Genomic DNA, 268,446 nt, shown 5'->3' on the forward strand with positions numbered 1-268,446 from the left:
CTTTTCAACCTATTCTTAATACTTCCTATGCCACACCTCTGCTTTGTTCACGTGGGAGTCCTCAAAGCTTCTAACATAGCCATGGTCCTTTGACTTTTCTTGCTTTAAAGCAAAAGTCAGAAAATTTTTTCTATGCAGGGCTAGATAGCAAGTATTTTCAGCTTTGGGGCTTTTGAGATCCCTATTGCAACTAATCAACAGCTGGTGGGAAAAGAGCCATAGACAATACATAAATGAGTGTGGCCGTATTTCAGTAAAACAATTTATAAAAATATGTGGAAGCTGGATTTGGCCTGAGGGCCATACTTTGATGACTTTTACCTTAGAGCTCTCTCTCCCTTTTTTTTTTTTTTTTTTGATGATCATGATGATGCAGCTGATGATTAAGCAGATGGTGACAGTGATGGTGGCAATGGTGGTGGTGGTGATGGTTACAATGGTGATGATGGTGATTGTGATGGTGATGGTGACGGCGATGATGGTGATGATGGCGACAGTGGTGATGGTGATAGTGATGGTGGCAATGGTGGTAATGGTGATGATGATGGCCAAAACTTATTAAGGGCAGACACTGGGTCGAATGCTTTTTGAGCATTGTGGTATTTAATTTTCACAACAACACATGGTATGATTACCATGATCCTGACTTTGCGGATGAGAAAACTGGGGTTTAGAGGAGTAAAGTACTTTATTCATTCAAGGACATCCAGCTAGTAAATAGGATTTGAAATTAAAACATCCTCCTGTGCTGGGCCCACTGTTTCCAGCCCTGCACTTCTCAGACCCTTGCCTGCAGTTCAGCCCCCTCCTAGTCTCTAGACTTGACCCAAGCTTTAGGGAAAAGGGATGCCCATAAGGAGCTCTGTCTCATTGATACAATCCACTAGCAGGCTTACAGTCTCTAGATCCTCTTGGTTTTCAAGAATCAGCCCCCATCTCGAGATTCTGGTAATGTGGTCTCTATCTGGTCCTGATTCCATTTCCATTCTGTTGTCAAGGTAAGAGCTTTTCTGTGTGAGACTTCTTAATGACAATAATGTGTTTAGACAGTTGTTATCATCTGCTCTGGTGTTATTTTGAGAGGCCCACCACCTTCTTATTTTCCTCTCCAAGTTCAGTTCTTCTTCGAAGCCTAGGCTGAATCCCACCCTCTGTAACATCTTCCCAAACCACTGCAGTACAGACACGGCTCCCTGTTCTTCACTGCCCACCATGCAGCCACATCTTTTTTGTTTTTTTTTTTCTCTAGTTGTCTTGGGAGTTTTCTACTTCTTCATCTTTCAAAAACCCTTCAAAGGTGCTCTTATTACTTTTGCCTATTTTCCACTTGTAGAACATGTGGTGGACATTAGTAAGAAGTAGGTATTACTGATTAATATTCGGGATGGTGATGTGCTGGTGATTATGTGAGGTCACCAAGGTGAAGCAGGGCTTATTTCACAGTGACAATATTGCACTGGTAATAAAGGGAAAAGGGGTCCTGACAGCTATGATATGTCTGGCATGACCAGCTCGACCTTGATGTTCTCCTACTGGATAAAAAGTTTCACAAAACATCCCAGCACCATGAGGAATCAAGACAAAAGCAAGGTCTTCTGCAATCATATATGAACAGAGACAAAATGAGTGTTATCCAAACTCAAAATGATCAAACACTCCCCTGTCTTGGCTAATAAGAATGACTGCAGCTTCTTTATCCATTACAGCAATAGCCTTGCTTCATTTCCACAGATCGTCACTTTGACCTCAGGAAAGCCATATTCTCTAAGCCTGAATTCCCTATCAACAGTTAAACATTTACTGAAAGCACATTCCATGCTAGGTAGTAGGATAAGTTGTTTGTGCCATCTGTCAGTGAATTTTCAAATGGTGTAATGTGACAGGCATTACACAGGTACATATGAAAAAGCACTGCTAGAGCACTGAGGAGGGAGACCCAACTCACCCTGTGTGTGGTCAGTGAGAAGGAATGACTACATTTTCTTACATGCAAAAGAATCTGGTCTCGAACAAGACTACTTAGGACGTTCTGCTCTGGCTCAGCTTACCAGAGCTAAGCAATCTATTTATTTATGCCTTGGTTTCCTCATCTGTAAAATGGAAATAATTGTTCTATCTATCTTATAGGGTATGATGAGGATTACATTAATTTATACATATGAATCGCAGAAAATAGCCCTTAGGACTTAGTAACCACTTAAAAACATATCCAATATTGTGTCTGTTTCTGTTAGAAGTGATAAGTAACCTTCAAATTTTTTCACAAATCCAGCCCCCTATAATCTCCCCTAGTAAGGAAGCAAAAGGTCTGAAGTCCTTTCCTTGAAAAAAAGTTGAGCATGTATCTTTGGAAAATATGAAATCTTCTCATGGTCACAGATGACTTTCAATAAAATTTACACTAGATGAATTAAATTTTCCTCTAAGTCAAGAACAATAAAGTAGGCAAACCTTTGAGGAAAACATTTCACTCAAGAGTATAAGTTCTGTGGGAGCAAGAACTTTGTCTTATTCATTGCTGTATCTCTAGCACTGACTAGCAGTATCCAGCCATATCACACACGTAGTGGATACTCAACAAATTTTTGTTGAATGAATAAATGAATGTTTGTCACACGAAGGCAAATACATATATTTTATCTATTACTTTCAATATTCTATAAACAAAGAGTTCTGATTTGATTGGTAATTCTCAATCTAATTTCCCCAATAGACCTAAGAAATATGATGTGCTTCTATTAATAATGTTCAGTTACAAGAGCAATGAGACTCAACTCAAGGTGAAGGTCAAAGGAGGAGATGCATGGATATTCTAGGGGGTGTATTATAATCACAGGGAGAATATGTGGGAAGCCCCTAGAGATTCTGATTCATCCAAAGTGAGTAGAGCTCCCAAATACCCTTTGACAATCACTGACATTGATGGAAGTCTCAAGTGGTCCAGGTTCTAATCTCATTCAATTTTTTCAATGGTTTGCATAAGGATATAGAATAGCATATTTAGAAAGTTTGTCAATGACACACACTAAAGAGAAAAATTAAGATCTGAATGATTACAGCTGGTGGACTTACTCTAATAGAAAGAATTACTTTTTGTATAAGAATTGTACTATTCAGATAGAGAATGTAGGGTGAGTTTTGAGACAGGTATATAGTTTAACAGTAAAATACATGAAAAAATAAGGTAGTTTAGTTGAGAGTAAATTCAACATGGATCAACCGAGTGATCTGAAATCAAATTAACCATGTTGGCATTTAAGAGAAATTAGCAGAAATAGTATTCAAGACAATGATTGGCTCATCTTATCTTGTTTTGATCAGATTACACATGGACTTTTATATACAATTCTTCACTTCAACATCTCTTTCTTCTTTTGTTTCCTTTCTTGCAGGAAAGCAGTTGGAAACTTGAGAGGAAGCCATCTGAGTAGGGGTGGTTCAGTAGGAGTTGAGGCCTGGATACAGAGGGTACCTGAGTGGGCAGTGGTCCAGCAGAAGATTGAACAAATAAGCAAATATATTGAGGATCATGGGAGCCATGTCTCCCCATTGTCTGAGAAGGGAGGTATACATCTGGAAAGGGGAAAAACCTAGAACAAATCCTGGGACATTAGATTAGAATTACTGGACTGTTGTAAATCCATGATTTTCAATATATGGAAAGATGGGTGTGAAAATAAAGATGTAAATTTTTATTCATATATATACATTATATTTTTGTATGTATACAAATATGCATACATCTATTTCCCAGCCCTTTCACTGAGAATGCCTTGGGTAGAAAGACCCATACAGCAACAGGCTACACCTTGCACCTAGATCTTGGCTTCTAATTACCATTAAAGGACTGAGGATGTTTTAGTTGTTCAGGGCAGCTTGGGGTGAGTGAGATATGATGTCTATCTTCACGTATTTGAGACAGTCAGTTGCAAAAGGAGTTGAACTCTGTCTCCATTGCTTCAAAAAGTGAACTAGAACCAATCAGTGAAAATCCTAGGAATGCAAGTTTGGGCTCAATATAAGGATGTCTTTTCAGACAATTCTATCAAAGAATGAAATTAATCTAAATTAGCAAAGTTTGGAAGAGTAGGAGTCTAAGATCATTTTCAACATTGAAGTTCTGTCTTTGTTTATATTAGTGCAGATTAATCAGAGGTAATAGCCAAGGTCTATCTTTTTTGATTAAAAAAATAAAGGATCTAATTTTATGTCAACCTTGGAAAAAACAATGTGGTGTCTGGATGAGAGAGGAATAACTGTGAAACTTATGGACTGCTTCAATGTACTTTTAATATTGTTATCGGAAAACAAAGTCATAAAAAGCAAAAGCCAAAAGGCCTATTTATATAGCAATTAGAAAGATGATAGAACACAGAACTTATTTAAATTTGTTATTCATTCTCTCCCTCAGGTTGGACCACACACACCGCTTCTTTCAATTGTCCTCACTTTCCCTATTATGACCTTCTACATTATTGACTGGCTCTTGCCATGAGACAGCCCTGTCCCTACCGTTGCCACCCTTAAGCCACAGGCTTCCTCCCAGCTCTGAATTGCTTTATTTTGTAAAACAGAGGCTTCTACCAGGGTTAAGTTTGTTGAGCAACAGATCTACCCTTGATTTCGTTCACATTCAACCGTTTACTGTAGGATACCAGTCTCCCACTCCTTGTATCACGGGCTCTCACACAATAGGGAGTCCTTGAAGCCCTTCTGTCCCAGGTTTGGTGGCTGCGAATCCTGGCAGCGCTGTGCAGCCCACGCCGGGCACCTTCAGGCACGTGGGCGGGGAGGGGCGCAGGTCTCGCGGTAGAGGGCGCCCGCGCCCCCTCCCCAGCGCAGAGACGCCCGCGGTCCCTCCCAGGGCATCCCCCGTTTCTCAGTTGCGTGAGTCGGGGGGTCAGTCAGCTTGTAGGAAAAGTGTCTGCTCGCGGACGCCTCACCCACAGTTTGCCTCTGCGTTTCCTCTTAGCCGTCGCGACCCAGTCACACAGCTTCGGCATCAGCCTCCTCTCCGCTCCGACTCCCGAGGAGGCCCCCCACCCCGGTGTGACCCCCAGAAGCCCCTCCCCGCCGAGGCCGAACTCCCGCCGACAGGCTCCTGCGCGGGGTTCCCAGAGGGTCTTCACCCGCTCCTGGGCACCCCGAGTGGAAGGGAAGGGGTGAGGGGCTGAGGGCAGGGTGCGAGCCCGGGCGGCGGGGCGGGTGGGGGGCCGGGGAGGGCGCGGGGTCAGCGGGGAGGCGGTGAGAGGAGGCCAGACAGGGGCTCTCGGTTTCCCGGGGTCTGATTGGAGGTTGGCCCGATGAGTCGGAGCTGGGGGCGCGCCCATCTCCTCCGGCTGCTGCGAGGGCCGCTGGCTCGGCCCCTCCCCGGAGCCGCTTTGTCCCGGGTGACGGCGGCGGTGGTTGCGGGCAGCAGCGGGCAGGCGGCAGAGACCCACGGACCGAGGGATCGAGCCCCGGAGGCGGGGCGCACGCACGGCCCCACGCCCAGGCCCGCGGGCACCGCGCCCGCCTCCGCGCGCGCTCGCACGGGCGCGCAGGTGAGCAGGCAGCGCCGCGCCCGCAGTCGCCGGCCGCGCCCGCAGTCGCCGGCCCCGCCGACCGCCCGAGCCGCCGCCTCAGCCTCTGCCGGCGCATCGCGGACGTCCAGCAGGTCGGTTATGTAACCGCCTGGCCCGCTCGCCCCGGCACCCGTCCTGCCGGGGCTGAGCGCGGCGCCCTGGCCACGCCGGGGAACCGCGGCAGGGGGCGGGCAAGTGCGGTCAGGTTAGGCGACTGTGCACGGCGTGGGGGGTGGTCTGTTGGCACCCCCGCGGAGCCTTTGGGGACAGAGGTCTGCCTTGACCCCCCCCCATAGAGGGCGCGGGTCTCAAGGAGCCCCTTCCTCATTCTGAGTAGCTCAAGGATTCGCCTTTCTAGAAGCAGCAGCAGGTGCATGAGCCGAGGAGCGAGAATGACGCCTGTGGCCCCCGGGACTGAGGTCTGGAGTGGGGCTTAGGGGAAGTGGACCGGACGCAGAGAGCAAAGGAGAAAACCGATAGACTCCTTCCCAATGTTTAAAGGAGCATGCTGGGGAGGGGAAGGTGCTTTGAGGCGCAGTGGGCTGGGAATTGTCCTGCCTGGGATTAGAGGGCTGGGTCATCTAAAAATAACTTCAAGTTTGAAAAGTGAAATAGAAGGGAGCGCAGTGTGCCGAGTTCGTCCTGCTTGTGAGATGCTTCCCTCTAGAAGTCACCAGGGGGAACAGGCAAATCACAGCTGCCTGATCCCTCTGCTGCCTACTGGTCTCACTGGTTTCCAGGGTATCTCCATTTGACTTTTAGTTAATGATTTATTCTCCAAGGCACTGCTGTCTTTTTCTTAACCCAAAATAAATTATAGCAGAGTGCATTGCTTTGAATCTTTCCTATTTCCTACATTGGCATAGAAGTGTTCAGTGGACATCTAATTAGTTAGATGCCAAAGCTTTTTTTAGAAAAAATTTTAAGTGTCATTTCAGTAAAAGCAAAAGTTTCTGGACTCCCTTTAACTTACAGTCCCACAACTGGAGAAGAAAGGATGCTAGAGCATTCCAGTCCACACTTCTATCTTCTTTCAAGCAGAATCCCACTTAACCTATCATACAGAAGGGAGGCATTAGGAAAAGTAGGATATTTTTAATAATGCAGGTGAACTTTCACACATATTACATCAACATCAAAACACAGGACAAGTGCATCACAGGCACAGGGCAACACTTGCTAACTGGCCCCTCCTTTGTAAGGACAGAAAGAAGTTAGAAAAGCCGAGAAGCTGGAAAAGATCAAGAAGCAGGTCAGCACTGACTGTGGAACAAGGCAGGGGAGTGAACATTTGGCTGCTTTTCAGTCTACACATTGATTTTCTTTAGCTTAAAGCTATTACCTTAAGCAAGATCAGTCATTGTGTTGAATTAGTCTAAAATGTGAGTTGACTTTGCTTTCAAATCCACTGCAAATCAACATTTATTAAGCACCTACTACCTGAGTCCAGTTCATAGAATTTTATGAGGGAAAGTATACTCAACTTAAGCTGCCATATTCCAAGAGCACTTAAAATACCTTGTGTGTTCAGGTCTTGCAGAATCAAACTGAACTGAAAGGGGGTGGCTATCTCTCCACTGATGAACATTAAGCAGGCATAAGTGGGAACTTGAGAGCTTTGTCATTTGCAAGTATGTATCACATTCCTAAAGACTCCTTACTTAATCATTTACAGTTAGTCATATATATTACAGAAACTAGCTTTATTGAGATCAACTTTGATAGTTGCTGAGGTCTCATTTTCCCATGTCTTTTACTTTCTGTACCATCGAGCCAGTTTATCAAGTGGCATTTGTGAAGCATCTACTGAGCGCTATGTAGGCCCAGTTCCAGGCACCAAAACAATGAGGCCAATGCTTTTCAGAAATCAGTCTAGCATAAAATAAGGATAAGAAAACAAGTAATAATAATCAACATGGCGAGTATTTTATGGAAATAGGAACAAGTTCATTGGGAGCCCAGGGAAGGAAGAGAGGAGGAAATCTAGAGGAGCTTGCAGAGGAATTAATGTTTGGATGTACTGGATCCCAGTAGGTGGTAGGAGTTCTCTGGAGAAGGAATTAGGTGTTCCACATTGAAGGAAAGTTCATGTTTTGAAATTGGGGTTGCTGGAGAGTTTGGGAGTGTTTCAGTGAGCCTGGGTTGCTCATATATACCTTGCTGAGGAGGAGAAACCATGCCACCTTTATGGAAGAAATGATTTGATCTTATTTATATTTGCAAAAGTGTCTTTAGAGGTAGTGAGTAGGTTGCAAAGAGTAGTGAGTTCAGATTTTAGGCCGCTGGAGAGGTCCAGGCAAAAATTAATTAATACAATTAATTGTGCAGAAACCAGGTAGAATGGGGAGAGAGAAGAGAGATCTACAGAGAGCCATTTCAGGGAGAAGCTGTAGCACTAGGTCACCAAGTGGGTGGTGGGTGTGGAAGAAGCAGCTTAGGTGTCTGGATGGATGGTCAGGGTTTTAACTGAATTAGAAAGTAAATGAGAAAGATTAGGCTTGAGAAAGTGAGGAACTTTAAATGAAAGCTTTTCCTCTAAGATCAAGAACAAGACATGGATGCCCACTCTTGCCACTTTCATTCAACGTAGTACTGGAAGTCCTAGCCACAGCAATTAGGCAAGAAAACACAAAAAAACATTCAAATCAGAAAGGAAGAAGTAAACTGTCTATTTGTTGATGATGTATAGAAAACACTAAAGACTTCACGAAAAATCTGTTAGAATAAACAAATTCAGTAAAGTTGCAGGATGCCAAATTAGTATACAAAAATAAGTTTCTTTTCTATACACTAATAATGATCTATCAGAAAGACAAATTAAGAAAATCCCATTCATAATTTCATCAAAAGAATAAAATACCTAGGAATAAATTTAACTAAGGAAGTAAAAAACTTACATACTGAAAACTGGAAGACATTGATGAAAAAAAGGGAAAAAATAAATGGAGAGATATTCCATACTCATGGATAAGAAGAATTACTATTACTAAAATGTCCATGTTACCTCAAATAATGTACATATTCAATGCAATCTATTAAAATTTCAAAGGCAATTTTCATAGAAATAGAACAAATAATCCTAAATTTTGTATGAAACCACAGAAAAACCCAAATACCTTAAGCAATCTCAAGAAAGAGGAACAAAGCAGGAGACATCACACATCCTGATATCAAACTATATTTAAAAGCTATAGTAATCAAAACAGTATGGTATTGGCATAAAAACAGAAACATAGATCCATGAAACAGAATAGAAAGTCCAGAAATAAACCTACACTTAAGGTCAGTTTACAACAAAGAGGACAGGATATACAATGGAAAAAGGATAGTCTCTTCAATAAATGATGGCAGGAAAAGTGGACAGCACATGCAGAAAAATGAAACTGGTCACTGTTTTCTCCATACACAAATATTAACTCAAAACAGGTTAAAGACTTGAATGTAAGATCTGAAATCATAAACCTTCTAGAAGAAAACCTTATGGGTAAACTACTTGACTTTTGTCTTGGCAATTAGTTTTTGGCTTTGTTAACAAAAGCAAAGGCAACAAAAGTTAAAAAGAAAAAAAAACAAGTGGGACTACACAGGAAACCATCAACAAAATGAAAAGGCAACTCAAGGAATGAGAGAGATTATTTGCAAATTATTTATCTGATCAAGGGTTTATATCCACCATATGTAAAGAACTCATACAACTCAACAGCAAGAAAACAAACAATCCAATTTGGAAAATAGAGGAACTGAACAGACATTTTTCCAGAGAAGACATAGAGATCATCAAAAAACACATGTAAAGTTGCTCAACTTCATTAATCATAAGGGAAATGCAAATCAAAACCACAATAGAATATCCCCTCACAACTGTTAGAATGGTATTATATATCTTAAACCACACACACACACACACACACACACACACACACACACAAGAGATAAGTGTTGGCAAGAATGTGGGGAAAAGAACTCTTGTACACTATTGGTAGGGATGTAAATTGGTACAGCCACTGTGGGAAGTAGTGGAGGTTTGTCAAAAAATTACAATTAAAACTACCATATGATCGATCTAGCAATCCCACTTTTGGGTATTTATCTGAAGGGTAAAGAAAATGTGGTATGTATATACATACATACACACAATGGAATATTAGTCATCAAAGAAGGAAGTCCTGCCATTTGTGACAATATGGATGGATCTTAAGAACATAAAGTAAATGAGAAAAGTAAAAGAAAGTATTAAATCAGACAGAAAAAGGTAAGTATAATAAGTATCTCTCATATATGGAATCTAAAAAACAAACTCATAGGTGGAGAAAAGATTGGTGGTTGCCAGAGGTCAGGGATGGGGGATGGCAAAATGGGGGAAGACAGTCAAAAGATACAAACTTTCAGTTATAAGTTAAGTAAGTCCTGGGGATGTAATGTGCAGCTTCGTGGCTATAATTAATAATACTGTATTGTATATTTGAACATTGCTAAGAGAGTAGATCTTAAAGTTGTCATCACAAGAAAAAATTTTAACTGTGAGATGGTAGATGTTAACTAAACCTACTTTGGTAATTGTTTTGCAGCGTGTACATACACCATGTCATTGTTTTGTAGACCAAAAACTAACACAATGTTATATGTTGATTATATAACATAATTTTCCCACTAAAACTCGGGGGGAAAAAAGGAAGTAAATGAGAAAGAGTAGGTTTGAGAAAGATGGGGCATTTTCGACTTTGAATATCAAATGAAAATGCTCAGTCGGCTCTTCTGTTTTCAAAGGTAATTTCTTCATTGCTGGTGCTGACCTTCTGCTCATCTTACCTTCATTCATAAGACTGTCTAGGGCTGCCTTTGAAGAAGAGGGGGATGAATTTGATGGCAAGAAGTTGTTTCTACCTTCTTCCCTAAAAGTGAAACTATTATATGTCAACTATCTGAACTCGTAATACAAATAATAGCAAAAATAATTGTAAGGATAGTAACAGTGACTAACATTTATTCAGTGCTTACTATATTATATGCTGAGCACAAAGAAGTTAGAACTCTACATAGATTATCACATTTGACCCTCACGATAATCTTGCAAGGCAGACCATACTGTTATTCTCATATACCCAGTAGGAAACCCAAGATAAAGAGAAGGTACCTTATGTAGGCCACACAATTAGTAAGACATGACCCCAGGATTCAAATTCAGGCAGTCTGACCACCACTTTGAATGGCCAGTGTGAATTAGCAGCATTGACATAATTCCTATTTAACCTGGAATTTGTTTCCTATCCTATGTTTGAATATTTGTGGCTGATGCCATAAAAAAACAGGACTGAATCAGGAGCACTGGCTCTCTTCTGAGCTCTGCACCTGATTTGCTCTGTGACCTGTGCAAAATCACCTTCCCTCTCAGGCTTTAGTTATTTTCAATCTGTATTAATAGGAGAAGAGGTTGAATAGATGATCTCTAAAGAGTCTTGGCATTCTGAAGTCCTGTCAACCTGTCTCAAATTTTACTACTAGAGCCATTGATTTGGGTTAATATCATGCCTGCCTGGTCACTTTTAGAATAGGAATACTTCTAAGAGAATCAATGAACTCCAATGCTGGCTGGTCCTTAACAGGTTGGTGTGAATTAGTCCATAGTGCAGGTGGTATGTGAGGAGCTGCCCTATGTTGGGGGAGCCCAATTTGGGGAGGGGAAACCCAGATAAATCTCTTAAAGACACTGATCAGTTTCTTTATTTTGCATATGTCACTTAAATTCTATGAGACTTAGTTTTCTCATCTCTGAAAAATTGGGATGATTTAATACATGTGTTATAAGGCTGTTGTAAGGAGAGAAATAGATAACATAGAGCAGACACCCCACAGGTCTGTCTCATGGAAGGTGCTGGGTAAACGGGGGTCCTCATTTTTCATCCCTAGGAAGACAGACCTGCAGAAAACGGAGGGGGACTGTTTCTGAAGAAAAACCTCTCCTGCTTCATAGTTTTGCTAGAGCCACCCCTTATGGAGCATCATGCATCTGTTATCTTAGACAGTAGTATATAGTGGGGCTATAAAAACACACAGCGCATTAAATACCTTTCCACATGAGAGTCTCAAATACTTATTAATAAGTTACCCTATTAGATATAAAGAAGCTTCAACATTCCATAACACCAAGTTTCAAACTCTTTTTTTTATCACGTTTATCACCTTATAAATAGGCCAAAGTTGCTATAGGGAAATAGTATTGCCTAGGATTGGTTGGTTATTATTATTATGGCATTGAAAATACAGGAGATGGAATGACTTCCTATTCTGTGTGTGTGTGTGTGCACACTGTGCCTCTATCTTCATAAAGAACCTTCTGTTTTTGCCTGTAAAATGTTCACTGTCCTTGTTTCTTTTCTCTTGTGTTATCAACTCCCAGGTAGTCATAAGTTGTTGGTTAAATTAATTAATTGAGTTTATGATTTTTTTTAAAGGTGGAAGCAGCCTTAAACTCAGCTGTTTTTAAGTCCCTTAAAACAACAAAAAAAGTGTGACTGTGAATGGTACATTCTAGAAGTTGAAGAAAAGTTTCCAAAAATAGCTCAAACTTCCTGCTGTTCAGAATGCCCACAGAAAATATTTTCTATGGTTAGGATGGAAAGGGACTTATAATTTTCTTATTTGACTTTCCCATTCTCAACTCGATTTGACACAGGGATGAAACATGGAGTTCCAAGCTTTGGAATAAATGCATAAGAAGATTATAATGGTAGCTGTTGGACAAAATAATTGTATGATTTGAGAGCTATATCCTAGTTTTCATTACTGTTGCCTTAGCTCTTTGTGGGAGTAGCTGCTTTTTTGTTTCATGTGATTTAGATATGCCTGCTGCAAAATTATAAGTTCTTTGAGGGCATGGGTCATGCCTCAATACTCTACATACAGTGTTGGGAATACAGTCTAAAAAGCACGGTGTTAGCATGAAAAGGCCTGGATTCCCATTCTGGCGCTGTCACTTTCCAGCTATGTAACCTTGAGCTTCCCACCAACTGAACAGTCAGAGGAGCTGGCATCTGCTGAATGCTGCCCCTGTTCCAGACACTGTGCACAGCAGCTGTGTGGGTTATCTCATTTAATCCTTACAACAACTCTGCCCCATGGGTATTATCATCACTATTTACAGATGAGCACGCCCTCAGGATCAAGGGGAATAAGCCTCTCAGTGCCAGGTGTCTGAGTTGCAATTTTCTTAACTGTACAATTAGGAAAATAATACTTGATCTCCCCACCTTGCAGAGTCGGGAGTGTGAATGTGCACTGAAAAAAATGGGATGCTCTGCACAGATGTTAAGGATGAGTATCACATTAAGGACTTCCCAGGAAATCAATGTTAGCTGGGCCTTGTTAGCGCAGGGTCTGTGAGGGGAGGGAGGTCCTTGTATATAAAATGCTCTGATAGACTCCATGGAGACAACTGTATGTCCTTGCCCTGTTCTTTGGCAGCTTGTGTTATGATACCTGTTTCTTTTGAGGGTAACTTGTGGTCAGTACCAGGACTCAACCGGGCTGGGGCAGGAGGAGGCTGATCAGGAACTAGTCCTGCAGATGAAGGGAGGTGGGGAGCATGATTTACAGACAATAGGTAACTGCCAAAGGTGTGTTTCAATATAAACAGAGGAGGCTGAAAGTCAAAGCCAAGGTCAAGGAAGGTATAGACATGATGTGGAGCACAAGGGGTCATCACCAGGGCTTCCATTAAGTGTGAATGACAGGTCTTACATGGAATCTGCTCCAGAAGAGTAGAAATATTTCCCAGTGTCTGCTGAGGTATGTCCACTCAGCAGGAAACGCAGCGGCCCTCTGCCCTGACTTCTTTAATGGTTACATTTTCTTGGACATATGTATTTCATAAAATTTTTTATAAAGCAGAGTAATACAAAAAGAAAATTAAAATCACATGAACAAATATTAATTATTACTGACATTTTGGTGTATTTCCTTTCAGTCTTTTTTATGTACATAGTATTATAGAACTGGGATATTGTGTATACAAGTTTGCATCCTGTGCATGTCACCAGCCATTTTAAATAACTTTTCATGTAAAGTCAATAATCTTTATGAATATTGTTTTCAGTAGTTGCAGAGCATTCTCATGTATGAGAATTCACTTACCTTCACCCCTATTGTTGGACATTTAGATGGTTTCCATTTATCCAAACTATAAATAATACTTGAGTGAACACTTTGATCATAGTTTATTTCTATATTTTGGGTCATTTTCTTAGGATAGATTGTTGGAATTTTTGGCTCAAGAAGATGGACCTTCTTAAGGCTTTCTTTATATTTTGATATTGCTTTTCATCATTTTTCCAGGATGTTGTACCAATTAACATTCCCACAGGCAAGCAGGAGAATGCAGGTATCACCTCCACCCTGCTTGTAAGCACCTTTTAGGTGATGATAAGGGGTGGCTGGTGTTATAGGCTTTCCAGAGATAACACCTATGCTGGCAATGTTCTTGTTTAATGTTTCTGCAAGGAGCTGGAGCTTTCTTTGTGGGAGATGATGATGGACAAGTGGGGATCTAATAGATTTAACATGCATGAGTGAGTGTTTGTGGGAGAGTTGGTATTAGTGGGTTAGCTTCTCTCCTGGCGGTTCTCTTATCAGGGGCCTGGGCTGTATCAGGCCTGACTACACAGCTGTCACTGCAGCCTGCTGAGCTACAAAGCTGACTTAAGCTAAGTAGAATAAAGCAACCTCTGCTTGAGTGAGCACTGGTTTAGTTTACCTCTCAAATCCCCCAAAAAACATTAATAGCAAGTATGTGTGCTTATTTGCATTCGTTCAGTGGTCATTTTAAGTTGGTTTTGGCTGATCCCTTTCCGCTGTTGGCTGGGCCTTTCCACCAAGCTTCAGTCATCCTGTTGCACCTTCCATGAGATACAGGGCAGATTAACTCAATTTGAATGCATAACTAGGCTAATCAATTGGAATCTTGTTAAAAAAAATCATTAAATGGTCATTTGTCTGGAATTTTAATGGGATAGCTAATCAGAGTAGTCTTTCAAAAAAGAAAGTACCTGCCTCCACTATCAAGCCCCATCAACTGTGTTGATTTTATTGACCAATTTATTGAGGTTGACAGTCAATTTGAATTCTTTGTCTGAAATAAAGTCACCTGAAAGACAGGCTCAATTAATATAATTTAATTTTTATTTTGACTCCTGTAGCTATTAAAGATAAAAGCCCTATAATGGGGTCTAGCCAGGACAAATCAAAGTCCAATTCATACTTCTCTTTTGAGGTGTAATAATGTGTACTGAAGGAAATTATTTATTTGATTACAGGTATCTTATTAATTTGTAAGTGGAGGATGGCAAATTTGGGTAAATTAATAGTAAATCTTATTTGCTCAAGAGCAAAGTCTCAGCCTTGACAAGGCAAGTGAAAGCAAAATACTAATTAATAAATATGTAAATTTTTTCCTTCTGTGGGCATTAATGATATTCATTTGATCTTTTATGATGTACAAACAACCATTTATAAAAAGATTAAATTTTGGTCAGGGGAACTGACATATCACAAATATGTTTATTTGGTACCCTTTATTTTCCTATTTGTCTCTTGGTGATTTGTGCTTCACACACAGCTGTTGTTTAGCATTAAACTTCAAAATCTGACAAGATGACATTTAGGTGAAGCTCTGAACTGAAATATTGCATGGTCATATTTTCAAGGCAAACCTTCTGACCTTGTGTCTGAGCGCCACTGCTCATGGAGACCCCGTGGGGGTTCTTGGCTGGTATCGTGGACTCTGGTTTGGTTGTAGCCCCCTGAGACACTGTGGGTGGGGAGAGCTCACCCTGGCTTGCAACCTTACTGTGAGGTCCACTGTTGTTCTGGAAGGTCAAGAAGGTTCTTGTAGCTCCCACACATGTATAAACTGATAAACAACTGGAAAAGTTGTTTCCAGGTGGAGGTAAGATAAGGGGGTAAACCTGAACAGCTCCACTCGGCTGCCCTAGATCTAAATTACTTTGATTCAAGCCTGAGCCACTTTGTTCAGGCTGTGTGAAAACTGCTCAGACCATTAAACTGGAAACTGAGGACATTAAGAAATTTAGGATGGCTCTCGATAGGCTTAAGGAAGTATGAGTGAAATCTTTAATAGCTTACTGGGGACTTGGGACAGTCCAGAGTGGCCCTGTGGGAAACCCAGATGCATGGTTGTGGCCGTGTGCTGCTCTGCTCCTTCATTCTCATTTTTATTAACCTAAACAGCTCTCCAGAGGCCACAGAGCTCGTGCTGTAAGGAGTGACCCTATACTATTTGTGAAATGGCCTTCAGGGTCTCCAAATGTGGAAATCTCCAAATGTAGTGACTCCTCATGAGGCCTCCAGCTTTATTCCTTAAAATTGCTTTTAAAATCTCACATTTCAGTATAAAAACACTTATCACAAAGATTTTTGTCTTGCATGAGACTGGCCAAACATATGCCATTCTTTCAGTATTTCTTCTCACCTGTAATTTATCTTCTTGGTCTTAGCTCAACCGTTACATTGGATATCCTCACGACCGTGCCTGACTATTGTTTCACAATTCACACCAAGGTGTGCGACTATGAGAAGGTTATTATGTCTGAACAAAAGCACCTTCATGGATATTGGTGAAAACCACTGCTGGGTATTTTCATGACAGTGTAAATTTCCAGAGCATACCTCTGGAAAGAAATCTGAAGAATAATAAAGGTTAGAGACCTTTACCTAAGTGCTGTTGGGGCACTGTTTTCAGTATCTCTGGGAGCCCACCTGGTGGATTTCCCTACTGATCATGACAACGCCCTCTCTGCTCTACCCCCACGGACCTTGAACTCTCTTGAATTATTCCATTTCTGGAGGAGAAATTCCAGATCACAGCCGAATTCGCCCTCTGACCCTGTTTGTGGACTTTTCCTTTATCCCCATTCTCCTCAGACACCCTCATCTCAGGGATCGTAAGGCGTTGTGAAGCCAAAACAATACTTCTTCCTTCCAAAAGGATGGAAAAACAAATAGATAAAATACAGATATTCTTCTTCCTGCAAAAAAAAAAATGGAGTGATATTTAGAAAGTAGAATATAAACACTTAGGTAAAGGATACTTCCTTTAACATTGAAAAAAAAAGAAAGAACCTAGGTAGTCATTTGAGGTCATCTAGATATGAGAACATCTAATAGAAATGTCTCCTTATGTAGTTTGGTGAGATATCATCTCTGAGATACTAGTTTTCTTTGCCAGATGTTTTCTTAATTCATTTTTAATTATTCAGTTTTGATCGGGCCAGTCCTTTTAGTGATTTTTCCAAAGTATCAACAAAATTATGTTTCTTTTTGGATTTTGGATTTCTACCATGAAGATATTTGCATGCAGACTTTAGAGTACACTAATCATTGCTTAAACAAACCCTTCCATACCTCCTTTCTCATCCTTGGATTGATTGCCATTTATTTTTAAGATAATACACTAATACCATGGTTATTCTTGTATTGTACAAGTTGTCTGTTGTCAATCATGTCAATGTTAATGCTGCCAAATACACACATTCCTTTTTCTAATTGCAAATGGACTTTTTTATGGCTGCTCATTAGAGATTCCCAGGAGACCAATAGTAATAATTGAGACATGGCTGCTTGAGACAGGTATTATTTCTTCAGCTTCCTATTCTAATAAATAATGAACCACCAAGTTTTTTATGGCTGCTTATTAGAGATCCCCAAGTTGTTTATAAATAAATCAAAAGCCCTCATAATAAATAACAAACCAAGAAGTAGTTGCATACCGTTTACAGATATGGAAGGTTATGGAAATGCTAGATATAATCAGATTGAGAACTATTTTACTATTGAGAAGGAATATAGAGCATATTGAAAGTGCATACATTTATAAGCGACATTCTCCTACCTCTTGTTCTTGAAATTCTTCCTTCAAGTTCCATCTTTTCCAGATTTCCTCAATCCCTGAGCCCATAAGAGAGCCATCACTCTTGTTTTTTTTTGAGCCTGTGTTTATGCACATATGTAGCCTAACCTTTATATCTCTTCCAGTCCATTCATTCATGCATTCATTTCATTCACCCCTACTATGCACCAGGCATTGTGCTAGGCTCTGGGGTATAGGAACGGGTTGCACATAGCTCCCCTGCCTTTAGTGAAGTGGAGTTCAGTAGACTTTAAGCCTCTTACTTGTTTACCTACACCTCCTCTGGATGTTAGGTACCCTCAGAGTGAAGACTGTGTACACATTCATCCTTGTGACCCTTGTACCCTCATCACAATGGCCTACATGTGGTAGGTGCTCCTCAGTGGTAAAATGAACTGATCATTATATCCATTCTAAACAATTCAGAGTCACAAGTTTGAAGATTTCAACACCTTGAAATGTCTTTAGAGCATTTGTTCTCACACAACTGGCGACCATAAAAGTAAGTAATTCCACAAGATGAGTTAGTCTGCTTTCACTCTATGTGCCAAAAGGCCTCATACCTTCTCAGAATATGATGTAATGCCTCATCTCCATTTATACTGAAGCACAGATATGATTGGTAGCAGGGTCTCAACTTTATGCAGGCAGACACATTAAACACTTCTGTCTCAAATGCAAATTCTTTTGAAATGTGCTTCTGTTTTGGTAAGACAGTGCATCCTTCCCTCTTTTGTGGAGTTTGAAGCAATTGAACAGGAAAGTTGTGGCTATTTATTAAGCACCAGGCATTGGGCTATGCACTTTTCCTGTATTATCCTTCATGATCTTCTCAACAACCCTGAAAGGTAGGTTCTATTTTTATCCCTGTTTTATTTACATGAGGAGACTGAGGCTCAGGGAAGCTGAGTAACTTGCCTCAGGTCTTACAGGTAACACGTGATGGACCCGGGACTCACCACGATCTCTGCCTCCACAGCCCACCACTCCTCATCCAAGTGAGTTTCAGAGGCATTCGTGGAGGAAGGGCATAGGACTTCTGTTTGATAGTGTTGAAAAACTAGGGTGTTTGTTTTATTTCAGTGATAATATAAATAATACTAGCATGTCTGGATCATCCAGGTGGCTATCTTATAATGAATAATACTGCTACATGGTTTTGGTTCCCGAATTTGTGGTTCTTTAAAGTTTACAATCAAATTGGTCCCAAGACCACCTTAGCTGCTGTGGGCTGATGGGAATGAACTGGTGGACTTCCTCCACAATTTGTCTGAAGTGGAGGCCACACGATGGGGTGGAGTGCTGGTCCAGTAGAGTTTAATTTTGCTGTGAGTGAAGAAATGCGGGGTGAGAGTCCGACTGCAAGGTGGGGAGCAGGAACGTTCTGAATTCTGAAATCCTGGCATTCCGGTTTTCAGTAGCAGAGTCATGATGAGAATGGAGGGTTACTTTTAGCAAAACAACTCCATCTGAATAATAAGTCGGCGTTGTTAATCTGAAATGGGTTGTTTTTTTATTTCACTTGTATTGGTTGGAACATTGAGTTGGAGTTTCATGGTTTAGTGGCATTGACATGAGAAGAACTGAGTTTCATGGTTGTACGTATGTAAGTATCATTACAATAAAAACCATTAAGGCAAATTTGGGAGGGAGGCAGTTTTTTTTTTCCCCCCCTAAAAATAGTGGTCTGTACATTAAAAAAATCTGAGTAAACAGAATTCCTCTGAGCTATAAATGAATGCTTTCCTCTCAAAAACTACTCCTCCACCCAAGGGGATCTGGCTTGCCTAAGTCTTCCTTTAGAGATAAGGTTTCGACATTGCCTTTCTGTCTGTGAATGGTGCCTGGCAAGGTTAAGGTCTGACCTTGGGTGAGACTTGCCTTTGCTGCTCTTCTCCTCTGACTGGGCCTGTCAATCAAGATGCCTTGGATTCTTGGCCACCCTTTGTCCTGACTGTGGTAACTGACAGTTGTGTTTATACATCACCCAGGATTTTTCTCATTTTTCTCATCACCACCATAAAGATGTGTGAATATGGGCTAGAAAGTAGTCCCAGCCCCACCTAAGCAGGGAAAATAATGACAGTGTATTGGGATTTAAAAGGCTTCTGGTTTGAGAGGTCTCTGAGTCTGTTCAAAATGACTACATTAGTTACTCTTGGGTAAAGAAAAAGGAAGCCCTCCTGAAATACACACACTCAGAGAGGGGGCAGTACACAGCATGTATCCTTAGCTCATTAGTATTGCTTCTGAGGAATTCCTTGTAAGATTTTGGAGCAGGAACGCAGGAGAGTGAGTTCTGATGGACAGAAAGGAGAGGGAACTTTTGTAGCATGTGGACATGCAGTGCAACTTACAGGCTGAGGTCTAGGAAGCTGGGAAGTAAAGGCTGACATAAGAGCAGTGCTAACCTTGGGTAACCTTTAAAAGAGAGGGCATCTTTTCTGTGCACAATTCACTGTCTTCCTCTTAACTTAAAATTCTAATAAAGTTTCCCTGTTCTAATCAAATGTGTCAAGAAGTATTTAACCTCAGAGTGCTTGAGAAGTATTTGTTATGACTGTGGTCACTCTCATTGTTATTATTCCCTGACAACCTGCATGGCGCAGAGTATGGAAGTCAGAGGAGCTGGGCTTCTGTCCCGGCTTGGTTGCGATTTCCCCACGAGTGACTGGGCCTTCCCTTAGCGCTTTGACCTTAGTTTCCTGGTTTATGGCATTGAGGGATTGAGCAAAATCATCACCAAACTTTGTGCTAGCTCCTCATTCTTTGTACGTTCTGCTCTTTACAACAGATCATTATAGCATCCTTACAGCTTGTGTTTCATGAATGAGAATGACCACTGGTGGCTATTACTATTTTTTAATGTTCATCTTTAAATGTAGGGCTATCTCAGGCAGGGGCTATGGAAATTTTTACTCTTGTTATCTCTAGTGATGAAGGTATTCAGTAGCTTTTTAGGACATTATTGGGAAGAGCTTGACCCAGAAGCTCATCACACATTTCCTTATGTTTAGAGCTGGGCATTTGGTGGTAGGCGCTCAGGCCATTCCTTTCTCCAAGGTTATTTTTAACTGTACTTCTTTCTGCAAAGGTAATTCCTTCTTAAGGATGGCAAGATGGATGGATCCTAAATCACAGCCAAGTTTTCAACTGACCATGGGGAGAAAAAGATAGCACTGTTTTTTATAGGAATTCACTAACTTTACCTTGTTTTTATAGTTTGTGATAGTTCTGAGTGTGTTATCTGGCAGCTCTCTTTTCAGTAGATCACACTTATATTAATAGGTAACACTTATCTAGCTCTATTATGCACTAAGTGTTAAGACTTTTACTTATAATATGACACTTGATCAGCGGAGTATCTTCATCCACATTTGAGGTTAAATAACTTGCCCAAGATCTGCGGATAAATGGCACAGCTGGGATTTGAAGCCAGGCAATAGTGCTGCAGCATCTGTGGCTTTACCACTGCTTGATGCCGTGCATATTACACACAAATGTTAATGGACTCAATTTTATCATTTTTATTAATTGAGCCTAAAAGAGCTTACCAATAAATTTATCTTGGAAGGATCAGCTAGTGCTCAGACTTTTTGTCCCCACTTCCCGTTTGACATCCAGCAAAGTGGCTCTTAGAAGCCCATGGGACCCTTGTACCATTCAGTTCCAGAGTTGGAAGGGGAAGGGGACAATTCTATGATGGCAGAAGGGCTACTGAGCTCTTACTGCAGCCAAAGCCTTCTTCCTCTTTAACACTTCCATGCCTTTGGTGACAGAAAACCCTCAGTGACCACTCAATCAATACATAGGCAATGAGTGCATAGTCTGGGTAAGGTAAGGAGCGCAAGCCAGAAGACATTTTCCCCCAGGCGTCTTAACAAACCGTGAGGGCTGGTGCCATGTTTTGTGATGCACCACGGTGTCCACCATGAGTGCTTTGCAAAAAGAAGCCCTCATGGAGAATTTTGGGATTGATTAGATGACTGTTGATAGTGTTCTAATGATGTTATTACCAATATTCACTGGGTTATTTTCTAACCTAATCATCAAAATAATGTTTCATAAGCTTTCGGGATCATTTGTTTTACTTCATGCATGACAATGTACAAATATATATATTCTCATTATTTTGACCTGGTAAGATGGAAAGAACAGTAAATCAAGACTCAGGGGTTCTTCATTCTAGTCCTGATTCTGGTATTCTAGCTCTGAGACCTTGGGCAAGTCCCTTAATCTCTCTGAGCTTCAGTTTTCTACTCTGTGGAATTATAATCACTGCCCTTTGATCTCATAAGGTCAGTGGAGCATCAAAGAGAATAAGAGGTTTGGTGATGATAGATGAAAGGCATTATTATTTTCAGCACCACCTACCAGGGATTTGAAGCCAGGCAATAGTGCTGCAGCATCTGTGGCTTTACCACTGTTTTCCCATTATCTACTCCTTCACCCATCTTCACATGTCATCCTTGATTTCACATTTTAAAAGGGGGTTCCTGAGAACACCTGTTAGACGAGCACTGAAAAGAGAAAGGAGACCCTTTTGGATGATTCATGACATCGCCCATTCCGCTTTGTAAGCTAAGACGGCAGACATTTGAGTTGTTCATTTTTCTTTGTGTTGTTCATCAAGGACATGGTAGACCCTCAATATTTGTTGGTTGAATGAATAAACGTAACTACTGAGTTCCAGTACTACCTCATAGAATCAGGTAGCCATTCTGCTGTGTGCCGGAGCAGAAGCAACAGTTATCATTAGATGTTGCAGAATGTAGCATTTCAACTGCCCTTGTGTTCATGTAATTAGCGAAACTATCCGGAGTGGAGGGAGAGAGGTGATTGTAGCAAAATAAATTTGAAGTTGAAATAACTCAAGAATATCTGAACTACAGTTGTTCTGCCTGTTCGAAGAGAAGTGAAGCCTTAAAAATTATCCTTAACATGAACATACAGTATCAACCCCTTGGAGAAGGTGCGGGGAAGTGGCTAGTCTCCCGGTGAGCTGCTCTATCTCCTTTCAAAAAAACTCCACCCCCACTCAACTCCAATGGATTTAACAATTCACTGCCTACCTGAAGTTAAAAATAAGCCACTGATCTTTACTTTCAAGAAATTAGTCAGCCTGAACAGAACATGACCTTTAAACTACCAGAAGCATGCTCAAATGAGTATTTTTTTGAAAATGGCAAAGAGATGCTTGGATGACATTTTTGTCCCTGCTTACTCTTGACTCTTGCAGGAGTGGAAGGCAGCATGTAGCCATTAACAGAGTTTCTAATCCTCCTTAACAAATCATCAGAGAGTCCTGAGAAAAAGTCCCCCGTCCCGTGCAGCATGACCTCCAGCCTGATTTCCAGGTGACCAGAACCTCCAGGTGGTATTGACTTCCTTCTAGGACGCATGCTAAGTGCTAGGGATGACATGTGGGCCCAAACCATGTTCATTCTCTGGTTAAATGGAGCCTCGCTTCCTGTTGGAACATGGGCTGAAGCAGAGGGAAAGGAAATACTTAGAACTAAACCGCTTGGGAGTTAATGATGCCAGGTGCAAGGGGGAGAAAATGCGAAAGTCAAGAGTGTGCTGTATTTTCAGGCAGGCTTTGAAGTTACTCAACTCTGAGTGACACAGATGCTCGTCAGGGCTTTCTGAGGATTTTTTGAAAATTGCTTTCACATCGACGACAGTGAAATAAAGGGTTTTCAGATATTTACATGCACCAAGAAAAAAACATTTCCAAAGCTTCTGGGAGATTCTTATGTGGAAAAACAGGAAAGACATTTTAATGTAGTATTTGTCAGAAATTGAACAATGTCATAAAACACCTGAACAAATCCTTGGAAATCCCCAACAGTGCCTCAAAGAACTCCTTGCTTTTATAAAAAAAAAAAAGTATTAAACCAATAAAATAGATATGTTCACCCAGAGAAAAGTAAGCCTGGACTTTCTCCTAAGGATGGAGTGGGGCTTCAACACGCCACTTCTTGAAAGAAAATTCAATGCCTTCTGCTTCCTTTTCCTTGCCCAGCTACTCACTGCTTTATCCTGTTCAGTTTATCTTGTTCCCCCTTTTTGCATCTGTTCTTTTGAAGGTCATGAAACACCCCCCCTCCCGACGTCTACCCAGTCTGGAAACCAAAGTTCTTTCACAGTCACCACCTTCCTTAGCTTCTGCCCAGCATGAATGCCATTGACCGTTCTTCCTTTCCTGAAACCCACTCCCTTTGATTCTGTGAGGGACGGTTTTTTTCCTGATTCTCTTCCTTATCCATCCCCACCCCTTTCTTGCTTCTCAAACCCACCATCACTTACTGTGTCCAGCTCAGGCTGCCATAACCAAATACCATGGACTGAGAGGCTTAATAGAAATGTATTTCTCAGAGGTTTGGAGGCTGAGAAATCCAAGGTCAAGTGCCAGCAAATTCTGTTTCTGGTGAGAGCTCTTTTCCTGGCTTGCAGACAGCCGCCTTTTTACTGTGTCCTTCCACAATCTCTTCTTTATGCCTATGTGGGGAGAAAAGGAGAGACATCCCACTCTTCCTCTTCTTATAAGGTCACCAATCCTATTAGAATAGGGCCTAACCCTATGACCTCACTTAATGTTAATTTCCTCCTAAAGGGCTCTTCTACAAATATATAGTCACAGTGGGGGTTAGGGCTTCAGGATATGAATGTGGGGAGTGGGGGGCACAATTAAGTCCATAACATTTTGCCCTCGGCACCCCAAATTCATGTCCTTCTAACATGCAATATACATTCATTCCATCCCAATAGCATCCAAAGCCTTAACTCATTCCAGCATCAATGCTAAAGTCTAAAGCCCGACATCTTTATACCATCTAAACCAGAGAGAGTGATTTTCAAGGTTGAATACTACTGAGGCAGAATTCTTCCCCAGCTGTGAACCTGTGAAGCCAGGTAAGTTATGTGTTTCCAAATTACAATGGAGGAACAGGCATAAGATTGATATTCCCATTCCAAAAGGGGAAAACCAGAGAGATGATGGGTCCCAAGCAAGTCCAGGACCTAAGAGGGGAACTCCCAGAGATCTTCAGGCTCAAAATTCATCTACTTTGGTCCAGTGTTCTGCCCTTGAGGCCCCTGGGGTGGGGGTGTCACCCCCATGGCTCTGTGGGGTGGCCCTGGCCCTTTGGCTCCATGGGGTGCCCCCCTTGGCTCTCTAGGAGGTCAGCCCAAAGTAGCTCTACTCTGGGTGCAGATCCCCATATCTTATTACTTAAGAGGCGGCCCCAGGCTCCTGTACCCTCCTTCACAGATTGAGTGGCTTAACCCATTTGGAAGAATCCTCTGGATTCCTTCTTCTATGGAGACTCGTGTGTCTTGGAGTGGGCTAGGAGCAGAGTCGAGGGTTGATTTCCCCATTCATTCAAGTATTTCTGGTGATTCCTTACTATGTACCAGATCCTATGCTAAGCTCTAGAGATACAACGTGAACAAGACAGACACAGTTCAGCATTTGCAGAGTTAATTGGGAAGAAGGCAACTTAACAATCACAGTAATGAAAGATAAGGTCTGTGATAGAGAAATGATGGGGAATTTATCTTGGGGTTAAAATTTTTTCAATGACCTATTTGCTGAGAACTGGGGAGTGAGGTGGGGAGGTCACAGAAAGATATGACAAGGATTAAACTAACACAGCAGGTACAAAGGAACTGTGGCTGGACTTTGTAAGTTGTGGCTGGGTTTGTAAAATAGAACTCTAGGTTGCAGAACATTACTGTTAAAGTTTCTGTACATCATCTTTAGAATATATATGTGTGCTTTTATGTAGAAGGATTCTGCTGCTTTTTAAATGCAGGTTTCTATTGAGTTGTTGGAGATTTGGAATGTATTTTCTCCGAGAAACATTATAAATTATCACCAGGTCCTCAGGCTAGCCAGTAAGGCTACTATATGCATGATGTACTTGAGATAAAGTAACAGATTTCTGGTTTGAGAGATCTTAGAAACTGGCTAAGTTGCTGTGGGAAGTGTTCAGAATTCCAGGTTGGAATACAAGCAAGAGAGTTATTCCCTTCTGTAGCCTTCATGAAGGGAACAAGACTTCCTTTTTCCTGGCCCCCTCCTTACGGAGCAATCTGAAGAAGAATTCCACCAGGTCCAGGCCTCTGGGACCCAGGATTGGTGCTGTAGCAGAGCTAGGTACTAGAAAGAGCTAAGAAGTATGCGGGCATGGCTGTTGATTGTTGAGAAGGTTCCCAGTCCTGTTTTAAGTGCTTTACCTGTTTCATCTTATTAAGTCCTTACAATACTCCGTGTGTCGTAATGAGGTGCTACCATTGTTACTCCTATAAAATGGTGCTGTGTTCTTGGGCTCAGACCTTGGTCTTCTCCCACTCAACTCCCTCATCCATTCCTATGGCTTTAAGTATTATCTGTGACACCCCCTCGCACTTCCCCCGCAAACTCTGGACTCATGGCACCAGCTGCTCATCACTTAGATGAATAATAGGAATCTTCAACTTAGCATGTTCTTAACTGAACTTTTGATTTCATTCCTCCAAACCTGCCCCTCCCATTGTCTTCTCTGTCTTAGTAAATGGCAGCATCATGCCTCTAGGGGCTTGAGTCCAAACCCTGGCATCGTTGAATCCCACCCCCCCTCCCTACTACATATGTAGTCCATCAGCAAATGCTGCTAGCACATTAAAAACATCCAGACTCCTCTTGCCTCTCACTGTTTCAACTGCTACCTCTTTGGTCTCTATCACCATCATCTCCTATCTGAATTACTACCAATACTTTACTAATTGTTCCCCTCCTCTTGTCCTTGCTTTTGGTCTATTCTCCAAATAGCAGCCAGAGAAATTATTCTACAACACAAGTCAGTTTGTGGAACTCCACTGTTTAGAATCCTCCAGTGGCTTCCCATCTCCGGCTCCAAAGCAAGGTCTTCTCAGCACAGCCTGCAAGGGGCTGCATGTCCTGGCCTCCTTCCTGCCTCTGGACTCGTTTCTTCCCACCCTCGCATTCTCACCAGACATGCATCACAGAGGCCTCCATGCTGGTCCTCAAACATGCCAGCTCCTCCCATGGCTGGGCCTTTTTTCCTGTCAGTCTTTTACCTGGCAAGTCCTTCCACCAGATATCCACCTGGCTCTCACCCACTTCCTTCTTCCTCTGAGACACACTGCTGACATGCCTATCCTGACTGTATAAATAACAAATGCCTTCCACTACCATCACACTAGGCAGGTTTTAATAGACAGGTAAGAATACTCTGAAGGATATGTGTGCCTGATGGTGCAGAGGGGTGATGGCCCCTGGAGGGAACGGAACAGAGACCGAGCTGGGCACATTGCAGACAGACTTCACCCTCCCCACAGCTAAGCCAGGGGAAAACCGTGTTTATGTGGCCGGTACACTTGCTTTGTTTTCTCTTCATATTATGCACTTTCCAAGTCCTTTTTTAATACCCATACACTTCCTATATTTTTAATGTTTCACATTTAGTATTTGAGGTCATTGTACGTTGTAAGTGAAAAGACTATTAAGCTTCTGTTTGGAAGAAGGGAAAAAAGAATTCTAAGAAATGTAGAAAGTGGAGAAGGTGATAAGTGAACTGGTGGAAAGAGGGAATTAGAGAATTGTCTGCATTTATGGAACAAATCTTTTTGAGCATCTGCTATGTGAGAGACACAGTTGTCTTAAAGGTAGACAGTTAGGTAACTGTATAAAGAGACAAATAGCAGTAGTCTTTCCAAAAGACAAGCTTGCCTCAAACAATGTTTATCACCTTTTTTACTGTCCCTTCCTGGTACTAAATTAGGCTTTTGGAATCCGGTGGTGAACACTGATCTTTGACATCTTCCTACGAAGCTTCACTTTTGCTGGCTGCCTTTCCAGTTAAACATGGACAGGTGGTGGGATTGGTTAGAGGAGCAGGAAGGTGAAGGGGCCCCAGTTTCCTCCCCCAATGTGAAGAGATTCCTATGTCATGTGGGCATGTTGGGCAGGCCCCTCATACTAGTCTGGTGTCCTTGTCAGGACTGTAGACCCCGGGGGTGAAGCCACCATGCGAATACCGTGGTGCCCACCAGGGGGATTTCTGTCTATTAAAGTTATAAGGGTTTCCAGCTTCCCTTTTAGACAGGTTAAAGGTTGATGCACATCCTCCCTGACTTCCTTTCTAGCATTATCTGTGGAGTAAGGCAGCAGAGAGGCTTTAGGACCAAGAGGAGAGGTGGCCACCAGTTCTTAAAGGTGCATACACAGTGAGTGAGGCTCGCGGGCTTCTTCTACATGTTTCTGCCACCAGCTCAGCCTCTCCCTGTCCTTCCCCAGAAATCTTACTACCATGCAGATCCTATCCTCCATTAGCCTGGCCCCTGATCAGTTACTGGAAGAGTGAGAGATGAGGCACATTGGCCCCTTAGAATAACTTGTCCCAATCGCAGCAGGTCAGGAAGGTTTCAGTCTGTTTTTTTTTTCTCTAAGCTAGAATCTGGGTCAGCTCAGTCCTATAAACAACACATGGCACCAGAAGTGGGGGACTAATTTTGGATCATCCTTAACAATGACAATGTGCAGGAAGAGTGCCCAGCCTGTGTTGGTTTCTCAGTTGGGGCCCTTGGCTGAACAGGTGAAGGTAGGCAACTCCTTTAGAGAGGAGGTGAGGAGGCCACTGGCTTTAGTTTGCAATGCAGAAGTCTAATTAGCATTTCTCCTGTAGGAACCCAAAAGATACTACTGTGATTCTAAGCTCAGAAGGGAGGGAGGGAGAAAGAGAGGGAAGGAACATCTTAAATCCAACGATAAAAGAAGAAGGGAAGGATTTTAAAAGTGACCTGAAGCGGTTGGGTCAGTGACTTACTTTGAGATCAAGAGAGAATCGGTGAATTGCACTAGCAATGAATAGTAAGAAAGGGAGGGGACCTTCGTCTGGGAACACACCACCACTTGGATTTAACAACACAGTAGGAGACAATGAAAAGCTGAGATTCAGCAAGTCACTCAGTCGAGCAAGGGGTAATCAAAGGTGAGCAAAGCTCTGGGACTTCTCTAAGGAGATGGGAGTGGTGGAGAGAAATGTGGTAGGTCTGGGTAGAGGCTGCTGGTGTTACATTCCATTTGTCCTGCCAGCACCAGGGCTCAGGAGCCGAGTGCCAGCCATGGCAGGAAGAAGCAAGAACGCTCAACATAAGGGAGGAGATGTAAAAACGTCAACAAAGGGGTTCTCTTTGCCAAATGTTGTAAATAACAACACATGGACAGGCGATCAGAAAGGAGGGGCTGGGCAGCCCTCCCAGGGTTGAGCTGCTTGGAGGGTGTTGGTGGGCCTGTAGTCCTGTGGTTAAACAGTGATGGTATTTTTATCTAAGTTGGAAAATGGTGCCGAAAGAAGAGAGACTGGCAAGCAAGTCAGAAGCAGGGAACATGTATTAGAAATCCAAGTATATGGACTGAGAAAACTCAGGGAAAATCCTTATTCTTGCTGTTAGAGTGACGTCAAACCCTGGGCCTAACACGAAATATGCCTTTCTTGGAAAGTAAACAATTATCTCAGAGCAGGTAAGTAAAAGGTGCAACCAGGAGTAAGATTAACAAGTGTAAGCCAGTGGTCAACGCAAAGGCTGACATTCCCTGAGAGCTTATAGCTGCTGGCCTCTGGGCTAAATGCTTCATCAGGATGGTCTCATATGGACCTCTCAGTAGCCCTGATTTATAGCTCCAGAAACTGAAGCTCAGTGAGCAAAAGTAACCTGCTCAAAATCACCAAGTAAAATGATTGCAAAGGGAAGATTCACACCCACATCCCAGTGTCCAGCTGCCACCACCAGTCTTGTCCCCAAGATCAGCCAGAAACAGGTGGAAAGCTGGGATTTGAATCTGCATCTGACTTCAAAGGTCTTGTGTTTCTCACTGTGGAAGTACAACCTCTTCTGAAGAGCTGAAAGGCCAGAGTACCGATCAGAAAGGTGGGAAGTTTTGAATGGAGGGAGGATGTGTAACTCATTTAATCCATATATCCAACTATGAAGTTGGTACCATTGTGGCCCCTATAATGCATACACTGCCCAGAGATGTTCAGTAACTTGTCCAAGGCCACACAGCTAGAAAGTGGCAGTGCCAGGTTTCAGACCTGGCAAACCGATTCCAAGCCTGTAGTTTGTCTTATGCCTCTCTACATGTAAAAGGAGTGATGACTATAGGAGAGAGAAACAGTCCTATGTCATGTGAGAGACAATTACAGAATTGCTCTGTTGAAGAGTGTGGTCAATACTAGTAAAATAGTTACCCACTTATTGAGCACTCATGGTGTGCCCCAGTCATTGTTTTAAATGCCTTATTCATATTAGCTATTATATCCTCAAAACAACAACCTGAGGTATACACTCCTGTTACCCCTACTTTATGGGTGAGGCAACTGAATGCCGAAAAATTAAGTAGCCTACCCAAGGTCAGACAGCTAGTATGTTGGGGATTGGATAATCAGATCCAGCACTCTTTGAATTCCATTCAGTTTAAGAAATGTCAGAAGCTGCCTTCCAAGGGGAGGGTCTTATTTAGCAGTTACAGTGATTCTCCAGGTGGGGAAGATACCACCCCAGCCTTCCACACTGAGCAGAAGGTAAGAATAAAAAAAGGACAAGGACAGGAAGGGCAAATTAAGTGTCCTGAGAGGTGGGACGCACCTGGGATGGGGGTCAGCTTGGGGTCATCTCATCATGTGCAGGTGGGGGTGAGAGTGGGGTCCGAAGGCAGTGGCCCCAGAAGTGGCTTTCAGGGGGAGAGGAACGGGGCAGCTTAGAAGTGAGGGAAGCTTGAGTACGTTGGTCAGGGCCACACAGCTCTCTGTGAGTTTGTCGCAGGTAAGGCCCTTTGAACCAATCAAGCCCTCAGTGTTTGTTCGCTGCTGTGGGGGTCACTATCCTTATTGACAGAGCTGGTGCCGGGTGCCCAATGCTTCGCCTGGCTTGGCTTTGCCTCTTAGCTCTAATGAGAGAGTAGGTACATCTGGACAGGCAAACTGTCATCTTTCTTCTTGTGGTTGTCCTGGTTTGCTAGGCTGAAAGAGCTGCTTTTTTTTAAATTTGAAAGATCATAGGGAGTTATGGAGACTTCTGGTGTGGAAGTGACATGAACGTTTAGCTGTATTTGAGGGAAGAATGTAGCATACTATATACGCGACACTGAGATGGGCTATTCACGTCTCTTCTCTTCCTTACCCTCTTGCATTAACAAGACTGTACAGTGAAGCAGAACGTTGTCTGCTAATCTTATCTGAGGGATGCACACGGCCTCCTTGGTTTCTGATGAGCTCTGACCAGCTCTTCCCCCGTCTGCTCCAAGCAGCCTTCTAGTCTGGCCTCTCTTTCTTACTGGAAGGTCTGAATAACTCAGACCCTTCTCAGCTGGATTTGCCTCAGAGGGCGGGTGACTCCCACTCCCTGCTCCTTTTCCTTTTCTATTTCTTCTCCATACTCTCTGTTCCATCTGAAAGCAGAAGGTGAAAGGTGACAGGGTCCGTCTTACTTTGGCTACCACAGCAACCTTCACCTGCCTCTCTGCTCCCTTGTGAAGTGTCCTCCTCTGGGGAAATGTTATTTTGCATGCAGTTTGCTTGGCTATTGTAGAGGCTTGGGGCTTTCATTAAGCATCTTACAACAATAACAACAAATGGATGGTCTTCTGCCTCCATACCTGGCTTAGGAATACACGTTCCACAGTGGCACACACAAGCTGTCTGCCATTCTCATGGGCTCATTTGTGATCCTTCCCCCTCCTTTCATACCCTGTTTTAGACTTTCTAGATCAGAACACATATTCCACAATGGTGCACAGTCCAGTCATTCCTGCTTCACTTTTGTTCGTAAAGAAAACACAGTCAGACATGGTGAGCCTTTGACTACATTTGTTAGACAGACCCAGGTTTGAACTGTCAGTGTACAAACGATGCATGTTTAAATGTTTAGATCAAATTCTATTGAAATTAAGCTAAGACATGCTAGACTACTGATCAGTTATGAAGACTGTGCTTGATTTCTTCACTTGATCCCAGAGAAGCTCTCTTTGTCCTTTTTCATTGTGTGCTGTGCCCCAGTGGCTGGCCCATACACTCCACATCACAGCTCCCATGCCCTCTCTTTCCAGTTGCATTCAGCCAGTGGAAGGTGGCTGCAGACAGAGAAAGAATGCAAGGCTGGCTCTTTATTCCTCTGGCACCCTCTTTGTGATGCCACTGTGGAGTGGCTATACCTCTCCGTCCCTCCACCAAAGGTGTCTAGGGGGCCCTCCTTGTCTGGAAACCCTCCCCTCTTATCACTTCTTCAGGTCTGGGGATGTTTACAGCCCAAGGTTTTGCATTGTTTTATGTAGCTTCCCTATACCTTGCCCACACCTTTGTGAACCATTGCTTTATTAAACTCCTTTCAGTTGTCTGACTGAGCATGTATCTATTTCTTGCTGGGACTGATACACTGACCAAAGCTCTTCTCTTTTAGGTGAGTGTCCTAATATTATTGACTTTGTTTACGACATCTATAGGTCATTGTGGGTCATTACAGGTTTTCTAAGAACAACCTCCTCACCCTCATACACTTCATAAGAGTTGGTCTTCCCACTGATTCTCTTCTCTCGCAATAAGCCCGTTTGACAAACATTTGCTTGATGATGTCAATGAGGGTTGTGGGACTGGACTGTAAATGCCCTATCTCCTTGTTCCATCTGTCCCTGAGTAAATCTGAGGATCTTCCTTCCTTCTTAATTGTGTCCACTGGAAGAATGTACAGGATTTGCACATCCTCCTGAGAGAGAATGAGCATTAAAGCCCTTCAGGTGTAAGAACATTATTATGGATGAGTATGTAGTCCCATCACTGCTTAGAAGCCAGTGCAAAAGAGGATGGTGGAAACTCCTTGGTTTTTAATTTTTTTTCCAACTTGATAAAATGTCATAAGGAGTTATCCTTGGGGAATTGAATTAATTGAATTATTTTCCTGCAGGAGCTTAAGGTGAAACAGTGGCTTGGGAAGGTGTTCTGAAGGGAGCCATTAATGAGGAATGTGGATAATTTCCTTTGAAAACCATGCATTGAAAACTGCATGCTCCTGGTTCTTTCAAGACTGATCCCACATGATATCAAGAATAGCATGAGATTCACACAGCTCAGCAGGTGTGGAAATTCTGCAGATAAATTCAATAGGTTCCATTACATTTCAGAAAGAGCTCTAATGGGTTTCTATAGAGCACAGCCAAAGAATATCATGCCTCCTTTGTATTTCAGGATGGCTGGGATGCTTTGTTGTTACTAATATTACACTTCAAATCTCCCTGTAAGATGGGCAAAAATGAGCAAAAGTCCTGGCTTATCCCTAAGAGGGCTTCAATATTAAAATACCAAAAGGGAATCAAAAGGACCTTCCCCATTAGGCCAAACTGAAAATGATAGTTAAGGATATGATGTAATTATAGAATGATTTTTGTTATTCATAACATTTTTCTTCTTATAAGCTCAGATTGTCCCAGGTATCATTAGAGAATTACTTAATTTTCAAGTTGAAGAGATTTTAACACTGCAAAACTAACTTAAGGTCTCTGTTCTTTAAAATATTGAGCTGGATTCATTTAACCTTATATATAATTTATAAGGTTACTCAACTTACAGGCATTTCATTTTTACTGCTTAATTCAGACTATGTTGCATTCTGAGTTTTTATCATTAATGTTCAAGCTAACATTGCCATCTTTAAGTTTGTCCATCCAAACAAAAAAATCTCCCATAGTCTATTTACTTATTTTTCAATCAAAACTGAATGAATTTTTCATTAATCATTTCCATCCATACTATTTCCCTATTTGTCTTCCTAAGCTGCGATAACAAGGCACATCTTTTTTTCCTATTTGTTGCTCTTATTGCAAAAAGTTTTAGATTCCAATTAAAAAGCAGGGGAGTTGAATCTTTAACAGTCTTATGTCTAAGGAAATATAAACCCAAACTTCAGTTGCTTTTCCTAAGTCTTGCTCATTTTTCTCCCTTGTGGATCATTATTTGCTATTTAAAACCATTTTCATTTCCTAGTTGAGTAACCTGGAAGATAGAAAATACATGAAGGTCTATTGTAAGCATCAAATTAAAGGTTTCAACACTGGGGAAAGCTTTTGTTAAAGGCCTATAAGTTCCTCTCTCTTGAGCATCTTTAAGCTCAGAAATAAACAGATGTCTCTTTTCTTGTATATTTTCTTCCAAGCATGGAAAGATAAAAATCTCAAAGAGAGAAGAGGCCTTAAAGGAAATGCCAGTCAGTCATCTCCCTGGTCCTGGAACTCCGTCTGTGACATCCTAGTAGACTTAACACCTGCTCCATGGAGCTTGCTCATTGGCTGTCCCCTGTACAAGTTGCTCCCTAAGGCATGAGGCGACATTTCTGTTTTAACCTGAATTGTTGAAAGATCCACAGTGCCTTTTATTAAATTGAATTCTTTCTCCCTCGTTTGACTTCTCCTAAATACAAAAATTCTACTTCCTCTTTCAGAATTTGAAGGCAAATGTGATTTTGTTCGAAAATCACTTCCTTATTCTATGTCTTGCCATGACCCTGTTTGTTAGATGACTTTTGGCCCCTTGGTAAGATGGAATAGTCTCCTTAGAAAGAATTCCAGTTTTTCTATGGTGGGTCGTACTCAGAATTGGCTATGATGTTCTCTCCATGTCAAGATGAGATTATCAATTACCCACCCCTTCCAAGTTGGCATTAGCCTTTTTTGAAGTTTATAGGGGTGCTTTTATTTGATAGTGAAGCTTGGGTGAGCATCTCCAAGGATGTTTATGGTTTTATTTTTCTTGCCATAGTTATGTGCTTCCTATGGGCTTATTTATAATTTTCCCCTCCTTTTATATCCAGAATTATGTATGACTTTCTAGAACATAACTTCTAAGGGGAAAGGCATAGCTCCCCATTGTCATGAGATATACCCCATTCTTAAAAAGGTGCAATTTTTTAGGATTCTGCAATTTAGAAATGTGAATTTCATGCCTCTTAATAATGCTGTGACAATACTGAACCAACAGAATCAGGTGTCTCTTGGCAGGGGGGTCCCTGCCCCTGGAATTAATTGAACCGTATAAATGCTTGTTAGCAATGAAACTAGGGAGTTTTAGAAAGATTAATTCCTTGTGTAGAAGCCCAGTAATATCTGGATCATCCATGTTTATTGGGGGAGACAATTCATTCAGTTATTTATACAACAAACATTTATTTCATTGCTACTTCTTTGATGGTGAACTGGCATCTTTAAGTTTCAGGCAACTGATCTTCATAGTAGGAACCATACTGTCTTCATTTTAGGTCCTTTAATGTTTAATAATACATGTCATCAGCTTATCTAGGGATCTTGGGTCAAATCATTTTCACATTATAGCAAAGGAATGAAACAGTTGAAGTCTCTCTTCAGGCTTCTTCCTCCACAAAAATGCATCAAATTCAATCATTTATATTCTCATTGCCACCAACTTTACAACATTTAAATAAACTCTTATTTTGTTAGTGGTGGTTTTGGGGAGGGAGAGGGTCATTTATTTTTTAATTACTCTCTTTTGCCTTACAACTATCTTTTCCTCCTAATGGAGCATCCAACTACACTCCCTCCAAATATTCAAGTAGTATCTCTTTTCATTTCTCATTATAATGATATGGGCTTAATCCTCATGGTCATTCACTGGAAGTCTGAAACTTGTCTGCAGACTTGTAGTCGACAGCAACGCTTCTGTGGCAGCAAGGCCCTCTGCTGTTGACTTGCTCCTGTAGATAGTAATAAGTAGCTTTCATTCACACATTATTTTGGAGGCTTCAAAAGACATTCATGTGCTTCATCTCATTTGATGTTCATGGTAGACCTGTAAGTAGACAAAGCCATGGTGTCCCTCATTTTACTAACATGAAAACCCAGTCCCAAGGCCATGCAACTGAGAGAAGCACTTGAACCCAGGTGTCCCCCTTGGAGCTCTTCCCAGTGTTTCATAAAGATGTCTCTTCTCTGCATCTGAAGAAGTTTTGAGGTTATCCCATGGGAGGCTTTATATTTTAATAGTGGGTAGTGGTTTTCCTTTTCCAGATGCATGTGATGATGGAATTTATGCTTTCCAAATGTCAAACAGAAGAATGGTTAAATAAATCATGACAGATCCATAAACGGGGATATTGTGTGGCTATTAACATTAATGTTATCAAAGAGTGTATAATGATACAGGGAATTGCTCTTGATTATATCAATATTTTGAGAAAGAAGTGGGATATTAAACAGCAGGATCCCAGTTTTGTTTAAAAATTATACTTGTGAAAAAAGCACTGGAACTAAATATGCCAAAATGTTAGCAGAGTTTTCTCTGTATAGTAAGATTATGGTTTACTTTTAATTTTCTTTTTTTATCCTTCCTGAATTTTCCAGGTTAGTGAACTTGTATAATCAAAAACCATAAATGTTATTTTAATCCTATTCCACAGATTTTTTAATTTGTGCTAGAGGGTTCATGCTTTTATTTATAAAACTACATTTTATAAATCAAGCCTTAAATGAGCAGATTGTTTTCATTGCTAGTGTATGTATTTGAAATAGTGTATTATTAGTGTATATATTTTAAGTTGGCCATTATAACTCATTTGCTGGACTGCTATTTCCTGAGTGAGACTCTTTTTTTTTTTTTTTACATAATTCATTCATTCAGTTAAATATCATTTTGAGGGCTTTCTGTATGACCACAATGAAGGCACACTGGTCAGGATAGTGGAGCACCTGTCTGGTTGAAGATACAGATTAGTAAAGCAGTAATCGCACTGTAGGATGATCTGTGAGAGAACGCTATGCAGGGAGCTTAGGTTTTGCCACGGAAGGAGGCCATGTTCATGGGCCACGGGGAAGGTTGTAAAACCCTCCTGGAAGAGCTGCTTCTTGTGCTAAGGCAGCTCTCATCTTTTGCATAGCCAGCCTCAGATCTAGAAATAAGGACAGCATATGTAAATCTTATGCTATGCAGGCAACTCTTGCTTCTAAGTTATTTTACAATAGTTAAGCGTTTTAAAAGTAATTGAAAAAGGCAAACTAGTTTTTATGAGCTATGGGACCTCCTTTCTTTATTAAGGAGTTCTTTGAGTCTTCAGTAAGTCCTTTTCTTTCTGTTTAGTTTACTAAAGGTTAGTGGTAATACCAAAGCATAATGGTGCTGCTCTGAGATTACCACAGTGGTGCGTTTTTACAGGGTTTCACGTCCCACATCCTTTATGTGGTGGTTACTACGGACCCTGATCATGTCTTCCACTCTTGCTTTATTCTTTTGCCTCTTCCTTCTCGGCTTAGAGAGGCAGGTAGATTTTTTCCCCCGTGTTTTATAAGGATAAACTGAATCACAGAATGATCATTTGACATCTCTACATTCTGAGGTGAGTCAGTAATGGAACTGAAAGAGAACTCAGGGTTCTTTTGTTCAAAGTTCTGACTTCTAGAATATTTCTCCATATAAGAAGAACAGGTTGCTTGCCAAAAATGCATTCACCTTTAAAATCGTTACTGAAAGTAATGAGCTTAAAATAAAGTCTCATGAAGATAATCGATTGTTACAGTTTAGAACAGAAGTTTAAGGCTATTTGAGGATTAAAGTAAATCCTAGGTAAGGCTTAATATTTGGTCTCTCTAATTAATTTGTTCAGCAATAGATTTTAATTTCTTTTGGAAAAAGAATAATTGAAACATTTTCCAAACAATTTAAGAGCACTTTAGGTTCAGTCTTGATTAATTTAATAACTTTAAAATAAAAGGAACAGGATTAAAAATAAAATCAGTACTGACATTTAACATCCATATTTCATGTGACTGCCTGTGACTTCACTATGAAAAGGTTTTCCTATAATCCACTGATGAAAATGAAACTATCTTAATGCCTTTATAATTATTTTTGCTATTAAAATAATTAGTACTCTAATAATAATAAATGATGGTTATTATTCATTTTACACTAAAATATCTGAAATAGTAGTATAAATGAATATGAAGGAAAGTAAATTTATAAGTATTTCATTGAAGTTTTTTCTTCTAATTACTAATATTCATATTGTCTGGGTTAATTTTACAGAATAAAACAAAGTTTAAAATATGTACTATATGTATTTATGTATTTTGTTTAAAATAAGTACTTTGTTGACATAAATACTGAAGATGTATTAATTGGAGTTTCAAAAACTTTAAAATACAGGAATGGTTCTATTATATTTTATATAGAATAACATTCTATTTACCATAGTTGCAATGATCTGATTTTAGAGTTCTGACCTCAAATCCTTTAATATTTGGCTTCTGTCCCAACCAGGCCTAAGATTGTATATGTAATGCATTATTTACCTTGCCACCAAATACTGCTTATCAGGATTCCATCTGGGCTTTATTTCTAGGAAAAATAAAAACAAAATCATAGCCTCCTCAAAATGATACATTCTGACTTCAAAAGAGATAAATGCAGAAACCCATATTTTCCTGGTGAGGTAGAATTTGGGTCTCACTAAACTTCATGCAGACAGGGTGATGCTCCATGGTACCCACCTTTCCATCCTTTACTCTGAGGTTCTGCAGTGCTGGGACTGGAGAAAATGGAGCTTGCTGCAGATGACCCGGCAGCCACAGCGTGACTGTCAGTCCATCTAACTTGTATACACATGGACAAATTATATCACCTCTGGGCTTCTAGTTACTGAGAATTGAACAGAATAGTATGATAGGCATGAAAATGGATTCAAAAGAAAAATTTAGATACTGTCCCTGAAGTATGTGGGGACCCTAACAAAATCTACTGAAATGGGTATCCGTTGTCAAAGACTGGAAAAAGCTCTCCAACAGGGTGCTGCATGTAAGGGGTGAAGAAATAATAGAATGATTGAACTCAGCTAGATGAGATTAATACTAGACAGCTTCTTCAGGGCGACCATGAGGGAGGGTAATTTATATACCATGGAGAGGCCAAGATGGTACTGAGTTTTCAAAATCTAGGGCTTACAGATTACTTCAGAGCAATCCTCCCAGGCAGCGGCAGGAGGGGTGTGTGAGTGTGTGTGTGTGTGTGTGTGTGTGTGTGTGTGTGTGTGTGTTCCCCTAATGATGTAGATTGTGCTTCCCTAAATATAAACTTGAACTAATTTTGATCTGCTTCGAATCTGTGGCATAGAAGGTGTGAGTTCTGGTGCTGAGCTCCCCAGGTTTGAAGCATGGTTCTGCCATTTTGCCTTTGACCCTTGCGAGAGTTACTTCCTTTGTTCCTCGGTTTTCTTATCTGTAAAATGGGGATAATGTAGCTACCAATCTCATGGACAATTGTGGAGATTAAATGGGTCAGTTCATGTATGTAAAGAATCGAGTTCTGCTCTCACACATGTCCATCTTTCTGTTCTCAGGAATGAGGGGAGAATCTTACTTCATTGGAATGAGGAGCCCAGGGCAGCAGGGGCACATCCCAGAAGATGGAGGACTTTTCTTGCTCTGCTGCATAGACAGAGACTGGGCTATAACTCAGTGCCTCACGGAGGAAGCTTTTCAAGCAATCACTGACTTCAACGACCTCCCCAACTCATTGTTTGCATGCAACGTTCACCAGTCAGTGTTTGAAGGAGAAGAGAGCAAGGTAATATGCCTTTTCTGTTCTTGAAACATGAGGACAGGTGGCATTATCCCCAAATATTCTCCTGGCTCATTTGTGGTTGATTTTTTGAAGCTTTTGAAAATATTGAGTTGGCTCTATTCTTGGCATGCATAGCAGGAAGAGAAAAGCCTGTGATATTATCAGCTAACTTCGGAGGTACTCGTGGCAACGTTGTAGACGAGACTTTGTTGAACGAAATCTCATCATCTGAGACTTATAAATCTATCTCACAAAACAAGCGGTGTTAGGAATAGTGATTTTAGGGGATACCCCTTGGGCTGGGGAGATGTGAAAAAAAAATGTTTTACTTTCCCCTAGTCCTGAAACATAATTTGCCTTTCTCAAGCAGCACAAACTCTCTTTTATCCCAACCCTCTTGGAGTTTGATGAATGTTCTAAAAATAGCTGGAGCTTGTGTAGAAGGAGTTATTAGAAAGGTATCTTGGTTGGCCATCTGAGCCTTGCTTTGCTCACTGATACCACTGTGGGTGGAATTGTTAGATATGTGTGTTAAGAATTTGAATGAAAGTGTTGCCTCCTTGATTTGAAATGATTGGGAATGAGGTTGTCTGTATACAAGCATTTTCCAGAAAATGAAGCTTCCCATTTTAAGAGACACACTTGCTTTAGTGTAAGTATTCTCGGAAATCAAAATAAATATTCCTTTGGAGATCTTAAAGTTCATTTCAGATTTCTCTGACCTTTTAGGTTGGGTGTCTGAACAGATCAGACCTTCCCTTGTGGATGTAGATTTCTAATTGTAAATATCCATTTTTATACTATGTTGTAAAACATGGGCAACATTTTTTGAAGGAAGGGCCTTTTTTCTAAACTAAAGTAGGTGACTCTGTGTGAGAAAAGTGTAAGATTTATGATGGCTGTTTCACAAACTTGGGCTGTTTTTGCCAATTGCTGAAGTCCAAATTGTGTTGTCTGAAAATGATCACTGGGTCTTTTTTCTGGAATTCATTGATTTTGTAGATAATTCTAATAGCCCAGAGGATTAGGAATTATTTCAAGACATTTAAGGATAGGTTTGTCATGATATTTTGGAGTTGGAACAATTGAAATGATGGGCTAGCAGTAACTTGAAATCCAAGGACTTGTATGTGACTAGAACCTTCAGTGCTATAATCACCAGGCTATTTGATGTAGGAAAATGGTACCTAATCTCTTTGAAAAGAACTGGGAATTTTGCTCTTGGATCATAACCAAGTTATAACATACATTGTAATTTACTCAGAACAATTAATTTCCCCTGAAATCTACCTGATGTTAGCAATATAATAAGGTTCCACGCTTTCTCATTCTATCATTTATTTATCTAAATTAATCAACAATTCGAAGGATTTTCCTTAGAGGTTTAATGAAGATTTTGTTTCTATCCTGATTAAACATTTCCCAGTAGATTGAAATAATAAGACCTAGGAAAGAGCTAATCTCATTCAGGAGTGCTGATCAAGAATGACTGACCAACTGAACCAGAACTGGTTATGTAGAAAGATAGAGGCTTGGAGAGAGTTTTTGGAAATTTGCTCACATCTGTTTTGATATTCTGCTCTGTGATGGAATAATGGATCACAAAATATTCTCATTGGATTCATATACAAAGTTAGTACATTGCAGCTTGACAAGTAGTATTGCCTTTAAAATGACCTTGATAAAATTTTGCAGTGAAATCACTAAGATGCAGTTCAATGAAACCAGTTTCAAATTATTTAGATCACATTTTTATAGCCAAGGAGGTGAATTTTATAATGTCTCCATATGACCAATATTTACATAATTAGACTTATTAAATCAGGCAGAAAGTCTTCCACCATGGTCTGATTTTAGTGCCCCCATTTGAAGAGAGTCTCTAAGATATAAAATAACCTGATCTAGATGCAATTTTTGTTTAATTACAAGTACACAGTTTAAGGGTGACAAAGCAAGATGATCACATACCAAATGGGTTGACAATAACCAGGAGGTGTGATCATGGGACTTTAGGGAAAAAAAAGTGTTTGGGGAGTGTCCTGGCTCCTCATTTTCGCTGCCCCTTTTTCCTTCAAGTTTAGAACCTTTATCGTCTTCCCTTTACCCACATTGGTTTTCACTAAACAAAACTCACTTGTGGAGTATGCCATTCTCCTGATAGTCTTTCCACAGCATTAAAGTTCATGAATCTGAGCTATGAACCTGATGATTATTATCTTTCCCAAAGGGTAAACATTTTAAGCACTACACTAAGTTGGCAGGGAGCTATTTTAGGTAGAGGTTGGAGAAGCAAGAAGCATTGCCAGCATTCCTATATTTGCCATAAGCAAGGTTGGCTATGGGGGTTTTCTAAAATATTTGGCCTTGGGACAGTACATTCAACAGCCTGGAGTTATATCAGGGAGAAAGGACTTCAGAAATGATGCTTAGTATTTAATTCAGAGGTTCCAGAGAAGTAGGTAGGAACATGTAATTTGTTTTGGCAGAGTCCTTTCTTCTTTGGCATAATCTACTTTCAATTCATTGTGTTTTGCTACTAATGGATATGCTAAATGCATGTTTCTTGCAATTATTATAAAGCATACATTTTAGTTTTCTTAGCTGGGAAGGGATTAAAGCTTTTGTATACTGACTATTGTGAGTCCTGTACCAGTCTCTTCTCTGTTTTCCCAGCTTTCCAAGACACTTTTCCTAAGCCCTTTTCTTTTTTGAGGGTATTTGAAAGGTACTGAATTGGACTGCTCTTCCTATAGGTGACGCCACAGGAGAGGATCTTCTGGTTATGCTTGTTTCTGCTTATCAAAGTGATAAATATTCTGATAGTCTCATATCTACTATCTTATTTAGATCCTCAGTTCTGACACCTGAACAACATCTTTTAAACAGCTTTGTGAGGGTCATGATGTTCACTCCGGTTTTCTGTTAGGCAGAATTCTGTGAGATCATATTTTGGTTTGATGCTTTTGCAAAGAGTGAGCACATCCTTTAGTGTGGCTTGTTGTGGTCCAGATGGTTGAGATTTGTTTACATAACACAAAGGAGAACTGGGGCTGGTGGGAAATTGGCATCTGAAACCAATAAATGCAGATTGCCATTTGTGTGCAACAGCTTGAAGCATAAATATTTTTGTATAAAACCTATTTAGAACTGGGATCTTCACAGCATGTTGCACCCAAAAGTTACCAGGGCTCATTTCCCTTTGGCATGCTACCCTGGGTTTGCCTTTCTGGATCCAGCTGGGTTTGTCTTGAGACAGGTAAGGTTGGATGGGCATCCTGTGGGCTGTCCTGTGTCTGTGCTAAAGATAGATAAGGGTCTGCTTGATGGGACATTGGCACTCACTAGTAGCTAAAGGAGAATGTGAAACAACCTCCATCAAATGTTCAGACAAATTCAGTGCAATAAAGAGGAGCCTGGAAGGTGACTTGATAATGGCCTCCAAAAATTATGAATTCATTCAATTTAATAATAATAATAATAGTAGCATTTATATATGTGTGTATACACATACATACATACATACATACATACATATATGTATGTAGCAAGGTGCCAGGTGCTCTTCCAAATACTTTATAGACATTAAGCCCTTTAATCATCATGATAATCCAATGAGGGTGGTATCTTTCTGCCTTTCTACCTCTTGGGCACATATCAAGACCCTTCTGGTTACCTCTGCCAATGTGTAAGAAGTGACCTGTATCACTTCCAAGACAAGCATTTAATTACCAGTGTTTGACCCTAAAGAATGTTCTTTCATTCTGCTGGGACAACTGGCATGATACCAGGTAGTGCCTTCTCAGGTAGCTTGGGTTGTGGAGTGAGGACAGTACTGACACAGAGCAGACTCCTAGTCAGCCTATGAAGAACATGTAACATGACAAGAAAAATAAAAGACCTTGTTGCTTTAGGCCACTGGGATTTGGGGGTTTGCTCTTCGAGTGTAACTTCATCTACTTAGGTTGTACAGTAAGTACAAGGCTTCTTGACTTTTATTTCAAGTTCATTATCCACTATATCTCATCATCTCTAAATCCTACCATAGAATTTAGGCTTTAGAAAGCAGGAAAGCAGGTTTTAGAAATAAAGTTAGCTATCCATCAGCGTGAACATTCAAATAAAAGAGTGTAAGGTAGAGGAATGCAAGTGATTCAATAGCAAGACTCAAGCTAAATGTAAATGCAGAGTCCAAGTCAGTCTCATAGTTATGCTATGATACTCATACGAATAAACTCATTTTGTATGTCAATTTATATTAGGTGATGTTTACTTTTTAGAAGTGACTGACATATTTAGTAAGCCAAGTGAGAAAAAAAATTAGAAGTGTCTTAAGCACATTTATTTTTATAACTACCACTAAAGAAGAAAAGGGAAAGATAAGAAAAAAAAAAGAAAGAAAAAGCAACAATGGAAGCTGAACTCAGAGGCTTTGGAAGACCATAGAAACCATGAAATGGAATGATTTAAGGTTGTCAAAAATACCACACTGAGGATGTGTAACAAAAAAAGAACAAGAAGATGATAATTTAGTGTTGTTTGTGTCACTGAATGTAAGTTGAAAAAATAAAAATGAAATAAACTTTGGTAACCTGAGGGTGGGAAGATCATAACAGCGTTTATTTTAAATATTAAAGCAGATATTAAATATTAAATTAGATGCCAAATATTCAAGGACTACTTAGGAGTTTCACACTGTTTCTCTTATGCTGTTCATCCTTTATAGGTGGAAGTGACATTTACAGAATACATTTAAGGTTTGTTGCCTAAAAGAACGTTTAAATTGTAAAAAGGCATTGCATACCATTGCAGTCAGTGAGTTAGACCTATTTTCTCTTTTCTCTGGACAGTGACTGCAAACTGTAATTAGTCACCGCTAATCACTTGGGGGCACCTGCCAGATGAGAAGCCCAGCATGGGACAGATTTGAAAGCTGCTGTAAGACATTCCCTGGAACCTCAACCTTTCTTAAAGTGACTAAAATATTCCAGTGGCATATTTAGTGTCTTGCTTCTCCACAGCACTGAGTGACCCCCTGGGGCTCAAGAGCCTGACAAGCCACTCTAAATGCCCCACTTAACTACCTGAAAATAATTGAGGCAGTGGAAAGAATTAAGGCTGACACATATGGAGTTCAGAGTGTTTGGTTTCCGTGCCAAATTGAGAGTGAGCATATATTCTTGATGGCACCTGGGGAAAAACGGCTGCCATGCTCCAATTAGTCTGAGATGATATTGAAGAGGGACATGAAGCCTTTTTGCCTTCCTGGAAAAATGAAGGTACTTGGAAACCACTTTATATGGCTTCCATCAGAGCTGCTGCTAGCCAGCACAGTGACTCTGTGTTATTAGAAGGTGCCCCCAAGGGCAGAAGCAATCCCAGGACCTACTGCCTGGGGGAAGACAGGGAATCGGAAAAATGGTGTCCTTTCCTCTGAGCTGAAGGGGTGGATGAAGCCTGAGCCGTTGTGGGTGGCTTGACAAGTGGAGGGCAGTCTGGATTTCATCTTCCACTTACTTCCTAGGCGAGAAGCCCTTGAAGTGCCCAAAAGGCACACATCACCGTGGTCCCAGGCACAGTAAGATAATTTTCAGTTATTTCAGATTTAAAAGCACATATAAATTCAAGTAAAGCTATTGGGTTCTATTGCCAAAGAATATTCCTTTTCAGAGGTGGATCCCAGGGGAAGGATGAGGGTAGAATAAGCCTTATTATTATTATTATTATTTGCTTTCACCAGCAGTAGATGCCATGGGTATCACCCTTTCGTGACTTCCTTGATTCTGTTCTCAGTCAATAGTCCTGAAATTCTTGGCCGACTCGGAGATAATCAGAGAAAGACAGAGAGGTTGGACGTGAACTTTAAAACTCCACCCAGGTATCCTTCCCAGCAGGCCTGACATTTAGCTCAGTGGATGAGATCAGTGTGATATCGATAAGCTGAGTGCCAATTCCATTAACATCACGTGGTGTTTACTCTGTGTGGGTGGGCTTATAGCGTGCTTATGTTTCATCGTTATCTACTCATTCATAATTTTATGTATACAGTGTTCTGCTGTGCTCTCCTCACTTTTAAGCAGAAAGGATATATAGAAACAGAACATGTGTACTTAATTTTTTAAAGTTTGATCAGCTTCTGGTAATGTTCTGGTAATGTTATATTTTGCTGGGAATGTCATATGGTACAGAATAATCATCATTTTAAACATAAACACCATAATCCCTATCAGTGCTTTGAGGGAGAAACTCACTGATCAGTTATATGACATGGATAAGATTTTTCATCAAATGTGTTCAACTATCTTATCTTGGACTTTGTTCAAACCCTATACCCCCCCAAATTTGTAGCTATTATTAACTCCCAATTATTTAGAATATTATTTATGCATAGAGTACACTGTCTTCTATGATGATCCAGTCTTACATTCCAGCTGGATGATTGATTATAAGTATCTTAGGGCTGTAGAGCAAGCTCATCATTCTTTTGTATCCTGTAATGGACACAGACAGGCCCTAGACAGAACATGAGCACTTACAGAAGAGCCCAGTGAGAGGGCTTTGGATTCAAAAGCACTTGGGTCCAAACCCTGCCTCAGCTGCACACTAGTTATGTAATCTTGGCCAACTTCTCTTCTCTAAACCTCAGTCCCCTCTTTTATAAAATGGGGTTAGCCCTACCTTCTTTATAGGTTTGTTATATGATTAAATGATGTGAACTGAGTAGAGGAGTTGAGATGATACTAGGTCTTGGTAAGCAATTGGTTTCCTTCCTCAATCTCCTTTGCTCCCTCTCTACCACCCAAGCCTGTGATTATCTGTCTCTGGTTCAAGGAAGGAAAGAACTCTTCTCAAAACATGTAGGCCTAGATGGCATGTGTTCTATGAAGTTGGAAGAAAGGCCTAATTTTGTTGGGTCTTTGTAGAATCCTATCAAATTTGTGCTCTTATTCCATAGCCTTGGTTTTCAAGAAAGTTTGATTTCAGTCTTTGCCCCATGAAAACTCTTTCTGCATTTGGTGAATACATGTTGTTCACTGTTCTCTATGTAAGATTCTTGTGATGTTTATTTTAGAACATAGTGCCAAGAAAACTTTGTTTACCCTGGGGACCTGGGGTGTTTTTCTCACTAGAAAAATTGTGTAACTTACATGTTTCTCTTTTTCCTTGGTTTCCAGGAAGCTCAAATTAAAAATTAATATCTAGTCATCGCCACTCTTTTGTTATTAGTCTTGATATTTTGTTTCCTTTATATTAACCTAATTGTGTATAGATGTAATATAAGAAAGTTTTCTGAAGATCTGATCAAACTTTGGTCATATTTTTATGAGAACTTTAATAATTATCTTTCAACATATAAGGGGGCTGGCCAGAAACCACTAAGGGTGTATTTTGCAGATGTTTTAAATTCCTTTGTGAATAGAAAAATATAACCTAAATTAGTAGATTACATATTTTAGGAATAACATAGGCACTTTTTTTTTTTTGCTGGAACTCACATTGTTTGGAAGAATAGTTTTTAAACATCTTCAAGGAAAAAAATGTAGCTTGGCAATCACAGTTAACATCTTCCACAACACCTGTGGCCTGCATGTTTTTAGAAAAGCACCTGGTTACATAACTGTACCTTAAGTTTGACTCTTAAATCTGATTGTTATTCTAATATTAATTGGTTAGAAAATGTACACATATAAACCACTTGAAGATAAGTCTATTTAAGTCTGTTCTTATAATAAACCTATAAATGAACCCTAAAAGCCTCGAGCCAAATATTTCATGGGTCGTTGCTGCAGTTTTAATGTATGACACTTGAGATTTTTATTCTTTCCCTCAAATAGATTATTTTTGTCCTTGGTATCATGTTTCCTTCAGTTGCAAAACTTGGACCAGAAACCCACTTAAAACGTGTCACTGTGTAGATGAAGTTCAAGGCTTTGCAAAAAATATAGAAGAGGGAAGGAGTTAAGCTCTCTTCTTTTGAAATTTTCAGATAAATGAGTCTTCAGTGGCAGAAATTTGGCCCTGATAACAAGCTTTCATTAAATCTGCTTCCTACAGATAGCCCTGCTCTAAATGCGGGAGTCGGGAGGGTGAGGACATCATGATTCAGAAAGAGGCGGAGAAAATGAGCATACAGTTGGCTTCCCAGCCTTGCCTCCGCTCTGCTTTCTGTTGGCAGTGGGTCTCTCACCTCCACTGGGGTTGTCTTCCCCCTAAACAAACATCTGTGAGTTCAGATATCTAAGCAGGCGGGGTCCCTTTTGAAGGGACTTCTCTTGTGGCATCCCCAATAACACACTCTTTGCAATATTTTGAGTGGTACAGAACCTTTGTATTTATGATGGATTTATAGTTGTAGAAACAAATGTCTACTTAGAGTCATGTGTGGTGATTCAGGTGGGTAACCAACTGATTAAGATAATTTTATTAAAAAACAACATATACAAAACTCTGTATTGGAAATATCTACAATATCATAGGAACGATTTTCTTTTGGAGCTTAGTAACTGACATTTGGGGAGTCAAGAAATGCACAGTGAAGGCTGCCTAAAGGTCACCTTTTTGAAAAAGAAACAGTTTTACATGTGAGACCTAGTGTATTAAATAAGATGCAGATTTTTTTTTTACTAGCCCTATTTATAACACACCCAGACCTGACTCTCAAACCCCTGTCTCTTGCTTTGTTCTTTGCTGAACAGAGTATCAACATTAAAGACAAATAGACTGGCTCTGTGGTGTGAGGAACACCCTGTCTGCAAGTGTCTCCTCCAATGGTCTGGAGTCTTTTGAAACTTGAAGGCTATTTTCTGATATTCCCTTTTTAATGAACGTACCCCTAGGAGATATTGTCTCCTGAGATATATGTAAGCTATATTCTAAGATATCCTATAAAATATAATCTACTTACCCAGGGAAGGTCAGTGACCAATAAATATGGTAGTATAGGGAAAGAGTACTACATTAATCAGTCTCATCAATCCAGCCATCAATTATTGAACAATAATTGAAAATCTAGAGCATCTTCACTATTGGTCTTGGCACTGGGAGTACAAAGAAGAATGAGATGCAAGCCTTCAGGAGGCCTAATGTTTACTGGGGTCTGAGCATTAGAGTATTAAGTGAAGTGAGAGATGCATAGATGCAGCATATGATAAGAGCTCAGAGAATGAGTACACCTACCAGGGGAGAGAGGAGGCTCTAGGGTATGTTTCTGGTGTTTGCTTTGAGCTCTATCTTGCAGTTATACATGAGTCTTTGGATGGATCCATCCTTTGTCGTGAAATGCACTGGCTGCGGTGACGTGAGGACAGGATTTTTCAGCCTGCCTCTTGTGTAATCAGCATTGTTGTCCTGTCTCGCAGGACCTGTTTTGAGAGGACAACTGATGAGTGAGGGTGGCAGAGGGAAAGAACTGACTTTGACTTTGGCCCTGGCTGCTTCTTCAAGTAAACCAAGCCAGGCAGTGCACCAATGGAACATTCTATATGGAACCCACATGTCCTAATTCTCTCTTTTAGTGTGTGAAATTCTTGCTTTCCTCAGAAGGTGAGCTGTGAGCTTGTTTATTTTAAAAACTGCAACCTGTGAGGAGAGAGGGTGTTCTTTGACAACATTACATCATGGAAGCCTCTAGGTGTTGAGTCATCATTATTTTTAGGCAGCTCCATGCTTTTTTTGGTTGTTCTAAGAATAGCCCTGTGTCTGGACTCGACAGAAAGTCACCTCAACAAAAATCCTGTCACTGCTCCACAGTGGGAATGGAATGTTTTCTTAATTTCCAAATTTAGGGCATGCTTTTTAGAATTTTGCCTCCCAAGCGTTCTGCCTTTGTAGGTTTTCTGTAATCAGCAGAAAACTGATTTTCTTTGTTGGGAGCTGTCACTTGAATCTGTTTAGCCCTTTGTCAAACATACTTATTGTTATGAACACCACCACCTTGAAAAACAAAGTTAAAAGCTCTCCTTCTTACAGGGCCCCTTATGGTCTTTGCTCAATGCTCATTCAGTTTGTGAACACCTGAACCACTGACTTTACCCAATTTTTAAACATTTCAAGCCACATTTCCATGCCTTGGGTTTCACGGATTAAGTGACTTCAGATTCCTCACATCAGGACATGGGATGGGGGTGCTACTCATAGCACCTATGCAGGATCAACTAAAAGTAGCCAAAATAAATGTTATTATAGCCCATTAAACTGAATAAGCAAATAAATTGTAAACCATATTGGAATTTGATGACAGGGTAATAAAAAGGACTGAGCAAGCCCAGAAATGGGGACTTGGCGGGTCAGTGTAGAGGCTGGTTTTCCCATTGCCTATTCAGAGCATATGCCCAAATATGATCAGTTTATTTTATGTGGCACTTCTAAGCCCATAGGAATACTAATGGCTCATGAGCATAGCCAAATTCTATTCTAACTGAAGCATAAAGGGAAGCAGCTGCTTGGAGTAAAATGAGGCAATTATTTAATATTACATTAAGTGTACCTTTTGTGTCTAGAGGTGACAGCAGGGCAGTCACGTGACCTGTGTCTAAGTGTGGCTGGAAGGACCAGTGCATGATATGAAAGGCTTGCTAGCGAGTCCATGCTGAGAAGGCTGAGCTTTGTCATGAGCCGTAGGTACTCTGACAGAGTTGATCCTGCTTTTATTATCTCCGAGCTCAAACCTCCTCCCCACATGGGCCCTCATGTCTCTATGTAGGAAAACGGTATAGCATAGTGATTAAGAGAGAGGGCTGTAGCCTCTATTACCCTAAGTCTGAAAATCCAATTCCACTGCTTATTACTTGTGTGACTATGGCCAGTTGATTTAACCTTTCCAAACTTCAGTGTCTTCACCTGTAAAATAGCATCAAACAATAGTATTTACATCATAGGATTGCTGTGATGTTATAAGTGATGATGTGATCTATGATGCCTTGATTATAGTAGCTGCAAATGTTAGTGAGTAATAAAAAATCATTTTTGCCCACCAGTCTGATCTTTGCATCTTGCATCATTTAAAATTCATAGGAATTTTGTTTTCCTTGCCTACGGGTGTAGCATAACTCACCAAAGAGCAGGGTACTTGGTCAGCCCCCGTTGTCTGTCTTTTCTACCCTCAGAAGGACTTCTAAATCAAGATCAGTGGTAAGCCAGATGACTCCCTTTTGAAATCTGAACAAATACTGGTTTATCCACAATAAGCAGCCCAAAGGAAAGGCCATCTGCTGTCTCCCCTACATATAGTGTCTTGAACACACATGCATTTTACTGCAATAAAGTGCCAGTCCTGTGTCCTCATTCCCTTACTACTCACTAGAGAGATTCATTTTCTTTAATGGTGAATATAAAGTTAAAAGGAGTAGATATAGTATTTGGCAATTCCATGTCTATATTTCAGGAGCCTGATATAAGTTCAGGACTTTGTATTACGGTCTGAACAGCGTCCTTAGAAGTTTCCTGGAAAGACAGGTCAGTTTTGCCTTCACAGTTCTCCTTCCATTTGGTCTCCCTTTTCATCGGTTTCCAGAGGCAACTGGATTGGTCAACCAAGCCTTCTCTGTGAATAATTAAAGTCATGTCAGATTTTAATTTTGGGAAACAAAAGTCTACTGAGTTTAAGATATTTTCCTCTGCTCCGTGTTTCATCCCTGTAGCAAATTTTGAGTTTGTGTTACATGTGACTGGCAATTTAAGCAGGCCCAATTACTTTGGAAGGGATTAACATTTACATTAGAAGGAAGGTAAATGAGAACAGGGCCTTTTAAAGTCTGAATATATTTTCCACATATTCATTAATTTAAGAGTTAAGTTTTGCTTAGAAGTCTCTTCACTTAATTCAAGCACATTTTTCTGAAGGAAGTAGTACAGGGTACTTCAAAGAAAACAGATGAATGAAAAGTGACATTTCTTTGGAAAACTAATGTTATTATACAGAGGATTTGAATTTGTGTGAATGACTTTGTTACACTTAAGGAAATGGGAATTTAAAACAACTTTTGTGAATCCTATATAATTGGTGTAGACAGAATGATAGTTAATGCCATTTATGGTAACCTTTTAAAATATCTTCTGGCGTAGGTTGCCATTTGTATAATACTAATTATTAGTTGGCATAAACTGTGAGGATTTATATTCCCGTCTATATAGAAATGTCATCATTAATACATAATGCATTGTAACAATACATTTAATTGTCAGAGATTTTGTGGTTAGGAATAGAAACAATACGGGAGGCGTAGAGCCTCTCATGGCCTGATCTAGTTCAGCATTTCTCCACTTTGGCACCATTGACATTTTGGACTGATAACTGTGTGTGTGCGGACTGTCCTGTGCATTGTCAGTGCATCCATGGACTCTACCCACTGGATGCCAGTAGTATCTTCCCACCAGTTGTGACAACCAAAAATGTCCCCAGGCATTACCAAATATCCCCTGGGGGACAGAATCACCCTGGTTGGGAACCTGGTCTAGAAGCATACTTCATCACACCTGTAAAGTCCTCTTCACCATGTAAGTTAACATAGTCACAGGTTTCAGGGATTAGAACATGAATGTCTTTAGTGGGGAGCATTATTCTTTCCAGCACACCCTGGGAGTTGTTTACCAACATGCCTTTGATGTCTGTATTGTGCATTGGATTTGGATTTGGGAGGAGGGGCCCATCTGAGGATCATACATAAACTAAAACTAACACCTTTCTTCTTTCACAGTGTTCCTCCTACCCTGCAATTATCAACATTGATAATTAAAAGTAAAAAAGAAAATTAAAATTTAATATTATGTCTCTGATTATTATTGTTGCTAAGTTGATTTTGTTATGGCACATAGAGTTAAGGAAGTTACTTACCTAAAGTCATCTAGAGAATGGCTGTAACTGAGGTGAGCCAAGGTGGGTTTTATTTTTAACTCAAAAGTAAAATAACAAATATACTTAAAGGGATAATTTTAATTTTGTTCAAATTAAATTTGTTCAAAATGTTAGAAAAAAGCACCTCTGTGTTTTCAGATTTATACTAAATTAACTTCTTGACTATTGGTAGAGCAAAATGACATATATATCCCATTTTCTTATGATTAAGTGGTGCAGTGAAAAAATTAGATGAGCATCTTCAACTAAGTTATTGTCACAAATAAAGATTTTGTGTTAGCTATTATCTTTAGTATAACCAATTGCCCCATTATGATGCTAGTTGGATCAATTAACACATTAGCCAAGTTTGCTCGTAATTGGCTACTGTCATGTCTCATGTACAGCATTGTTTCTGAAGATATGCCTGGCTTTTGATGAAGCATACAAAATAAACAGCATCAGATGATAAAATTAAAACACAAATTATTGTGGCAAAATAGCTTTCATAAACTCCTAAAAAGTGAGTTAAAATTCCTAAGTACAGCTTATAAACTATCTTGAAGAACAGTATGCGATTCACTAGTAGGAAGTTAGGTAACAGAGTAACTGAGAATTTACTATAAGTGTGCTTTCTCAGTCCCAACATTTTTGTCTCCACGTTTAGTCTTCCATGTATCTAATTTTGAACAGAATTGCCATGACTTTGGTATATAAATGTCCGCATAGAGTTTGTGATGCAAAGTCAAAAAATATCAAAGGTTTTCTTTCCTATTTTAATTGGCAATAACATAAAATTGTCCTGATACTGTGAAAGTAGAAATTCCTTCTAATATTAATTATACTTTTAATTGTCAGAGCTCGGGGCTGGGTGAATCAGTGGGCACTCTTCAGCATGGTTTTTACCCCCATTTTTATCTTATCTCCCCATTTTTATCCCCCATATTTAATAAATGGTGGGTGGATATTAAAGGAGGCCAGTAAATAAGTGGTTTGCTATTGCTTTACTTATGTGAAGCCTTTAATGGGTACACTTCTTATGGGTTTAGAGAACAATTTTAATAAAATCACAAGAGTCACTGTGCTGGTCCCTAGGGACAAATATTTCTGAGTTGTTCTAATACCTGAGAGCCCCACATAGGCTCATGAATCACTGCCAGTGTTCATTTTTGTTGAGTGCTAACCAGGACAAGGAGTTGGCTTTTTAAGTTGTTTTTCCCTGAGTGAATTTATTAAGGACTGATAGTATTAAATAACTTTGGTATAATGTTATATTTTTCTCTAGATGTTTTCATTAACATTTAAAATTAAGTAGTTTTTTTTCACATAAGGACCTTTCATATCTAAAATTCAACCAGGAAAATAAAAGTGTATTTTTATATATATATTAAATATAAAATATGTGTGTGTATGAAGTATATATATATATATATACGCACACATAAAAAGTATATATAAATATAAATATAAATATAAATAAATATATACATTTAAATTTATACACACACACACACACACACACACACACACACACACACACATGCACACATATATAATGCTGGGAAGACAATCAATGAGAAGAAAATCGTTTAAATGTTACCTGAACTTTTCAGCAGAAATTTCCTCCAAGAGCACCTCCCACTTCCATATCCTGTTTCTACCTTTGTTCATTAATTATTTATACCAGCCATATTCTTCTCTGCCAGAGATCATTTTCCTGATTGATGACATCAGGGGCCCTCAACACAGAAGTATTTTAAAGGCTGTATCAGGGTAGATGATTTTTTTTTCCATTTTCCTCCTCCCTCAATTTTTAATAACCCTTCGACTCTACAACTAATAGCCTCCCTTGGTTCTCTTGTGTATTGTTTCCTATTTAATATTCTTGGTACAAATGTGCTGGGAATTTGCTATCGCCCATCTCTTTGAAGAAAGCAGCCTTTTATTTTTCAGTCAGAATAAATAAAAGTAAAATCATGCTTAGCAGGTGATAGAGGGCTGCAAATACAAACTCCCCATGAGAAGGCACATTTTAAACAGAATTAAGGGGACTAGGACGATTAAATTGAAGCACAAATGTTAGTGCATTTGCCCTCACATATGCCTTTGTCTCCCTCTTAAATCCCCCCCTGAGCAATGTCATCCAAGCCCTTAATTGCCACCTATACCCTAATAATAACTACCACTGTCCTCTGCCTGATCTGAACCAGCTCTCTGAGCTGTACATCTGATGTCTCCTCTTAACGTCTCATGATATGGAAACTCAGCGTGTTCAAAACTAAACTCTTGCTCCTTTCTGCTACACAGGTTTCCTTCCACTGTCCCTGCATTCCTGAATCAGACCTCCCTTCACCCAGTCCTTCAAACAGAAACTCCCCTCTCCCCCAGCCTCACCATCATTAACAAATCCTGATGCTCTTACCTCCTAAACTTCTATTTGACTGGTCCACGCTTTCACCCCCTGTCCACACCTCGCGCACCTCTCCTCTGGACTAGTGCACTTACTGCTGGTCTCCAACTGCTTTCTTCTTGCTGCTCCTCAATCCATTGCACTTTGTAGACTGACACTATTTTGTTTTTGTTTCAAAGCTCAAGTCTAATATGTATAAGAGCCACCAAAGGCTTCTCCTTCCTTTGAGGGTAAAGGAATTATTCTTTAATCCCTAGTATTCTCAGCCTGGCCTTCGAGGCCCTCCTGTACATCATAGCCCCTGGACTCTACCTCTGGCCATATTAACTTTCTCTCCATTCCACTTACAAGAGTTGTCTTGTCCCCGGGGCCTCTGCATGTGCTTATGTCTCTCCAGCATCTAACATATATATCCCCATCCCTCCTCCTCCTGTGCCTGCCCCGGACTTCATTAATTCCTCTCTTACACACTTTCATAGCATGTTGTTTCTTTCCGTCAGAGCACGTATCCCATCATGAATGATAGATCTATTTACGTGAGAGTTAACTAAAATCTAGGGTCTGTGAAAGCAAGAACATGTCTGCCTTACTTGCCGTTCTCCAGCATTTAGTCCCTCCAGACCTGCTTGCACTGATAAAGACATTTTACATGGGCCTGATCTATTTCTTCCAGAAATTAAAACTTGATGATTCTAAAGATAATATTTCCCTTCTTCAATCTAATAACCAAGAAGAACTCTGAAGAGGTTGCTGCCATCTACAGAGGTGTTGACCTGAGTTATTTCATTTGACTCTTCAGACGTGTGCGTTAGATGCGGAGTGCTTGCAGTAATTTGCCAGTATTCACACAGGTCTGGCTACTCAGGGCCCGACCCATGTCTTTTGGCTCCACATCCAATGCTAAGTTGCCTCTGAGGTAGCATGTTCAGATTTTATACCCTATAGAAGAGTTTTGGCAATTCTGTTATTCATTTGCATTTTGTGCTGTGTTCCCCTATATTGAATGGGATCCTGGAGGTGCAGGCCCATAATGGATACTGGTTTTTATAATCTTACATCATCATGTTTTCCTTTTCTACTCATATTGTGGTTTGATTTTTAAGACAATTATTATTTATAATAATCTAATAAAATTATCTAATTTATATTGCATCACAAGCTGTTAATTAATGGCTAGATTCTGTCTCTGAGGCTGAGATCATCTGTGATCATCTGCGTTTGCCTTCTCAATATTTATGTTCTTATTTCCATTTAAAAGTGACCCCTTGACCGTGTGAATTTTTCTCCTCTTGTTCTTGATAGTTAAGATACAGTACGGTATATAATCTGCATGATGGGAGGGAATGGAGAGAAGGTAACACCTGACAAGAGAATCGAACACATTTTGAGAAGCCGACTGGTCCTTGATTTAGTGGAGTAAAGGCCACATGATGGCAGAACCTATAAAATAAAACAAGCCCACAAAGATTCATAGGGTCCAGGCACAGGGAAGGGAATAGGTGAGCTGCGCAGAGGAAATAGGAGGATATAGTGAGTCATCCACAGCTTGGTTATTACTTTCCAGGCCAGAGAGTGAAGATTCTCTGAACATTCTGAGCCATTGCCCCAGAGAAAGTTGCAGGCAGATCATTTATTTATCCGTTCAGTCAACAAATATTTCCTGAGCTCCCAACTATGTTCTATCAATCATTTAAGGCTCCATGAATAAGACAGATAAACTGTATCATCACTCATAGAACTTATCTCCTAGTGGAGAGAGACAGAAAATTCATATAAAGAAATAAATAACAACCAAGACAGCAAAATAAATAGAAGTAAAGTCAATAAAGGGTGAAAAAGAAAGAAAAGAGTATACTTTTCAATGGGGGATACATGCTATGAGGTGATGTGGTTTCACCTGCATCATTCTCATCTTTGATCAGGGAGTAAAAGTCATTCCCAGAACCATTTCCCCTTCCCCACTGGGGACTTCTTCTTGTGTCTCAAGGGCCAGCACTCCTAGATGCAAAGAAAGCTGGAAAATCAAGCACTTATTCAAGAGGAATGGGATAGCCACCCCTTGCTGAGCCCTCGCAGGATTCATGCTGTAGCTGAATTGGGTCCAGAGTAAATTGGGGCTTTTGTCAAAGGTGAGGAAAGGATTGCCTTCTGAGCTATCAGCTGACAACTTCTGCCACAAACTTATGTCTGGATTGCTTGTATTTCTAATTGCCATTTGTTCTTTCCTCCCATTTCTCTTGAAAATCCAGAAAAAATCTACTGGGATAAGAGAGTTAGATGTTAGTAAGCATTCAGAGTGTGCATTGTGATATTCATCTGATGGGATGTCTTCATTTTTATTTATGCAATACAAATATTTATTCAGTCCTGACATGCACCAATCCCTTAGGAAACAATTCAATGTAAAATAATTGCTAATATTTATTGAGTTTTTACTGTGTGCTTGACACTATTTTAATTGTTTTACATATATGTACTCATTTTACTTTCATAACAATGCAGTGTAGAAGGTACTTCCATTTGTGATGACTTAAATCAATTAGGTTTTGAGCTATAGGTTCAGTAACTAGTCCAAGGTCAAACAGGGATGTGGACTAGAGAATCTGGCTCTAAAACCCATGTATGTAACCACTAAGCTGGGCTTCTGAGAGGAATAAATAGCAATTCTTATGCAATACTAAATGAACATAGTAATAGATGATAATGTGGTTTAAAAGAAGGAATTAAGTATTGTTTTTATGATTATTCATTTAATTTCACAGAGATTTTGGTGTATCTGGTTCATTTAGTCTTTAAATAACATTTAAGCATTAATCAAGATTTTCTTCCTTTACGATTTTAAATTCAAGTTATTAAAGTAATTATAATGATATTAGGGTCTCAGGAAGACATCCTGGTAATTGAGTCCTCCCTACATCTCCTCCAATAAGATGATTCTTCCTTCCATAATATTCCTTATAATCCTACATGGGTGGGGCATTGTTAGAGTGCATAGAACATGACCTGTTACACAGTAAATGCTCAATTAAAAAAAGACTTCCCCTGCTACCTTTCGTTTGTCTTCTTTTTCCTCTTCCAGTGTGCTGGATGAGTTTTGTATTGAGGAGGGATTTTAGTTTTTCATTCTCAGCCTTAGGGTTCATTCATTTACCTTTACATATTTGCATAGCCAGCCTGTCTATGGACTACAAAGTATTTAGCTGCCTGCTTTTTTCCATATAGATTAATGAAAGTGGCAGGTACTAAAAGTAGTAAAACTGGATGTCCTTTGAAAAACAGCTTGATGAGGAAAAGATTACAGTTGCAAAAAAATCCCTGTTGTCTTTAGAAACAATTATCTTAGAGGAACACTGAAAATAAAATTTAGAGAAGGTCCTTTAAGTATAAGAAATGCAATTATGAAACCTTTTTAACCATGTTTAGAAACACTCAGAAGAATTTTATTCATTTTAAATAGCAATTAAACAACAATACAATTTCTTTGAGAAGGAGTATGATATCTTTAAAGGAAGTAATAGTTTCTGAACCAACTCTGAGAGTTAAAGCTATTACTAAGTGAACTGCTGAGAAATGTTTAATATATAATCTTTAGTAGAAAAGGACATTTTATTTCTTAAGGAAGGCTGTGCTTCTGAAGCTCAAGGATTAAGATTTTTATATTTACTTTTTTTTTAAGACAAGTAGGCATATAAATATACAACTCAAGAAGCTAATCATAGGTTTTCATATTTTATGTAGTTCAAATTGTAATGTAGTTTCTTCAGCTTATTGTAGAAAAATAAGGGAGAAGATGAAAAAGTAAATTGAAATATCTTTCTTTTTTTTTTGTAAAGCTGGTACTCTAAATATATTTTCACTAGAGCAACAGCTCTCAAAGTATAGTCTAAAGAATGCTGGTGGTTACCAAGACCCTCTTAGGGGTCTGTGAGGTCAACCACAATGCTAGGATATTTTTGCTTTTTTCACCCTCATTCTCTCACAAAAGCATGGTGGAATGTTCTAGAGGCTTCATGAAGTATAATGGTATCATCTCTCTGATGACTAAGACAATGTGCTCTGTGCATTCTTGTGTTTTGAAATTTTCTGTTTTAACTTTTAATGTGGAAAATACCTCCTGATGTAGTCCATACAAATGAAAGGCCTTTGGGATCCTCAATAATTTTTATGAGCGTAGCAGGCTCAGAAGGTTTGAGAACCCCAGCTTTAGAAAAAGATAACTCCAGACAGATCCCGAAGTCACCTTGCAAGTGCTGCTGATGTTCTGCCAGTTGAAGACTGGGAACCACATATGGGGCCTTAGAGGCTTAACCTTCCTTGTCAGTATCACTCCTGGTTATGTATCATAGTTTTTGGCACACAGGTTTTGTGTCAACCTCCTGCATGAGCACGTAAGCTCCCTGAGGGTAAGGGCTCTGCCTACTTTGCCCACGACTACATGTCCAGTGCTTAAAGCAGCATCCAGTGGGCCCCAAGATGTATTATTGAGTGAATGGATTTAAAACCAAGGCATTGCAATATTTATAAACTGTTTACTATGTGCTAATCTTATTCTGTGCATTATTTGTAACAGTGCCAGCAGCTCATGAGGGCGCTCTTGTTTTCTCCATTCTGTGTGCGTTCTTTGGAAGGGAGGGTACTTGCCTCTGGTCACACAGTAGTCAGTGCCCACAAAAGAGCTGACACCAGGTCTGCTGCCCCCATTGCCTGCTTTCTACCTGAACAGCTCTGCTGTACCAGCTCCTACCTAAGGCCAGGTGAGTAGGGGGTGTGGCAGCTGTCACAGATCAAAGGAATTGAGTCAAGTGACATCAGCTCATCCAGGATGAAAATAATAATGACATCTAGGTGTAGGGGGCAGACAGGATCTAGTGTCAAGGTCAGGTCAGAAAAGAGGCACCTGAGGTGAATTGACAAACCGAGTCACTCCACTTCTTGACGTGTTTTGTGCTCTTTGTTTGTGACACAGGCACAGTGATTGAGAAGGGAGGACGCCAGAGCTGGGCTGCTCAGATGTGAGTCTCAGGTCTTCCACTTACTATATCACCTTTGCAATTCACTTAATCTTCCTGTACTTCAGTTTTCTCTGCACAGTAAATGTGATGATAATATTCCCATATACCCCATAGGATTGTTTGAGATTAAATGAACTAATAAAATATGTGTAGCCCCTCAAACAGTTCCTTGCACTTAGTAAATTCTGCATACATCTATGTAGAGGTAAGCTATTTTTTTAAATTGGTGATCGCCTGGGACTCATAAACGTTGACTGAGTGCAAAAGAGGTGAATCCAGGTTTCAACAGAATCAGAAGCAGGGTCATCAGGATGGTATGGCAGAGTGGTTAGCACACAGGATCTGGCACCAGACTCTGGCCACTTACTGGCTGTATAATCTTGGATTACTACCCCCCCCTTTTTGTGCCTTAGCTTCCCCTCTGTAAAATAGAGCACTCACCTCAATGAATTATGCAGAATCATGAGTTAATGACTGTAAACTGCTTAGAAGAGTGCCTGGATCATAGTAAGTACTCAACACAGTTCACAGTGTGTAAGTAAATGACGCCTTCAGTGATTGCAGAACAGAAGTGGAGTCTGATCTCAAAAATCAATCACAGAAGTAACAAAAATCATGGTTACTTAAGATAACAGGATTTTAAATAGGTTAATTCAGTCACAGTAAAACCAGTGAGTTAATAGGGGTCCCACAATTTGTACCTCAGTGGATAGAAAGTGCATGAAGAAGGCAAAACTCTGTGCATGCTTCCTGATAGGAAGGCTCAGTCTCCTTTACCTGGTGGCTCTGCAGTGCACGAGGAAGAGGAAAGGACTGGGCCCCGGCTGTGGCAAAAAGGTCAGGTTTTCAGTACGTAGGAAGGCTGTATCTTGTCCCTTTTCCTTTCTTTTCTGCTTTTCTTTTCTTCTTCCCTACTGCCCCCCACACTATTAAGAAACTAGTATAAAGCATAAAGACCGTAGGACTGGCCGTCTGGAGACCTGAATTTCAGTTTTGATCTGCCATAAGCAGTAGTCTGACCCTAGACAAGCAACTGGACCTTCTGGGACTTCAGTCTCCTCATTTGCATAGAAGAAAGCCAAATGGAATTATTTTTAAAGTCTCTTCTAGGCTGATTCTGGGAATCCACTTAAGCTATCCAGAAATACAAGGACTTCCTGGAATGAAATTAGGAATTCAGATGGTCTAACGCAAAGGCTTCAGCCCAGCCCTTCTGCAAGGCACTAGAGAGCCCGAATGAAACACCTGCAGAGCCCCCGGAACGAAGGTCCGCCGGGCCCTCTGGCCTGGCAGCCGTGTGAGGACAGCCTTCGGCAGGTCCCTGTGGTCCTAAAGTAACGCATCCTTAACCATGTTGGTTCTCTTGACATGGTCCTTATTGCCTGTGAAAAATGCCCTTGAGAACTTCATTTTTGCTCTCTGCCTCCCCATCAGTGCCTCCTCAGTAGTACTGTGCTAATGTTCCTGTTATTCATCATGTTTTAAAATTAGCTTCTTAATCCTTTTAATATTTTCAACTTCTCTGCTTTGAGATTTGCACCCAGCCTGTATGCTGTTCTGTGCGACCTTTGTACAGCATAAAAAGAACAAGAATAGATTGTTCCTATATCCTTGGCTTCTTCACTAAATTAAGTGCATTTACTCACTGCTTTTATTTTTGTTCTTGATGAAATAAACCTGAATTTTCCCCAAAGGAGTTTGTCTTTGAAATCCAGTAGTTTGCTCTTTATCTTCTTTCACTTGGATGTCAATAGCACGTTATGCCTTTGCCTTGAATCTGCCCTCCTTTATTAGTGACAGCATCCTTTTTCTATGAGGCTTTGACACATTTTTTTTCTTTTACCAACTTTTTTCTTCTTGACTCCTTACACATGTCCTGTTCTCAGCTCTCACTCTTTCTTTCTAACTACTTAGAAATTGTATCCAATAATAGCTTCATACCCTCTTTAAGTAGATGACTTCCCAACCCTGTATTTTGATATTAAGATTGTTTTTTCATCAGCTAGTTACTTCTATCATTCCCTAGACACTTATTGAGCACCCTGAGAGATGTACTGTGCTGATTCTAAGGGTATAAAGATGAGTCTTTTCTCTACTTCCAGCAATTCTAATGGAGTCTAATGAAGTGACAGACACAGTCTGATAGAGCCCAATCCAATATGACAAGTGCTAAGATAGAGTATGAAAAGCAAACAAAAACAAACTGCTTTTGGAACATGGAGGAGTAACTAAATCTCTGAGGGCTATCAAAGAAATGCTTCCCAGTTAAAAGGACGTGGATATGGGCCTTGAAGGTTGAATAGAAGTTTGTGAGATGTGTGTGTTTGCTCTGATGTTCTGCTGTCATTTCAAACTCAACATATCAAAAGTCAATCCTCCATCTTTTTCCCTAAATTATATTAACTACCTGTCTTTCCTATTTCATTATTCTCCCAATCATCCAGGTAATACATTTTAGGCATTCTGGTCTCTTTTTTCTCTATTGTCCTCCTATCAGACATGGAGTCATCTACATTCTTTCACTTTTTGTTCAGTCATTCCCACTGCCTAGTCACTTCATACTCTGTCACCTGCTGTCTGGTTATTGCAGTGGACTCCTGGTCAGTCTCCTTGAGGTCACTTTTCCCATTTAATCTGTCTTTTAAAGTCATTGCCGTATCAATCTTTATGAACACCAGTTTCATTTTGTCACTTACCTGTTCAAAAATAATGGCCACTGATCATGACTATTTGTTTCATGCTTCATTTATGAAGTGCTTTTCTTTAAATCATCTCTTTTTAAATTATCAACATGATCTTGTGAAATACACAGCTTTATGAATATCTTTTAAATATATAATCCAGTCATCTGTGGGCTAAAGCAGAGATGACGTTTTGTTCATCTCAGCATCCTCAGTGCCTCGTGCAACTCTGGTTCATGAGTGATGTCTAATTTGTATTGTATAAGGTATTTTCTCCTCCCCAGTGTTTGCTCCTCTGCACATCATTATGTGCCCAATAAAAATGGTTTGATCAGAAGACATTAAAATTGAGTAAAAAAACGTTTCCCCCTGTAGTTCAGCACCAATACTGAAATGTCATGTATCATCTCCACGTGCTGCTCAGCGATCAAGGACTCACATCTTTATGCTGTGATTGCCACGGTTGCCCAAAGCCCGCAAACTCAAGATGCTTTGTGTTCTTAGCATTCAGCGCTTGTCAGATGAGACCCACTCTTTGTAAATAGCTTTCTTTGATTATGCAGCCAAGGACCCCATGCACACAGTTTTTTGTATAATTCTTAATATAACTGACTTTTAGTAATGCTATATTATAACTCTAGAGAGCCTATTGAAACATGATGGTCTTTCATGTTTGCTTAAAAATGCAAGGGTCTGTGGCTCATAATCTGTACTCTTTATTTCTTATGTACTGTACCCTTTTTATCTTGTCTCCCGAATTTACAATTAAACTGGTTGTAGAAGGGATAACATAAAAAAAACTTTAAAAATATTAATGAAGTAAAATAATTTAAATTTGAATCTGTAAGAACTTGAAATTTTTAAATGTGGCAATGCAAGGGAGCTAGGTACTCTTATCTGCCATGGACCAGTTTTCATAAAAAGAATAATGACTTTTTTGGTTGTTATTTTTCTTATGAAACCATAGAACATAATCTATCATACATTTTAAAAGACAGTTTGCTGACAGAAAGAATATGGTGAAACAGCAAACTAGAAATGTGCTTGACTTCATGGTAACCATTTATCTCAGCCATCAGGCCTTTTTTCCAAGGGCCCCTGCTGCCACCTGCTGGTGGTTATTATGCAGCGGCAAACTTCTAAGTGGAGAATGAAAGACAAGATGTTATTCTCAGAAAAAAGAAAATAGTAATTTCATTATGTTTTCTAAGCTGAGATTTGGTTACAAATAAACTACTTAGAAAAAGTGTCTTTTTACAGAATCTTGGACATAAATATAAAACAAAATAGGGATATACCCTGGGTCCCAGGAAAAGTTATGTCTTCCCTATAGAGAAAACATTTCCATGAGTGAAATGAGGTTGTATGAAGCTAAGGTAAAGTTGAAGTGAAGTGAAGCAGGTGCCCAGCCGTAGGAATCTGTGTGTGGATGAAGGGGACGGCAGGCTGCCTAGTGGTGGGAGGAGGGTCTCTCAGGTGATTGGAGACACAACCAGTGCTTCTCAAACTCCAGCTGCATCAGAACCCCCTGGAAGGCTTGTTTGAATAAAGATGATTGGGCCTCATCCACTGATGTCCTGGGAAATGTTTAACCAGCTTATTGGAAAAAAGCCCCTGATGTGCAGCAGTTGTTGATTTCCCTGGTGTAAATTGCACCCACCTTGCCTGATTTCAAGCTACCAACGTGGTGTCTCTAAACGTGGACTCAGGAAGGGATGCTCTGCAGCACACCATCATATACAGCATTTCCACCACACACCAGCGCTGGATACAAGTAACCTCGAGCACCTGTAGCCTTAAAATGTAGTTACCTTATTAGGAAGCACTGCATTTTGAATATTTATTATTTCCATTTTAAATATAATTTATTTACTTGAAAGTGTATGCAATTTGATGTTTGTGTTTAACAATCAGCTGCAGCATTCCTAGAAATCTAACCGTTTGTTCTCTGGTATGGGTGGCAGCCAGCTCCGACACACAACTGGTCCCACCCACAGAGGGCTGGGGTGATTTCGTGGGTCTGGGGCGGGGTCCAAGAATTTGCATCTATAGCATTCCCAGGTGATGCCAGTGCCATCCCCTGGCTTACCCTTGAGAAGCGCTATGTTAGAACAGGACAGTAGGAGGTGACTGGGTGTTAAGTTTGGATGTAAGGGAGGTTCTGGAGAGGGTAACATTTGAGCTGAGCCCTGAACCCTGAGAAAGCTCCAGTCCTGGAAACGCTGGGATCCAGAGCACCGCATAGGACTTGCCTTGGATAGGAGCAGGGCAGCCTCATGCACTGTGACAGCTGGTTAGGCCAGGTGGGGTGCAGAGGTAGGGGTTGTTATGGGGTGTGGAGCTGAGCCAGTTCCTGCATGATTGCTGCTTTCATCTCTGTAACGAATGAGGCAGGATCATCAGCCCATGAGTTGGGGGAAGACAGGTGCATATTGAGACGTGAAATGGTCATTTTGGAGTGGGAGAAAAATAAATATTCTAAGGAAGTATATTTAGAATCGCTGGGCAATAATAAGTGGCCACTTGAGATTTGGGGGGATGAATGTAAAGTGAGAGCCATTGGCAAGGTTTTGTTATTTTCTCTAGGAACACCGAGTTGCCAGGGTGCTGGTGCAGAAGAGGTGGATGACTGGGGAGCCTAAGGCTAGTCACACAGGAGGGATGGAGAAAGAGATCTATGTAGGAACTAAGGTTGTTGGCAAGGCACTGATTATAACGGTGGAATGTGGTATCTGAGTTATGTAAGGAACTAAGGATAGGGCATCACCTTGATTCTGGATGGTGGGAAAGGGGGAGCCTTTAGTGATTGGAGGGCTGAATGTAGTGGAAGAATTGTTGGAAAGGCCAGACAGCAGGACTTTTGAAGTGTTTGCTTTAAAAACTCAGGTTATTTTTCTCTGATCTAGTCATAATAATAGACTTCAATCAGCTACAGTATGTAAGATATTTTGTTGCGACATGGTTAAATTACTGTATTATCATAATTTTATTTATTTGAAGTTCAAATAAGGATATTTGGATAATGACAATAAATTATCTCACAGATTATTTGTGTCATTTGACACTAATTACAAGGATGGGATTTATGTAAGAGAGCATTGGCGTTAGCATCAGACAGCTGGATGCAAGTCTCAGATCATCCATTTAACAGCTGTGTGGCTGGGGGCACAACAAAATCTCTCTGAGCCTGTTTTCTCACCAGAAATGAATCTGACAGTTTCCTCCATGAAGTGTTGTGAGTGTTAATCGTGTATGTAAAGCACTTGCCACAGTACCTGACTCTCAGAAAATGGGAGCTTTATTCTTATTCCAGTACCATTAGACATTTAATGCAAATACTTTCAGCTTCTTTCTCTGAAGTATGCTACCCAGGTGAAACAGAATATGTTGGAGTATGTCAATGAAATGTGTATAAGGAATCCGAGAAAACTGATGCATCAGTATTTTACCCCAGCTCTTGTGATCGAGAAAAAACAGACTTCAGGAAATGGTCAGAAGGATTAATGGCAACTGAATGGGAGAAAGATTCTTTCCCTGCAGGACTTGGTTATCATGGACAGCTTCTTTCTCTTTGTCCAGATTGTATGTCCCTCTGTTGGCTTTACAGAACTAAATTTTAATCTGAGCTCATTTTCATAATCTTTCTTCATCAGTTTGTTTCTCTCTATTGCCTTTTTAATCAGGAGGCTTAGAAACAAATCACAGATCTTAAAGGAGAAACCTTGAGAGCTCTTTGAGTTAAGATATGCAGATTAAACCAACAGTGAAAGATCATTTTTTTCTCTCAAATAGGCAAAGTGAGTGGGGGAAAAAATGATAATACTCAGTAGGGGAGACTGTGCAGTGAATCTTTGTTTGAAGGGTTGTAAATTGGTACAATCTTTCTGAAAAAAATTTGATAATACAGTCATAAAAATGCCATGTATTCTGACACAGCAATTTCTCAGCTAAGCATATATTTTAAGGAAACAGTAAAACAGTATTGGACAATGATTTAGGAATAGATATATTCATTACAATGAAAATAGCAAAATAAAAGGGAGATAAGTCGAAGTCTAGCAATAGGAGTGTTTGGTTTTAAAATGATGGCACATACTTACAATGGTAAATGCTATATAAGACTGAATTTTTTCTAAGTCAGATATAAAACCGAAGGCTTTGCAACATGCCAGTTCTATACATAAAAAGCACAGAAAATTTTTATTGCAATAAATCTGTCACAACATTAACCATTGTTATTTCAGAGCAGTAGAAAATCAGATGATTTTCATTTTGTCCTTTCCTTAGGCCACTCTGCATTTCCAAATACTCTATAACAATGTATTATTTTGATATTAAAAGTAAAACATTAAATGACATTGAACTTAGTGAGGAAAAAATACACCAGATCCTTCCCTTCCCCTTTTCAACCCCCTGATTGCTTCCAGCAGTTGGATGTCTGCTATCCCTTCTCCACTGCGATTGCTTTTTTAGAGGTTATTATTGGTGCTTTAAGCTATCAACTCCACAGGCCTCAGTTTACTTAATTTCTCTATATTGTCTTATGCAATGATCACTTCATTATTCTTTTTCAATAGCTTTATTTAGATATAATTCACATACAATAACTATCACCCACTTAAAATATACAATCACTCCTTTATTCTTGAAATGCTCTCTTCTTTTTACATTTCTATGAATGGGCACTACCCTGGTTTATTAATTCATTCCTTTTAGTCATTGAATGCCACCTGTATGCCAGGTGAGTCTGTCCTAACTTGACTTTGCCACTCCTCTAAGTCTTCTCTGCTGGGTCCTCTTCCTCACCCAGCCTTCAGATATCAACACCCTGAAGCATTTTTCTCCCTCAGCGTCTTCGCTAGCTTCTGTGTGTGGGTGTTCTCAGTTCACCTCAGCCCCATATGTCTCGCGGATCCCTTCACCGTATGTACCATTAATGCCAGAGAGCTCACAGGTCCACAGCTGAGCTCATCTCTCCATGCCCCTCGCCATACAGCTCCATCCCTACTCCCCTTCTGTATTTCTCGCCTGATTAATGGTGTTGCAGTCCTGCAGGTCAGTTGTGATAGAAGTTCTGAGACACAATTCCAGCTGGTTTCCTTTACCACCCTGTTGATTTCAAGTATCTTGATTCCGTACCTTTCAAGCCATTCCCATAACCGGGGCCCAGGATCGCCCTCCCTAGCTTGGCAGCTCTCACGTCGATAATGCAGTTGGCTTTGGACTTCTGTCTCTCTTTCCCACACTGTCACTAGGGTCATCTTCCTAGTGATAGCCCTGGTTATATCCCTCTTCTGCTCCAACACCATTCTACAGAATAAAGCTCAAGCTCCTTGGCTTAGTAACCAGACACATGCATGATCCAGCTCCAAAATACTGTTCCAGGCCTACATGCCACTAGAGAGCCTTGTGGCCCTGCTATAATCAAACCGACTTTGAGAATACACGATCCCTGGATACACCCCCCACCCCTCTTCTCCATCAGGGAGCACTTATTTCCATCATCTGCTTTCTTGTCCATTGCCACCAGTTAAAATATGGGCTGTTTTCTTAAGACCAGTTCAAAGGATTCAGCTTCTAGGAAGTCCTGTGTCATTTCTCTGACAATGAGTAACCTTGCCCACATTTGCACCCCATTAGTGTGGAAACTTTGAGTGCTCACCAGACTCCCCAAGGTCTTGGCAATTTTGCCACTGGTGTTTCTCTCCCACGTATACTAATGGTAGCCATGTGCTTCAACTTATCTTTGTATAATTCATGAGACTGGCTTAGGGCACTATGCAAAGTGGGCACTTCATAAATACATTTAGCACAAAGAAGGAATTCAGCATACTGTTATTGTAATCTCTAATTTAGTTTTTCACCCACAGTGTTCAGGGCCCCACAGACTGGCTGGTTGCCTCCACCTCTTCGCCACCCTTCAGTATCTCTGTTTTCAAATTAGAACAAGCATTTAATTAGTCACTCTGAGGGTCAAGTGGTGGCCTCATGGTTCTTGTTTAGAATCAAACTGGTGGGGAAAAAAGCTCTAGGGCTGGTCAGCAAGCTTAGTCTTGGTGCCACGTCTGACTCCAAGCCACCAGTGATATCAGGTGGCCGTCCTTCACTCAGTGAAGCCTCACTCTCACTCTGCCAGGGGTTGATCTGGCCAGATGGGTGAGCAGAAGCAGTTCAGAACTGTGTGCTGTGCTCTATAACCCTAAAGAGACTTCATATCCCAGGACCTTTACATGTTAGCATCCTCAGCGAATGGCAAAGAGAAAAGGCAAGGGTGTTTGGTGCTCACCACTGCAGTCAACTCTGATCTAAAAGATGCATCGTGCAATAGTAAATCTCCTATTTTAAAATCATGTTCTTAAAGGTATTTTATAACCCCCAAATTAAAAAAAAAATCATATCTATGAAAGTATACTGCTGTCCCATCCCAGTGATTTCCTTCAGTGATATCTTCCAATAATACAAAACACACAAGAGGACTTTTAACTGTCCTACAGAACTGGAGGGAATTTCCCATCTAAAAATCCTAGCAAGAAATCTGTCTTTCAGTAGAACTGCCTACATTTCCTAATTTAATTAGCTTGATTAATATAGTTAAGTAGTAATTATTATTGTGCTCCAGGATGTTGTCTGTTCCTTAAAAGACACACACACTCGTGCATTTTAAAATTTTCATTCGTCTCTGAGAACCTTTGATCAAATGCTGCTTCTCTCCTTCTGGGGGGAGTTTTTTAAATAAAGTTTTTGTTTATCTTTTTTCTACTTACATATTCTACCAGCATCAGTGAAAGTGCTTTTCTTTAGTAGAAGTTCCATCTCATCTTCAATGGTACCCAGTTTATTCACTGTATCTTATGAGAGTAACAATTTTGGTGAAAGAGAAATGAAGAAAGGGATTAAGAGTAAGTGTACGAACACAAAATTAAGAGATTGCTTCATAATTTATCTTTGGCTAATTTGGCACTAAGTTAATTAGAAATTTGAAAAGTGATGTACAAAAGTAAGTAGAATGAATAACTTTATCAACTCGTCTCAATAACTGTGTAAGCTAAATTTAAATCAAAAGAAAGAGAAGGGTCAGTAATGGACCAGAAGAAGCCTAAATTTCTTTCCCATTTTATGAACTCTCAAGTTGCCATTGACAGCATAAGAATAACCATGGGGACACCCAACAGGGAGCCTAAGTGAGAGGCTTCCCTGGCCAGCGAGGTCATAGGCCTATATTCCCATCTCATTTACTCCTGCATCCCTGTGTTATTTTTCTGTATGTTAATTTATATGAAAAAAAAAACGTACCCAACCATGTATAGACACTTTATGCTTTTTTTTTTTTTTTTTGCCTCCTACTGTATAAGATCCTTCTTTAGATGGCAGAACAGCGAGAAACAACAGCAGTAACTCTTCTCAAAGCCAACACTCAAGTATCTGGCACAACACAAGGCAACAAAGTCATTAAAATAGACTTCTGCATAGGGAAAGAAGCACCACAAAGTCCATGTGAAAAAAGCTTGACTCCCCAGAGTGTCCCATTGCTGGCTGCCTGCATTTATAGGGCTCAGGATCTGGTGCCAGGTCCCTTGTGTTATCTGTAGGCAGTAACAATAACAGCCACAGAGAGTGACAGTCCAGAGTCTGACAAGAGAAGATTTTTAAAAGGCTGCAAAGAATCAGGAACATGAGCTTCAAGAACATTGTAATCTGTGACCACATAATGCAGGGACAACCACCAGTCTGTGAATTACAGTGGGAATAATTATAAACAACAACCCAGATTGTGCACCTGCCATGTATTAAGTTCTTTTCATATTTTATGTCTAACCTGCAAAGTAATGGGAAGAGATGAATATCTGTATTTTAAAGATAAGAGCTCAGAGATGTTATAAGACTTTCCCAAGGGCTTACAGAAAGTAAGCAGAGAAGCCAAGATCAGTCTCATAGGGTTTAGAACTGGGGCTTCACTGGGAAGAGGTGATAACGTCAGTCATTCCTTGTTGAGAGGATGTCCTAAGTTTAACATTTTTATTCCAAACTTCTGACTTTTTGTGATCCTTTATCTGCTTTATGCCTGCATCCATTCTGGTGATGAATAAATGAGTAAGCCATACCTCCATCTCCAATCCATCCTGTTGCATGACCTTCCTACCCTCCTTCCCAGCTTAAATGTTATGGCCCATCATTATAATAGCTTCCTTCAGAATGCCCTTAATATTCTCACTATCTTTACTATACTCTCTTGGAAGAGGCTTCATTCCAGTTTCACTAATTCGTGAGTCCACTCCTGAACAGCTGATGGAGGGACAAACACAACTGGCTGACTGTTCTCATGTTACATTTAATACAAGAAATCACAATTGGACATTCAACATTACTGGCATTTCTACTGTAGATTTTCACTGTCCAAAATGGTTGTGTCACATTTACTCATTTTCCTCCAAACCCAAGCTCAGGTGATGATATTGCCTCATGTTTCATTGAGAATACAGGACCGAGCAGGAACTCTCCACCCTCATCTTCCCACCTTCAAGTTGGCCAACTCCATTTCCTGTGAACTCGTGTTTTCTGCCTTCCCTCCTTTTGCAAAGGCTGCTCCTAGGAAAGGCACTGTGCTGAGGTCTTGACCCTTGTTGCCTCGCAGGCCTTTTGTACCTACAGTGAGCCTCTGTCCTACAAGATGATTCACTTTCTCTCTACTAGGTCATCCCTATTGGCATAAAAAGATACTTAATCCTTAAATCAGTCCCATGTGTGCCCTATGTCCTTCAACTATTTCCCTGTCTACCTTACAAACAATCTTGGGAGAGTTTTCTACAATCACTGATTGTAGAATTGGTTCCCTCCCATATTGAAGCCCCTTCCATCACTTTCCATCATACTTAGGATAAAATTCAGACTCCATATTCCGATTATGCCCTTACAAATCTGACCTCATCCTGTTTTCCTTCTCACCTGTTATGTTTCCGCCACAGCTGCTCTTTCTTCCTGGGACACCGCCCCTCTGATTCATCAGACTGCTGGACACTTCTTCTCATTCAGCTCTCCTCCTCGAGTCTCATCCTTAGAGACAGAACCTACTCTTACACCCCTCTTTTTTCATTCTCTACTTGAAAATGTTCTGATAAAAAAATAGCTTATTTCATGATTTACTGGCTGATTGATTAGTTAGTTCATTTTTCTCTCTCCCAACAAGCTCCATGAGAAAAAAACCTTGTCTGAGCTGCTTTCTGCTCTGTTCTATGCCTGCATCCATTCTGGTGATGAATAAATGAGGAGGCCAGTACATCAAAATGAGAATGTGCTCACACGTCTTGTTTCAGGCATAGCAATGAACAACAAAAAGAATGGTTTGGGTATAAGAAGCAATGAAATTCTGCCAATGTCTTTCGTGTTACTTTGAGGGACTTGAAATGCATAAAATAACCATCAATCATGAGCCATTCTGAATTACTAAAGAAGGTTGATGGGGAGGCTGATGTGATGAAAACCAGATGAAATAGCTGCTGCGCTCTGGAAGTTTAGATGTTACTTAATTTTGTTTCCCCTGACATGGCGGAAGGGCCAAAGAACAATGAAATGACCCAGGCAGAAGAAAAGCAACATTAACTCAAGTAAACCACAAGTGATTGTCAGCCCTTAAATAACAGAATTTACTACAATTTCTAGGAACTTTACCTATTACTTTGCTGTCTTTTGCAACTTGAGAATCAGCTGAGTGCACTGGGCAGACACAGGTATCTGTACGATGCTTCTTACCTAAACTGCGCCTCTTCAAGGGTGTCCGGGAGATGCCCCTGCCCTACAGGAGCAATGAGGCCCCTATCATGATCGTCTGCTTCCTGTGCCCTTCTTGTCTTTCTAAAGGCAGCCCTGCCATTATCCCAGGTTGATCGTTCCATTCATGTATTCACTGAACTCCCAGCGCTGTGCTAGGCACCCAGGCTACTGCTGATGCCTTCCCTTCCTGCCCAGTTGTCTCATCTCCTTCAGGTCCCCCCAGTACCGCCACCTTTCAGACCTTTGTCCCTGAGTTAGTATGTAATATTTTTCCAACATAAAGGTATTCCCAAGGCAGACACTTTAAATTTTTTCACTGATTGATTATGGAGGAGGCTGTTGGTGACCCATATTGATCAGTTTTTCTTGCGACAACCTTTTCATTCAGCGATGTGGAGCCCATTGACTGGTCAACCAATCGCAGCATTTCTTTAGTGTCAGGCACTGAGCTACATGCACAGACGCTGAGAGCAAAAGCCTGTCTTTGCTTTCTGAAATCAAGTCTGGTGAGGAAAACCATGTTTCCACTCAGCTTCTAACCATTATCTTTTGAATAATAAGGAATAAGTTAATTCCCACACTGAAGACCTAGCACAGATCCAGTAGATAATAGTATGGGCTTTGGAGAGAGGCCCACTTGGATGAAAACCCAGCTCTGCCATTTAGTAACTGTGTAGTCTTGTAAAAGTTCCTTAATATCTCTGACCCTTCGTCCTTCATATGTCAAATGTCAGGAGAGTTAGAATGTTGGAGAAGTACACAGAATAAATGTTCAATAAATAGTAGCTAGTATTGGAATAAGAAATAACTATTATTTGATACTCTTATTTAAATAGTAAAACATCACTAAGAGTTCTTTAAACAGACAACATGATATGTGGATGGACAGTATTATAATAAACTCCTCTTAATGTTTTTATTTATTAAGTTGGGGTTTTTTTTTGGTGGGGGGGCAGCGATTATGTCTTTAATTTAGGTGTTCTGAGGTTGTTACTGGAGGTGGGTCCTTGGTCTCGTCCTGAGAAAGAATTCAAGAAAGGACACAAAAATGGTTGAGCTTTAGGAGTGTATTGGAAAATAAGAGTTTAAAGAAAAGTGAAAATACATGCCAGAGAGTTGGGCACCGGCAGACTCCAGAGGGAATTGCATGGAGGAGACAATAGGGAGCTTTTTGATGTAAAGGGAAATGAATATTCCCTACAAGGGGAGAGGTTTCCAAGGGAACAGGTGGGGGTGTTCTTGGGAGTCTGGGCTTGTTCTACCTTCACGCCAGGCAGGGGAGTTGGGGGCTATATTTAGTTCTCTTTGTAACTGTCATGGTGGGAGACATGATTTTCACTATGTTAATGAATACATAATGTATTTGGGGGTGAAGTTTGGGTCAGCCTCTCCTCCAGTTTTGACCAGCCTGTTATCTGTACCCTCGCTCCATACATGACTCGAGAACAGCCTTACACAGGATATGTAGAACGTAAGCAGTCGGCCGGTCCCCTCCTCTTCCCTGCTCATGTCTGGCCATCTGCCTACCCTAACCACATTGTTACTGGTTCTCTGTAGAACCTTAGGGTCCCAGGGTGAAAGTGCTGAGTAACAGGCCCCCATGAGTAGGGGTCTTTACTGAGTATCCCACTGAAGCCCTGCTGGCGCTATACTGCAGGAGGTTTTGGCCACTTCGAGGAAGTGCTGCAGATATGCTCTCCCCACTACCCTCTGCTCTGATTTCCACCACTTTCCAGCTTCCCCATCACCAGCCTTTGCAGAGAGGAACTCAGATGCATGACTTTCCTGACAGTCAGGTTACTCAAAATTTACTCAGGGACCTCGTCTCTTCATGTAATCTGGTTTTTTACTTTGGATGATTTTTAAAAATCTTTTAAATCCTAATCCTATGACTGAGTGACAATTATAGGACTAATTGTGCTTATGGCATAAGCCTTATTCTAAACTCAGTCGATTACTTCACCCTTGAAAACTTAAATTGCTATATGGCAGCCATCAGATATTAGAACAATGCTGTGCTTTATGATATAGGTCAGAGCCTTCGTGCTAGAGATGGTCTATTACATTAAAAACCTGTCTCATCTAAAGCAAAGCTGTAAAAGCAATAGAGGCCACATTCTCTTCAAATTCACTGGAAAGTTTAAAACTTCCTTTAGTGAGCATGACCCCTGTCTCCCCAGACATCAGATCCTACACTAAGGTGCAAGCTGTTGGACTGTTTCTAAACATTAAAAATTTGCATGGACATACATAGCTCAGTCCAGTGGAAAGATCCTGGTGACTTGCTTTGCTTCAGAGGGTACTTAAGCCCATCAATTAAGCTCACACCCTTAGTTACATTGTTCATTCAATGATCAATGGCAGAGATGCAGCAGAGAAGGAAGTTATTATAACTTCTGGGAGCCCCTGTACACCTGACACTTGCCATGCATCAAGTATCTCTATATGAATTTCTTTCTTTATCATGGCAAAATATGCATAACGTAAGTTTACCATTTTAACCATTTTAAAGTGTACAGTTCAGTGGCATTAAATACATTCCCATTGTTGTGTGACCCTCACCACTATCCTTCTCTAGAATATTTTCTTCTTGCAAAACTGAAACTCCATACCTATTAAACTAACTCCCCATTCCTCCCTCCCTCCAGCCCCCAGTAACCTCTATTCTACTGTCTCTATGAATTCGACTATTCTAGGTGCCTCATGTAAGCGGAGTCATCCACTTTGGGGTGTTGTCCTTTGTGCTCAGATGTTGGCAATTACATTCCCTAAACCAGACTTGACCATTTTTTTTTGACCATTAATAGCCCTGCCCACACTCAGTCAGGTCTTGACAACTGGTAACCCTTTCTGGGGAACGGAGAGGGCTCTTGCAACATACAACCTCTTGGTGCTGGCCAAAACATTCCTGATTGATTAATACTACCTTTCTGGTAGAGGTTGAAACTGCAGTTAGGGTAGGCGTTAAGCCTTGTTTTAGTGACCTGTCTCAGCACCCCTTTTTTGGGCCTGTGGCTGTCCTTTTTAGCGGTATAAACTGTATTTTGTTTGTCCGTTCATCTCTCACTTGACTCTGTGCACTTCAGTGTGATCTTCCCAGGAACCTAGACTCTTCTTACTGTCTGAGGTGTGTAGCACGTATCTTCAAAATGTTAAGGTACTTGGTCAAGGTTACATGCTAAGAAACGGAGCTGCCGATGGGCAGATTTAGCCCCTGCCAAACTCCAAAGCCTGTGAATTCCTTCCTGCTTTCAGCTTCCTGCCGGTACCAGCTGCCTTTCAATTGTTGTTAAGGATGATCAACATCGTGAATATAAAAGGATTTAGAAAACCACAAATTGACAAGTAGCTTAAGATTGTATCATCCTTGTTAACAATGAATATTTCCCAAATAACATTAATTAGTGTGTTTTTGAGTTATTCAAAGATTTGATCTATAAAGTACGATTTTCCATAAAATAAGAAAATCTTATTTCCTACAGGCTGTTCTTATGAATCTGCTTTTTATCAGGAATCATACCCAGACTTGGCATCCAAGAACTGTTTGAACACTGTAGTAACAGGCAAGAGATTCTGTTAGTAAAAAGCTGGTCTGTTCCCAGAAGTGGTTTTCCATTTCTCAGGCATGCCTTTTTGTCTTACGGCCAGATGGTGGAGACATACCATGTTAAATACCTCAGGTGCTGTTTCCCTGCTATAGATTTTTCTCACCGAATCCTAATTCAGCTTTTATAGCATGCTCTAATCAACCTCAAATGAAATGGGATCTATTATTGACATATCTCTCATCAATTGATATCTCAAAACCTTAGTCAAAAATATTTTATGAACTTTTACATGGAGAAAATTCTTTAGAAGAATGTACAAGAGAGTAAAATACTGTCATAGTTTTGGGCATGTGATAGGCTTTCTATACTTCCACTATTTCTATAGTGAAAGAATGAATGAATGAGCCTATTACAGAAGAAATGATATTGGAAAAAGTGATTTAGTACTTTCAGAGATGCAAACTGCAGTCCACGTTTTTTTGGCCCCTACTCTTTTGATGTTGTGGAATGAAAGTGTAGAGTCTAGCTGCATATTCCTATAGTATTTGTTTTAGAAATGTGCCACCACAGAATTCAGTTGAGTATATGAATTGAACTACTGCCAAAATTGATTAAGCCGCTTTTGAAGCCCATGGAGGAATTAATAAACCTTTGAAAGCAGAATCACAATGTACAAACAAACTCAATGTTGTAACATTTCTGATGTCATTATATATCCTTTCTATATCTACTAAGATGTGATTTTCACTTATTGCATTCATGTTTGCTTATAGAATTGTATACAAAAGAAGGTTAATCTGTAAGACTCTGGGGCTGAATGAGAACCTTAGGCATCATTTTAGACAACTCCCTTTCTTTACACAGAACTCTGCATATTTACATAGTATGTTCCTAAAATCCCCAAGACAACTTTTTCATTCAAATAAATCACCATATAAGGAATCTATTTCATTAGAATAATTAAAAGGATATCTTAGTGACAAATGATCTTAATTTGGATTTTTATAGTTTGACATAGCCCTATAAAATTCATGGACTGGAATATCTCCCAGAACACAGGATTTTTCCAAAGGATCCTTTCTTAGCTCCTCTGACTCCCTGACATACAAAAGCAATATGCAGGAGTAGACATCCCAGGCATTCTTAGGAGACTGGTGTTCTCTTGGACAAACTATTTTAAATTACCTATTATTGGAAAAAAGCAATAACAGAACATGCAGAAGTTTCATTTTCTTTGCCAAGCCCCTGATCACTCCTTTTTTTCATGTTTCTTATTATCTGGTTTTTCAGAGTGGTTGAATAACTCAGTTTGGTAGACCACCAAGACGGAAAGGCCAGGGAGGTGAGTTTGTTCCTTCTCTGTGTGAGCTGGCCACTTTGCTCTGTTTGGTGAACACTGTACCCTAACCTTGACCACTGCACTGGGAGTCCTAGTGGTCACATTCGGCACCAGCCTGTCACCATTACTGGAAATAGGAGCAGTGCTGGAAGTATTCAATATGCATGCTTTCCTCCTAGCAGGATCTTCTGTACCTGAAGAAAGCATATCCAGCTCCTCTTTTACAATAGAGGCCAGGCTAAAATGCTGAGCTAATTCATCAGCATCCTGCATAGCAGGGCAAAAGGAACCCGTGTTGCAGTCTGAACAGCTCGTCAGCTGGTACCATCTGCAGCAGGTTGCTACAGAGAGCCTGTGGACATCACAGCTGTTTAACCCCATATCGGAGGGCTACAAACATGTAAACAGGTACTCCGGCAAAATAACTTAGAGCAGAGCCATGTGAGCTGCCCACAGGGAAGTGATAGGAACATTGTCAAAGAACCTTAAAAAGCTTGCTCCTCATGGTATCTGACCGAGGCTGCCTACGAAACAAAATATCCATGATTTCAGGACTCTGCCCAGAAAATCCTCAGGAGTTGTCTTATAAACAGCTTCCCTTCTGAGAGAATAATCATGGATTTGGAAAACATCAATCTCAACATACTGATGACTTTGAAAAATCAAAGCTGCTTCTGTCCAAATGGGCAATTTCAGTGTTGGCTAGTACGATTCCATCTGAGGATCCGATTTCCTTTTTTATTCTACTCCTTTGGGACACACCAAGGTTTTAATTTTTATGTAGTCCTTGATTTTATTCTTTGTCTCTGTAGAGGATTGCTTCTAAAGGTCTGCCCCTCTCCTCTGTAGGATGGTGTAATCTCACTTTTATTTGTATGTAGTTACTTGTCCATCTGAAATTTTCCCCAGGGCCTTGGCATCTCCGTGGGCCAGTGGTTCTAAGCTCAGCTGCATCCCACTCAGCTGGCTGCTGGTTAAAACACAGATTGCTGGCCCCACCCATAGGGATTCCACTCCAGCAGGTCTGCCAAGGGGCCTGAGCATTTGTATATCTCACGGGTTTCCAAGTGATGCTGATTCTGACCCTGCTGGTCCAGGGACCACACTTTATGAGAACCACAGCTGGAGGTCAAGGTATGGATTTCCAAACCTAGTTGAACATAAAGTCACCTAAGTTACTTATTGACAAATACAGATTTCCTGACCTCATCACAAAATGTTATTTGACATTTATAAAATAAAAACGATGTAAAATTATCGATCTTAAATGAATACTTTCCCCCAATTTTTTAAAGTCCTCATCCTTCAAGTCCAGCACTTCCTCCACAGAGCAGTTCTCCACTTCAGGTGCTTGTTCATTCTTTGGACATAAGTATTGTTTTTTTCCTGTTTTAATACTGTTTGAATGTGGATGCTTTAAAGATGGGGGCTTTGCCTGAGTCTCCTTGGGAATCTCTCTGGGGTCTTAAAGCAGCTGCTTAAAAACATTTAAATCGTCACTTTCTCCATTACTCATGAGAAATCAAAGTTTCATTTCCATTAATTTTTTCGTATTTGAGTGATTGCTACCTGTATAGGAAAGCTGTAGTTTTAAACAATAGTAGGATATGTATCTGGCTGTAGACTTGACTACATTGGTTTTGGACCAGTTTCACCTAAATTTGGTTACACTGAAGATGCTAAAAGGGAGCTCTTGCTCTATTACATTTCTGCATGTTTTTCTTTTTCTCCTTTGATACCTCCTCCCTTGTCTTAAACCCCAAAGCAGTCTGTGGCTACTTTACCAAACAGTCCAATGATAGGAGCCACGAATGCCTTCCTGGCCCTGGGATATAATACAGTCTCAGTCCCATGCCCCAGGAGCTCAGACTTTGGGGTTTTAGAGTCCATTTTAGTTAGCTTTATTAGACAGGAAGTTCAGGGGGGCCCAGGTTTGGATATTTGTTGCTGAATCTCCTAGTGCTTAATGGTATGCCTAGTTTCCAGCTGAAATACTATAATTTTTATTTCAGAGACACCATCAGCTACTTGTCTAGTTTTTTGAAACATAAAGTAAGGAGAATAAAGCATAAAATGTTAGGGATTAAAGTGCTGTTATTTATACTGAAAGTTCCCTGATAACCTGTAGTCAAACCATTCAAGGAAGTAGCCACTGTATGTGGAAAATGTGTCTTTCGTGATCACAGCCAATTTATGTTAAAGTGAAACGTTTTCTAAAAGCAGGGTGCTGAGATCTGATTCTCTGCTGAGTCATTTTTAAGTGTTAAAAGAAAGAGCTGACAGAAGCATTTGCTTTAAATTGCCTTGAAACTCAAAGAGCTATCCTGGGTCTTCTATCAAAACCATTAATGCATTGGAGGCTGAGTGATCAGCGAGGACTGAACTAAAGGCTGGTGGCTTTGATAAACACATTTCAAGTCTAAAAAAGAAATGAAAAATACCAAGAATTATCTTCCAGAATTTAAGGAGACTTGGAGGAATGGCTTTTTTGAGAAAATTAGATGATATATTTGTTTTTTAACCTCAACTATAGTAGGGAAAATGGAAGTTCCCGTGGCCAGGATGCTCACCTGACCCCAGTTTACTTGGCCACTGTGCATATGCAATGCTCACAGGTACATGCTTGCCCATGTGTTGGTAATGAGCCATTTTTCACCGTATTGCTATATAAAAACTTCCACCCACTGCTATGTGCAGGAGAAGGAGGCAGATGCGGACTGTAGATTGTGGACTTGCCGAATACGAACTTGATTCTAGCCCTCGACCTGTCACCTGAGAATAAAGCTTGGTATAAGCCTTTTTACCCTCAATGTTCCATTGTTGTTATTTGGTCTCAGCGAATCCAGAGTGCGCTGGCCTGGAGCTGGAACCCTCCGGCATGGCTGTATGCATGGAGACCCTTTCATACAAACTCCCCAAGCCTGTTTGAAAATGGTAGTGTGAATCTTTGCAATTTATAGTTTATCAATATGCCATCTTTTATTGCAAAATGTGTTGTGGTCAACTATCGTTTAATTCTTGTGATACACTCATAATTGGTTTTCTTCAGGAGAAAGAATTGCTCAAAATGTGGAAGTGCTTTTATTCTGGTATGTGGAAAAGGAAATCAGTACTATGGTACAGTCTTATATGGGTTATTTATTTTTCCTCCAGATTTCCATGGGGAAGCTGATAGAGCAATGTCATAAGCAATCTGCTTAGTGTCATGTAATTCAGATTTCCTGGACCCTGCCCTCCATTTAACTACCAAGTTAGCCTTTGTCTACTTTAGCATCATTTAAAAATTTATTTGTACTACATTAAGAAAGAAATTGATAGATACAAAATTAATATATTTGATGCATGCCAAAGAACTACACTTCTAAACTGTATTAAAGATATACTATACTTCTTTTGTGGATTCTATTAAATTCTAGAATAATTTTTATTCCAACTCACAATTGGATCTATTACAAGGCTAATAAAGTACTCTAGACCTGGCTGGTGGGTAAATGTTAACAAGAGTAGGGTTTCAAGAACAGCTTTAATAAAAAAATCTCCAATAACATGAGCAAAAAATATACTTAAGTACTTACTTACAACAAATTATCTTTATGTAGCACCTTGGGTATAAATATTTGATGGCTATGAAATTGTAAAGATTAGTCTTTCAAGCCAGCATGATCTGTAACAAAAGAGTAATTACCTCCCTCTTCCAAGTCGCTTCCTTTAAGCTTATTATCATTTCCTCCACACGCTCCCTGAAATAGGAACTTGAGAGACTCAGGACACCAGCTCTTGTTGTGGCGCTACGGAATCATCCTAGGAATTATCCCAGCTTTTCATAAAATTTTTGTTTGAATTTTTTGTTACTGTTAATAACTTACTTTGCATGAAGATCAATATCAAACAGTGTGGGAGCAGGTAAGGTAGATAGGAATGAAAGATGTATTCTAGATTCTACCCTTTGGGGCACATCCCACTAACCTAACTCTAGCTAGCAGGCCTTGGAAAACCTAAACATGCAGGGTCAAGAACTGCCCAACAGTCCTGGCTTGCAGAATTATTTTCTAACAAAAGTAACAACCAATCATGTTTTTAACCAACACACCCACACATACTTATCTAGACTTAACAACACACACAGAATACCTTTTAAGCGGCACATGGTAAGTGCTCGGTGTCCACATGCTGGGGTGGGAGTGAGCTGAATCCAGCTCTTTTAAGTTTCTACTTCCTCTGCTTAAACGTCTACTACCTCAGCTTCTCAGATGCATACATTCTTAATATTCTAGTAGTAACATGACCTATTTTGCTAAATAACAAGCGCTGTTTATTAAACGCTTTCTTACATATCTGTGTACTTCATGTATGCATCTCTACGCATTCTCAGAAGTGCTGTGCTGACATTCCTGCTGTCTGACTACCTGGGCTTTGCATCCTGCACTGCCTTAGGCCCAGTGCATAAGCTGCGTGGGGAAGCCTCTGAATTGCCTTTCGTAAATCTCTGACTCGAGAGGCTTGATGGAAGTGTCTGGGGAGGTCCAGGTAGCCTCTACCTCCTTAAAAAGCAGAAGCTCGGCCATCTTCTCCAGGGCTTTCTTGGGAACGGAAGAAAGACCTCTGATTTTACTATTAGCATTTTCATTGTTCAATGAGCTACTACATTTATTATTTAGAATTAAAGTAGTTTGCCCCATAACTTGAGAGAGTGCTGACAATTGTGCAGGATTTAGAAAGCTTCAGGGAAATGTTAGGGTAGAAGGTAAATTAACGCCAATACTGCCACTTGTCCAAGTTCCTCCTTACAGGTTACTTGGGAACAGACCTGAGCATGAGTTACTGCACCTGAGGGGCATCACAGGCCAGCCGCCTAGGTTACAGAAATGCAAGCCAGGCAGGCATGCTTTCTCCTGGGGGAGCGGTATGAGGGGTCTCTGGCTGTGCTCTGCACTTCTTAGTACCTTTGATAATGAGAGCACTGTGGAGAAAGTCCCCTGAAGCTCAACCCTCCTCCTGAACAAAGTTCAGGCTGTGAGGAGACCCTCCCTCGGGGAGCTGACAGTGGCCCAGTTGCAGGGATGGGCAAGAAATTGCCCAAAATAGAGCAGAAAGAGACAAGACTGTGGGCTCGTTCCTGCCCAAGTTAGGAGGACAGGGGAGGAAAGGTGATTCGGGGCTATGAGGGTCTGATCTGAGCCTGTGGGCAAACTAGTGCTGCAGGGCAGGGTCTTGTAAATGAACAGGAGGTGCAGCCACTTTACCAAAATGTTGAAACACACACGTCCAGGTCTGCGTCCTGGGACTGAATTTATTTTTTTGGCGAGAAGCAGAGTTTATTAGGGCCGGCACTGCTCAACGGATTCATATCCGAAGGCTAAGCTCTGAGCACATTGAGGCTATGTCTTTTATTTTATTTTATTTTTTAAAATTTTTTATTAAGGTATGATTGATATACACTCTTATGAAGGTTTCACATGAAAAAATAATGTAGTTACTACATGTACCCATATTATCAAGTCCCCACCCATACCCCAATGCAGTCACTGCTTGGACTGAATTTGAGTATGTCACAGTCCTGAATCTTTGATCGAGGGAACATGGCACCCCTGATAGGGTATATGTTTCCTCTTGTATGGGAAGAATAACTATACAACCCACGGAAGATGTTGAAGAAGCAGAGATGATGAAATGAGCCAATGTCTACAGCCTTAATGCTTATGGGTTAAGTTTAGGAATACCTCTTGTCATCATTAATTTTATTTATGGTTATATATTTTAAGGTGTTTGAAGCAGTCTGACATATTAGGAGTATCTGACAAATTAGCCTTGAGGTTTTGATTTGAAATGTGTAAATAATATTAGATGTGTTATTTTATTTTTAGAGAAAACTAAAGAATTTGGTTACACTGATGAATTGTTTTGGGGTATTTAAGAGATCAGCCTTTGACACAGCTGATATTCCTTCCTCACTGAAACATTTCCTTCATCTGCTTCTTGGGATTCTGCCTTACCCATGGCCTCTTCCTGCTCCTTTGTCAGTTCCTCTTCCCTTCCCCAACCTCAGGGTGAAGTGCCTGTCACTCAGCCCTGGGACCTCCTTTCTCTTTGCTGGCTCCTCCCATCTTATGGCTAAGCACCACAGATGCTCTGATGCTTCCTGAATGCGTGTGTCTGGCCTGGATCTCTGCCCTGAACTCCCAACTCATCTGCTCCTTGATATCCCTACGTGATGTCAAGGCCTCTCAAACTTTACATTTCTACAGCCAAATTCATGATCTGTCCCCACCCTATGACCACTCCTGGCAACTTAATTCTCTCAAGTCTTCCCCATCTCAGGAAATAGCAGCTCTCCCTTCCAGCTGCTCAGCCCAGAAGTCTTAGAGTCATCCATGACCTTTTTTTTTTCTTTCTTGCAAGGCACATCCAGTCTATCAACAAATTCATTTAGTGTTTCTTCAAAATAAATAATTCCAACCATTTTCACCATCTCTACTGCTTGCACCTGATCAGACCAACCTACGATCTTCTCTCACTTGGGTTACTACAGTTGGCCTATTAACTGTTCTTATGTGCCCTGATCCCCACACAACGAGAGATCCTGTTGAAAGATGAAGCAGATCCTGTGTGTTCCCCTTTGCTCAAAACTCTCCAGTGGCTCCCATCTCACTAAGGATTAGGGCAGAAGGCCTTACAGTAACCTGCAAGGTCCCACGTGATCACCTTTTTATAGAGAAAATTTAAAAGAAAAAGAGAATGGAATGTATGAATAAAAAATGCAGCAATTTCTCAGGGAAGAACTTCCACTACCTATTAAGATCCTGAAGAATCGCTTAGACATGACCCAAATCTATAATAAGAAATCTCCAACCAGAGTGCCAATGTCCTGACTGGTTTTTTATCCATTGGACTGTGTTCATTAATTATACCACTCTATGCTTTTATTCACTCTATGCTTTTATTCCTCTAGCACACCTAGCCACATTTTAAAATAATAGGTCAAAAATGTAGAGCTGGCATAGGCAGTTGTGAAAATTAATTCAGGACTTACTCAGAACATTTTAGTTTACGCAAATGCCAAATCATAGGAGCTTTTCAGACGTCTCTCAGTTAAGACCTGTGTATATTTTGTTTCACTACCTTTTTGTCTAGAGATACTGCCACTGAAGAATAGAGTTTTTGAAATCTAGGGTGCTCAGCACCTGTCAAGGACTTAAATCTGATCACTGTTAATGACATCACAATATCATTTCCTTACCAAACAAGAGAAACATTAGCTATTGTTAGAACAGCACATTCTTTTGAATAGACACTGCTGGGCATTGTCACCAAGACTGAGCTGTGGAAGGCTGACTGGTAGCTCAGCTTTCAGACATCAGTCATCTTTCACATTGCTTAGTGTTCAGACTTGAAGTCAGAAGCCTGAGGACATAAGTTTCCACAACATTCAGACACGTTCTATTGCCTGCCAAAGAAATGGAGAAATATTTGTTATTAATGTCAAAGGTTCTTATTTCCTCTAAAGTTTGCTGACAGTGTTGGTCATGCTGGCAGTGGCAGGCAGGGTCAGAGGAGGTAAAGGGAGGTCATGCTGATGAGAAAGCAGGCAGGTGGGAGAGAAAACGAGGAGGCCCTAAGAGAGAGAATAATAGTAAGTGGCCTGAATTCTGTGGAGTCACTGCTAAGTGCCAGAGAAGGTGGGCAACCGAAGTCAGAAGTAGGAGCCTAGGAAATTGAATAAAACAGGAGGGGAAGAAAAAAAACATTCTTTTGTTAACTACTTAGGATGCTTGTCTACTCCCCTGGCAATAGGGGGCAGGGCTCAAGTATTACATGCTAAATAAGGCAATCTATTTCTGTGTGGGAAATTTAAATATTAATCCTACAAAGTGCCCCACACCTCACTGCTTTCCTTTGGAGTAGATCTGATGAAAAGGGTGGCAGTTATCACTTTTATTGAGCACTTACTATATGCCCCTTGCCACACTGAGTGCCTCATTTCCATTACCTCAGTGAATCTTACAGCACCCCGAGTCAGTAATGTTGTTATCACCCTATCACAGGAGTGAAAATGGAGAGTTTAATAACTTTCCCATAGCTAGCTTGAGTCTTGACTTTAAATTATTGGACATCAAATCCAAAACCCCACACTAAACAGTATTCTAAATTTTGACGATACATAAACACTTGTAAAATATCAGGAAGAACTTAAAAGATCATCTGATTCTGTTTTCAAATGATGAAGTTTTTGATATTCTGTTGCAAATTTAGAAAAGTAAGGCCAATGTTATGAAACTTTAACAAAACCAAATTTAGATAATTTTTTTATTCTGATATTGTGTCATTTTTTGTAGGTCCCTAAACAATGACCCTTCTTTAATGAAAAGATGTTAACAATAGTAGCAGTTCTGTTATTGTGCTTAGAACTATAAACACTTAGCAACCCTGTGTTGCCACCTACCATTTTTTCATTTGCATCAGTTTAAGAAATTCAAAGCTCTTGAGACCCTTGATCCAGTTTTATCCCCTACTCAGCAACTCCCCAAAACAACCCGAAAGGATGGCCTGGCCAAGCAGGTTTTGTTTTTAGCATTTCCAATGATAGAATTCATTACAATTTGACAGAATCCATGCTCTGTTAGGAGAACTTTGTCCTTTTTATTGAATTGCAATCTGCCTTACCTAATTAGTGGAACAAGAATGAGTAAGAAGATCCTACTAGATCTGAAGTCAAATGTGTGAGGGCAGACACCGTGTAAAGTTCCACCCTCCCACTCTCAGAAATTATTCTTTGTTTACTTGTTTATTGACTGTCTTCTCTGACCTCTACTAAGTGTCAGCTTCATGAGAGCAGAGACCTTTCCCCCGGCGGCATCTAGGACAGTACAGGCAATGCACAGTATGGGCGGCCAATCAACATTGGTAAAATGAGTACTTGGTAAATATAGACATTCAGTAAATATTTGCTCGGTTTAATAATAAAGCTAATTCTTCTTCTACTTGACAGCACTTCAAGTATTTAAATAGTTGAAGTCAGCTCTCACGTCCCCAGTGAGCCTTCTTTCATTTTCCAGACAGAACAGTCAGGCCCCTGAGCTGCTTCTCCTGTGGGAGAGTTTTCAGGCTCTTGCTGGTGTTCTGTCTTTGCACCCACTCCAGAGCATAAATGGAGCGCCTAAAACTGAAGACAGGAAACAGTAAGGCTTGGCCACGGCCAGCTGCAGGGGTCTCCTTTCTCTCTGAATCCCATAAGGTGGTTTAAGACTCCATTGTCAAAGTCCATCATACGGTTATCTATTAACCTTGTAATTGACAACATCTAAATCTTGGTTGCCTGTATTTCTATCGTGGAAAATCTCCAACGTTGGGCAAAACCTTACATTTATCCCCTTTATATTTCATCTGGATTTCTGACCTATCATTTAGCCTTTGAGAGCTTTTTAAATCTTGTTTTGCCTTTCGTCCATCCATTCACCCAATGCTTACTGAGCATCTGAGGTGTTTTGGGCCCCATCTTCAATGCCTTCTTTCCCACCGCTTTCACCTCACCAGTGAACATGATAAATACATTCTCTGTGATGTCTTTTCCCTGATCGGTTACACTCCTCTGAGTTGAGAGCTACTAACAATCAATTCTCTTGTGATTGGTAGCTTAATCAGCTATACTTCTACTGTCATCTAGCCCATCCTGGTCCTTAGGATAGAATAAGAGACTTGTCCATGGTTTTGTTAGCTCGTGCTCTCAAGACTTGGCATGTGGCCCCAGGAACTGCACTGAAGAGACAAAGAAGTGGCAATGTGTTCTGCTGCTCATGTCAGCCTTGTGAGCAAAGATGCCCACCCCCCACACACAGCTGCCAACAGAGTTGGGCACCACACCTCTTCCCAAACACCATGGGTTCAGTACATCAGTTCTCCTGCCCCATTCCTAACAGCCCTTCCTGCCCACTGGCAGCAGTTTAGCACAGTTTTTGAGAGCTCCTATGTGCCAAGAACTTCCAGTTCATGATCTCAGTCATTCCTCACAGCAACCCCATGAGGTGTAGGTCCTGTTACTATCACCACATCACAGACAAGAACACCGAGGCGCTGGGCAGTTGTGTAATTTGCCCAAATCCGAGAGTTTGAGAAATGGAGCTGGAATATGTGCCAGGCTGCCAGACCCCTCAGAACACAGCTCTCCCCTCTGACTCAGGAGCTGTGGTTCAAGGTCTGGCTGGCCTTTCCCTCAACTTCCTTTGCTCAGAGCCACCTGAAATACTCTTTCTCCTCCTGCCATTCATTTGGCTGCCATAACAGCCACCTACTCTACTGGGCACATTTTCTCACTCGGCTGCCTATTGTCACTGTTTGGAGTTGCTACTGTCATTGTTTTGTGTGTCAGGAAATGGAGAGAGAACTCACTTTTCTCAAATCTCCCAAGATCTTCCAAAAATGACTCTTACCACTCCAGGTCCCAACTTTATTCTCCCTTCGTCTCCCTACTTCCCAGTTCTCTGTTTGGAGTTATTCCCAACACTCTGCTTATGACATCACTTTACAGCCTAGTGATCCCAGCAGAAATGAGGTTAGCAGAACCCAACTGGACTTCAGAAACTAGTGAAATTTTACAGTAACTGCAGTTTTGGGTTTGTTTTTTAATTATAACAAGTCAATCAGTAAACATAAATGCATCTGTAAAAAAAATTTAAAAGGAGATAGGAAAGTTTCAAACATCACATGCCACAGAAAACGTACCTGTGATTCTATTTCATCCAAAACCAAGTGAAAACTTGGTTTTTACTTGAGAGGCTCAGGCCTGGGGATTCAGTCTGTATTCTGAAAGGACCACAAGCACAGTGGGAACAGAATCCTGCTTATACAGTATATTTGGGGTGCCATTTGTTTAGTATTTATAGAATTTTAACAATTTTGAACAAAGTTGGTAAGCGGGACTTGGAACAATTTCACAATGGTTTCTGTGGCACAGAATTGACTTTCTGCCCCCACTGAGTTTTTTTTCAAGGTTCTTTGGTAAGATCATTCTCTGATATCAACTGCCTTGAAAATCTCCTCTTAACTGTACAGTTCTGACAAGTGTATATATCTGTGTGCTGCATGCCCCTTTCACCATAAAGAACATTTCCATTTCTCCAGAAGGTTCCTTGTATGACTTCCCTGCCAATCCAGCCATGTCCCAGAGGCAAGTGCTGTTTGACTTATTTCCCCTCAGATAAGTCTTGCCTGTTCTGGAATTTCATATAAATGAAATCATACAGTGGGTATTATTTTAATGCAGGGCTTCATTTGTTCAGCATTATGTGACAGACGTAACTTTGAATTTCTCTTCTTCGTATCAGTCATTGGATGAATTACTTAGTCACTTTGAGCCTCAGTTCCCCTCTCAAGAAAATGAAAGAATAGTGGCAATAAAAATTAACAAAAATTAAATGAATTTTAATATAATAGGAATATGCTTTCCAGTGCAAACTAATGCGAATCATGACACAGCTGAGTTGCAGGAATATGGACACCTCCAGGGTTTACCTGTTGTCTGGAAAGATCATCCATGTTTGCTAGTTTTCTACTGATAATTCCTTATCTTCAAATGTGATTCCTGGATTTGCCTAATGTATTGGTCAGTGTCCAAGAAAACAGGTCTCACACCAGATAGTTGAGTAGAAGGAATTTAATATGGAGAATTAGTTTAAAGGTGTTGGGATATCTGAGGAGCAAATAGGAACCCAGGAGGCAAACCAGAGATCAACAGAGCAGGAAGCCACTAATACTCCTAGAGCTGAAGGGCCCTGGGGGGAGGTGCCGGTGCCCAGCAGCAGGGCCACCATTGGGTCCCGGAGCCTCAGAGGCAGTTCTGGGGTTACGGAGGAGATGCAGCTGCTGCCGGGAATGCCTCCTAAAGCTGAGGTCGGGGAGCGTGTGGCCATAGATCCGGCCCTGCCCCCTGCACCAGTCCCATAGCAGCCAGTTTCTCAGGAGACTGGGAAAGAGTGGCAGGAGTCAGTGATCCACAATACAGAGCAGCCTAAGGAAGGCAGGGGGCACAGAGAATGACCAATGCACATAGGCAAACAAACAAAAAATATATACAGAGACAGTTAAGAAAAGTGCACTCAATAATAATTAGCATTGGAGATCATTCTTACCTTCCAGAGTAGTACGGACCGATAGAACTTTCTGTGATGATATTGTCCTCTATCTGCACTGTCCAATACAGTGGCCACTAGCCACATGTGGCTGCTGAGCACTTGAGAAGTTGCTTGGGCAATGGAGGAACTGAGTTTTTAAATTTTATTTCACTTTAATGAATTTAAACTCAAATAAATGGCTAGTGGCTACCATATTACACAACGCAGCATGTAGGATGTCATCCATTCACTAATTCATATGTATATTCAGTAAGTATTTTTGAGTGCCTAGTATGACCCACACACCTTTAGGACTGAAGAACACCCCAGGACTAGAACTATGCTTCTAACCTTGAAGAACTCAAACTTTTCTTGTCCAACAAGAAAGATTTAAGGAATGGTGTCACAAAACTAATTTGTTTTAGAAGGAGTTAGGGCTGGAGGAAAGAGGAACCAGAAATTGCCTACCTCTAGGCCTTGACCTTGGCTGCTCCTGACTCCTTGATATCCTTCCTCCCGCACTCCCTTCTCCTGACACTCACCCAAATTCCACCCTTACTTCAAGGTATACTTTGAATACCTCCTCCTCTAGAAGCTTTCCCTGGTTGCTTCTCCCTCTCTCCCCCAACACACACGTGCACCTCTGCCCAGACTGTATGAATCTCTCCTGTTCTTTGAACTTTCCTCTGGTGTTTTATCCACTCTCATCACTTTTTTGCTTTCTACTTTATATTAATGTTCTACATCTAGATTTATCTCTCTCTCTTACCAGACTATTAGCTCCTTGAGGGGAGGATTTAGGTCGGTGTGCACCTTGTTCCACACAGCGTTTAGTACTGAATACTGCATAGAATAGATTCTTTCTTTGTGCTGTTTGACGACTGTGCTGTGGACCCCATCTTGTTTCTGCACCTGCGGTTATCTATGGTGAATAAATTCCTTATAAACCCAAATGCACCATCTAGTGGCCTTAGGAGGTAACTTCACGCTGGACATCTCAGGCAGAAAGGTTTATCTTTCTCAGGCTGTTTTATTCTCACATTTCCAGGAAGCAAGTGTAATGAAAACTCTGCTTTCCATTTCCACATACAGAGTATTCTATTCACATACAATTAGAATTTATTTTGACGTAATAGTCTAGACTACTTTCTATTTGACCTCATTGTACTTAAAAATCACAGGAAGACTATAGCAGTATTTAAAGCGAATCATGCCCTAAAGCACTTTTACTAATTGAACCACCCTAGATAGGCAATGCGATTTTCTAGACTCACCTAGAGTTTGTTTTGCTGGATTTGCACTCTTTGCACATGGACCATTGCATCTGCTTGAGTTCAGTGGAATGCAAATTGAATGCAAAGCAATTGAAATGCAAAGGGGACAGTATTTCTGTACCACCGTGGCTTCCTGAGGATTCAAGAGCTTTTTTGAATGTAGTTTCCACTACTTAACACTAGAGAGGAGCTGGAAGATGGACATCACATTTCGATTGGGAGTTTCTGCTGTGTGAGAGGTACTGTTCTAGGTAGGGATCTAGGTATTTAACAAAGAACATCATTTAGTACTCCCACACTTTTGAGAAAAGAACTATTAGTAGTCCCAGTTTACAGATGTGCAAATCATAATATGGGGAAATTAAATGAGTTATAATTATTCAAGATGTAAATCACTATTGGGAGGCAATCTGATGCCCAGTAGACCCCATCCTTAACCACTTCACTGTACTGCCTCCCACAAAAGCACAGAAAAATTGGAAATCGTGTGTTGGAAAATATAAGCCAGCGCCTCTGAAGGGCTGTTTACCTTATAGGGTAGTTGCTTCAGCCAAGACCTTGTAGACATAGCTACAGATAAGATAAAAAGTGTAAAGGAGAGTATGCATAAGACAGCTGCATGCTGTCACCTCTGATTCAAGGTGACAGGTAGGAGCAGGATGCAGTGACCTTGGAAGAATGTTAATCATTGGACTGTGGCCATGGCAGAGAAGGGAATTCCTGTATGGACAGAGCTTTCCTCAGTGAGACTTTTAAAGAGTGATAGCCATTATGGGAGACTCATGGCAAATAAAACTTTTTGCCTGTAAGGTAGAATGAGAATAGATAGTGAGATGACGATATAAAGGCTTGGTACCCTGAAATCAGTTTAGCTTGTATTTCTGTTCCCCACCTGGGTTTGTAGAAGGGAAGACAGCTCATCTCATGTTCATTCTCACTGGATTCGTATATTGTTGCACCCTCAGTTTATGGAGTCTAATTCCAGGAACCAAAGCAGTGAACTGAACTAGAAGAGCAGTGCTAAGAGCCAGAAATGGATGCCCAGAGAGGTTACAAGGACTTGCCCAAGATCACACAGTCCATTAGTGGCAGAGCTGGGGTTAGAATTCAGATTTTCTGACTCTCTGTTCAAGGCTCTTTCCTTTGTATTAGCTGCCTCTCCTGATTATTCTCTGTTGTTCATAGCACAGAAATCCAAACATGTCATCTACCTTTTAATATTGCCTTAACTTTTTTCTGAATTAAGATGGGGTAGGGCACATGAAAATGCATTCATATATAAATTTCTTCATTCAATATTTCAGTCTTTTTGCATATGGCCATGTTGTAAAGTGAGCTGATTGAGAACATGGCTCTGATTCTCCCAGGGACAGAAAATCTGAGTTAGATAACATTGTATGTTTTTCTTACATCTTTTTCCAGGCACAGAAGTACCATTTTACATGTTTAATTTATTTACTTTCTTTCATTGTATATCATTAATCTGCTAATTAATTTTTGTTCCACTTAACAGTGATGTTATTTTATTCTTATTTAAAATAACTAGTAACTACATCATACCATATAGTTTATAAAGTCTTTTACATGCATTATCTCTTTATATCTTCATAATGTTCCTACTAAACAAAAACGGCAGGTAGATTTCATCCCCATTTTGTAGGTTGAAAATCAAGTTACTAAAAAAGGTTATATGTCACTGTGGGTTAACCAGGACTCAGTTCTCTTTACTCCTAGACCAGTGTTTATGCTGAACCCCTCCACTTATGGTTCTCGCCCTGCAGTGGGTTTTCAGGATCCCCCAGAAGATGTGATAAACACAGATTTGCTAGGCCTCTGAGAGTCTGATTTGTTTGGCAAGTCTGGGATGAGGTCTGGAATCTTCATTTCTAACACACTCCCAGGTGATTCTGATGCCGCTGGTCTGGGGGTTGGGGTTCATCTAGTGGGTGGGGGGTATCATACTTTGGGGTCCATGGCTCTATATCTTTGCTGTAACAGCTTTGAACATTTGGCAGTCGGTCCCTCATCTGCACCACTGAAACCCAAAAAGCTCTGAATACTGAATGTTTTTTCCTGAAGGTTGGTGCAATCTCATTTGGCAGCAAATCCTGACCTGAACTGAGGTGAGGCTATTTATAGTCTTTCTTTATCCCTTGGTGTGGCTGTTCATACAGTTTGCTGCAGAAATATTAGTATAGGTTGGATTACAGGGGATGCCCCGCACTTTCTGAGGGTGTGTTCCATCACAGACACACTGTAATTCCTCTTAGAATCTGACAAACTCTGAAACCAAAACACATCCAGTGCCAAAGATTTCAGATAAGGATGATAAATTTGTACTAACCTGACAAAAGGGATCCTGCAAAAAAATGCCATTTTTAGATAGCCACGAAAGTATACACATGAGCTCACTACTTACCTTTTGAGACATCTTTCTGGAAGATTTTTCAAAAGCATCTAGCCTTCAGTGACAGAAATGCTGCTGCCTGCTGAAGCACAAGAAACCGTGTGGAGCAGACCTCCCCCAGGTACCTGGGCAGATCTGAAAGGAGTATTTCCCGGAGATTAATCACGTTTAATGGGGATGCCATCCATAACAACATTCATACTGCATCGACCACGCTCCCTTTAGAGTTTCAATTTCCTCTCTGGGAACGAGATGCCATTAGGCTGCAGATTGGAGTAAGGAGGAAGGAGAAGAGAGCTTAGTATTTTTATTTAATAATGAGCCAAGCTTAAATCATGATACAGTTATTCAAATCCCCCAAAACATCATTTCATTTAAGATAATAGTTCTTTGAGCTATTATAAAACCCTAAAAATCATATTCATTGGGATACACTAACACATATTTTAACTGGATTACATTGAAGTTGGCCAGGCTAAAATGAATTACAGAGAAAATATCTTTTAAGCCCTCACAACTCATTTACTGGAGCTTATAATTTGGTGTCGTCTTCCTAGAAGCGTTAAGGTTCACTGCCCCTGAGCTGATGTAGCTGTGATGGCTAGTCAAGCTCTCCAGAACCCCTCTCTCCTAGATAAAGCTGGAGGCCCAGAGCGCTTAGTCGTTCTCAGAGGCTGGTGTCCCATGTCCAAAGAGCGTGGTGCCTGAAGCAGGCAGCCTCCCATTCCAGGTAGCAAAGAAGATCTTTGTTTCCCACCTTTCAGGGCCGGCAGGCCTCCTGTACCCACATAATCAGCAAACTACCTCCACCCTCTGGCAGACCTATTTCTCCCAGCTTTATAATTTTCACCCTCCTGACTTCTATTTTCTAGATCCACATGCATCCCTCAACTGGGGTCAGAACTTATTTGAGTGATTAATAATATCAAACTTATAAGGCATACTGTGCCCCCAGTTAGCTGCCGTATGCTGGGAGGTCTCTTTCGTATGTCAGGCCACTCTTCTATTCAAACAATTTGACTCAGTGAGCACTTTAGGTTCTGAGCCTTCTGCATAGACCCAAAGCATGGTGTACCCTATGTTTAAAAAAGAGTATCTCTCTACTCTCTCCACACTAGAAGCCAATTAGTTTGCCAAATAGCGCCTCAAAATATATACCAATTTTGTTCTTCAGAAACTTCTACTCTGGGTTCATTGTCTTTAGTGAGGGACAGGGTTTCAGATCCTTGAGTTGAGCCATGTTTAGCAGGGCTGCTGTAGCACTGACTCGTGTGCTGGCATCCTTATCCCAGTGACTGGAGCCCTGGGTCTTGTGTGGTGGTGCAGTATACAACCTGTGCAACCCAACGTGGCAGCTCTTTTTAGCATCTCACACTTATAATATCCCAAGAATACAGGACTCCTTGAACCATCATTAGGTCCATACATAACAGGATGTATGGGATTAACGTAAGTCCCAGGTTATTAATATTCCTATAAACCCTGCTTTTCTATCTGGACAGGACCACTATTCCCAATTTCAAGCTCAAGGTGATAATAATAGCACCTATCATTTTTTGAGTGGCTTAGGCTTTGGGCCAGGTATTCATTAGCTTTGCTGAGCAGCCTGTAGCTCCAGTTGTCTATGCTGAGTACTGTTTTAAGTTGCTTTCATCACATTCCATCCCTGTCTCATGTTTACTCACTCATAAGAAGCAGTTTATAAATGACAAGCCTTGACTATTTATAAACAGATCTAAACTCATGGCATCTGTGAGGCAAATCTCAGCCTTTCTGAATTGGCATCATGATTAACAAGTGAATGGTTGTCAGCCTAACTGCAAGCAAGTAATCGATCAGCACATATTTAGTTAGTACCTACTATGTGCAAGCTGCTGTGACAGACACTGGGGGGATGCAGCTAAGAATAGTAGCAGCTGATGTTTTCCAAGTGCTCATGCATTACATGTGTGGTGATTCTTTTAATCTTACAATTTTATGAGGCATCTCTATTTTATGATGAAGAAACTGAGGCATAGAGCAACTAGAGTCACTCAAAGTCATATAATTACTATGTGATCACGTGGGAGTTGGAACCAGATCTTTGGCTGTACATTTGTGCCCTGAGCTAATACCCTGTTCTTTTCTTCCCTCCCTGACCCCGAGGCAGGCGGGGATTTAGCCTCCTGTCTTTAAAACTTGTTCTATAATGATCTGATAGGATTTGAGATAAAGTGAATGCAAATGCTTTATAACAGACAGGAAGTTATATTCTTACTGATGCCAAGGAAAGAGTATTGATAGCTGAAACTGGGAGGCCTTCCGAGGCCCTCTCGCCCATTAGCTCACTCTGCCGGAGAAGGACAGCTCGGCTCTTGGCCTTGACAGTCTTCCTCAGTTGTTAATAATAAATAACTCTATACATCACATTCCTTGTTCTTTGAATTGGGGCTACACTTCACAATGCCTGTGCCACTGGGAATCAGGCTACGTCAATTCAGTCACGTAAAAAAGCTTTATGGAAGTGTCCCTGCTGCCAGATTGGGGCACTGCCCTCTCTGAACATTTTCCAAGCTCAAGCCATTTCCAGTACGCTCTTTGGAGGAGATCTCTGGGGTCTTAATTAAATCCCTGAACCAGTGCTTAAGAGCATCCTGGCTTCCCCTTGAGCATACTGGCGACTTGGGGTTAGGTCCCCCTGAGCACTAGCTGTGGGGGGAGTATGTTTCAGCCCCTCCACTTTCATGAGGGAGTGTCGCTTCTCCTTTTCTGTCATTTAGATGCCAGTCCCTGCCAGAGGTCTAGTCTGGGGCCTCCAGCCTATCCAACATGGGCCTCTGTCCTTGAAGAAGCAGTAGGGAAGGAAGGCTGGAGGATATGGGTCTCCCAGTCGGCGGTGGGTATATTCTAAGTTCTGTCTTTGTTTCAAGTGAGAGCTCCAGAAGGCGGCATCCCAGGACCTTTTATCCTCGTGGACTTGCCCTAGCGTTTCCCGGGTGCGTTGGAGTTACAGCCATAGGAAGATCACACCCTCTTTCTTTTTACAGTATTGTCAGGAAGGGCAATATGCAGCCTGTTTCCAAATGCCCTACATAAATTTCCACATGAGAAACAAGCTGCTTCTAAAACTTAATGCCATGAGGGAGAAAATAACACAACTCTGTGCCTCTGTTTAAGATGTGGTCTGATTCCTCTTTTCTGATAAGACCTTGTAAAGATCATTTTTGCCTTTTAGCAGAGGCCCAGAGCCCAGGGTCAGTGATGACATTGGTCCTTACGATCTGCTCACCCCAACTTTTATGGTCTCAGCCCTTTAGTTTGACCTCATAATCAGTACTCTCGGTTTTGGAAAGAGGCAAGGAATTGTTTTTTATAATTCAATAAACATTTACTGAGTGTCATTTCTGTACTAGGCATTGAGTAGCAGGGGAGGAAGGTATGACATCCATGTGGAGTTGAATCAGACATGGGACCACAGAGAATTATATCCAGTGAGCTCCCAAGTACCACACCTTAGCTGACTCTTTCCGGGTCCTATCTGCGGGTATGACCAAAAGCTTCTCAGGAGCAGAAAGGAAGAGCATGGGATCATATCTGACAGGAATTGGCATATATCCCAGGGAGCCTGGCACTTGAGTTGGACATGGTAGAATGAAAAGGAATTCATAGATGAGAAGAAAGAAAGACATGACAGGTGGAACAGGGGTGCTGTCATAGAGCGGAGATTGCCGAACTAAGGCTTGTGGTCCAAATGGGGCCCACCACATGTTTGTGTATGGTCAGGGTGCTAAGAATGGTGTTACATTTTTAAATGATTGAAAAAAAAAAAAGATCAAAAGAAGAAGAAGCATATTTCATAACATCTGAAAATTATATGAAATGCAAAGTTCACTTTCTATGAAGTTTTACCAGAATATGGCCACACCCATTCTTTTACATTTTGTCCACAGTGACTTTTTCACAACAAAAGTCAAGTGATTTTGATAGAGACTGTGTGTCCTACCAAGCCTAAGATATTTACTCCCTGGCCCTTTATAGAAAAAGTTTGCTGATCCCTGACAGAGAAGCATAAAGATGGAGTGTTGTTTTCCTAGAGTGGCAAATTGGCTGAAGTTGGTGCATGGGGCAGAGAATATGCCAGAAGGGTAGATGGGAGCCACATTTAAGAGGGTTTTGAAAGCCGTGTCCGTAGATCTTTATCTTACAAGTAATAAGTTGCCACTGAAGGATTCTGAACAGGGAAAAGATGTGATCCTGGGGAATGACATGATCATATCTGTGTCTGGGAAGAAAACTATGCAGGCTGAGAGAGAGCAGCATTGAAAGAGAGAGCTTCGGGAAGAGTATTCTGGGCCAGCTTTATTTTCTAAATAACCACGTGGTGATTTTCATTGAATCTCATGAGTTGATCTTTAAACTCTGAGTAACACAGTGGAAAATTTTTTTTCCCTCACCAGCGAAGGTGTTTTCTTAAATCTGTAACTGAGCTATTTGAAAAATATGCATTGCATTTCTGTGGCTCCCAAATTGTACTCTCAGAAATATGGTTTCATAAGGAAAAGTGCTGGACTATGTCAAGCAAACTGAGGCAGGCATTGATGAATTTAAGTTTAAAATAGGAAGAGTGAAATTTTCATGCTGGTTTTATGTATTTTCACTGTCAAAACGTAGGGTTCTTTACAGTGTTACTCTTATGGAACCTAGAAATCACTTTTCAAAAAAAAATAAAATCCTTATCATAGGGCTGAAAATGATTGTGGGTTTTATAGTCTATTGACCTCATGTTTTATCTATTCATTTGTACAATATCAAGCATCACTATATATAATTACATTAGGCCCTGTGGAATAAGATACCAAAAAATATGAAAAATGACTTTCTGTTCCAGAGCTGGGGTAACATGCATGAAATGTTAAAATGATAGCATAAGATAGGACATGATTATACACCATAGAAATTCAGAGGAAGTAGCAACCAGGTAGGCCTGAGATGGAGTCTAGGAAGATGGAAGGATTTGTTTGGCCTATAAAGCCAGGGGATTGGTATCCTGGTAGAGGAGGACATAGCAGGTGAAAAATAAAAGTAGTTTTTGTGTAAAAGGTACTGGAGGAACCAGCAAGTTTTGGAGTGCTCATATAACCAGGAATTTAGTAAATATGTTCTATGTGCAAAGCACTGTGCTTGACCACAGGGAAATCAAGATGAGGAAGACATGGTCCCTACCCTGAAGGAGCTTATGGTGTCTTAGGGGGAATAAATAATTACAGTATATGCTGAGTTCTGTAATGCAGGCAGTGCCACCATGTGAGTTGACACGGTGAAAGCATTGTTTTGGGAATGTTGCTGTGATGGCATCTGTCAGCTGGAACACCAGGGAACAGGCTTCACCCAGCGTATCCAAGGAAGGTCTGGAGTTGATTTCAAGGGGAGGGGAGAGGGGAGAAAGGGCTAGTGGTTGAGGGTAGGCCAGGGAGGGAGGCAGGGGAGAAGCAGAGATAGAGGCTGACTCATCTTTTTTCTCATGTATCAAGAGTCTCAGTCCACAAGCTCTACCATAAGACCCTGTCATGTTGCTGCTGTTCTCAGGTGCCCAGGTCTCCCTTGCTTGTGTCTTACTAGGTGAGTAAAATACCATTATCACCATCTTCTTTGATTATTTCAAGATGAAAAATGTGGGGACAAATGAAATGATACATTTTCTCCTGCATAAGGACTAGCTCAATCTTACTATGTAGAAAATAAAACACCAGCCTCATAGAAACAGAAGATTCTCAAATTTTATGTTTCTTGATGCTGTAGCTTAACTTTAGTTTGCTTGCCAATAACTAAACTTCATATCAACAGAAATAGATTAGCAGTAATTTCTCAGAAACTCCAAGTGCAATCCTCATGAAATAACGGTGAATAGTCTGTGACGTCACTGCAGTTTACTGCTGGGGTGTGTTGGTGACTGATGACACACAGAGTGAACACTGGCCCAACAACTGGCGATCTGGATGCTGATCCCAGCAGCTCTATTCACTAGGAAGCTGATAGAAGAAAAGGAGCTCCCCTTCTCTGGGGCTCATTATTCTTTGGCCTCAGGATGTCTAATGTCTCTTCTAGATCAGAAGTACCATTTCATTTTTATTTTCCTGTAAGCTCAGAACACTTACCATATGCTTGGAGCAAATGTTCTTTTCCTTCTTTTACAAATGGAACAATCCTGACTTCTGAGAGTTAAGGGGTCCACAGGACATTAACTGAGTCCTACAAGTAGCTCTTCTTTTGACCTCTGGTAATTGGCATGGCTTTGAGGAGTTGTTTTCTTGGTTGGCAAATGGCCAGGGAACGTCTTGGGCAAGCTTTGCTCCAAAATGAAGGACTCCACTGTCAGTGTGACCAGACCAAATCCTTTTCCTCCTTTTGCAGGTACCGATATCCAAGAACAATTCACAAAGGCACTTCCTGGATGATCACATTTCAAATAATTCTGGGCATTTAGCAAAAATATAATACATGGAGCCTAGAGATCTTGCTTAGGAAAAGGAATCCTTTAGAATTTCTGACTTTGCAGAATAATTGGAGAGGAAGGTAAGAAGAGTCTCTGGAGGTAGTCTTGATTTATGTCTACCACTCTCAGTTTGGGGACAAAAGAGTGGCATGCTTAGATTTACAGGTAATCTTGGACAACATGCTTCACCTCCAAGCGTCAGTTTCCTGGTCTGTAAGTTAGTGAAATAATACCTAGCTCATAGAATTGGTGCAATGTTTAAATGAAAGATAAAATGTATTGAGTGTCTAGTACACAGCCTGGCAGAAATGAAGTGCTCCATAAATGGCAGTTGCTTCTGTAGTGGTCATGACCACTCTTTGCCTTCCCATCTGTTTTGTGTTTCCAGTTCCAGTTGACTGCTAGGAAATATGTATTGTAATCACGTACTAGTCTTCAGCATTATCTTTTCCATGGGTAATAAGAAACACCCTTGGGCATGCTGCCTGGAAGAGAATTCTTCCTTTGGTCATATTCCATATACTTTTCATAAGTTGATTTTGCATTAGAGTTAGAAGGGGTCTCTGTGGTGACCTAGTCCAGCCTTGGTTCTGGGCCATACGTATGATAGTTCAGTACATTTGGTTTCTGTCCCACATGTGTTCATCGATAGGCATCTCAATGATGGGCAAAGCTGTTACTTGCACAGGGACGTGCAGTCATAAAAGGAGGAACAGCTTTGAACACCACAACCATGCTGGTGGTTGTTGATTTTCACCTTCCATTCTCTTTTTCTGCCCAGAGAACTTCATTTTTTTCAAGTATATCCATTGTTCCCACATTCAGCCCATTTGCCTCAGGAAAAGCTGACCCCATCTTGAGCTACACTATAAGCCTGTTTAATGTAAGAGTAATTCTATTCCACTGGTCAGTGAGCCATAGGCTCACTAATGGGCTTCCAGGCCTCAAGTTACGTAAATAAGACAGTCTATATGTGTGAACCAATTTGAGTTGTCTTTTCTGTTATTCAAAGTCTAAAGTGTTGTAACTGATTTACTTTGCATGAATCAATTCTACTGATAAATGTTAGAGAGTTTCTGACTCAGCATGTGTATTGCCCTTGATATTGGGTGGTGAATGGCTGTCAAGTAGAGTGGGTCTGGGGATGCTGTGAGGTAGGATGGCCGAGGCCTATACTTAGTCCCAGGAGGGCAGCCCACCTGTGTTCATACTTCTGAGGTGTCACATCATAGTACTAAGGGCTGTAACCTAAAATCTTGTATGATTCAGGACAAGGAGTAGGGAAAATGGTATCGTTTGTTGGTGGGGAATTCTTCTGCGCCTCTGCATCCCTCTATTCACTCATCCCTACGGAGATGGAGTGGCATATTTGATTGGTAAATTTGGGGGGACAATTTGGGAAATGTTTAGCTTAGCTCAGCATTTTCTTCATTTTTGGGGGACTGAGCCTGCCTAAAGGAAGCAGGAATCCTCTTCTACCCTTCACGGTACAAATCTTACCTGAACAAACTCACTGTAGAAAAGCTGAGCCACTGAAACAACTCTGCCTGTGAATGGATGAGGAAGCCTGGCCAGCCCCATTTGGCTCTTACCAAGTTATTTAGGTCGCACTCAACTACCCTCTGTAAATAGTAAGAGTGCTACTTTGACCATGCTCTTTACTTGCTTATTTTGTTCCCCAAATTGTTTAGGATCAGTGTTATTTTCTGGACACCTGACAGAGTTGAGTCACATTACAAAGAGAATTGTCAGAATTCACTGCCTTAGGTCTAAACACTGTGAGAGTCATGTATAGCTAATGAAAATAGTAGAGTAGATTCCCTCCTGCATAGGTTCCTTCCCTATCTTCAGTTTAATTTAATTCTTAGTCATTTGGGTCATAGGTCCTTTAAGAAGTTAATGAAAGATGCAGACCTTCTTCCCAAAGAAATATGCAAACACAATTTTTTCTACAATGTTGGAGCGTGTGTGTATCCCCCTCTAAATCTACTCATGTAATCCTTACGGGTCCATGTATCTCAGGTTAAGACCCCCTGAGTTAAATCCTCAGGAGATACCTCACTGGGCACTGAGTATAAATTGAAGAAAAGAAGCCTGCAAAGGACAGGAGTGTGATGCTGCCCGTGACTCATCATGGTGCCTGGGAAAGCACCTCCAGTGTGGACAGTGAGCTATGTATTGGAGCTGGGGGCTAACTGAGTTCTGGGGCTGCAGAGGTGAAAATTCAGGGCATCTTTCAATCCAGATTCTAAGAGGAAACAGAATCATTCAGAAGGTTTAAACAAAGAGACTTTAATGAAAAGACTACCTTCTTAAATGCAGGCACTATTATAGTTCACCAGGGTGTTGAGGCACTCAGAGGCCAGCAGCAGTGCAGAGGTGAACTCAGGACCAAAGAAGCAAGGAGGACTAGTATTGCTAAGCCTAGCAAGAGCTTGCAGAGTCTGCTCTGAGGGAGACTGAGTCACTCAGGAATGCAAACATGCCCCCAGCTCTTCCCCTCCCTGCTCACTGATCTCCTGCTGGGGCCTCCCCCACTGGCTGACCTCAACCAAAAGATACAGAAGCTGGAGGGATGCATTTCATGGGGGCAGCTTCGTGGGACACAGAGCAGGGCAGAGAAGAGTAGGGAATGAATATAGGCGGCAAACATAGAATAACCAGGATAGAGGAGCAGGCAGAACTAAAGAAAAGGACAAGGTTAGTACACAGGGGCGCTGAGGAGGCACTGGCAGGCTTGATGGAGGTGAACAGACTAGAGATGTGTGCTGAGGACCATGTCCAAAAGAAAGACAATCTGAACGCAGAAAAAACTAAGCCCCAAGAGGCCCTTTACAGAAAAAATGTGCCTATCCCTGCTCTAGACAGAAAGATAAATAGTTCTTAGATTATATGTCTGGATACTGTATGCATTTTAGAGCAGAGAATAAAGGAAAGTTTGTTGGAGCCAGTTGAATTTGAAGAGGAATCTAGGAGAAGGCAAGCCAAAATACATTTGTTTTTAATTATCACTTGCCTCCTATGTGCATTTCAAAATGCTAGAATTAGTTGCCAGCTATATAAGCAAAAAATTGGAAATTGTACTGTACACAGAAAAAGAGAAGAAAAACATTCCAGCCTACATATAGTTTATTTTTATGATCTTATAAACTGAGATTATATGTATTTCAAGAGTAAGCAAAATAAAATCAGCAAGAAAAATCCCATATTTAGTTTCAAAGATCATGCTGTAGAGTAGATCATCTGTTCCTGTTGATAAGAGAGCCAGCAGTTTGAAAAAACATAAAAGAATGATTCTCCATCTTGACTGAAAACAATGGGTCAGAATAATTAAAGGATTTAACTTGATCTTGAACTGATATTTCAAATCCATCTTAACCTGCCAAGCCTTTGAAGTATCACAGTGGCATAATTTTAATACTGGGGCTATCAGTAGCTTTCTAAATAGGTCAGCATCTCTTGTAATCTTCAAGCTGTTACTAGATATTTAGGATATTTGTCGGTAAGAGCAGGTGTTCTTTTGAACCTTCTCCTTTAAAACCAATAATTCCACCTGATGGTGTGATTTGATAAGCCTAGAATCATCAATGGCTTGTGAAGAAAAATAACCAAACAAAATGCCTGCCTAATAGTACATTCAGTCAAGATTTTCTACATTTCTTAAACCACGCCTTAAACTATACCAGTAATAATTTGCACGTTGCGATGGTGGCTTCTCTGCAACTGGGAACCCTCTTTTGTTATAACCGGAAGTCCCCTTGCAGGTTCCATGTAAATTTGCATATATTAGAAAATGATTGAAGAAGACCATATAGGTGTTACAGACTTTATTTAACACTTTATGAAGCTGACGGTCTCTATTTGGAGAACTGCAAAATGGGGTGGAAGGCAGAAATTTTTATAGGATAAAGAAAAGAGAACAAGGAAATAAGTATAAAGCCCCGACTTGGCTGAAGTATTTGGGGACTGGCTGACCGGATGTGCTGAATTTCCGGCCAAGTGGAGCGTCCTCAGGGATATGGGAGCTAAATTTGGGTTTACTGATACCGGAGGCACAGAGTCCAAGGCAGAAGGGCTCTGTCTTGGGTCTGGAAAGTTATTTGAACACTTATATTTCTGAAAAAAGTTGGACCATGAGCCAGGATACCTATGTCCAAGATATTAAAAACAAAAGAAAAAAGAGAAACTTTCATAAGGGAGGAGTGCGCCGGAGAGAAATCACGGAATGGAGGAGTGGGAGCCAGAGGAGGGCCAGTGGTCCCTGGGATTTTTGCCACGGCCCACGAGAGAAATGGCCTCTTCTCAGGGTGTCAGGAAGATACCTGGTCTTTTAAGCACCCTGAGTGTTAGGACTTTTACCTGGAGCGCCATTTGGAAAGGTCTTGATTTTCTCAGAGTTCAGAAAGTATGAGAATGAGGTTTATTTCAAGCTGAGAATGAAAGGCAAGGGAGCAGGAAAGGGAACTAGCCTTCTGGGGGCAGCAGCTAAAGAAATTGAGCAGGAACTGCACTGTGTTGATTTTCAGGTGATCGCTGTAGCCATAGGAGACAGTATGTAGAATCCCGGGCTCTGGAGTTAAATGGCCCAAGTTCAACTTCTGGCCTGACCCATCATTCTAACTGTATAATCTTGAGCAAATTGCCTAAGCCTCTCTGTACATCGTTTTTTTTCATCCATAAGCAGGGACAGTAAATTGTACCTACTTAAGAGTGTGGTTCTGAAAGTTAAGTCAAATAATCCAAGCAGAACAACTAGTGCAATGCCTGACACAGAGAAAGTCACCAATTGTATTAGCTAAAATGTGCTTATAGATCATCTGTACTCTGAAATTCCTTAAATTGTAGTCAACTAGTTATTTTCTCATCAAATAACTAGTTAAGTAAACTACATTTGATGATTCTGGATGTTGGGGAGGAAAAAATTATCCTTCTACTCTTGTAGGTTCTCAGGCTGGTCTAATAATCTGATTAGTGTAAGACGGATTAACAGGAGAAAAATGTTTATTTACATACACACAGGGGCTCCATAAGAATATGAGACCCAAGGACAAATAGGGCAATTGAGGCTTGTGTACCATCCTGAGCTAAGGAATGAGATAGGGGCCTGGGGCTTCAAAGGGAAGGAGGGTGAGTCACAGGATGGTAAAAAGAGCAGATGTTTGGTAATGAGATATTTTCTTGCCATAGAGAGGTCATTCAGATAAAAAAAGTAATCCATTGTTAGTATCGCTCTTACTAGCCAGACCCCTATATAAATTTTTTTAGGTAGTTAAGAAAGAGGTAAAAGTTTTTCCTGAGTCTTTTGTGTTTTGAAGGCTTTCAACTCAAATTAGTCCATGTGGCAGAGTAACATATTTTGGGGAGACTTGTTTTGAGCTCCTTAAATAATTAAGGAAGGGAAAAGAACAAATATATAGAGCTTAAAGTAGAGAATTTAAGCCTATAAAATGAGATTTGAAATTCATAGTTAAGTGCTGGAAGAGCTCTTTGAGAGGACATAGCTGCAAGTTGACCTGGTAAATCCAAGGCTCCTCCTGTCTCCCCTGCCCTTGGGATGTGTGTGCCCACTGTTTCTCAGGAGGAGCTGTTTCAAGGAGGGGGCCTTGAGAGAAGAGTGGTTTGTTGAGACCATCTGGATGTTGTACGTGACTGAACCCAGTTAAGACCTGTGTATGAACTTCTAAGATCCTGGAGATGGGTGCAGAGATCTCTTCATTTGTGGCTTGCCCAAGACAAGCCTTGTATGTAAGCTCCCTTGCTTGTGAAACCTGCCACCTGCTCCTCCGGAGTGGTCTCTCTCTTTCCTCCATCTCTCCTTGCTCTCCAGCTATGGCAGCCAGTTTCACATTTCCCCAGGAAATGCCCATGGCTGTGAACCGACAATAAGGAAGTAGAGGAGAGACCATTAGAAGGACTCAGCCTGTTGAGGGTCGCCCATAATTTTTAATGTACCTTATAGTAAAAATGAAAAAATGCTGAAGATTCTTATCAGTATTAAGATAAACCTTTGGAACTGATCTGGTCTGGTAGGTGGGCATGAAGGACAAACAGCCTGTGGGCAAACATTTGCATAAGGAAAGTGCCTCCTGGGAAGAGACAGAGAGGGTGGCCTGCTTGCTGTGGCCGTGATCCTCTGGCTCTGCACAAGTACGCACAGACACCAAAGAAGCTGCTTTTATGGAGAGAGCTCCATTAAACACACACATGTGCACACACATGCACACAGAGGCGGTGCTTAGGGAGAGGGACTTTCTCATTTGATTCGACATTCAGCCAATGCTTACTTGGTGGGAGCATGCCTGGCCATCGGAGCCCTCAGGGGGCATCACTTCAGAGGCTGCAATGAGAAGTCCTCTAGGAGCTTCTCAGGCAGCAGGTACTGTCTCTGCAGTGTGTTCCAGAGACTAAGGGACAGGTTTGGGAGATGGCCCATACGGTCTCAAGCCAAACTGGGTGAGGCCAAGCAGGTGGCTCAAGTCCCACATATGCTGTGGAAACAAGAGCCTGTGGCATTTTGGTTACTAGTTACCAAGAGGTTGGGATTATTGGAAAATCTGGAGTTATATCAGATTATGCATTTTACAGCTAACCTTTTATATTAATTCAAAAGACCAGTTTACCTTTCCAGTCTGTGTACTCTTTGAAGTGATGTTGAAAGGCAAGGCCAGTTGTGGGTCCTTATCTAACCACACAACAAAAGCAGGGAGGAAATTGGCACTGTGGAAGTGTCCTCTGCTTTTGCCTGCCACGCCTTTGTTCGCCCCACGTCCCCTTCCTGAGCTCTCTGTGCAGGTTAACGCTCAGGAGGAGAACAAATTTATGGCATAGTCTATGTGCTGTAGGAAAAAAGTTCTAAAAGACTTTGAAATGAAACAAAAAGACAGTTGGGTGTTTGTGATGAAAGCTAGGCATTGTCCCATGTATCCTTCCTTCCTGGTTGTCTGACTCCAGGGGTCTCTGAATCTTCCATTGTTTTTGCACTAGTTATGATTTAAATAGCTGATAACAGAAAGCAGTGCAAATGTTCTTGTCCACAGACAAGCAAATGATTTTTTTCTGATGGAGGTTCAATTTATTTATCTCCCTCACTGTGGAAGAAGCTGATTTTGTATCTGTTCAAAAAAAAATCAACTGAGTAAATTTTAAAGCTCTTACTGGTTTTATTCAGCAATTCATGAACTGAGCAGCATCCAATCTTGTAAAGAGCTCGCTCAGTCATTATTTCAGATGGCAATAATAGTCACACTAGTTTTTCCCTAAAAAAAATAAATAAATGGTTGATTGGAGTTTTTAACTTTTCACCTGGGCTTTTGCTGTCATGGAAACCTAGTGTCAAGTGAAACGCAAAGTAGCCCACCTGAAACCTGTATAGCTTTTCGTCTTTTAATTAAAAATCTAGCACTTGTCAAATAGCTTCCTATTGCTTTACTATTCCTACAGACTCTGTCCATGCCTAGCTATTCAGTTTTGCTTCTTGTCCTCAGAGATTTCAGCTTATTTCACTTTGATTTCCAGGCTCCTTACAGACAGCTCTGCTTTCTCTCATGCTTCCTCCAGAAGAGTGTTCTCGGTGTTACCCTTACCCTCTGGGCTTGCTGGCTGGCCGAGTTGATATCCAGTTTATGATATATCAGGGCTAACAAATCCATATGGAAATTCTGGAAGCACAGAGATGTTTGGAAAATACTGGCCTTGGCTTGGATCAAGATCTAGCCTAAAACCACTTTGTAATTTAAGGAGCATCCAGATATTTTGATATAAAACACTGTGTATTGCTGTGTATAATTGAACTATTTTTTCCTGAAAATCTGAGTCCAGTTAGAGACATACATTGGGGTAGAGGGAAGGCCTGTGACTACATCACTGCTCTTCAGCCATCATTGTCCTGAGTTTCCAATTCTTGGCTATTGTAAATAGTGCTGCGATAAACATAGGGGTACATTGGTCTTTCTCATACTTGATTGCTGCATTCTTAGGGTAAATTCCTAGGAGTGCAATTCCTGGGTCAAATGGTAAGTCTGTTTTGAGCATTTTGATGTACTTCCATACTGCTTTCCACAATGGTTGAACAAGTTTACATTCCCACCAGCAGTGTAGGAGGGTTCCCCTTTCTCCACAGCCTCGCCAACATTTGTTGTTGTTTGTCTTTTCGATGGCAGCCATCCTTACTGGTGTGAGGTGATACCTCATTGTAGTTTTAATTTGCATTTCTCTGATAATTAGCGATGTGGAGCATGTTTTCATGTGTCTGTTGGCCATCTGTATTTCTTTTTTGGAGAACCGTCTGTTCAGTTCCTTTGCCCATTTTTTAATTGGGTTATTTGTTTTTTGTTTGTTGAGGCGTGTGAGCTCTTTATATATTCTGGACGTCAAGCCTTTATCGGATGTGTCATTTTCAAAGATATTCTCCCATACTGTAGGGTTGCTTTTTGTTCTATTGATGGTGTCTTTTGCTGTACAGAAGCTTTTCAGCTTAATATAGTCCCACTTGTTCATTTTTGCTGTTGTTTTCCTTGCCTGGGGAGATATGTTCAAGAAGAGGTCACTCATGTTTATGTCTAAGAGGTTTGTGCCTATGTTTTCTTCCAAGAGTTTAATGGTTTCGTGACTTACATTCAGGTCTTTGATCCATTTTGAGTTTACTTTTGTATATGGGGTTAGACAATGGTCCAGTTTCATTCTCCTACATGTAGCTGTCCAGTTTTGCCAGCACCATCTGTTGAAGAGACTGTCATTTCGCCATTGTATGTCCATGGCTCCTTTATCAAATATTAATTGACCATATATGTCTGGGTTAATGTCTGGATTCTCTAGTCTGTTCCATTGGTCTGTGGCTGTGTTCTTGTGCCAGTACCAAATTGTCTTGATTACTATGGCTTTATAATAGAGCTTGAAGTTGGGGAGTGAGATCCCCCCTACTTTATTCTTCTTTCTCAGGATTGCTTTGGCTATTCGGGGTCTTTGGTGTTTCCATATGAATTTTTGAATTATTTGTTCCAGTTCATTGAAGAATGTTGCTGGTAGTTTCATAGGGATTTCATCAAATCTGTATATTGCTTTGGGCAGGATGGCCATTTTAACGATATTAATTCTTCCTAGCCACGAGCATGGGATGAGTTTCCATCTGTTAGTGTCCCCTTTAATTTCTCTTAAGAGTGACTTGTAGTTTTTAGAGTATAAGTCTTTCACTTCTTTGGTTAGGTTTATTCCTAGGTATTTTATTTTTTTTGATGCAATTGTGAATGGAGTTGTTTTCCTGATTTCTCTTTCTGTTGGTTCGTTGTTAGTATATAGGAAAGCCACAGATTTCTGTGTGTTGATTTTGTATCCTGCAACTTTGCTGTATTCCGATATCAGTTCTAGTAGTTTTGGGGTTGAGTCTTTAGGGTTTTTTATGTACAGTATCATGTCATCTGCAAATAGTGACAGTTTAACTTCTTCTTTACCAATCTGGATTCCTTCTATTTCTTTATTTTGTCTGATTGCCGTGGCTAGGACCTCCAGTACTATGTTAAATAACAGTGGAGAGAGTGGGCATCCCTGTCTAGTTCCCGATCTCAGAGGGAATGCTTTCAGCTTCTCGCTGTTCAATATAATGTTGGCTGTGGGTTTATCATAGATGGCCTTTATTATGTTGAGGTACTTGCCCTCTATTCCCATTTTGCTGAGAGTTTTTAACATGAATGGATGTTGAACTTTGTCAAATGCTTTTTCAGCATCTATGGAGATGATCATGTGGTTTTTGTCTTTCTTTTTGTTGATGTGGTGGATGATGTTGATGGACTTTTGAATGTTGTACCATCCTTGCATCCCTGGGATGAATCCCACTTGGTCATGGTATATGATCCTTTTGATGTATTTTTGAATTCGGTTTGCTAATATTTTGTTGAGTATTTTTGCATCTACGTTCATCAGGGATATTGGTCTGTAGTTTTCTTTTTTGGTGGGGTCTTTGCCTGGTTTTGGTATTAGGGTGATGTTAGCTTCATAGAATGAGTTTGGGAGTATCCCCTCCTCTTCTATTTCTTGGAAAACTTTAAGGAGAATGGGTATTATGTCTTCCCTGTATGTCTGATAAAATTCCGAGGTAAATCCATCTGGCCCGGGGGTTTTGTTCTTTGGTAGTTTTTTGATTACCGCTTCAATTTCGTTGCTGGTAATTGGTCTGTTTAGATTTTCTGTTTCTTTTTGGGTCAGTCTTGGAAGGTTGTATTTTTCTAGGAAGTTGTCCATTTCTCCTAGGTTTCCCAGCTTGTTAGCATATAGGTTTTCATAGTAGTCTCTAATAATTCTTTGTATTTCTGCGGGGTCCGTCGTGATTTTTCCTTTCTCATTTCTGATACAGTTGATTTGTGTTGACTCTCTTTTCCTCTTAATAAGTCTGGCTAGAGGCTTATCTATTTTGTTTATTTCCTCGAAGAACCAGCTCTTGGTTTCATTGATTTTTGCTATTGTTTTATTCTTCTCAATTTTATTTATTTCTTCTCTGATCTTTATTATGTCCCTCCTTCTGCTGACCTTAAGCCTCATTTGTTCTTCTTTTTCCAATTTCGATAGTTGTGACATTAGACTGTTCATTTGGGATTGCTCTTCCTTTTTTAAATATGCTTGGATTGCTATATACTTTCCTCTTAAGACTGCTTTTGCTGCGTCCCACAGAAGTTGGGGCTTAGTGTTGTTGTTGTCATTTGTTTCCATATATTGCTGGATCTCCATTTTGATTTGGTCATTGATCCATTGATTATTTAGGAGCGTGTTGTTTAGCCTCCATGTGTTTGTGAGCCTTTTTGCTTTCTTTGTACAGTTTATTTCTAGTTTAATGCCTTTGTGGTCTGAAAAGTTGGTTGGTAGGGTTTCAATCTTTTGGAATTTACTGAGGCTCTTTTTGTGTCCTAGTATGTGGTCTATTCTGGAGAATGTTCCATGTGCACTTGAGAAGAATGTGTATCCTGTTGCTTTTGGATGTAGAGTTCTGTAGATGTCTATTAGGTCCATCTGTTCTAGTGTGTTGTTCAGTGCCTCTGTGTCCTTACTTATTTTCTGTCTGGTGGATCTGTCCTTTGGAGTGAGTGGTGTGTTGAAGTCTCCTAGAATGAATGCATTGCATTCTATTTCCTCCTTTAGTTCTATTAATATTTGTTTCAGGTATGTTGGTGCTCCTGTATTGGGTGCATATATATTTATAATGGTTATATCCTCTTGATGGACTGAGCCCTTTATCATTATGTAATGTCCTTCTTTGTCTTTTGTTACTTTATTTTGAAGTCTGTTTTGTCTGATACCAGAATTGCAACACCTGCTTTCTTCTCTCTGTTGTTTGCTTGAAATATCTTTTTCCATCCCTTGACTTTAAGTCTGTGCGCGTCTATGGGTTTGAGGTGAGTCTCTTGTAAGCAGCATATGGATGGATCTTGCTTTTTTATCCATTCTATTACTCTGTGTCTTTTGATTGGTGCATTCAGTCCATTTACATTTAGGGTGATTATTGAAAGGTATGAATTTATTGCCATTACAGGCTTTAAGTTTGTGGTTACCAAAGGTTTAGGGTTAGCTTCTTTACTATCTTACTGTCTAACTTAACTCGCTTGTTGAGCTATTATAAACACAGTCTGATGATTCTTTATTTCTCTCCCTTCTTATTCCTCCTCCTCCCTTCTTCATATGTTGGGTGTTTTGTTGTGTGCTCTTTTTAGGAGTGCTCCCATCTAGAGCAGTCCCTGTAGGATGCCCTGTAGAGGTGGTTTGTGGGAGGCAAATTCCCTCAACTTTTGCTTGTCTGGGAATTGTTTAATCCCTCCTTCATATTTAAATGATATTCGTGCTGGATACAGTAGTCTTGTTTCGAGGCCCTTCTGTTTCATTGCATTAAGTATATCATGCCATTCTCTTCTGGCCTGTAGGGTTTCTGTTGAGAAGTCTGATGATAGCCTGATGGGTTTTCCTTTGTAGGTAACCTTTTTTTTCTCTCTGTTGCCTGTAATACTTTGTCCTTGTCTTTGATCTTTGCCATTTTAATTATTATGTGTCTTGGTGTTGCCCTCCTTGGATCCCTTGTCATGGGAGTTCTGTGTACCTCTGTGGTCTGAGACGCCATTTCTTCCCCTAGTTTGGGGAAATTTTCAGCAATTATTTCTTCAAAGACATTTTCTATCCCCTTTTCTCTCTCTACTTCTTCTGGAATACCTATGATTCTTATATTGTTCCTTTTCGATTGGTCACTCAGCTCTCTTAAAATTCTTTCATTCCTGGAGATCCTTTTATCTCTCTCTGCATCAGCTTCTCTGCGTTCCTGTTCTCTGTTTTCTAGTCCATTAATGGTCTCTTGCATCTCGTCCATTCTGTTTTGAAGTCCTTCCAGAGCTTGTTTTATTTCTGAATTCTCCTTCCTTAGTTCTTGCATATTTCTCTGCAAGTCCATCAGCATGGTTATGACTTTTGTTTTGAATTCTTTTTCAGGAAGACTGGCTAAATCTATCTCCCCAGATTCCTTCTCAGGGGAAGATGTAGCAGATGCTGAAGCTGTCTGGGTTAGTCTTGTCTGGATCATATTTTTTTGCCTTTTCATGTTGACAGGTGCTATTGACTGTCAGCTGGGAGGGCCAAAATTTTCACTTGCTCCTGGCCTTTCTTTACTGGGACAACTGCGTCCCCTAGTGGCTTGTGTTGGGTAATTGCGTGTAGAGTGGGTCTTTGTGTCTTGCGTGGCCGGAAGGGAGAAATTTCCCTTTCTGTGGGCGGAATTTGTCTCAGGCTGCTTCTCTGCTTTCGCAGCACCCGGTGGGGTAATGGATGGGGGGGCTGCTTGACTGTTTGCCTCCGTGAGGGGTCTCAGAGCTGTTGCCCAGGGGGTTAGTGCACCCGGTTTTCCCTGTAATTTCCAGCTGCTGTACTGTGACCTGGGTTGTTTCCGTCAAGCTGTTAAGTCCCTGTCCCTTTAAGACTTTCAAAAAGCCCCCGCTTTTCTTTGTCACAGGGGCATCAGCTTCGGCACCCGCTCAGAGGTCTTACTCCCTGTTCCCCCAGTATCCAGGGCCCCCTGGGCACGTACTGTGTCTGCGCTCTGGCCCGGATGGCTGGGGCTGGGTGTTGAGCAGCCCTGTGCTCCGTCTCCCTCCCGCTCTACCTGTTCTTCTCCCGCCGGGAGCTGGGGGGAGGGGCGCTCGGGTCCCGCAGGCCCGGGGCTTGTATCTTACCCCTTTCTCCAGTCACTGGGTTCTCGCTGGTGTAGCTGCAGTCTGGCCACTGTCCTGCGTCTTCTGGTCTCTCTTTTAGGGCTAGTTGTGTTTGTTGTATTTTCAAAAGTATATATGCTTTTGGGAGGAGATTCCCACTGTCCTACTCACGCCGCCATGTTGGCTCTGCCTGCATTGTCCTGAGTTAATGACCATTTAAACACATACATTGGAACCGGTTCTGAGTGCGCTTCTCTCTTCTACCGATAGATAAGATTCTTTCCAAGTTCTTCCTCACTCTAGCAAAGTGAAAGTTCATTAGATTGAACCAATACAGACTATGCTTCGTGTGCCTGTTTGGCACAAAACAGATGGTTGATTAGCCATTTAAAAGCAACATGTAACCAACTGTCTTTGTATCTGTGATCCCAGTTTCTGCTCTCTTTTATCCTCCATTCCTTCAACCCACTATGTCTTCTTCAGAGTCGTTCTTTGGGAAGTTTGTTGGCTCCCCCTCTCATTTACATAAAACTCTTTAAACCATCTTCTAAGACCTTGATATGGAAAGGGTGGCTCAGGGATCTGCATCACCTGGGAGCCAGTTTGAAAATGCAGAAGTGTAGGTCCCACCCTAGAATCTGCATTTTTAACAAGCTCCCCTTGGGAACTATACCACATTAAAGTATGGGAAGCACTGGATTAGGGAGGCTAGCAAGTTTCCAGAGGCTCTGAGTAGGTGAAGCAAAGGGATAGGTGTGTGGGGAATGAGGGACCAGAAATACAGCTGCAAGTGCCTGGGCTTTGGAGTCAGACACGCACAGATTCAAATCTTGGCTCTTGTTCCTCAGAGCGCCAGAAACTTAGACTAAGGATTTAGGATCTCTGAGTCTTGGCACCAGCATCTGTACATCATCACTTCTGTTATCAAATAGTTTTTTTTTTATGAAAACTAAGCACAAACAATAGATTCATCCACCACTGATGCTTAACACACGCTCATCTCCTCATCCACCCCCTGCCATATGCCTTCTCCCCACTCTTACTCGTTCTGTCTTCTGAGCACCCCAAGTCATTCAGAGCAATGCCTGTGCACTTTGTATGTGTTCAGACATGGTTTGACTATATCCAAATATGTATGTCCAGAACACTCATATCATAAATACCCAATTCATGAAATATGAACAGTTGAAAGATTGTCAGCAAATACACTGGAGAGTTCTGACAGAATTAGAATGAAATTATTGATGAAATCAGCACAGGCCCCCACATGTTCGCCTTCCTGTGATTTGACTGACAGAGAGCTCTAGGCTCTAGGCCAATGTTGACAGAAGTGAAATGTGCCTTTGCTGTCTTGCCATCTCCCGGGCAGTCATCTTTGCATTTTAGTGACCAATCAGTGTATTTATATGACACCTAAACTGCCCAGCATCTGTTGCGGTGGTTGATCCAGGCAGCCCTGTGTAATTATTTTTCTCCACCTGATTATCTGTCTCCAACAAAAATGACTTGCTCTAGGTTCTGTTCCCTCTGATGACGAAGTCCAGAGCACACTATGGCCTAGAGCAGTGGTTTCCAAACTGATCTCGAGGACCAGCTGTAGCATCACTGACCACTTGTTCAAATGCAAGTGCTTGTGTCCTATCCCAGAACTAATGAATCAGAACCTCCGGGGGTGCAGCCCGAATACCCTCCACGTGATTCTGATGTGCTCACGTTTGGAAACCAACTGCATCAGAGGGAACTAGGGAGTTCTGGAAGTGGGCAGGACTGCTGGGCTCCTACTCAGCAGGGTTCTCCTGCAGGAAGCATCCCCTGCCATCACCTAGCTGAGTGATTCTTTGCTCTGGCTGCATGCTGGCATTCCCCGGTGGCTTTAAACAATACTGATCTTGGGTTTCTTCCATGAAGACTCTGATTTCATTGGTTTGCATATAGCCTGGGCACTGGAGCTTTCTAATCCCTCTGGTAGTTCTAAGGTACAGCCTGGGCCAGGAAGCCCTGATGGAGACCCCACAGGCGGTGCATTTACATTACCCAGGGACTCTAACAGTTCCTGTACCTGAGTCCCACCCCTCACCCACTGAACGCAAATCTTCTGGAGCCCGGATACCTGTGGGACCTCTTCCCTGATACATGGGGGAGGTTGAGAGTCACTCATCAAGTTTAATGCCACACTTTGGAGATGAGGAAATGTAGAAAACTCTTCTCCACAAGGCCAAATGTTCAGGGGTCAGTGTCTGCTAATATTCCCTCTACACTGAGCATTCATATTTTAACTGGGGTCATCTCAGTTAAGGCTAGAGAAGGTCATGGTGGAAGAACCCCAGGCCCTTTGTCCAGCCCTTGAAGACACTCCCTCCACCTAGGGGGTCTCTTTCCCTCTTCTGCCATCATCAAGCTTCTGCCTCACGCTGCCCCAGAGAGGCTGTTCTGAAGTGTACTCATGGCAGTTAGTGGACAGGAGCCCCAGATGATCATTATTGAAGCTTGTTTTTTCATTGCCTTGATAAATTCTGTCTTACCCCATAGGATTTATAAAAGCAGAGGAAAGAATTCCTGCAGCAGGATCTAATGCACCTTTAAAATGCCACAACCATCATTCCTAGGACCACAAAAATACTTTTGCCTAGATAAATGTCATCCTAGACCTAGGGCATCGCTAGGATTATAACGTTATTGAATTTGCCATCTGTACCTCTGATTTGCATGTTGTAAAAATAAAATAAAGATTTTATACAAAAATTAGTTCTGAGGTGACCGGATAGATTTTTCCAGTGCACATTAAGCCTAGGAGTCCTCTGTGAAGGAAAGGAAAGATAATATCTTGGCTGGGAGTTGGAGTGACTCCAAGATATCCTCCAAGTCTCTTCCTCCCCAGGACAAGGTGAAAACTGAAATTTCCTTTTCCTAGCCTCCTCTTCTTGTCTGTCATTTCCAAACAATTTGCAGTTTCTGTTGCTAACTCCTGCCAGAGGTTTGGCGCCCTAGTTAAGAAGTCTTTGTGAAGATTAAACCCATCCTAGCCTTAACACTTAGTATCTGTGTGACTTTGAACATGTCAGCATCTCTGGGCTTCTGTGACCATCTCTCTAAAACAGGGAGAACATTAGTGCTTCCGCCATAGGGTTCTTGAAATGGTTTATATGAGTTTTAAAGCCCTCAGGGCCTGGTGTGCAGTAAGCAACCTATGAATATTTTATGTTTTTATTACCATTACAATCATTAAATGCTACAAACCAGTAACTAAGACCTGGTTTCCCTTTCATAAATTATCTTGGTGATTCTTGGGACCATCTCCAGATTTCCACCTGAGTTCCAAAGGTGTAACTAGAAGCAGATCCTTCAGTTCCAGCCCTCTGAACTCTATTCAGTAGCTCTGAGGTTTGTCTTCAGCTAGGATGACTGACTGTCCTGATGTTCCTCCAGACTGAGGGAGTTACCAGAATGGAGGACTTTCAGTGTCAATCCTGGGACAGATCCTGGCACAGCAGGTTGAGTGTTTCACTCTTTCTTTAGCCTATGGCCAGCTGGGCCCTCAGAGCTTGGCAGTGCTGGCTTGGTGTGGCAGCCTGCTCCTCTTATTCTTTAATACTGAGGTACCCAAATCCCTGGCACTTATCAGTCTGCATAGCAGGAGAGGGTCAAGTTCATCACAACAGAATTACAAGAACTGAATGCAGGCTGGCCTCGGAAAGTAGATCTTGGGAAGCCTGGAATCTTCTGTTTAATTATTTAGCCATTGAATTTGGATCGGTCCCTTAACCACCCTGAGTTTCAATTTTCTTACTTGGTATTGGGTATAATACAATGCTCATCGCACAGGAGGGTTGGAAAGACTGGTCTGGATAATGTATGGGGAAGCACTATCTGTGTTCCTCTCTATGTGTTCATCACAGACAGGCAGCCTGCTGGTGTGTGAAAAGCGAGGTCCTCAGTTAGAATCCATTTCTCCCCATGAACTCACTGTTTAACCTTTGGCAAGTTTCCTTCCCTTTCACCCTCAATTTTCTCATCAGTGACACTGGCAATCCTAGCATTTCCCTTGCAGTGGTTCTCCGGCCCTCCAAAGGCATTGACCCGCACAAGTGTTCATTCTGTCCGTGCTTTCCTGACCACAGGCAGTGCGTCCACATTAGAGAAGAACGTTTTCCCCAGAGAGATTTCTGGTGGGCTGGAAAAGAAGTTCTCAACCTTGGATGCACATTAGAATCATTTGAGAAAACTTAAAAAAATAAAAATACCACCATCCAGGCATCATTCCAGACTCATGAAATCTAAATCTCCAGAATATTCATTTTTCAGTTTCCCCTGGGCTAGAGAAAGGGCACACCACTGACCCAAAGAGCAGGAACAAAAGAGGACAACTACTCCATGGGTCCCAGATGGCCACAAGGAGTTCAGAGAAGAAATATGAATGAAACTTGGCCTTTCCTATTTGTCAAACTGAGCTGGGCAGGTATGTGAACAGGAGCATCAACTCTGATCTTTCTTGCCTTGTATTCCATTTTATTTAATCGCTGACTCACTGGCTCAGTTTCCAAGAATGCCTTGTGAAGTGGAGTCATCACATGAGCCTATCCTGGCCCTCAAGATGACTCACGTCTGTGTCTTTGTGACATATGTTCTAAAACTACTCTGCAGTCTTCCCTTCCTGAGACAGCCCTTTAGAGTGGCAGGATGGGTGATCTGTCAGCTAGGTCAGTAAGAAAGGGCTCAGCCAGCCTAGATAGAGTAGCCCGATGGTCCCTCGGTCACTCAGGTCAACCCTGGAAATAGCCACATTATTTCCCTGCTTTGTTTTTTGAGTAATTTAACCAAGAGCTTTCTTGGGTTCCTTGGATCTGCCTCTGGAGATCACACCCAGATTTATCTGAGCCACAAGTTGTTGCTCAACATCTTTTCATTCCTCTGTCTTCCTTAGAGCCCTTGAAAGTAACTGATTTGTTTCTTAGGTTACCCTAAGAAATGATGGAAATGGCAATATCAAGGGTTTCCCAAAGTTGAGTTAATGACTGGCCACTTTGGGACTCTGGGCTTTGCATGATGTGTTAACAAGTTGGAGAATCAGTGATTTTTTTAAAGCCTTTTAAGCTGTAACATCTGAACTGAGTGAACTTGGGTATGACTGTGACTTCTGAGAAGGAGTAAGGCCATAGATACCATCACATCTTAACTGGCAGACGAAGATGTCAAAGGCTGTTAGCCCTGGTGTCGTACTTGGTTGGCCTGACAGCCAGAGCTTCTCAGCCTCCCCCTGAGTCCAGAATGGCTCAGCTAAAACCTTGCTGCCTCTGTCACAGGACCACTGGAATTTCCTGAGGATCCATGAACACTTATCTCTACATCTTGCAGGAGAGACTTCTAGACTTCATCACATTCTCAAAGTGGCCTTTGATCTAAAAATAAAGAGCCACGGGTCTAGCCCTTTGCACTAAAATAAATTTACATCAAAATTTCTTTCCTGACATTGGTAGACATATTTGTGACATATTAAAGAGATTATAATTACATTACTGTGACAATTCCAGAAGTTAGAAAACACTGCTTTTTTGATTTTGTGTTTGGCCAAGAGTAGGGTATTTCATCCTGAAGCTCTAAAACACACAAGAAACCAAAGCACAGAACTCAGTGAAAACGTCAAGAATTTTGAATCAACGATAATTTCAGATTTCTGTCTCTATGCTTTTAAAAAGGATACAATTCTTAATTTGATAAGAAGAGAAAAATAACACATATTTAGTTACTTAAAGACAGAAAGAACATGGGGCTAGTTTTATCATTTTCTCTTGCTGCCTAAGGCTATGATTTACTGGCGCCGCTATTACAAAGACACACTCTCGGTGAAGGAGGTTGTGCTGAGATATTTTAGGTCAACTGCAGCCCTCTCCTGGCCGCTCTAGTAATGTAGTGGCACAACTTAGCCAGCTGACTCCCCAGACTGGGGGGCTGCAGTGCGTGGCTGCTCCAAGCCTGGTCCTGCAGCAGCAGCCATCACTGGGAGTTCGGTAGAATTTCAGGTCTATCGCAGACCTCCCTAACCGGATTCCTAATTTTTACAAGATCCTCTGGTGAATTTGGTCACTATAAAAGCTCAGAAGCATGGCTGTATGTGATTAAGGACCTGAGTTAAACGTAGTAGGCCTATGGTGGCTACAGTTAATGATACCATATTGCATATGTGAAAGTTGCTAAGAGGTCTTGAAAGTTCTCAAAGCAAGAGAAAATACTTAGAACTGTGTGGTGTTGGGTGTTAACTGGACTTACTGTGGTGGTCATTTCATAACATGCACAACTATCGATCATTATGTTATATACCTGAAACTAATATAATTGTTTATGTCAATTATATCTCAATAAAAATATTAAAAACCAAATAAAAAACTTGTACTCCCCACTTTACCTGTTTCTTATAGATCCTATAACTTGGGTACTTCCCATGCATTTCAGCCTATTTCATTATGTGTTTGGTTCCCACAGATGTCGAAAATATGATTACTGGCCTAGCACATTTGGCTACCCTAGTCTGACCACCTATCATAACTAGAAGAAGAGATCAGATTTAAAATTGGGCCAATAAGCTGTGAATGTAGGCAAATCATTCCTCTTAATACGCCTTTAAATTGGTTACCATATTGGCTTGTGTTTGTCCAAAATTTGACCCCCCTGAGAATGTATAATAAAATGTTATTTGCTTTTAAATAAAAAATAGCAGGCTTATTCCCATGGTGGTCTGATGGACAGCCACTGTCCTTGGACTTTTGGTGACCAGTGTCCATATAGGCTGTAAGTAAGCTAACATAAAGTATGAAGTGTTAGGTATCAAGTTTTGTTTCTCTTACAGTCCTTACCTATCAAATCATATATGTGGACATAAGGCGGTAGTTATTATTTTGGAAAAAGAATGTATCTTTTTTTTTCTTCAATTCCCATGTTGTTCCTCTGGAGCAATCTTACTTTCTATACTGCTGCACATTCTCACATGGAGGACTGACTGAATGCTGGTGCAAAGCCCTGATGAACAGGTGTTTTTAGCCAGCGGTGAGCAGGAACTGTGTGACCAATTTAGTCTCTTCAGGAACCTCTTTGGTTTTCTGACATGTGGAATGCTCATTATGATGACTTGCTTCAGTGACTGCAACATGCTCTATTTTGTCAGTAAAGGAAGCAATGAACTAATGATTCAATTCCCTTATTTTATGATTTCCCCTCCTCCCTTTTTTTTTGCAGTATTTCTTCTCAGTCTACATGCATGTGGATGTATGGAGGGGATTTTTCTGATAGTATTTTAATAACATCACATAAGGCTGATAAACAACATTCAAGACCTGAGCAGTTGAATTTTAGATTGGAAAATAAATCTATCGCTAACTGACTTTTATTTCAGGCTGATAACTAGGTAGAGTTGATAACTAAGGGTGTTTGGAGAGACAAACTCTGTGCACTGTAAAAGTTTTGAAGTTGAAGCATACCTATTAAACAATAAAGAGAATATCCTTTTCCTTATGAGCAGGTTTAATTATGGGAAAAGTGTATGTATTTTTATTTTCAAAGGTAAGTAGTAAAGTCTTTATGCCATAATAACATGTTATATTCCTGCTACTATGACCAATTGCTAGGGAACTCTTAGGGTTAACTAATGTCCATTCAAATACAATCCAGGAGTCATTTACAGGGTTAACATACCACTCTGCCTGAAACATACATACTTAATCTTTCCCCTGAGAAGTCTTTGCAGGTTTCCTGGAATATTAGAAAGCTTATAACATTTTGTTCAGTAATTAAAATGTGCTTTATTACTATTAAAATGATAAGCAATGTGTAAGGAGATTATAAAACATAAACATCAGGTAACTAGGTGGACAAGATGAGTGACAATCTGTGTTGGCTTCACTTTGCAATCACTTGGGGAGCTTTAAAGGAGCTGATTCCAGGGTTCCACACCTAGAGATTCTGGTTTAATTGGGCCAGCATGTGGCCTGTGCATCAGCATTTTAAACTTCTCATTTTGAAATAATTATAGACTCACTGGAAGTTGCAAATACAATCCATTTGCAACTTGTGCCCTCCACCCAGCTTTCCCCAGTGGTCACGTCTCATGTAACTATAGTCCAGTAGGAAAGGCAAGAAACTGATGTTGAAACCATAGTGTTATCAGAACACAGACCTTATTTAGATTTCACCAGTTTGAGGATCAGGACTTTTAAACGCTCCAGATGATTCCACTAAATAGCTGGGGTTGAAAAATTCTGCTCTGAGTGCTGTTTAAGGTCTCTTCCAAGCAGACTATGATTCTGTATACAAACACATAACACAATATGCATACATGCATTTGTGCAAACGTAGCCCACACTCACACATACACATCCTAAACACTTAAACCTTTTAATAACAGGTTGCAGGATAAAAGTGACTGACATTTTGGAGCAAACTTAACTGCTGGAAAACTGCACTTCACAATTGTACAGAATATATCCTGGCTTAGATCCCATGTCAAACAAAAGATGTCTACCATACCTGAGAAGGTAAACTAGGGTTTATGATTCCCAGAATTAAAGTCCGTATGAGGAATGAGAAGAAAATTCCATGGGTTTTGAAAATGTCATTGACAGACAATTTAAGTTTTAAAATCTAGTAACATGGGAAGAGACTTCTTGTGTGCATAATTATGTATATGCAATTCCCATTTATCATGCTCTGAATGCATGTAAACAACTGCTGTTCTCTGTGAATAAATCAGTGTTTCCTTCTCTGCCACCTGGGAAATTAAGCACTATCCTGGGCAAGTTTCTGTACTTTTTCTCTTCAAAAAGAGTTGAAATGGGTATTAATTAGTTAAGCAGGGGCAGTAATAAAAAAGCCCAGACCTTATCCTACTGTGTACTCTCAGGTCTTAACTGTGAGGTTAAATAGGGACATTTATAACCCTAATAAGTTCTAAGCCAAATCTGGGTCAGGGCATAAAATTTGTCCTCACTTTATGCAAACAGGAGATTTCCCCTTATATGGGATGAAACTTTCATCAACATAATGGAGACCCCTGCCATAGTGTCTGGGATTTATTTACTAAGGGTTGTCTGTGCAGAACCTTGCTCCCACATCCAGCCTCATTGCCTGTGTAGACTGATCACTTAGGCCTTTCAGAACTCGCCCTCCAAAAGGTGGACTGCGTCCGACGGCCTCTGATGAGATGTGAGTGACTAATCTTCAGAGGACTCCCTAGGCAACCTTATGTAGGGTCTTCCTTTCCATGACACAGCCCTTCTTTTCCGCTCCTCTCTCCAAGGAACTCCATGTCCCCACGTCACCCTGACAGCTCCCTCTTCCTGGCTCACAGCCTGGGCCTCCCAGGGGAATTTCGCTTGGATAAACTCCCTGAAGTTATAGAGCACAGTGAATGTTGGAGTCAGGGTTTTGAGAATATTCTTTCTACCTAATGTTTTAGGTAGCGATTCTGGATGGAATGGCACTGACAGGACTCCAGGAGGCCTGCTGTAAAACCTGGAGGGACCGTGCTGGGGCTCATTGATCCAGATTATGTGGCACCCCTGCTCTGGACCCAGGCCCTGAATTCAGTCTTAAGAGGACAAGGAAGATGGGATGGGATGGAGGTGAAATCTTCTTAGATTTTGGTACAAACAATCATTCCTTCATCTTTGTTCCATCTGTTGCGCCAGCATTTTTTTTTACTTACAGCTGTAAATTTGTAGTCCCTGGGTAAAGCCATTGAAACATATTGATTATTGTAGGTTAGCTGGATTAAGATGACAGTACTTCAATATTCACTAGTTCAAGCCTCTGTCTTATGAACAAAGATGGTAATTGGCTAATTCCTATGGTTTCAGAGATCCCAGGAGGGTCCTCCTCCAGAATTTCCTTGCCCCACTGGGGAATGCCTGAATGGTACACCTTACTGTACATTTTTATGCCCATGGGTTATTTTAGTTAGGGCCTGTTGCAATCCAACTACAATTAGAGATGGGTAACATTATTTTAAAGTAAGAGTCATTAGTTTACAGTGGAATGGGAAGTGTCGTACCCTTTCTAGAAGCCAGCATTAAATGGGAGGAGATAAAGAGCATAGAACTCTCCAAGTACACTGAGATCATGGGCATAGGAAGGGGAGTCTCGAGGGCTGGTTGCCACAGAAAAATGTCACTCCTTTCAGTTTTCTGGCTTCCCACCTATCCCACCCTAATTATGAAAATAGAACCAGTCTGCACCATCCAACCTGGACTTCTGGGACTGCATGCAGGTGTATGTTGTTTTGTTCATCCATTATTGCCAAAGGTATTTATTATCTGGGTCCCACCGAATCACTTATTTTCCTGTCTGAGAGCTAGCCTATTTTGCCATCCTGGCAGTGTGTGCTCTTTACTAGAGCAGCCATTCAGTTTCTCACCTGTGTATCTTGTGAGAGCTGTAGCTAGAAGATAAAGCCTCTTGGCGTGTGGAGCATTGGTATGCGAGAGAGTTTCAGGGACTTGGCTTCCTCCAAATCCCTGCCAAGGAATCTCAGATTAGAATCAAAATGAAATGTTCACATGAGCTGCCCTTCCTGGTTTCAGCACTCGACCATAACAAGATGTGTTGCAAGCTTGAAACATTTTACTAGAATGCTCCATGATTAACAGGTTCTTCATGCAGAATGAAAACTCAGATATCATGAAGAAATGCCTAAAAAGGAACAGAAAGCTTTTACTATGAATTGCCAAGTGCCAGAAGGATTCCAGCACTGGAAAGAACTGACAATAGCTAGCAAGGGTGTAAGAACAAGAGCCTGGGGGCAAAACATAGCTGGGTTACAGTCCTGACCCCACTTACCAGCTCAGTGACTCTGGGGAAGTTATTTAACATCTGTATTTGATCTGGTAATTTCACTGCTAGGAACTGATCCTATAGATATACTGATAATAGCTAGGTTGCTTACTGTCTGCCAGGCTCTTTTCTGGGTATTTACATGCATTAAATCGTTGAAACTCCTCAACAACCCTAAGAGAAAACACCGTTGCTCTCTGAGAAACTGAGGCACAGAGAGGATGACCCTCCCAAGATCAAGTTAGCACTCTCAGGGGAGGCAGCATGGTGCACGATTAACTTCTTGGGTCCCACACCTAACTCTGCTGTTAACAAACAGTGTAAAAGCATGGAATGGTGCCTGCTACATAAATTCCCATGTAATATTTTACTCCAATAAACATAGAATCCTTCCCTTCTATTGCTGATGCATACAACGTCTGCTTATTTCACAGTAATTTCTATTTGCAGAAGCAGGAGCCATTCAATTCAATTCTTAAACAATAGTGACTCCTGTCTATACTTTTTTTATTGGTTTTATTCAACCCGTAGCTTGTCTCAGCATGTAAAGAATTAGATCAGTTTTAACATTCCTATTCTTGGAGTATAGACCCAAATGCCCAGATCTAATGTAATTTATATCAAATGGCTCTCCTCAAATGCTTCATCTCTGGGACAGCTCACTCCCCTCCCACTCTGCAGCTGGTGGGTTCGTAATCTCCAGGCCCAGGAGGACCTGCCTTCATCAGGAGGCAGCTGCTTCCGTCTCAGCTACTCTCTAGACACCTTTGCCCAGCCTGCTCACCTGCCCACAAGCCACCCAAAATCTTTTAACATTAACCATTGCTCTGGCAGAGAACCTAGATGTGGGGATACACACTCTAATACAGTATTTCTTGGTGGTGGTCAATATCAGTGTTTTCTACAATGTCTACCTCTCTCCTACTTTCATTCATTTATTCATTCAACAAATATTTATTGAAGAGCTACTATGTGCCCGCCATACACTGTTGTAGATACCGGGGATACAGCAGTGAATGCAACCATCACTCTTCCTGCTCTCGTAGATCTTACATTTTTAATGGAGAAACCAATAAAAAGGTACACAAATAAATGTAAGACACGGAAGGTGGCAGTAAGTGCTGCTGGGGGAAAAAAGCAGGGTAAGGTGTTAGAGAAAGACCGGGGGCTGTTTTAGACAGGATGGTAAGGAAGCGCCACCTTGGAGAGGTGACATTGGAAGACAGGCCTGAATGACGTGAGGGAGGGAGCCAGTGTGAACATCTGGGAGAAGAGCATTCCAAGCAAAGAGAACAGTGCAAGGGCCCTGGGGCAGGAGTATGTTTGGTGGATTGAAGCAAAAACAAGGGCATCTTCATGGCCAGAAAAAGTCATTCTCTTCAAGGAGGAGGAGAGCAGTGGAAAATCAGGTCAAGTGGGGCCATGACCAGATGACGCAGACAGTTTCTACAGACCACGATGCCGGCTTTGGATCTTGCTGTCAGTGTAATAGGAAGTCATTGGGAAGTAGGACCGGAAATAGCCTGAACTGGTTGGCTTTTAATTAAAAGGTGGATTGTTCTGGCTTCTGTGTGAGAATAGACAATATTAGAACCAGAAGGGCAGCCAGGGGACCAGTCAAGGAGGCTCTGGCATTAGTCCAGGTGAGAAAAGATAATGGTTTGAACCAGGGTGATAGGGGTGGAAGAATGGTCAGATCTGAGATAGACTTTGAAGGTTCGGTCAGCAGGGTTTGCCCAGGGGTCAGACGTGGATGAGAGGGAGTGAGGAATCATGGGGAGCTCACTCTCTGAGATGGACATTGGGGTGTAGACTTGTGTTCTCTGAGTATATCTTTCTCACCTACTAGATTTTAAATTCTGTGAGACCAGGAATCTTTAATTTTTCTGTTTTTCTCTCTCCTCTTTTTCTCTCCTTAGTAGTGACTCTCCTGGTACTTTATACATAGTAAATACAAAATAAGCCTGTGAAACAAATGTAATGCATAAAATGTTTATTAATGAATAAATGTCCCTAAATTTTACATTTGTTCTGGATTTGCTGTAAGGTTTGGGGAGAATGGCTCACTTTCTGACTGAATTTTCCTATTGTGAAATAGGGTTCATCACATTTGCCTTTGTGATGTAAATGCAGTGTCAATATACCTAATGGCAGTTGACAAGCAATTCAGGAATATGGGATAGAGTCCTCAATTATCTGTAGGAAAGGAGAAAGAATAGTGGAAATAATTTGGAGAAAATGCCTTACGGAGGTGTCATTTAATATCATGCATTTCAGACCGGAAGAGTTTATTGTCACCACTCTCCCGGTGTCACTGGCAGACTTTGCTGACTGAGTGTTCTTTCCTGGAAGATCTAGAAATAGCCTCAGAATCTTCCTCAACATCATTTCTCACTCCAAGCTGCCATTCTTGCCATTAGCTGTCATTTAAGAGTTGAGGAAACGAAAGTCTAGAAATGGTAAGCGACTTTCCCTAGTCCCACCAGGACTACATTTTGCAGCTGGAGGTAAAAACCAGAGCCCGACTCTGAGCCCTTATTCCGCGGCCAATGTGCTTTCAAGCAGATGTTGGCAAAATGATAAGGACTCAGGCAGACAAGGTCAGAGGGGCAGGAGGAAGCTCTCTGGGCCTGCGAAGGGCAGTGAGTGAAGCCCCAGAATTAGCAGGGACACAGGGAAGGCCCTCAAAATGGGCATGGAATAGAAAGGGGTGCAAAAGCCTGTTGCCCCAACCCATTTCCTGCACCACAGAGGAAAAGCAGACTGTCTAATAGGATTCTCACATCACCTTATGACTGTGTAAGGACGAAGGATAATACATGAGTCTCTTTCATGCAGTCAAATCATGGAGGATGTGCTTTACCATGCTAATCCTGCCATTGAATGTGGTTATTTTTTCCACCTTTTATTAAATACATAAAGACTTGGAAAGCATTCTCTCTTTGCCTGCTGGAGCTGGATTTAGTTGTCTTAGAACCACTACAAAATGGCTGTTTAATTTCCTCAACACAGAAAGTGACTCAAACGTTATTTCAGTTGTTTTACTAGAGGTATTGTCTATGGAAATCTAGTCTTTATGTTTGAATATGATGGATGCTTTGATTTAAATCACAATATAGTATTCTGCTCACGTCTTACAAACAGCCAAGCAATCTTCTTCAGACTTCGAGCAATCAGATCTCTCTCTCAGATATCTCTTAGTGAGTCACCCCAATTCTGGATTTGAGAATATCTTTAAGCTGAACCTGCCAGTGAGTATAAAACCTGGACACTTTGAACAACAACTAGTTTTCGTGTTTTTGCTAGAATTCTTTGAAAAACCATTAAGCTTCAGTTGATAATTCCAATTGTAATGGATGGTCATAATTTGAGATTTTAGTGAGTTGGAATATTTCAAGTAGCATTGAAAAGCATTAATAAAATCAGGTAGGAAAAAACCTACCTCCTTATAAAATATATTTTTTATATTTATACCCCTTGCATTTTTGTGGAGATTCTTAATAGCATATTTTTAGCATAAATTTAAATACTTAACATTTGAATTTATGGATTACACCAGAATAAACCTGGGATCATAGGCCAGGGAGCAATGATTACACCTAAAGAATTTTCATTCACCTGACAATGTTATCTTCTTCACACTGTGACCTAAAGTGAAAGGCATGGTGTTGGGAGGAGAGAGATCCAAATTCTCAACTTGATTCTATCACTAACTTGATGCTTGACATGATGTACATTGTATATGTCCACCCAGGTGGGGGAAATGGATTTCCCTGTCTATGAAATGCAGGCACAGGACTGATTACTTTCAAAGGTTCTTCAGAGAAATATCATTCTGGAACTTACAGTGTTGTATTATCCAAATTTTTCTTTATGCAACTGATTGGATTTTTTTTGTTATTAAAGTGACACATTTATATCACATAATTTGCAAAATACAGCAAAATAAAAAAAGAACAAAAATTGCTGGCAATCCTTCCAATCCAGAGTTAGGCACTACTAATATTTTGGTGTGTTTCTTTTCAGGCATTTTATGTGAAAGTCTATTACATATAATCATGTGATTGTACTACTTTTTTTTTAACTTCTTTTCTCATGGCATGAATTCCAATGAGAGCATATTTTTAATATATGCATAATATCTCATTCTAGAGATTTATCACAATTTATTTCATTTCTAGTGATTGGACATACATTTTCACTGTGATAATTCTTGCTCATAAATATTTTTCTGTATCTCTGATGATTTCTTTGACCACTAAAAGATTATATGTATTGTTTTAATGTCTTTAACAAATTCTGGCATCAGGATCATGCCGCCCTCATAAAATAAGTTGGCAGGTCCCCCTCCTCTATTTTCTTAAAGTTTTATGTGAATTTGGTGCTCTTATTATAAATTTATTAACTTTTCTATTATTTCAACATAGGTTTTTATAGCTATATGTTTTCCTCTAAGCACTACTTTAGCTATATCCCACAAATTTTGATACATGGTTTCATTATCATTTGGTTTATAAATACTTTAAAAAATTTCCCTTTAGGTTTCTTCTTTGACTGAAGGATTATTCAGAAAATGTTGTTTTATATCCAAATACTTGGCAGTTTCTAGATGTCTTATTTTAATTGATTTCTAATTTAATTTCATGGTGGTCAGGGAATCTTCTCTATATCGGTGATTATCAAAATTTTTGGTCTGACCATCTTTACATTCCTAAAAATTATTGAAGACTCCAAAGAGTTTTTATTCATGTGGGTTTTATCTTTTTTTATTTACTGTATTAGATATTAAAACAAAAGTTTAAAAAATATTCATTAAGCCATTTAAAAATAGTTTTAGCATAACATTTTTACAAAAAACAACTGTATTTTCCAAAACAAACAAAAAAAGTGAGATTGTTTATATTTTTATAACCTCTGGCTTAATAGAAAACAACTGGATTTTCACATTTGCTTCTTCATTCAATCTGTTATGATAACACAAATCATTCAAGTCATTCACCATAAGTCACTCTGGAAAAGTCCACTGTACACTCATGAGAGAACAAAAAAGAAAAATAATGTCTCAATATTTTGAAAATAAGTTTTGACATTGTGGACCTCCTGAAAGTATCTCTGGGACCTCATGGGTCCCTGGACATATTTAAAGAACCGCTGAGCTATGTGGTTTTGAATCTTCTCAATTTACTAGGACTTGTTTTAAAGTTCAGCATATAGTCTCTCATGATAAATGTTTAGCATATCTGAAAAGAATGTGCATTCTGCATTTGTTGGACACAATGTTCTGTATATGTCGATTTGGTCAAATTGGCTTGCAGAGTTGCCCAAATGTTCTTTATCTTTCCTGATTAAAAATTTTTTTTTATCTGTTTCTGAGAGGGAGGTATTAACATATCTGATTGTAGATCTGTATTTCTCCCTTAGTTTTATCAAATTCTACCCCATATGTTTTCAATTTTTGTTACTAAGTACATTCACATCTAGGGTTGTTATATTGTCTTGATTTTAAATGATAAAATATCTATTCTTATATCCTTATTTCTGGCAATTCTCTGTCTTAAAATATGCTTTGTGTGATATTAATATAACACCAAGATTTTTATGGTTACTGTGTGCATAGTTTATATTTTTCTACTTTCAACTCTTGATCAGTCTGTGTCTTTAGACATAAAATGTGTTTCATATACATACATATTTGTGGACATAGATATAGATACAGAGAGTCTTGCTTTCTTGCTTTTTATACAGTCTTTCTTATGCCTTTTAATTAAAGTGTTTGCAATCTGTTTGCATTGACATTAATTATCAATGTGGTTGGGTTTAAGTCTACCATCTGTTTTATGTTCCTTTGTTCATCTTTTTCTGCCTTCTCTTGGGAAAGTCAATTTATTTTTAGTATTCTGTTTGATTCCCTTCGTGGATTTTTCAGTTTGTCCTCTGTGTGTTATTTTTGTAATTGCTCCAGCCCAGAGACTGCAATACGTGTCTTTAACATTGTCATAGTCTACCTTCAACTACTGTTATATTGCTTCACAAAGTAAGAACATCACAACAGTGTTCTCATCTACCTGATCTTTGTGCTCCTGTTGTCAGATACTCAACTTCTCCATGTGCTGTAAACCCCACAATTCATTATTGTTATTTGACTGTAAATAATAGTTTCTTAAAGAATTATAAAATAAATATAAAAAGAAGGCCGTGTATATTGACTTATGAATTTACCCCTTCTGGTGTTCTTCATCCCTTCCTGTCAATAGGAGTTTCCTTCAGGAGAAAGAATATTCTTTATCATTTCTAGTAGTTCATGTGTTCAGTAGATGAATTCTCTCATCCTTTTCCTGTTGAACATGTTTTTTATTTTGTCTTTGTAGTATTCAACAACTTTATTGAGGCATAAATTATATAGTATGAAATTCACCCATTTTAAGTGTACCATTCAATGATTATTAATAAACTTGCAGAGTTGTACAACCATCACAATTTAGTTACAGTGTTTCCTTCCCCCCAAAAGCTTTCACCCCCTCTTTTCACCCACAGCTGCAGATAATCATTAATCTACTTTTATGGACATTTCACATAAATGGAATTATACAATATATGATCTTTTGCTTCTTTTCATTAAGCAGGATGTTTGTGAAGTTTATACATGTTAAAGCATGTCAGTGTTCATTCCTTTCTATTGGTGGTTAGTAAGTATTTTATGGTCAGAATATCCTAAATTTTGATCATCCATTTGTCAGTTGATGGACACTTGTATTGTTTCCAATTTTTGGCTATTACAGTAATGCTCCTATGAGCATTTGCATACAAGTCTTTGTATCCACATATGTCTTCATTTCTCTTGGGTAAATACCTAGTAGTGGAATTTCTGGGACATTTTTCAATTTTATGTTTAACTTCTTAAGAAATTACCAAATTGTCTTACAGGGTAGTTGCACTATTTTACATTCTCACAAGAAACAGAAAAGGGTTTCTCTTCCTATTTGCAAGTCATTTTTTACTGGATATAGTTTATCCAAACTGGGTTGATAATTTATCATTTTTCTCTCTTCACTTTAAATATGTTGTTCCATTGTTTTATGAAGACCATTGTTTCTCATAAGAAGCCAGGCATCATTTTTACTGTTGTTCTCCTGTACATAATATATCAATTTACCTCTTCCTGCTTTTAATATTTTCTCTTTAATTTTGAATTTTAGGAGCTTAACTATGATGTATCTAGGTGAAGTCATCTTGGGATTTAATGAGCTTCTTGGATGTATGCAATGACATCTTTAATTAATTTGGAGAGAATCCTGGTCATTATCTATTCAAATACTTCTTTTACATCATACTCTTTTCTACTTTGGGGATTCCAATTATATATGTGTTAAATTACATTATATTGTCCCACAGAACTCTTTTTCTTTATTTTAGTTTTGAACTGAATAAAATATTGTCTTTAGAGACTTGCTCTTTGTCTGGGACTCTCTGAGATTCTGATCCATTACTCCAGCCCACATGAAACCATAAAAGTTTGTTAAGAGTTCATTTGGTTTCTTCCTGTATCTATCTCTGGTGAATTTATTCTTCTTTCTCCCACTATTACCCATACGATGAAAGAAGACGTGTCTTCTCTCACGAGAAGGACTCACCACTTTACAGAATTTAGTTCATTTAGGTTTCTTTTTTATCAGCTCTCAGAGGGGGCTTAAAAAATCTGCGATTGTATAGTTTGTATGGCTTATTCTTTTTTGAAAGTGTGGCACAACGGTTTCTTTCAATGTTTTCCATTTAACAAGAAGTGGAAGTTTCTGTGGGCTTTGTTTATTTTTTTAAAGCCCCTGCATTCCAGAAAGACTGTTTGAAGTTACATGTTCACCAACAGGGTATTGAAAAGTCCATTTATACTTCACCAAAAATAACCACACCAAAAATTCAAATGCATATCCCAGAGCCACACTTAATGAAAATTTCCTCTTTGATTAAGTTTGTTTAAGATCCCACTACTGGAATTCAGCAACATTCGCTCCCTTGCCTTCCATACCAGGTGTCCCAGAGACACAGCACGAAGAAAACCACCTACATGCACAATATTCATTCTGTTGTAGAGCATTTGCTCTGAGACTCTTTATCCTTACATATTCTGATGAACTGGTCTGGCTTCCTTGAAAAGTTACCTGAGAAATCTCTTTGCCCCTTGTTCCTTTGAGCCTCAAGCCAAATCTTCCATCAGAGCCAGCTTCTTGCTTTCTCTATTCTTGACACCCCAACTCTGTGGAAACACTCCAAGGATAAATCCCAATCAAAGAAAGAAAGTGATTTCTCAAAGTTTTGGAAATTTCCAAAGTATTGCCATGCCCAACAGACACCCCCAACCCAATCCCAGTCTAGGTAGTATGAATGTGTATAATCAGTCTGACATCTTATACTAGATGGTGGCTTCTTATCTCTCCCTCTAAAACTCCCTCTTTTCTAGCTTTTTAAGTTGCCACAGCCGGCCTTGAAAAGGAGAGTAAATGAGAGAAGATTTGGGTTATGGAAGATTTACTTCTTTAGATGACTTCCTTCTTAGCCTGGCCCTATAGTGGTTAGTAAAACAGAATTAGTCATTTGGTGTCCCTACTTGCCATTTTAAGGCAGGTAGAATCTTCTTAAGTACAGGGCATTAGCAGTGTGCAGCTTGACAATTTCCAGTAACATAATTGTAATACATTTTTAATTATTTCTAATTTATGTTTCGTACCTATGATTCTGATGGTTTATTTATATATTTGAAATTTCATCAATCACGGTCAGTGTCTATTACTACATCAGTGGTTTAAAAAATTGTGAACTTTACCAGAAAATCTTTCCTTTTTGCTTCCTAGCTCTTTCTCAAGCTCCATTTTCTCCCTCCTGTCTTGACACACTAACCATTATACATCAAATAACAATGACAACCTGCTCATTTGCCAATTTAAGACATTCAAATTAAATTTAGAGTAAAAGATTTTTCACATTCAAAGATTAAATCCTCTTACTTCTGGTTCTAACCCCATTTGGTTTGTGATTCTGTATGAAAATTGGATGTTGCATTCACAGCACACATACTTCAACACACACACATACCCATTCATGCCATATTCATTAAGTTAATGATGCCTTCTATGCCAGATATGACCTAAAATCTCATGTAATTACAGAAAGGGAGGTTTATTTCCTACTCATGTAAAAACCCATGGGCAGTGGATAGAGGAGGAAGATGAAGAAAATACGAGCATGTTCCATTCAGTCATTCAGAGACCCAGGCTGGTAGAGGTTCTGCCGTCTTCAACACTTGGCTCCAAAGATCAGTTTGAAGACAGGAAATGAGGGTTTTGCAGGAGGCTGTTACGGCTCAGCTCTGGAAGTGGCCTATATTAATTCTTCTCCTGCTCATTGGACAGAACTCAGTCATGGGATTATTCTTGGACTGGGAACTGTAGCTCTATTTGGGAAACCGCTTCCCAGAAACAGCTCTGTACTATGGGAGGAGCACAAACCTTGGGTGGACTTTCAGCCACTTCTCACTATACACATGAATACATATGAGTTTTTATGACTATGCTTCTTAGTTTTTCCAGTATAAATCTCCAGGATTCAAAGCTTGAGGAATTAAGAAATAAGGCGGTGGGGAGGAGACTTCATACTAAGTAAGCACCAAATACTAAAGCAAACAGTTGCTACTAGGATAGAATAACCCAGAAATAATCCATCCATAAAAAGAAGTGAGGATGGCATTACCTTGTCTTATCTTCACTCACGCATTCTTTCATTTATCAGACATTATCTTAATTACTCACTTTATGCTAGGCAACATGCTGAGTGCTGAGGATACAATAAAACATTTAAACCATACAGTGGAGTAAGTGCTGTAATGGATTTATGTGCATTTTGTATGTGGGAGTAATAAGCATTATTTTAGTGGAGGACGCTTACCTCCTACTAAGGTAGCATGAGAAGTTCCCAGCTCAAGGGCTCAGAGACCTATTTGCCTATTGCACTGCTAACATTTCCTCACTATAATCCTTTGCATGTATGTAGCCCTGGTTCCAATTTCACAGTCCACATTTGTGGAGAGTGATATGATCATTATATTTCCTTAGTAGAAAGATCTCTCTGGCCACAGATGGTTTGCAGGATGGATTCAATAGCTGGGAAATTAGAGGAAGGGAGAGTCAAGAGGCCACTGTTAGAGTCTTCACTGGTTCTTTCTTTATGTGGAATAAAATTTACCCATAACTCACAAAGCTCTTCATGGTCAGGCCTTTGCCTAACAGTCTCGCTGCATTTTCCATGGCTCCCCACCACAATCCCTAATTCCACCTGGGAATTTCTGCATTGTTAAGGCTACTCAGAGTTTCTTATACTTTAACCCATCATGCCATGCTACTGCCCACAGTTAAAGTGTCATCTCCTTACTTCTCTGTCCATCTAGAAGACTAGAAAATTACCTCCCTTTCAAAATTTAGCCAAATGTCCTTCCTAATGGAGATCTTCCCTAATGCCCCCTCCCTATGGTAAACATAGATACTCCTTGTCCTGTGCTCATACTATATTTTGTATCAACATCATTTATGACAAATATAATTTATATTATATAACAATATTCTATGCCATTGTAGTTCTTTACTCCCTCTCTTTCACTGTGATCTCCTTAAAGAAGGGGATAGTGACCTGCCATCTTTCTATGGCTAATGCTTCACTGTGCACTGGATACATAGTCTATTCCATAAATAACTATTGGTGAATGAATAAGTTCCAACTGAAGGAAACAACCCATGCAAGACAGAATGCTTTTAATAATATGGCATGTATTAAGAAGTTCAGTTTGGAGAAAAGGATGTGTGCAGAGGAGCAGTTAGAAAAAAAATTATTGGAGAAGTAGTTTGGTGTCATTATATATTTTAAATATCTTTTAATTCTACCAACAATGGAAAAGCAATGAAGGTGTTAGACCCAGGGGAGTGATATCATCAGAATCAATTTCATAAAGATGAATCTGTGGTACTACTGATAAAGAATAAGTGGGCAGGGAGGCAAGTGAGAAGGAAGTTGATAGTGGTCTTCTGTTATTTTTTAGCTGGCATCTTCACACTTGTTTTATGTTGGGGAAGTCTCCCCTCCATGACCCTTGGTTGGGCTGTCACCCACCACTAAGAGGCCATGGGGAGTAAAATTTCCCTAACCAGATCTCCTGGCAGTTAGGGTTGGGGTACATGACTCAGGCTTTGATGACTGGACACCATACTCAGAACTGTGACTCCAGAGATTATTATGCAAAGTCACAGGAACAGTTAGAGATCATTCACGACAGCAGAGAAAAAGCAGTGAGTCTGATGGTTTGTGGGTTCCAGTGGTAGTGTCCTGCCTGTCTACATCAGTCCCTATAGCATCACCTTAGAGGTTGCCTTCTACAGTGTAGACCCTCTTGATTTCTACCTAGTTTCTGAAGGTGTTTTTCAAAAACTCTTATTAATTCTGTAATAACTACTTGATAACTTCCTTATGTGTTACTTTTCTGCTAGTTGGCCAAGAACAGTTTCTATCATTTGCAACCGAGAGCCCTGACAGGTATAGAATTGAACAGTAGTAAATACTGGTAGATGACTGCCCAGCATTCTTGTTAACCCAGATTCTTTCTTGCATACCCATCCATTCTCATGCAACCTATGTACTTCAGGGAAGACAGACACCACTCCTTGCTGGAGGAGTGGGTACAAGTTGGCTTAAGCCTATCAGCACATTCCTCAACCCTGTTCAGAGGTGAGCAGGTGACCTAAGTGGGCCAGTTGTGGAAGAAATAGAGGCAGTGGTTGCCACTGGCAGCCATCCTGGGTATCAGGTTTAGAATGACACTGACCTTCAGAAAACACAGTTAGAGAAATAGGACTCATTAAGCTCATTAAGCGTGTAGATCAACCAGCCCCAACTCATTAAGCCTCTAGATCAACCAACCCCAACCCTGGTCTGCCAATGGTAGGAATCAATGATGACTGGGTTAGGATGCAAGATGACTGGGTTGGAGGTGTCACAATTGAGGCAGGGAGCACAGGAAAAGGGGCAGGGTTGGTGGGAAGATGAGAAATCCAGGTCCAAAAATGGAACATTGCTTTTCCAGAAGTATTTTTGCTCCTCATAATTCTTTAATTTCAATAAAGAGTAAGATCCATCAAGTACATTCATGTATTTATACCTCAAGCTAAAGTCTAAAGCCTTTTTAAAAGAGTAGAAATAGTTGCATGGAATGACCGTTGTCCATTGATTTGCATGTTATTTTTCCCATGCCATCAGTTTTAGCACGAGAAGGAGAGCAGCGATAGGGTGTTCATAGAGTTTTGACTAGTTAGACCTCTAACAGTCTTGCGAGAGTGTCCATCCCTAAGTAATGGCTATAAAGACTAGTAACCATTACCATTGTAAGCTGTAGATGTAGGTTTCTCCCTTCTGTTTTGCTTTTTTGCTAAGGTGAACATTTAAATAAACAAATGTGAACATGTATCTCACTGGCATGGATGTATAAAACAGATCACAGTTTATTCTTGTCATCCACATAACTAAGTTATTTCGGGTAAAGTTGCCACTATCTCCCCAGACTTGGGACTCTGGAATCTCCTCCCCTCCCTGCCTCCCCTTCTCCTTCCTCTGCTGCCTCCAGCCCGCCTTCCTCCTCACTTCACTCCCCATCCCCAGACTATCACCTTGACAGACAATTAATTGTTAAATCCTGAATTCTATCTTTATGGTGTTTCTCATTTCCATTCTTTTCTTTTTCAACTATTGCATCTCCATAATCCAGCCCCTCAATGCCTTTTGGCAAGAGTTTGGGAATTACCGGAATTTATAATCCTTCTCTACTCCAAATCAATCTAGTGCACAGATTTTTTTCATAATCTTTGGAAGATCTCATAACTTACTGAGTGAAATATACTGACTCTTTGCCCTGTTACTCGAAGTCTTAATCTATGTGGCCATGACCCTCCCTTCCAAATGTATGATTCAACCGTTGCCCTGCTCAGACTTTCCATTCAACTAAATGGACTGTTCACTGGACTTTAAACAAACGCCTAACCTTGCTCAGAAGATATTGATCCACCCATATCACACACCTTCCCCTTTCATTGAAGACTTCCCTAATTTTGCTGGTAGATGGAATCGTTCATCTCTTTTAAGAAACTCACCCTCGTCAAGGGCACCAACCTCTCCTTGGAGAAAAGACTTGGAAACCTCAACTGTGCAACACCTCCTGGTCCCTGACACCCCCTCCAGCCAATCTCCCAGTCACTGAGTTCTCGCCTAGGTTTTTACAAAGTCTCCAGATTGCACTCTTTGCCTAATTTGGTCCCTCATTGCCACTAGCTTAGATAATTAATTTAAAAAATGCAGCCAAGTTAATTCCTACCCTCCTAAAGTTCCTTTGAGATGTCAATTTTCTTCCCTGTGGCTTTTGTTGCTTTTTAGTCCAGCCTTTACAACACCATGAGAATGCTTTCAAAACTGCAAATGTGTTCCTGTTCTCTCCTCCAGGAAGAATGTTAAAGTTGGCACCGCAGAGAAGTTAAGAGTTCATCCTTTGTGGAGAAAAGTCGTTTGGATTTAACCTAGCTGTACGACTTCCCAGCTGCTTGACCTTTGGCAAATTACTTCTTCATTTCTAAATAGGGCCTATTGTGAAGTTTAAAGAACATCGTGTTAATGGATTTTTGCAGTGTAACTTCACAAGTTTAGCCCTAAGTAAATGATAGTGTGACAGGATGAGAAATCGCAGGGTCCAACTGAGCCACAGTAAAATAGTAAATACCACATTGCACACAGAGGTAGGTACTACTAGACCAGTATGCAGATTTTCAAAGCAGATGGCAAAAACGAGTTGGATAAGCTCAAAACCCGAAGGAGGAATTCATAGGGTGCAGGGAATGGCGACGGAGTCTGTGAGGCTTTCTTTGAAGAGACCCATCCTGGGCTCCGGCTGCTTCCTCAGCAGGGAGGTTAGGATGGTGCCAGCTCTCTCCCCTCAAGTCTATCTTGGTGGCGGAGGGCGTTTCCATGACACAGTTTGGACACCTGAATATGTGGCCACTGATGAATGACTGCCACTCTATTATCCTGTGTTATTTAACCTAGGGTGGGCTGTCTGTATACTTGGTTAGCCAGGACTCTTTCAGTTGTTAGTGTCAGAAATAATATCTGAATCGGCTTGGGGGAAGTGGGTGCATCACTTGGGATAATACTCAGCTATTTAAGGTAACCAAGGGAAGAGCAGAATAAGGAGGCTCCCAGAAGGGCAGGGTGACCCTGGGCCTCGGGAGCAACAAGAAATGAGAAGTCCAGTGCTTCTTGGATTTCCTTTCTCTGCTTTTTCTTTCTGTTTCTGTCTGAATTTAGCTTTATGGTAAAAAAAAAAAAAACATGGCCAGCCACCATCTCAAGCTTCTGGGATCACAGGGGATTAAGGCTCCTGACCCACTTTTGGTTTGGAAGATCCTCATGGGAACTCTGACCGGCTTGGCCTGGTCAGAGGGCCCTCAGGTGAACCCAGGACTGGGGGGAGGAACCTCCCCCAGAGATTTCGATGCTCAGGAGACAAGGGTGCTAAGCAAACACCCAATTTATTTTCAACCCTATAATTTTTCAAGTGTGTCAGTGGGCATAGCCCTGCCTGGCATGAAATGCACCATCTGATTCAGATGTGGAGTATGGAAGGGGGAAGATGTTTCCCTGGAGGATGGGTCAAGGCCTGTAACCCAGGGAGGGGGAGGCAAAGAAATAATGACAGTGTCTTCAGAGTGCCTCTGGGGATGAGCTGCAAGGTGTCTAGGGGACTTTGCTATGTGCCAGCTGGGCAGGGGTGAGATGACAGACCCTGAGGCCTACCAGGGGCACCGAAGCTGCCACTGAGCATGGGACTTCTGCAGAAGAGAGAAGTTTGCATTCTGTGTCCCTCCATGTCCCCTTTCACTGTCCCTGTCACTTCTTATGGATCTCCCCTGCCCCCACCTTACCATCCCTGTTGCCCAGTGACCTGAAGCACTTTCATCTGCCTCACCCTCCCTTCTCAGGCCCACTCTCCTTTATGGGGACCCATTTTGTACGCTTATGTCTTGTCCATGTCCCTGACAGACCCTACTTGTAGCTGGCTTTCAGAGCTAGAGGATTCCGCTCCTTCAGTGCTCCGTTCACCCCATGCTCATTCCTGGAGCTCTTCCTGAGCCCCAGGCCTCAGGCAGGCGCCTGGACTACCACGGCGAGCAAGGGCAAGGGGCCCTGCCCCCGTGGGGTCTGTATTCCAATGGGAGAGACAGGCAGAAACCCCACAAGGAAATACATAGCATCCGTGAGTGGTAAATGCTTTGAAGAAAAGTAAAATTGGTCATGAAGAGAGTGAGAAGGGCGTCACTTAGGTAGGCTAACCCGGGCAAGCTTCTGTGCGCTGGGGGCCCGCCAGCAGAGGCCTGAATGCTGTGCAGGACTGAGACCTGCAAAGATCAAGGGAAATGGCGTTCCAAGCAAGGGGACACTGCATGCGAGAGCCCCGCGGTGAGAACGTGTTTGGCGTACAGTGACCAGACCTAAATAAGGGATCAGAGAAGAAGAAATGCAAATGTCTCTTAACCTTATGAAAAGTGCTCCGCCTTGTTCATAGGTAAGAGTAATGCAAATTAAACCTCACTGAGGACTGTCCATGTGTGCGGAGGACTTTTTCTTCACTCCCGGTTAGAAACAGAGTCTGAAGTAGCTGGAGAAAAGGTAGGGAATTGTCAGTTGGACAGTGCTGTGCTAGTTCGCACACAGAAAGATCCTAACATGTGCCCATCAAAAGAGAAAAGCAAATCAAAGTCCCACTGAGGCAGCCGCACCTTACTCACTAGTTGGATAGGCAAATGCCCACACATGCTGTAATGCATGCTCTGGGGAAGCGATTTCTCATAAACTGCTGATGGGGAAGAAAGATGGTATAACCCCTGGGGAGGAGAACTTGGCTGGATCAAGCAAAATTACATATACATTTGTCTTTTAACCCAGCAATTGCACTTGTAGATCTGTCCCCAAAATACAGTAGCAAAACATGTAAAGGCAGGAGCAAAGTCAATCCACTGCAGTACTATTTGGTAGCAAAAGACCGGAAACAATCCAAATGCCCATCAATAGGGGCCTACTTGGTTACACAAGCTTGGGAAATGCACACAGTGGATTACTATAGCATTGTGAAAAGGAATAGGAGTGTTTCTACGTGACTATGGAGTGATCTCTGGGGTCCTGCTTTTCAGTAATAGTATGCTACCATTTGTCTAAGACAGGGAGGGAGTATAATATACATATATAATTGTTAGTATTCTTTTTAAATGAGAGAATGGGTAAACAATAAAGATGAAATAATAGTAACCTGTATGGGAAGATGGAGGAAATTAGGGGGAGGAGATGGGGATATAAGGTAGATTTTAGAGTAGATTTGTAGTTTTGATCTTTGAACCATGTAATACCTTTTATAATTATGAGACAGAATTAAATTTAGTGGGAAAGGCAATCCTTATGAATCACAAGGTTTTACTTTTCAAAAAGGTAAGCAAATTTAGAAACATTTGAAAAACAAACATTAAAGAGCAAATATTTCTAAAAGTAAATGTTTTAGAAACCAGTAAACCTAACTTGGTATCCACTTGGTGGAAAAGAGGAGCTATTCCAAATGACTGTAAGACACAGTAAATTGTACCTCCTTTATGTGATACACCCAAAGGACAAAAAGAACTGGGGAAAAAAATCTTAAGTTGTTTCTGGTGGTATTAATAATGTAATTCTGAGGCTGCTGTGGGTATACTATGGGGTAAGGCAAATAAGTAATTATGTTGTTGGTAAGGACCAAGATATTTGATGTGGAAAAAAAGGGATACAGATGTAAAACTGATGAGTTTCAGCAAAAATGCTGTAGTCCTGGATTTGAATTAGAATTATCAGTCTCAACTCATGATATATGCTGTCTTCAAAATATTTTTATATGTTTACTAGTTTTTTCCACTTAAAAGGCTTATGAACAGTAACCAACCCAGTGCAAAGAGCACCTCTCTATATCTAAGCATATAGATTATGATCTTAAAATACATTGAAATACTTGCTAAATGGAACTGGAGCTCCCTGGAGAAATGGCTGATTCCTTATCTGGGGCAGGAAATGGACAAGATGAGCTGGAACATCTTGTCATGCAGAAGGCAAGAGCCCTCAAAGATGACAGGGATTGTGTCAGAAAGAAGCAGGAGGCAGCCTGATTAGACTCTCACCAGCCAAAGCTGGGCATTTTCAGCATCAATAAGATAAAACTATAATGGATTCAAAACCATCCGGTATGTTTAATTCATGAGTTTATAATGATGTTTTTCTTTAAAAAGAAAAAACACCCTCAATGATCTTTGAAGGATAATAAGGAAACAAATCATTAAAAAAAACAGCTTATAAAAAAATGAATCAGGTGTGTATTGTGCATGTCTTACAAAAATGTAGCTCAGGGTGACTGCATAGTTTATGAGAAGTAGTTCCTCTTAATAGAGGTATTCTGTGAAGAAGTGAGGAAGGAATCCCATCATTTGTAACTCCTAAGGAAGGAAGGAATCTAGGCACTGAGCAAGAAGGCAGCTAATACCACAAAAGAGACGCAGGCTGGCACTGCGTGCTCCCTGATGGAAGCACAGCACACCATCGAGGAAGCAGTCTTGCCACAGTCGGAACCATGAAATCTGTGTGTCTGACTAACAGGACATACAGGCAACAGAATCTCGTTAAATGACACTGTGTGGAGTTCATCAAGCAAATAAGGACTGGAGGAAACTCTAGAGGACAAATAACATGGTTTTGTTATGAACAACAAACTGCAAAGAAGGTGGGGAAAGAGAGAGAGAGAGAGGGAGGAGGACTCTAGAGATTAAAAGGAGGACAGACACGGTAGTTTGGATCCCAATTGGATCAACAAACTTAAGAGGTGGAAAGAGGGAAGGAAAGGGACAGAAGGATGGGACTGGAAGGGGACAGGGAGAGCATGGGAGGAGAGAGGACACTGCTAGCACGACTGGAGAAATGTGACATTGGCGGGATATTTAATGATACCGAGGAATTATCCTTGCACTTTGCATCGTGTGATAATTCGTTATCTTGATTTTGAAAGAGGAGCCCTTGTCTTCTGGAGATATATACTGAAATATTTACAGATGTGATGATATCGTGTGGGCCATATGCTTCAAAATAACCTGGAATGAATGTGAGAGTGAGGGGGTCATGGAGCAATGAGCCACAGATTTGAGCTCGCATCAGGCCACAGGGAGGGCTTGTTATATAACACAGACACCAGCCCCACCTCTGGAGATGCTGACGCAGCCTTCGGAGAGGCCCAGGTGTTTGCCTTTCTACCAAGTTCCCAGGTGATGCTGGAACTGTTGGTCTGGAGACCACACCCTGAGACCCACTGGCAGAGAGGAAGCAAGATTGGCCCCCAAGTTGGTGGGTACATGAAGTCTCCTTATTGTATTCTCTCTTCTTCTGAATTTGTTTGGTTTTCTATAATAAACCTTAAAAACAAAATTAAGTGATCCAGAAAGATGCCTAGAAGGAGCAAGGCCTTTGACAACCCACTGTTGTAATCGGAACATCTTTACTCATTAGCCAAAGAGATTTGGCTGCTGCCTCTGGGACTGACAGGTGCACATCTCCTGCCCACTTGGAGGTGAGTGCATCAGCTCGGTGTTAATTCTTTTAGAGAACTGCTTGGCCTGAGGGGCTTGGAAGAGTTCTCTGTCTGAGGGGTCTGCACCATGTTGTGTCTACTTTCTTAATGTGCTCAGTTATTGGAAGAGCGACGGTTTGGTTGAATGCTAAGTGCTCCTGAGAGGAGCTGTGCCAGGTTTCAGCTGTTAGGGATGGGGTTGATTACTGAACTCATATGCCCATGGATCCTCCTGCAGGGACCTTCCTGAAACTCCTAGATCAGGAGGCACTGCTATTATTTTGATTCTCTCTGCTGGCCTTTTCAGATTCATTCATTCACTTATCCATTCATATTTCAGGCACTTATTAGAGTTTCTCCTAAGTGTCAGGCACTCTTCTGGTCCCTGAGAATATAGTAGGGAATAGAAAAGACAAAACTCTCTGCTTTTGTGGAGATTAAATTCTAGTTGGGAAAAAAACAAACAAGAAAAAATATAGGTGAACAGAGCAGTTACAGATAGTGGAAAGTGCTGTGAACATAATCAAAATGAAGATGCCAGGATAATAATTGTGTGTGTGTGTGTGTGTGTGTGTATGTGTGCACGCATGCACACATATTTTATTCTAGGTGATCAGGGAGGGTGTCTCCAAGGGGATGATATCTAAGCTGAGAGCTAGATGGTAAGAAGGACCATGAATTGATCTGGATATTTTCAGACAAAGGCGATAACAAGTGCAAAGGCCCTGAGGTGAGAAAGAGTTTGGCATTATTCTTTTTGGAATGTCAAGACCTGTGACTCTGGGACATGGAAAACAAAGGGAGAAATGGAATGAGATGAAGCTGGAGAGTGGGAAGGAACCTTGTAGCCATCCTCCTGGGTACATAACCCAGACACCTCCAGGGCTGCCAGTCATCCCCTAGCTGTAAAAAATACATTCTCTCTAGAGAAACAGAACACAATTTTAACAAGGAAGCCCCCTAGGGGCTCTGGTCTATAAGAAAATGACTTCTGCATAGGCAATTGAATTGTCTTGTATATCCAATTTGTTGGGCCAACCTATTGAAAAAAACAATAATTTTATTTCAGAACCACCGTAAGCCCTCAATGCCTATACTTCCCCTCTAAAAACACGGTTTACTCAAGATTCAGTACCCTGTTAAAATGCAGATTCCTCTGTGATGGGTAGTACTATGAGTTACCAGTCATTTCATGCTAATATAAATTAATTGAAAATTGCATCCTTGAAAAGATATTTTAAAAGAGGAAAGCATTAAGTTAATAGATTCTGGGGTACAGGAAGGAATCTCCAGGGCAGAAACAAATCAGAAAGAAGAAACTGAGGATGCATCGGAAAAACTAGTTATTCCACAATTTTGCGTGGTGTTCTCCTTCCTGGATAGACTGGAGCCCAGGAATGCCAGAGCAAAGCTCTTTGTCTTGAAAGAACCCGTGTGTGTCCTGTATAGCTCTTTCCTACATAGAAAGCATGAAATAATGCCCATATCCCAGTGCTCACTATATGTGGTACTACTGCCTCGAAGTTCTTGACTGAAGGGGACATGCACGCTGGACTTGACTTCAAATCACATGAACATTTTCATGACTATGAAACAGTGGTGCACTGAAGTAGGTCCAGCAGCTGGTGTGAACAGGTTACGGGCATTGCTTCCCGACTTTGCATTCAAGTGACTTCATTCTGGTTGCTTGAAATCAGCCATGGTAAGAATATTGACTCCACAGAAACCAGCAAATGCCACACACCAGGCTTTACTTTTCAGAGAACTGATTGTTAAATACTCACCAATTCCACTAGTGTGAAACCTTAAAAAAGTAAGTTTTAGCATATGCCATGGCATATGAAAAAATAGACATTTCTTTGGCCTCTTGAACAGATGCCAGTGGTATTCAAAATCGTATTCATCTTTGTATATACTTCCCATTTTAACTGTATTTGTGTGTATATAGACCCCATTTACTTACTTAAAAACTGTGCCTGGTGTTCCATGGTTGACCAGATAGACACTAAGGGGCCCTAAAGGCTCTGAGTCATTTGATTCTTGCTCCCTTGTCTACCCCTTGTTGCAGTCACATTTAACCTTCAATGTGGCTTGACCCCCAAACACCATATTCTTTCTTTCCTCTGGAGAGTCTAGTTTGCTGCCCCAATCTGAAACAGTCCTCTTCCCTCTTCTCTGTCTGCCAAAGCCTTACCCATGTTTCAAGATCAGAGCAGGAACCATGTTTTTCTCCTTGATGCTTGTCTGCATCAGCTCCTGTCATTATCCATTGCTCTGTCTCCAGGTCTCCCACCCAGTGCTGTGTCTGTACTTCCTTGGCCACCATCACTCTGCCTTATTGTACAGGTGTTTGTCTCCCTGTTTTATTTCCTCCCCTAGATTTTAAGTCCCTTGAGGCTAGTGAATTTTGCTTATCCATCATTTTAAGAGCATCTGATGCAGTTTTGTACTTAGTCATCCCTCAGTATTTATTAGTCGACTTATTGTCATATACGACTGTGCTCTGGAAGACCCAGCAAGGGAGAAACACACACAGTCTCACCAGTGTAAATATTTGTATTTGTGGGCTGATTTCATTTAGCATGGGAAACATCTTGTTGAAGGGAAACATTAGGTTCAAATGTAGTCCAACGAGCAGCAAACATGAAACTTCAGTCTGAAATGTCACCTTTCTCATCTGCATGCAAAATTGGGACACTTCGTCCAATCCTGTGTTAGAAAGGCACCGTTAGAAAGGCACTGTTGCGAATCATGATGCTCTGATATCCTCTGACACTGCAGCTGCACTCCTTACAGGGACAGCCCCTGCTAGCGCATTAGTGAGTTCCACTGGGACTTTAATAACTAATGATAAAATTAAACTAATCTGATATTCTTCCCTTGCCCACTCTTACTGTGAAAGAGGGCTATTCCTGTTCGGTTGCTTCGTTCATTAAACAATTACTGCCTTCCCTTGCCAGGCACCCTGCTACAGGCTTAAGATATAAAGGTGAATTGTCTATGGCCCTGCCCTTCAGGGACTCACAATCAGGAAAAGGGAATGAAAAATCAATCGATGTGTTCCAAGTCTCAGGTGAAATAGAGCCCTCAGGCTCTGACAATGACCCACATCAGTGCATTTGCCCATTAGACTCTGCCATCTGTCCCCACAGGAGACGTCTGCTTTAACTCCTTTCCACAGGCCGCTTTTGGTTAGAATGACCTTGGAGACAGCCTGAAGTCCTGAGCCTGCAAGGGTTCTTTGAGAGGTACTGGTCTGCACTTATGTGCTTCAAATAGAATTTCACAAACCTCTAATTATCTCTTCTTACCAGGCTGCCTACATGACTGATGACCAGCTCTTTAGTCGCTCCAAGGACAGATTTCTATTCAGCCTGTGCCTGGGATGCATTAGGATGCCCAAAACATGGGTGGCTACTCAGAGCAGCACAGAACAATTAACAGAAGCCAAGCAATTTGTAAAATGCCTCAACTTCCTGCTCATCTCTGAGGCAGAAAATTGTCACCCCTTAACCTCAGGAGGCTCATGTGCAGAATTATTTACCCTCTGCAAAGCCAAGCCTCTGGTGTCAGAGTCTGGCCCCTGCTTTTTGCAAACATAAGCAGTCGGCTGCCACAACATCTATGACTCAGTTCCTAGCTAACGCTGCCTGAATTGATTTAGTCTGAGTTCAGATTTAGCACATAATCATGTTCAATTTGCTCCACTGCACTGCCTAGAGATAAAAGGCTTGGGAAAAAAAAAAAAAAAGCTTCAGCTTGTGTCAGTCTTTGTGGTGATGTCATTGCCATGAGAGAGCCGGGCTGTTCGGTGCTCGGCCGTGCTGCCTCAGACGCGGCGGGCTCCAGGTGCTGAGCTCCGGCCGTCCCCAGGGCCAGGCAGTGCCGGGCGGCCACGACCGTGTCCACCTGGAGGCTCTTCCCATCACTCACAACTCAGGGGCTGCCTAACTCTTCATTGAAAATTCAGGAGGGGGAATGCCAGCCCCTAGCATGGACTGTGATGTTTCCACTCTGGTTGCCTGTGCGGTGGATGTCGAGGTCTTTACCAATCAGGAGGTTAAGGTATGCACCTGCAATCTTATTTTTCATTGTTGCTCTTACTGGAGCTGCTTGGCAGAGCTTTTTTTGCTTAAGGAAACAAGACTTGCTTAATAGTTTTCAGCTCACGGTCTGCGCTAGGAATGCTTGTGGTGAGTGCATGGCTATATTAATTAGAATAAGTTAGAAGTGGGGCCAGCCCATTAATTTTGAATGTGATAGGGTCTCCCATTGTCTATTTTTTTTTTTTTGCCTTTTCTATTAGGTGATCCCCAGTCATCCCTTTCACAGCAGACATGTTTTCATAACCTCATATCTGTGTCAATAAGGAGAATTTGCCAGTCCTAAATGTTGAGAGGGGTTTTAAATCAATGAGTAAATGAATAAAGCACACATAATAAATACCACCCCCAGGACACCCTTATAGAAAGACAATCACCCCTTTGTGGCATGTGAGTTAAATATGCCGTGATACAGTCTTCAGATCGCACAAAAGCTGTTCCCACAGATGGTCGTTTCAATCTCTAGCTCTCTGAAAATCAAAGTTGGGAAGCAGCTGCCAAAATTGTTTTTGTCAGGCCAAGGAAGCAAGTCATTTTCCCTGAGCAGTTGTCTGTAAAGAAAGTTCAGGCATAAATAAATGCTGCTTCTGAAGACGTAGTATTCCAGGGCGCTGGTCCTCACAGATGGTCTGCAGCAATTCTTTAATTGTCATGGGTAAACATGACTTGATAACATGCACCTCTTTGCTTTTTCCATTTGGTTTTATGTTCTGAAGTAGATGCCTTGCTTGTAAAATGGAAATTTTCAGTTCTGTCTCATATTTAAAATAAGAACTAGCAGAACCTTCTTATTTAAACAGTTCACACACGCACACACAAAGGACAGTTGCTCTCCCTGTGTGATGGGGAGAAAGGGGAAATCGCACTGCATAATCATTTTCCACCCTCGCCTCAGTCTTCACTTAAAGGAAGACCCAGAATGCTTTATCGTTGTGTGCAGGTGACACCCTGGTGCTTCCCAGGTGGAGATTTATGTGCCACTAGCTTAACACATGGCTTTACCATTCAAGATTGTAGTTTTGAACACTGTGAAATGGATTCAGGAATCTGGTGTCTTGTTCCTGCATATACTTTAAATGTGTGGCTCCGTGTTTACCGATTCTTATGCCCGAACTGGGGAAGTGTAGACCACCTGTCATACTGAGGTTCAGAAAATTAGAATATAATGGTTCTGTGCTGCCTAAGGATGTGTCTGGAAGGGAAGCACGTGTACAGAGAGACACGCAGTCCTGCTGGTCATGCCTGCCATAAGCACTCCAGAAGGGAGAGCAGGCATCAAAACCCCTCCAGTTTAAAACCAATTTAAAGTCCAATGTGGGTAACTGGAGTAGAGATATCTTCCAGCAACTGCTGGAACAGAATTATTTGTAGGCAAGGTAAAACTTCAGAGTTCCCTTCTGTCCTTTACAGCTGTCTGTTGATGACACACTTGCCCTGTGAACATCATAAAATAATCTGAACTTTTTTGGTCCAAGAAACAATAGTGAGAACATGTCTACTAGGGATCTGCTATCTGCCAGGCATTGTGCTTGTATAGGAAGTAGTTTAAAATACACTTATATGTTGTATGTATCTGTGATATAGGCAAAAAAAGAAACACACACACACAAAACACTTGCCCAATATTTCTTCAAGACAGAGTATATTGTGGAGTTAAGGGGAAACGTCTTACAGCTGTTGTACTGAGTGGTTGGGGTAGATTCATGGAGAAAGTGGTACTTGAACCTGAAGACAGGTAGATCTGGATACAGAAAGAGGGAAGATGCAGGGCCTGGGGAAAGCATTCCATTTTGCAGCCAAGTGAATCAATGCATTTGGCTGCAGTAGGATTTCTGTGAAAGACTAGAGGGAAAACAGGGATGGGGTGAGTCAGGGCTGGATTAGAAAGCACCTGACACTGTTCATCAGAAATTTATGAAGGTTTCTAAGAAGATGCCCACCAGAAAGATGCATTATATATTCTTATGGCTAAATAGCTCTGAATCACAATGGATTTATTTCTTTGGAACAAGTTATCTAATCTTTCTCTGCCTTCGTTTTCTCATCTGTAATGTGCAGATAATAATAGTAACCTACCCCACTGGTTTGATAGGATTAAGGAAAATTATACAAATGCTTCGCACCTATTTAGCGTTCAATAAATGTTAGCTGTCCGTGTCATCATCATTGTCATCTCATTAGACTTTCTCTGAGGGTGAGAGGTTACTCTTTCCAGGTTGCTGGAATGGCCTGACTCCAGCTGGGTTTGCGGTGACGATCCAGGACACAGAGTGTTTTCCCTCCCATCCCCCAACACAGACCCTCACACGCACACACTCAGCCTACAGCTTAGACAATGCTGCCCTTCCTTTCAGACATCTAATCATTTAATGCAAAACAGTGACATTCTCATCAAGCAAAGATCTGTGCTGTGTTTATTAAGGAGAGGGAAAATGAACAAATGAAGGGGGGCCAAAGAGGTTCATTGAGAAAACCTATGTGCTCCTTATTCCAAAGTGAGCATTGCTTATTTTTATGAAGAGAAATTCAGATATAAAATGCTGGCACCAAAGTTTCTCCAAAGGTAGATTCATTAATTACCAATTTCAGATACACTGTGGAGCCAGGCATTCCTTTCTTCAAAGTGTTTAATATTTACTGTCAGAGAAAAGGGAGGCCCCTGGTGAGGGTTTGTCTCCCCTGCCTGCAGCCAGTTGCTTGATCTCAGGCTTTTTTCCTTTTTACAGACCCTTCCTTTCTAGGTGAAACCATCATGGGAGAGCAATCACATTTGTTTGCCAACTGGTAGGCCCTCTTCCCAAAAGCAGGGGTTTATTTGAAGAGGGTGGAGCCCTATGTAAATCCAGTGTCTTATCCCAAGTTAGAAAGCATCTTCTCAATGGTGGATCTTGGCTGGTTGCACTGGGGCCCATCAGGCTCCAATTTCCTAAATTTTGCCAAAGCTGGTAGAGCAAAATTAGGAGACGATCAGGCAAATAGAGTTCCATCATTTTTGTCTTTTCTGGAAATTCCGCTGGTGGTGTTGTGTACTTTGCTGCCTGTTTTATGGCAGAAGAATGCTCTGAAAGATGAAGAACTCTGAGGCCCTCCATAAAATGAAAATGGTGTGATGAACTGTAGAATGCATGTGTGAGCGTGCATGGTTCATTTTCTCCAATATTCCCATATTTCTAAAAGTAGTCTTCTCCCTCCATAGGAAGCCAAACTCTTGGGGAAATGAAAGGAATCCAAAGATGGGTAATGAAATTTATATTTCACTTCCTGCAGTGGTTTTTAAACCTGATTGCACATCGGTATCCCCTGGAGAGCTTTTATAAATATTGACGATGCCCAAGCCCCATGCCCAGAACTTCTAACTTGACTGGTTTGAATGGAGCCCAGGTCCTATTAATTCAGTGTTTATCCTATAAAGTCAGTGATTATCCTATGAAGTAATGTCTTGTCTCTTCTACACACCAGTAGGTACAGGTGAGGTCAGTCAAGAATCACTTAGGATAACCTCTGCTTAAACACTTTGATCAGTATCTCCCAGATGAAGACTGGTGGTAATGCAGTTTTAGAAGTAATGCCTCTGGGCTGTCCTTGTTGAGACCCACCCAACACTTTTGAGCAGTTCATCACATCCACAGTTCTTGCACATGGTTCTGAGCTGATAAGAAACACTCCACTCCACTGCTGGCCACTAGGGGTAGCCTTCTCAGAGCTGCAGAGGCTGTGTAGCAGTGTCCCCACTCCTCCAGGGGACAGCCAAGCTTGGAGCTTTCCCTTCTCTGCAATGGGAGCTTCCCATACAGAAAAGGGGTGCCTTGTCTCTGGGCGGGAGGGCTCCTGATTCATGTCCCGGGCATCTGTAGAGGAGACACGGGACTCACAAAGCTCCTGTCTGCCCATGGCAAGTCTTACAAGATGAACAGACGTTTCAAAGACCCTTGAAGCTAGAGATTTGTTCATTCAATCAAAAACATATGGGTGGTGCACTCAACACTTAAGAGGCAATGCTCTAGGTATTGGGAGATGGACAGACAGATAGACATCCCTGCCCTCATGGAGTGTACATTCTGATGTGGGAGGCAGACAGTGAGCAGTTAGCAAATAAATGTATACTGCAGTTTCAGGTAGTGATAAGGGCCATGAAGAAACATGAAGCAGTGTGAGGGGATGAATTGTCAAAGGAGGAGTTGCACTGGGGGACTTTCTGGCCCCAATTTCCTAAATTTTGCCAAAGCTGCCAGATCAATATTACCAAAAAGAGGGGGAAATCAGGCAAATGGACTTCCACCCATATTTGTCTTTCTCCATTGGCCACATTTGAATGGATCACCAGTGGCACATTTCTGGAGATGTGACAGTTTACTAAAAGTCCTCTTCCAATGTCATTTAAAGTTAGTGGAGAGCAATGTATAGATCTGAAGGAAAAGCATTCCAGTAGAGGGAATAGTAGATGCAAGGAGAGGGCATCTTAGATGATGTGTCCTTACCCAGACCCCCATTTCACCTATTACCATCATTCATTCAGTCAATCACTCATTCTTTCAGGGATCTACTGAGACTGTCACTATGCCATAATTTATATTTTTTTAAGGATGCTCCTTTTTAAAAATTATGCTTAAGCAAATTCCCTCATGCTCCATTTTAAGCCTGTTGGTTCTCTTAGGGAAGAAGAAGTATAAGTAGATATTTGTTCTCAGCCTAATAATTCTTCCTATGTTTGGAATCTCAGGGGCTCTCTAGGACCTTTTTAAGGTGACTCCTAAATCTTGCTTTTTCTCCCGTGCTTTTAAGAATTTCCCAATATCCTTCCAATCCATGTAACCCTGGGCAAGTCTCTAAACCTTTCTGGATGCACTAATCATGCTGAGAACAATGCTCAATGCTTTGTGTATTTTGTTTTCCTTTTCACTCAGTAGTATGATGTGACTGACTCATAGTCTGTGTCATGCTGTTGTGTGAGCTGTAAGAAAAAACCCAGCACATCGTGGCCACTTAGTACAATGAAATGTCTTTGTCATTTGAACCACTGGGGATTTCAAATGACTTGCTTTGTTTGGTGGGAATCGCAGGAGGGAAGGATAGAGCAGAGTTGGCGATACACAGCGCTCTGAGGAGAAGCAATTGATAAAGTCACTATGTGTGTGTTGGGTGTTGGGTGTTGGTTGCTGCCCTGGAAGAGAAACTTGTGAGTATTTGTCCAGAATGCTGGTCAAGCTTCATGCCTGTTTCTCATGCTTTTTGCAAATGCAGTGCTGGGGAGAGGATCTGCTAGCAACTGTGCCCTCTGGCTCTGCCGAACTCTAAAGCTCTTTCAGAATCTTCACAAGCCTCTGTGTTCCCTCAGTAACTTCGCCAAGCTTGAATTTTCTGATTGAATTCACAAAAATGGAAACCCTTTAGAGATATGCACGGTGACTTTGAGTCACCAAAATGTTAACAGCAACTCTCATTCTTTATTCAATGGCAGTAATACTAAATCATATTGGTTACACATCTCCAGACCACCTTCAGTTCTGAAAACCAAAGGCAGTGTGTGTGGAGGACAGTCAGTGGGCTGGAGTGGCATGTCCATTGCAGATTCTAACTGTCTAGCAAAATGAAAATGTGCTCTTCCTCTGCTAATACAGTGGACTGGGCCTTTTTGAAAATGAATGAATGCAAAACTGAATGTTAGGAATTAACCCTAAAAAGTCCTTCAAGAAACTTAACATTCTTAAATGTGCAGTCCTGAATATTTTCTTGCCTCTGAAGAAAGTACCCAACACCTTTCCTAGAGAAGGAAAAAACGATTTTATGCACATGACAGATGCTCCCTGAGGAAGTTGACAGGCAGATTTCTCAGCCCCCTGTCATGTTAGGGAAAGACACAGTACAGTATTCAACTAATGACATTGCTAAGCAGGAAAGTCAACTGAAAACTTGCTTATCTGTTCAAAGAGTCTTTTAAATGTCAGAAAGTTAGCTGAGATACTGACAGCGGCTGCTTCTAAACCGAGTGTCAGATTTATTAAAAAAACAGCAAAACAGCATCTTCATTTTTTTCTCCTAAAGAAATACACTTTTACGTAAACCTCGGGGAGTACCATTTGAATCCTTAGTGATTGTTTCAGTACAATTATCAGTCATTCAGAATAGCATGTTTTAGTACTTTCTGATGAAGCTTAAAACTGATAAATAAGAAAGAAAATGGTATCTAAAATACTTATGATACTTGATGTGTTTAGGTTGTCAGCTTAACAGGCATTGTGACTTTGTGGTGAATAGCTCAGCTTTCCAGGGAGGCCATAAACTCTCAACCTTGCCTGGCCTGGAATTTCTTTATGTAAAGGGAATGTATCCCTTCCCAGCTCTAAATCTAAGCTGATACCAATACACTACTTAAAAAAAAAATTGAGAGATCATTTAATAAGGATTTCAAGCAGGTAAAAAGTTACATCCTTTCTACTCCATCTAGAATGGAGAATTTATCTTAAAAGTATTTGAGAATAAAATATCCAAGTTAGACTCTCCCTAGAAAATATTCTCTATATGTGCTTTCATATTCCTCTTTTGGGGAAACATGTATACTGGAAAAAATGCACCCACATGAATGTGAAAATGTATTGCATGTACATACTACATATACTTATTTTTTTTCCTTCCATGATTATGGAAGTTGTTTTCTGGCTAGCCAATCTAACTAGCTGTTAGAAACTGGGTGATCTTAACCATGACAGGGGATTAAGAGCCAGAGAAATTTCCTGGCAAAAAAAAGTTCAACAGAAGCCTAAAAAATTGTTAAATAATTCTTGGGAGGTGCCAGGGGATACACACTAGGAAACTCAAGCCTTTTCTTTTTATTGTTTATAGACCAAAGGGATATTTATGTCCTTACAGTCTGGTAGCACAATTGATCTCTCCAGAATCTAATATACCTGCTCTGAATTAAGAATGGTTTTTTAAAAAGTCTTTCAAAAACATCTTGGCCATTCAACTTCCAGAAACAAGACTTCAGCAAATATTTTCTCCCCTGTTGAATGGGACCACAGACTAGCTTTTGTTCCCCAAAATAGCATCTTCCTTAATATTCTACTTGTCCCAACAATAGGATAGTTTGTGGCTTAGTTCTGAGATACCTTTTCCCCATCTCTGGGGCTTCTATAGCAACAGGTGAGCCGTGTTCAGGTTGTGCCTCAAAGGTCTGATTTTGTAGAGCCATTTACTAAGTTCAGCATTAAAGCCATCCCACATGATGACAAATGTAAACCCCCAGAGACATTCATCATTGGGGATCAATATAATATGCTATTAAGATGGGCAATTTAGAAAATTCTGACAGTTCCTCCCACTCACTAAATACTTCTGAGATCCAGGCACATGGCACACCCCAGGTACTCCTCATCACAACTACTGTGGCATCTATTTTTCGGCTCCATTATGAACAGTTTTCTGATAAGAGAAGTTAAATTTTTGCACAAGATCACATAACTATTAATTGGTGGAACTGGAACTCAAGCTGTAGTTTGCTTCACTCTTTCCAATACTCAAATATCCCTAAGGATTAATTGACAGGATACTAATCAGTCATGGGGGAGGGGAATGTAAATATGAGGATATAACATTGAATTCATATATTTCCTCCAATGTTCAAAACACTATTTTGTCTTCTATTTCTTACCAGAGGTGGGAGTACTACTTTTGCATAAACAATAAGTTTTGCATAGTTGAAATCATTTTACTTTTCTCAGTAAATCTAACATTGTGACAATTCTAGGCATAGCATTGTTTTTGGACTTCATTTTAAAATTTGTTTCAAAATCAAATAATGCCATCTAGTTAGGAAGAAAGAAAACGTCTGGTAGAATACCCAGGGGCTCACCAAAGACCTGGTGTGACAGTGCCTCTGCCTCCTTCCTGCTGTCTCTGAACACTTCCCATTAACTGGATTGGGGGGCGATCTCTGAAGAACTGTGAAGCAGTAGAGGTGAAAGTGTTAACTACAATAATAAGTTAAAAAGCAATAAGTAAAAAAAAAGCAGTGCTTTTCTAATTATAAAAAACTCAGCTAGGGTAAACAAGGGTAAACAAGATCACACAGTCCATAAAGGGAAGCTTGGAATAGGATTTTGTTCACAAGAAGACACAAGATCTCTTGGTGTATTATTATAAACCACATCAATAGTATCTAATAGAATTGATTTCATCTTCTGTGACTTCACTGTGCATTTAGGTATTGAATAAGAAAATCATCTCAGGCCATTTTTCCTAGAACAGGAAACATAAGCAATGAGAAAACTTCATATTAGCAAAAATATATTGAGCACTTACCCTTTGTCAGGCACTCCACAAAGCACTTTTATTCATTCATCAAGTCCTTCATTCATCAAATATGTATTGAGTGCTTTCCATGTTCAAGGCTTCACAGTAGACTTGGGAGACGCAGAGACTAACAGTCCTATTGGGCGCAGACGCCTGTGCTCTACCGCTATGCAGTGCTGGCCCTTACTCCACACAGCTCCATGTTTCCCCAAAAGGACGGTGCTGTTTCTACCTCTAAAGAGGTCGCCTTTGCTGACAGGGGCCAGGTGAGAGGAAAGCAATCCTGGCCTCCAAGTCAGACATCCTGACCACAGTTCTCTATTTGGCCACTTGGCCAATTACTGATCGTGTGACCTCAAGCAAGGAGCCTTATCTCTCTGCCCCAGTTTCCTCAACTACAAAAGGAAGAAAATAATAGTCTACCTCATAGGTTGATAAGAATTAAATGCATTTGATTATATTAAAAAAAACAACACAGTGGACTGGCAGACAGAACATGCATGAGTAACGCCAGCCTTCATCATCATCATTGCCACCATCCTTTTTAATATTAGTAGACCTCTTATATAGACTTTGGAGTGTTCTTGCCTGGCCACTTTACCTCACCCTTCCCTAACTATAACCGGCTCTTCCCCTGAAGTTCTCAACTCATGTTTACATGGGGCAGCTGTGACCTCCCTCAGAGACAGTCTGAGGCCACAGCACCAGAGTGGGAAGCAACTGGCCAGCAAAGGGGTGAGGACCCAGAGGCCCAGACAGGCGGCAGGGATGCTGCAGTAGGTCAGCTGTGTCTCTCCCCCTGTTTGTGACTTCTCTCATCTCTTCCAGGTGTCCCTGGGGGAGGGTCCCCTTGATAGCAGGGGGCAGCAGGAAACGAGGGGTCTGGATAAACTGGAAGGTTCCTCACTGTGCAGCCACTCAGGGGTCGGGGGAATGAAGCCACAAGGCACTTGGTGATGTTGACTAGGTTCGTGGAAGGGCAAGCAGCCCTCATCCCCACCAAGCCAAAATTCAGAGGCTTAGCAGCCCCCAGCTCACTCAGAATAAACCCTTTGCCTGCTGTGGCACTCAAGGCCCATCAGACCTGCCCCAGCTGCCTTGCTGTCTCATCTCCTCTACATATTTCTTCCTCTCCCTGGGCTTTAACTACCTGGTCCCTCACGCATGCCAAGTACCCCTATTAACTTGTGTTTGCTACACCCTCTGCTCTGAATGTTCTTCCTCCTGGCAGGAGCTCAGAACCCATTTCTTCAAAATCTAAATGCTTCTCTCTGAGCAGGAATTTTCAAAGAAGTTGTAGACTGGTTTCCCAGCAGTAATGCTGACTACAGTTGCAATACTTGCAGTACTGAACTTTATTCCCACTTCTATTTTAAAACTGCAGAGATAGATAGAAATTAGATTAATTACCCAACCTGAGTTCAGTTTTTCTTTTGCTTATTAGGCATCTTGCTTTAAAAACTCTGTATTCTGCCATGCATACCTACCTCTGACTGCTTATTAATGTGTATCATAAAACTGGTAAATATTGCTGGGATACCTTTAAAAAATTAAAACTAAAGTCCTACTCTTCATTGCCTGAAGGAATAAGCAGTGGATCTGAATTATTCATGAAAGGGGTATGGATAGTTTGTTTTATGTTCTCACTTTATAAGAAAGTGCTCCATACTTTATAGTGCTCAGCAAAATAATATTCTGTACTTAAATAACACTGAGCATATTATTCACAACAATCAACATTTATGAAAGCCTCAGAAGACTGAACCGTCTTTCAATGAATGCTGCTCATGCTGCCCCTTTGGTACAGGTGGGAAGTATTTGCTCAATGAGAAACTCGGGTTGGAAATGTGCCCCCAAGTATGTACCCAGTCAATAGATTAAAGTCAGTTTGTTTTTACTTCACATTCTTATTTCCTAGTCCTTGGAGGTGGAACCAAGAATCACCTTGATATAATGGTTTAGTGACAAGCCCGTTGGTTTGTGGAGGCAAAAAGGCCTGAGTTCATGCCACCTCTTATGTATGACTTTCCACATATGTAAAAAGATAAAAAATGCAGATTTAGGTGAAGGGCTGCTGGGATGTAGGTGATGAATACATTATCACGGGGGCCTATGTATAGCATCCGTGAGACATCTCGGATGATGGCTCATCCATCCATTCCACATTTGCCAGCGATCATGGAGCAGATGTTAGGTGGTAAGCATGCTTCAGTACTTGAGCATCCAGGAATGGAGGCACACCTCCCACCCCCAGGAGTCCATAGGCTGATGAGCAGGGAAGGTAGTAGATAGGTGCGTGGCCTTTAGAAAATGTTATGGTTTGGGTAAGCCCTGTACACTTGGAAACCTATAAGAGGTGGGACAATGAGGAAAGGCTTCCTTAAGGAGGTTATTCTTGAGTTTCAGCTTCATAGTTCAGTAGGTGTGTGATAGGTGAATGAAAGATGGACATAGGAGAGGGTGTCATTGGGAGAGGGCGGGGCCTGCACCAAAGCAACGTCAGGGTGTGTGGTGACCTCTGAGAAGTTGAGCCCTGGTGGATGAAGGACTATACAGAGGCCAGGCCTACATTATGAAGGAGTAGGACCTTCTGTTCAAGGCCAGTCAGATTGGGCCATGGGAAGCATTTTAAGCAGAGTGACCCATCCGCCTGGTCTGACAGAAAGTACTTTCTGGCTGTACTGTGGCTATGGCAGTGTGAAGACTGATGCTGCAGAGGTGAGGAGACAGGTGGGAGCTGCTGCATTCCTACCGGACAAGATGCAGGCCTGCTGGCTCAGCTGCAGGGTCCCAGCATCCTTGATTTATGGTAATTATCTTTTGTTGTTTCTCCGTCTTTTCTTCTGAAAAAGGAAAGAAGTCAAAATAGAAGAGCAGCAATCTTGGTGATACCATTTAGTTGCCATTCCAGGATTGTTTTCTTTGGGAGGGGAGGGCATATATGTTAGGGCCATACCTAGGATCTTCAGGAAGTGCGTTCCATTCTGCAGCATGGATTGATTGCCTTCTAGGGCCGGGAGTTTAAAACCAGGACTCCAAACCGATTCCTGCCCTGGGGAAGTCATTTAGTCAGTGAGCAAACAATCACACTTGTGAGACAGACTTACAATCACAGATTTATCTTTATACCTTTATCCAAATCACACCTTTATCCAAAAAGTCTTCCCTAATGCCTTTTCAGATTTCTAACAATATTGTTATTGTTTCTATAGAAATCTTTCAGATTTCTACCAGACTTCTAACAACAAACTGGAAATAGAAATTCACTGATGTAAAATGCTGGATCTAGAATATTCTGGGCCCCTCCTGAGAGCAAATATACAATGCCAAAAAATAAACCCTCAATATTATTGCCAACATAAAAGAACAGGGGCTAGAATTCCCTGCGTTCAGCACACACAAAGAAAAAGCAGAGCTTGATGCCATCCCTTGTAGCTAGCTGTTGCCATCATGCCCACGGTCTTCCTCCATAGTCAACGTTTAGTAGAAGCTGGATAAAGTTAGTTTGAGGGAATGAATTAATCGTGCTTGAGGTTAACGCTGGACTTGTAGGCAGCAGAATGGAGGGAGGAGGAAGGGGAGCATCTCTGCCTGCCAGAGCAGGCTCCCAAAGTTGCACACATCACTTCTCAGGTTCAGCTGGACAAACATGGGCATGTGAACTCATCTAGATACAAGTGAGGCTGAGACTGTCACCTTGGTCCTGGTGGCCCAGTACCCAGCTAAAAATCAGGGTTCTATTATAGACAGTAGAAGGGGAATGTGGATACTGAGAGACAAGTAGCAACTTCTAGTACAGGTGACAAATGTACCATTTAAATAAGTGACTTGAGACTTCAATTTCCAGAATTCACATATGTTAAATGACAGCCCACAAGGAGTTACTGTACCCTCAAAACACACAGACTTAGGGGAAGTGGGTCAAGTTTCATGAAACAGGCAAGCTTTGATTTGGGATTTGAAATGCACAGTAAGGCGCTCTTCAGTGTAGCTGCTGCCTTCTAGGGCGCCGGTGAGATTGGTGTCCAGCAGGCTGCCTCTCCAGCCTTGGCATTTGCCGTTCCTCCATGCTGACTGGGCATCCCCCACACTTACTCTGCTTTATGGACTGCTGCTTTCCACATGGGCAGTTCTGTCTGTTTGCAGAGGGATCTTTATTAACAGATGGCAAAGTAGACCCAGGGTATCATTCAGATCCTTTGCAATCACTGGATAGGGCTAGTTATGTTGCATAAGCCAGCAAGTTTCTGCCCCAGTGGGTACTCAGACATTGTCAGCCTTCCTCTGCCTCTCATAGACACACAGAGCCCATGAAGCAGTGGTGAGCTGTGGGAAACAGAAGGATGGATGAACCAGGAACAAGTCGTTTAATCTCTCTGGTATTCCTTGAGAATGAAAGATTCCTAAATGAGCAGTGGGCAGCATGCAGAGGAAATTGGTTTTAAGGCCAGACCAGCCTGGGCTGGAACCCTGATCCTAATGGTTACTAGTTTTACAGTCTTGGGAAGTTTTCTTTATCTCTGAGTCACAGTTTTCTCATCTGTAATGTAGATTATGATAACGCTACTCCTCAGGGTGTATAAAGGGAATGGAATGTAGGCATTCTATAATTGGCTGTTGTTTTTCTTGCCTCTTTCAATTCTAAACTTCAATGGTGGAAGTTCCTTAAACTGAGTCCCAGAATGAGATCTAGCTCTGTTAAAGACAGCCATTCTTATATGTTGAGGATCACCTATCAGTTTCCCACATTTTTCCTGAAATCCACAGTTTCTGAATAACATTCCTGCATAAGGCAGCATCCATGTTAGGGACAAAGTAAAATTAAAATCCATCAAGTCTTTGCAGGCTGCAAAATGGATAACACAGTCACATTGTCCCTCGAGGTGGATGATATTGATCAGTTGCTTCCTTTGGTTCAGCCCTGTGGCAAATGCTGAAAAATGTTCAGAGCAGTTGTTTATTTGCCAGTACTATGGAGAGATAAGCAAGCAGTGATGTTGTGTTTGATCGACTAAGAGATTTCTTTGGAGGAAGCAGGAAATCAGTCTTTACCCTTTTAAAAATAAACAGTAGAAAACAAAGTTTCTCCACTGAGCGTGGCCCAGGACAGTATGTGCTCTCATTCACTCTGCCTTCTTATTTGTGTTACCGAAGAAAAGCTCTAAGCACAAACATTTTACAAGGACTTGCTGATGGTGGTCCAACTCCAGATTCTTTCTTGTACACAGAAGTGAAATAAACTCACAAATACTTTCAGCTTTTGAATTCTGAATGAGCATGATATAATAAACCCCGAATGCTTCAACTTGCCCTTGAACCTTCTACTTGGTCCACCTCCACACGCATCCCAAGCAATTATTGTCATTAACCAGGCTTGGAGTCTAGACTCTCTTTTCTCATCAACCTCTTTTATTGACTTCACATGTAAACAAAACCAAATCTTTTCAAGTCTTTTTCTACTAAATCCAAGGTCAAAAGCTGTTCATAAGTACCTAATCTGAATGGAGCGTGTTAATCCCAAGAGGCTAGAAAACTTGTTACCTCAAAATCTTACAGTCCAGCAGGGCTGACTAATATAACTGCCATGCAACAAGTGCAGCTTCAGTAACATGGGGCTCCCAGGAAGCATGACTCCTTTCAAGTTGGGCAAATGAAGACCAGCTTCATGTAAAGGTAACATTTTTAGATCAGAAGTTGCAAAAGGGCCACCTCCAAGCCAGATCCATAGGTGGGTTTTAGTTGGCCTGTATGTTGTTTTATTGAATCAAACTTATTTCTATTAAAAATTAGGGTGACTTTATGTTTAAAATCTACCCCAGCTTCTTTTAAAAGATTGGTAGAACTGGAATCACTGAATCTCCTTTCCCACAGGCTACAGTTGACTCCCAGGATTATGGTAGGACTAAGTAAAGCAACATTTGGACAGTCTTCAGGGACTATATTATCATTACCTTCTGACTTCATTTCTTGGCTCAAGATAAACTAAGTATATCCTTTTCAACAGAGCGAATATTCTCCAGTCCCCACCACTCTCTATTGTCCTACATTTGGCCTTCACAGTATATGCAGAGGAGTGGAAAATACTGCTAAAGAGTGAGGAATGAGAATAGGTCATGCTATGGATGGCCTTGAACACCAATTGAAGCATTACAACTAATCCCACCAACCCTGGGACATCACCAGAGTGTTAAGAGTCATAATTTAGGAAGAGAACTGTGCCCAGAAATCTAGTCTAGATAGGAGAAAGGAGAAAACAGGAAGGAGGAAGGGAAGGGGCAGGGAAATCAGTAAGGAGGAAACCATCCCTTCCTTAATCCTATATGGAAATTCCATAGAATGAACTGGAAAGAATGCCAGACTAGAAGTCATAAAACTGGGCTCAAGTGACAGGTCTGCCCTTGCTGGCAAAGTACCTGGCAAGGTTTGAAGTTTCTAGCCTCCCTTTGCTCCCTTGTAGGAGATGGTAATGAGGGTAATATTGGCCTCACAAGATGATGGTGATGGTTAACAAAGCAACATACAGATGGTCTTCTTGGACTGCATTATCATCACCCCTTGGCTTCATTTCTATAAATTCTCACCATCAGGCTCACCTCCATCTCTTTTCTACTGATCAGTTTTGACTTTATCCAAATTATGTCTAAACTTAGAGCCCCTGAGGGCGTCTTACTGTTTTTAAGTTAAGATTTTACAACTTAAAGGCTTTAAGTCAAGACTTCAGGTTTGGAAAGGACTTGAAAGACAACTAAGGGCCCCTCTTTGACGTAGCTGTCTCCTCTCCAGGATCCCAGCCTTCCCTTGAAGTCTTCCAGTGACGGTGCCCTCACCGTGATGATTATCATGATCATTTATTTTTCCCTCACAGTAACTCAACCCATCCGTCCTGGTCACAGTGGTAACAGGTCTGCCTGCTCTTTGCCAGACAAATACTTGTGTTCTTTGAAAACGGTTTAACTTTTGTTAAAAATTTATTTTTATTTAAAATTTAATTCAGTCCTCCTTCCTGTTCCCAGATCTTCCTTTCCAGATAAATTTCAAGTTTCTCCAGCTTATTCTTTATATTGCAGGGTTGCAAGATCCCCCTCCCATCCCACAGGTCTGCCCACTTTATGCTGTAGTTCGTGTTGTCAGCAGCTCCTGTTTCCCTCAGGTGTCCCAAGCTCTGTCACTTTGGTCTCATTCCACCCTAGACTCTGCCCAGAAGCACCTGCACCCCGCCCCCACTACATTTGCCTCACCTCTCCCATCACTCAGACTTCTCCTCACATTTTGTGCTGCAAACTGGACCAGTTTGTCGAAGGTAAGAGCTCCTATTCTCTAGGATCATTGGTGAAGCCGTCCTTAGCTGTCCTCACAGTGGGGAACATTCCTGAGTGTGTACCACTGGCCCTGTATGTAAGCGTGTTTCACCTACCATTCCAGTGAATCTTCACACTCCCATGTAAAGCTGTCACCATTTCCTTCCTCCCACGGGGAGAGTGAGGCTGTGAGGTTCAGGACCGGAAGTGGCAAGCTGGGGTCCCAGCCCCCGCTGCCTGGCTCAGCGCCTACGCTCCTCAGCACTGCACCGGGCCTGCTGTCCACATCGTTGTCAGGTGTCTGTTTCTGAGTGTCCTTGCATTTGTTTACTTGTTGGATAATTACTTTAGGGCTTTCACAGGATTTAATGGAAGTGTAATTACTTTTATCATTACTGAAATGCATGAAGTTCCTTCCTTCCTCCTGCTTACTTCAAAAAAGCCTCTAATGCCATAGAATGGCCACCACCATCCAAAGAAAGATTTCTAGGAGAGGGTGTTAGGTGATCCACAGACCCCTAAGCATTGCACTGCGTTTCTTCACCCCTACTCCTCTCCCTTCCTTGTTCAGTTTCTGCCCATAGCATTTATTATGGCTTTTATTTATATATATTATATATATTATTTATATATCTGTATGATTTTTATATATTTTATAATTCACTTATTTACTTTACTATTGGTCTCTTCTCACTATAATGTAAGCTCCATGAGGGCAAAAATCTCTCTTTTGTTTACTGCTGTATCCCCAGCTTGGCCCAGGATAGGAGCAATATATGTGTGCTGAATGACCCGTACATTACATCAATAAAGCAGTTTAGCCATCTTTTGAACAGACATTGTATCTTTGAGGTTTATTGTTCTCAGCCACCTCAATGACCCCCTGCCTTTCTCACCCTCTCCTCACACATACTCTCTAATTAATGTCCACTTAGCCTTGAAGCCCTGTTCACCAGGGCTTTGATTTCTGCCAGGCATTTAGCTGATCCTGGGGCACACGTGCCCTCCTCTGTGTTTACGTGTGGCCTCCTTACCACCCCATGTTTGTCTCTGCCATTGTATTTACTGCAGTGTATTACAGTGGCCCATGGAGGTGGACATCACCTCATTAACCCTAACTCTTCAAAGGCAGGGACCCTGTCTGTCCCTCTAGCAGCCAGCACAGTGCCTGACATAGAGTCTGTGCTCAATAAACAGTTAATTTGCAAATTAAAAAATACTGTTTTCCTATATGGAGATTTGGAACCACAAAAGGAGGCATAAATTAGCTCCAGTGGGTTTAAGAAAACAGAAATTGCCATTTAAGGGTGGAAGTTCTTTCTTTGTTCAAACAGTACTTATGACAGGTCCAGTTCTAGATAATAGGGAGATCTCTTTGAACCAAATAGCTAAAAATGGAACATTCTAGTGAGAGGAGAGCAACGATAGGGAAAATAATAAATAAATAAATTATATGGTATACTCAGAGTGATATGTCCTAGAGAGAAAAAGTTAAAGCAGTTTGAGGATGAGGGGGATTATGTGTGGGGGCAGGAGATGGAATTTTCAATAAGCCAGAATAGCCCTCATTGAGAAGATGGCATTTGAGCAGGCTTCAGAAGCCTTCCAGAAACATTTTCTGAGTTCCTACAATGAGCAAGGAGCTGTGTGGAAGCTTGGGAACTCCAAAATAGAACTCACACACTAGGGAGGAGACAGTCGTGTCAGCCAGAGTATGTTAAATGTGAGAGTAACTGAAATAGCATGGGAAGCCAGTAAGCCATGTGAATAGAGAACTGACTTTCAAAATGCTGTGTGAATGTCACCATTGCCTTCCTCATCCTCATCTCTCTTTAACCTTCCCCTGCTCTTTTCTACATTGCCTCATCGCTTTTAAAATTGCCTACAGTGCTAAGATGGTAATTCTGGAATATGTACATTTATATAGAAGAGTTGCAAATTACAGGACTCTGGGGTTGTAAGAACCTTGAGGGTGTTAGGGGATAGCCATCGGTCTAGACATATGGGTGCCTTCTCCAATCAGTCACGCACTCCGTCAGTTGGACTGGAATTCCTGGAGTAGAAATGCACCGAGCAGTAAGGGAGAGGGTGGTTTCAGTTGAACCATCTGTTGACGACTCTCATCAGTGGCTCTTTGGGCTTAGAAACAAGCCAGGCTCGGAGCCACCCAGCCCCCTCAGATGTTCCAGTGCCACAGACACGCTGCCTACTCACCACATTCCCTTTCATCAAGTGGCATTTTGCACACCACAGCCCTGCTCTGGAGCATGCTGGCTCCATCCTCAGGACAATTCACCGCTAACCTCTGGCAGTGCCTCTAAAGGCTCCCTCTTGACCACCTCAGCAACATGTTCTGGGCACCTTGGCTTCCTGGGAGTGCTGCCAGGCATGTAAAGTGGCGATCGTGACCTCAGACGGCCTCCGATTGAGGACAGAACTATGCCCTGGTTGTGGGAGCCAATGACGAGTTGACATTTGCTGGACAGTCAGCTTCTTACTACGTTTCTCACATTTGGGATTGGTTTAACTGAGTTCAGTGCCTTTATCAGCTCATGAACCAACATAAATTTTGATCCTGTTCTTGGCCCCTCTCCAACAGCAATCTAAGGAGAAATAATTTCAGCTCAGTGGCTAATAGAGAATCACATTGATTCTTGAGAAAATTACCCATTAGTTGATTTGTGTAGCCAATTGGTTGAATTTAATTTACCATAATACCTCCCTTATAAAGGTATGGATCTCTCTTTGATGTTATGAAAGTGTAAGATTGATCCATATTTGAAATCTAATGGAATAAAATCAATCAAGCAGAAGTCTTACTCAGGGCCCTTAACCTGGGCTCCCTAGGGAGCAGAGCCTGAGGCAAAGCTTAAGTGCAAGTGTTTTTCTGCTTCCTGGAGCTCTGGACCAGGCCTGGCACCAGGCAGAGAGAAGCAGGGAAGGAGGTGGAGCAGGTGCAAAGACAATGGGTAGCAGAGCAGGCCCTTGCTATGGTGCCTGGTTGCTGGATTCAATGGAAAGCCTGAGAGACTGTATGAAAATGGCACAGAACCTCCTGTCCAGGGAAAGAAAAGGGGAGCATTCATTTACCCATTGGCTCTCAACCACCATGGGCCCATTTCTCCCCACAGACTCTTCATCCCCCGCTCTGAGGGTTGTACATGCATGCATGCCAGGTGTGTTCTTGGAAGTGCCCATCTCTGCATCAGCAGAGAAGCCTGGGATGGGAAGAAACAGGCACTGAAGCAAAGCAAGGCCCTCCGATTGCAGACTGCATGAAACTGATCAGAACCCCCAGAGAACTGGTTACTGTAGCAATGGCTGGAACAAGAGACAGGTGGGGTCAAGAGAATATAAAGAACATATGGCATGTGAACAGTCCCCAGGAATGGGTTGTTTTAATTTGTCTGATTTCTCTCATACTGTTCAAGTTCAGTTGGACAATATCCACCATATCATAGATAAGTTTTCACAAATGCCTAAGGTGCCTAACTGGTTTTCTTGGTTTCACTGGAGATGGCTGGTAATTACAGATATGCTTTGGTTATGTAACTATACTCCTATTATGTTATTGTGTGTGTGCAATTTAAGTAGTAGCTTAAAACCTATACATGCTGAAGTTACTCTACAAGAAGATATGTCAAAGAAATAATCAATCTTCCCATGTTTTCTGCCGCCTGCTACTTCTATAGCTTTTCTTCTTCCTTCCTAATTACAACCCTTAAATAGAATTCGTGCCTCATATCAAATTTACCGAGTATCATAATTCTTCCAAGTGGTAAAGATACCTCAAGACAAATGCTGGGCATAGAAGCTACAGGGCATAAATATGCAAAGAAATAAAAAGCTAACCATTTCAAACAATAAGGCTTCTCTCTCACTTACCAACTTTACATTTCCCTGTATGGCCCCGGAAGATGACTGGTTAGCCAGAGACGGGTAAGATTCCTCAAGGGAGGAACAACCTAAGACAGGCACAGTCGCAGGGGGCCATGTGGTGAGAAAATGGGGAGCAGCAGAGGTGAGGCTTAGAACCTCACCCCCCCGTTCTGAGAGAAGTCTTCTGCATACGTGGATGTTTTATTGCCCTTGTCTAGCTTGGATTAACACATAGTCCACAGGCACACACCTGATCATCTACATTTGCTCTCTTACAACACTAAACTTTGTTTTCTACCTTTATCTTGTATCTACCTACCACTTTAGCATTTTATTAAAAATAATAATAATAAAGAGAGAAATGTGGTATCCACATATAAATCAAGTATAAAAACCAAATGAGTATTCATATTTGAACTGACTGTTTAGAGTTCATAATGCATGAGCAAAACCGAAAGTTTCTGTGATGACTGCCCTTGTACTGTTCACTATGTAACTTATTCATTATGTAAGAATTTGTTCTACATGTAAGAACTTGTTTGTTATGCCTCAGAAGATTGGAGACTGACAAAAATTAGGCTTGGGGTGGATTAATGATTGTGCATTGAGCATTGACTCCCCTATACAGAATTTTATTGTCGTTAACAACCATTTGATCAATAAATATGAGAGATGCCCTCACAAAAAAAAAAAAAAAAAAAAAAAGGACAGACTTCCAATGGTAAAATAAATAAGTAACCGGGATGTAATGTATAGCATAAGGAATATAGTCAAGATATTGTAACAGCTTGGTAGGGTGATAGCTGGAACCTAGAATTATGTATATAAATGTTCTACCACCGTGTTGTACACTTGAAACTAATGTAATGTAATACTGTGCATCAACTACCCTTCAATAAAAAATAATTATTTATAAAAAAAAAAAGAGAATATGAAGCTATGCACTAGAAGTATCCAGTACAGACACAAGCATCTTGCAACTGTTTATTTTTAGTTCACTGTGTTCTAACAAAGGCTTAAGGTTTTTTGCCTATCATTTGTGCAGTCTGCTGGGACCCTGTTCTAAACCTGTTCAGGAAACTGCAGCAACTTCTCCACCAGGTGTTGCCCACTGCCTTTATCAAAAACATAGGGGGGGGTGGGAGGGTATCACTACAAGACTTGATGTAGTTTTGTATTGTTTGATGATTACCACTGATCTTCTTTCTCAATGAAAAACTCTCCCAACCAACTCCAATTACAAGTCTTGATTACTGCCTCCACATTGCATACCACCAAAGCACCCTGTGAGTTTCTACCTGCTTCGTGCTATTTCCCTTCTGACCTCTCATTACAGTTCTTCTCCTGTGCATGAGAAAAGCTTAATTATCAGCATTTTCCAAACCTGTCAAATGTGCAACTTCTAAATAGCTCTGAGCTCCCTGAGTCTAATAGAGAGGCGAGAGCTGGGGTTGGCAAAGTTTTCTTAAACAAGACACAAAAAACACTAACCATAGTAAAAGATGGATAAATTGGACATTATTAAAAGTTAAGAACCCATACTCATCAAAAGATAACACTCAGGGAATAAAAAGGCAAGGCACAAACTGAGGAAGATAGTCACAGTGCATGTGTCTGGCAAAGGACTTGTTTCCAGAATATGTCAAGAAATTCTAAAAATCATCAAGAGAAAGACAACTCAATTAAAAATCAGCAAAATACTTGAATAGACATTTTGAAAAAGAAGATATCCAAGTAGCCAAAACCATTATTCATCAGGGAAATGCAAATTAAGACCACAGTGAGATACCATTAAGCAGCCAACAGAGTGGCTAAAAGCAAAAAGACAGTCAATGCCAAGGGTTGGCAAGAATGTGGAACAACTGCAACTCTCATTTATTGCCACTGGGAGGGAAAATTACTACAACCACTTTGGAAAACTGTTTGCAGTGTATTCTGGAACTAAATATTTGTCTACCCTATGAGCTACTAATTCTACTTCCCTAGAGAAATGAATGCATATGTCCACCAGAAAATCCTCACAGGAATGTTTATACCAGCCTTGTTTGTAATAGTCCTAATGGGGAAAATATGCAAATGTCCATCACAAAGACAATGAGTGAATAAGTCTATATATATTCACCCAATGGAATGCTACACAACAATATGAAAAAAAAGCTACTATATGCAACACGGATGAATCTCAAATTATAATGTAAAATAAAAGGAGAGATTTTAAAAGCACATATTTGTTATCCCATTTGTATAAAGTTTAGGAACAGACAAAACTAATATATGGTGATAGACATCAGAATGGTGGCAAACCCCAGAGAATGGGGAAGATTATTGTCTGGAAAGAGACAAGATGGAAACATTTTATATCTGGAGCTGGAAGTTACATTGATGGTGGTTATACTGCAAAAATTCATTGAACCATATACATCTTAAGTTTGCATTTAAAATTGTGTATTCAGTATATGTGTATTATACCTCAGAAAAAATACATTAAGAAGAGGCAGGGTTGAGAACTGAAAGTTGATGACCCATCCCACCAGGAAGGGCTCCAAGACCTCATTGTCAAATGGGAGAGGAGATAGCACCATAATAAGATCGGACATGATTATATTAGATGTAGATTGAAGAAACCTGGTCTTGAAATTTTAACTCTTTACTAATTATCCATGTAATCCTGTAAAGTAACCTACTTAGGCCTCAGTTTCTCAATCTGTAAAATGGCTGACTACTGAGGATATTTCATGCCCTCCCAAATCACAAGATCCCAGGGAGGGCCTTCCCACACAAGGCCAATGGAAGATACATGATATGTGTTGGCTCTGCTCTGTGAATGACACCAAGGAACAAAGTGTCATTTTGGGGCACAGAGTGACAGAGCTCAGAACTCTGCACATTCTATTTCGAGCTCTCCCATGGGGGATTGTGTAGTGGTCAGCCTGGAAGTGAACCTACCACCACCATAGGGATCATGAATTTTCCTTCAGGCCGCCACTGAAAGTCATCTCCAGTCATGGCAAGGAAAACCTGCTCCTGACAGCACAGAGCAGTGGTGACTGACGCATTTTGAGGATCAACCTGGCCTGGGTTTGAAACCCAGCTCTAACGCTTAGTCTCTCTGTGACCTTAGACAGGTCATGTAAGCCCCTAAACCTCAGTTTTCCCATCTGTAAAATAGGATAGTCACCACCAGTTCAGAGTTGTTGTTGGAAGGAGTAAATGAGATAAAGGATGTCGGAGCCCTTAATACAGTGCCTCTTTCTTGCAGAGCAGGTACTGGATAAAGTGCAGCCATTATTCATAGTAGGGCCAGTGCTATGCCCACCATCTGTGCCTTAAGTTTCAGTTGACACCAGGTTTAGTTACAAAAAACTTCCTAGTTTCATAAAGCAGTAAAAAAGAAGAATCTTAGAAGTGATCTTGTTAACTACCAAGGATCTGTTAAGGTCCTTTTGGGTTGAAAACAATAGTTGCCAAAAAGCTAGCTTAAGCAAATTGGACAATTTATTGAAGTGTGCCGGAGCAAATTATGCAATCACAGGTGAAGGTAAACAAGACTGCAGAATAGCAGAAATCAGGACCGCCCTGTGGGCAGCAGGGTGTGCAGACCCTTTCCTGGACATCATTGTTAATGTGACTCAGTTCTCATGCCTCCAGGTACCAGAACACAACACATCACTCCATTTCTACAACAGAGCATTCATCGGTGACCTGGCCAAAACAGAACTCTAGATTGTTTCCCCCAAAACCTATCCTTCATTACCCATTTCAGAAAATTTTTCTATCAGCCACCCAGTCACTCAAATGATAATCATAGTAGTGATCCCTGACTATATTCTTTTCCGCACTCTTTGTGTCAGCAAATCCTACTGATTTCACCTCTAAACTCAGCTTCTTATCCTCTCCACTGTAACCTTAGTCCCATTACTTTCCTTCTGGACACTTAAGTTGTTACCTAACAGGTCCCTTGCTTCCCAGTTACTCTCTTGTAATCCAGTCTCTACCCCAGACTCTATATCACTCAGTCAGAGTGGTCTTTTGAAGCCACAAATTGGGTCATGTTATTCTGTGCACAAAACCTTCCAATGACTCCCTCTTGCACTTAGAGTAAAATCCAGACACATTACCATGGCCTGAATTCACCTCTACTTGCTCATGCCCTACTCATTATACTTCAGGCCACACTGGCCTCCATTCTGTTTCTGCCTGGAATGATCTTCCCTGGATTTGCTGTGTGATTGACTCCTGTCTATCATCTTCCCACAGATACTGTTCTCATCATCCAACTTAAAGTAGCTGTTCCCTTAGTCACTCCTCACCACTGCACCATTGTTATATTTTCAGTCTTGCATAACATCTAATATATTCTTATCTGTTTATTGTCTGTGCCTCCCAGTAGAATGTAAGCTCTAAGAGGATAATACCTGTCGGTCTTTTTAATCAGATTAGAACAGAAGGTACTCAATAGATACTTGTTGAGTGAGTGAATGAGTTAAATTAGTTATGAAATGTCAAATGCTGGAGAGAATCTCATTGTCTCTGCATGCAGCAGGTACAATGTCTGCCCTTGGGGATTCACCTCTGGCCAAGGTCCCAGGATCCCTGAGAACAGGCACAGCCGTGGGGAGGCGCATCCCAATGTCTCTTTGCAGTTCTAACAACCATCCTAAGAGGACCTAGTGCTCATTATACAGACGCAGACGCTGAGGCCCAGACTGAATAAGGGACATTATCAGTTATTGAATCATGTCATTCTCTGTTATCAGAGTGTGCTTTATTTGTTCTTGTTGAAACATCTCTATGTCTCTGTATTTTAAAGCCAATTGTGTTAACTTTATGTTGATAAATATTTGCCTTCATTTACACCTACTCTATTTTAACACTAGTGTTGGAATTCTCATTTCCTCCTACAAGAAAGAAACATGGCCCAGATTTTCACTGTGGGACAAGATGTTTCAGCTTACCCACACCAGACGTTTTTGGGGCTTGTTTGGGTTTTTTTGGCATTTCTCATTTTTAAAAAATGATAATAGAGAATTGCTGTTCCCTTAGTTGCTAAAATCCTAGTCTAGAGAGCTATCTGTTTTGTTTTACTTTGTTTTGTTGTGTCTTAATTAAGGCCTAGCACTAGCTGGCAAATTCTGAAAATAGGATCCTATTTTAGTTTCTTCTAGCTAAAGGAATCTTCAGAATGTAATCTTTTAATAATGAAATATGTGCCTAATTAGTGAGAAGAATTCAAATTTGTTTTTAGCTAGTTAGAATTTATATACAACTTTCAGTCTAATGTTACTACTCATTAATTATTCCACTTTATCTGAACTTCATCCAGAGAAATAAATATCAAAATGCATGTTTTCAAAGAATAAAATAAAAAGGAAGATAATAAATTGATTTAGTAGGTTCAGAGCCTCTGAGGCAAGGTATTAGGCAAGATTAGTTCACTTTTATTTCCTAGTCTTTTTTTTCAGGGATCTGTGAGTTCTTTAATAGGGAGATAGAGGGTTGGAGAGATAAGAGATTTAGATATAGATATGATTATTATATATTTTTAAATACTATATATTCATTTCTATGATAACAGAACTTTAATATATCCTCTCTAGCTGTTTTTGATTAGTGTTTACATGTTATTTCTTTTTCCATTCTTTGACTTTAAGCCGATATATGGCTTTGTATTTAAAGCTGTCTTATCAATGGCATATATTTGAATTTTGCTTTTTTCATCAATCTGATAATCTTTGTCATTTAATTCATTTGTTTAGATCATTTACATTTAATGTAGTTAGTGTGCTGTTGGATTAAAGTCTCCTACATTTCTAATTGTTTTCTGTTTGTTCTATCTGTTTTTGTTCTCTTCTTCCTCTTTTTCTACCTGCTTTTGGATTAATTGAGCATTTTTTATTATTCCATTGCATCTGAACTATTGGCTTCTTTTAATCTCTTTTAAAAATTTTTACTAGTTGCTCTATAGGTTATAATATGCATATGATATATACCTTCAAGTAATCAGTCTCTCTTCATTTATAAGATAAACATTTAATATAATTAGGTTCTGGATTATTTGTATAATCGCCTTAAAACCAATTAAGTATTGAAGCTGTCTCTCAGCTCCCATATTTACATTTTTCTTAATAATTGTATTTGTAATAATAATAATAGAATAATTAGGAGCATTTACTCTGTGCCAGACACTATTATGAGAACTTCTACATTTATTCACTTATTTTAACTTTGCAATAATTCATTGTGGGTTGGTCCTGTTTATGTATTTCCATTTTACAGATGAGAAAGATGAGGCAGACAGAAGTCAGTTCACCCCAGCTTTCAAGGTAGTAAGTGGCAATGCTCCTTTTATTTTAGGAAAGGGTTTATTTAGTTTTCATGCAAGAAAAAGAGGAAGAGCTGTATTCTCAGTACAGGATGGTAGTGATGAGCCACACTAGAACAATCCTGTCTAGAGAGGCCGACATCCCAGTAGTGCTGTAAGCCACTGCTAATTTGACCAGTACTAGTTTTGTAATTTATATTTAATTTAACCTTCATGTGTTTTTAAAATATTATTTTATAAGACCTTTAAGAACAAAGTGGTTATACCTAGTTCTACATTCATGCCTATTTTAATAACATTAAAATTAAAATGATTAAGTCAGCACTAGAGATCCTTGAGAATTTTTCCATGTATACATGGTTTATGGACCCTTGGATTGAAAGACACAATGGCTTCCTAAATAGGATTATGTTGTCTCAAGTTCCCTGATATTGCAGAAGTATAGATGAGTGGTTCAAATGCTTATTAACTTTAAATTGTAAACTTCATGCATGGATCCTTGGGAAAAATGATAAGTTGCTGATATCCATCCATGTTTTGTCAGGTAACTTTGCTTTGGTGTTTACAGACATTGTGTGCAGTTCTGCAAAGAGGCTTCTGGAGGCCTTTGGTTCCAACCCTGGATCTATATAGCAAGCCACCCACCATATCTTTGAGGCTCATTTTTCTCATCTATTAAATGGGGGAGGGGAGCCTGCAGGGGTTATTGTGATACAGAGCAGACACCTAAATGATAACACTATTGCTGTTGCTAAGAGCAATCCTGCTTCAGGTTCTCTGTCATGAAATACAAAGTCTTGAAATGGTTTGCATTTGAGGGGCCAGTAAGTGCTCCTGAGAATCATAAGCATTAGTGATACATGACCTTGAGAAAACAGCCTTCAGAACTGCACTACCCTTATGTTCAAAGGATATTTTGATTTCTGCTATAGACTGAATATTTGTGTCCCCCAAAATTCATATTACAGTCAAGTGATTTTCACAGAAAACTAGAATTTATTCCCTTAACTCCTTTTAGCAGGAAGGATTCTGTGAAAAATGTGTTGCTTCTTTGTCTTAGTGAATAATATACATGAAGGACGATGGCGTTTTCTTATCAACTCAAAGAATTAGAGACTGTTAGTCTCTACTTCATTAGCATGATTAGATTCATAGTGATAAATGTTTTAGAATGCACAGACAAGTTCAAATTCAATTTGGCCCTTCAGTGAATCTGATAAAATACGTTCTGTGCTTCCACCTGTGGGAAATCTTAGCATTTCTTAGCATTTCTCCTCCACATTACTCTGTTGTTTTTTTTTTGTTTTGTTTTGTTTTTTTCTACCTGTCTGGGCTGCGCAGCAATTGTCATTTCAGTAAGAACTCAGCCTTTGGGCTGGTTAGCCTTCTGCACTCTCTGGGAGGTAAAAAAAGAGGCGTTGGTTAGATCCAACCCTTTCACCATTCCAGGCCAAGATGCCGTGCTAGGATTATTCCTGTAATGAGAGGAGCCCCACTCTTCCTCATACCCCTGAAGTGACAAGAGGCAGCATTTTCCCATCCTACAGGCCTGTCAGAGCCCATGCTGAGTTCATCAGTGTCTGCAGAACCTTTGCACTGGAATCCTTTCTTGCAAAATTGGATGCCTCACAGGGTGCCTGCTGCAAGGAGAAGATGCCAGTTCTGCAGAGCCAGGCAAGTTCAGGATCAGGCCCTGAAAACATAATAAAGGGACACAACGAGTGATGTGAAACCTTTATTACAAAGTTCTCCTGAAGAGAGTTCAGAAATGAGAAAAAAACTTTTAGAAGCATTTTCACTGTAAGGGAAGAAAATGAAGAAGGAATTTAGAGTATTTTTGATGGAAGCAACAAAGTATAATCGAAAGAGACAGGCTCTGACCTCTTCAAGGCCTGGCTTTAAATCTTCTCTGGGTAACTGGCTACCTGTGTGCCCACTCCATTAAAAGTGGAAACTAGTAGTGGGATTTACAGGGGATATATTTTTAAACTTATTGGATAAAAAGGTGGTTCAGAGTTGGAATGAATCTTGTCCTAGTTGGTTGGGGATTTCTATTTCATGCCATTTATCTTTTCCTAGAGATTTTCAGAACATCATAGACACTTGTTTGGGGAATATTTATGTACAAATGAGAGGCTAAATGGTGTATCAGATGGCCTCTGGGGATCATATTATCCAATGCTGCTGTTATTCTTCATTCCATTATGATTTAATTTTTAATGATTTATAGCAGAGATAAATTATTTTACATTTAAAAATGTATAATAAAATAAGCTTCAATTAGATACAAAAAATTATGAATAAGTAAATGAAACCTTAAGCAAAGAAAGAGGAACATAAGCATCTATTTGTTTATTAGGTACCTCCAAAGTCAGATGGGATCTACTAAGAGTTAATTAAACCCTCTGCCTAGTGTAATTATTTTCAAGTGAGAAAGGAATATGTAATCCCAACATATGCCATCAGAGAAAGCAACAAGAGGTGTCCTCAAGTGACATTGCAATGGTAAACTCTTTATTACATTCCAGCTAGTAGCCGTTCACTTTTTTGACTAAGAAAACTGGTATTGTCAATATTCCAGGAGTAGCTCAATCTCTTTGGACCACATGCAAACTCATAAGAGACTGAGGCATAAACCATTTCAGTAACGTGGTGAGAAACAGAACCACCAAAGCAACAGGCTCTAACCAGCTCTCCATGTTGGCAGAGCAACATGGCAGGCCAAAGATCATCCCATGATTGCCTGGTGACCACAGAACCAGAGCAATGCCTATGTGTTTAGTGACTTAGCATCATAGCTACTGTATTAGTTTTCTAGGGTTGCCGTAACAATGTACCGTAAACTGAGTGGCTTGAAAAACAGACATGTGCCATCTTTCAGCAACAATCCTGAGATCGTGGTGTCAATAGGGCTGGCTCCTTCTGAGGGCTGTGAAGGAGACTGTGCCCCATGCCTCTCCGCTGGCTTCTGGTGGTTGGCTGGCAGCCAGTGGAGTCCTCGGCTTGAAGAAGCATCACCTCACCATGTGCCTTCATCTTCACATGGCAGGAGTTGTATCTGGGTGTGTCCACCTCCAGGTCTCCCTGTTCAATGAGGACGCCAGCCATAGTGGGCTTGGGCCTGCCCAAATGACCTCATGTCAACTTGGTTACCTCTCTAAAAACCTGTCTTCCAAATAAGGTCCCATTCTGAGGTACTGGAGGTTTGAACTCCAACACGTATTTTTTGAGGGGGACAAATTCAACCTATAACAGCTCCTATGTATCCATTTTTATGTTAGAGGTGGACCCTCAGGAAACCCTATACCCCACACAATGCTTGGAGGACCCAGCCAACTCTTGCCACCTCCTGTGGGGCCCCGCATCCAGCCTTATCTTGATGGCAACAGCTTCAGCTCTGTTCAAGGTTATGCCCAGGGCTCCAGACTGGTGGCGCTTTCCAGTTACCTATCTTTTATCTGGCTATTAGGTGACTTTCCAGTTTCATCCTCAAAAGCTGTCCTGACTTTTAGGTTTTGGAGATGACCTTGCTATCATCATCATATACCTCATTTAATTCATTTAAATAGTCCTATTCTATTAAACACTTAAGTGGCTTTCAATGTCTCACTATTATAAACAACACTTCAATCCATATATAACGCAATATATAATATGTATATTATATAATATACTATATATACATCATATACAATATACAAACTATAAACAGCACTTCAAACAACAGGTAACATTTATAGAGTGCTTACTCTGTTCCAGGTACTATTCTTAAGTATTCTAAGTGATTAACTCATTTATGATCTTCATGTCAAGAAAAGAGGCCAGTTCAATATAATACTCATTTTCTACAGATGAGGAAACTGAGACCGAGAGAGGTTCACTGTGTTAGAAGCAGGATTTGTACCCAAGTAGTTCAGCACCAGAGTTCACCTGCTTGAGCACCGAGTGTACCCTCTCCCTGCTTAGCTGTGTGATCTTCAGCAGGTCCTTAACGTAAGCCACTAGGTAAAAGTGGAAATAATAACAGGACCTACTTTATGAGACTGTTTGCATTCTTAGAACAGTAACTTCCACATAGTGAGTACTCAGTAAGTGTTAGCAAAAACACCCCTCCTCTCTTTATTCTCCCCCCAACCCCAAGAGGAGAAACTGGAATACAAAGCCAGACAAACTGACTCCAGGGCATTCGTAACCATTGCACAGGACTTGGCCTTATAGTCAGTGAGGATGGCTGTTAATAAAGCTTACCTCATTTCTTTTCCTTATACTGTTTCCTAACTTCCTTCTCTCCTGTTTCACTGGAAGAGGTATTTCTTCTGTGGAAAATGGTAACCCTTGGATCTGGCTTCTCTTTCCTGCCACTTTCCTGGATCCATCACTACGCTTCTTACTCCTGAATCTTCAAACCCTCCCTCTTCTCTGGCTCCTTCCTGTCCATCTGCAACCTTGTGCGGGTTCCTTCCATCCTAATACCGGATGCAGGCTGTGTTCCCCCCAGCAGCTTCCCCTGCTTTGCTTACCGCCCTCCACGACAGACGCCTCTCAGTCCCGATCTTCCCCCTCCCCAGCCTGGCACACGGTGATCCCCTGCACTTCCTGAAGTGAATTTCTTCATGAGCTTCAGTCAGGCTCTGCCTTTCAGGTTTTCCTCTCTTCTCCAGCCACGCCTCATCTGCATTCTCACCTTCTCTTCTTCCTTCCTTCCTTTCCATGCCAGCCTTCCCAGGCTCTGTCTTTAGTCAGCAGTTCCTGGGTGTGTGCCTCAACCCAGATTCTGACTTCAGGTCCCATGCATATCCTGATGACTTCCATCTCTCTCTCAAGCCCGGACTTGTCGCCTGGGGCCCAGATCTATAAAGGGAACTATTTATTGGCCATCTCCACGTGGATCTTCCAAACGCACAGGAAACAAAACATGTCCAAAGTGGAGTGTTTCATACCTATTCCTGCAAATCAGCTGCTTTCCCAGATTCACCGAGAACCTGGGAGCCCTCAGCTCCTCCTTTCTCCTGTGCCCCGCCTCCAAGCAGTGAGGGCTTTTCTGAGATCTCTTCTCTTTAATGTCCTTTGAAGCCTTCCATTCTCCGTTTTCGCACTCCTGCCCCTGACGCGGCCCAGGCCCACCCCTTTTCTCCTTCGGATTACGGCAGCCCCTGATGTGGTCTGCCTGTCGTCATTCCGTCAGCCTCCAATTCGGCCTCTACACCACAGATAAATTCACATTGCCCTTTTTAACAATAACTTGAAATTATAAAAGAGATACACGCTCATACTGTTTTTCTTAAACCTTGGAAAAATAAAGTAAAATTTTTCATTATCTTAAAAAAGTGTATATTGCCATATATATATATAGTAAGCTATTTCCTTCCAGTTTAAAAATAAAATGCATATGTAGTGTTTTTTCTAATCACCATTGGGATCATGCTCCACATAATCACTTTATTGCTTGACTTATTCTTCACCCAACACACAATGAATTATCTTCTTTCATTAGAAATTATTTTAAAGTATTATTTTAATGAGTACCTCATAGTCTAGAAAATGAAATAAATGGACTATAATTTAACCACTCCTCTATTTTGGAGCATTGGGATCGTGTCCTTTATTTTTAAAAATCATTTTAATTACCACTAAGTGAACAACTCCATGCTTGAATCTTTAATTCTTACCTCTCATTTCCTTGGGATTAATTGCTAGAAGGGAAATTATTGGGTTAAAGAATATGGATATTTTTGAAGTTTTTGATATATTTTACCCAATTGCTCCCCAGAAAAGAGGCAATAAATTATTCCCTCTGTAATGTTTGAGACTGAATGTGTCACTCATGCTTGCCAGAACTGAATGTTCACTTTTAAGTAGTATATTTTCTTATTCAATAATTGAAAAATGAAGCCGTGGCATTTTCTAAATTAAGTTGAATGTATTTTCATATGTTTAGTAGCTAAAGCTATTTCTTATTTTGTGACTGGTTATTGTAAAACTGTTATTAGTTTGTCTTTATATTAAGGTTTTAGTTATTCTATTATTGTTATTATTAATTTGTATGAGGGAGCAGTCATTCTGAAATTTAAGCTTTCCTTCAAAATCCCTTACTGTTCCCTATAACTCTCAGGGTGAAGTTGAATTCCCCTAGCTTGGCATACAGTGTCCTCCATTATATTGCCCTTGACTTTCTGCCCTTGCTGTGCCAAGATGCACACAAATATACACCATAGGCTATTCTGAACTATTTCCAGTTCTCAAAAGAACGTTTGTTCTATATGACTCATGTCTGTGCAATAAGCTCTTTTTCCTGCCCCAATAATCATTCTCTTCTGGCTCCCTGTTTTGCCTTGCAAAAAGCTGTTCATCTTCAGACTTACTTAGGAGTTACCACTCTTGGGTGGGAACTGTTCTTGACCTCTTGGTCTGAATTATGTATCCTTCTTCTGTGTTCTTATAGTACCTAGGCATGTCTCTCTCGGAGTCCTTACCACACTGTGTGGTCTTTCCTGTTCATAAAGAGAGCAAGTCTTTTGTTTCTGCTTCCCTGAAGCCTAATGGTAGCAAGCAGATGGTAGATATACAATAAGAAATAGAGAGAAGAATGAATGAAACTGTTATCTCCATCTGAAGATTGCTGTATTTGCCCTGGGAAGTTTATTCCAATTTGAATTTCTTCTGTGAATATGATAATGATATACTCTGACCCAAGTGGGTAGGGTGGAATGACCCAAGCCCTGGAATGTGGAATATAGGAATGCCACACATCTAGTGTCTATACTGTACCATGAAGTTGTAGAAGAGAATTAATTGTAGAAGAGAAGTGGTATGGATTTGGTTATCTCCAAAATACATTTACTACTAAGTATAAAGAACTGGAAATTAAAAGTTCATGAGGTCAGTTATTGTAGTATAGGAACTCCCCTCTTAAGTCTAAGGAAAACACAGTGAGATGCTGAGAACAGAGAGAAGGTTTGGATGGCAGCCTGATGGATGGATGGATGGAAAATAGATCTGGACTTTACTTGCTGAGTAGAAAACACGTTCATTTGGAAAAGATAAATGTATCTATTTACTTAGTCCATTCAGGCTCCCATAACAAAATACCATAAAGTGGGTGGCTTATAAACAACAAATATTTATTCCTCAGTTCTGGAGCCTGGGAAGACCAGGATCACAGTGCTGGCAGACTCGGTATCTGGTAAGAGCCTGCTTCTTCACAGACAGCCATCTCTTTTTCTATAACCTCATATGGCCGAAGGGAACTAGGGAGCCCTGTGGGGTCTCCTTTGTAAGGCCACTAATCTCATTCATACACCCTTATAAAGGACCTCATGACCTAAGCACCTCCCCCACCTCCTACCGCCATCACACTGGGCATTAGGTTTCAGTATATGAATGGGGAGGGGCACAGATATTCAGACTATGGCATTCTATTCTCTAAAATATTTCTGTATCATTTCAGCAGACTGAGGTTGAATTAAATTACACACTAAAATAAAAGAATAATAATTAAAGTTCAAAGGGAAATTGATAAAATTTTGCTGTGCAAGTAGGGCAAAACAAAACAAAAACAATCTTTCCCAAGAGCCTGTCAAAAGACAGCATAATACGAACATCCCCAAATCAATTAATTGTATTAGGAATCCAAGATTCACTTTTTTTTTTTTTTTTTTTTTTTTTGTGAGGGAATCTCTCATATTTATTGATCAAATGGTTGTTAACAACAATAAAATTCTGTATAGGGGACTCAATGCTCAATGCACAATCATTAATCCACCCCAAGCCTAATTTTTGTCAGTCTCCAATCTTCTGAAGCATAACGAACAAGTTCTTACATGGTGAACAAATTCTTACATAATGAATAAGTTCTTACATGGTGAACAGTACAAGGGCAGTTATCACAGAAACTTTCGGTTTTGATCACGCATTATGAACTATAAACAATCAGGTCAAATATGAATATTCGTTTGATTTTTATACTTGATTTATATGTGGATACCACATTTCTCCCTTTATTATTATTATTATTATTATTATTATTATTATTATTATTTTTAATAAAATGCTGAAGTGGTAGGTAGATGCAAGATAAAGGTAGAAAACATAGTTTAGTGTTGTAAGAGAGCAAATGTAGATGATCAGGTGTGTGCCTGTAGACTATGTGTTAATCCAAACTAGACAAGGGCAATAAAACATCCACGGATGCAGAAGATTTCTCTCAGAACAGGGGGGGTGAGGTTCTAAGCCTCACCTCTGTTAATCCCCAATTTCTCACCTGATGGCCCCCCTGCAACTGTGCCTGTCTTAGGTTGTTCCTCCCTTGAGGAATCTTACCCGTCTCTGGCTAACCAGTCATCTTCCGGGGCCATACAGGGAAATGTAAAGTTGGTAAGTGAGAGAGAAGCCATATTGTTTGAAAAGGTTAGCTTTTTACTTCTTTGCATATTTATGCCCTGTGGCTTCTATGCCCAGCATTTGTCTTGAGGTATCTTTACCACTTGGAGAAATTATGATACTCGGTAAATTCGATATGAGGGATGAATTCTATTTAAGGGTTGTTATTAGGAAGGAAGAAGAAAAGCTATAGAAGTAGCAGGCAGAAGAAAACATGGGAAGATTGATTATTTCTTTGACATATCTTCTTGTAGAGTAACTTAAGCATGTATAGGTTTTAAACTACTAATTTAATTGCGCACACACATTAACATAATAGGAGTATAGTTACATAACCAAAGCATACCTGTAATTACCAGCCATCTCCAGTGAGGCCAAGAAAACCAGTTAGGCATCCTAGGCATTTGTGAAAATTTATCTATGATATGATGGATATTATCCAACTGTACTTGAACAGTCTGAGAGAAATCAGACAAATTAAAACAACCCATTCCTGGGAACTGTTCACATCCCATATGTTCTTTTAACAGTAAATAGTCTGTAGTTGTAAGATTTTGGAACGCTACAACTTGCACTCCTCCTAATTCTTGGTTGAGTTCCAACAGTATAGATCCAGTCAAATTTGTTGTTTCACTGTATGCACAGGCCAGCTTAGATATCTCCTTCTTCATTCCCATGGCAAGTCCAGGAACTGGTGGGATGAATGCAGCTACAGCTGTAGCAGTGCGTGGATCTTTGTTGTGGTTTTTTGATGATCATCTTCTGGCATGAGTCTTCCAGAGAGTGCTGATGTTGGAAGTTCTTCTTCATATCGTATCTTAGTTCATTTTCTGGGTAGCCAAATTAGGCTTTGATCCTCTGTATAAACACAAACAGACCCTTTGCATACACTTTGATATGCCCTTTATACCATTGTGTAGAACTCCTTGGAGGTCACCACACAGGAACTGCTTTTTTTTTTTTTTAAGAGAAAGGAATATTATCAGAAAAATGTACCTCCATAGCCGATCATCTGACACCCTTTAAGTGATCAAAATTAAGGATATTTAAAGCATGCATTAATCGTTGATTTACAGTTAGTTTTATCCTATCAGGGAGTAATCCCCCTTTTCTTTCTTTCTTTTTTTTTTTGTTATCATTAATCTACACTTACATGAAGAATATTATGTTTACTAGGCTCTCCCCTATACCAGGTCCCCCCTATAAACCCCTTTACAGTCACTGTCCATCAGCATAGCAAAATGTTGTAGAATCACTACTTGTCTTCTCTGTGTTGTACAGCCCTCCCATTTCTCCCACCCCCCCATGCATGCTAATCTTAATCCCCCCCTTCTTCTTCCCCCCCCTTATCCCTCCCTACCCTCCCATCCTCCCAGTCCCTTTCCCTTTGGTACCTATTAGTCCATTCTTGGGTTCTGTGATTCCGCTGCTGTTTTGTTCCTTCAGTTTTTCCTTTGTTCTTATACTCCACAGATGAGTGAAATCATTTGGTATTTCTCTTTCTCCGCTTGGCTTATTTCACAGAGCATAATACCCTCCAGCTCCATTCATGTTGCTGCAAATGGTAGGATTTGCCCTCTTCTTATGGCTGAGTAGTATTCCATTTTGTATATGTACCATATCTTCTTTATCCATTCATCTATCGATGGACATTTAGGTTGCTTCCAATTCTTGGCTATTGTAAATAGTGCTGCGATAAACATAGGGGTGCATCTGTCTTTCTCAAGCTTGATTGCTGCGTTCTTAGGGTAAATTCCTAGGAGTGCAATTCCTGGGTCAAATGGTAAGTCTGTTTTGAGCATTTTGATGAACCTCCATACTGCTTTCCACAATGGTTGAAATAATTTACATTCCCACCAGCAGTGTAGGAGGGTTCCCCTTTCTCCACAGCCTCGCCAACATTTGTTGTTGTTTGTCTTTTGGATGGCAGCCATCCTTACTGGTGTGAGGTGATACCTCATTGTAGTTTTAATTTGCATTTCTCTGATAATTAGCGATGTGGAGCATCTTTTCATGTGTCTGTTGGCCATCTGTATTTCTTTTTTGGAGAACTGTCTGTTCAGTTCCTCTGCCCATTTTTTAATTGGGTTATTTGTTTTTTGTTTGTTGAGGCGTGTGAGCTCTTTATATATTCTGGACGTCAAGCCTTTATCAGATCTGTCATTTACAAATATATTCTCCCATACTGTAGGGTTCCTTTTTGTTCTATTGATGGTGTCTTTTGCTGTACAGAAGCTTTTCAGCTTAATATAGTCCCACTTGTTCATTTTTGCTGTTGCTTTCCTTGCCCGGGGAGATATGTTCAAGAGGAGTCACTCATGTTTATGTCTAAGAGGTTTTTGCCTATGTTTTTTTCCAAGAGTTTAATGGTTTCATGACTTACATTCAGGTCTTTGATCCATTTTGAGTTTACTTTTGTATATGGGGTTAGACAATGGTCCAGTTTCATTCTCCTACATGTAGCTGTCCAGTTTTGCCAGCACCACCTGTTGAAGAGACTGTCATTTCGCCATTGTATGTCCATGGCTCCTTTATCAAATATTAATTGACCATATATGTCTGGGTTAATGTCTGGATTGTCTAGTCTGTTCCACTGGTCTGTGGCTCTGTTCTTGTGCCAGTACCAAATTGTCTTGATTACTATGGCTTTATAGTAGAGCTTGAAGTTGGGGAGTGAGATCCCCCCTACTTTATTCTTCTTTCTCAGGATTGCTTTGGCTATTCGGGGTCTTTGGTGTTTCCATATGAATTTTTGAATTATTTGTTCCAGTTCATTGAAGAATGTTGCTGGTAGTTTCATAGGGATTGCATCAAATCTGTATATTGCTTTGGGCAGGATGGCCATTTTATGATATTAATTCTTCCTAGCCATGAGCATGGGATGAGTTTCCATTTGTTAGTGTCCCCTTTAATTTCTCTTAAGAGTGACTTGTAGTTTTCAGAGTATAAGTCTTTCACTTCTTTGTTTAGGTTTATTCCTAGGTATTTTATTCTTTTGGATGCAATTGTGAATGGAGTTGTTTTCCTGATTTCTCTTTCTGTTGGTTCATTGTTAGTGTATAGGAAAGCCACAGATTTCTGTGTGTTAATTTTGTATCCTGCAACTTTGCTGTATTCCGATATCAGTTCTAGTAGTTTTGGGGTGGAGTCTTTAGGGTTTTTTATGTACAGTATCATGTCATCTGCAAATAGTGACAGTTTAACTTCTTCTTTACCAGTCTGGATTCCTTGTATTTCTTTGTTTTGTCTGATTGCCGTGGCTAGGACCTCCAGTACTATGTTAAATAGCAGTGGGGAGAGTGGGCATCCCTGTCTAGTTCCCGATCTCAGAGGAAAAGCTTTCAGCTTCTCGCTGTTCAGTATAATGTTGGCTGTGGGTTTATCATAAATGGCCTTTATTATGTTGAGGTACTTGCCCTCTATACCCATTTTGCTGAGAGTTTTTATCATGAAGGGATGTTGAATTTTGTCAAATACTTTTTCAGCATCTATGGAGATGATCATGTGGTTTTTGTCTTTCTTTTGGTTGATGTGGTGGATGATGTTGATGGATTTTCGAATGTTGTACCATCCTTGCATCCCTGGGATGAATCCCTCTTGGTCATGGTGTACGATCCTTTTGATATATTTTTGAATTCGGTTTGCTAATATTTTGTTGAGTATTTTTGCATCTACGTTCATTGGGGATATAGGTCTGTAGTTTTCTTTTTTGGTGGGGTCTTTGCCTGGTTTTGGTATTAGGGTGATGTTGGCTTCGTAGAATGAGTTTGGGATTATCCCCTCCTCTTCTATTTTTTGGAAAACTTTAAGGAGAATGGGTATTATGTCTTCCCTGTATGTCTGATAAAATTCTGAGGTGAATCCATCTGGGCTGGGGGTTTTGTTCTTTGGTAGTTTTTTGATTACCACTTCAATTTTGTTGCTGGTAATTGGTCTGCTTAGATTTTCTGTTTCTTTCTGGGTGAGTCTTGGAAGGTTGTATTTTTCTAGGAAGTTGTCCATTTCTCCTAGGTTTCCCAGCTTGTTAGCATATAGGTTTTCATAGTACTCTCTAATAATTCTTTGTATTTCTGTGGGGTCCGTTGTGATTTTTCCTTTCTCATTTCTGATTCTGTTGATTTGTGTTGAATTTTTTCCTCTTAATAAGTCTGGCTAGAGGCTTATCTATTTTATTTATTTTCTCAAAGAACCAGCTCTTGGTTTCATTGATTTTTGCTATTGTTTTATTCTTCTCAATTTTATTTATTTCTTCTCTGATCTTTATTATGTCTCTCCTTCTGCTGACCTTAGGCTTCATTTGTTCTTCTTTTTCCAATTTCGATAATTGTGACATTAGACCATTCATTTGGGATTGTTCTTCCTTTTTTAAATATGCCTGGATTGCTATATACTTTCCTCTTAAGACTGCTTTTGCTGTATCCCACAGTAGTTGGGGCTTTGTGTTGTTGTTGTCCTTTGTTTCCATATATTGCTGGATCTCCATTTTGATTTAGTCATTGATCCATTGATTATTTAGGAGCGTGTTGTTAAGCCTCCACGTGTTTGTGAGCCTTTTTGCTTTCTTTGTACAGTTTATTTCTAGTTTTATGCCTTTGTGGTCTGAAAAGTTGGTTGGTAGGATTTCAATCTTTTGGAATTTTCTGAGGCTCTTTTTGTGGCCTAGTATGTGGTCTATTCTGGAGAATGTCCCATGTGCACTTGAGAAGACTGTGTATCCTGTTGCTTTTGGATGTAGAGTTCTGTAGATGTCTATTAGGTCCATCTGTTCTAGTGTGTTGTTCAGTGCCTCTGTGTCCTTACTTATTTTCTGTCTGGTGGATCTGTCCTTTGGAGTGAGTGGTGTGTTGAAGTCTCCCAGAATGAATGCATTGCATTCTATTTCCTCCTTTAGTTCTGTTAGTATTTGTTTCAAATATGTTGGTGCTCCTGTATTGGGTGCATATATATTTATAATGGTTATATCCTCTTGTTGGACTGAGCCCTTTATCATTATGTAATGTCCTTCTTTATCTTTTGTTACTTTCTTTATTTTGAAGTCTGTTTTGTCTGATACTAGTATTGCAACACCTGCTTTTTTCTCTCTGTTGTTTGCATGAAATATCTTTTTCCATCCCTTGACTTTAAGTGTGTGCATATCTTTGGGTTTGAGTTGAGTCTCTTGTAAGCAGCATATGGATGTATCTTGCTTTTTTATCCATTCTGTTACTCTGTGTCTTTTGATTGGTGCATTCAGTCCATTTACATTTAGGGTAATTATTGAAAGTTATGTACTTATTGCCATTGCAGGCTTTAAGTTTGTGGTTACCAAAGGTTCAGGGTTAGCTTCTTTACTATCTTACTGTCTAACTTAACTCACTTGTTGAGCTATTATAAACACAGTCTGATGATTCTTTATTTCTCTCCCTTCTTATTCCTCCTCCTCCCTTCTTCATATGTTGGGTGTTTTGTTCTGTGCTCTTTTTAGGAGTGCTCCCATCTAGAGCAGTCCCTGTAGGATGCCCTGTAGAGGTGATTTGTGGGAGGCAAATTCCCTCAACTTTTGCTTGTCTGGGAATTGTTTAATCCCTCCTTCATATTTAAATGATATTCGTGCTGAATACAGTAGTCTTGGTTCGAGGCCCTTCTGTTTCATTGCATTAAGTATGTCATGCCATTCTCTTCTGGCCTGTAGGGTTTCTGTTGAGAAGTCTGATGATAGCCTGATGGGTTTTCCTTTGTAGGTAACTTTTTTTTTCTCTCTAGCTGCCTTTAATTCTTTGTCCTTGTCTTTGATCTTTGCCATTTTAATTACTATGTGTCTTGGTGTTGCCCTCCTTGGATCCCTTATCATGGGAGTTCTGTGTACCTCTGTGGTCTGAGAGGCCATTTCTTCCCCTAGTTTGGGGAAGTTTTTGGCAATTGTTTCTTCAAAGACACTTTCTATCCCTTTTTCTCTCTCTTCTTCTTCTGGTACCCCTATAATGCAGATATTGTTCCATTTAGATTGGTCACTCAGCTCTCTTAGAATTCTTTCATTCCTGGAGATCCTTTTATCTCTCTCTGCATCAGCTTCTCTGTGTTCCTGTTCTCTGTTTTCCAGTCCATTAATGGTATCTTGCATCTCGTCCATTCTGTTTCGAAGTCCTACCAGAGCTTGTTTTATTTCTGTATTCTCCTTCCTTAGTTCTTGCATATTTCTCTGCAAGTCCATCAGCATGGTTATGACTTTTGTTTTGAATTCTTTTTCAGGAAGACTGGTTAAATCTATCTCCCCAGGATCCTTCTCAGGGGAAGATGTAGCAGATGCCGATGCTGTCTGGGTTAGTCTTGTCTGGATCATATTTTTTTGCCTTTTCATGTTGACAGGTGCTATTGACTGTCAGCTGGGAGGGCCAAACTTTTCACTTGCTACTGGCCTTTCTTTACTGGGACAACTGCGACCCCTAGTGGCTTGTATTGGGCAATTGTGTGTAGAGTGGGTCTTTGTATCTAGCCCGGCTGGTATGGAGGAAGCTCCCTTTCTGAGGGCGTGGCCAGCCTCAGGCTGCCACTCTGCTATGGCGGGGCCCGGGAGGGGTAATGGACAGGGGACTGTTTGGCTTTTTACCTCTGTGAGGGGTCTCAGAGTTGTTGCCCAGGGGGTTAGTGCGCCTGGTTTTCCCTGTAATTTCCAGCTGCTGGGCTGTGACCTGTGTTGTTTCCGTCAAGCTGTTGAGTCCCTGTCCCTTTAAGACTTTCAAAAAGCACTCGCTTTTCTTTGTCACGGGGCATCAGCTTCGGCACCTGCTCAGAGGTCTTGCTTCCCTGTTTCCCTAGTTTCCAGCCCTCCACGCATGCACTGTGTCTGCGCTCTGGTGCGGATGGCTGGGGCTGGGTGTTTAGCAGCCCTGTGCTCCCTCTCCTTCCCTGCTCTGACTCCTCTCCTCCCGCCGGGAGCTGGGGGGAGGCGCGCTCGGGTCCCGCTGGGCTGGGGCTTGTATCTTATCCCTTTCACCAGGCGCTGGGCTCTCGCACGTGTGGATGTAGTCTGGCTGTTGTCCTGTGTCTTCTGGTCTCTCTTTTAGGATTAATTGTATTTGTTGTATTTTCAAAAATATATATGTTTTTGGGAGGAGATTCCCACTGTCCTACTCATGCCGCCATGTTGGCTCCGCCCTCTCCAAGAGTCACTTTTTAAACACATTTATCTTGGAGGAAATTGAAATAATAATTGCTTGCCTGTAATTGATCAGTTTGCTTAATGATTTGGAGACCAACCAGTCTCTCAAGTGTAGAGTCAGCCACGTTTGTCAATGTCTCACCTCTTAGTAGCTTTCCAAGCACTGCTATTATATCTTCTCCTCCACCTATATAGCAGGGGAGAACTGATATTGGCATCATACCATTGACTAATGGACTCATCACAATTCAGTGTATTAAGTTTGCTGATGACACAGTTTTAGGAACTTTTGCATTTTAAGCCTTTTAATTCCAATTTCGGAGTCTAAGAAATTATAGGCATCATCAGCAACTGGGAAGAGCTGAGCTATCATGCTGCCTGCTGAATCCCATCTACTCATTCATGCCCCTGTGCCTTTGCAAGTGCTGGTCTAGCTGCTGAAAACAACCATTCACCCCTTTAGATTCCCCCCCTATTTCCTAGTGATTCCCATGGATAAAGAAAGTGTGTTTGTCCTGGAATAATAGGGGTTCCCTTTTAGACATGCGTAGGACACAGTGAACCTGCATTTCAGGGACAGATGTATCCTTGGAGATCATTGATGGAAGGAGTCCTAGCAAAGTAAGGCAGCAGGATTCCAGAACATTTGTGGTTGTGAAATGGAATGTTTTGTTCTAAGGAAAGGTGACCTTGTCCATAGGGGAAAAAATACAATTTAAGATGATCCTGGATAAATCATTTTTAGTAATCAAAAAAAAGACACAGGCTATCATTTGGTTTCCTTCCTCAAGCACCCTCAACTCTGAGCTGTTAATCAAAGCACTGTAGGGCCTAGAGGGGAAAATCCCTGAAGCTAATGGTGCTGATCCCACTGTCTCTGTAGGCAAGCTCCGTTCCCATCACCGGCCTCCGTGTCACTCCAGTGCAGCCTCCCCACACACTGCCTGTTGCTCAGCATAATGAAGACTCATTCATTCCTTCTCCTCACCCCCTTTCATGCCTCGCACCTTTCTTACTTTTATTTAAAAAGTAAAAATAACATCTGTGAAAAAAATGGTTAATTATATTTAATGCCTCATAGTTCAGCTGGATTCAGCTTTTTAAAAAATCTATAGTTTTTACGATATAAATAAGAGATCTCCTAGAAACACAGTGATTAAGTATCCCTTTCTTATTACAGCACTAATGCCCCTGTTACCCTCTTTACCCTTTATTAGACCTCAGCCACTTGCCTTTCACCTCTCCAAACCTTCAATTCCTCTGACTCATGGAACTTCAGCAGGTCCATTAGGGGCAGGATGCACTTGGGCAACTCTGTGGTCCAGTCCTACGTGTGTTTATGCTTATGCTTTAGGTCAGGGATTGTGAAGAATTAATATAATATCAATTTTACCTTTCCCCATGATTTCTAATCAGGATTCCAAATTCTAGCCAGAAATTTTATAATATCCTCAAAGTGCTTATAACTTCGTAATTTTCCATCATGATCTAGCTACTGTATTTCCTCATGTTTATGTTGATCGAATGAGATATAATCCTCTCTTTCAGGTTTCCATCTTGTTTTTAGTCATATATCTTTGACTCATGCCTAGTAACGTGACAGCGCCTATTAATACTGCTCCAGTGATTCATTTTCCTCTACGCTTTTGCTGGATTTGATACTTTTTCCTTTTCATAAAAAAATTATATTAAATGCAACAGTCTACTGATACTTAAAATTATTCTGGAACAATAATTCATAAAAAATTTAAGGATGACATGACTATTATGAGAGAGGGAGAAAGAGTTCAAACAAAGGTCAAATGCTGCCGAGTTTCATGTGTCACTAAACCGAGAAGAATAGACAAAGTGGCCTCCTGTGTGCTTGGTCCCAATTTGGTTTTCTGTGATTTTCTTTTTCTGTGGTTTCCTCTTTCATCATTTAACATCTCAGTACTGACCTATCATGATTGCTATACAAGCTATCATGATTGTTAATTCCATCTACAAAACTGGAATTTCTTTCCTCATTTGCATTAGTTCATGATTTTCTGTACCTTTCCTGAATATTCCAAGCATCCTGGATGGATAAAATCCTGTGTTAGGGTGCTAGGGTGCCGTGGAAAGAGAACTAAAAATAGAGCATCTTACATAAAATGGAAGAGTATGTTTGCGCATAACAGTTTGGAATAGCTGGCATTTGGTGGTGGGTCACCTGCTCCGCCATGCAGTGTCATCCAGGAATCCTGGCAGCCAGCCCTGCCATGTTCCATACATGGTTCCACTGCTGGATCCAAGGTGGCTGACTGCTCCAGCTTCCTCCATTTCCCAGTCTAGGGGCAGGAGAAATGTGACCTACAGGACAACCAGGTTTCTTTCAAAATGAGACAGAGAAATCGTCTGCCTCACTTCCGCTTCGTCCTATGGCCATGCCTAACTGCAAAGGAGGCTGGGAAATATAGTCTCTGGATGCATAGCCGATTCCCAGGTCTTCATTAGAATCCTGGCCATCCACTATTAATTTGACTAACCAAGGTTATAGGGGTAGAGAAGGTGGGTGAATTCAATACCTGCTTTACAGGTGGGCAGCAATGGGCAGCCACCCTGAGGTCGTATGCAGAGTCCAGGAAATTCTCCTTTCCTCATTTCCAGCACTCACTGTTGCTGGTGCCCAGATTCCTGAATGGAAGGATTCCTCAACAGAGATAAAGTTTCAGTGCTGAGAAAACTGGTCAACCCTCCGAAAGTCACCACTGTATTTGCTTATTTCTTTTAACTGTTTCATCTAGTTGACTGGTTTCTATTGCTTCTTCATAGTAGCCTTTTGTGGTATGTGCAGGTTCACCCTGTCCTAGTTCCCACTTGCTGCCGCTTGAGAGTGAGGGTGGGTGGGGGCAGAGAAAGGGACACTGAGGGACAGAGGGCTTGACTGCATTCCTTCTGAAATTGATTAGGATGAACCCTCAGGAATAGATTCATGTGATAAATAAGAGTAAGACCCTCACTCTCCCTGCAAGAAGGAAAGAGAGGTTGAGGTTTGGGAGGAATGGGTAGAAAAATATTAATATTCTCAATTTGTATTGTGCTTCATCACTTACAGGGCACTTTCATATTGAATAACTTTTCTGATTACTGCAATAACCCATGCAGTAGGTAGAGCGAATATCAACTCCACTAACAAGGAAATTGAGATTTAAGAGTAGCCATTTACTCATAGAATCCACAGCCTCTTCCAGGAGTCCAGTGCTCTTTCCAGGAAAAATAAAAGAAGATTCCAAACCAAGCCCCAAGGAAAATCCCACAATTTGGCCCTACAATTTGGCTTTGAGTCTTCCCTAAAGAGTGGGGATAAATTTATGACAATGAAAGCCTATTAAAAGTATGTATATTTAAGGATCATGAATATTTTACTTCTATGAAAGGTTTTTGGTGTGAAGTTCAATCAGAAGTTAAATGAAAATGACCCATAATGGAAATCATAGAGAGAGGAATTGTTCAGCCAAATATTCACCTTAATCTAAGATTGAAGACTGTGTGTGTTTTGGGGGTGGGGGAGCATAGTGGGAAAGGGGAAGGTTTGTATAGACACTCACCCCTTGCAGGGTAAAGGCCTGTTTGGTTCGTCCTTCTCCGTGGAGAGCCCAGCCTAGTGTCCAAAACTGGCCTCCACAGAAGCTTATATAACTGAATGGATAATGGCTACTTGGTGCTCCTTTGAAAGGCTGAGTGGAAATCTATTTCTGCCACAATGCCAGGAAATTATGATTACTTGGTGTCATTAATTATTGAATCACTCTGGGTGCAAGTCAGAAGCCTTGGTGCAGAGTACGCTCTCATCCATGAACCTCACTTTCAGGGAAAATTTTGTGTCCACACAAAGGGCCTTGTCTTGCCAGTGGGTTTCAGCCCCAGGCAAGTTCACTACGGATTCAATGTGACCAAAGAAGTGACAGTAGAACGTTCCTGGGGTGAAAGGGTTATACCCAACCTTATTTCTAAGGTGGCAGGTCAATCACTAGCATCCCATTCACTCAGAGCAAGTCTGCAGGCAGCAAGCTGAGCTCTGGGTCTCTCTGCCCACACAGCGTCCTCTGGGCCTCTGTCCTTGGTGCTGCCACCACTCCTGCTCTCCTGCAGCTGTGCCACCGGGTCACCCAGAGCACTGGGCAGAGCTCTTTATAGAAAGTCAATAACAATGTATTGCCCACACCAGTGCAGTGAGCTAGCACCAGGACCAGGTGAGAATCTGGCCACAGGAACTCTCATTTTATCCACAGGTCTCCTCCCAGTTTCCACCACGCATGGCATGAGAGAAGGTTCTGCTAGCCATTTCCTAGGGAGTCACAGGAAGTCAGGGTTCTTTGCCAAGTTGTGCTCTTAAAGGGCACGTTCTAACTGCCAGGGCATGTCTGTTCTTCAGGCCCAGACAGATGCTGGTAGAAAGTTCTCTAGCTTCCCAGGAGGCCAGTACATGTTTTCAACTTCTCACAAATCACACCAATCCTGTCACACAGGCCTGGAGGAGCCATCTTTGTTTTGGCTAAAATGGAATTTGATGCCTTCTGCTTCTCCTTTCTATCATATACTTCTGCTAGCTTCCTTGGAAATCTATATTGTTATGTAAAGTTACTACATTTATGAGAAAAAGACAAGATTTGTGATACATCATGGCTACTTATAAAGGCTGCTGCTTGTTAGTTACATTCTATATGCCAGGAGTGCCACACGATCTTCAATTCTCACTACAACCAAGCGAGAGAGTCATTATTAACCTATTTTACAGATTATGAAATAGGGACCCAAAGAGTGGGCTCCTTACCTAACATCTGCTAAACATGTCCAGCACAGCCAGAGTTCAGATCTAACTCCAGAGTTGCCTGTAGAAAAGGCAGGCAGGGAAGACATTTCCCACAATCACATTCAGCATTTGCTTATTTCCAAGGAGCTAGAAGAGCTTACCAATAAATAGTTGTGGAACCTCTATTAAAAGTGGTCTTTCTCAAGTTGGACCCATAGATCACCTGCATTGGAATCATCTGGGCCCCATCCCAGACCCACTTAGGTAGAACTTCTGTGGTTTCAACTTGGGAATTGTTAGTAGGTGATTCTTACATTTGCTAATAATTTTGTCAGACCCAAAGGCAAGAGCAGTGTTTCTCAAAGTGTGACCTTGGACCACTTGCATCAGACTACTTAAACTGATTGTATAAAATGTGGCGTTCCAGACTCTATTCATGAAAATATGGTGGAGTTTAGTATCTATTTATTTGTTTAAATATGCATCTTACTAAGTATATGTATGATGTTATCATCATACATACACAGTAGGTATAGCAATTACACATACACAGAATGAAAGGTTCAGAAAGGTTCTATGGTGTATGTGTGTGAGTGTGTATTCAGGTGAAGGTAAAGAAATTAAGACCTGGTCTCCATTAAAGAACCAATAAATATTTGAGAAAGGAAGGCAGGCACTTATTGATCAATGAATAAACACTAGTAGTATATAATCAAATAATAACTGTGTGGTATCAAATCTGAGCCCAGATTAGAATATAGAATATGAATATGAATATGTGGTATAGAATGAAGACTGAAGGAATCTGTGTTGGTTTTGTGGAGGATGGATGTTTGGAGATGTATCTTAAAAGGTGGGAATTCCATACTTTAATCCCATCACTCATGAAGATTTTAATAGTACAAGGTTTTTCCCAAATAAACTGCAATGAAAAGCAATTCTGCTAGCTTTTCCATCAGAGCTTGATACAGTAACTGCAATAAAATCCTGAGGTTTCATTTTATACATTTAAGATTTAGAGAAAAATATAGTCTTGACCTGGGGCCAGACCTCTGTCTTTGCCTCTGGGATTGACTTTTGGGAGTGTGATACTCTATTTGCACTGAAGGCCAGGAAGAGCCTCAACGCAGTTCTCTGCTAACTTGCTCTGCAGGCTTGAGCGCATCAGTAACTCCCAGCATAAGATAATTTCTGGTGTTGTCATTGCATCCAACAGATGGCTTCTCCTAGGCTCTAGCTCATTGGTCCACAAAGAGGACTTTGGTTCCACAGTGTGATTTAGAAAGTGAACACAAACATTTCCAACAGACGGAGATAGAGGGCTTCTTTGCAGAAGAACTCAAGGATTACAACTGCTTCGTTTTCTCTTAACACAGCAGGTAACCTAGTTCGAGTTGTCAGTTGCCATAGGAATAGAGCAGTGACCTAAGTTGCACATTGGCTATTTGAGTGGCTTCTTTTTGATAAGCTTACTCAAATCACTAAGGAAAATGTACATTGTTGTTCTAAAGTACACATCTTGAAATTTTCTCTTTTATGCAATTAAAACATTTTAATTGAGTTGCTCATGATTCTGCTAGATCCTGGGGAAATAGAAGTGAATGAGACAAAAATGGTCCCTGGCCTCGTGGCACTTCCTGTATATTTCTTACTCAGTGAAAGAAAGGTGCCATTAAAGATGATAGTGGGAAGCTGGTTAGTATTATAATGAATGGCACAGGCTCTGGGGAAGTAGTGCTACTTAATAACTCTGCGTCCTTGAACAGATTAGTTACTTAACCTCTCTGAGCCCTAGTCTGCTTATCTGTAAAGTGGGATCAATCATACTTACCTCACTAGTCTATTAATAAAATAAAGTGTAAGGACTCATAAGGTCTTTGGAGTGACAGCTGACATATAGTAAGTGCTAATACATGCTATCTCTGATTATTAATAAATTATAATCATGAAAAAGAATAAAGAAAAATAGTAAAAGAGAAGAAAGGTTTAGCTTAGTTCTCTCCCTCAAGCTCCTTATGGAGCACACGCTCATTAAAATTGTTTGAAAGCTATTATGTCACAGCTGGGCCTCCCTCTCTCTGATGAGATCATTCAGATCTCCCTTTCCACTTGTTTTAGGGCCTTTCCATCTTTCAGAACCACCAGTATCTTTTTATTTTGCAAATACACTTTTTGAAGAACAGATCAAAACTCACGCATCATTTCGGAAGTCTGTTTAAAATATACATGCCTGAACAGCCACTCCAGGAATCTGTGTTTGTGACCAGCTAACTTAGGGATTCTCCAACTGTGGACCCAAGTTTGAGAAATTCTTCTCTTAAGAGCTGCCTTGTGAACCTGTGCCTATAAAATAAAGGCACATGCCGTAAGCAGGATATACATCCAGTGCTGGTAGCAGCCAGCACACACCTGCTGAAATAGCAAGTTAATTCCCCTCCAGCATTCCTAATTAGCTGCTGCCTGGAGTCCTTGGGTGTTTTTCCTCTCCCCCTCTTATTCTCTCCCACCCCAGATCCCAGCTGCCTGGTCCTTCCCCTAGGAACCTCTCAACCAATGAGCCTAGAGCAAAGGGCCTCTGCTATAGGGATGTGGCTAATTTCTACTCTAGAACTGGACTGACTGATAAATAGCTTTAACATTGCCCTTGAAAATGACTGATTGTAGGGAAAAGATGACAGTTCTATGTCTGGATGAAAGAGTCACACACAAACACACACACACACAGGCATGCCTGCATGGCCACATACCTCCCCAAGGCATGTACAGCTTGCTAACCACTTTACTGAGAGTCCTTCAGTGTAATTAATACCCAGCTTCACAGAAGGGGAGAAGGAACAAGATGACAGAAGCCGCCAACTCACTGGTTATGATGAATGAACTGCTCTGGCCTATTATCTCATAGGAAGCTACAGCTTCTTGGCAGCAAAAGGAATTCTCTAAGGCTCCAGAAGAGCCAACAGAATTCCTATTAATATACAGCTCTGTAGGGAAAGCCCCTTAGTGCTTTACTATCTAACATGTTTATTGAGTGCCTGGGGATGTCTGCTTTGTGTGTGTGTGTCCTTCAGTTCATCCTGGAGTAGTCACATTCGCTGTGCTCATCTGTCTATGTCCTCAGAGGCAAAAGTCCTTTTAATAGTTAAGGGTGGACATCTTGTGAAGGTTCAGTGTTCTGGAATGTCAATTATTTGCTTGAAGAGATTAAAGTATTCCTATACTTTTCTGTTCCCTTTTAAAGAAATTATTTTCACGGGGTGGTACTTAAGGGATTCTATGCCTTTAAATGCTCCCTGGAACAGCATTGGTTCTGACTTCTCCAATCTAGCATGATTAATGACCTCACCTATACTGCCAAGTTCTGGTTATCACAGCACTGCCCAGAGCTCATGTGGCCACGACTCTCACCTTCCCTGGATTTGTCCCTGATCTTTCAAAGCTTCATGTCGGGTAGAGAGCTTTTCACTGGGAGTATTCAGGCATGGGTTCTGCTCCTGTCTCCTTGAACAAGGAAGTAAGTAGCAGAGCAAAAAGTTGAACCAGGATAGTCTGAAAACCAAGCCAATAATATAACCACATAAGTACTATACTGTCTATAATCCAGCTGGTCTTAGAGGGCACGTGGAATTTAGGCAAGTGGAGATGGGTGTGAAAGGTAGTTTGATCAGAGGTCTGGAGGTAGGGAAGTCTAGAGCAGTGGTTCTCAATAGGGACAATTCAAAACAAATCCCCCCTCCCCAGGGGACATTGGACAATGTCTGGAGACATTTTTTTATTGTCATAGTTAGGGGATGCTACTTGCATTTAGTAGACAGAAGCCAGGACTGGCACCAAACGTCCCACAATGCACAGAAAAACCTATACAACAAAGGACTATCTGGCTGCACGTGTCCATAGTGCAAAGGTTGAGAAACCTCTTGCTTCAGAGCAAGACGCTTCTGCTTGTGAGTCACCAGAGCAGGCGCTGCCTGGGTGCTCCTTTGGTGCTGCCTGACAGACGGAAAGCAGCCACATATGTCCACTGGGCAATGTAGACTCACACTACAGTGAAAATCAACAGATCTCCTTGCTAGCAAGCAAGACTTTCACTTTTATTAATCAAGTTTAATGCAAGATGGATTGAAACTCAGCACCTATTCAAAAGGAAAGGGGGAAGCACATCCCTGGCTGCACATCAGAATCATCTAGAAAGATTTTTTAAACACCGTGTTCAGATTTCAACCCAAGAGATGCTGATTAATGTGGTGAGTGGTTAGCCTAAGTGGTCCCAGTGCACAGCCAAGGTTGAGAGTCTCTGGCTATATTGGATCTAGGCAGCCACTTGATGAATGGAACTTGGATGAAACAGCAGCTTTAGGGATGAGGTGACCATTAAACAATAAGCATCTGGTACAGAAGCCTTTAAAATATTGGAAACAGACTTCTAGAGATGTATTACCTGAATCTAATCAGGAGGAAACAGCAAACAAACCCAAACTGAGGGGCATTCTACAAAACATGAGGCTTTTATACTTGAAAAATGTCAGTGTCAAAAACTGAGGAATATTCCATGCTAAAGGAGACTAAAAAGATATAACTGATTTCAACATATGATGTGGGATTTTCTTTTGCTATGAAGGACATTAATGGAACAACTGGCAAAACCTGAAGGTGGTTTACAGGTTGATGTATTGATGTTAATTTCCTGATTTTGTACTGTAGTTATAAGAGAATGTCCTTGCTTTATTAAATATACATAAACCTTCTAAAGGTAAAGGGCTTCTTATCTGCAACTTTTCTCAAACAATTCAGAAGAAAAGTTTATGTGTGAGAGAGAGAAAGAGAGGAGAGAGAAATGGGAGGATAAAAGCAAATGTGATAAAATGTTAACATTTGGGTAATCTGGACAGAGAGTATCTGTGACTTCTTTGCAGTATTCTATTCTTCCCATTTTTCTGTAAATCATGAAATTATTCCAAAATAAAATATTAAGATAAAATAAAATACTTTGAAGAGTGACAGAAGGAGTCCCATCTCTGGAGTCCTTTAGGACGAAGTTACATGTCCACCTTTCACAATGACTTAGGTGATATTTGTGGAGAGGGGGTGGGTGGAAATGCACAGGAGGTGGTCTGAAGGTTGTAAGGTAATTTTTCTTCTTTTTAATCAAGGAAATTCCACTGTGACTTCTCAGCCAGGAGATTTCCTCTTAGTGGGTCTCCCAATAGAGCTAAGTCACCTCTTCAGGGAGCCCCCTTCCTTCAAACATCTAATGTTGAATCAAGTTCATCTAATTCAGCAGTTGGGGTGACCTGAACACTACAACTACTTCTAGTACTTTGCCTCAGAGAGTACTGTCCTCCTCTTTTTGAATTATTGATTCATAAGGTGGGGTGGTGGATGGGAGGGGTGGCTACTCAGAAAGACAGAAATAGGTCAGTCGATTGAATATAACCCCCCAAAACACTTTCCTTCCCCATACCCACCACAGCCTGCCTGTCTTAGTCTGGTTCGGTTGCTGTAACAAAAATACACAGACTGGGTAGCTTAGTCATTTATTTCTCATAGTTACAGAGTCTGGGAAGTCCAATGTCAAGGCACTAATAGATTCAAAGTCTAGTGAGAGTTTCCAGGTTCACAGATGGCCATTTTCTCACTGTGACCTGCCGTGGTGCAGGGGTGAGAGAGCTCATTGGCGTCTCTTTCATAAGAGAGATTAGAGCTCTTATAAATTCGTGAGAGCTCCACCCTCATGACCTAACTACCTCCCAGAGGCCCCACTTCTTGTTACCATCACATTAGGAATTAGAATTTCAACATGAATTTCAGAGGGACAGAAACATTCATTCCGTAGCACTGCTCCACCTATGCCTCCCTCTGATGTAAATAAAAATAGATGGAAAACCTGGGTACAGGGAGTGTTCCTTCTTTGTAGACAGTAAAATATGAAATGAAATAAAAAGCTACTTTCTAGAAAGAAATAAGTGAAATAAAGGAGCATTTCTAGGCATGAAGGTCATGTTTACTTTGGAGAAAGTGATTTCTCTAACTGTTGTTTGTGACCCATAGACGGGGCCCCACACATCTCAGTCTGCTCAGTGCAGTTCTGGCAGGTACTAGTCCCCCTGCGATCATCAACATCTCCTCTCATGCTCAAAATTATGTCGCAGTTTTGGATATTAAATTCTACAGTCATCTACCTCTAGAAAAAGCCCTTTCCCCTCTGTGGGAGAATAATTTACATCAAGGGTGGTATTTTTCTCAGATCATTGGGCTACACAATAGAAAAGTTAACCAGATCTGGGTAAATAACCATGTGGAAATCTGAACCTATTTGGGATAGAACAGAGGTGGATGTACAGACAGAAAGTCAACACTTTCTACACATGAAACAATGAAAGAAAGACTTGAGAACAGGAAGTCAATTGAACAGGACAGTTTTGTTGACCTTTCTTTTTTTTCAACAACCATTCTAAATTATTTTTTGGATAGAACAAAGCTGTTTCCTCTTTGCCCTTCCAGACAGAACCTTACATTCTCAGCCTGCATCTGTGCTCCAATTCCACAAAAGGGCCAGATGATACTGATGGCATCTGTTAGGAAACTTGCATCTAGTTTCAGAAGAAGCCAACCCCAGTGTCTGTTGGGGATGGCCACTCACTGCCTCTTTAGCTTTCAACCGACTTCTCTCCCTGCCGAGCTTACAAAATGATGCACACACTCGTTGTTCTGTTCAACACGTCTGGTTAGCAAAGGCTCCTTCAAGATGAAACGAGTTGTAGGTGACACACAGCCAGGGGATGATTTAGGACAGTCCAGAGAGTTTTCAATGCAATTTCAACTCCCACGCTGGAACACTGAAAAGGGAGGACTGCAGTTTTAATTATTTATGAGAATATGGGCTTTTGTGTTTAAAGGGTTCCCCAAAGCGGCATTTTGAGGGAATGATTGTGTGTAGCTTATAAGATCTGAGAGGACACTTGTGACCAGATTAGAGATTAAACATTTTCTTCCTACCTATTTTAGCTCAGGTAGATTGACAGGTCTTATGCACACATGAGTTTTTTGATGGAGGAATTAAATCCTGGGGCCTCAGAGCTCCCCCATAAGGCCACACCTTCTGTGCTGGTGGACACAGTTTCCAGGCTAAGTGGTTTATCTCTTCTCAAAGATTGTATTGCGATGAAATAGGCCCCACAATGGGCACTGCTGGTGTCCATAACTGAAGGCAGATATTACAAGCTCTGGTCTGACCTTTTAGGAAATCTTTTAGCATGTATTAAGACATCCAGTACAGTTCTCCACATTAAATCTTGACCCCGTATTCTTTTCTCTTGGATACTTTTCACTGGGAAAAGAAACCAGCTCACCAAAATGGTGAAGACTTCATAGTGCATGGTCCTCGACTATCGTTACATTTGTGGAACAACTTCCGTGTTTTTGGAAACTTTCTAATCTTATTTTATCATTTCTTATGTTTCATTTGCATGAGTGGGTATGAGAAACTACCCAAGCTCTAAGAGTCAGTGGTAGGGAAGACCCTGTGTCTGAACAGTTGTGTAGCAAAGTGAGGCTCTTAGTATCATGGTCTTCCCATGAGCACTTTGCCATCACTGGTCTCTGTCAATCAAAGAGCTTTTCTTTCTCAAGACCTGCAAAGTCAATAGTGCTTATACCGAGCTAACGGAAAAGTACTCATGAGTTTTAAAGTCAAGCCACTGAAAGAACAATAGTGATTATATGTGCCTCTGATGGCTTGGATGAGATCTGTGTTTTGGAAAAGACGGTGGAGCCAAGTTCTTTCTTAGCAAACTCACCAATTATTCTGCATTGTGGTTGCATTCCCATCATGAACTCTGCACGGCCATGAAGGCACAGACTTATGGTCATAGACTGAGGGATACAAAAGCAATGGTGTCCTTTATTTGGAGTAGATATTCCCAAAATATCTACTGGGAAATCCTACTGATTGTAAAAATATAATCTTAGACACTTCTGGCTTTATTCGTAGTCACTACAGGGTTTTCTCAGTCTGTTCAGACCACCTCCAAACCCGTGTTGAATTTAAAACCCTTACACATTATCAGACTGTTGAGATGTGGTTGGGAGTGAGGGTGGCCTTGTTTAGATTTTGCCAGACATCTACTACCAGTTCTGGGGCCTTGCTGCTTTCCTGGACATCCCTCCCGAACCAGGAAGTGAAGCACAGGTTCTGTCTGCTCTCCAATCTCCAAACTCACTTGAGGATCTCAGAATTCTATCTTCTGCTTGGAGGTTTTGACCAAGATTGGGGTGAGACCCATACCAGTGTATAACTGTACTGCTCTCCTCTCCAACTCTTTCTCTAGTCTAGAGAATTTTTGTCTTCTTTAATGGGAGTAACTGACCCTGCAAATATTCTTCCAAATATTGTACATTAGCAGCTGGATCTTTCCTTTTGAATTCAAAAGCTAAGAATCTGACCCCTTTGTTTTCTACTTCCACAGTTGAGGGAGCAGATGACCCACATTTAACTACCTGAATAGAGTAATGGGATTCCAAAAAGAAACCATCAGTTAATACATCCCTTGACAAATAAAACCACCTTTCTAAAACAGAAGTTCAGCAACCACTTGACTTCTATTATCAAAGGGTTGCAGACTCTCATCTGTGCTAAGCTCTGTGTTAATCTTTGAATCACAAACAGGAAGACAGTTTTAAAAGCTTCTGGAAAATGGATGATAAAAGAATCACAGTCCACCTTTTGCTTGCCACATGATACACAGGAAACCTCCAGGCTGTATCCCATTCAGCCAAAACTCTCACCATTGTCTTTATCAGCATTTTACGCATCCAGCCTTTGACAGAGCTGACTACAGGCCAACTGTTGCCCTAAGAACTAAATGCTATGGTTAGGCTTATTCACAAAAGAAACACACAAGTCATGATTTTTTTTCCCCTTTGGCCATATTCTTTCAACTCCAAAGAGGAGGTGATCACAATCAGCACAACCACCACATGCCTCTGGTATCAACAGACACAGCTGCTCAGCTAAGTCTGTGTTGATTAATATCTTCTCTGCACTATATAAAGATAAAACACTCTAACATTTATGAGGTATGTATGATCTATTTACATATGTTTATGTATATAATCTATGCATTTTTTTTAAAACCCTGTGCAAGTAGTCTTTGATTAAGAAGTATGGTAGTAATTTTCATTTATTCTAACTAAAATGAAAAGATTTCCTTAACTTCAGCAGAGGAAAATCATTTAAGCGCCTTAACTGATTCTCTTTTATCTGAAAAGTGGTAATGGTAATAATGCTCCCCTGAATACCTGAGAGGTTGTGAGCATTAATGATACAATCTATATAAAAGGTAGATAATATATGTAAAAGCAGTGTATAAACCCTCAGGTACAATACAAATATCCTGCCATTAACGTTAGAATCACCATTAGTAATAGTCTTACATGACATATTTTCTTGGATGAAACAGAGAAAGCAGGGAAATTGTGTATCCTATGCCCTCATCATTCGTGAGAGGAGAAAAATAATTTTGAAAATCTATTGGCCCGATTGTTTCAGTGGCCAAGGGGATAGGATAATGCTGCAACCATCAGGAAGGGCTCTGGGAAAAACTTACGCATGAGCTGCTGAAAACCAATATTTGGAACACCAGCTCCTGAAATAATCGCACAACTCTGGTTACTGTTCCTTGAGAAAAACATAGGCAAGCCCCACAAAAACATAAAAGCAGGACAGGTGAAATATTCTAGAACATTTGAAAACATCATGTACCCTTAAACGCAAACAAAAAAATGCTACAGTGAAAGATGCTTATCCAGGCGGCTCTGTGAAACTTATGAAAGTCAAATTCAGGGCAAAGGAGAAAAAGAAAGAAAAAGAAAAAAAAAAAAGAAAGAATCTAAACATGAACAAGAATCTTCTGAATCTGTAATAAACTTATGAAACTAATTCTTCCTAGAAATGATAGACTGAAAATATTATTTTAATTCAAAAAGTCTTGTTCTACCCTTAATAACACTTATGTTTTTTCTAATAGGAACACTTCATATATAGAAAAGTTGAAAAAATATACCAAAAAAGATAAAGAATATAACTTTTTTATAACAAAAGCATTTTAAGATTTTGATGTGTCTTCTTCCAGTTGTTTTATTTTTTGTGTAATTTATTGTATAAGAGTTAATACAAATAAAAATAGTTATATAATATATATGTAAGTTGTGAAGCATAATAAATAAAATAACCCCCTATAAACCTACCACCTAACTTAGGCACAAGTCATTGTTCCTTATTCCAAGGGTCTAATACAATTGTTTCATCAGATAGGTAGGAATATAAATTAGCACAGCCATTACGGAAAAGCCAGTTTGGAAGTTTCTAAAGAAATTAAAGATAGAACTATACCATATGATCCAGCAATTTCATTCCTGGGTATGTATTTGAAAGAAATGATTCACACTTGAAGAGATATTATGTTCCTTGCAGCATTATTCACAATAGCCAAGACATAGAAACAACCTCAGTTTTCATCAACACATGAATGGATAAAGAAGTGTGGTATTTATACACAATGGAATATTATTCAGCCTTAAAAAAAGAAGGAAATCCTGCCATTTGTGACAACATGGGTAGACCCCAAGGGCATTATGCTAAGTGAAATCAGTCAGACAGAGAAAGGCAAATACTGCACGATCTCACTTATCTGTGGAATTGCAAAAGAAAAAGGAAAGAAAACCTCAGAAATAAAGAACAGATTGCCAGGGGCAGTGTGTGGAGTGGGAAGATATTGCTCAAAGGGTACAGATTTCCAGTTATAAAAAGAGTAAGTTCTGGGGATATAATGTCCAGCATGGTGACTACAGTTGGTAATATTGTGTTATATATTTGAAAGTTGCTCAGAGAGTAGATTTTAAAAGTTCTTCTCTTGCCCCCACAAATGGCAACTATGTGAGGTGACACATATATTAACTAACTCTATTGTGGTGATCATTTTGCAATAGACACATATATCATATCATTATGATATGATACCTTAAACTTACACAATGGCATATGTTAAGTATATCCCAATATATCTGGCAAAAAAAAAAAAGAACCTCTTAAAAAAAAGTCAAAGGAGGGCATAATAGTTTCACCAGGCTGGAGGTGAGGAGTATGTAGACATTGAGAGAGACCTCATAAAGGGTGTCATCTGCATATCCCCTCATTTTGAAGGTTACATAATTGTTAGTATGTTAATATTTTGCCATGTCTATCTTTTTAGCAATGTCAGCTGTTATGGATAACAGTGAGCTGCACTTTATAAGCACTTGAAAAAGTCATGACATATTGGAAAGGGCACAAGAGAAACACTGGTGTTAAAACCCCAGCTGCCCTGTCAGTAACTAAGTGGTCTTTGATAAGGCCCATAACTTCCCTACAATTTGTTTATCTATAAAAAGGGATGATATCTGTTTAAAGTTTCAATTACATAAAGCTTATACCTAAAAAGTTTTAAATGCTGGGGTTGGTTGGCTCAATCATCACAGTATGGAGGCAGGTTCCTTATTTTCCTATCCATTGATGTAGTATATATGACGCCCACCAGTTTTCCAGGGATAAGGAAACAATAATCAAACCTTAAAGAAGTTAGTGTACAAAAACAGAGTACTGATGTGTTAATTCACCATGAAGTGGATTTCTTTCCACTTCCCAGAATAATCATGAACACTGTCCAAGTTGCCTTCACCATCATGACCAGGCATAGGGGAAAGGGAGCAAGAACAAAAGAAAGAAACCGATGTTTACTTACCATATACCAAGGGCTTTGCAGCATCTTATCAGCTAATTCTTACAATAACCTTTACAAACAAAAACCTTTGTTGTTGCAGAGATGCAGGACTGGAGGCTTAATGGGATTAATTGCTGTCTCTAGTTCGTGCAGTGTATTTATTACCTATGGCTAGGTAGCTGTGAGAGTCACTTTCATGTGTCAACTTGACTGGGCCATAGTGCCCAAATATTTAATAAAATGTTATTCTGGATATTTCTGTGAAGGTGTTTTTTCGATGAGATTAACATATAAGTCAGTGGATTTTGAGCAAGGCAAATTACTCTATAACATGAGTAGGCCTCCAGCAATCAAGGGAAGGTCTTAATGGAACAAAGACTGACCTCTGCCAGCAGAGGAATAATTCTCCTAGCAGACCGTCCTTAATCACAAAATACAACTCTTGTCTGCGTATCAAGCCTGCTGGCGTACCCTACAGATTTTAGGTTCACTAAGCCTCCCCAATCACATAAGCCAATTCCTTAAAATAAATACATATATACATTCATAAACTCATTCCTTTATCCTTCGTTCTCTCTATTCCACATATGCATATACACATATGCACACACGTACACACATATATCCTATTGGTTCTGTTTCTCTGGAGAATCCTGTCAATTACAATAGAAAATTACCCCAAAACTTACCTCATAGTGTGAAAGGCAGGAACGCAGGCATGGCTTAGCTGGGTCCGCTAGCCTGGGGACTCTCACAAGGCTGCAAGGCCGTTGTTGGCTGGGGCTACAGACTCATCTGAAGACATAACTAGGGAAGGAAGCACTTCTAAGCTCGTTTAGTAGATGTTCCAGTATTCAGTTCCTCACCGACTATTAAACTGACAGCCTCAATTCCTCTCTGGTTATTGACTGGAGGTCACCCTCAGTTCATTGCCATGTGGGGCTCTCTAGACAGCAGGTCACAACATGACAGCTGGCTTCATCAGATCCTGCTAATGAGGAGAGCCAGAGAGAGAGAACAAGATGGAAGTCACCGTTTTTTGGTCAACTCATCTCAGAAGTGACATCCCATCAGTTTTGCCATGCTCTTTTCCTTGAAGCAAACCTCTGCATCCTATCCACACTCACAGGGAAGGGCTCACACACGGCATGAGTGCTGGATGGGAGGAACACTGGGAGCTGCTGAAGAAGGCCCACAATGCACAGCTAATCGATACACAGCCCTGGTGTGATGAGGCTGTGAGGTTCCAGAGCCCACCCTCTCTTCAACCTCAGAGAGCTAGGGAAACGCATCAGCAGGAAGGGGTGATCAGAAGATTGCTTGGTGAGCATGGTACAAAGCAGAGGGGACTGAATGGCCTTAAATAGCCCCACAGGCGATGGTGAAGCATATTGCGCCCCAGCAAAGTTCTAGCAATCTTATAGCCCTCGTGGTCTGGGCCCTTCCTCTGGAACATCCTGATAAACACTACTGAAACCTGCCTTATCAGCTTTGACTCCACCCTATATTTTCTGGGAACACATTCTGTCTTTATATATAGTGATACAACCAGTGTATTTGGAGTCATCGACTCAGCACAGGATTTGTTCCTTCAAATTCAAGACTGGGCCTTGTGCTGCCTAGTGGGAGAATATCTTCCTTTCTTCCTGGAGCCCTCCTCCTCTGATACACCCAAAACTCAGTTGTCCAAGGGATCAATTCTAATTGCTCACACCTCAAGCAATGGGTGGAAACACCAGCTTGGGCTGCTCAGGACATCAGTTCTTCTCAGTACCACTGTTAGAAGTCAGAGGGCATTTCACGTGGACAGGATACCCACTGCTCACTGGTGGCACTGGCCCTCAGAGGGCAGGAGGGAATGAGGCAGGTTTGGTCACAGTAACCATGTGCCACCAGGGGCCTGGGCATCCCCCAGGTGTGCCCACAGCACCTGTGTGTCTGAGCCAGTCAATTCTCTATGCTCTTTAAGATACGGTCCTCAGCTACCAATGCTGCCACCACAAACCACTTAGAATGCCTACCTTATAGCAGTGTTATAGAAGTAAATGAAATAAGAGAGTGTTATTTGAAATGTCTAGCACAGTGCTTGAATTGCACTGGTGCTAATTTACAAGTTCCCGTCCTTGGAACTGAAGAATGAATGAATCAGAAAGAAGAAAAAGAAGAAGAAAACTTTTTTTAAAAACCTGATGATTAATGTTATTTCTTTCAAGAGAGTTATGAAGGCATTCCTTGGTTTATCTTGTTTATTCAGTGCCCTATGATTTTACAGTTTGTTAGACTGAACCACATGAAATTGTCAATATTCAATGGTTTTTAACCTGCCTAAGATGCAATTTCATGTGGTTCAACCTAATATAATCTTGACAAGAAATCATGGGTGCACTTCTGGCTCAAAATAGCAGGCTGAGAAGGTGCTTAACTCCTCTCTTTACCAAAATCTCTCTGAAACACTAGGAACAAAATATAAGAAGATACAATCCATGGCATTGGAAATAGGAGAAAGTGCTGGGACGGATCAGAAATCCTCTGGAAGACAGCGGGCAGACGGGGTCCTGTGGGTGGGTGTGGGCTGCTGTGGCGAGGCCTGCTGCTGTCTCAGACCCCAGGGAGTGCCCAGCTCTCTGAGGCTCGCACCTGCTCCCCTGGGGAGGCAGCACAGGCGCCATAAGGCCGCTGCCTCTGGAACCTCTACCTCCATCCTCCCAGCCTCTGCATTTGCTCCCAGGCTGACCCTCTGAGTAAATCATCATTAAATAAAGTGTGCGTTAGCTTTACATGGCTCCTTCAGGGTTACTGGGGCTGCAGAGAAAAGCAGAGCTAAACCTGAGGGAACCTGAGGCCCAAAACTTTCAAAACGACTAGGAAGCAGCTCTGCCCACAGCGGACTCTGCTCCTCCCCGGAGTAAAGGCCCCCAGTTAACTCGTCCCAGTCTCTGTGTCCCGAAGCCCGTCAGTACATCCCACCTATGAGCCCTCAGAGTCTCTAGGACCTCCCAGCATGCCTGAGGCATGCATTCACCCGTCTCTGAAGTATTGGCAGCAGAAGGTGCTCAGCTGGGTCCCCGTGTGAGGGTAGTGCTCATCTGAGATCAGAGTCACCTCCTAAGGCCAGGCCCCTTGACTAGGGGTAGCTTTCACCCAGTGGCTGGTCCAAAGGGATGCATGCTGCCAGGGGATGCACGATGGCCTTCGTTGGGGCCATCAGTCCAATGCAATGGCAAAATACATATACATATTTGCCAATGAATGTTCACCGGCTGTCCCCTGTGTAGTGAAAGGGGGCCACTCAAAATGTTTTCCCACATAGCAGAAAATATTAATCCGAGGAAGTATGGTTACAGAATTGGTAGAAATAACCCACGATTGAGATGAAAAGAAATCTTGTTGTGAAATATACCGGCCTAAAATATAATCTGTGGAACATGAGCCAGCAATTCAGAGGGTTCTGTGGTGAGAGACTTAGAGCTGAGACATCCGGTACAATAATACAAATTATGTAATTCGGAACCTGGAAGTTTTGTGGTGTTACTAATGAAATAAAGGCTTAGGTCTCTTCTCTTGCTAAGTAAAAATGGAAAGGCATTTAGAAATTCAAGAAATCAAAAATAGGACAGACATGACTATAGAGAAACAAGCAAAAACTTGTGCCCTTGATGAAGTGAAGCCACTAGAGTTTTCTGATACAAATCCAACCCCCACCAGGTTCAAAAGCTTTACGAGGAAGGCGGGTTAGCAGGGTCATGGTGGTTCTGGCCAATCGACTTTACCCTATCGTATGTGCCAGTTTAGTTACTTCCCTGTGCTATTTTTTTTTTTCCTGCTAGTGTTTTTATAGTTTTTTACATGATTTTTTACAAACTTGCCTTTTTCTATGATTTTTTTTTCTTAAATAGGCTTAGGTTTTTTTTTACATGAGAAAATAGAAGTTCTAAGTGCTTATTAATATATCAGTATTGTCCTCTGATTTTCATGAGACAGGTTGACTTAGGTTTTATACCTGGAAACGTGACCCTATTTTTCTGAAGACATTGGGAGAGTAATATTTCTTATTTTGAAGAAACCTTTTTCTGAAAGTCAGCGATTTCTTATTTTTCTTTAAATCCTTTTTCTGATAAATTTAAGTAAAATTGATACATGTAATGCTTTTATTTAATAAAATGCTAACAACGACTATCTTTATATTTGTGTATGTTTTTCTAATTGGCCTACCATGACTGAACTGTTTCCTAGAGGGAATCATAATCCCATCAAGTTACAAGGCGGTTCACAGCCACAACTTGGCAAACAGATATGAAGTAGAGACTGACATTACTGTCACTCACCTGTAACCATGAATGAATCACTTAACCTCTTTTGGCCTTGGTTTTATGAAATGGAAAATTGGGATGAAATTTATATTTGAGGCTTTCTGAAAAAAATGATCATTTCAGACTTGTTTTTCTCAGGGAATATATGATTTCTAGCACTACACCTCTGAATATATTCAAAGCTTTGCATCATTCACAAGATCAAAAAATATCAAAGGAGATTCTTGAGTTTAAAAATTGCTGTGATGTCTCTAGGTTCTGTTGTGTCTGTACATAAAGTGCCAAGTTCTAGTGTAGCTTTGCCCCTGACTAGCTATGACCCCTTGAGCGTGTCACCTGCTGCTCTTTACTTCAACACTGAAGGAAAGCGATTGGAGTAGGTCACCTGTCCTATCCCCTCTAAGAACAGAGGTTAAAGTGATACCGGACAGAATACTTGATCACTGGGAACCTTTGCAGAAAATAATGAACACTGAATGAGATAAGGAGGTCTGATGCTTACCTTCAGTTGCAAAGCTGAGGATGGTCTCATTCTTACATAGGTGCTGCTCGGTCTCGAATGTACCTTGATGAAGCGACTGACAGCAGAAATAAATTTTTCTGGGGATACGCACAGGCAGACTGGGGCTCACATTATTGATCAGCTGAGGCCAAAGCTTGCACCATTTGAAAATCTTTTCAGGTCTCCTCTTTGCTGCACATGGGAACCTCCAACTCAGTGCCCCACCTACTGAATAGATTCCCTCTTTATTGGGAAAAGAACCCCGTGGAAACAAAGAATTTGCAAAGAAAAGTAATAATCAAATTAAAAGCAATATAGTGATTATAAGAACAAAGCCATCAACAGGTGTTTAAATGACTTACCATAACCCTAGACAGGTATTAATTAATCAAAGAATTGAAACCACTAATACCTAGGACAGTCCTGGTAACTTCCAATAGCACAAACACATAAATCAGTTTGTATAAATGGAATACTCATCATTTAGGGATCTTATTGAGATGCAGACTCTGAATTTCAGGGGCTTCAGGTCTTGGGGCTTCAGGCTGAGACAGTGTGTCTGTCATGACACCCCAGCACTGCAGCTGCTCATCTGTGGTCCACAGGTTGGACAGTCAACACAACGTACAGCCCTTAATTATCTTAATTAAATGTTCTTCATTATAGTGGACACTGAGAACAAGTTAGTCACTTTATCCAGCTTGTCTACTTCTCCTTAAACTTTCTACCACATGGAGAGAAGAGAATTCTCAGTTCAGTCTTTCTCTTTGGCTGGCAGTGGTTTGGGCCCTAAATCAAATTGTTGACTTATGTTCAACAATCCTGAACTTTTGTTGTAACACACACACACACACACACAAATGTGAAAGAAACATAGTTTCATCACTACACTATGTCTTGCAGATGCTTCTAGTCTATGTGTAGCTCTCAGCCTTTTGACAGGAGAAGCTTCTTTTGGGGTTCCCACCACTTCTACTAGGATTACATCAGAATTCTTCACCCTGCTGCTGGCTTGTAGGATATTCATGAACTTAATTGCCTGAAGACAAAAGATGTGTCCATCTCACTGGGTGAGATGCAACACAAGGGATGAAGCCATATCAACCTAGCTTCTCGCTGCCATAGGTTGGGTAGTGTGTAGGTTAAGACTGTAACTCCAGGTGCCAGACTATCTGGAATGAAATCTGCATTCTGTCACTGACTAGCTGGCCACATTAGGCAAAGTGTTGACTTTCTTCTAACTGATGTCTTCATCTGCCTCATAAACTTATTGTGAGAAGGTAATGGGTAATCATATCTAAGTATTTACTGGGCTTGGAAAGGGACTGGCACATCAAGAGCACAGGAGTCTTGGCCATTATCAGTCCTGTCTGCAATACTTCTTTGCTCTCTCACAAATGTCCAGGTAAAAGTTTCACCACTCTGCAAAACTGCAGTCCAAAATTATGTTCAGCATTAGCTACAGCTGTAGAGTTGGTTCTGCTTTTCAGTTAATCTACTTCAGCCCCCATTGATCTCAGGTTTCACTTTGGAAAAGCTTTGGTTTAGGGATCTTGGGTCCCAAATTTGTGATGGGTTGATGCACTCATTTTAGTTTCAAATCTCAAGGAATGTGAACATGAGAGATTTAATTTCATGTAAGTTCTTATCATTAGCATGTATTCTTTTTATGTTATCACATAGAGAATAGAATCTAAAGAAAATAGAAAAGGTGTAATTGAGAGGAGGGCAGGGAAGAGTAAGGAACACCACTAGGAGTGTAACAAACTGCTCTTTCTTTAGAGATTTAAAGATTGAATCGTAAAAAGTTGCCCCTATCTGTATCTCAAAAGAATGCAAATGCCATTTCAATTTCATGGGAAAAATAAGTTAAGGATATCATGCTGCCTTTGAAGAGCTTACTTTGGTCATTTGCCAAATGGCAAAATGAATGGATTAAATTTTAAATTGCCTGTCTTCACAAGAATGTGAGACAGAACATATTTAGGATACAGCCCTTTAATTTAACATTAAACATACTAAAAATGTCCTCATTGATTATTGACAGCACGATATTAAAACAGAGTCTTCACTTCAATCTTAAGAAGATAGAGCAGTACTTGCTTTTAAAAGCACATTTCCTCTTTTAACTACAACACTCTGTGGCATTCTAGAAAAGGGTAATTTCCTAAATTGGCCTCTGAGCCAGTGAGCAGTTTATCCTGTCTGCATCAGCAGGCCCACGACCTGTAGTCTAAAACTCAAATGAAGTGTATTTCATAGAGCACATTGCCAGGGAAATAAATGTTGTAAGAAACATGTGAGAGCTGACCCTTAAAAGAATAAAATCTCAAACGTCATTTGTTTTACGTTTCCTAGAATTGTGTAAGTATTTAATAACCCTGGCGAGTGTGTTGCAAGGCCATGCCTAAAGAAACGTGGCTTAGAAAAAACCATTATGTTTATCCTCTTCTTTCTCGGGTTCCCCAAATACCTTTTCTGAGAGCTGACATCAGATTAATAGGAAAATGTAAAACCTCTGATAACGGTAGCAAGGAACATAAAGCTTCTTTTAAAGTCTCCCACCACCATTCATTTCCACAGGTCCAAATCCCGTCCATATTTCCCCACACCATTCCTTCCCTGAAGTCTTTATGGACCCCCCACTGTACACACACACACACACACCCTGTGATGATTCATTCTGGAAAGAGATTCAGAGTGTCTGAAATAATCAAGGGAGGGGCAGCTTCCATCTAGATGGAGGAAGGGTATGTCAGGGGGTCAAGAAGGGCTTCAGGGAGGAAATGTGACTTTGGCTTCCTTATTATAGTATAGTTGGAGGATCTTAATCTACATGCTCAGTATGTATTTGTTATTTTATTGAACGGTCGTTTTGATGAGAAGAAAAAATTCACCAAACAGCCCGGAGTAGGAGGGGAGAACTGTTCTCTCCACATCACCTTGGTCCTTGTCTCACCAAGTGAGCCCTTCTCATAGGGAGGGCATCTGCGTGGTACACAGTTGGCACTCAATAATGGATCCATGAGCAAAGGACACAAGGGCAGAAATGACACCTGAAGTTCCCACAATCCAGTTAATGAGGGAGCAGTTAGCCTCACTAACTAGACAACACTGTGACAGGCACAGTGGCAAGACGTCTAAACTTCCATGGGATTCAGGAGGGATTTCTCAGATAGGAGACCTAATCAGAGACTTGAGAGACCATTAGGTGTGTCTGATGGGGATACAGTGTATGTCGTGATGATCATAGTTAGCAACACCATATTGTATATTTCAAAGTTGCTAAGGGAATAAATCTTAAAAGTTCGTATGGTAAGAAAAAATATTTGTAGCTATGCGAGGTGATGGATGTTAACTAAGTGTATTATGATAATTATTTTATAATATACACTTATAGCAAGTCATTATGTTGTACACTTTAAACTTATATAATGTTATGGGTCAATATATCTCAATAAAACTGGAAAAAAAGAAGACAGAAAAAAGAAAGAAGTTATCTGAAGGAAGAGGTATTAACAGAAGAAAGAGCAAGTGAGGAAAGGCTTGCAGATACAGACTGACCTGCCTCTGGGGCCCTGTAAGTGGGAGTTGGGCTCTACATTGGGGATGGGTTATTCCCTATACACAGGTGCACTGTGGGAGCAGAGGAGTAAGTGATGGTCATTTTATAAAGGGCTTTTAAGGCTGAGTCAAGCCATACTCAAAAAAGCTGTGTGAAGCCACTGAAATCATATAGAGGAGCTAGATACATCATCAGAATTTTATCCTTTAGAAAGCCCTCTCTTGCAGCAGACTTTCAAGGCTGCTTCGAGGGTGGCCTGAAGCTGGAAAGGACCAGTAGGGTAACTGGGGAGCAGTAGTGAGCCAAGGAATTGGTGGAAGGGGGAAGAGCAAGTAATGGAAGGATGAGAGAACAGAGGGCTTGTTGGCTGGTGGGACAGGAGTGAGGAGGAGGAAAAAGATCAGGATAATGTGCAGATTCCTGGCTGAAGTAGATGGGGGCCATTCACTGAGTAGATGGGCGTCCAGCTGGGGAGATGAGGCCACTCACTGAGACACAGGGGCATCAGATTTAGAGGCCCCGTCAAAGAATTTGGCTTCAGAGCCATTAAGTTGAAGGGCATTTTAGATATGCCAAAGGAGATGTTCAGGTACCAGATGAATGTGGGGGATAGAGTTCTGGAGATGGATATGTTTATAAGATGGTTAAAGTGTGTTAGGAGAAACAAAAGGAGTGAGATGGGGAGGGATTAAGGGATCTATTATGTATCTGAGCCTCAGATATTTGATGTAGTGGTCGTTTGCTCCCTGTCTTTCTGAGCGCCAGGCCCTGCTGATGGTGCAGGATCTCCAAAGGGAAGGACTGAAGGCAATTACCCAGTAGACTTCCTCCTTAGAATGATTTAATTCACCATGCTGTTTTTGTAAAGGAAACTTTTAAAGCTTAACAGCCAAGAAAGAAATCTTGATAGTTAATTGGGGCTCCATGTTTTAAGCAGATAATAACATCAACACAATCATGTTAGTATGATTAGACTTAACTTTACATGAGATATTACTGTAAGCAGTCCTATAATTACTTTTTACAATATTTAAGGGTTAGATTCATGTAATAAGTATAGATATAAATACAGATAGATGTAGACAGATAGATATACTTGCATCTAGATACAGGGAGATTTGTGCAGCTAGAGGTAGACATATAAAAAATAAACAAAGGTAGATATATACAAAAATTATTTTCTAATCTGGGATTCATAATAACTGCTCACACACTTGGGCTCAGCATCTTTCTAAGTGATTTAAATATACTAATTCATTTAACGCTCAGGACAGCCCTATGAGGTAGATGATGTTATTAGCCCCATTTTACAGATTAGGAAACATGTCAAAAAGGTAAGTAAATTGCTCAAGCTTGCTCGAATCTGGGGTTCAGGATTTGAATGAGGTAGTGTGGCTCTGGAGTCTGTTCTAGTCACGTGGCTCTCATTACTTATTCTAATAGATAGATCAGTATTTAAATGAATTTAAAATGCAATTCCTGTCCTCTTAGGAGATTGGATAAGCTGTAAAGGAGGCTTTGCATTTCATCACTTACACAGGCACAATTAGAGCCTATATCTAATCTGGGCTGGTGACAGCCGTAAGCATTCTTGCAGATTAATGAGCAGAGAAGAGGAGCTGATGGCCCAGAGAAGGGTAAAACTGCCATTAGCTGTCAGAAAAATGCCCTGAATCCAGGCAGCCTTTGGTACTGCAAACTGAAATGTGGCAGCTGTCAAAGGATTGTCAGATCCTTCCTTTGTACTAATAGCCATGCAGAGATGTCCCCTTTTGTGGCACATAACACAGATCTGTGCTCATGCCTACTGTCTCAGAGGTCTGGAGTTTGCCTAGTCCACCCCCACCCAGACATGTGGGGTTGCTCCTTCCTGCTACTCCCTAGGCATTCAGAGACCTCTTGGGGGGCTTACCAGCATCCTGGGGCAGGCCAGAAGCACGCGAGCATCCGCAAGTGGTATCTTGCTTGGCACAGGCAGGCTCCATGCCCCCTGGGCACTCTTGGTGGGGGCAGGGTGACCCATCAGAACAAACCCGGGATTCAGGTGCTGGAAGGGTCTCACTCTCCCATCCGGTGGGCATTCACTTCACAGACTCAGACCCAACAAGGGTCCAGGCATGCAGGCAGTGCCCCCTGCAGGGCCCCCTCTCCATCTACTCACTTGGCACTTGAACAGCTGCCGGGACAGGTTCCAAGCATCCCTCTCACTTGCTTTCCTCCTTATGCGCCCTCTGGGTATTTACAAAATGGGTCCCGGCAGGTGCAGCACTACATGCTCAGCCATCCCTCATGCAATGGACTGTAACTTCGCAGAGTCAAGAGTCTTGGCTCTCCTCCTGGGGATTCAGACATTTCAGGGAACGGGCCTCATCAGCTGAGAGCAGTATGAGCTCTGTGGTCGCTGCAGCTCTTCTGAAAACCTGGGCTCCACACTACTTGCTGACAACTCAGTGTACCTGCCATTCTCCTGAATGTATTTCCTGGGAAGTGAATGAAACTTCAGCGTTAGGGCCCTTCATTTGCATGGGCCTCTCTCAAGACTCTGGCAGGACCCTGTAAATTTTCATAAAATTTACAAGCTATTTCTTACAATTTTTTGTGTGTTCATTCCAAAAAAGAAAGTCCCACCTTTGTGCCTACTTGTGTACTACTTTGCTTAAAGAGGGCTTTCCAGGTTGCAAAAGTGTCAGGCTCCACAATACTTAGATTCCCCGCGCACACCATTCAGAGATCATTCCAGTTTCTAGCCCCTGTACACTTTCTTGGTTTTGGAGTTTTGGGGTTTTGTTTTTCCCGTTCTAAATGCACAGACGGCAGGTCAGTGGTGTTAGGGAAATGGAGACTTCCTTAACAATAGAGAAATAAAACAAAGTCCTCTAGCCACACTGAACTTCAGGGATGCTACTGGAAATGAAAGAACACAGACCGTGGAAAGCATTCTTCTGAGAGAAGCCTGCGATGAATCCACACGGGATTAGGACAAAGATGGTCTTTTTAGAGGTTGGGGCTGAGTTGATCTGTGACTCTCACAAGGACTTCACTGAGAAGGGATAGGCTTTTGGGCCTTAACCATCGAGTTACCTTTTCTCAAAGCAGTCATGTGGTAATGAAGTCTGTCCACTTCCTTTATCAGTAAAGAGGGGTTGAGAGCCTCCTTTTCATAAAGATTTTTTATTTAGGTCACCTCAGGACCACAAATGGAACAAAGCATGATCAAAACAAGTCAACCTGGCCTAAGACATCCTGGCAGGTTTGATTCCAGGTATTAAAACCCCCTCATGCAGGCCTGGTCAGTCCTTTTGCGCAAAGAGTCTGCATCATGGGGGATTTACAATAGCGGTCCTTCTGACAGGAGGCCCTCCCGAGCAGCCTGCAAACTCCAGGGTGAGCCTTAAACGTGGACTTTGCACAGGACTTGTCAGAGGTACCTACTGAGAGGTGAGAAACCTAAAGGAATTGTTTCATTCTTCAACAGTTTCTGGGATAGATGAGAGCCTAGTGATTTGGGGAGAAGCTGAATTTCTTCTTAAGATAGTTTACACCCAAAGGGGTCATGAGAAAACTGAACAGTACCTGAAGGTCCACAGTACCATTGGGAACACAGGTAAAGGCACGCCTGGACTTTCTGAGCAGCCACATCTCCCAGGACAGCACTGCCCTTTGGGGCTGGCAAGGAAAGCTGGCTCTCTTGTTCTCGTTTTTCAGACTTCGCACTGCTTTGCATGGGATCAATGATGTTTATGTGGTATGAACAACCTGAGCTTATTGGTCCTGGTTTTGCTAGCTAGCTAGTCGTATGACTCAGTGGAGGTCACTGCATGCTCTGGTTTCCAGTTGCTTCAGATGCTACGCAAGGGTAGGAATCATTGCCTGTTCAGAAAAGTGAGAAGTCAGAGAGATAAGATATTAGGTGATATTGTTTAAAATGAAGGTAATATCTTAATATTCTTATATTCTATAAAATACCTTGGGGTTTTGTGTTAACTAGACAAATAGAATACACTGAGCACCTCCTAGGTCCTGGGATCGCTGTTAAAGGCTATTGATTTTTAAAAATAAATAAATAAATAAATAAATAAAATAATAGTTGCTTCCATTTTGATTGGAAGCTGTAATAGATCAGTTACTCCTTGGTTTATGTTCTGTAACTGCTGAGGACAGTGGTCTTCACATCCTGTAGCTCCTTTATCAGGACCCTGCACAGGTTTCTCTGTCTACTTTTAAGGCCATTCTTATCTTTATCCTTTTGACCCTGGGAACCATGTAACTGATGAGGATTACTGTAATATGTTGTGGGCTTTGATAAAGATGAGAAGTAAAATCCTGGCCCCTGCTTGGCAGATGGTCGAGACTCCTTGAGAAGCTTTTCTGCTTTTCTGAACAGACCTCCTTCATGACTCCAATTCATGTTTCTACTCTTGTTTTCCTCTTTCTGTCCTCAGTTTCTATTTTATTTTGTTTTTATATATATCTTGATAATCCAAGTTTGAATCTTTTAAATGTGGGGCACAAATAATAAACAAACAAATAATTATAATGGAGAGGAAATAAGGAGAATGAAGAAACCAGCAGTGAGCTTCTCCAAGTAAGGCAATAGGTGCCTCAGTTTGCAGCAGTGCCTCTGCGTACACCTCCACAAACCCAGGCTGCTCAAGGGGAGCAAAGACATGTAAAGGTAGAAAATTTAAACACCCAAAGGGATCCTATTTGAAACCATAGAATTATTTCATTTAAGTATGGCCTGAGTTAGGCCTGGATCCTCATTCTCTGGTAAGCAGCCAACTCCACAATTCTCAGGCATACTGCCTGGAATATTTTTGTGTGTACCTTATCATTCTTGCTACATAAAGGACACTGATGAAAATGGATCAGAACAAAAAGATCAAATCACTTTTTGGGTCCCAAGCCCCCAGACCTATGTGGACTTCTACCTATGTCACCCTACCTTTCTGGTGACCTTTGTTACGTGCGTCTTTTTTTTTACCATGCTAAGGGTATTGTTTCCTGAGTTCCTCCATTTATACCACATGCTTTCCTGTTTCCGCATCTCATCCAGTCCCTGGCTCATTCTCCTGTCAACTCATCTCCTGATGTATCTCATTTTTTTCTCTAGGGCCCTTGTTAATTTTCCTCAGAGTATGATTTGTGTCCTGAAATAATCCCTGCACATTCGCCCCTTCCCCAATCCTACACTGCTCTCAGGGGCACCTTTTCCCTTCCATCCCCGCAGTAAGGGCGGACCATTCCGCTGCTCTTAGCATCCCAGATCCAGGAAACGAAGCTCTGAACTCCCTTGATTTGCTCCCTGATGATTCTGTACTGTTGTTCAGTACTTTACAGGGGTAAACTGCTCTCTGAAGCCGCTGCCCTCTGGTTGAGCTTTCCTTCCTGTACGCCAGGTCATGCCCCCTCTGAAACCTGTAGGGCAATCTTTCTTCATCTCTTCTGGTAGTTGCAGTGTGCTGGCAATCTGTGGCATTCCTTGGCTGTGGATACGTCACTCCAATCTTCCATCTTCACCTGACGTTCTTTTTATATCTCTCTGTCTTTGCATAGTTGTCTTCTTGTTACAACAGTCGTATTGGGTTAAGGGCCCACCCCACTCCAGTATGACCTCATCTTAACTGATGACATCTTCAATGACCCTATTCCCGATAAAAGTCATGTTCTGAGGTACTAGGGACTTCAACAGGCCCTTTGGGGGAAACATATTTCAACCCGTAACACTGTCCTTTGATTCATCCGCATTGCCTCTCCTTCCCTCTGACTTTAGCAGTTCTTCTAAATCTTCCGCAAGCCCCTCAAGCTCTTATTCTCCCTTCACCTTGCCTACTCTGAAGAGGACCACACCTCTCACTTCTCTGAGACAAAAAAGCCACCCTCAATTTTGCTTGTTCCATTTCCAAATTCATCCAGCCTTACCTCATCACCTCCTCTCACAGAAATGCCTAGATCTCTTTCTGAAGCCCCTTTGTCTTCTCCACCGTCCGTTACCCTCTCCTCTTCCCTGTCTCATCTGTCTGCTTCATCACTATATTCATTTCTTCAAATGAGCATCTCCCCACACTCCTAAACATCTCGTGACCCTGACTTCTCATGCAGTCAAAATCCCAGCTCCCTCTTTCTCGCTGGCAAACTCTCTCTGACTTTTTCCCTGCCTTTCACTCCTCAATCTATAATAATCTGTGTTTCACCTCCACATCTGTTCAAATAGTCTCAGTAGGATCGCCAGTGGTCTCCCATTTGCCAAGACCATCTTCATCCCCTTTGACTTCCCTGCAGCATTTAATTACTAAACACCATAGTTCCTTAAATGATAGCTTTTCTTTGACTTCCACTATATGGCATCCTTATGATTCTCACAAGATCTCTTGTCTTCACCCCAAGCCAACTGAATCCTTTTTCTGAGATCTTATTGTACAGCTGCTCTCCAAGGGTGTTCTTCAGACACCTAAGAGTTCCCAAGACCATTTCCCATGAGGCCAAAACTATTTCCATGGTAATGCTAAGACATTAGTTGCCTTCTCAACTGTGTTGACACTTACACCCATGGTGCAAAAGCAATAGTGGTTAAGGCACCTGGTATTTTGGTATAAGCCAGTGCAGTGGCACCAAACTATACAAGTAAGATCTGTGCTCTTCACAGGTGCACAGAGGTTTAAAAAAAAAGGGAAAAGGAAGTAAGAAAATACCAATTTTACCTAAGAATGCCCTTGATGAAGCAGCAAAAGTTATTAGTTTTATTAACACTTTATCCTTGAGCACATGCCTTTTTAATAACCTGAACAATGAAATGGGGAATACACACAAAGCACCTCTGTGGCATACGAAAATAATTTTGACTTGAGGAAGCATTCTAAGCCATTCTAAGCTGAATTAGGCACTTGTGGTTTTTCTTTTTTTTTTTTTTTTATGCGATGCCACTTTTTTACTGGAACTACACCCAAAAGGCAAACTACAGTTCTGTAGACTTAGATATTCGGCAGACGGTTTCTCAAAAATGAGTGAATGAGCATGCTGCTCTAAGGGAAATAACTGACAGTGTTTGTTGCCAATGTTAAAGAGGGAACTTTCAAGCAAAAATTAGAATGTTGGACATTATATCCACATGAATCTGACAGCTTTCCAATCTCTACAGACTTCGAGGTGAAATAGGTGGTAATAATAATGAGTGATTTCTTTTTATATCATGTAATGAAATGGGTTAACATTTGGAAAAGCTTCATAACTCAGGGAACCAATATTTTCCAAATGACCAATGTACACTACTTACACTACTACAGAATCATACATGGGTAAATATCCCTTAAAGGTGCAAAACAGATAAATGGACTTTAATATAAGCAAGTAAAAATGTTATTTTATTATGGCTTCAGATTCAACATTGCAATATACTTTAGAAAACTGCCACCTGTCATGTTTTATTGAAGTATCAAGGAAGAATATTCACAGTTATTTGAAAGGCTATTAAATTATACTTTCCTCTTCCAAGGATATATTTAGGTGAGGCCAGCTTTTCTTCATGCCCTTCAGATAAAACAGTGGAGTGTAACAGAATTAATATAGAAGCTGATATGAGAGTCCAGGTGTCTTCTATTAAATCAGAAATTAGTGATTTGGGCAAAAGTGTATAATAATGCCAATCTTTTCACAAAATTTTTCCTTGCTTCAGAAAGTAGTTATTTTCCATAAGAAGATTATTTTAACATATGAGTTTATTATTGTTACTTTTAAATGGGTTTATAAATAAATATTTTTAAACTATGCAGTTTTGATTTCAGGTACAATAAAGATTTCTAGATGAAACTCATATTAACAAACATTCTTCAGGATCCTCAGTAAATTTTAAGTGTGTAGCAAGGTCCAGAAGCCATATTTTGAGATCCCTGCTTCAGGACTTGATTCAAACTAGTGGCTACTAGGAGAACTAACTATGGAGGAAATGAAGAATTGGTTGGGTTTATGTGGTACCAGCCTGGAAGAAACTGACCAGCGGAGAACAGCACAGTATGAGTATGGGCATCAAAATCACAGATTTGCTGTAAAGGCAGGTGGGAGACCCTGGTGGCAGCTGTGTTCTTGTCACTCTTTTGCCTAAGGGTACATCTGGCAGGTTTACTGTGCTGGGTTTACCCCTAAACAATTTGGTCTGGTGTCCTGTTGTCTTAGAAAATGAAAGGTTTGTCATGTCACTAATGGAAAAAAAAATAGAGATAACCAGCAAATCCCCAATTCTCAGCCAGCTGTCACCTCCTGCCACTGCAAGTTCCCAAAAGACCTGTGAAGAGAGGGCCAGCCAAATGAATGTTCATTGCTTTTTATTATTACCATTGTAGAGTTTGGTTCCCCAGCTGGTCCAAAAATGAAAACCCTGACCCCTGATCTGTGGCTCATACACCCTGGGTTTGGTGAAAGACCTCCTTTTGCAGGTTGGCATGAGCCCAAAACAAAGGATATCAGGTTTCTGCCACTTGCCAACTCTAGCTTGATGATAGTAGCTGCCTGGGCCCTCTTTTGAGGCCTGGAGGGGAAAACAGTTGCTTTCAGTTACTGACGTCTGCCAAGCTCCCAGCAGCTGCAGCACCATAGGCCATCCATTGACCCCTCCCCAAGCCCAGCGCCCGAGACTCCTTGATTCCTTCCTTCTAATTCAGGCTCTTGAGGCCAAACAGCTCTGAATAGCTGAGTTACAAGGTAAGGCTTAAAAAGAAATACACAATGAAAAGCAAGGAATTAGGCTCCAAGGAAAAGAGCAGCCCCCCTCCAAAACTGGTCTTACTGCCCATGCTTAGGCCTTGGGGTTGGTGGTGGGAGCTGAGAAGGTGGCACCCCCAAACTGAAAATGGACAAACAGAGCTACAAAGAAGACCCAAGGCTTTAGTCCTAAAAGATATGAATATTTCTATATAAGAGTAAGAGTTTTTAATCTCTTAATTCCTCCCAGTCCTAAGAATTCCCCCAAAGTAATCAAACCAACACCCTGGTCTGGCCGGCTGAGGGTTCTGTCATTGTGAGGAACCAGACAACATCGTATTCCACAGGACTCCTGTTCAGGAAGACATGGTATTGTTGGGAATAAGTCCTTACCGAGCCCCCTTGGAGTGGTAACTGAAGCCCCAGGTCGGGGAGCTGGCTCATCCCAGGCTTTGAGAGACCAAGAAAAAACTGCCCAAGGAATAGACGAGGAAAAATTCTTGTTTTGCTCTTGATAAGGAAGGGGGAATATGAGGGGAGCCAGAAAAGGGGAGAAAGAATCCCTCAAATCTCCATGTCATGAAACTTCAAAAAAAACCTTGCTTTGAATGTATTCTTTGGGGTTCTGGACTGAACAGATATGCATACAAGAAAAAGTGTGGGCAGACCCAAGAGTCAAAAATGGGGGGAACCATGGAGGGCCATGCTTGGAGGAATCTCAGATACAGGAAGCAGCATTTGGAAAGGTCATAAGCCATGGGCTTGAGAGTCGAGGCAAGATCATTGGTTGCTCAAGAGTTAGGAAGACCTCGCCTGACACCTGAGTTCCTCTTCCTAAGCAACTCAGAGGTCAGCGATTTTACAACCCTGCATCTTGTTGTTGATAGATGTGGTCACATACGAGCCTTGGGTGGGTTTATTGCTATCCACCTTGTAATTTTAATCAATCAACTGTCTCTTGCTCTTAATCTGGCAGTGTGATTTTTTTTTATGTAGCTGAAAGCTTGTCTGTATTCAGGGTCACAGGGACTGTGGCCTGGTCATGGCTCTGCCACTAACTGCCAAGTGACCATGGGCAGGTCCTTATCTCTTCAGACCTTAGGGTCCTGATTTGTAAAATGATAGGGGTGAGGAGGGAAAGGTTGAGTTAACTATCCCCCAGGTCTCTGAGGAATCAAAATTCAGTGAGTCTTGCAGTACTAATCTTTCTTGCCTCTTCATTCCCATTTGTACTCACTCTTACAATAAAATACCTTTCATAGTAGAAATAAAAGAATCAGGGTTGTTGGGGTTTTTTTAATAGAAGTTATTTTCTTAGTGGCAATTTCTCCATTAAGAACACACAGTAACTTAACATGTCTGGTTTTATTACTTTTAATAAAGATTTTTTAAAGCCAAGAGCAACCAGACAGATGGTGTTAATATATATATATATATTTTTTCATTCTCTAATTTTCTTTTTATGTCTTTCTTCAGTCCTGTGAGTATTCTTTTATTTGTGTCTGTGTCTGCCTCTCACATTAGATTGTTAGATCATTGAGAGTCAGAACAAAACGATATTCATCTCTGTATCCTCCTTAGCCTAGAGACCATGCCTTGTACAAAGTGAGCATTTAATTGAGATTTGTTCAGTTGAATTGAAATTGTACGGAATCAAATTTTTAAAAATGATTTCTTTGTATTGTGATAGGCTTAGTTGTGCTGTGGGAATAAAATAATCCCCAAAGCTCAGTGGCTTAATGCAAAAGTGGTTTTTAGATTTTTTTTCCTTGCCAAGGCAAAATTGTAGTATAATATTTCTGCTCCACATAGCCACTCAGGGAGCCAGGCTGAGGAGAATCTTGTTTCTGACTACTGTACCATCTGGAACACCCTGACATCTACAGTGAAAGAGTCAGAAAAATTGTCTCATGGGCTTTTCCCTGCCTTCCACACACATTTCATTGGCCAGGACTGATCACATGGACTGTTTGACTGGAAGGGTTTGGGTAGTGTGGGCCATGATAGCTTTAGCCAATATAGTGCCACTGGATTGATAATCATTAATAATGTCTATCAAAATCTTTACTCAACAGCAGTAATATTTTGGAGATATGGACTCCTTTGAGAACCATCTGACAGCTCTGATCCTTCTCCACAGGGGGAAAAAAAAAACATATACACAGAAACTTACTCAACATTTTGCATAATTTTCAGGTTTTTAATACACTTCAAACCCCATTACTGACCCTCTATGGACCCCTGGATCCAGGTTATGAATCCTTTGACTGAGTCCATCAGCATGGTTAGCATCTGGTAACAGACCAACAGGTGAAAAAAACTACATTCCCAGCATTGTGTTTTAATTATGTGTTAAGAGTAGCCTATTGATTTATTCTTTTAATTGTTTTTGTCAGATCAGGCATCATGCAAGATACATGACCAATGGATTTTCCTGTATTTGTTTTCATCAGGAAAAATTTGAGGGTCTATTCCGGACTTATGATGACTGTGTGACGTTCCAGCTATTTAAGAGTTTCAGACGTGTCCGAATAAACTTCAGCAATCCCAAATCTGCAGCCCGAGCCAGGATAGAGCTTCATGAGACTCAGTTCAGAGGGAAAAAATTAAAACTCTACTTCGCACAGGTAAGGTAATTCCTACGAAAGTTAATTTTTAAATACTGAAGGTAATTCCTACATTATTTTTTGCCTTTTAAAATGCAAATGGAGCCGTTTCTACTTTCATTGTTTTGTGGTCTATAATTCATGGAGAAATAAGCCTATCTCATGATTTCCAGGCAGGGACAGCACAGAGGCTTAGAAAGAGACTCTGAGGACTGACAGCCTGGTTCTAACACGTAAGCTACACAACCTCCCTGGGTCTCAGTTTCCTCATCTATAAAATGGGGATGATGACATATGATGATATACCCCATACTGTTGTTATGAGGATTAAATGAATTATTGTGTGTTAAAGTGCCTAGCATTTGTTAAATGCACAATAAATGCTAGCTAGTAGTTGTAATAATAATGCTCTGGTCACAGCTACTCCTAACCTTCCTGGTAGGGTTATAATTAAAACTTAAGTTGTATGACAGTTTTAGTGGACTGTATCCCTTTCCAATATTCATATTCATGAGAAAAGGTTGCAAACATATGGAAATCAAGTTTGTTTTATTTCATCCAGACATAAATTCTGGCTATGCCAAAGAGGAATTCTTCCCCATGCTCATGAAGTCCACAGCAATACAAACTTAGGGTTCGTAATGTTGCCTCAGTGTCCTCACTTCCTCATTAGATACCTTGATCCATCTCTTACTGGTGAATAAGCATTGTTTCTACCTTTGGGCTCTACAAAGATAACATAGTGAAAAGAACATAGACTTTGCTTCTTTTCAAGGCTAAATAGTATTCCATTGTATGTATATACCACATTTTCATCATCCATTCATCTGTCAATGAACATTTAGATTGTTTCCACATCTTGGCTATTGTGAATAGTGCTGCAGTGAACACAGGAGTGCTAATATCTCTTCAAGAGCCTGATTTAAATTCTTTACAATAAACATCCAGAAGTGGGATTGCTGGTATATGGTGGTTTGATTTTTAATTTTTTGAGAAACTTCCATAGCAGCTACATCATTACACATTCCTGCCAATAGAGAACAAGCGTTCCAATTTTTCTATATCCTTGCCAACTCTTGTTGTCTCTTATTTTGTTTTGTTTTTGTTTTTGTTTTTGTTTTGATAATAGCCATCTGACAGGTGTAAGATGATTTCTCATTGTGGTTTTTATTTGCACTGCCCTGGTAATTAGTCACCTGAGCATTTTTTCAAATGCCTGTTGACCATTTGTATGTCTTCTTTAGAGAAATGTCTATTTGAGTTCTTAGCCCACTTTTTAATTGAGTTTTTAGTTTGTTGGTTTTTACTATTGAATTATAGGAGTTTCTAACATATTATGGAAATTAACCTTTTATCCTATATATGGTTTGCAAATACGTTTTCCCATTCCATAGGATTGCCTTTTCACTCTGTGGGTAGTTCACTCTTGGTAGTTTACTTTCCTGTGCAGAAAACTTAGTTAGATGTACTCCCATTTGTTTATTTTTATTTTTGTTGCCTGTGCCCTTGGTGTCATATCCATGAAATCATTGCCAAAGTCAATGTCATGAAGCTTTCCCCTATATTTTCTTCTAGGAGTTTTATAGTTTCAGGTCTTATGTTTTAAGTCTTTAATCCAGTTTCAGTTGATTTTTATGTATGGTATAAGGTATGGGTCCAATTTCATTGTTTTGAATATGAATATCCAGTTTTCCCAGCACCATTTATTGAAGAGACTGTCTTATCTTCATTGTGTATTCTTGGCACCCTTATTGAAGAACAGTTCATCTTGTATGTGTAGATTTATTTCTAAACACTCTGTTCTGTTCCATTGGTCTATGTCTGCCTTGATGCCAACACCTTACTAGTTTGATTACCATAGCTTTGTAACATATTTTTACATCAGGAAGTATGATGTCCTTCTTTCTCAAGATTCATTTGGCTATTTGTGGCATTTTGTGGTTCTATATGAATTTCAGAATTATTTTCTATTTCTGTTTTAAAAAAGATGTTACTGGGATTTTGATCACATTGAGTCTGTAGATCATTTTTAATAGTACGGACAGTCTGCAAGGCGTCTTATGGTAAATATTGTCTTTCCATTATAATTCCGTTTATAGCATGGTTCCATTTATATGAGGTGTCTCAAATAGTCAAATTAATAGAACCAAAGAGTGGAAATGATAGTTACCAGGGATTAGGAGGAAGGGAAAATGAGGATCTGCTAACCAACAGGGATAAAATTCATCAAACGAGATGAATAAGCTCCAGAGATCTCTGTACAACATCATACTTACAGTCAGCAATAATGTATTTCAGTTTCCACTTCTAGGTAAATATCTAAAAGAATTGAACTAGGTCTCAAACAAATACATGTACACATATATTCATAGCTACACTATTCACAATAGCTAAAAAGTAGAAACAACCCAAATGTCCATCTGTCCAAGTAGATTAACAGATAAATGCTGATCTATCCATTCAGTGGAATATTATTCTACCATAAGAAGCAATGAAGTATTGCTGCATGCTACAACATGGATGAACCCTGAGAATGTTATGTTAAGTGAAAGAAACTAGATACAAATGGTCACATGTTCTGATTCCATTCATATGAAATGTCCAGAATAAATAATTCTATAGAGACAGAAAGCACACTGATAGTTGACAGGGGCTGATGGGGGCAGAAATGGCAGTAACTGTTTAATGGTTCCAGAGTTTCCTTTGGGATGATGAAAATGCTTTGGATCTGGATAGAAATACCACCATCAAACAATGCACAACATTGGGACTGTACTAAATACCAATGATTATTATATTGGTTAATTCCATGTTAGGTATCACCTCAATTAAAAGAGAGAGAGAGAGAGAGAAAAGAAAGAAGGGAGGGAGGGGTCTGGGGACCAACAGTCAGCATCACCTGGGAACTTTATTAGCAATGTGTATTCTCGGGACCCACCACAGACCTGCTGAGTCAGGAACTCCGGGAGTGGAGCTCAGCACTCTCTGCCTTAGTAAGCTTCCCAGCTAATTCGGAAGCATGCAAAAAGTTGAGATCCACTATTTAAAGTATAAAACAAAATAATTAAGCACGTGGTGTATGGTAAGTAGTAATTAATATTATAGCCTGGTCCATCATTTGTCACAGGCTAAAAGTGAGCCTCTGCATCTTAGTGTACCCACGTGGTGCACCTGAGGCCATGATGAATAATGTGTCTTCATTTCTACTCTGTTGGGAAGGTTCAGACTCCAGAGACAGATGGAGACAAACTGCATTTGGCTCCACCACAGCCCGCCAAACAGTTTCTCATCTCGCCCCCTGCCTCTCCTCCTGTTGGCTGGCAGCCCGTCAGTGACGCCACGCCAGTCCTTAACTATGACCTCCTCTATGCCGTGGCCAAACTAGGACCAGGTAAGCTCTGCGGCCCTTTCCAGACGTAAACGTTTGTCAGCAACCTAGAAAAGACAAACAAGATTAACAACCCTGAAATGCTGGGTTCACGGTAACCTTAGTATGGTCAGGAAAACAATTAGACCAGAATCACCCACCCCAGAAATCTGCAGTTTTAATCATCACATGTGTTCATTCTTGAAGACACTGAAATTTGGGAACCCTGGGTATTAGGGTGACCCACTGGTTCAGCCAGGACTGAGGGATTCCTGGGAATGTTCAGTGCTGAAACTAGGAAATTCCCAGGCCAACCAGGAAGAGCTGGCACCCTCCTGGGTCCTCAATCAGGGTGAGGCTGGTTTGATTAATAAGCACTCCCAGGAAGAGAATGACTGGCTGTCCCATACATGGCCTGCAGGTTAGATTACAGCACCCCCAAGAGCAAATGCCTGGGGGCTTCTTTGTAATCACCGTCCAGTTCCTGAGCTTCTTGGGGCCTTTAAAATAGCCATCAGTTTTATCCTCAAAGAGCCATTGTGAGAAGCAGTAGGTGTCTAAGTAAAATGGGCTGATGAAAGAAGCAATATAATACAGGAGATATTTGTGAAATGTGATTTCCTTGAAAGTCTAGTTCACATACAGGAATCCTGAGCTTATGCAGGATGGTGTATGGTAATCACACATATCACAGACATGGCTATGATATGTATGATTGTAGAGGGTATAAAATAAGCCCAGTCTGCGCAAGTCCAGCCTTGTGAAGCCACTTCCCACAGGGCTTCAGGAGCTGGCAGGCACCCCCACACATGGACCAATTAGAGCAAAGGTCCTTAAAGCTGCCAGTTTGACTCTGGGCACGGATGTTCTCAAGAACACATTTGAACACCTTTGCAAGTTGTTTCGAATGTCATAAATGGAGCTTTTAATAGTATCACCACACTTTTGGTTAGAAGACCTAGGAATCACGGCCAATGTGCATTTGACAGGAGGGGAAACTGAGCAGCCCGTAGAGGGGCAAAGTGCCTTGCCAGTGACAGGATGGAGCGTCCAACGTGGTGCTGTCCCTACAGCACTGTTTGTAAATGAGGCCCAGGCCGAGTCAGACTTTCTGACTGTCAGATCCCTAGCTGGCCTCTGGTTCACTCATTTAAAGCCAGTAATCCAGTAAACTCAAATCATTTTTTACCCAGAACAGGAAAGAAAATTCATTTATAGTTTAACGCTCACAAAATTTGATGCAAAGACAGAATAAGGGCAAGTCTCAGACACCCTCCCTGGCTAATGGAGCTGAGTCCTCAAGGCTGGAAGGCACTGCCAGGAACAAGTATGGCCAGGGACTGTGTAGGCAGAGGGGACAGATGGAGTGGGAATTAGGCCTCAGAAGGGATGTTAACAGAGCCTGGCCCAGAGGAGGGAGGGAGGGAGAATGAAATGGTTTTAAAGAGACAGAGAAAGACAGGGGGTCCTTTTGAGAGTTGTGGAAAACTTACCAACAGTGTTAAAATGTGTGCCTTTTACCTTAATTGCACTGCTAATCCATGAGCTTCAATTCCCCTTACCAAGTAAATGTGCTGTTGACCATTTTTGAAGTGCCCTGCTGGGCGGCAAGCACAGAGATAGGAACTCTTACTAATCCGTTTTACAGATCAGAACACTGAGCTGTGGAGAGGTGAGCGGACTTGCCCAAGGTGACACAGCTGGTGGTGGCAGAGGCAAGTGTCAAAACCAGCTCTTCTAACTCTCTGGCATTGGTCAGATCCAGTGGCCTTCTATTAGGGATGCGGCTGCCGCGGCCCACTTCAGGCCTGCTCCACTCTGACAAAGGCAGAATGTTGATCTTGTCCCTAAACTGGCAGTTCTCTCTCACACCACTGTAACTTCCAGGGGCCTAGCCTGGGCTCTTGTAAGTGTGCAAATGAAGGTCTCAGTGTGTGCAAGAGCAAATATGGAGGGTCTCCTGCTTTTTAAGGATGATGGATATTGTGCCCCAGGTAATAGCTCCAAGTTGGATATATTCTGTGGGATATCTTTCTCTCCATTCCACGTCAGCAGTTTGAGGCTATTTTTCATTAGGTATCCATTTGTCCTCTTCCTGTGTCCTTGAAGCTTCTTCATCTCACACAGATGAATGATTTGTATCCAACAATTGAATTGAAAATGTCACAGCTTATATTAGATGCCTGGATCCCTGGTGGCTGTTTCAGTGGCCAGTATGAGGGGGCAGGGCCACACCCTGCACCCTCCCCCCTAGATCTCTGACTCGTCCCCAACAAGGTACCAAGACAAGGAGTTGCTCCTTCTATGCCCTCATGGCACTTTGTACCAAAGCTCACTTGTCCTTAGGGTAATTTTCTATTGTTTAACTTACTGTTATCTTCCCTACTTTTTGAGGGGAGAATGCGTGTTTTACTCATTTTGGAATTCCCAGCGCCTGTTAATATCTTGCACATAGTAGACGCTCAATAAATATTGAATGAATGAATGAATGAAGATATCAGAGCTACTAGTCTGCCTGAAGGTAATTACCTTTGCTGGCAAATGGTTGCTTTCTCATGGCTTCAACCAGACTGAGTCAGGCAGTACTAAGTTAATGTTTTCCTCCAGCAAGAGGACTTCTACAATTTCCATTTGCAAAAAAAAAAAAAAAAATGTTTTCATTAAATTCATTTTTAATCCTTTGGCAGAATCATTTCAGTAACAAATTATAACTCATTCCATGTGAAGGGATGACTACCTCAGCTCCAGGAGTGTAAAAACAAATTAGAATGAGAGCAGAGAAGAGCAGCTCAGATGATGAAAGGAGCTGAGTTTTGCCATGGAGGAGAAACTAGCAGTGCTAACTCAGTATTGCTGAGTGACTGAGAAGAGCTGCTGAGAAAAAGGAAGTCCAGAGAAAGGGCATCAGGGAGCAGGGTGCCAGGGCCAGCTGGTGCTCAGGCAGAGGATCGCTTCTTCACACCTGCGGGCTTGTGGGCCTTCGCCATGGCTAGCTGCCCACGGAAAGCAGTGATGTGCGTTAGGAAGGCCCTTTCAAGGAGGACAACTGGGAAAGCAGACACATAGGCCTTGGCTCAGGCAAGTAGGGGCAAAACAGCACCCCTGATGTTTGAGATATAAACGCTGGTGACCCTCTTCCAGAGAGAGCAGTTCATGCTCCCTGGAACTTCTCGAGAGGTTCTCAAAACAAACATGGAGAGAATTGCACCATTACAACAGAATCATGATCAAACGCAAGCCTATGGTTTTTCTTTGAAATGCTTAACAGGATGTTACAATGTGAGATCCCGGCCACATGACCTCGGGGGAAGCATCTTTCACTTTCTGTTTATTACAGGGAGAACTAGGTTAAATTCTGGGAAATAGGAGAGGCACAATTTCAAACATTCTTAATCATTGTCCCCATGACTGTATGTTCTGTTTTTGATCCAGGAAATAGGTAAAGGAGACAAATTTGCAAAAGCATTTTCAACAGAAACAATGGTTAAAAGTTATATACAAGGCTTACTGTGGCTCAGGCACTGTTCTAAACACCTTATATGTTATCATATTTAACAATCACAGCCACTCTGTGAGACAGGTGTGGTTAGTCTCCTCCTTTGCACAGCTGGGGACTGTCAGGCCCAGAGTGGTTAAGTCACTTACCCAAGGTAACTGCACAGCTGGTATGTTAAAATATGTCCCTCTGCCAGTGGCAAGAAGCAGAACAGATTGATCAAGCCGGCACCCTCGCCCTGCGGAATGGAAAGGTTAAGGAACCAGGGCAGTCTCTTGAATAGGAAACTTAATTTCTCCAGGTGAAATTCAATATTGTTGTGAGAGCAAGTGTTAAACATGCAAAACAGCTTGTCTGTTTCATTCCTCCACCTTTCGATTCTCTGCTTCTTGGCAGCCCCTAAGTCACACCCCGCATGGGTTCTTGAAGGCACACTTCAGTGCTTTTCTCTCCCGACTGGTGGGACACATGGATCGGAATTTGCCTTCCTCTGCTCTGGTTGAAGGACAGTCACTGTCTCTATATAACAGGCAGAAATCTAAGGGATTTCTATACTTCCACTAGTCCCCCTGGTGAATTTAGAGAAGCCCATCATTTATCAATCACCTAGACAAAATAAGATGGGCTTTGACCAGGTGGACAGCAAATTGAGTATTTATTTTGGTGTATGTTATAGTGCCTATTGCTTCTGACTCCAGAAAGCATATAGTGCTAGATTCTTTTGGGATATAAAGGAAAATAGGAAAAACAAAAACCCAGCCCAGCAAAACAGCTTATTATACCAAGCTTATCTATTTTTGCCATCTATACCAAAAGGGCAAAATAGAGATAAAGTAGGCTATAGTAAATGGTAAATGGATGGTAAACAGAGGTGGTATGTGAAATGCCAGCCTTTTTTGAGCTCTCTAGGATGGCTCTGGAAGGTCATGTTCATTGTCACTGAAAATGTCTGCAGGGAGTGAGATGAAAAGTCATTGTCTGTTCCCTTTTTCCCTCTTGCTATTTTTAGCTCTTGTTAGGGAGATCAATTTTAGTTAACTGCAGGAGACTTAAAATGGTGCTTGAGTTTCGAGTTGCGTACATCTGCTATATTTAGATTTTTTTCCATATCCTTCTCCATCAAAACATGCCATAGTAAAGCAATTTTGCTGCTTTGCTGCTTTGAATACGTTGTTACTCCCTAATGGGAAATATGTTTCAGTAACTCACGTTACATCGGAGCTTTTCAGTGAGTCTAAGGAAAAAACATCATCTATTCCTGGCTTATTGATTCACTGGTAGAGAAAATGCCATTTCTGAAATATAGATGAACACCTATATGTGGATGCATGTGGGATGGTATTATCCAGGCCTTAGTTCTTGCTCCACAGTTGCTATTTTCTGATCATGGATATGAAAGGCAAAGAAAACAGGCAGTTTCCAGTGTCCCAGCCGCTGCAGTCACTACCTGTCATTCCCCACCCGCGGGAGGGCAGTTTGTCATCTTAGAACACATGCTTGTAGTTTTCCATTTCCTTTCGAAGAATTTTCCCAGGAAAAACATCTTAAAGGGGCTTTTATTTGCACCATCTATTCCACAGTTATCTTCGATCACTATTGAATGGCAATATACAGCACCTCATTTTTTCTTATTTCATAGGGAAAATATGCACATTGTAGAAAAATAGGAAAGACGCATGACTAAAATATGGCCGTATGTATGTATGCACACGCAAGCACATACACCCCTATAGCTATTCCCTTAGCCAGGCCACTAATCCTGGGCAAGGCAGATCAGGATGATCAGTCCAAGAAAGGAAAACCTTGTGATTCTACAACCAAGCACACAGAGGGCTGGTCCAAACAGCTCTTTCTTTCCTTATGTCTGCAATTGTCTCCTCACTCATGTGGACAAGCCCTGCCTCACAAGCCTCTGAGAGCCCCTTTTCTCTGGTCTCCCTTTATCTTCCCACCCTTCTCTTTCTGAAGTTTCCTTTGTCTTTCTCTCCCTCTTTCCTTCTGGCGTTCCACTTCTTTGTCTCCCCTGCTAAGGAGACACTCTATTAGTTGCTCCATAAAGTACAAGCCCACCTCGGAGATGCACAGGTACTCCCAGACCACCGCAATAAAGCAAATATCGCAATAGAGTGAGTCAAATGAATTTTTTGTTTCCCTGGGCATATGAAAGTTAGGTTTACACTACGCTGTAGTCTATTAAGTGTGCAATGGCATAATTTCTAAAAACATACACATCTTAAAACTGTGTGATTGCTAAAAAATGCTACCCTTCATCAGAGCTTTCGGTGAGTCCTCATTACTGACCACAGATCACATGACAAGCACAGTAATAATGAAAAAGTTTGAAATATCACCAAGAATTAACCAAAATGTGACACAGAGACATGAAGTGAGCAAACGATGTTGGAAAAAAAGCAGCAATAGACTCACCTGACACAGGGAGGCCACAAACCTCCAGTCTGTAAAACATGCAACATCTGTGAAACACAATAAATCGAGGTATGCCTGGGCTTTAGGTCCTCTGTGACTCAGGAGGGAAGGAAGATAAAGGGCTCCCCTAATCCAGTCTTAGAGGGAAACCCCCAGAAGATAAGGAAGCTTTCTTTCATTGGTGTAAGATATAACAAAACTACAAAGTATTTATTCTCTTTCTCCCTCACCTCCAACTCTCCCCCTCTCACCCCTTCCATCTTCCCAAGGACCCCTTCTGTTTTCCTACTTTAATGAGGCTCAGGACTGAGGATGGAGGAAGAATCCCAGTGATTCATGTCAGTAATATTTTCCTAACATGAACTCATACTAGAACTCCTGAGGCAGGGAAGTCTGTGGGCAGCTCCGATGGCTTTCTGCACCACCCTGTCCTTCCTCCTACACAATCAGAGGCACGGTGGCAGTCATGCTTTGGCCTCAGGTGACCTCAGTGGAGTCCTGGCTCCAGTGCTTGTTTTGGTGACCTTGAGCCATTTACTTCATCCTTCTGCACCTCTTTTATTCTTAAAGGTGATTATCTGACAAACTGCAATGTCATCATGAAGATGGAATCATTAATATACTCAAGCACTTCACCCAGTGCCTGGCACATGGGAACTGTTCATGGGGTGTGCTGTGATCATTCTGCCCCTAGCTTACTGTTTAGTAAGGCCTCCCAGGGAGATGTTTCCTCTGCCATTACATGACTTAGGGTAAGCAAAGTACAGAACAGTGTCACCAGCCGCTAAGAACTGTGTGCATACCCCCCCCCGTGGTGTTGGTGGTGGTCCTTTACCAACACCAACAGTTCTCTGAACTGCCGGTGAAATATTTAGGTTGGTCTGTGCTTTGCTTTATACTCGTTGCCACCTAGACTTAAAGGGCAATCTTTGACAGAAGCAGCTGCTCACAAAGGAAAAAGGGGAGAACTGCATTCAATGAATGACCCCACCCTCATGTCTACCTACAGCATTTTTTCTGGGGTCCAACAAAATCAAATATGGACTCAAGGCAACACGAAGGGATCAGAAAAAAATTGCAAGGAACTTCCCTCCCTGGAATATTTCTTCTGCCCTGAAACATTTCTTTTAATCCTGAATCCCTCTTTTCACTTCTACTTGGAAAATAAATTCTTTCTCCACTCCCAGAGGGATCTTGTGAATAGGCAGCTACCAAATAGCTCTGACTTGAAAAGGTTCCAGTAAGTCCTTCTGCCCTAGAATACCTCCTTTTTTTACTTGTTGCTGTCAGTAAAGCTCTGACATAAAGAGAGGTGTTTATCTTGGTTTAGCATGTTGATTATCAGTATGGGCGTTTGAATCCAGGCTCTACCTTTATTTAGCTGTGTGACCTTAAGAAGCTTTCTTAACCTCTCTGTGCCTCAGCTTCCTCAATAGTAAAATTGGATTGTTGTAAGCATCAAATGAGATAATCCACATAAATCAGTATGTCCAGCAGTGGATATAGGAAATGCTCAGTGTGTGTAACTAATTTATTGTCAATAATTTATGGTTATTTTCAAACCATATCTGTGTTTCCTATTAAGATATACAAGCCTGTGTTAAGTTCTTAGCTCAGTGTTTCTCATTGTGAAAGCTATGATATTCTGAAACTGACAGTTCTACACACTACAATCCATTTAGCATCTTTGGGCCTCACCTACTAAATGCCAGTATCTACCCCAACCCAGTCCTTATGACAACCAAAAAAAAAAAAATCTTCATCACATTTCCAGATACCACTGGGAGGGTAGCACCTTTGTTTGTGAACCACACTAAGTATGTTGTAGGATTTATCAGGTGACTCTCAAATGTGACAAAGACACAGAAACAAGGAGTGCCTCCTAAGGGGTCAGAAGTATCAGCATGGAGCAGGCAGAGACAGGAAGGAGAGGGGACACAGAACAGAGAAGTGTCACCCAGTAGATCCCTCTCCCTGCCCAGACACACACACACACACACACACACACATTCTTCTTTCTCCTTCCCTATAGAAAAATAGGAGAAGATAAGATTGCCAGTAGATACCTTTAAAAAAAAACTGTTAGATAGCACACTCAGGATGGGGGGAGCTTCACCTTTTCATAACTTCCTGATGTTTTTCTCTATAGCTCAGTCCTCTTAAGGAACAATTTTGGCCCCAACCACACCAGCATTACCCCTGCCAGAATGGAGAGCTGGTTAAAAGGCATGGTGAGCTCAGATACTAGCCAGAGCCTGGGTAGGGGGATGGAAGTGCAGGTCACCCCTCACCCTTCCCTGGCCCTAGCAGGCCACTCTCCCCTGCCCACCCTCCTGGTTCCAGGGTCCATGCAAGGCACCCCTGCCTCTGAAATCAACAAGGGAGCTGGAACCCGGGACTTGGCAGCCTGGAGGCCCACCTTTCCCTGCCAAATTTGATTAAGTCCTAATCCTAACGCTTGAGAGGAAAGGAAATCTAAGTGGAACACCTTTCAATAACATCTCGAATCACTCCAAACTCTTCCCTCAGTCTCTGTCTCCAATCTCACCGACAGGCAGCATGTTCAATAAAACTAACACCCAAAAATGCCAGGTTACTTATCCCATGGAGTTTGCAGTGGTTTTAAGCACGGCCAAGCCTGAAATTATTTTACTGCTGGAATCTCGATTCTTCTCCGAAGTCAAATATAATGGGTCATAATCCAAACTAAAGTTCAGTGCTTGGTGCACAGCCCAGCACAGTTCTATGTTCAACGGCTTGAACAAAAGTCCTTGGCCTTCATAAATCATCGCCCTTTCTTAGACTGGAATACCTGACACCTACTTTTCCCTATTTGAATCAGAACCCACTGAGGGTTAGATAAGTAAGACAGATGAGATCATTAATGCGAATTATGCTTTGTTTCCCACAAAAGGCTCAAGCTGAGAAGATGGCTGAGTTAACAAGCTTCCCAGTGCAGAATCCAGAACCAGGCAGTTTTACTTCCCCTGTCACAATGGAAACCATCAGACTGCCCTCCACAGTTCTTTTCCCCAAAGTCACCCATCAGGTGACACTCCTCTTCCACTGGAGAGGACTTAGAGTGGCCAAGGAGAGAGGCCCAAGTGCTGTGCTACGGGGGCTCCCTCCACGTGGAAGGAGCCCCTGGGACTGGTGAAGTATCCACTCTAACGTAGCACCCGAGCAGGGAAAAGCAATTAATTTCAATTCAATTTGCAGTGGCTTGGCTTGCTTCTGAACAAAGAGAACTTGTATGGCACCCAATTTATCAATTGTTATACAACAAATTACCCCAAAATGAAGGACTTAAAACAACTATAATCATTTCTTTTGCTCACAAATCTGCTGTTTACACAGGGCTCAGGGGAACAGCTCATCTCTGCTGCATGCAGTGTTGCTGGGGCAGCTCAACCAGAGGCTGGGGCTGAATCAACGTTCCAGATGGTTCACTCACATGGCTGACAAGTTAGTGCAGCTGTGGGCTGAGAGCTCAGATAGGCTGTGGGTCAGGGGCCCTGGTTCCTGTCCACGTGAGCCTCTTCATGGGCTGCCTGGGCTTCCTTACAATATGGAGGCGAGGCTCCAGGAGTGAGCCTCCTGACAGCCAGGTGGAAGCACAAGGTGTTTTTGTGACCAAACTCAGAAATCACATGGGTTACGTCTGCCATACTGTGGCAGTCGAGGCTGTCATAAAGACCTGTCCAGCTTTGAGGGGAGGACGCACAGTGGGAACGAACAGTCTTCAGTGGAGCAGCAATGCTCTCAAAGAGTGATGTGGGGCAGGAAACATCACGATCATCTTTGCAAAACACAATCAGTGCACAGCAAACATAACTTTCCTGTTGAGAATTCACTTTTAATGAGGGAGAATAAAGCTAAAGCTAGAAGGAAACAGAGGATCTTCTTCCAGAATCCAAAGATACCATAAGGGATGTAAATCAACTCATTTCATAATTTATAGTCCTTTTCTTTTTATAAGAATTGAGTGTTGTCTTTTGAGAAAATTCATTGTCCAGGAGACCAGGCTGAGAATAACTAGCAACTGACCAAATAAAAAGAGGTAAGATTCAGGTCTAAGTGCTCTATCTTGAGCTAGAGAACAAGTCTTCACTAAAAATATGAGTTGCCATGAAAAATGCACTAAAAATAGAAGTTAAAACTAATCTCTCCATCAGTAGAATCTCCTGTCAAGTATGAAAACAGTGGGAGTCATGAGAGGCAGGGCTGAAGAGTGCTTCTGAGCACGTTCTTTGAGGTCAGATAGGCATGAGTTTGAATCCTGACGCTGCCATCCCTTCCTGTGTAAGCTCAGTTTCCTCTTGTGTCAGCCACACATGACAAAACCCACTTCATGGGGCTCTGGCCATCATTAGTTATTCAATTTATGTGAAGTACTGAGAGCTGAGTCTGGCATTTTATGAGTGCCATACAACATAGCTGTTGTTAGGTTGGAGGCAGATGGCAAGATCCTTTGACACCTCCTGTGTCCTATAGCCCTGAGAGCGTACTGCAAACAGGATAAATACTGTCTCTTAGAGTTTTCAGCTTAGTTGAAAAACTAAAACTTGCACAAGTTAAGCTCTAGGATAAAAATTTATGTGTGTGTATTGGACAGCATACAAATATGTCTTAAATAGCCAAGGCTGATGCCTTTCATAAATCTGTAACATATATATTGAGCATTTACTTGTACCTGAAGTTGCAGCAATCCCAAAAGAAGTTTAAGGCCTGACTTCAGTGGTTTGGAATATAAAGCATTACCGGATGAAATCACTAATGAATAATACAAAAGGTGAAATGATTAAACATTATGAATAAGTGATTCACATTATCTCAGAAAAAGAAAATCAGAGATCTCATTTGGAGAAGGACACTAGGAATACAGACGGGAGGAGTGGGTGTGACAGGCAGACCCCCGCTTATCCTTGAAGAGAAATGCGGGTCGCTTGGCCGTGCTCAGCTGCACTGTGGGGTCCCATCCCCACTGAGTGGATGCAGCCAGTGGCCTCCTCATCCCTGCTGAGCCCAGTTGGTGCCCATGCAGGATGATGGCATTGACGTCAGCCCTCATGGTACAGGAATTAGCTGAAGCCCAAAGGGAGAGGCCAAAAAAAGAAAATTCAATCCAGCAAAGACCAAAGCTATTTCTTTTTATTTTGTGCACTCTCGGCAGCTGTTAAGCTTTGCTGTATTTTGATAGTAACAAAGTTTCCAAAAATAGAACAGGGAAATGTCAAAGTCAATGGGATCACAGCAGTAAAATTACTACCAAGCAATCTGATGTTAACTCCATGTGAAAGGCACCCTACACTGAGTGTCCCCCTGCACCAGCACCCCTGTCCTGAGTGTGCCCCAGTACACCCAATCTGAGAGGAAAGCATCCACTTTTGAATTGGTAAACACAGTGCAACTAGAGTGTCTTTAGGGCAGAGTCCTTTCTCAATCCACGGCAAACAAATTTTAAAGCCAGGTTCAATCAAAGCGCTAGCTTCCTTATGTACAGTTTCCTACTATTAAAAGAAAAACTAGCTGCTTGCCAACAGATGAGGAAAGGGGCAGGGGGTCTGGTCTAGGTGGGGTGCTAGGGCAGATTCTTTTCTGTCAACCCCACATTAGAGGACAGCGGGCTGCCACCACTCCAGCCCTTCTTCACAACCCGTCAGGCAAGGAGCTAGACCACATCTTGGCAAAGATATGGCCACTAGCATTTGTTCCAACAGCACAATTCCAAAACTGAGAACTTGAAGGAAATCCTACACACAGAAAGAACCACCTCATTAGATTACTCAGAAATCATTTCTTTCTCTATCTCTCGATTGAGGTTGTCTCTTGTTCGGAATTGCAAAGCATTCCTGACGTATTCACTGCCCTCACCCAGGAAAACCCTCTCTCTCCACACCAGGATGTTGAGGGGCAGCCAGTAAAGACTTCTCTGACTCTTAACAGGAAGAGAACACCTGTTAGCAGGTTATGGCTGTGTTAGTTTGCTGGGCTGCCAGAACAAAGTGCTGCAAACTGATGACGAGCTCAAACAACAAAACTGACTTGAATCTGAAATTTTAAGTCTGAGATCAAGGTGTCAACAGGGCCCTGCTCCCTCTGAAGGCGCTAGGGAAGGATCTGCTGCAGGCATCTCTCCTGGCTGCTGGTAGTTCCTGGGTTTATGGCAACATAATCCCACTCTTTACCTGGCGTTCTCCCTGTATGCCTGCTGGGGCCTGGCTTGCCCCTTGTATAAGGACACCAGCCATTTGAAATAGGGTCCACCTGGATGACCTCATTTTAACTTAATCATTTGCAAAGACTCTATTTCCAAATAAGGTACTGGAGATGAGGGCTTCAACATCTTTTGGGGGGATATAATTCAACCATAATAATAGCTGGCTCTGAATGTTGCATCCTCCCCAGCTTTATTGGTGCTCTTCATCCCCAGTGTCAGCATTCAAAACCTAAAACTACAAGAGTTTGCTGTTTTCACCATGGATGCTTACCAAAATGTGCAGGGTAGCTCACCAACAGGGCCCTCCCTCTGGGACCGACAGCGCTTGCTCTGGAGGTCCAGAAGGGGCACTTCCCACTCCAGGGTGGGGATAACAGGCAAGGTTCCTGGGCAGGCAGGTGTCTGGCTTTGGTCCTGGAGCGAGGGCAGGATTCAGGGAACTCTCTGGAAGAGGTGAGACTGTGCCAAATAAAAGAAGCTAGCTTGAGAAGAAAAGATGTGGCTGTCCTGATTGGTGAGAGATTTTGCAAAGTCTTTTGTCCTAGTCTAAGAAATTAGGACTTGGTCTAGTGAGACCTGGAGAGCCACTGACCAGGAGGATGCCTGGGAGACAGTGCTTTCAGATTTTTCTCATTCATGAAGATAGGATGTCGGGAGAAGATTAAGGTAGTCTATTAACAGTTAAATTGAGAAATTATAAGCTTGCCGACTGAGAAAGCCCCCTCCTCTTTCCCCTCTATCTGGAAGTCTTCTGCTTTTCTTTTAGACCCAGGTCAACTGTCACCTCCACCGGGAAGCCTTTCAGAGTTACTTGCTCCCTACAATTTGGTACCATAGTCCTTGATATCCATTGCCACCCCAATGCTTACCATGGTATTTTGTGATACTTCTGTTTTCACGCAGCCTCTGGACTATGCTCTTATGAAAGACACAAATGTTTTTATTGTGCCTTATTGCCATTATGTCTAGCAATGGGCCAGACTATGGGAGATGCTCAGTAAATACCTCCTGAAGTAAAACAAAGACAGACAGGAAGCCAGTCGGCTAATAGCGATTTGATGGTAAGCTGAACCAGTCAGGAATGATAGACTCAAGCAGCCAGAAGGGACTCTGACAGGCCTCAAACCCATTTAGTTGTCTAGGAACCAGTGCAAAGCCCAGACGAGTGGTGATCCCACTTCATTCCATCCCAGGGCAGCTCTTGCTATGAGTAGCGTGCAGCTGGAGGGACCTTAGAGTTTACCTTATCCAAAAATGAAGAAATGAAGTGACTGGCTCAAGGTTACCCAGCAATTAGCAGCGATGACGGGAAACTGAAGAGAAACTGAGACCTAGCTGCCAGGCCCCTGAGGACTGTGGTTAGTAGCATTTTGAAATGTACAGTTGAGGCCGCTGAAGCTCAGAGAGGGTAAGTGGCCCGTGAGGGTTGTGCAGTGGATAGGTGGGAGAGTGGGGGTGCAATGACAGGTCGGTCTCCTCCCATTTTCTGATACTCATGCCACCCCTGGAGACGGTCCCTGGCTTCCTGAGACACTATAAAATGTTCTTCCTACTTCCTAAGCAAACCTCAACCAAAGAATCTGTTTTGGAGCCCCTCTCCTGTCTCATCCCCATTTTTCTTGCTTTTCAGGAGAGAAGTATGAGCTCCATGCAGGGACTGAGTCGACTCCAAGTGTCGTTGTGCACGTGTGTGACAGTGACATAGAGGAAGAGGAGGATCCAAAGACTTCCCCAAAGCCAAAAATCATCCAGACTCGGCGTCCCGGCCTGCCACCCTCCGTGTCCAACTGAGTTCAACGCGCTGCCTCCACGACAATATCCGTCTCCTCTTTATCATGCTTTTTTTCTTTCCCCTTTTGTTTGTCCAAAAAAAATAATAATTGCCTTTAAATCCCTGGGTGTTTGGTTGTTTGAGATTCCTTCCTTGTAATCAAGCCTCTCGGACAAAGGGCTAGGAAAAGGTGATATGTTTCCAGGTCATGTCATATCCATCGAGTATAAGCCATTATTTAGAAAGTCCTAGAAAAAAAGTAGTATTTTCTTATTAAACCATCAGCACAGCCTGTATCTTCATTCTCTCATGTTGATTCAAGTCAGCGACATCAGTAACAAAGAGCACCTATGTCGTTTGTGATCTGTTTCAGTCCCAGTCCCGACGTGTGTGCGTTGTTTTCTCCTGGCCACTTCAGTAGGACCATAAGTAAACTTGACCTTGACTGCATGAGATACCCCTATCTGGTCTCACTCAGTCCTCTGCAGCACGACATTCCCAGGACATGCATGGTCACCAGCATTTATTTTCATGATTTGAGGTGTACTCTAACTCGTGGATTGTCAGCATCAGCCATGTCCTATCTAGATTAGGAAAATTATCAGCATTATCCAACTCAACAAGTTTGGGTATATTCACTATTTTGAGTCAGTATTTCATAGCTCTGTTACAGTTCCTGGAGGCAAAACTGTGCTTGGCCCCAAAGAGATTCCTCAGTAGATTTTGAACACCACGTCCATATAGAACTTTCCCAGCCTCACCGGGGAGGCTTGTCCAGGGTGAGAGAGGCCGATTTCAGACAAACCTATTTATTACAAAAGTTTCATGGTGTCTGAACGATTGTTTTTTCTCTTTGTATATTTGTACAAATGTTTCAGCTGTGCTTTTAAAATCTGGATGTTTTTTATTTAGTGATTATTCAGCCATTAGCTGCTTAAGAACATAATATGTGCATTGCTTATGAATGCGTTCATATGCTAACACAGATAATCTGATAATATTACACTCTATTATGGATAAGGCTGAATTTGAGAGGGCACAAGATTTCTCATGCCCATATATAAATGATTAACCAACATCTTTGCTATCAAGACCACTCATTTTTAAATAACATGGAGATGCAAGTGTCAGTTGCAGACAGTTTGAATGATGCTAAATCTCCAGAATGTGGCAGCCACTGAGCATATTAAAAGGGAAATTATAATGTATGCCGATCCTATTCACGCAATGCCCATATTGCTCAAGAACTTGTTTTTGTCATGTGTGATTTTTCTATTTCTGTAGCCCAAAGTGCATTACAGAAGATACACCTATAGAACCATTACCTTCTGCTCTATATGCCAGGCCCCATCTACTCCTATACATTCATGAATTACTTTAGATGCAAATGCCATTTGCAACGGAGTGGGGAAATGCTTTCATTACCCAAGCCTCAGAAATACACAAGAACAATAACACAGCCAACTTATGGAAGGATTGTTGTGGTTTTTGACTAAGGTGTATGTTAAGTTTCGTCAGCAACTTGAAACATAGACTGATCACTCAGAAATTAAAGTCCGTTCTACTGTGAATATAGCAATATAGTACTGGACACAGTACAGGGAAACTGAGGACAGCATTGCTCGTAAAATCCTGAGTTTCCATAAGAAAATCGAAAGCTCCTTTAAAAAATAACATCTGAGGAGTGTATAATAAGCAAATGCTTTGACTTTTCTTTGCTGTGGAGGTTTTTGGTTTCTCCTTGACAAATGAAGGATACTTACTAGTGGAGGGACGCTGCCCTCTAGTGGAAATGGAAGCAGGATTGCCCTCAGCTGCTGAGAAGGACGGAGGGCCTGCGGCAGGCAGACGTTTTGTGCTGAATCTTCTCAGTCATCTGCAGGTCATATCACTTTTAAGCTATTCAGAATTTTCAGAACGCAGGTTCTACAGAAATCTGGATAAGAGAAAATACTCGAAAGTGATTTTTAAATGTTTTAAAACAGATGCACCAGACATTTCCAACCAAAATTCAGTAAAAGTTGAAATGACCATTCTGTGTAATCATCAAATAAAACCTCAGTGGAGTGTACGACCTAAGTGGTTCGTTTTGGTGAAATTTATTGCAAAGTGTCAGTGTTAATCTGTCTCGGATCAAGTAATTCTTTCCTTAGGTTGGGCTTTCGGAGGAGAGAAGAGGACTTTTCCCAGGAGAGCGGTTAGAAGCCGAAGGACGCCTTCAAGTGTTCTGGGAGCCCCTCCTGGCGCTGAGAGGACAGCCTCAGGGTTCCAGGATGCACACGATGCAAACTCTTCTGCACTCTTTCAAGTTTGCAAAGTTTAAATATGGAGGGGAAGGGGGAGATTTCCACCAACTGAGTCATTTGTGCACATGTACAGCTCAAAGAGCTTAGCCTTCAAATATACCTGGTGAAGGACTGAAGGACTCTTCGTCCATGTAGTGAATTTGTGTTGTCTGCCTGAGTCGAATGTTTTTGAGTGCTGATTCAGTTTATAGCATTTCTGAGAAGTTACCAGCACATAGGATTCTCTCACCTGAGCTCTCCTGTAATGAGCAGAGGGGGAAGCTCGTTGGCAGCCAGCCATCTCAGGAAAGACCAGGAATTGGGGCAAAGCCTGAGCGGCCAGTTGGGCTCTGTAAGGGGAACCAGGAGAGCCCCCAGTTCTGCCACCGCGACCCTAAGGGCCACTTTCGGTGTACTAAGACTCTCTGTTAACATCTCCCCAACCCTATTCTCTAGTTTAAAACATTTTGTGAGAGACACAAAGTAGTCAGCAAAAACTTATCACCAAGAACACAGAAGGCGCTATCACAGAATAAAAGATGAACCCATATTGTACTAAAATTTAGAGCATCTTTTCATCCAATTACATTAGGAGAGAGAAAAGGAAAGCCTCAGATGGGGAGGAGATATTTGCAATAGATATAGTTGTTAAATAACTCCTACCCAAAATGTAAAAAGAACTCCTACAAATCAGTAAGAAAATGATAGGCAATTCATTTTTTTTTAATTGTCAAAATACTAACCAGGCACTTCACACATGCAATTTAAGCACACACATGCAAATACCTGAAATACCCATAGGGGCCCATAAACATTTTTAAAAAGGGTTCAGAATCATTTCCTGTTAGAGAAAGGCAAATCAAAACCTCAAAGAGGTAGACCCTGGCTGTCCGAATTGCCAAAATTAAGTGTGGGGAAGTATGTAGTGCTGACGACAATATGGAGCAAGGTGGAGTGCAAACTGGAACCGCTGCTTTGGAAAACCATTTGGTAGTACCTGCTAAGACCAAACATATGCCTGTCTGGGAGCACTTCCAGTCCAGGGTAGGCACCTGCAGATACGCGCTCCCCCTTCTACCAAGGTACTTGTACGATAATCTCCCCACTTTGCTTATAATCGCCATTAACTCAGTACGACCCAAATGTCCTTCAACTGTAGGATGGATAATGAAGTGGTATATTCACATCCGGGAATATTACAAAGCAATAAAAAACACAAATTATTGAGACATATCACAACACAGAAGGGTCTCAAATCATACCACTGAGCAAAAAAATTTAAAAAAGAATACATACACATGAAAGAAAATATTAAAAGTATGGCTCCATTTAGGATGTTTAGAAACAGTCAAAACCAACTTGTATTGATAGACAATGTAATAGTGATCAGTGTTGGAGGGTATTGACCAACAGGGACTCATAGGAGCTTTCTGGGGTGCTGAAAACCTTCTACATCTCCACCAAGATCTCCAGGCATGTACACATATGTAAAATTCATTTAAAATGTGTGCAATGGTCTATATGTGAGTTGTGTCTCAACTAAAGCAAAACCACTTTGAGCACAGGAGGAAGGTGGCAGTAGCCGTGGAAAGAGTTTGAAACATCCTCCTCCTCAAATGCATCACATCCATCTTATTATGTCACTGAGATATTCCCATACATACAAAGCCTTCCTTTAAAAATCTGTAAATACATGTTTTATAAAATAGAAAGCACAGGACTTAAGCACGGGATGAGGCAACATTCATTCAGGTGACAAAGCCTACCTTCGGGTCTGTCTTGTGCCTGATGAGGGGTGTCCAGTGGTGAACAAGGCGGGTGTGGGCCCTGCCGTCCCACGAGGAGAGTCCAGTGTGGAAAAAGCAAGTGAACAGTCGCAAATTCTGGCAGCTGCGCGCAGTGAGGAAAGGCAAGCACACGCTGTGGGGACAGGGACTCAGAGCGGGGGCGTCGGGGTCAGGAAGGCCTCCCTGTACATTGAAGTAGTGCAGGAGAACCCCGGGCCAGGCAGCAGGGGTGACGGCCGTGGTTTGGAAAGCCCTTGTCATGTTGGAGGAGCCTGAAGGGTGTCCTGAGTGTGGCAGAGGCCCTGGAAGGAGGGCAAGTATGGCCCCAGATGCGGTAGGGAAACTGGGCAGGGCCTGGGCTCTGTGGCACTTGGTAGGACAAGCTAGGGGGCTAGGAATTCATTTTAAGTTCAAGGAGAAGGGTTTGTAGCCAGGGAATTACATGACCCACTTCATCGTGTGAGACATTCTGCTCTAACAGAAACTTCCTGACACCCAGCCACAGCCCTGAAGGTCCACATACTCCAATGTGGGGGCTTGACCCCATTGTCCACTTTAGGCTTCAAACAATTGCTTTGAATAGCTGTGTGCCTTACTGCAGTATTATCTACCTAATGCATTCTCAGTAGCTGACATCAATATGCAGTGTCTTGCATGGTTCTAGAAAAGCTTTTTTTTTCCTATCCCTACCCAAGTCATTTAGAAGGCCTTGGTACAGGAAAGAAGGGACAGGGCAGGTGATGAAGAACGATAAGTCAGTGTTTCAGGATAACATTCATTTAGCTGTTGGTACAGACTGTCCCTGCCAGAAGCCACCATGCAGAGCATCACTGAACACTTGGCAGACTTTCTCCTTAAACTTATGTAATCTGAGAAAGGGAAAATTTCAAGCAAAAGGTTTTCTGTCAAACTCATTCAACTGCACCTTTCAGAGACAGTCTGGGGTGAAAGTTATTGGAGTTGATAGTGAGCCTTTTATGTCTCTAAAAGGAGGTCAAGTTTAATTCTGTGTGTGCATGTGTGTGTGTGTGTGTGTGTGTGTGTGCCCAAGTGCATTTAGTATAAGGTGGAAATAGGAAATCCAGAACAGGCCGAAATGGCTGAAATATTTTGTGCTGAAACTTGCCTTGCACAATACCTTCTTGACTTCTTTGCATTATTTTCCTTTCTCACCAAGAACTGAGTTTGAAAACTTTTAAGGACTGGACGGAAGTTATTAGTCCCAGTCATTAATGAAGCCAGCATTTCCAAAACAGCCTTTGTATTTACCTATGAGGTCATTTTATTCTTAAAGCAAGATTTATAGCTGTCAAGCTCAGGAACCGATAGCACTTGGTGAGCTGTAGGGGCTACAGTGGTGTGAGCCGCAGCCCCTCTTCAGGGTGGAGGCACTCAGGCCCCCACATGGGGTGCTGGTGACTCCACTGAGGGACCAGACATGACTCAGCTGGAGAGATCCTCCCACCCACTGCCACACTGCCCGCCCCAGGGACATTCTGCATGCAGTGACTAGTCACATGGGTGGGAAGTCCCTGTCCTACAGCTCTGGAGGGTCACCCAGGCTGCAGAGCCACCTGTGGGGTCAGCTTAAGCCTCTGCATCTCCGTACAACTCTTCCCTCTGCCTAAACACACTGCCTTCACTCCCATAGGTGTGGACCTAAAGGCTCCTGTAGTGGAAATGGAAGCTCCTATGGCCAGGATCCTCACCTGATCCTAAACTACTTGATGATGTAATTGGCCTACTGCTAGGCTACTGCTTCCACACTGGAGGCAATAAGCTATTATTGACTGAGTCATTATACAAAGCACTCTGCCCAGAGACAGAGACAGAGACAGAGAAGCATTGCAGACATGCAGACTTCTTAGACGCAGACATAATTCTAGTGCTCTACCTACCACCGGAAGAACAAAGCTGGGTAATTAACCCTTTTACCCCAAGAACGTTCCATTGTCATTTCTCAGTCTCACTGAATCTATAGTGAACTTGCCCGGGGCTGCAACCCACTGGCAAGACAGCTCCCAACAATCTTCTTGTGTGTCTGACTCCCTCTCAGAGTCTGTGTCCCAGAAAAACTAAACTCACACTTACATCCTCAATGGCTTCCTCTCCATCACTTTGAGCTCTTGGAATTGTTCAACCTTTTTCCATCCATCCCGCTGCCTTTGCATTCCTAACACAGGCTAGTTATACCAGAGGTTAGAAGCTTTCCCAAAATCAACAGCAAATTTCCACTCCATGCTTTCTTTGCATTGTATGTGAGCTCAGGGTGGGTGGAACAGCAGTCCTGGTAACCTGGCACAGAGTCCCATGGCGGAGAAAAGAGGGCTTCGCCCAATCATCCCTGTTTGGGCTTTGAGAAGGCTAATGAGCAGCTGTTCGGCTGTAGTCAGGGACCCTCATGAAAAACACAGACCTGTAGTAGGGAGGGCAGGACCCAAATTCTGGCTCAGCCTTGTATATGAAAGAGAGATTGAAATTGTGTTTTGACTTTAGACAAGTCACTAAAATCCGTGAAACTCAATTTCATCTCCTATAAAATGGGTAAAAAACCCACCTTTGTCATGAGGACTTAAAAAAATAATACTAAAAACAGTAGCAATTATTGGCAACTAAATTAGCAAATTTTGGTGCCACACGACCTAGGTTTAAACCCCAGCTCTGCAGCTTAGTAAACTTGCGGTCTTCTGCAAGTTCCATGACCTAAGTCTTGGTTTGCACACCTGCCAAGAGGGCAGGGTATTAGTACCTATTTCATAGAAGGAAGAGGTATTAAATGAGTAAACACATCGAGGGCTGGGCTCCTAGGTAGTCCACACCAAGGCTGTGTATGCATCAGGCCCCATGAGGATCATTTGACATTCACACTCACTTAATAGTGGAGCTTTCACTGCTCCCGTTTTTCATAAGTAATGGTGACTGGTTAATGAGAGCCTACTCTTTGGCAGATACTCTTCTAAGTTCTTTACATTCTCATTTAATTACTTCAGTGATCTTATGAGGAAGGTACTGATGTCCCTATTTTGCAAGTGAGGCAACAAAAACCCAGAGGAATTAACTTCTTACTGCTCAAAAGGTGGCCCATGCACTGCCTGTATCAATCAGCAAGTCGGGAGGCAGGGGCCTGGTTAGAGATGCAGAATCTCAGCTACAGCCTCCTGCTGATCCAGCCTTGATCTACTGGATCATAATCTGCATTTTAATAAGATTCTTACTCCCAGGATTCCCATGCACCTTGTAGTTTAAAAACCCCTCAAGTTCAACCCGCAAATCATAGCCATAGCAGAGCTATGACTGGAGCAGATACTTTTAGCCTCTTCTATGTATATAGTGCCCATCAAAGAAAGTGCTCAAAGTATATACATTTCCTTCCCCCAGTAATTATTAATTTGACCAAACTGCCTTCTCTGTACCTATCCACAGTCCATCCTTCCCAATTTGCTGACCTTGCTGTTTTGGCAAAAATACCCAGATATTGCTGCCATGCTCCAGGCTCAGATAAAGCTCTGCCAATGGCCATTCCAATGATCTCCAGTAAATGTGCTTCTGAATAAGCTACCGTGTGATTTCTAGAAAGGCAACTACCCCAGGAGCACACCAGAGTTCTGAGCACCAGCCACTCCTCGCACTGCTGGGAGTAGCAGGACAGCCTCAGTCAAGCATGCTAATGGAAACTGAGCCAACACAAAACTAAAGCCACCTCCATTTGCTGGGATAAGTGAGCCGCCGGAAAGCCACTGTCTTTATCCTTATTCTCAGATATCACGCTTGGAATATGGGAAGCCATGTTAGGATGCTGTTTGCACGCTGATGAACCCAGTTGTAGGTGTTGGTTCACAACCCTGGGAGTTCCCCAGGTGAAATCCAGCACTGGCCTCCACACACGGAGGCTAGGAGAGACAGAAGAAAGAGGCAGGCCACTCCAGACTGGGGGTAGCGGGGAACTTGCAAGGCTTGATCTGGGTGTCCATAAGAAGAGTAGATCTCCACGCCTGCCCATCAGAATCTTAAAAATTTATACAGAGGCCTGAACTTGGTCCAGAGACATATCCAGTCCCGAGGGCCTCATCAACACACTGTTCTCTCAAAGCTGCATCCTTGAAAACAGCTCCTAGTATGCAAAAGGCAGGCAGAATGTACATTCAAATAAAGGGGCATGGGGAGGAGGAGCCCCCAGTTGCCCAGGTCCAGCTTCTGGCTCAACCATTGGTCACACCTTCTCCATGACTTCATTCAAGGTAGGGAGACATAACATTTCCAAAGCCCAGACATAATTAAACCCTTGATTCTAGTCCTTTGAGCAATAGCAGCAGACACCCTTTTCCAGCAGATTCTGAAGGATTGAAACGAAGGGCAGATGGTGACCTGCATATAGTGACCAATTCTTCCTTTTACCTTCAACAAATGGATATTATTTAAATACTGTTCACCCCAGTTCAATTACTTTTTGCCATAACTTAGTAGAGGGGTGGTCCATATTATTAAGATTAACTAAAGCACGCATTAGCTTTACAAAATCAAGGAGGAGAACCATCACATGAAGAAACCTTACAAGTAAATATGTTAATTTTACAGCTGTTTATAAGTTAAAAGAGTGTCCTGGCTTCAACATACACTGCACTGGTTCAAGCAGAGGACCTGGCCACTCCCCAGATCACCCTGCCAGGCAAGCAACTCCACCCTTCAGAGCCAACAGCCATGTCACCTACGTGGCCAGTAAATGAGAGATCATATAGACTTGAAGTTTTCTAAAATTAGAATCTGATGCTGAACTTGCTAGGTGATAAATGACCCCCTTGGCTTTTGGGTAAAGCATCTCTATTTCTGGGCATAACAAACCCTCTCTCATCCTAATTTCCCCTATGCTAGCAAGGCTTAGCCCCTTCCTTTCAAGGCAATCAGCCCAATCGCCTACCTTCTTTTGGGCAAATCTCCTTTTCTATAGGCCTCAGATCTGGTTTCTGCCAAACTATGATTGCAAAAGCCTGGCAAGTTGTTCAAACCTTCTGAACTGGTGTCCTTATCTGTCAGTTGGGAGTAATGTCTTTATGTAAAACATTAGCACCATGCTTGGCATACCATTTGGCATCTACTATGTGTTTTCACTACTTAAGTTGTTTCCGAACCTACTTTTTCTTCTGGCTAGTGGCATCTGGATTTCATTTAGGGGAGCTACCCCCTCCTACTCTAAGTCCTGGTGGTCACTTGGGCTCATAGAGCACCAGGTTCCAGTATATTCCCAATGTCTGATACCCTAGGCGTAATGAATGACTCACGGATGGTTATATGATACAAGCTGAGTGCATCAGAGGACTTGCTGGTACTGCATTTTCACTGCTACTAATGGAAAGGAGAATGTTTTTCTAGTGAGATTACTAGTTTGGACAAAATAAACTTGAAGAGCCAGAGCTACCATATGGATAGTTCCTCCCAGAGAATGAAGGCAATCCAGAGGAAAGGAGAACTGAAAGAGAAAAGGAGGTTTTTAATGTCATTATTTGAACATCTATATCAAACTACACCTGAAGTTAGTATCCTCTAGAATTTCCTGATGCAAAAAACTTCCCTTTTTTTAATCCAGTGTAAATGGGGTTTCTTCACTTTCAACTGAAGGAGTGAGAAGCTAAATACTAAAGATAAAGTAATAGGCATAAATGTAAAATTGCTGTTCTCTTTTCCCATTCTCCATGTCCTTATGAGCTTTTAACTTTCTTTTTTTGCCACTAAGATTCTGAAGGGAGGAACCCATAGCCAGAAGCTGGAGGGACTGTCTTCATAGCTATCTTCTTGACCAAAAAATATTGATATCCCTTAGCCTGCCCCAGCGCTCAGAGGCTTGTCCTCTTGAAAGCAACATTCTACTTCATAGTTATTCATAGCTTCTCACCTCTGCAGAATTACAGAATTCTTGAACATGGGACTTGAGGTTCTTCTATTAGATGTGTTGTAGCAAACTATGTCACCAGTTACCTGGGTGAAGCCAGAGAAGAAACAAGCAAATGTAGATTTTAAACCTCTGTCAAGTTTTCCCACAAATGGTAATCATGTTGGAAAGAAGTTTCTAACAGCCTGTGCTTTGCAAACGATATTTTTACAGTAATAGTCTCCCCTAGCCTACAGAAGTGCATGATCTTTTTTGTTGTTTTGTCACAATTTCCAATTGCTAAATATACCTCATTGTGGCCTTTAGCTAGACTATTGCCATCTATGGAATGGTGCTAAATCAGTGTGTTGAAAAGATAGCATAAAGGAAAAGAAACTAATAAAAGTTAGCATCCAGGTCTATTCCCTGGAGGAATAATAGCTAACATGTACGGAAAGTCTGTTTCAGGTACTGTCCTTCACATGAGTTTTTCTCATTTAAACTTCTTGACAATCTATAAATTAAATTCTTATTCTTATTCTTCCATTTTGCAGATGAGGAAGCCTAGATTAGTTACATAGCCCAAAATTCTGTGCTTCATGCTCAGGCAGTCTGAGTCTGAAGCCTATAGTCTTAAACGAGACAGGGCACTCCACCCAGTGGGAGGAGCGGTAGCGATGGCATGGTGGCCGTAGTGGCAGTTAACCCATACATTACCGTCAGTGCTGGCACACGTCCTTATTATGTGATCTCACTTAATTCCCACAGGAAACCAGCCAATGTCATGGGGGGTACACCCTACACAAAACAGCCTGGCAGAGGTAACACAAAGTGTGAGATTTCAAGAGTGTCAGGAATGCGCAGGCATTACCATTCACTCGCGCCCATGGATTTACTGTAGTCCCACTCTGGGTCTGTCACCAGCTCAGTGGTTCCCAGCAGAGCACACAGACTTGTTTTGTGTCTAGTGTTGCTTCTGGTCCTGGTCCTGCTTTCTAGGAGTTAGGTGCTCAGGCAAGGAGAGCTCAGGTCCTTGTTAGTTCTTCATGTCATCCTTTCTTTCTGGAATTGGACAGTGGAAGTTGGCATTGGGTCCCTTGAGTCACAGATCCATGAGCAGAATGAAACATGAGAAAGAAAGGGGCTCAGTCCCCTGTGCTCAGACAGAATTGCATCTGATCTGTTCAGGGCCCAGAGGCAGCTAACCAAGCTGTAAATACTGGAGAAAATCATAACAAAACAAATGAGACCCCAAAATGCAAATGTGCAAAGTTCAGGTCCCTGTTCTGAGACTGATGAGTGACTGGGTGAGTGTGTGGGGCTAGCCAGCCTCGGGTCCTAGAGCCTGGCTGTGATATGATACCACCTGAAGGTGGTTGTCCTCTCCAGCTTAAATAATCAGTAGGGACAGCTCTGGGCGTGTGGCTCTCCTGGATGCCCAGGATGGCAGCAGTGTTTCAAGGAACCTCCTTGTAGATATCGGCCCAGTTTGGGAAGATTAGGCAAGGGGGATCCTGAGAACATGGGACCCACCTGCCCTTGCCAGCATCTGGAGACAGGTTGCCTGCCATGTCCCCACTGGCCCTTCCCTCCCTTCCTCATCCCCCTTTCTCCCCTTCCTGTACCTCGGAAGATAAACATTTGAGCTGCTCCTGTTTGTTTTCGGGAGCTTGATGGGAGCTGGGAGCCAGTCACCAGACGTTCATCTCGGGTTCTCTCACGTGCCCCACAGTGGAGTTCTATACGAATGGGTTTTGAAGCACTTCCTGAGTTTGTCTGAGCTGTTCCCATCAATTCTTAAACAGCCTCCCCTAAAGAAATCTCTACTTTGTACCTAACAGGTACCCTTTCAGTTTTATTTAGGATTATATTGTTATTACTTCTCAGGGAAGGGGAGTTTGATCCTTTCAATGGTTACAATAAAAAAATAAGAGAAAGGGAAGAAAAGAAATTACTCATAGAATAGGAAAAATATTTATGATCACCAGTTAGAATTTTTGTCATTTATTTAACAAAATCATCCCTATTTTTTTATGGATTGATGTAAAGGAAAATCTACAACTTCCCTTGATTCTTACTGGCCCTTGATGATTACTCAGTTTCTCAGCCCTGTCTAAAGCCTCTCACTGCATCACTGTTTACTGTTTATCTGTCTCCTGAGGCTCAGAGCCTACTCCCAAATCACATCTCAGCCTAGCTCATAGGCCAGCTGCTGCTGCTCAGGGTCTGGCCAAAATATAGCTGCATCCCTCTCAGGGTTTTCTCATTTCTCCTGTGAACCAAAGGCTTTGATTCTCAGTTCTAGTTTTAATTGGCTAACTGGGTTATTTATTTCCATATATAAGCAATCTCTCTGCAGTATTTTTGAATCACTAAAGACAACCTACCTTCCCTTTGCTTTTGGAATTAGCTATGCATATACCCCAGCTGTTATATAGACCTGGCCCCTGCTTCTACAGCTAGATTTGAGGTGATTTTATTTGTTATCTAGTCCTGTTTAATAATTACCACCAAGTTAGTAGTTTAAACAACACACACTTCTTATCTCCATTTTTGTGTGTCAGGAATCCAGCTTAACTGGGTCCTTTACCTCGGGTCTTTCACAAGGCTGCATCAGGTTGCTGATAGGGCTAGCGTCTCCTCTGAAAGCTTGGATGGGGAAGGATTTACTTTCAGGCTCATTCAAGTTGTTGGCAGAATTCTGTTCCACAAGGGCTGCTGGACTGAGGACCTCAGATTCTTGCTATCTGTTGGCCAGATGCCACCCTCAGTTCCTTGCCACATGGGCCTCTCCAACATGTTCATTGTTTCAGCAAAGAATGAAAGTCAAGAGGGCAGATAGAGTCTGCTAGCAAGCCAGAGGTTATAATCCCTATAATTTAACCATGAAAATAACATCCCATCACTTCTGCCATTGTCCTATTGATCAGAACCAAGTCACCAGATCCAAGACACTCAAGGAGGTAATGGGCTGATTACATGAGCTCATGAAGATCAGGAAGTACACATCATCAGGGGGACCAATTTAGAAGCTAATACAGTGTTGGTAAGAAATGAAGAAGCCACTCTGATCCATCAGTCATCTCTATGTTTCTTCTGCATTCGTGGAAGAACTATTTACCTTCTTGTTTCTTGAAAAGAAGAAGTCTAGGAAGGTAACATTGGTTTCATTGTGATCATCTACCTCTTAGAAGTCAGGTCTGTTCTAACTATGAGATTTCTCCACACTCCAGACACCTATTACCCTTAGCAACTTGGATGACAGACAAGTACCACCTATTAAATATATTCAAGACAGAACTTACATAATATTTGCCAAAAACTCCTCTTCCTCTCTCAGAAAATAGACAACCTGATCCCAATTCCTCAAGCCAGAAACTAAGAAATTACCCCTGACTCCTTCCTCTGTCTCTCACTCTGCCTTCATTAAATAAAATACAAATATGAAATAAACAAATACTTGATAAAATATGATAGGTTATGTGGAAGGTGACCCATGGAAAAAGGGGTAGTTATTTGATTATGATGGAGCAACAAGGAAATTCCCATGTGATCTGGGTAAAATTAATTTACCTAAAATCTTGGTTTTTTAACTATAAAAGAAAAGATAACGATAGACATGTCAAAGAGTTGTTTTAAGGATAAAATGAAATGATATCTGTAAAAAGCTTAGTATATTATCTTACATGTTATGAGTTCTCAATATATGTTCACTAATATACCAGCTATTAGAAAGCGACATTTTTTTGGTCACAAACTTAACTGTCAGTCTCTTCTCTCTTACATCCTCCTCTAGAAGCTAAAAAGCGAAATACAGTTTCCCAACCTCTCGTGAAGCTGGGTATGCCCAGGGGACATAGTTCTTGGAAAACTTTTGTTTTTCTGATAAGAACCTGTTCCTTCCTTGAAGAGTCATTCAGTGTCTGCAACTCTAGCAGCTCCCTGCATTCAGGAGATAACAAGTGTGTCACTGAAGACCCACACACTAAGGATGGTCGCATGGAAAGAATTTGTGTCCCTCACGCCATTGTCCAACAGGAGAACCAATGGCAATATCCACTTACCTTCAGGCTTCCTGTCATCTAACAAAAAGAAACCTCTACATGTTTAAGCCATTGTTTGTCAGGCATTCTGTTATTTGCAATTCTGTTATTTACAGTGAAAAGCTCTCCTAACAGGTACATATTTTAATAGCCTGGAGCTCAAATATCTTAAATTTTAGGCCAGAAATTTTGACCAAGGTCACAACTTCTGTCAATCCAACATTTGATATTGTCTTTTTCCATGTTAACTAACTTCTTATAGATGGTATAATTGCAAGACTATTGTGTGAACTTTATAATATGCTCCACTAGTTCTTATTATGAATTTATTGCATTTATTTAAAAATTATATTCCTGATAGCATAAAGAGCTCCACATGTTCAGGACTCTCATATTATGCCAAAGAGGCCTCAAGGAGAAGAGGAAAGGTATGAGCAGAAAAGAGGCAGAACCTCTGGGACTACAAAAAAAAGAGGAAGGAGAAAAGTATATTGAGACACTCACATACAACATCAGCTCTTAATTTCCAAAGTTTTTAGAGAGTGGATTTTATACTTTGCCTACAGGAGTATATTTATTATGAGGCATTTCTCTTCATTCTGACTCCTCCTAGGAATTCCCAAGAGTGGTATTTTAGGATTGTAAGAAACACATATAAACATCAAATGGGCAATATGCTATGCAGATTCACATCTAACCAGTGTTAAGTGAAGGGCCCAGTAAGGTCTTACCTACTACAAAATATCTGGTCTACAGTCCTCCCTAGAAATGCCAATATCTGCCTGAAAATGCTGTCATGAGATTTACTAAAGTTGAGATGATAACAACAAAGAGACTGACTCTGGAAATGCAATGGTAGCTAGCTACTTGTGTCTATGGAGCATTTGAAATGTGGCCAGTGCCATGTGTTAAAATGAAAATAATTTGTATATGTTGGAATAAAATAAAATATGTTCTAAAATTAATTTGCCTGTTTCTTTTAATTTATTTTAATATAGTCACTAGAAATTTTTTAATTATACATGTGGCTCTGGCTATATTTTCATTAAAGAGTACTGTGCTAGAGCATGATGGCTCTCCTTAGCACAGTGGCCCAACTTCAGTTACCAGATTGAAGAACTGAGCTCTAAAGAGTTTTTTATTGTGTATATATGCATATACAAATAAATAAATGCACAGGATATGTGCATTTCCATGTCAAAAAGAATAGGTCTATGCAGAAAAAGGGCATGATTCTGACAAATAGAGAACATGCTTAATTGGTTTATGAGGGAATGGGGGAATGGAGAAAAAAAGGGGAAATACTTAGAATGGTTGGCTCCAAAATCACATCTGGGCCATGGTACAATCCCACCGGAGGCCCATTACATCTACCTCATTGGGTTGTTCTCTGTTTCTGGTACTATTTGACCACCTCAGTCACCCTTTCAAGGACATCTGGTCTCCATGAGCTATTTTACTTGGCAGCTTCTCCAGTCCCTGCCATGACTCCCATGTGATGGAGTATGTTAATGCCCTGGAGCCTCTGCTATGGAATTCAAATTGCAAGGTGAGTAAATGGAACCAAAGTGAAAAATGTTTTCTGCAGAGGAAAGACATAGGCTGTTAACTCAGACACAGGACTGCTGAACTGTTCTTGAAATGAGCTGCAGGCAGAGCATCTCATCCATCTTCTGCTTGATGTCTTTAAGGCCTCCATCCCCTGGGTCATATTGTCAGTTTCCATTAAGAGCCTGGAGCCCTGTAGCACTTTCTCTCTGAAGAGTGTTGGCTCTGTCGGAGAAGACCATTAAATGAACACATCAGCAGAGCTTTAATAAACAATCAGATTCACAGCCCAGTAGGAGAATTACAATCCCCTAAAGTAATAGACTTAAAAGCCCACTAGGCCCAAGTTGTGGGTCAGCAAAATCATTTGCATCCAAATGATTTGGGCAAACAGCCATTATATCATCTGGTGGTCTTTGTGAGTTCCTTTTAAATTTAGTTCTACTTGAGAGCATCAAAAGACACATTTTCCAGATGACAAGATTTTGTGTTTTATAATGCTCTATGAGCCAAACCCAAACCTTTCACATTTTTTTAAATTAATGAAGTGAAAAGAAAATACATTTACTTGGGAGTGGAGTTACTAGTCAGATTTGAAGTGCATTTAACTCCAACGAATGCCGTAAGCCTAGAGGTCCCCTGGCAAGGGTTTCTCCATTCATTGTCGTAGGAGCTGAGCTATTCTGGGGCCCAAGGTCTTCAGGCAGGCTCGGTTAGTATGAAAGGGAGGCTAAGAGCCACCCAAGCACTAAACCCTGAATGTGGAAGAAAGAGTCCCCTTCCCCTGACCCAAACCAGTTGGTGAACAGTTACCTTAAGGTCAAATAGATGACTACTATGTATGAATCAAAAAGCTGGAATTGCAGAAAAGCCTTCTATAGCAGAGTATAAAGCTGACACCTCCATTGCCTGTGGACAGCATCAGGGATGGTAGAACCAAGAGTCAGAAGACAGAATGCTGTGGCTCAAGTTTCTAAGAAAACTCACCTACCTCAATAAAGATTTCCTTTTCTGTGTTTACTTGGGAAGGTCAGCCAAGTCATGGCTGGGAAGTCCTTGGCAACGTCTCTACCACTCCTTCACAGAAGAACGTGGGAACCCATTGACTCGCTTGGTAAGAAAGACAGTGGGATACCTGATGGTGGTGAAACTGTTCCCTTGAAGAGCACAGTCAACTCTTCAGTTCTTCAGGTACCAGTTCTTCTGGGATTTGGCCAGTACACTACATTCAATCGCATCTTCCCTGTAATGTCTATTAAGTCACTAAACTACTATAGCAGATGCTATTGGTTGCTTTTCTCCCAACTATTACATCGTATTTTTTTCCTTGCTTGCAGAGCTTATTGTGTGTATATGCATATATAAATAAATATATTACATACATACATAAATTATATCATATATATTATATATACATATACACATATATAATACAATATACCTATTATATTATAGAAGCTAACAATGTCAGATACTTTCCAGTTTCCTTGAAACTAGAACATAATTCATAGGACCTGAGGGGAAGTCTACAGTGCATTTTCTGGGATAGGGTTTCTCCTCTTCCTGTGAAAGGAAATTTAGGTGGAGAAATGTCCCCTTTTTTCCCTATTTTAGACTCCAATGGCTGCTGTAACAAATTACCACAAACTTTGTGGCTTATAACAGAAATGTATTCTCTCATAGATCTGGAGGCCAGAAGCCCAAACTCAGTATCACTGGGTCAAAAGCAAGGTGTCTGCATGACCACACTCCCTCCAGCACCTGTTTCTTGCCGCTTTCAGCATCTGGTGAACATGGCTAAGTTAAATGTAAATGGCTCTTTAGTTTGTGGCAACCTCACTCCAGTTTCTGCCTCTTGTACTCACATTGCCTCCTCTTCTTCTGTGTATGTCAAATCTTCCTCTGTCCCCTCTTATAGGGACACTTGTGATGGCATTCAAGGCTCACTTAGATAATCTAAGACAATTTCTCCATCTCCATCCCTAATTTAGTCACATCTCAAAGTCCCTTTTTTGCCATATAAAACAACATTCACAAGTTCCAGGGATTAGGATGTAGTTATCTTTTGGAGAGTCATTATTCAGCCTACCTCACTCCATGTGGAAGTGGAGGAAGGATAAAATGTCTGGAGCTATGGCAGCCACCAACAAGCAAAGAGGTATAAGCCTGAGGTCGCCAGAGCAGAAAGAAGGATTGCAGCTGGATTTCTGACATGGTTATGCTGCTGACATAACCAAGCCTGGAATCACCTCCTGGGGTTGCCTTTAAGTGAGATAACAGATCCTGTTATTTAAGCTACTTAGAGTTGAGCATAACATTACTCATAGCTTAATACTTCTTGATGGATATGGCTACTGTTTGTGTTTACCTGAGAAGATCATAAGGGTAAAGATGATAAGGTAAATGTAAATGGCTCACATTTGCCATTGATCTTATCAGAGATTTTCTGATTCACATAACCTTTTTATTTTATCCCCTTTTGTAATATTCTATAATATAATTGTTTTTCTGCATATGTATTATTGCCCTAACAAAATAGAGGGTTTAAATGAGAACCAGGATGCCAAATCAAATGACTCTTACCTGTGACACACTGCTGGGGCAAAGGAAACACTCATTAAATAACAAGCTACTTGATCAGTTTGAATATTAAATTCCTTCATTAAAATTGATTTCATTTGGATTATTTGTGTATTTCCAATGTAAATGATAACATAGTCCCCTCTAAGAATTAATAACTACACTGTGTTTGCATTTCATATGCAGAATATGATTACCATTATTTTTCTGAGTGTTTATACCTCTCCAAGCACTATGCCAGGCAAAAAACATTCCCCCGCACTCCACAACATACACACACGTGCATTTTTTATTTAATTCTCACAGCATTCTTCAAAAATTTGTCTCCAGCTTACAGATGGGGAATGTGAAATACATACTGACCACATAACTTACTCAGAATCACAAAGCTAATAAGGGTTTATACCAGAGCCTAGATTCATACCCATAACCTTCCGGTTCCAGATTCTATGAGCTAACTCACACAGACTGTCTCCCACCATGCTATACCATTTCTACAAAGTAAGTCAAGATCTACCTCTAAAAGATTTTGGGGAAAAGGATTTAACAAAAGGAATATAAAAAAAAAAGTAAATGCACACCAGTTGGGTTGATTGCCTCCCCCCTCATCTAAAGTCTAGATGAAGAAGAAAGGGAGGGAAGGTACCGGGGAAGAGCAAAGGGAATTGGAAGCGGGCAGGAAAAGAACCAGGAAGGTCTCAGACCCTTTGGACATCTGAGAATGACCCTTTAGATTGACAACCACAGGAACCATGGCCACCCGCTTCAGTAGAAATCACTGGTTTCCACCTATAGTAATGTATTTGTAAGTGAACACCCCCAATCACCAGCATTTCAGAACTGAGGCTGAGTTAGCTCCTCAAGGTCACTATGGAAGTGTCACTGCCTAAAAGCAAGCAGAACAGTCATCCAGTACAGGGGAGGAGTTTCCCCAGTGGTGACCTTTAAAGGATTGACAGGCATTAAGGCTGAAGTCCTGCTTGTTCAAAATACATACTGCATATATGTATTAGTTATGTATTTATATAGAATTATATATAATTGTGTGTATGTTTACGCATCTTCTAAGACATTAACTAATAAGCAATCTGCAGAATAACACATACAATATAAATACCATTTGTAAAAAAAGAAATCCTCTAGAATATTCTTCTCTTGCCTTACTCTACCTTGGAAATTTCCAGAATTTACCAATTCCAATAAAATTCAAAAACCTATCCCAACTCCAAGCATTCTTTTGTCCCCAGCCAGTTTTTAAATACAATAGTGCTATCTCATGGAGTCATCATTAATGGTTCTAACTCTTTCTAGAAACACTAAACAGGATAGAAATTTAAAAATTATTTTAAAATTGTAAACCTTTTTCTGTCTAGAGACGATAGCATTTCAACAACTTCTCAATGACCAAGATACGTAAACCTTTTCATTCATGAGTCAACATGAATTAATTATTTATTCCAGAAAATTCTTGCCTAGGAAAATGAGATGGTTAACCAGTATGTAACTTGATCTGTGTCAGGAAATTCCTGCAAACACATTTGTCCTGACAGAATTTGCTTAAAAGGAGAAGCAATTCTCCTGTTGAGACAACACAGCACTCACCTGGGCAAATGGCTCATTGATCAAACAGCAGTTTACTTTTCTAGACTCAAGCTTTGCTGTATTGATGAATCCAAAATGTATGATGCCACAAACTTTGTCCAATCAGTTCTCTGCCTTTAAAGACCTGCCTTAAACCACTTGACCCCAAACAACAAAGTCTTACAAATAACTTCTCATGACCTCCCTTATGGGACAGGATAAGATGTTGTGAAAGTGGAGTTCTCCTTCACTGCAGTGAGCCTAATAAACATAGCTTTGCTTGATCAGTAGGTTTTCTGGTGTTCTCTTGAGGAGCTGACAGTGAATGTGTCTACCAGTCTGCGAATGAAATCATTTCCTTAAATAGGATCCATTACGTTCCAGATTCTGGTCTGGTCCATGAGGACAGTTGTAGATGAGGGGTCATGAATGGTGGCTTGCTCTTATCTGACATTTTCATTTTCAGGTTCCCAAAGGCCACTCTGGGGGTTCCTGCCCCCACTTTTTCTCAAAGAGTGGTTCTTCCCACTGTGGAGAAAGCACTTTTTGGAAAACTGGAGAATTGGTCCACCCAGTAGCTGTATGGGGAGTCATGTTTCCTTTGTGTCGCTGGTGCCGGGCATAGTACCCAGTTTCCACTTGTCTCAAAACCCATCTGAAGCCCCCACTCTGAGAACAACAGGAGGGAAGTACCCCCGACATCCTAAAGCAAAGTCCCAGGCACATGCCTCATAGGATTTACTTACAAAATAGAAAAACTAGGCCTGTAATCTGAACCCCATCCCCCACCCCCAGCCTATAAAAGAGAAGATTGTATATTTGAAAGCAGGCTTGAAGAGCAGCATTGGGGTAGATGACTGCTTGTAAGGATGGCTAGTGTATTTTCTTTCCTGTCCCACCATGTTTTCTAAATCTGTTTCTATTGGGATACATAATTGAAAATACATTTTACATTAAGACTCAATACACAAATACATTTATGTGTGTTCGGGGCATGGCATATAAACAGAAACAAAGTTTTCTTTTTTAAGATGTAGTCTCGCCAACCACTAAATGAATTTGATAACCAATGAATGAAACACAAATCCCAGGCTGAACAACAGTCTCAATATACCTATAGAAATTGGGATGTCTAACAAGACGGAAGCCTGCATCTCAGTCTGAGCTGGGTGTTCGGAATCTCAGCTTTGACTCTGGGATCTCAGTCCAGAGAAGTTATGGGGCCAAAGTGAGCCACGCTGAATTGATTTCAGGGCTTGCTAATGGGTCACAACCCTCAGAATGAAAAATAATACCTAGACTTCATTTGGATTGCCAGTCCCCAGACAGGGTTGAGAGAAACAAGAGCCAGTAAGCCTTTCCCAAGCAGAGGCAGTTAATCCCTGTGACACAATTTTTCACAATGTTCTCTTCTTTTTTGCTTTCTCCCATGGATGGTGATTCTGAAATCCAGGATGTGCAAATAAGAAGAAATTTTTTCAAAGTTTCCTGGTAACCAGAGAAGAAATGGCTCTCTCAGTTCCCAGTTGAGGATTGTAACAACGAATGTTCTATTGGGAAGAAAGACCTTTATCTTGGGGAGAGGTGAGTCCATTCCGAGGCCTGGCTAGACAATGCATCACAGACTTTGGCTGGTGCATGCATATGCATGAATGCAAACACCTTCTATCATCTTCCAGAAAAGAAAGACCTTTCTGCATATTTCCTAAGAAATCACAATGTAGAGAATTTTTTTAGGATTCAAAAAATCCTAATAATGAGAGCAGAGTAATGTTGTAAGGACACCCTTTAACTTCTGTTGAGAAAACCCAGACTATATAAAAATCAGAAAAATAACTTTCATAATTCCAGCTGCATACAGAGCTCTTTTCTCATCTTTTCAGAAACAAAGACTCGATAATGAGCCACTTCCTAACCTGCTCTAACTCCTTCAACTCAAACAGAATGTCACATTTAGGGTTGAGTTAGGTAATAACAGAAGTTGTAGAATCTCATTTTTAAAAAAATCAAATAGATTCTCAGTTCATGCTGAATGATTTGAGCAAGAAAGTAGGGACGACAGGATAAGAGAAATGGAGTATGCAACTGGTCCAAAGGAGGCCCAAACCAGGCCTGAAGCAAGAGCATTTGAGACTGAAACCAGGTTAGCGATAGAGAGAAGTTACTCAGACAGCATGGGCTAAAAAATAAAGTCTAAAGGGACACGTGCATACAATTGGCTCAGAAACTACCACGTGACCAAACCCTCACAGTGTGGCCATCAGACTGCCCCTCCCTGCTTCCCCACACACCCTTCTGGCCACATGCTTCCTAGTTCTTTATTCCCTCAAGGCCACCAACTGCATGTCCCTTAGCCTGGGAACCAGTGGGTGCTGGGGACAGGAAAGAACACAGTGTAACTTTCCTTGGATTAATGCCCCCCCAAGAGTGTTCTGTGCCTTCCCCAGCAATGCTGATACTGTCTGGGAGGAGATGGGACAAACACAAAAATAGAACTGCCCAAAAAGGGACACAGAACTAAACAAAGCTCTCATAGAGCCACCTGGAAAACGCTCCACTTCCAACAGCTGCAAGAGAGTTCAACTCTCTGCTGAAGTAGGAGAAATACTAATTTTTAAAAACATAACTAACACATTCTTTATTAGGTAACCTTGTGACAGCACTAGAAAGAAAGCAAGAGAGAGATCCTGGCAACTTTCCCATTGTACAGATAAAGCAACCAGACAAGTGGACATTTCCCTAATGTCACACACCTGGTAATTGGCAGAGCCAAGACTAACGCCAAATAGAACGCCAAGCCTCCGGCTCTTTCCTCATGCTAACCAGGTGAAGAAGGGGCGGACAGACTGTTAGGAGGAGCAATGAGTGAAGATGAGTGACAAAGACACTGGGCACAGGCTGGCTCTCAGGCCTTGAGGCCCTCAGCGCCCCTTCCAGGGCTGAGAGGCTGATATTCTAGGAAATATTTTGCTCTGGGAGAGAGGAAATTGTATTAACTCCATGTTGCATTCTATTAAACAGTATTTACCTGTAAAACTTTATTTGGGATGGAGTAATTTATTAAACAACTTTGGAATGAAGTGAAGGAGAACGATCCTAAAGGCCTGCATGGTTTTGTTTTGTTTTTCACTTTGAGAAAGAAAATTCAGTCTGTTTAATGTGTGTTCTCTCTTGGGTTATTTGAACTAATTTTAAAGAGATGCCTTAAATTTTGAGAAACATTCAGACACACATCTGACATTATTTTCAAATGTAGAATATTCCGCCATCAGAGTAGGTCCTGGATATTCTTTCTCATGCAGATGGCATGGTGGCCTCCACGTGTGGGGTAAGTGGATGTGATTTATTCCATGTTCCCCTTTGGAGCCTGGAAGATTTTCCTCTACCGTTTTTTATTTCCTCAAGAAACATTGAGCTGAAACAATGCTGTGTGTTGGGTGTTAGGGACATCCTGGTACGTGCTCTCAGAGAGCCCACAGACACGCTGGGGAGGCCAAGATATGAACAACTCCTGTCGATGTAAGACAGAGGGTGGCCCAGTGCACTCATGGGAAAGCGACAGACCCATGGATGGATCCAGCCTTGGGGCTCCTGGCTCCAGGACTTCGGGCAAGATCTTAACCTTGCAAAGTCCATTTTCTCATTTACAGAAGGAAGAAGCAATCAGAGCTGCCACAAAGATTTCTTGTGAGGATTAACAAGCATGTGCTTATAAGAAGCTAGGGATGACCTGAGACATAGTAACATGGCTCATCTATTCACTTTCAGATGGTTAAATTGAGCTTACATTGTCTATTTGCTCTCTACGTTTGGTCTAAGAACACTTGTAACATTATTCCTTGGATTTATTTCTTTGCAATGACTAGTTGTCTAATGTCATTCGTATGTTCATATTTATTGAGTTCCTACAAATGCCAGGCAGTGAGACATTACTTAGGGTAAACTAAGCTGTGGTTACCGGTAAAACCCCAAATCCAGTGGCTTAACATTTCAAACAGATAATAGACTCATTTACACTTCTTTTAAAAAATCTCTCATACAGGAAATACACATTCTTGTTATTTATAACTCAAAGACCTTCTATGGTTTCCCTTTGCCCTTAGGAAAAAGCATGCAAACTCCTTAGCCTGGCTGCTGTTAGAGTTTTTCCACAACTGTCTATTTCCCTCCCACTACTTCGTCAAATAGACTCTATACAGGATCAGCTGGGCCATTTATTATCATCCAAATATAAGTTGTTCGTTGCTATATTCATTCTGTTAAACATGCCAATCTGTTATCTTGGAAACACCCCCAGATATTTCCACTAAAAATAAAATGGATTGGTAGAAAAACTGTTGTGAATATGTGGCTGCCAGATATGGCAAACTCTTCGTACATAAGCCTTGTTTAACTTGCTAAACAGTTTCATCATAAAGTGTTAAAGAACAGTGAATTCAGAACACTAAGCAGGACTAATGTGTCAGGCCTGATGTCATGAATGAAGCGTAATCCTTGTTCTCAAAAGACACCAAAGTTTAGAGCCCAACCAGGTAACCGAACTCTGCATCACTCAGCACTCTCCATGCTCCCTTGTTCACTCACTCGGTCTCTCACTAAACTTTTATTGAGCAGTTATTGGACATGCATGATTCATCAAGTCCAGTCTTGGCCACCTGGCACCTGAACCGACAACGCTAAATGCAAGCAATGGCTGGGGTTTGCAGGGCACTCTGGGAGCTTGGACCAGAGGCACAGAACCAGGCAGGGCTGAGGGAGGAGGAAGCCCCCTGGAGGAAGGTACTGGTGAAGTTTGATCTTTAAAAATTTGGTGGAGGTAGCCAGGCAGGTACACAGAGAAGAGTCCAGACTAGATTTCTCACATCAGCTATTTCATCTGTTGTTACTCCTTTTGGAAGCACCATACTTGCCCAAGAATGATGAGGCGAGGGGTGGGGTGGGGCTGGGGGATGGAGGGCTGGGAGTGGTGGGAGCGTGGGGGATGTTATAGAAGGGGTTGGGGTTACTTTTTCTTGATTTTCTTTTTACTAGATGGCATGGCTTGACAATGTACCTTGTTCTTTATAGCATTTTGTCCTAAGTGATAGCCCAAGGTAATCATGGTCCAGTGGGACTATGAGATTCCTAAATTCATCCCCATGGTATTGCTGAGTTGAGAACTAATCATTTCATGAAGGAAAGGAAAAAAATTCAACTGTGAAGAGGCTTAAAGGAAATGCCAAAGTGGTGGCTTAGAAATGCAAGCCAATGAATTGCTTCAAAAATGATCCTTGGGCTACTAGTATCATGGGATACATCAGAGACAGGATAGAGTTAGAAATGTACACTTTAGAGTCAAACCTCCTAAGGTCAAATCCCAGCTCTGACAATGCCTAGCTGTCTAAACTGGGCACGTGTTTAATATCTCTGGGCCACTTTCTTCATATACAAAATGGGGAATAATAATAATACCATCATTAGAAGGAAAAAAGAGGAAAAAAGGAAACAGGAGGAAACTACTTATGTGTGTGATGCAGACTTTCTATCATTACTAAATCAATAAGTGGCTTCCTCCAGCGAGATTTTGTCAAGTCCCATAGCAAATTATGGTTTCCTAGTTCTCAGAGTGGAGGACTAGGGAGGGAATGTGGTGGACCCCATCCAGGTCACCTTGGGCTCCCCATGGCCCCTTCAGGAGTTAATGCCACAGTTGTACTTTTTTTTAGAACAGACATGTTCACAAACTGTCCAAGAGCTGAAGTAGTTGGGAAAATATAGTAGCAATCCATTTATCCCCACGTCATGTTCAGTTCAAATACCCACAGTCATCTTTCCCAGCCTCTTTACTTACTCCTTGCCAAATAATACCCACAGGTTTTCCTATTTCTTATTGAGCCAATGGCTGCACTGGCTAATGCATCTCATTTTACGTGAGCATTACTTACCTTCTGATTTCATTTCTACCTTCCTCCAGTCATAGTTCCCTTCCCTTTCTAACTCTGATGTGATAAACATTAGATAGTGTATCTGACGTGTAGCTCCTTGAAATTTCTCAGGAAAATTATGAATAGATGAACAGAAGATATGAGACTCCTGATAAGGTTGGTCCTGCTTATTTTGTTTTCTGCTCATTTTTATATAGAGGAAGATAATTCATCATTTGAGTATAAACAGTGCTCCCAACAGAGTCACACAGCCACTGTCTAGCATGCCAGGTGATCCACTTAACATAAATTATAATAAGTAGTGATTTCTGTGGCCAGCTCTAGGTTGTAAAACGCATCGCTGGATGTTCTACCTGATAAATGCTAAGGTCCCAGAGAGGAAATTAAATGACATGAAATACCCTTCGTCACGGGAGCTGGCAAACTATTCTTCAGAGAATACATAGCAGCATACAGTGTATCATATAAGGGAGAAAGAAGAGCACATAAAGAGCATAGTATGGAGCCAGAGTTCTAGAAGGACTTTCAGGAGTGACTTGAGTCTCCAGTACTGAACTATTTTTACAGAAGTGGGGGGAGAGACTGCTTGATTTTATTTTGCCTGTCCCTCTACCAGAGAAGGGATTATATACCTAAATCAAGGCAATCCTCAAAAGATATTCTCTGGGAGTTTGCTTCAGATTTGGGAGTTTGTCCTATTTTTCTTCATCTGCCTTCCCAAGAGCTCATATTTTTTTTAACACCATCCTGGGGGTGCAGGACACAGAGACGTGTGCAGAGGGCACAGCTCTCGGGGTTGGGGTGGGTGGACAGTGGTGAACTGCGATTGCCTGGTGGTGAGGCCAAGAGGTGGGGCAGGTAAAGGCAGTGTACGTGTGCCAGCCTCACCACTATTGTTTCTTACACAGGAACCTGATTATGAGACTATGCCCCCAAATAACAACAAAGAGTACAGAAAGCTAGGCATGGGGTAGTTGAGAACCAGGAATATAAATACTGTAAATATCAGGATCCTTCAATATGGAGAGTTTTTATCCTGCTCTTCTCTTTTAACCTTCTGTCATAAGAATTTCCCCTTATCAAACATTCTTTGAAAATGTGCTTTTTAATAGCTGAACAGTGGCCAACATATGAAAATACCAAAGTGTTCTTGATCATTTCTTTCTATGAGACACTTGGGTTTTTGGTGAATATTGTCATACCATAGCTTTGTCCCCAGCTCTAGCAGAATAAATTTCTAATAAATCGAATGACTAGGTCAGAAGTTATATTCATTCTTTCCTCAAGTTATTAAATTATAACAACAAGCACTGTTGGAAAAAAGACAACAGACATCTGATAAGGCTACAAGACACCTGGCAGAAGCAGAAACGTGAGGCGCAAGTAGAGTGTGGCAACAAGCTCACAGGGCCACGGGGTGGCCGGCAATATGACCTGCAGGGAGAAGGAAGGGCGGAGGCCTTCCTGGTGAGTCAGGTGTAAACAGATTCTAAGAGAGTCTCTGTTGCTTTAGGTGTATAACTGGCAAGCTCCTTAGGCTCCCAGTTTTGCCCACCTTTCCGCACCAAGAAAGCCTGAAAACAATGGCACCTGCTTCACCTATTCCTATAGTGCCATACCTGCCAAAGAGCCCAGGGTCCCCTCAAGCTGTGTAAGAGTCGCAAAGGATGTTTACATTTACGTGTTATATGTAAATATCTAAAGTCGAAAACAATATCTTTGGAATCTGGGAGTAGGACCATATGTTAAGGCCCTCCCACACACACAGAAGTTTGTGGAATTATAATATCAAGGATACACCAACACTTTTCAAAATACCTGGTGAAATTAAACTAAGGACTTGGAGGCTTCTAGGGAGTCTGTTCTTTAAAAAACTTAAGGATGTGGTTTTGTCTAAGTGTTTTCACACTTAGATGTGTGCAGTTTTGTATTTGGCTTCTTCTGAGGTGACTTTCAAAATAGGCTGCCAATCACAAGATAAAAGACACCTGTCCCTTCTGCCTGCATGAGCACGTCCTAGACTGAATTAGTTAATCAACAAATGAGATCTGGTTTTAGCCTAGAAAGTAATTGTTTCTATGCTGTAGTTTCCAGACTTCACTTCATAAGCCGAGTCAACAGAACAGGGGCCGTGAGGAATTCCTATACTTGCAAATTCTTATAGCCTGCAGACAGAACTAACATGCTCTCTTGTACACAATAAAATGACCACCAACAAGCAAATACCACTAGGCTTACTTCATGAATTTTGGGGAGATGATCCCAGAGTAGGGATTATTTTTTGTTGCTATTATTTTTTGAGGG

At 41.3% G+C, this 268,446-nt stretch overlaps 1 protein-coding gene across 4 annotated transcripts; it reads left to right on the plus strand.

Annotated features, from left to right (window-relative positions):
* The first annotated feature begins 5,404 nt into the window (after positions 1-5,404).
* RCAN2 (regulator of calcineurin 2) lies at positions 5,405-242,610 on the plus strand. 4 transcript variants are annotated; one of them, XM_036927411.2, is made up of 5 exons: positions 5,405-5,543; positions 38,878-39,104; positions 223,098-223,271; positions 226,470-226,641; positions 240,391-242,610. In XM_036927411.2, the coding sequence occupies exons 2-5, from the start codon at positions 38,880-38,882 to the stop codon at positions 240,549-240,551; spliced, it is 732 nt and encodes a 243-aa protein (XP_036783306.2). In that variant the 5' UTR covers positions 5,405-5,543; positions 38,878-38,879; the 3' UTR covers positions 240,552-242,610. The 4 variants fall into 4 exon arrangements, with proteins under 4 accessions (XP_036783306.2, XP_036783305.2, XP_057350079.1 ...); XM_036927410.2 differs by having other exon boundaries at positions 5,519-5,656; XM_057494096.1 differs by lacking the exon at positions 223,098-223,271 and having other exon boundaries at positions 5,519-5,656.
* The last annotated feature ends 25,836 nt before the right edge of the window (positions 242,611-268,446 follow it).

The sequence above is a fragment of the Manis pentadactyla genome, chromosome 16, assembly GCF_030020395.1.
Source record: "Manis pentadactyla isolate mManPen7 chromosome 16, mManPen7.hap1, whole genome shotgun sequence".
Classification (NCBI taxonomy): Eukaryota; Metazoa; Chordata; class Mammalia; order Pholidota; family Manidae; genus Manis; species Manis pentadactyla.

Bases quoted from the DNA above. Each gene is read 5' to 3' on its own strand.
- RCAN2 (XM_036927411.2), top strand. From the start codon at position 38,880: ATGAGGGGAGAATCTTACTTCATTGGAATGAGGAGCCCAGGGCAGCAG. The intron at 39,105-223,097 runs GTAATATGCCTT...TGTTTTCATCAG, and splicing joins TTGAAGGAGAAGAGAGCAAG to GAAAAATTTGAGGGTCTATT. The intron at 226,642-240,390 runs GTAAGCTCTGCG...CTTGCTTTTCAG, and splicing joins CGTGGCCAAACTAGGACCAG to GAGAGAAGTATGAGCTCCAT.